The 269,630-nt window shown below is 34.2% G+C and overlaps 3 protein-coding genes and 2 long non-coding RNA genes across 13 annotated transcripts; 2 read left to right on the top strand and 3 right to left on the bottom strand.

The window, feature by feature from the left end:
* Positions 1–20,391: 20,391 nt before the first annotated feature.
* LOC143256278 (syntaxin-like) lies at positions 20,392–36,206 on the top strand. Of its 2 annotated transcripts, none has more exons than XM_076513304.1 (8): positions 20,392–20,888; positions 22,087–22,161; positions 23,151–23,224; positions 25,336–25,444; positions 26,153–26,226; positions 29,862–29,999; positions 30,945–31,055; positions 35,749–36,206. In XM_076513304.1, exons 2-8 carry the CDS (start codon positions 22,113–22,115, stop codon positions 35,827–35,829), a joined length of 636 nt encoding a protein of 211 aa, XP_076369419.1. In that variant the 5' UTR covers positions 20,392–20,888; positions 22,087–22,112; the 3' UTR covers positions 35,830–36,206. The 2 variants fall into 2 exon arrangements, with proteins under 2 accessions (XP_076369419.1, XP_076369420.1); XM_076513305.1 differs by lacking the exon at positions 35,749–36,206 and adding an exon at positions 33,907–35,128.
* A 10,627-nt stretch (positions 36,207–46,833) lies between these two features.
* Positions 46,834–58,833, bottom strand: LOC143256282 (GTP-binding nuclear protein Ran). The gene is made up of 7 exons (XM_076513326.1): positions 58,701–58,833; positions 55,465–55,538; positions 54,049–54,133; positions 53,562–53,687; positions 51,822–52,009; positions 47,812–47,982; positions 46,834–47,251 (listed from the first exon to the last, which is right to left on the bottom strand). Exons 2-7 carry the CDS (start codon positions 55,522–55,524, stop codon positions 47,204–47,206), a joined length of 678 nt encoding a protein of 225 aa, XP_076369441.1. The 5' UTR covers positions 55,525–55,538; positions 58,701–58,833; the 3' UTR covers positions 46,834–47,203.
* Positions 58,834–58,991: 158 nt separating this feature from the next.
* On the top strand, positions 58,992–213,903 carry LOC143256281 (syntaxin-like). Of its 8 annotated transcripts, none has more exons than XR_013031225.1 (13): positions 58,992–59,927; positions 60,964–61,050; positions 138,203–138,302; positions 157,262–157,336; positions 163,267–163,343; positions 163,969–164,077; positions 164,918–164,991; positions 183,072–183,209; positions 184,978–185,088; positions 190,077–192,030; positions 192,507–192,623; positions 195,492–195,602; positions 199,047–200,342. XR_013031225.1 is itself a non-coding variant. In XM_076513323.1 (11 exons), the coding sequence occupies exons 1-10, from the start codon at positions 59,895–59,897 to the stop codon at positions 208,295–208,297; spliced, it is 885 nt and encodes a 294-aa protein (XP_076369438.1). In that variant the 5' UTR covers positions 58,992–59,894; the 3' UTR covers positions 208,298–208,339; positions 212,803–213,903. The 8 variants fall into 8 exon arrangements, 6 of the variants coding, with proteins under 6 accessions (XP_076369438.1, XP_076369437.1, XP_076369440.1 ...); XR_013031226.1 differs by having other exon boundaries at positions 190,077–190,227; XM_076513323.1 differs by lacking the exons at positions 190,077–192,030; positions 192,507–192,623; positions 195,492–195,602; positions 199,047–200,342 and adding exons at positions 208,217–208,339; positions 212,803–213,903.
* LOC143256283 (uncharacterized) lies at positions 208,196–209,689 on the bottom strand. Its single transcript, XR_013031227.1, has 3 exons — positions 209,527–209,689; positions 208,876–209,166; positions 208,196–208,331 (listed from the first exon to the last, which is right to left on the bottom strand). It is a non-coding gene; the product is annotated as an uncharacterized LOC143256283 (long non-coding RNA).
* A 7,220-nt stretch (positions 213,904–221,123) lies between the features above and the next one.
* Positions 221,124–242,611, bottom strand: LOC143256284 (uncharacterized). The gene is made up of 3 exons (XR_013031228.1): positions 242,480–242,611; positions 238,574–238,657; positions 221,124–221,613 (listed from the first exon to the last, which is right to left on the bottom strand). It is a non-coding gene; the product is annotated as an uncharacterized LOC143256284 (long non-coding RNA).
* Positions 242,612–269,630: the final 27,019 nt, after the last annotated feature.

Below are 269,630 nucleotides of genomic sequence, written 5' to 3' on the forward strand. Positions count from 1 at the left end.
TGAGCACGTACATTGATTTCTAAATTGTAGGTTGGCACCTTACTAATATAGAACATCAACATGGACAAGCAACGTGCGATGCTAATGTGTAATACAGTCTCTGTTGATCTGTACAAGCAACGTGCGAGGCTAATGTGTAATACAGTCTCTGTTGATCTGTACAAGCTTCGAGTGTCGTGCATCAAAACTTACCAATATTCTGTCCATACACGTAGAGTATCGACAAACGCAGGAATCACAAAATCGCGAGACTTTTCAATCAATATTACGTTCTTTTCATTTTGTTCATATCTGTACACACGTGTGTTCAGAGAGTAATATTTCTTCATAACTGCATTGCTAACCCTTTATTTTCTGTTTGATATATCTTGTAAGTATTTGAAGGAACGAATTCTCTCCTTACTATCGTTCACTAGAATAGTTTTAACCGCGTATCTTACAAACTGTTACATAAAACATGTTTATTTGCTTCTGATGAGATCAATACTGGCGTACGGGCTGCAGCGATAGGTACTGAACTCTCAATCTTAAGGTCATAGGTTCGAATCCCCGTCCCATCAAACATACTTGCCCTGTCAGCCGTGGGAGTTATTATGTGACGGCAATCCCCACTGTTCGAAAGTAAAACGTAGCCTAAGAGTTGGCAATGGGTGGTGTTGACTAGCTGCCTTTCTTCTAGTCTTTAATTACTGAAGTCAGGACGGCAACGCGAAATTCAAAACAAACCAAACCGTAAGGTTTGTAGGAGGACTGGGTGAACCTGAGCTCTCGGGTCTATCAAAACATCGAAACACTAATATTTAAAAAAACATCGATTATTTAAAAAAAAGATTAGTACGCCATGTTAGTTAGGCTTAGCTGGATAGCTTCCAATACTCCCTTAATTCAAACATAGAAATGTATCAGGGTTAAAGAAAAGGCATGAGATTAGTCTGTAAGTTTTCTGTAAAACGTATACCCTGAAGTCTTCCAGATTTGTACTGGTTTCGTTTAGCGATGTAAAACAAATAGAATTAGTTCTGCCATATTTTTACAGTAATAGTAAATAGAACTAGAACACTATGAGGTAATGCATTATGTCATACTGCGTATTTACATCAATGGCTTTTGTATAGGGCGCTAATCGGTCGTAAATCTAGGGAGGGATTTTTATTGTAACAAAGTTATTTTACCGACTGTAAATAATAATACGTTGAGGTACACAAGTGTCTGTAATCACTAATACTGTTCTCTGTTTCTCGAGTTGGTATAGAAAATGTTTATTTTGTGGTTTGTACTTGAAATTATGCGAGAGGACGTAGGAGGAAAAGCTATGTTTTTGTTGTTTGCAGTTTATACAGAACTTGAATGTGCACCCACAGACTTGTGTAGTCGTTTGACTACAGTAACCAGTTGTATGCACACATCTCGCGTGTTACGGTATTGATCGTATAACTCTTAGTTTATACAGAACTTGAATGTAAGCTGTATGCACCCACAGACTTGTGTAGTCGTTTGACTACAGTAACCAGTTGTATGCACACATCTCGCGTGTTACGGTATTGATCGTATAACTCTTTGCTACCGAGGAATGTGGTGTCTGTAGTTCGGTGTTACGCCATATCCTCAGCCGACAACGATGTCTACTTTCGTTCGTCATTGGTTGCTTATGTCTTTGCACGAAATTTTCATTGGATGTGTTCTTTACTGTTGAAAAAAAAACAAAAAACTCTTTAGAGTTGTTTTATTTATTTACAACATTGTAATGGTTCGTGGCAATTTTTAAATAGTTTAACTGATGTTTAAGAAATGATGCGATTAATTTTGTGATATACACTTGTTTTAATATAAATTACCGCCCCCCTACATTATATATATATATATATTGGTACTTAAGATACATGCAACTAGAAACCATAAAATATTTTTCTCTCTTGCCATAGCGTATCCTAATGTTTTAAAATCTTCTAAACATCTGTTTTGTTACACGCAATATTTTTGTTATTTTAGTGCACACTAACAATTGGATAATGGATTTTTCTTTCTTGTTTTATGGAGTGAGAGAACGTTTTTTTGGTGTTTTTTTTAATAGCTGTGGTTTTCAAATTTTTTTCACATCGATTTAGATTTAGTAACGTTCTGTTTGAAATAGTAGTGTTTCGGGAAGTTCCGTGCGCACGAGATCCTTAAATTGTTGCAACTGTCATGCGAAAGGAACATTACCATTATTCTAGATACGGTTAGAATCGCTGGACCTTGACACCTTATTTTAGTATGATGACACAATTGTTTTCGGATGTTGCGAACAATAATATTGGGAAATCGAACGTGTACGACCCCGCACATGCAGATATATTAAAAAGTGTAGGTTACGTGAGGGGCCAATTTCTTGAATAAAACAGTGTTTGTTTCTGATATTATAATTGTTCACTGACAAAGCGTTAGTGAAAATTTAATCCCGTGGGGTCAGCGTTAAATTTACGGACTTACAAATTTCTAAAATCAAGGGTTCGACTTCTCGTGCCCTCGCTCTAGAAACAAGCAAATAAAGCTAGGAAGAGATACAAATATCCATGATACCTTTACGTATAATTGTAGTGTAGACATCTGTGACAAATTTAACACATTTTTATATGTAAATATAGAAACGTTATTATAATAAGGAGACTGAAACTTTTGTTTGACTATCTTTCTAGTGAATATTGTACTCTCTGAGCCTACGTTGGCGCAGAGTTCAGTTTTATAACGTTGTATATCCGCCTACATGCACGTGTACTGCATGCATATGAATAGTGGCTGGTGTTCGTATGTGTAGGATTCCAGGCTACGTGTTAAAAAATAAATAAATGAAAGCAGTTGGTCAAGTTGTAGTAATGTGACGGATTTACTCCGATGTTTGTCGATAGAGGTACTAATTCTTACAGTCTCGGTTTCAGCTTTATGCATAAAAATCCCATACGTTCAAAATAGACACGCGAACTTTCACGTACATGAAACTTAGTAAAAAACATCTCGGAAAATAGTTCTCGTAGTGTGCAAATTCTTAATATAAATCCAGTTTCTTTGTCTGCAGCACGTGTCTGTAATAGTATTATGCATTGAGATTATAGCAAGGCCACCTCTTATAACTTTTTTTTTTTTGCGATATGAATCACTGACATTGTCACTTTTGGGGTGATATATGGTGTTTTAGGCATCTTGGTGCCAGTAATGCCTACAATTAGTTATGGGGAAGGCAGATATTTTAATTAAAAGTAATCAGTTAATTGAAAACAATACCAACAAAATCGAAAGCGTATGTATACACTGCTGGCCAAAACCTTAAGGCCAATGAACATAAAGAAAAAATATGCATTTTACATTGCTAGACACAATCACTTCCTTGAATAGAGCATCGAAAGATGAAAATAAGAAAAGAGAAAATAAAAAACGTTTTTAGCATTTATAGGGAAAATGTGAACACTATGAAATTAGCCTAAATACTAGCTGGTCAAAAATTTAAGACCATACCAAAAAGAAGTCCTAAACAGGGTAGAAAATGCCCAACAAGAGGTCTTAGTAGTGACTTGCACGGCCAGCATTGCGAATAACTGAAAACATTCACTTTGGCATTGTCGATATAAGCGTTTGCAGAAGGCTAGCTGGAATGTTATTCCAAGTGGTGAAGATGGCTTCACGAAGATCATGCACTGTTTGGAATTGATGCCCATGTCTGTAGATTTCCCTTGCCATCCACCCTGAAACATTCTCAGTGGGATTCAGTTCGGGCAAACATGCTGGATGGTCCAAAAGAATCACGTAATTTACCATGAAAAAGTCTTTTGTCCTGCGGGCACTATGGATTGCAGCGTTGTCCTGCTGAAAGATCCAATCTTTTCTACACAAGTGAGGGCCTTCAGTCAGTAAGGATGCTCTTTCCAACATGCCAATGTAGCTAGCTGCTTTTTGGTGCCTTTGTATAACCTGAAGCTCCATTGTTCCATGGAAGGAGAAAGCACCCCAGATCATGATGGAATCTCCTCCACTATATCATGTAGAAAATGTCTCCGGTGGGATATCCTTATCGTGCCAGTAATGTTGGAAGCCATTTGGACCATCCAGGTTAATTTTTTTCCCATCAGAGAACAAAACCTTCCACTTTTCTACATCCCATGTTTGGTGCTTTTCAGCAAAGTTTAACCGAGCTGTTTCGTGGTGTGGAAGAAGGCATGGCCTTTGAAGACATTTACAGTTATTAAAGCCTTTTTCTCGTAGATGCCGTCTTATTGTTCTTGAGCTGCATTCTGCGTCCGTAAGGGCCGTAATCTGGTTCGACGATCAGCTGGTGTCTTGCCGGACAACCCTTCAAATCCTTTTGTTCAACTCCTGTTAAATTTTCTTGGGCCGACCACTTGAAATTCTCGTTCCGTATCCCTCAGGATCTTTGAAGAAATTTGCAACAGCAGTTTTACTACGTCCAATCTCACCAGCAATGACACGTTGAGAGAGATTTTGCTTCTGCAGTTCAACAATTCTGCCACGTTCAAACTCTGTCAACATTTTAACCTTTGCCATGTTTTTACCCAATGTAACACAGGAGATGTCAGTGGGAGATGTTGACAATGCTAATGCTTGAACACAAATGACTAAATTTTGTTTCGTGTTTACCAGTTAACACTTTGTTTCAGTATGGTCTTAAACTTTTGACCAGCTAGTATTTAGGCTAATTTCATAGTGTTCACATTTTCCCTATTAAATGCTAAAAAAGTTGTTGTTTTTTATTTTCCCTTTTCTTATTTCCATCTTTTGAAGCTCTACTCAAATAAATGGTTGAGTCTAACAACGCAAAATGCATATTTTTTCTTTATCTTCATTGGCCTTAAGACTTTGGCCAGCAGTGTATATAAATTAAAATAAATATTAAATATCAAAACTAGTATTAATAATAAAATGTTTGAAATATTATAAATTGTTCTATTAACACAGATCAAGTAAACGTTATTGATATGCAATAAAAATAAAATATACTTTGATAACCCCAAACCATAAAACTATATAGTATTAGATATGGAAGGACGTTTAAACCTGAATAACACATCGCGTCGAATCACGTTTGCCAACTTCTGTAGTTTCTGTAACTACTTTCCCGCTTTGCATGTTATTTGTCCCGGTTGCTCTAGCCAGTTATTGGATGTCATTTTCTCTGACGTCACAGGATATTAAACATTGTTATATTCGTGTGATGATGATTGTTTCTGTCTGTATACGAGGTCTGTTTAAAAAATACGCGGACTATTTGAATTGCGCGGCTTCAGTTGGTTCCAGGGGAATCCGCTTGGTGTCGCTAGGTTCGCACAGATCAGCTGATTACGACGCCATTTCCCGATTGCAGGTATCTTCATTTGTGTATTAGCTACGCGGTTTTAAGTGAAGTGCGATTTTTTTCGTTTGGCGGATTTCAGAATGAGTGACCTGAAGGAGCAACGACTTGCTGTGAAATTTTGTGTTAAACTTGGAAAATCTGCAACTGAAACTTTTGCTATGCTTAACACGGCTTACGGTGATGTTGCTATGAAGCGTACGGCATGTTTCAAGTGGCATGAACGTTTTAAGGATGGTCGACAGTCCATTGAAGATGATGAGCGTCCTGGACGTCCTTCCACGTCAACTGACGACCCACACGTCGACAAAATCAACACCCTGGTGTGGGCAAATCGACGTCTGACTGTCAGGGAGCTTGCTGAAGAGTGTGGGATATCAGTTGGATCTTGTTACGAGATTTTGACCGAAAAATTGAAGATGCACCGCGTTGCTGCGAAATTCAGCCCTCAGAACTCGTGAGTTTTGGCCAAACGCTCGATCACTGTTCTTCCCCACCCCCCCTACTCACCTGACCTTGCTCCTTGCGATTTTTTCTTGTTCCCCAAACTCAAAAGACCCTTGAAAGGAAGAAGATTTGAGATGATTCCCGAGATACCTAGCACTGGTATCTTACATGTCTGTGTAATCATGAAGACACGTGCTAATTAAACACCGTGGTTGATACCTTAACTGTTTCAGTTTAGTAATTTTACTGTGAGAATAGTTTGTTGGCTTCAGTTTGCTTACCATGTGTGTATATACACACGCAAAGCCTCACTTATAATTCGTTGTTGTATGTGGGGGGACTGTCACATTGTTCATCTTTTCCGTTTAGGTAATAAAACAACTTTCTGTTTGTTTTCCAGTTTCCTTCCCTATCATTACTTCGTTATACCTTTTTGTTTTGTCGTTAAGTCTACGTAGTTCAGTCTTAGAATACGACTCGAAATGCTTGACCAGTTCTAACGTTAAAACTATTCACCGGTGAGGTCTGCAAATCAACTGAGATTTTGTAGGCTTGAGTACCCACATTTAACCCTAATCTGAAATTCTAATTTAATTTTACATTCTGTATGGATCCTAGTCTAGAAACTACTTCTCGAGTGTGTGTGTACATGCATTCTCAGGGTTTCGTAAACTACCTATGGATTAGACTGTTAACAGGGTTGCTGAGATCAGATAAGCGCATTTTCTCTGTTTTGTCTCATGTCTCCAGAAAATGTATATTTTTTATTATTATTTCCATTTCAAATAGTGTCGCGTGTCGTTTCACTATGTAATTATAAAGGCGTAGAAATGTTTCTCCACGTTATTAATAGTTGATATCACGAAATATTTGAATGTGAAAATTGCGCGTGTGCGTGACAGCTACGATACCAGATGTTTAAAAGGAAATTCTAAGTAGAAAATTTTCAAAGTCACTACATAAACTACTTTAAAACACGGGCCGAATAGGCGTATTGTGTTTAGCATTATGCCTCGAAATTTTGAAATGTCGGTGTTTCCCTCCCCTTACTGGCAGTGTGTTATGTATGGTTCATTTTGTATAATATATGTGTAAGAGGTTAGTAAAGCAACATATTCATGTACATTTTAATTTGTATCGCCACCTACACAAAACGTGTCAAGAAATGGAATGGTTTATTGAGCTATAGTATCGACTTTCTTGCTAGTCTGAGTACCCACGCTGTAGACACGTTTATTTTATTACGTGTTTAAACAGAGGACTGGTCAACATTTCAGAACATTCTGAAATAAAACTGGGATTGGTGTTTATATTGTTCCGAACAGAAACACTAAAAGTATCAAATTGTTGTAGGTTCTCTGTATCTCATCGCGAACTTCCCTTCTGTTCATTGTTCGCAATGACGTTGTAACTGGTGGATTTCCGCGCACACAACAGCAGCAACATACAACACACAACCACTACTCAACGGAATAAAAGTGTACTGTAATAAATGAAGAATTGAAATTAGTACGTATCAAAACCTCAAGTTATACTGTTAACAAAATCAAAAATAATACCACAATTATATTTAGGTGAGCAGCTTCAGCAAAATTCTTAGAGATTACATTTCACTCAAAACTAAATAGCATAAAACCTGGATCTGGAATTAAAAAAGCAACTCAAGGAGTTTGGTAACGAAAAAAGGGTTTCACTAGAAAACATACTAAAAAAGTTACAGAACGTAAATATCAGTCATAGAATATGACTGTATAACAGAGATAAATGTGTTAAAAACACACATCAATCTACAGTAAATACAAAACTGTTTTAACAAACTATATCCAGTTTCTAACTCAATAAATCCGACATTTATTCATAACTACTCCAACATACAAGAAACATGCAAATTAAAATAACGAACAAATTAGTGTTTTTCATACGTTATAAACCTAGCCCTAAATATCTTACCCTGAATATTGACAAGAAACAAACCTAGCCCGTACTATCTTCCCCAAAATATTGACGACAAGAAACGAACCTAGCCCTAACTATCTTATCTTAAATATTGACAAAAAGAAACAAACCTAGCCCGAACTATCTACTCTAAATATTGACGACAAGAAACAAACCTAGCCCTAACTATCTTACCCTAAATATTGACGACAAGAAACAAACCTGGCCATAACTATCTTACCCTAAATATTGACGACAAGAAACAAACCTAGCCATGACTATCTTATCCTAAATTTTGACGACAAGAAACAAACCTAGCCCTAACTATCTTTCCCTAAATATTGACAAGAAACAAACCTAGACATAACTATCTTATCCTAAATTTTGACGACAAGAAACAAACCTAGCCCGAACTATCTTACCCTAAATATTGACAAGAAACAAACCTAGCCATAACTATCTTACCCTAAATAATGACGACAAGAAACAAACCTAGCCCTAACTATCTTACCCTAAATATTGACAATAAGAAACAAACCTAGCCCAAACTATGTTACCTTAAATATTGACGACAAGAAACAAACGTAGCCATACCTATCTTACCCTAAATATTGACGACAAGAACCAAACCTAGCCCTAACTATCTATCTTATCTTAAATAATGACGACAAGAACCAAACCTAGCCCTAACTATCTTACCTTAAATATTGACGACAAGAAGCAAACCTAGCCCTAACTATCTTACCCTAAATATTGATGAAAAGAAACAAACATACCCCGAACTATCTTACCCTAAATATTGACAATAAGAAACAAACCTAGCCCGAACTATCTTACCCTAAATATTGACTACAAGAAACAAACCTAGCCCGAACTATCTTACCGTAACTATTGACAAGAAACAAACCTAGTCCGAACTATCTTACCCTAAATATTTACGACAAGAAACAAACCTAGCCCTAACTATCTTTCACAAATATTGACGACAAGAAACAAACCTAGCCCTAACTATCTTACCCTAAATATTGACGACAAGAAACAAACCTAGCCCGAACTATCTACCCTAAGTATTGACGACAAGAAAGAAACCTAGACATAACTATCTTATCCTAAATTTTGACGACAAGAAACAAACCTAGCCCGATCAGTGATGACGAGAAACCCACTTGTTGAGATATATTTACTTTACTCTAAATATTGACGACACCTTCTATGAAACAAACCTAGCCCTAACTATCTTACCCTAAATATTGACAAGAAACAAACCTCGCCATAACTATCTTACCCTAAATAATGACGACAAGAAACAAACCTAGCCCTAACTATCTTACCCTAAATATTGACGACAAGAAACAAATTTCGCCATAACTATCTTACCCTAAATATTGACGACAAGAAACAAACCTGGCCATAACTCTCTTACCCTAAATATTGACGACAAGAAACAAACCTAGCCATAACTATCTTACCCTAAATATTGACGACAAGAAAGAAACCTGGCCATAACTGTCTTATCCTAAATATTGACGACAAGAAACAAACCTAGCCCTAAATATCTTACCCTAAATACTGACGACAAGAAACAAACCTAGCCCTAACTATCTTACCCTAAATATTGACAATAAGAAACAAACCTAGCCCTAACTATCTTACCCTAAATATTGACAATAAGAAACAAACCTAGCCCGAACTATCTACCCTAAATATTGACGACAAGAAACAAACCTAGCCCTAATTATCTTACCCTAAATATTGACGACAAGAAACAAACTTGACCATAACTTATCTTACCGTAAATATTGACTAGAAACAAACCTAGCCCTAACTATCTTATCCTAAATATTGACGACAAGAAACTTAAAGGCTAAACAGTGGTTGGCTAACTGGTTCTTAGACACAAACTTAGTTTAATTTTGAAAGGATTTTGATTGTAAAAATATGACTATGTGTGTACGAGTGCTAAGTGGAAATGAATTGCGAGCAGAGTACTCAAAGTGCAATCATTCGTTAGCGAAGCTCAGTACAAAAATAATTGATATAACTTCATTAAATGACCGTGACCTGAAAATGGTATATTGAAATAAACATTGCAGATAATAGACAGTATTTAATATACAGTGAATATAACAAGTAGTAACGAGAATAAACACAGAAATCGGTTTCAATACAAGTAGAATAAAACCAAATCCTGATAGGAAGCTAGAGGTCAACTTACCCTGATTCTAATGTGGACCAAGTCCCAACGCTGAACCACGCGCGCTTAAGTGGATTCGAAATGACTTTGGCGAACTTTTCGTTTGTCGTGTTATTTTATAACTATATGAGCTTTTAGTAAGTTTGATTTGTCTATGATTTCAAAATACAATGCAGTAAATATTAGATTATTTAACAAATGTAAAAAATAAAATGTATTTTAAACTAATTCAGGAGTTTTTAATTATCACACCGTTTTTACTTAAGTTTTCCCCTATAAATATGATAACCCTGTTTGTTAAAAGAATTGTTAATCCGTTATTGGATACTATAATCATGATACTCTTGACTTGACAAATGAAAAGCCCCGGGTTGGCCAGTTAGTTAAGGCACTCGACTCGTCACATCAAACATGATTGCCCTTTCAGCCGTGGGGACGTTATTATGTGACGGTCAATCCCACTCTTCGTTGGTAAAAGAGTAGCCCAAGAGTTGGCTGTGGGTAATGATGACTAGTTTCCTTCACTCTAGTCTTACACTGCTAAATTAGGGACGGTTAGCGCAGATAGCCCTCGTGTAGTTTTGCGCGAAATTCAAATTAAACTTTGCAAACTTTGATAAATAAAATTAGATCAGTGTTTAAATAATATAAAATCGTAGTTGCTGGTTAGGCTTATGCTTCCTGTGCCTGGTTGCCTCTTTAACTCTTGAGGCATTTATAAAGCAATAATCAATCCCAATGTTCGTTAGTAAAGAGTTGTCCAAGAATAAGCGGTGAGTGATGCTGGCAAGCTGCCTTTCTTATCCTTTAGCCCTTGTAATTTCGGGACAGCTAGCGCAGATAACCCTCGAGTAACAAAAACTTATCTAACGAGTTCAGTACACAGTACTGTACAAAGGTATTAGGAGAATATTTTGTCTTTTTTTCTATTTTATTGAGTTTGTTCTTCCATGTCATTACAGTATGTAAATTTCAACACTGACCCCTGTTGACAACTGAATGAACTAGGGTTGAGAATACTTATGATTCTTTAGAATTTCCATGTACTTGTACCATGGGCATGTCCATAAGGGTTTTGTTTCAGTGAACATACTGATCAAATTTAGGGTCTGAAATAACTGTCATTGTAGCCCATGCAATGTCTTAACTATGAAGCTGGTAAGGAGCTCGCATGTGGTCCCTGTAAATGTTCAAAGAAACCAACTTAATAGTACTCCACAAATAAGCCTTGCTAAAAACAGTGTTTACTACTGTTATTAAGTGTTGTTTTCATGCCACGACCCAAAAAAGCGAAGACAGTTATCGGTAGAGCAGAGAGTTCGCCTGGAAACTTTACGTGATGCTGGTTGGACTCTGACGAATTGTTATGGACTTGAAATGCTCCCCAAACACTGTGAAGTACATCCTAAATTATGAGACTAAGAGAGATAAGTGAATTTGAAAATAGGAAAAGACAAGGAGGTAGAACACCTAAATTCATTTATACTGATGATAAGTATCTTAGTTTATACAGCCTTCAAGAAGAAGGTCTGTTACTGTACCACGTGACAGAAAAGTGTTCAGATCTACAGCTTTAATGATATTGGAATATTCGGTTGTGTAGAAGTTAAAAAAAACAACGTTACTTCTATGTCTAAACATTGCCCAGAGACTGAAATTTACTGAAAAGAACAAAAACCTGTAGTGTTGATGATTGGAAAAGGGTGTGATAGACTGATGAGTCTCAAGTTTGGAATGTTTGGTTCAAAGCGTAGGATAGAAGAAAGATGAAAGACTCCTCAATGCATAGTACCTAACATGAAGCATGGGGGATACAGTGTGATGGATTGAAAGCGTTTTAATGCTGAGACGACAGGGGATATTTACAAAATAAGTGGAAAGAATGGGCCAGTGCAAGTACCATCATATTATACCTTAGTGGTTTGTGTAGTATTGGTAAAGGATTCTGCTACCAAGAAGATAATAACCCCAAACACTCATCCAACACATGAATAAAATATTCAGCTAAGAAAGATGCTGCTTCAGTCATTCAAATGATGTAACGGCCTCCACAGAGCCACAATATCAATCCAATTGAGCATATCTGGGATTTCATTGATCAACAACATGTCATGTCAAAAGTTACTTCCAAAGAAACGTTATTGCAGTGTATTAAAAACATACGAAATAAAATCGTAAATAACACTGATTAAATATGTTGCAACAATTACTGGAACTGTCTGCTGTAATTAAAGCAAAATGGGACACACAAAATATTAACTCTTTACTGAATTCGATCACCTCCACTGAGTTTCTGTTGTATTAAATATCAAAATTTATAGATTTTTGATGTTTCACCAGTGATTTACCTGGTTGTTTAGTATATATCGAACTGATGGACCGAAATGCTCCTGTTTCAACATGTGACATCAGACATGTTTCGAATTTTCAGCTGTAGATGCATTATGAAAATGACAGTCACTCACACTAATCTTACCAGAAACAGTTTTTCTCGTGGATTTTTCTAAACGTTAAAATCTGTTTATAAAAAATTTGCTTCTTTTGTTCGAATCCCTTATGTCAGTTGTCTCTACCTGTTTAGAAAGAATATTGAACTTGTAATCGGGACTTATGTCCTTTTATTTGATCCATCTTTGTGGACACAGCTTTTGTTAATCATAACTTGTTGGATTCCTTGTTTTTGTGAATTAGTGAATATGTTGTCACTGAAAACCAAACGTTGAATTCCTCTCTTGTGTCTTCTTTTGAACAACTCTTCACTGGAGGTCTGGAGCTTAGGGTATTCAACTCGCCATCTGAGGGTCGCGGGTTCGAATCCTCCCTCACACCAAAAATGCTCGCATTTTCAGCTGTGGGGCATTATAATGTGACTGTCAATCCCACTGTTCGTTGGTACAAGAGTTGGCGATGGGTGGTGATGATTTGCTGCCTTTCTTCTAGTCTTACACTGCTAAATTCGGGACGGCTAGCTCAGATAGCCCTCATGTAGCTTTGCGCAAAATTCAAAACAAACCAAAGTAATCGATGCCTTTGGTGAGCAAAGAGCAGATAACCTGTCGTGTAGCTTTACGCTTAAAACCAGAAACAAGGAAAAAACTATTTATTCACCGAATTGTTTGTGAACCCAGTGTTTTATTGTTTATAGGGCGTGCCCGATAAATTGTTGTTCAACTATTTTACCGTAGTTAAAGCGCCCTATATACAAAGAAATAAAAAATACCACCAATATTATGATTAATCGAATTAATTACTGCAAAAGTCCACTATGTTTCTCTATTTAAAAAATAAGTGATTTCATCCATTGTCTTGGTCGGGGTGTTGTATGAACAATAAAAAGAGAGTGAAATAACATAAAATCACTCAACACGGTGAATGTATTTTGATTTTTACATGAGAACAAGTTAGTAATTTGAAGCTCAAGTTGAATAAGCTGATCGTTTACTGCCTTAACCACCCTTCTTGTAGGTGTGGCGTAGCCTCGTGACTAGGGTATTCAACTCGTGACCTGATCGGAACGGAACCCGTCACCTAACAGTATCACCCTTACAGCCTTGCAATTTTCAGTCAGTTATTTATGTACATATCTAACACAACAACTTGTTACTTTTTCTCATATGTTCTCAGGATTTTGCAATAACATTTACCAAAAGAGTTAGTAAAAATCCTCAATTTAAAATTTACGATTAGCCTCAATTATAAATAGCAGGTAAACCACAGAAAACTTTTTATGATCATTCGATCTTAAGCCATCAGTTTGTTGTCCTCAATGTTGATCATTCTACCTTAAGCCATCAGCTTGTCGTCCTCACTGTTGATCATTTTACCTTAAGCCATCAGCTTGTTGTCCTCACTGTTGATCATTCTACTTCAGGCCATCAGCTTGTTGTCCTCACTGTTGATCATTCTACCTTAGGCCTTCAGTTTGTTCTCCTCACTGTTGATCATTCTACCTTAAGCCATCAGTTTGTTGTCCTCACTGTTGATCATTCTACCTTAAACCATCAGCTTGTCGTCCTCACTGTTGATCATTCTACCTTGAGCCATCAGCTTGTCGTCCTCACTGTTGATCATTCTACCTTAAGCTATCAGCTTGTCGTCCTCACTGTTGATCATTCTACCTTAAGCTATCAGCTTGTCGTCCTAACTGTTGATCATTCTACTTTAGGACATCAGCCTGTTGTTCTCACTGTTGATCATTCTATCTCAGGCCATCAGCTTGTTGTCCCCACGCTTAGTGGTATTTTCTGGGCCTTATTCAAAGAACACCTGACATGATTGGGTCTTTGTTTAACGAATTAAAAGTACTTAAACAGAATTGTCTCATTAACGTTTCATGTATTATGCCTATTTCGCATCTAATCAATGTAGTTGTCACTATTTAAAGAATTTCATGTTATTTATTCAGTCTGTGTATTACTACAAATATTTAAAATATTTGTTAAATAGATTTAATACTGTAAATTGCTTAAACGTATAAACTTTGATCATGTCTAGCATTCACCAAGTTCCAGCTAGATATCCACAGAACAATAGTATAGATTGTGTTTATATAACTGAACAAGTTACGCTTATTTTAATTTATCAACGTGTTTAGAGTGACTTTGTGAAAGCAAATCAGCGCAATGGCTTGAAAGCAAACTTGTGAAAAAAACCTAAAGGTGTCTGGTTCTTAAAATCGGAAAGATAAGAGAATAAGCGAACCATTTGAATAAAGTTAAAGGTGACAGTTTTAAATATCTGTGATATGATGAACACTAAGACTTGTATTAGAGTATGTAAGGTTAGTTATTTCTGTCCTGTAGCGACGACGTTATTTATATAATCATGATTTCACGCATTTATACCCTATCAATCACGAGTAAACATACAAATTAGATGCACTTCCGCAGGGTTCCCGAACGTGTTTTGTTTCAAGAGTAAATAAAATATCAACTTAGGAGTAACAAATATTTTTATTTCTTGCTTTTTAAGTTCTAATGTTTTGCTGTGTTATAACCTACAGAGTGGATAATTCCTCTTGTGATTCATGGTATGCGCACGTTTTATTGACGCCATGACAGTACAAATTTAAGTTCTAATGTTTTGCTGTGTTATAACCTACAGAGTGGATAATTCCTCTTGTGATTCATGGTATGCGCACGTTTTATTGACGCCATGACAGTACAAATTGTAACATTAAGCGTCCTTTATATGACGTCATTTTCATGCCTAGTGACTGACAGACAGACAGACAACACACTACTGAATTGTGGTGCGAGTTGTTAAAACAGGCGATCTCTCCCACTGATAATTTACAGCTAAGTAACCCTCCAGGCGGCCTTCAGCCATCTTTCGGAGAAAAAGCGTTGTGAGTGAAAAAAAACAAACAAACTTGAATATTTATATTGTTACAGAAATGACCATTTTGATTGAACCCTCCAGGTGGCCTTCAGCCATCTTTCGGAGAAAAGCGTTGTGAGTGAGAAAAAACAAACAAACTTGAATATTTATATTGTTATAGAAATGACCATTTTGATTGAATCTGCCTCATTTATACACCTTGTAACTATAACTAGTTTTCTAACTGTTATTGAGTGTGAATCTTCTCTCATCTTCTCAAAACTGCAGTTTAATCATTCCCTTTGAACTCACAGTTAATTTACATTGAAAAGTTATGTGTTAGATAGTAGCCGCTGTCTCTATTTTTACATCTCAGATCACAGATTCACTGGTGGAGAGCGGTAAATTTATGGACTTGACAAGGCTGAAATCTGAGACTCGATTTTCCAGTGGACACTGTATACAGCGCGGTGTGGTTTTGCTCTGAAACAAAGTCTGGTCACAACCTTATAAAAAATGTAATAGTTTACTAACATGTTAAACAGACAAACCCTGATCACAACCGTATAAAAAATGTAGTGGTTTACTAACATGTTAGACTTCTAAGATCCTAACTACAGAGCTCTGTCCTTCATGTTATCTACTTATTAGCTCATTTGTCTCACCATTGTCACTTTCTTATCGAAACTTTAAATCGATCCGATGTCCTACTCTCTCAACCGTTTCGTGTGGCCATTGTGTTAACGGTATCTTTTCAGCTTTAAATAATTTGTATCACCTCTTGTCACAAAACGATTGATTGGAGCAAGGTCTTGTTGAGTCGAGTCGTTGTGGTAATCGCTCCCTCTGTCATTTGGAACTACAAGAGTAGGGGCGCTGCTACGTGTTTCAAATAAGCTGGCGTCGTGCCAAATCAGTCCCATAATCAAAAGCTCGTCTTTGTTCTCCTGTATAGACGTTCTCGAAGAAACTAGAATGTATCGTCTGTTGTAGGTCCGGACAATAAAGTCGGTTATAACAGGAATTTTTTTTACCAATTTCTGTAGAGATTTTTACATATACACCAGTCTTAATGGGGGGGGGGGGGTCATGGCAAGATCTGCAACTTCAAGAAAGACCATCTTCAGTTAGGCTAAACTGGAGAGAAAAATATATTAAAAAAGAATTATAATTTTTTCCTAACTGTTAACTTGTTAATTTTTAATTTTTGTTGCATCTGTATTGGAACAATTGAAGTGTGTCTCAAAGTTACAAATAAAAGTCTGAATTTATCAACATCGTGAAACATGCCAGAAACAATAGCTTTAGTGTTATTGTAAGATAAATGTATTTCTGAACTTTTATTTTGCTTTTGTTTTTAATTTCATGTTTTGTGCTGTAAACAATAATTAATTAGGGGGTGTTTTCTAATAAAGTAAAAACCAGGCTTTCAAAAATCACTCAGTAAAACGAAAAGTATCTTGAAGAAAAAGAATAACAAAAAGTACTTTTAATAATTTACTGCTTATAACTGGAACAAAAATTACAATATTGACGTCTTTTAAAAGATTTTGTAAAACCCATCAATGCAGGAGTTTTTTTGTCGCAACCCAAACAATTTAGACATTTCTTCCCACGTTGGGTATTGGGTGGCCAAGAAGTATGTCAAAGTGTGAATCGAGTATCCATGGTTGGTTTCCTATTAGCATAAATTCTGTGCTCTGAACTTCAGGGAAATGTGTGTATTAAAGAAATAACTCAAAGTTGAATAGACAGAGTGTGCTCTGACTTTAGGGAAATGTGTGTATTAAAGAAATGACTCAAAGTAGAATAGACAGAGTGTGCTCTGAACTTTAGGGAAATGTGTGTATTAAAGAAATGACTCAAAGTAGAAAAGACAGAGTGTGCTCTGAACTTTAGGGAAATGTGTGTATTAAAGAAATGACTCAAAGTAGAATAGACAGAGTGTGCTCTGAACTTTAGGGAAATGTGTGTATTAAAGAAATGACTCAAAGTAGAAAAGACAGAGTGTGCTCTGAACTTTAGGGAAATGTGTGTATTAAAGAAATGACTCAAAGTAGAAAAGACAGAGTGTGCTCTAAACTTTAGGGAAATGTGTATATTAAAGAAATGACTCAAAGTAGAAAAGACAGAGTGTGCTCTGAACTTTAGGGAAATGTGTGTAATAAAGAAATAACTCAATGTTGAATAGACAGAGTGTGCTCTGAACTTTAGGGAAATGTGTGTATTAAAGAAATGACTCAAAGTACAATAGACAGAGTGTGCTCTGAACTTTAGGGAAATGTGTGTATTAAAGAAATGACTCAAAGTACAATAGACAGAGTGTGCTCTGAACTTTAGGGAAATGTGTGTATTAAAGAAATGACTCAAAGTAGAATAGACAGAGTGTACTCTGAACTTTAGGAAAATGTGTGTATTAGAGAAATGACTCAAAGTAGAATAGACAGAGTGTGCTCTGAACTTTAGGGAAATGTGTGTATTAAAGAAATGACCCAAAGTAGAATAGACAGAGTGTGCTCTGAACTTTAGGGAAATGTGTGTATTAAAGAAATGACTCAAAGTAGAATAGACAGAGTGTGCTCTGAACTTTAGGGAAATGTGTGTATTAAAGAAATGACTCAAAGTACAATAGACAGAGTGTGCTCTGAACTTTAGGGAAATGTGTGTATTAAAGAAATGACTCAAAGTAGAAAAGACAGAGTGTGCTCTAAACTTTAGGGAAATGTGTATATTAAAGAAATGACTCAAAGTAGAAAAGACAGAGTGTGCTCTGAACTTTAGGGAAATGTGTGTATTAAAGAAATGACCCAAAGTAGAAAAGACAGAGTGTGCTCTGAACTTTAGGGAAATGTGTGTATTAAAGAAATGACCCAAAGTAGAAAAGACAGAGTGTGCTCTGAACTTTAGGGAAATGTGTGTATTAAAGAAATGACTCAAAGTACAATAGACAGAGTGTGCTCTGAACTTTAGGGAAATGTGTGTATTAAAGAAATGACTCAAAGTAGAAAAGACAGAGTGTGCTCTGAACTTTAGGGAAATGTGTGTATTAAAGAAATGACTCAAAGTAGAATAGACAGAGTGTGCTCTGAACTTTAGGGAAATGTGTGTATTAAAGAAATGACTCAAAGTACAATAGACAGAGTGTGCTCTGAACTTTAGGGAAATGTGTGTATTAAAGAAATGACTCAAAGTAGAAAAGACAGAGTGTGCTCTGAACTTTAGGGAAATGTGTGTATTAAAGAAATGACTCAAAGTAGAAAAGACAGAGTGTGCTCTGAACTTTAGGGAAATGTGTGTATTAAAGAAATGACTCAAAGTAGAAAAGACAGAGTGTGCTCTGAACTTTAGGGAAATGTGTGTATTAAAGAAATGACTCAAAGTACAATAGACAGAGTGTGCTCTGAACTTGTGGGAAATGTGTGTATTAAAGAAATGACTCAAAGTAGAAAAGACAGAGTGTGCTCTGAACTTTAGGGAAATGTGTGTATTAAAGAAATGACCCAAAGTAGAAAAGACAGAGTGTGCTCTGAACTTTAGGGAAATGTGTGTATTAAAGAAATGACCCAAAGTAGAAAAGACAGAGTGTGCTCTGAACTTTAGGGAAATGTGTGTATTAAAGAAATGACTCAAAGTACAATAGACAGAGTGTGCTCTGAACTTGTGGGAAATGTGTGTATTAAAGAAATGACTCAAAGTAGAAAAGACAGAGTGTGCTCTGAACTTTAGGGAAATGTGTGTATTAAAGAAATGACTCAAAGTAGAATAGACAGAGTGTGCTCTGAACTTTAGGGAAATGTGTGTATTAAAGAAATGACTCAAAGTACAATAGACAGAGTGTGCTCTGAACTTTAGGGAAATGTGTGTATTAAAGAAATTACTCAAATTACAATAGACAGAGTGTGCTCTGAACTTTAGGGAAATGTGTATATTAAAGAAATGACTCAAAGTAAAAAAGAGAGAGTGTGCTCTGAACTTTAGGGAAATGTGTGTATTAAAGAAATAACTCAAAGTTGAATAGACAGAGTGTGCTCTGAACTTTAGGGAAATGTGTGTATTAAAGAAATGACCCAAAGTAGAATAGACAGAGTGTGCTCTGAACTTTAGGAAAATGTGTGTATTAAAGAAATGACTCAAAGTAGAATAGACAGAGTGTGCTCTGAACTTTAGGGAAATGTGTGTATTAAAGAAATGACTCAAAGTAGAATGGACAGAGTGTGCTCTGAACTTTAGGGAAATGTGTGTATTAAAGAAATGACTCAAAGTAGAATAGACAGAGTGTGCTCTGAACTTGTGGGAAATGTGTGTATTAAAGAAATGACTCAAAGTAGAATAGACAGAGTGTGCTCTGAACTTTAGGGAAATGTGTGTATTAAAGAAATGACCCAAAGTAGAAAAGACAGAGTGTGCTCTGAACTTTAGGGAAATGTGTGTATTAAAGAAATGACCCAAAGTAGAAAAGACAGAGTGTGCTCTGAACTTTAGGAAATGTGTGTATTAAAGAAATGACCAAAGTAGAAAAGACAGAGTGTGCTCTGAACTTTAGGAAATGTGTGTATTAAAGAAATGACCAAAGTAGAAAAGACAGAGTGTGCTCTGAACTTTAGGGAAATGTGTGTATTAAAGAAATGACTCAAAGTACAATAGACAGAGTGTGCTCTGAACTTGTGGGAAATGTGTGTATTAAAGAAATGACTCAAAGTAGAAAAGACAGAGTGTGCTCTGAACTTTAGGGAAATGTGTGTATTAAAGAAATGACCCAAAGTAGAAAAGACAGAGTGTGCTCTGAACTTTAGGAAATGTGTGTATTAAAGAAATGACCCAAAGTAGAAAAGACAGAGTGTGCTCTGAACTTTAGGGAAATGTGTGTATTAAAGAAATAACTCAAAGGTGAATAGACAGAGTGTGCTCTGAACTTTAGGGAAATGTGTGTATTAAAGAAATGACTCAAAGTAGAATAGACAGAGTGTGCTCTGAACTTTAGGGAAATGTGTGTATTAAAGAAATGACTCAAAGTACAATAGACAGAGTGTGCTCTGAACTTTAGGGAAATGTGTGTATTAAAGAAATGACTCAAAGTAGAAAAGACAGAGTGTGAACTTTAGGAAATGTATTAAAGAAATGACTCAAAGTAGAATAGACAGAGTGTGCATGTATTTGTGACTGCTTTTCTTCTTTTATGTAAGTTCAAAATTAAGAGATGACTAGTGTAGATAACCACTGTATTGATTAGTACAGAATATTATAAATAAACAAACAATTCCGTAATTACTGACCAAGGCACATAGTTTTCATAATATCTTCAACACTAAAATAAATTCATTTTCTCTGATATGCTTTCTATTTATGTGAGCTGTAAGTAAAAGGTAACATTTTAAGGCAGGATCTACTGTTTGAGAATATAAAGTACTGGTTTGTATTCAACTTGTGGACTACCCAATATTGCTATAAATCTTTTTTTTTGCATCTGTTAGTTTGTTTACATTCTGTACTGTAAAAACAATTAATATAAGATGTATTGTTTTTAGTCTGTGATAAATATAAGATTCCTCATACAGGTTGAAGAAATAAGAGGAAATGTAGAGAAGATTCAGGCTAATGTTGAGGAAGTGAAAAAGAAGCACAGTGCTATATTGTCAGCACCACAGACAGATGAAAGTGAGTAAATTAATTAGTAAATAATGCTTTCACAAACCTTATTTATAACATTAGTTTTTAGCTCTATAAGATAAATGTTAATAGTAACTGTTAGAAACTTGTTTAATAAACTTAAGTCAGGTCTTAGACTCACCTACTCTAGATTTTGTTTTGTAATTTTAAATGTTGTTTTGAAGGTATCCATTAATTACTCTCAGATGACTTAACTCAGACATGTTGTCATGCATAAATGTAAAGTGTTTTCCAAACCAAAGTGCTTGGTTTACGTACACCACATTTTGTAGAAAATAACTTTACTTTCAGGCAGTTTGGTTTAGATAACAGTAGATCAAAGACTGAGAAGAAAAATTGTAAAAATGAGATTTTGATGTCGACTTTATGTCCATGACATTTAACTTTGAAGACCAAAGTCATGTGGGGTAAGGGTTATCACTGTTCTCCCTATCTTCTCTAACTGCTTGCTGTTAAAGTTTTAAAAGCAGTATGTGTATATTCAGCACCTAGTGTAGAATCTCAAGTAATAGTGTTATGGTAACTGTTAACTTACATAGTTTGAAGTATTTTCTATGTAAATAATGTTGTTAATTACATCTGAAGAATGTGTCACATGGCTTTAAACTTTGCTGCCATTTGTAAAACACAGTTACATGGAATTATAAATAGACAGAACACATAATTTACAAAACTGTGTTTAAAAAATAATTTGTCAATTTTTTAAATATGAGATACTAACATTAAAATTGTGAAAATTTATTACTGTTCATATATACCAACATTGTAAATGTTCCATTCACAATGCACTTTAATTAATATTTACTTTTAAAGTATTTCCACCTAAATGTTTTCTAATGTGAAAGAAAAGCACAATAATTTAAGTATTATTATAAAAAGTTGTTATTCTTACAGTAAAGCACTTGTCCACATAATTACTGCAGAATATATTTATATATTTTATTTCTCTAACTATTAAGTTAATTTTATAGCTCATCGTTCATACATTTTTAGTCTTGTCTCAAACCACAATTTCAAAATTTGATTTTTGAGTTTCTTTACCTTTTAAACCAAATAACTTTAAATAATTAGTATGGGAACACCCTTGTCTTATGAAATGTTTCAGACAAGGAATAATTACGGTAAGGTGTTTTAGTTTCACTTGCTTACACGTTGTTGTTATATTTGTTATTGTGGTCACCTTCAGAGGTCAAACAAGAATTAGAAGACCTTATGGCTGACATTAAGAAGGCTGCTAACAAAGTTCGCACCAAGTTAAAAGGTAGAGAATTTCACATCTTTTCCTGTGATTTAACCTATATTTGAGTAACAGTTGTTCTTTGCTTTCTCTAAGACATTGCATTACAGACTTAATAAGATCCCTATCAGAAAAAAGTTACATCACAATAACCTTTCCTTCAACACAACTTTCTGACAGTTACATCACAATAACCTTTCCTTCAACACAACTTTCTGACAGTTACATCACAATAACCTTTTCATCAACACAACTTTCTAACAGTTACATCACAATAACCTTTTCTTCAACACAACTTTCTAACTTCAACACAACTTTCTAACACAACTTATATCACAATAACCTTTTCTTCAACACAACTTTCTAACAGTTACATCACAATAACCTTTCCTTCAACACAACTTTCTAACAGTTACATCACAATAACCTTTCCTTCAACACAACTTTCTAACAGTTACATCACAATAACCTTTTCTTCAACACAACTTTCTAACAGTTACATCACAATAACCTTTTCTTCAACACAACTTTCTAACAGTTACATCACAATAACCTTTCCTTCAACACTAACAATTTCTAACAGTTACATCACAATAACCTTTTTCAACACTTTCAACACAACTTTCTAACAGTTACATCACAATAACCTTTTCTTCAACACAACTTTCTAACAGTTACATCACAATAACCTTTTCTTCAACACAACTTTCTAACAGTGGTTAACGAAAACAAGTTTTATATTTATTATAATATTTTTTGCATTAAATAGGAGAAAATATTATTCCTATGATTGCTGTATGAAAGCTGTACTAAAGATATACCTTTTGTTTTTCATGGTTACTGTAGATATGATCTATTAAAAAGCACAGTTTGTTTTCTTAGTGACTGTGGAAAAGTATTAATAAAAACTGGGGTCAAGTAAGGTGCATATTGTCTTAAAGTAATTTTGTTTCTTGTGATACAGCATTTACAGTATTTTACTTAAACATGTATATGTCTGTCATTTCACTAAGTTATGGAACAAAACATCGAACAACAAGAACATACCAGTATGATGTCAGCAGATTTTAGAATACGCAAAACACAGGTATGTTGTATGTCTGATGTTCAGGTATGTCATTGTATGTCTGACATTGAGGTATTTGATTCACCTTCAGAATACAGATTTTTAAATTACTGGCATGTGTTTTATTTATACAGCTTACTTATGTTTTCTGTAATAAACATCATGGTTATACAGGGTGTTCGGAAAGTCACTGTGCAGTTTTGTCTGTTAATAAATATATAAGTAGGCTGTATATTTTGTGTTATTTATGTTACATCTTCACTGTACACAATTTATAACTTGCAAACATCTGAATTTTAGGATATTCAAATCTCAGATATTTAATTCCATGCTATGAGAAATAATACCTTTATTAGGCATTTGTATAATATACTAAATCTAATAATCTCATTGTATTTGATATCAATAGTTTTACTTTGTTAATAAGACTAAATTAGGTTAGAGTTGAAATCCTCTAGGGTTATCATTTCTGAGTCAGGTGTTTATTAGAAAAGTAGATATTAATTGTTTCAAGTTGTAAAACAACCAATGTATTGTAGCCATACTGTTACACTTTAATGTAGCCTGTGTTTTGTAAGTCTTTCATTTACACAATTATTGTGATGTATACAGAGTTGCCAACTATTTCAAATGACTGAGCATAATGATTGTAGAAAGAGCCCTTTATCATTTGCAGCTACTAGGCCTGACCAGTGTCTCTAAGCTGTTTATTATTATATTATTATTATAACTATTATTATTTATTAATGCTATAGATTGCTCATTTATGACTGTGTTTTGTGTATTTAATAAATAAATTTTAAAAAAATTCTTTTGAAATTATGTCTTTTATTTATATGGTTTCATATTCTGAATTCTTACTCATAAATGTCGTTATCTGCATCGTTTTTGTCTTTGCCTCAACCTTTCGTTGGTGAGATGCTGGTTTTATATGTCTGGAACAATCGTTTATCCCGTCATGTGCCACATAAAAATTGATGTGACAAACTGTACAAAACACATGACTATCATTGACTTTTGATGCAATAACCAGATATTTTGCACTATACTCTTTCCTAAATTTTTGATTCACAGTTTTAGTCCCTTTAGATTTGCCAGAAACAATACAATCTGGTGAACGAGGCATCTTTTTTTTCCATCTTGTGAACTATTGCATTGGTGTTTCTATGCTGCTTAGAAAACGAGAAATATCCATCTACGCGAGTGTTGATTGGCTGACAAGCACTGCTGATGTAACTATGGATTCCCCATGTACCCAGTATGGAGAAGCACTGCACTCAAACTATTGGTAGACGTCGGAGATACAAATATTTGTTATTATTTCAAGCACAAACATGATTATCGCAAGTTGCCATTTGGACTGTCTTTTATTTATTATTAAAATTTATTTGTATCTCACTAGAAATTTTCTTTTCACCCCTTTCAAGCACTGGGGGAACAATTTATCACTTTGTTGTATAGACCTATATAATATATAATAATTTGGGAGTTTGCAACAAGTCGTAATATTTGTCTGTATGAGCGTATAGTTGTAATGTATACACCAAAATCGTAATGGTTGGCATCTCTGTGTATATCTGAAGAGAATTATTAATTACACAATGTAACAAAATTTTTTCGTGTTCTTGGACAGAAAGTGTTATTTCTCAATTGCCTATGCCTAAAGTAAATGAAAAAGACCTATTTTTCTTTTCAAAGTTTGCTTTTGGGGCCTGGGAGCGTATAACGAAAACATGATGGGAGATTTTATTTGGGGATAATACGTGAAAGTGATTTACATTACAGTTGCAAATTTCGAAAAAACTACTCACTTCTAAACATTTTTGTTTAACTTTAGTTTAAATATATGTAAATCTTGATTCATATGCTGTTTTATTCAGACCTTATGTAAATGAAAATATGCAAATTTGCCTGTTTTTACATAGAAATAGGTTAATTTATAAATTTCATTATCCAGGTCACAAAAGCAAAATTTTAAGAGAATAATGACCATTTTCTGTATTTTTACAACATAACCAATTAAGAAATAACACGTACTGTCCAGGAACAAAATTTGTTACATAGTGTTGTATGTTGTGTTTTGTTCTATTTAAGCAAGTGTGACAAATTTATAAAAACAGTTGCATTTCTAGCACTCTATGCTGTCCCAAAAATTTGTTGAGGTAATGACAGACTACAACAAGACACAAACGGACTATAGAGAGAGGTGCAAGGCACGAATCCAGCGGCAACTTGAAATTAGTGAGTGTTAAAAAAATTAAGTTGTAATGGAATACATAGGTTATTTTTTGTAATCAGACACATTTCTCTTGTGGATGTAACATAAATCCATCATTTTTACAACCTGTTTGTTTGTACTGCAAGATTTATTTTTGACCTATAGTGACAATAATACTTAGGCAAACAAAATTTTTAACTTTGAACGACAGAAAGAAAAACATTTTAATGAAAGTTTGAAATTCTTATTAATATGGGAACCTGCACATATCTTAAAGACCAATTTTTGATTTAGTTTTGGGTGTTCCTATCAGACATCAGTTGTAGCATGAGTGAAGTATTGGTTTAGAAATATTATATCAACTTGATACTGGGGGAACACACTGAAATGAGCACAGTTTCAATTTGCTTAATATTTATAATTATTTTATTCTAAAAAACATATTTAATTTTTTTTATAATCTGCTCTGTTTTCCTCATTATCAAATACAGAACATTAAATATTTTGTTGCAAGCTTTCCATTATCTTCTTAACAGTTACTGTGTCCAGTGGTCAGATACTTGTAGATGGTCAAGTGACTGCTTGCAGGTATTAACTTCAAAGTTTTCTTTTCTCATTTATTGCTTTATAATAATTTTCGAACTCTTAAACGTGCAACACCTAAACTGATTTTCGTTTTTCAATTGGAATTTTTTTTCCTGTTGGTGCTGACTTGTGTCATTGTTTTATAGCGGGTAAGGTGACAACAAATGAAGAGCTAGAAGAAATGTTGGAGAGCGGGAATCCTGCAACCTTCACTCAAGGAGTAAGATTAAATGTTAAAATAAGAAAAACTAAAAGTGCAATGTTAGTTTTGTTAGTGTAAGTAAAATAAGCATTCTGTAATGTTATCATTAAGTTCCTTGTAAAATGTTGTTCTAGCCCTAATGGCATTTGAACAAAATTATTTGATTAAAAGAAAACACCTTCAAAAAACATTTTTGATACAAATATGGTATATTCAGATTAATATTGATTTGAACCACTCATTGTGTGATATTTTATGTGCTATCCTGGTAATTTGAATAGTTAAAAAGTGTACTGTATTGGAAGTGTTTTGTAATTTAATCTCTAAGTTTAGCTGTGCTGTACAATATGATTCACTATTTCCTCTCTTGGTGTTACTGATTGTAATACACTGCTTGATACCATTATAACAGGATCTGGGTGCTTGTGTTGGTATTAGAGACAGGTACTAATAAGACATTCTTTAGAAAGTAAGGTTTCTGTCTCAAGGCACCTGTATATTTCTGTAGTTTGGAAATCCAGCAAGCTATGGAACTCCAGGTCCAGAAAGTCCATGAGACTGAGATACTGTTTTCTGACTTAAAAAGCTCCTCTAAAGAGAGAGTTGTTATTATTACTAAGGGTGTTGGGAGTTTACCAGACAGTTGGAATGACATGTATACTCTTGTAGTATGATCCATCCACAAGTTACAAAATTCCAGATCTTTCTTGGTGATGCAATAAGTTAATTATACTCTACACCTAGGAACCTACCAGTATATACACACTAATTTTGGTTCTATCCTGGTCTTGTGACAGTAGAGGAGACTTCTCTTTTTCTTCTCTCCTGAATTTGTGCCAACAGAACATACTACTATATCTTTTTTATTCTGGACTTGGAAAAGTAAAACAGACATCTTTCATATTCTGGACTTGGGAAAGTAAAACAGACATATTTTATATTCTATCCTGGACTTATGACAATTGAGCAGACTTTTTTTTGTATTCTATCCTGGACTTGTGACAATTGAGCAGACTTCTTTTGTATTCTATCCTGGACTTGTGACAATTGAGCAGACATCTTTTGTATTCTATCCTGGACTTGTGACAATTGAGCAGACTTCTTTTGTATTGTATTCTGGACTTGTGACAATTGAGCAGACTTCTTTTGCATCGTATTCTGGACTTGTGACAATTGAGCAGACATCTTTTGTATTCTATCTATCCTGGACTTGTGACAATTGAGCAGACTTCTTTTGTATTCTATCCTGGACTTGTGACAATTGAGCAGAGTTCTTTTGTATTGTATTCTGGACTTGTGACAATTGAGCAGACTTCTTTTGCATCGTATTCTGGACTTGTGACAATTGAGCAGACATCTTTTGTATTCTATCTATCCTGGACTTGTGACAATTGAGCAGACTTCTTTTGTATTCCATCCTGGACTTGTGACAATTGAGCAGACTTCTTTTGTACTCTGTCCTGGACTTGTGACAATTGAGCAGACTTCTTTTGTATTGTATTCTGGACTTGTGACAATTGAGCAGACTTCTTTTGTATTGTATTCTGGACTTGTGACAATTGAGCAGACTTCTTTTGTATTCTATCCTGGACTTGTGACAGACATCTTTTGTATTTGATGGGTGACCTCAATTCTGACCAGGTTTTGTTGACATTCATTCTAACCTATTAACAACATGTCTAAGGAATTTCAGCTGCTTCCACATTAGGTAATATTTCTCAGATGTAAAACTTTAATTTTTCATTTTTTTTTCAAGAGCAATCTTTAGTTTATATATATCGACTTCCTCTAATATGAGTACCCATTTGGCATATTAACTTTGACCATCTTGCTCAACCACTGGATGTCTTCCATTTTATTTATTCATTTATCCATCATTACTAAATCAAAGGTATCTGGGGTATGATTTTCACCTTCTATACTTAGGTACATTCATTTTTAACAGTTACTAATGCCTGTGGTCAAATAGTTTTAAATAGCTACTTGACTCCATGGAAGAAGCGGTCAGTTTCAGCAAACGTGAACTTTTAGATTTCTCAGTTAGCTGTTGAGATGGCTGTGTAATGAGGCTTGCTAGAGATGTGCATTGTAATCATTACAACTGTAGTATATTGAGGCATTTGTTTAAACTGTCCAACTGACCCTGCGTCAGCTTACTTTAACAATAGTTGAGTTAATTGGTCTTTCTGGTTCATATCTAAATTTTCTTTACACATTTCAGTGAAAGTTGAGTAGTTTTACTGTGGTTAGTGACCTTCCAATCACTACTCATATCTACTGCTTGGACTACAACTTTCATCAACAGTTTGATTGGTATATTAAGTCCAACTCGCAAAGAGAATATTTACTAATGCAATTTGTTAGTGAGCATGTCATTTCTATATCTTTTTAAAATTTTATTAAGTAAAACATTGTTTAAATGTTTTGAAATAGTCTGAAGGTCATTTTTGGTGTTCTGTATTTAGATTTTGTAGTATGTTTTGTCAGTGAAATATCTGAATAACTGCTGTTATGGTAAACGTGATTCACATGTATTCCTAGAATCAACTGGTTCTGTGTAAAAATAATGGATCATAATTTACATGTATGTTTACAGATTTCATTTAAAACAGTGTTATTATTCACATTTCCCAAGAATTAACTGGTTCTGTTTAATGAAAAACAAAATTTCAGGTATAGACTTGACTCTCCATAGAGTAGGGTTACAGGTATAGACTTGACTCTCCATAGAGTAGGGTTACAGGTATAGACTTGACTCTCCATAGAGTATAGTTACAGGTATAGACTTGACTCTCCATAGAGTAGGGTTACAGGTATAGACTTGACTCTCCATAGAGCATTGTTACAGTTACTTGACTCTTCATAGAGTAGGGTTACAGGTATAGACTTGACTCTCCATAGAGTAGGGTTACACGTATAGACTTGACTCTCCATAGAGTAGGGTTACAGTATAGACTTGACTCTCCATAGAGTAGGGTTACAGGTATAGACTTGACTCTCCATAGAGTAGCGTTACAGGTATAGACTTGACTCTCCATAGAGCATTGTTACAGTTACTTGACTCTTCATAGATTAGGGTTACAGGTATAGACTTGACTCTCCATAGAGTAGGGTTACAGGTATAGACTTGACTCTCCATAGAGTATGGTTACAGGTATAGACTTGACTCTCCATAGAGTATAGTTACAGGTATAGACTTGACTCTCCATAGAGTAGGGTTACACGTATAGACTTGACTCTCCATAGAGTATGGTTACAGGTATAGACTTGACTCTCCATAGAGTATGGTTACAGGTATAGACTTGTCTCTCCATAGAGTATAGTTACAGGTATAGACTTGACTCTCCATAGTGTAGGGTTACACGTATAGACTTGACTCTCCATAGAGTATGGTTACAGGTATAGACTTGACTCTCCATAGAGTATAGTTATTTATAGATTACATTAATGTTGATTGGTTTACTTCTTCAAACCTTGATCATCCAAAAGCCATATAAAAAACTTAGAGTATTTTTGTTTCAAAAAGTAAGAGAACTACCTCTATTGCTACAAGCAATTTACTGAAAAACATTTTGAAAGAATAATTTTTTAAATATTTCCTGTGTGATTCTGAAATTATTTATATAGCAAGTTTTGATATATCTTGTTCATAGATCATTATGGAAACACAGCAAGCCAAACAAACACTTGCAGACATTGAGGCTCGTCACAATGACATCATTAAGTTGGAAAACAGCATCCGAGAACTACATGACATGTTTATGGACATGGCCATGTTAGTTGAGAGTCAGGTAGGCTCACTAAAAGATTAATTTTGGGTCTTACCTTTTTTACTGCTTAATTAATGTGGAGTTACAACTGAGAGTTTTAAAGTAGATGGTCTTTCAAAGAAGCTCACTGCTTCTGCTGACATGTGAAATAAAGTTTAAGGTGTTTATAAAGTAAGTATCTATTTCAGTGGAAACAGCAAAATGGGTAAAGTTCAAACACAGTATGATAAAATGCATATATTCAATGAACACTTGTGGAAATAATTCTACTTTAATATCATCAGAATCTGTCAGCAGTATTGCAGAACACAATTTTGGTGCATTTCAGAAGTTATTATGTTAAAAATCGTTACAGTACATCTGTGTAGGTTCTGGAGATCTCTAATTGTCATTTGATAGACATTTGTTTTGATAAAACTTCATGTAAAAAATCGAAAAGAGTATTAGATCTGGAAATCAATGTCCCAAGGCCTGTTGCACTGTAGTGGCAAGATGACCCATCTGATTAAAGCTGTGGTTCTAGGAATTACTGAAGTATGTTCAAATAAAAATTCTTGTAACTGTAATTTCAGTGACAAAAAAGGATCCATAAATCTTAGATTTTGTCATGTCCAACCAGACATTGACCTTAGGAGTATCTCTTTTCTACTAATAGGAGAAGTCACCTGGCTTTTCATTAGCCCAAGTGCAACTGTTATGACAATTAACCCTTCCACACTTGTGGAAAGTTGCTTCATCATTGAAGAGAATGTGGTCTATTAAGTATTTTGTCTGAATTCATGAGATGAGTTTGAAACTATAACTTAACCAGTTAATGAAATTATTACCTCTTAATTAATATACTTAGCAAGTGGCCTGTAAGTCTGCTGATACTAAAAGTTGTTGTAATATTTACTAAATATAATTCCACTATTGTAATACTGTTTGGTAGTTGTATTACTTGGACCTCAAATGTTCTTTTATTAGGGAGAAATGATTGATAGAATTGAATACCAAGTGGAACATGCTAAAGATTATATTGAAGCAGCCAAACAGGACACAAAGAAAGCTCTTGTCTACCAGAGCAAAGCTAGAAGGGTAAGTAAGACAAAGTTCTCTTTGTAAATATTGAGTACAATATTACTTTGGTACATATACAACAAGGTGTGTTTAAATAAAGCATCCACTGTACTGATAAGTCAAGAAGTGTCCTTAAAAATTATGTTTGTATTATTTACTAAATACATTAGAGAGATGAAACAGTATGATACAGTAGTTGTAACTTACTTCTTCCAAAAATAAAGAATATACCATTAAAATAACAGTAGAAACAAACTAATAATCAATGATGTCGAGAAAACCCACTTGTAGATAAATATATATGTAAAAATGGCTCGTTTGGGTTGAGAAAATATTTTACGTAGAAGAGCAAACAACGTTTCAACCTTTTTCGGTCATCGTCAGGTTCACAAAGAAAGAGAGAGGTAACTGACTGGAAGCTGACCACATGTATATATATTCAAACATCTAACACTGCCCTCTACATTCTGACCCGCAGTTACACAACCCCTTCCAAACATGTGGTCAGCTTCCGGTCAGTTACCTCTTTCTTTCTTTGTGAACCTGACGATGACCAAAGAAGGTCGAAACGTTGTTCGCTCTTCTACGCAAAATATTTTCTCAACCCAGACGAGCCGATTTTGCATATATAGAAACAAACTAACTACAAATAATGTATCTTTACTAGTTCTTAGTCAATAAAAACTGAAAGTATAACAACCAGTATAAAAAATTGAAACAGTAAATATATAAAATAGAAACTAAAAAAAGTTCTTTAATATTAGTGACATGAAAATATGGCTTCTATTTGAGAGATGATGTTCAATATTTTATCCATTGTTACTACTGCTGAACTAATTGGCTGATCATAGCGTACTTTAGGGCATAAATTATAATAATCAATAGATCTCTGTGTGTAACAGAGTAAGTAAGGAGATGCATACCAGAAGAGATTTCTGATTTAAAAAGGTAATATTAATTAATTTATTTGCTCCTTTCATATCTGATTCTTATGGGTCTAAAGAGAAATGTGTGTTGAATCACATCTGTAGAAAATGTTTGAGACAGTCACAATAAATAAAAAAACAACTATTGCTATACTCTCCAAGTGACTTTCTATACTGTTTAGTGTTTTATTACAACTTGGATACTACTGAAATGTAAAGAACAGTGTACCATTAACACATGTACTGTATAAATATACTGTATACAACTTGGGTACTATTGAAGTGTAAGGAACAGTATACCATTAACACATTTACTGTATAAATATACTGTATACAACTCGGGTACTACTGAAGTGTAAAGAACAGTATACCATTAACACATATACTGTATAAATATACTGTATACAACTTGGGTAATACTGAAGTGTAAGGAACAGTATACCATTAACACATTTACTGTATAAATATACTGTATACAACTCGGGTACTACTGAAGTGTAAAGAACAGTATACCATTAACACATATACTGTATAAATATACTGTATACAACTTGGGTAATACTGAAGTGTAAAGAACAGTATACCATTAACACATGTACTGTATAAATATACTGTATACAACATGGGTACTACTGAAGTGTAAAGAACAGTATACCATTAACACATGTACTGTATAAATATACTGTATACAACTTGGGTACTACTGAAGTGTAAAGAACAGTATACCATTAACACATGTACTGTATTAATATACTGTATACAACTAAGGTACTACTGAAGTGTAAAGAACAGTATACCATTAACACATATACTGTATAAATATACTGTATACAACTTGGGTACTACTGAAGTGTAAAGAACAGTATACCATTAACACATGTACTGTATAAATATACTGTATACAACTTGGGTACTACTGAAGTGTAAAGAACAGTATACCATTAACACACGTACTGTATAAATATACTGTATACAACATGGGTACTACTGAAGTGTAAAGAACAGAAAACCATTAACACATTTACTGTATAAATATACTGTATACAACTCGGGTACTACTGAAGTGTAAAGAACAGTATACCATTAACACATGTACTGTAAAAATATACTGTATACAACTCGGGTACTACTAAAGTGTAAAGAACAGTATACCATTAACACATGTACTGTATAAATATACTGTATACAACTCGGGTACTACTGAAGTGTAAAGAACAGTATACCATTAACACATGTACTGTATAAATATACTGTATACAACTCGGGTACTACTGAAGTGTATAGAACAGTATACCATTAACACATGTACTGTATAAATATACTGTATACAACTAAGGTACTACTGAAGTGTAAAGAACAGTATACCATTAACACATGTACTGTATAAATATACTGTATACAACTGAGGTACTACTGAAGTGTAAAGAACAGTATACCATTAACACATGTACTGTATAAATATACTGTATTTATTAAGAGAAGAGTGACTTTTCTTAGTATTATAATAGGTAAGCATAGTAATAATATAAGCGAGGGTTTTAAAAAATTCTAAAAATCTAAGATCACACCTATAGTGTCAAAACATCTTATAACAATATGACATTCAAAAGCCTAACATTTAGACAAATTTTAATGTTAAAAGTTACTGAAGCATTGTAAACTAATAGGCTCCATGATAACGGTTAGTTACAATTATTAGGTGTATCAAATTGTGCTGTTATTTGACTTGTATCATAAGATAACAGCAATCCAATGAGTCTTTATGAATAGAAACGTGATGGTAGTAACGCATTTGTTGTGCTTGCAATTATTACCTGCTTATATACCTACTTATTTTAATAAATGATTCTCTTCACATGTATTTTATATGGAGATGGCTTCCAAACCTGGATGAAAAATGTAATGTGTTTAAAATATTTAAAGTGAAGTTTGTGTCATTACAGAGTACCACATATTTTGGATTTATTGGTTCAAACCAACAAGAAAGGAAAACTGTAATTCACTGATGTGAGAACAGTACTGAAAACAAACAAAATTGAAAGGAACCGTGCATGTGCAGCAGTCTTCTACCTTAAGTTAGGGAGTACAAGTACACACTCAGCACTTCTAGTTCTTGTTGTTGTTGGCAGTATTAATATTTCCAATACTGTGTTTTAATAATATGCATTTCTACTGTGCAGTGAGTTGGTGTGGTCTAGAAAATATGAATACAACACCCAAGTATCCATATTGTAATATTTAAGATGATATATTTATGTAAATAAACATAGCAAGGGACTAATAATTATACAGAGTTTCATATTTCAACTATATTTTGTGATTTAACAAGAACAGTTAATTAATATGTTATTCCAATTTGATGTGTTATTCAGCCACTGCTAAACAGCTTAGAAGTCAGAAGTATAAATATCACCTTGTGACCTTGTTATTAAATATAAACTTGTGACCTTGTTATTCTTGATTAGTTCTTTTTTAATCTTTCTCTTAGTTTAAAACAGCTTTAAGGATGTAGCCTTAGTGAAGAAAAAAAGAAACAAACAAGAAAACATTTCTTCGTCTTTGATTTCATTAAAATTTATTTTGGTTAATTAATTAATTCATTAATAAGTGATTTTTTTTTATGTTAGAATTTCTGTACCTTTCATCCTTCCCACTGCAAGCTTTTTTTAATCCAGTTTTATAATTCTTGACATTTGAAATGTTTCTGTATAGTTGGTGCTTACCATAAAGTTTAATAATTTCTAGAATATATTTTCTTAATTTTGTTTTGTGTAGCATATGTAATTCCATGCATGCTAAACTTGTTTTATGAACAGTATTTATTATAATAAAAAATGTGCTTATTTTGTTTTATTTTTACCACCCATTTATTCATTTTTGCATTTTTATATTTTCTGTATTTTTCTTTCCCAGAAAACGGTTCTTGTAATTATCCTGGCCATTCTATGGTTGGAGTGTTAGCCTTAGTCGCTGGACTCATCCCATAGTTGGCTGTTTATTCAGGATAATTTAACAGGTTAAAATCTGAAAGCAAAGTAAATGTTACAAACAACGATCCGTTTATCTCAAGTGTGTTTTACTGTGGATATTGTTGTGTTTACAAAGAGTACAAATAGCATCCTCTTCATGATGTGGAATGATGGGAAAAGTTTGATGCTCATAAAGGTTTACTTGGTACAACATTTTCGTTTTGTGTGTAATTGTATTGAAGTATAACTTACTATTTTTTGTTCTTCTTTCATACATTATAATCTCAAAATGTAAGCAGAAGCTTAAGTGTTTATTTTATTAGACCTAATCAGAAGAGTAAGATATAATTTGTTTCAAATTTTTTAATTTTTCCATTTTTATAATATTAGTCTATCATTGTATTAATGATACTTATATCAATGATACTATAATGTTTTTGTTTTGAAAAACCAGTAACAAGTACGTTGTAATTATCTGTATAATTCTTAGACTTTCAAATCACATACTGATATAAAAAAAATATTAGAAAATACATTGCTAGGTTATTTTTCTTATGTAAGGCTTTGCTTTGTTTTCATAATATATCTAAAGAGGAAAATATATATAGTGACAGAATTGTTCAAACATTAGTCTTAACAGTGGAAAAACTTACAAAATATTTCCAGTTATATTGTTAATTAAGTACCCCATAAGAAGTGTCTTTAATCTAGTATTATCTGGTAAATTAGCCTACAGTTTTTATGTTTTAATGATAAGTTAAATACTATGAGTAAGAAACGTTTTAAGCTAACATTTTCTGCTTGTTTGTTTTTCAGAAAAAGATCATGATCATGATATGTGTTGTCATCCTGGTGGTTATCTTGGTGTCGACTCTAGGAGGGTACCTAGGAATGTGAAGTGCTGTCTGTCTCTTCCCTATTCCTCCCACTCTTATCTTGACTCATTCGTAAATGCTGAATATAATGAAAGGCTTGTATTTCTTTTCTTGTTTTATATTGAGTTTTTCACAACCTTTTAAACACTGCATGGCTTTTTCTAGCTTCATTTTATGAGTGTAAAATCTTGGTGAACTAATGCATTTTAAATCAGTTGTGTTCTGGACAATGATTTACTGTTATACCACTTCAAACCTAGGTATTTTTAACCCTGGAGTTACTAATATATTTTAAATCAGTTGTGTTTTGGACAATGATTTACTGTTATACCACTTCAAACCTAGGTATTTTTAACCCTGGAGTTACTAATATATTTTAAATCAGTTGTGTTCTGGACAATGATTACTAATATATTTTAAATCAGTTGTGTTCTGGACAATGATTTACTGTTATACCACTTCAAACCTAGGTACTTTTAACCCTGGAGTTACTCAGTTTCATCTGACACTGGAACAATCTAATTCTTAACTGTTTATTGCTGTATTAAACTCTACAGAACACTGGATGTCACATGTGCTATCCTTTGTTGGTTTTGACATCTATTTTACTTGTTTAAAACCTTGAAAACTGTGGCTATCATGCTGATGTTTGGATCTTTGCACCATATTGTAGACTAGCTAATGCCTTTATCTTCCACACATAAAAAAGAAATAAAAAAGGACAAAACTAAGCATGTATGATAAATTATTTAAGCCTTTTATAAATAAGATAATCAGTTGGTACTAGAGTATACCTAACATTAGCTATAACCAACAAAGTCATTACAGTGAAACGATTGAGAGTTAAAACTTAGAATTTAGGTACTTGTTGTCTTGTAAGTCATTAATGGTACAAGTTTTCTGTTTCTCTTGCACATTGAAGGTTCAAGACCTGTATAAAATAAATACATTTAAGGTATCAGTTCTAATAAGAAGAAATGTTGCAGTTCTCATTAGAAAGTTAATACTTTTATTATGCATTATTTGTAATAGGCCTCATTAACTGACGTACATATTAAGCCATGAGTAATTGTTTTGTAAAGACTAAACGATAGGTCATGAATATGATTACATTTCGATGGTTCATGTTTATAACCATTATAAAAATAAACTTAAAAGTCATTGATTGACTGGATTCACCCAGAGAATAAACAAAATTTATTAGCCAGAAATTGTGGTGATATGAATAGAAGCAGGTGCTTCTAAGAATTGTTTTATTTGTTAGTTTAAAAAGAAAGATTTTTGAGAAACAAAACTTGAGAATGTATAAACTCTGGGTTAGAGTGCTGGTTAACATTCTCAGTACAAGCAATATCTCTAGCAATATCCATTAAGTACATGATATGAATGTATATAAATATCATGCATGACATAGAAAATACTAGGTTTTTGTCATTCTTTCATGTATGTCTTTGTTAAGCTCTCAAAGTGAAAGTTTAATTTTATAGTAAACCTCACTGGATGTTATCAGCTGTGCTCATATCTTGGGATTACCTTTACTTATCTCACCCATTTGTTTTCCCTAATTTTTAATGTATATTTGGGATTACCTTTACTTATCTCACCCATTTGTTTTCCCTAATTTTTGATGTATATTTGGGATTACCTTTACTTATCTCACCCATTTGTTTTCCCTAATTTTTAATGTATATTTGGGATTACCTTTACTTATCTCACCCATTTGTTTTCCCTAATTTTTAATGTATATTACTAGGAAGTGGTCATCTGAAGAAGCCTTAGTTTGGCTGTCAGTTGCTTGTTCTTTTTCCATTCCTAGATGAATGTTAGACCTTGGTTCATGATGGCCTTCTTGCAGTGCTTTGATATGACATGGGAGGTACAGTGGAGAGACAGAATCTTAAGGACAATGAAAAAAAGAACAGTTTTGTTGCAATAATTAAATGTAGCCTCTATTTCTTGTCTACATAGTATTTGACTGTTAAGATTTATTCATTCAGTTTTGTTGAAAAAATTTCAAACTTTTCATGTTCATTCATTATGCAGAGGTGAATACCTATATGTGTGAGTACATGTACTGTGGTTCTGTGTATTTTGATAATTTGTTTTTGCAATGGGTGTCAGGAAGTTAAAACATTTCTAGAATTTTAAAATGATAGAAATATCACTGTTATAGATTCTGACTCAAAATAGAAATACAGCAAACTTAGAGCATTCAGTACTTGAGTTTGCTCTGTAAAATTGTAATGTGTAATACGAACTTTAAAATTCCGTGTATGATGAAGCCCTGTGCAAACGAACTATTTAGTAATGTTTCTTCTTAAAACTGAAGTTATGGAAAAAGAAAAATTACAAATAACAAATTAACAACCTTAATTCTGGTGTCCTGTATTTTTTGTACACTAAAACTTGTGACACGTGAGTGACTGGCCCAGTTAGCAACAATATATGATGAGCATGTTTGATGATGGAGATTCACATGTGTGATCTTTATATTGCAAATCAAGCTTTCTAGCCACCACTCTATGCTGGGCCCTATTGCACTATTTATTGTAATATTATGAATGTATATTAAATTTGTTTTTTTTTTATGGTGACTTAATATTGTTTTAGTTTTTTAAATAATTAGATCCTCATATAAATTATATCAAACTCCCTTTTATAATATATTATATATTCACAATTTTTATTTGTATGATGTTAATTATCTTAATATGGAGTTATAGAAAGGTGTATTCCAGTCACTTATCACAGTCCACCTGTGTAGTGATACAACATAGATTACAAGAAACTTTTTATTGACTGAAAGACCTCTTCCATGTCCAGACTTTGTTATATCCAATGACTTCACAAACAATAATTGCAAGAGTAAGTAATGGATATATTGTGAAACTCAGTGTTTTAAATTTTCTGCATCAGATAAAACTACTCAGCAGACCATTGATGATTATCTGTAAGTAGTTTGATTCTTACAGCATGCAGATACTTCTGTTAAATATAGTTAGGTAAGGACCTCTTCAACATTTGGTTCACGTGTTGCTTATATCGAATATGTTCTTGTAAGGTTAACTCTACAACTGGTAAGGTTAAAACTTTCAACTCTTAAGGTTAAGTGCACTTAAATAGTCAATAAAATAAACAAAGGGTTATGTGACAGCTAACCTTTAATACAAGGTTTATACATTTTACTTGTTAGTTAAAAAGTTAATTAAAACATTATTAGATATAAATTTTACATAGATTTGTTGGTCACAAACATGCTACTTCAATTATTTTGTGACATTTGAATATTTGTTAAAGTACCTTATCAATATAGTAAGGATAGAACTATTCATTATAGTACCTTCTAGTCAGTGTTGTTAAAGTACTTTATCAATATAGTAAGGATAGAACTATTCATTATAGTACCTTCTAGTCAGTATTGTTAAAGTACCTTATCAATATAGTAAGGATAGAACTATTCATTATAGTACCTTCTAGTCAGTATTGTTAAAGTACCTTATCAATATAGTAAGGATAGAACTATTCATTATAGTACTTTCTAGTCAGTATTGTTAAAATACTTTATCAATATAGTAAGGATAGAACTATTCATTATAGTACCTTCTAGTCAGTATTGTTAAAGTACCTTATGAATATAGTAAGGATAGAACTATTCATTATAGTACCTTCTAGTCAGTATTGTTAAAGTACCTTATCAATATAGTAAGGATAGAACTATTCATTATAGTACCTTCTAGTCAGTATTGTTAAAGTACCTTATCAATATAGTAAGGATAGAACTATTCATTACAGTACATTCTAGTCAGTATTGTTAAAAGTACTTTATCAATAAAGTAAGGATAGAACTTTATCAATAAAGTAAGGATAGAACTGTTCATTATAGTACCTTCTAGTCAGTATTGTTAAAGTACCTTATCAATATAGTAAGGATAGAACTATTCATTATAGTACCTTCTAGTCAGTATTGTTAAAGTACCTTATCAATATAGTAAGGATAGAACTATTCATTATAGTACCTTCTAGTCAGTATTGTTAAAGTACCTTATCAGTATAGTAAGGATAGAACTATTCATTACAGTACCTTCTAGTCAGTATTGTTAAAGTACTTTATCAATATAGTAAGGATAGAACTATTCATTATAGTACCTTCTAGTCAGTATTGTTAAAGTACCTTATCAATATAGTAAGGACAGAACTATTCATTATAGTACCTTCTAGTCAGTATTGTTAAAGTACTTTATCAATATAGTAAGGATAGAACTATTCATTATAGTACCTTCTAGTCAGTATTGTTAAAGTACTTTATCAATATAGTAAGGACAGAACTATTCATTATAGTACCTTCTAGTCAGTATTGTTAAAGTACCTTATCAATATAGTAAGGATAGAACTATTCATTATAGTACCTTCTAGTCAGTATTGTTAAAGTACCTTATCAATATAGTAAGGACAGAACTATTCATTATAGTACCTTCTAGTCAGTATTGTTAAAGTACCTTATCAATATAGTAAGGACAGAACTATTCATTATAGTATCTTCTAGTCAGTATTGTTAAAGTACCTTATCAATATAGTAAGGACAGAACTATTCATTATAGTACCTTCTAGTCAGTATTGTTAAAGTACTTTATCAATATAGTAAGGACAGAACTATTCATTATAGTATTTGATAAATTTACAAAATACAGTAACTTCTGGTCAGTATTGTTTACAAAAGATGCTTCACCTTCCATAAAAAGTGACTGAGTACTAGAGTTTCTTTTTAGAACAAGTAATGGTATTTGTAATACCAGGTAGATAGAAACTAGATTACAGAAAGACAGGTGGGTGATCTTCATCAGTAATGGTACTTTGTAATACCTGGTAGATAGAAACAAGATTACAGAAAGACAGGTGGGTGATCTTCATCAGTAATGGTACTTTGTAATACCAGGTAGATAGAAACTAGATTACAGAAAGACAGGTGGGTGATCTTCATCCGTAATGGTACTTTGTAATACCTGGTAGATAGAAACTAGATTACAGAAAGACAGGTAGATGAACTTGATCAGTAATGGTACTTTGTAATACCTGGTAGATAGAAACTAGATTACAGAAAGACAGGTAGATGAACTTCATCAGTAATGGTACTTTGTAATACCTGGTAGATAGAAACTAGATTACAGAAAGACAGGTGGGTGATCTTCATCAGTAATGGTACTTTGTAATACCTGGTAGATAGAAACTAGATTACAGAAAGACAGGTGGGTGATCTTCATCAGTAATGGTACTTTGTAATACTAGGTAGATAGAAACTAGATTACAGAAAAACAGGTGGGTGATCTTCATCAGTAATGGTACTTTGTAATACCTGGTAGATAGAAACTAGATTACAGAAAGACAGGTGGATGAACTTCAGTAATGGTACATTGTAATGCCATGTAGATAGAAACCAAATTACAGAAAGACAGGTGGGTGATCGTCATCAGTAATGGTACTTTGTAATACCAGGTAGATGGAAACTATATTACAGAAAGACAGGTGGGTGATCTTCATCAGTAATGGTACTTTGTAATACCTGGTAGATAGAAACTAGATTACAGAAAGACAGGTGGGTGATCTTCATCAGTAATGGTACTTTGTAATACCAGGTAGATAGAAACTAGATTTCAAAAAGACAGGTGGGTGATCTTCATCAGTAATGGTACTTTGTAATACCTGGTAGATAGAAACTAGATTACAGAAAGACAGGTGGGTGATCTTCATCAGTAATGGTACTTTGTAATACCAGGTAGATAGAAACTAGATTACAGAAAGACAGGTGGGTGATCTTCATCAGTAATGGTACTTTGTAATACCAGGTAGATAGAAACTAGATTACAGAATGACAGGTGGGTGATCTTCATCAGTAATGGTACTTTGTAATACCAGGTAGATAGAAACTATATTACAGAAAGACAGGTGGTGATTATCAGTAATGGTACTTTGTAATACCAGGTAGATAGAAACTAGATTACAGAAAGACAGGTGGGTGATCTTCATCAGTAATGGTACTTTGTAATACCTGGTAGATAGAAACCAAATTACAGAAAGACAGGTGGGTGATCTTCATCAGTAATGGTACTTTGTAATACCAGGTAGATAGTAACTAGATTACAGAAAGACAGGTGGATGAACTTCAGTAATGGTACATTGTAATACCAAGTACATAAAAAATAGCTTTGTCACAACAGTAATTTTTTTAAACCAAGCGAACTAAGACAAGAATACACTTTTTATGCTACCGAGTTAACTTTTATAAACGTAATTTAAATAAAAATGTACCTTCCGATGTCTCTTGTTCTTCAATACCAAATTTAGTATACCAAATGTATAATAGAGGTGAGGCAAGAATGACTAGTGTCTGAAACAAAAATCGTATTTTGGGGGAGAAATTCTGTGTTTACTTTTAGAATAGTCTTTATGTATCTTCCCATATTGTGTAACCACATAGAAAATTATTACAAAATTCGAGAACGTGATGCCACTTAACTGCAGAGCTGAAGTTAAAACGAGTAATCATGTGCATGTTCTTAATGTCAGAATCAGTGTTAATGGTTTTGATGCAAGGGCCCATGCCAATGTGAAACAACTAACATTGAAGCTTGTAAAATTCACGTAGGTAACAAGTTGTCTGATACTGGTGCCTAAACACTCCGGGCTTATTGAGAGTTTTTAATTAAATCTAATATTCCTATTATTATGATGTTTTTTTAGTTATATTGGGGTAATGTACCCGTACAAACGGTTATCTTCGAGTTTCGTGTATCGAGCGTTAAACATTTTTACTTTATACTTCATGGTAATGAGAAATCAAAGTTAAGTTTTGCGTGCGAGTAAATTTTAATAAAATATTCTAGTTATTTATATCACGGCTTATATATATGTATAATCTAAATTTTATTAGGCCTACAATGAAAAAAAAAAAAATTGATGTCCTTTGCTGTTTAATACGAACGTGAAGGCATTTAATGCCTAAATTTTATGTAGATACTTCTTATAAGATTTAAATATAGAAAGTAATTTAACCACGGTTGATCTGGCTATATCTTCACTGTGCTGTGTACATATATATATATATATAAGTAAATAACGTTAAAAAATTTTTGAATCTTTTGCTGTTAAGGACAAAATAAATAAGGTTTGTGTTTGCTTTATTAGGAGGATTATTAAGGATGAAATGACGTTTATAAAACAGTTAAAACACAAATGTTCACAGTAAGAAAAATACCATTATGTGGTGTGAAAAGTACTCCACAATGTAAGTGATACATTCTTACGAAAGAAAAAAACGTTTTGTGATTGAAATGGTTATTAATGTAATTGCGGTGTATAACATAGTTATCACATTTTAATTTTAATCATAAAATTAAGATGTTAGATTATTACAATCATCAATATTCGTGAATCAGTATCAAAAATTAAAGTAGGACTTCTTAAGGTCAAATGCGCTACAAAAAACAAAAATACGGTGGACACTGTCTAATCGTATTTGTCATTTACTGGGCTTTTTGAATTTGTCACTCAGTTAATATTAAATATTAATCTTATTAATAAAGATTAATATTTAATATTAAGTTTATGTGATCTAAATTAATCTTAATGCTTTGATAAATTGTTTTTTTGTTTTGTTTTTTGCGTGTAGATGTGACAATATCAAAGTAGAGGTCGCTGGCAGCCCAATCTCACTGATTAGTGGTATTACTAGTTTATTCACTCGTATTTTGTTTTTAAAAGGATTATGGTGATATCGTATAAAATACAATAATTGTAGCTAACATCAACTTCATTGTTTCAAAATCTGTTTCATCAGACTTAACGTAGTTGAAAACACTTTACGACTTTCCAAATCTTTGTTATTTAATACGTATCTTCTACTACTCCCCTGTGAATATTTTTGTGATAAAAACAAAAAAAATATGCATGCTGTTTTTCATTTATATGTAATTTCAATAACATTTTGTTGGTAAGGTAATACATTTTATTGTAAATAAAATTTTGAATAAATTGTGGTTCCATCATTTGTATCGCTAATGTTTTTACTTTAGTCTTAGGAATAATTCTAAACTGTAGTGCGACAATAGGGGGCTGTATTAATTAGAAAGAAAATAAAAACTCGTTTCATAAAGACGTATTGAAGTTACAAAATGTCATTTGTATAGCAGGAAATTTTAGAATATAAGATTAAACCAATTACTGGATGTTTTTGTGAAAAAATATAATTTGTGTTAGTAGTTAACGCGCTCACAATGTGGCGCTGAAAGATTATGGTACGCGTTTTTTTGGTACAAAAATGAACTTTGGGTACAAGGATGCTCTATAAAAACGAAGTTCCAATCCTGCTATTCAGTTAAAGATGTATAACCGAAAAATTGGCGGGTCTAACTAGCTTCCTTTTTTATAGCCTTGTGGCATTGAAATTAGAAATATGGTGCTAAAATTTTAAAAAATCGAATACCAGCTAGATCTACATTTTTGGAATTAACAGAAGGAAAAAAACTTGTAGCACTAGAGGGCTGTAGATAGACATTCCTAAACCCTCATACAAATTAAGAATTCAAGTGTAAAATTTTGACTGAGGATATATTAACTACATCTTTTATCTTTTCTGTCGGCGATTCGGATGAGGGTCAGGTGTTGATTGCTTGACTTCGTTTACTTAAAGCCATATCGTTCCATGTGAGGCAATACTTAGTAAAAGGTTAAATAAAGTGGTGCTGAGATATGTATTTAATGTTAATTTACTTTATTTAAACCTTTTGTTGTTTTGATGTAGTGAAACTCGACGTTCAATTTATTTTGAACTTTCGTAATGGCGACTTAAGTTTTATTTTTGTATGAACTACAGCGTAAAGTTAAAAATTCCTAGTGAGTGAATATTCTTTTATTTTCATGTTCGTTTAGAAGTACAGTTTTATTTAACTTGTTTCCTAGTTTAGACACCTAATCATTAACTTTAAGGGGAAGGGAGATTGAACACTAACCACTTGCTAATTTTTTGTTCCGTATTGCACAAATACAAGTTCAAGTGTTTGCACTATTTAGGTATAGTATAAAATACAGACGTGAGGGTTTGTTTTTATTTATGAATTTCGCGCAAAGCTACTCGAGGGCTATCTGCTCTAGCCGTCCCTAATTTAGCAGTGTAAGACTAAAAGGGAAGGCAGCTAGTCATCACCAGCCACTCTTTTACCACCAAATAATAGGATTGGTTAACCGTCACATTATAACGCCCCCACGACGAGTATGTTTTGGTGAAATCGGGATTCGAACCCGCGACACTCAGATTACGAGTCGAACGCCTTAACTCACCTGGCCTCAGACGTGAGGGAACAAGATTATAAATGTGATTTATTGAGATAGTGGCGATCTGTTATTAGTGAAGCATCTACTATTCGATATAAAGAAATGATCCGGATATCCTCAATTTTTGCTTTAACGATTTTTTTAATAGCTATGTACAAAGCTACAGGTGTGCTATGTCCATTACTCCCTCCACTTTTGTTTTGTAAGACTATAGATGCCGCCAAGCCACTGAGGGGCTTTAACAATAATTCCAAAAAGCATTGTTTAATCTGTATTGTGTCGTGTACATTCCATAGTTGTTTTTAACCAGACTATTTAGAAAAAAGGTTAACTAATGTCGACATGAGCAACTCTGGTATTTCTTTCTCACACACAAAAAAAAACTTACAAATAGTACGTTTCTAAGAAACAATTGTACAAATTTGTCTTTAAAACACTAAAATTCAATTATGCAAGATTACCCTTAGAAAATCATTCAGTATAAAATACACCATTTTGGTTTCCACCTTTCTTGTCGGTTATAGATCATAAGGTGGATTTGGGTACGACGACAATAAAAGATTTACTTGTAACAGAAATATGGTCAAGATAAAAAAATTTCAGTTACTGAAAAATATACTTTAAAAATTACGTGACGTTAATGTCGTTTGGTTTATTTTAATTTTTAAGGCAATCAACACTTTTAGGCAGTTAAATAAACGTACACAGTTGTTCCGATAAATAACACTGCACAACCATTTTTGCTGATTGTGACAGGTACCTGATGGGTATGCAAATATAGTTTTGGTTTTGCTGCATCACATAGGAACTCTGAGAAACAATCAACTATTTACCGGCAATAACGTATTTAATTGCTTTTATGTTTCTAATACGTTAAGTTTAACATAATTAAGTGTTTTGCTCCTGATTTTCGTTTGTATTCAATGTCCGGTGCATCACGTTGCAGTGTTCAACAGTAGTCAGCAAGCATTGACGGATTCCAGTTGCCCTGATATCGTTTTTCCATTGTAGCAATGTCCTGGTGATACTGAAGAGTTCAAGGAAACGATACGTAATGGGCAAATTTGGATGTGGTTTTCGTGGTCAGCAGCTAAAAATCTATAAGGAACACCCAACAGTGTTCAAGAAGCAAAAACGTTGTTGTGCAGTGTAATTATTCGTGTCTTTACTTTTTCTATATAGAGGTTTATTTTCTTGTGCTGTCTTCAACTTTCACTTTACCCCAAATGTTTAAATTCCACTGTTGATGTTTTCACTACACAATATATTAAAGTACATCAGTTTTCACGATTAGTAGACAGCTTTAATTAAACATTACCACTTAATCCATTGGAAATGAAAAAATTTTAGTGGTTTCAAAATATTCCATGATTTTGCTACGTAGTTTAGGAAAAACTGGTGAATCTATAATAATAATAAAAAAACAACCGAATCATACAGCATCTTATGGAAATGGAAAATTTTAATGTTTTTATTACATTTCACTAGATGTGTACCTTGCCAAGTTTCTTTAGCATGAAATTTAAACCTTCAAATTGGAGTTTCACATTTTGATTTCTCTTGTATGTGTGTGTGTGTGTACAGACACAATAATTCATTTTACTTTTGTTTTCCAGCCAAATAGACTTCATGATTTGCTAGATTTAAGGTTCTACACCAGACTAAACTTCATTTGTGGAAACAATTAGACCAAACAACAAACTTGTCTGTAAATTTTATTGTCATCAATGTTAAAAATACAGATTCCATAATAGCATACCAATCACGCATTAATAGCTTGTGCTCCACTCATCCACAGAAGCGATAAATTAACAGTACTCAAGTCACACCAGGTAACACACACACATACACAATGAGGACTACACTACACACACTGATTGGAACAGAAGTAGTAAAAATATTTAACTTATTTTCATAATATTGTTAAAAAACATTTTAAATATGGATGTAAAGTTAAAGCAATATTAGTTTGTTTTACTGTACAAAACAAGAAGAAACTTCTGTAATTCAGTGCATAACAAACAATGTCTTCTGTAAAACTCCAACAGAATTTACTGCCTGACATAAAACTCTTACAGGTCATCGTCGTCATCATCTGGTAAAGAGGTATTCTGAGCCTCCTGCGAAAATCAAAAACAGGTCATATACAACAAACTCACAAAAGTTATTATGTCAAACAGTTTTTCTTCACTATATAGCTTACATATCAAATATTTATTATCATTTCTTTGTTTGGGGCTTGTGTAAATCAATGCCCCACTCACAAAGATTTGTAAGTTTCTAAACAGGGTCATTAAAAATGTTGCACACAAAATGCTTGGATTGCATGATGCAAGGAAAAGGGTTAAACAGTGTTTACAGTTAATAACAGCTACATGTAATAGTTGTACACTTTCAATCAGGGTGATTTATCTATTAAAAATTTATAATCAAGAAGCTACAGTCTCGCAGACAAACAGGACAGTGTAATCACTTCAGGGGGCCTGCAAAAAAAAGCTATACAAAAGAGGACAAATCATGGAGAGAGGGACTCAAAACTTTACTCTATCACACATTGTCCAAAACCTGTAGACAAATAATCATACACCTACACAGATCTGGATAATTCCTTAAGAAACAGAGCGAGAACATCCAACATTAAGTAAAATGTATCAATAACTACCTAGACAAAAGATCTTACCTTCATGTCATTCTCAAGCTTAGCTTGCCATTCTGGATCCATAGAAACTTCTGGAGGAGCAAGAGCTGGCATTGCAACAAACTCAAGGTTCGGATCACCTATCAACTTCCTCGCTAACCATAAGAACGGCTTCTCAAAATTATAGTTGCTCTTTGCACTGATGTCATAGTACTGCAAGAAATGAAATACTTTCAAAAGTTGAGCATATAAATACTTTAATTTTCAATTGAAGTTGTCAAAATTTGCTATTTGAGAACAGGAATAATGTCTAACAAGAAAATTTCCAATTTAAAAAAACAACTAGATAAATATTATAACATTCAATATAACACCAGTAACTAGACAATTTATTATCTTGGTCTGATATTAAATTGAGTCGAAATGCGATAAAGCTTTGAGACAGATAATCTCCCAAATATTAAAACACACAATCTTGTTTGCTGGTGAAGAAAGAAAAGAATATTAGTATGATGGTTGATCAGTCTCTTAAGCCATCCACAGCGTGCTGCTACTAGTGGTAGAGCAAATAGGAATTTAGGTTATAATTTCATTGTACATGGCACTGGATAGACAACATTTGGAATACTGTGTTAGGCTCCTTATCTTAAGGACACTTAATTGTTGAAAAGGGTTCACAGAATGCTATCTGGGATGGAGAAGTCATGAGGACAGATTAAAATCCATAAAACTGTTTTCTCTACATAAAAAAACAAGGAGCTTCAGAGACCTGATTGATAATGTTGATGTATCAACATCTTAAGTGAGAATTATAGAATCAGAAGACACATTGATTTTGGCAAAGTAGAAGCTGTCTTCAGCTAAGACAATTCTATTTTTCAAATAGGGTAATTTGGTCTATGGACTGGGTTGCCTTCAGATGTTGTGGAGACAGTAAATCTAAGTAGATTAAAAAAAAAAAAAAGGCTTGATAGATATATAATATGATAAGGACTGGCTTTATTTTGGCTTAGACAATGGAACAGGTCTCTTGTTGTCCCTGACGTTATTATATTAAAGACGAGCAACTAAAACATATACTGTAACAACACCTAAAAGTCAAAATGTATCTGCACATAAAAAGTAATACTCTCCAGCAATCCAAATGCCTTTTCCTTTCTATTTTTATTTATTTTAGTTGTATTAATTCTTTTTTCCTTACACACTAATATCTTGCTAGAATACCAGAAACTCTATAAAATGAAGAATAAATATGTTTATGCCTTAATAATAATAATAATAAAAACAGTTTTAATCTTTTACTGGACTGAAACATTCAAACCGGAATGTCTAGTTTAAGCTAAATATTTAAAATGAGATGTTTTTCCCTTTACACACACATGTAAATATTTTTAAACAATGTTTACTTCTTGAATTCCTCTTAAACTCCAATTACATGAAACACCAGTACATACAAAAACATAGATGGACTCTGATTACTATCAGATCAAGGTCCTGAACTCTTTATTCTGCAAATAAATACAGATCTTGTAAAGTCTCATGACTCAGGAGTTACAATCTCAAGCAGATGGACAGTAACACAGGTGTTCATAGTATTTCATATAGATATCAGTCACCAGATGCAGCATCTACTGACTTCTGTGCAATCAGACTAGTGAAACTGGCACTAAGAGACTACTGTACTCTTAAATCACATGGATCACAAAAAGCAGCAGAGAAGAGTTATTTGCTTTGGACATGACACCCTTATGACAGATCTATTTGCTCTGGATATCTTGCAGCATATTTCAACACACTGTTGAGCCCAAGATAGTTTTTATATTATGTACTCACTGCCCTTTATGCCACTTGTTTCAAAATCTTAGTTAGGTATTGTGTAGAAGTGTTGCAGATTTGTAAATGATCTAAATACATCATTTCCAAAGTATCATGTTCATTCACTACTAATACACAAAGTTACCTCTAACATAAAGATGCATTGACTACCATTCTCATCTGATATCAAGCATGTGCTTGAAATTACAACAGAAGAAATTGGCACCAATGTTGGGCTCTCCCCTAAATTTAATGAGCCATAGTTAAACACGAATATTTTGTAAGTTCATAGATAATTACACAACAGGTTTAACCTTATCGTGACACGTCAAAAGCTGTGTTATTGCATTTATCAAACCACTAGTTTATGAATTTGTATCAGTAAGTTTGGTATCAAATTGTGGATTTTAATTCAAATTTTAGTATTACACATTAATTAATTTCTGAATTTAAAAGTAAATATTAAAATAACACAATTAAATATACATTTTTGTGAGTTACGTGGCATGTTGAATACAGCACTGGTTAAAATTAATATTTTATGATGTCAGAATACTAAGTCCGTGGTTTTGTAGACATTAGGAACTCAAATTACTAGGCTAGTAATTTATCAAGTATAGTAACATAAGTTGTATTTTGGTGTTAAAAATATGTAATTTTGGGTAAAGACACAACTTACCACCATGAAATCTAAGTTCAGAAGTGACTGAAACAATACCATTAGAGGGCCATTTTAATGTGGTTAGTGGAATTCTATGGTATCAATATAATAATTTACGATTGTTTTTGGTTAATCAACTGTATATAAAACCTAAAAAAACATTCATACCCTACATGTGTGAAATTTTAAAAGGTTTAGGAACCCAAGTCAAGCAGCAGCTGAGTGTAAAAATCACAGCTATAAGATATGATTGTTTGCTTTACTGTTCTATACTTTAAGAAAAAAAAGTTTAATAATTTATTTATAAATATTAATAATCTATATACACGTATATAACGTAAAATAATTGAAATATGACCATGTTACAAAAAAACTATTCCACTAAAACACAGCCAAGGCAGGGTCACTTTGTAAAGGTCAGTTTTATATTATTAGATATGGTAACATAAGTGAATGTGTGCCCCATCAATGTAAGTTCTGTAATGTTAGTCAGGCATGACTGGAAAGTCAGTATAATAAAAACAGTAAATATACAACATTATGAAACTAAACATCTGTATTATAATCTATTGTCATTCTGGAAAGAAAAATGCATAATTTATATTTATCTCAATTTATTTATGGTAGTTATGAAGTTGATTAAACTGACAGATTCCACATAGTTAGTTAGGGTAGAGAAAATAGAGAGACAAAAAGTCTCACTGAAAACAAATGTGTGAAATGTATTTAAGAGGTTTTAGAGATTATGTAAATAATATTTTACATTTCTGGGATAAAGAATAATGGTTGTTTTATCATAACATTTCCCACTTAGACTGGTAATGAAACACTCAATATTTACAAAGCTATCAAATTTTGTGAAGATACAAATATTGCATCAAAGGTTATAGTATAAATATTTAGTGTGTAAATGTGCACATGAACCTGTCACAAAAGGGTTAACATTTAGTCTATATTTCAATATGCAATCAATGTTTCATTTTAAATAACAAGTTAGGTTTATCAGCAAACATGTTTTATGGAAACCTATATATTTTATATTGTTTGAAAACAATAAGCCTTCACTAATGGTCTGTCATTTAGACAAAAATAACGTTTCAATTTTAGTCAGAGAAAAAAGTAAACATAATAAACTTGTGTCCTGTAAACATTTAAACCTAGGGTTTTTAACCAGCTGTTTTGGGTTACACACAATCCTGCAGCCAGTTATAAACTATATTAGAACTGTTGAACAAAGTCACTGTATGTGAAACGCTGGATTCTTCATTGTACACTATTTAATGTAAAGAGATTAATAACCACATTTTTATAGTTGTAATATCAGCGAGAGAGAAAACTGTCTTATTATTTAAGAATAAGTGCTCTGTCTATGTACAATTTTGTTCTTTGAAATGGTTTACATGTGCTCTCAGTGTTACTTAAGTTATTTCATGAGTATTCTTTTATCAAGGACAACAGACCATCTTCACTTTGTCACCCACAGATAAATATGAGGTTATTTGAAGAAACTATATTCTTATTTCTATGGCCCCTGTTTATTATACATAAAATTAAGAGGTTATTTGAAGACACAAACCTGGAGATTTTTTTTTCTGTGGAAGACAATGGACTTTGCCTTCACCTTTCTGTCTCTGATGTCTACCTTATTTCCACAGAGAACTATGGGAATGTTTTCACACACTCGAACCAAATCTCGATGCCAGTTGGGAACGTTTTTGTAAGTGACACGAGAGGTGACATCAAACATGATCACTGCACACTGACCTAAAAATGTACAAAAGGAAACCTAGTTTTACAACTCTTTACAGTTTAGGACACTTTTTAATCACATTTCTTTCATTCTTAAACTGTTATGCATGAAAATATCACAAAACCTGAAAATAAGACTGATACTATTATGTGGATTTCTCTATAGAAATCTCCACAAGAACATTTTACTGTAATTAAACTGTATTTAAAAAACAAACAATTCCCAAGATTTTGTATAATAAAACTTAAGATTCTTAAATGTTTACCATGTTTCAAGAACACTTATGAATCATTTTGATTTTGGCACAGGTCATATAGTATTATAAAAGGTGGAAATCAAAGTAATATAACATTTGATAATATAAGAAAATATTAAATTAGACACTTTACAAATTACTTATTCTAAATTACAGACACTTTACAAATTACTTATGTTTCCATAACCATTACAATAAACTTCAAAACTTAATATTTTCTAAAGTAAAAAAACTGTTGATACAGACAGAAATTTAGAGAAAACAAATATACAGTACAGACTGGAAGAAACTAAAAATATGTGTGAGGTTGAAGAATCGATAAATGGAAACACTTCAAGTTCACAGAATAAAGTAGCATTTAAACTGCATTAGGTAACAGCCAGAATTCCCATTCTAGTCAGAACTAATTGTAATTAAACAGGAGTTCTGTCCAAGTAAATAGGTTAAGTACATTATGGTATTACAAATTCATACTATTAATTATGTCTAGTGGTTTCTAATACACACAATCAAATGAACAAGTTATGTAGAAACCAACATTTGTTCTTGTGAGGAAATAATAAATATTAATTTACACTAATGTTTTTAGATGTGGCATAGTGGCATATATCTCTTGGCCAATTGGAGACCTAATTATAGTTTTGGACTCAAATCCTTTTGACTGATGTATAACCATGTCCAAGACCAGATTATTTGATTCTAATCCCACCTAAAATAATTTTAATTTGAGGGTGAGCTGGTATAGATAATAACAAGCAATAAAACTATATTTGGTATACGTGCACCCCATGCTTGGTATTGCTGGCATACAAACATACAGCTTATAACAAAAGAAAGGAAAAAGATCTCATAGATCTACTAACTCTAATCCTACCTTAAATATTAAGTGGTGCAGCTATTGAGGATTCCCTTGTTTTTATTAAGGAAACAAAGTCAAAACTATTATCTAAACATACAGATATAAATATGGTTAGTCATGTAGCCACTCAGCTCTAAAAGTCGTGTACAAGCAGAATACATCAATCATGGGAAGTTACACCAACAGAAGCAGTAGCAACTAATACTTGGAAAAATGGAAAGCAGTAATAATCATAACCGGAAATTTTGATCACTTCATTATATTTGTCAGGAATACAAATCCCATAAAATGAACATTGGAACCAAAATTATTACAATTTATGGAGTGTTAAATTTACCATCATCTGTTTATAATAAATTATTTTAACTACTAAATACTATGATTCAGTAACACAAAATCTGTTCAACATTAAATATGAAAGAAAAATACAAATACTGAGAAAACGGCTCACCCTGAATATAGTATCCATCACGTAAACCTCCAAATTTTTCTTGACCTGCCGTGTCCCACACGTTAAACCTGATTGGCCCACGGTTGGTGTGAAAAACTAAAGGGTGAACTTCGACACCAAGAGTTGCTGAAAATTCAGTCACAATTATTACAGATCTTCAATTACTAGAAGACATTCATTTTACTTAAATACATTTCTTTGTCTTCTAAGAATAAATATCCTTCACCTGTGATCAAACAAGTTATATACACAAAAAAAGTAAAAATAATCCAACAGTATAAATAATTAATATAGCAGTTTATTACAAGTATGCAGAGTAAAAAAACTGCTTACGGTAAAGAAGATAGCTCCTGATTAGTAACTTGTCAACAACAAGCAAAATGATCAAAATACAATCATTAATTAAGCCTAGATCAAAGATTTTATATTGGAGAACACACACTTTACTACCAAATAAAATAACCTCACAAATTGTAGGCTAACTTACCCACATACTTCTTTTCAAATTCTCCAGTAAGATGTCTTTTGACAAATGTTGTTTTCCCTGTTCCACCGTCCCCCACCAATACACACTTGAATGATGAAAAAAACAGACATCAATCTTCAGTGTTTATCAAAAAACAATTTATAGTGATATAACACTTTTTGTTAAAACAATTAAAATTCTAGTCTGCTTCTAAGAAAACCTCAAATCTCAGTCTCCACGTTCTACGTTCAGATACCTGATGGTTCAAATTAGAAGCCTCAAAAGCTTTGGAAATGAATAGAATTATTAATCACTGGCTTCTTTACTGTCACTTTAGGTTTACTGAACGTTTTTCATGTAATAAATGGGAACAACCTTGTACAATTTTAATTTTAAAAGGATTTCAATTACATGACAAGTTAACTACATAGAAAACTATTTTGTACACCATATCTGGACAAATTATTTAGTTTGTTTTATTTCTAAAATCTCATATGAAGTTGGTGCTTTAAAGGTTAGGTCTGATCATTGACTTTTTAAAATTTACTTCAAGTAAATTAATATAGTTTGAAAACAGCATTAAACTGTTAGGTAAGCCTAGTTGTTGAATTATCAGGGAACAACTGACCCATTCAATGAATTTTAATTATAATAAGGAAGTACAAGATAATGCATGTCACTCAATTAATATAGTTGGAAACCCACTCAAAACAGTGACTGAAGAAAAGAACTTTGACACGAGAGCAGATGAGTCATCATGCAACTGAGGCAGTATTTTGCTGGTAATAGTTTTAGATGTACCTAGACATACTTATTACAATTCAAATGAGATAATTACATTTTATATACAAATACTAGTTAGGACTCAACAGGAATAACGTGCACAGTTTTGGTCAAATTAAAAACTGTGATTCCAGAGATAAAACAGTCACACAGACAGGTTATGATCAGAGGTTTCTTTTGAGAAACTAAACATAAAAGGTTATCTTGTTAAAGTTTACAATTTTAATTTATACATTAAAGGCTTTCTATTCCCTTTCACTGTATTTGGTAGTGAATGATATGAAATGTAAGATTTGACAAAGACAGGATAGGTTCTAGTTAATAACTGTTGCCATCAGCAACAGCTGAGGTCTGCATTTTACAAGTTTAAAAAGAAAGTACAACTTGAGAAGTATTGTTTACTTTTTCAAAAGTAGGTCTACAAGGATAATACTAAAGAATCATATGGTTTGAGCTGTACATGCAACTATTACCTACTTAAAGTGAAAATAAACAGTGTAATGAATATAGCTAATTATACTTTTACCTATAAATATTAGAATACACCATTTCATCAGCTGGACACTCTTGCTGTTAACAGTATTTTTGGTTCATTTAGGTTTGCAATGTTAAAAACAGCACCAAAACTAATCTACATAACAAAACAATTCTTACTTTAAAAGTAGGAACACCATCTTCTTGGTCTGTTGGTTGGTTATGTTGTGGCTGCTGCATTTTGTTTATAATGACTACAGAGAAAACAACAGAAGAATTCAATAGTTACCACTCTGTCGTTGATTTTCTTGTAAAAACAAACAGTAGCTTAGCAATTTTATTGAAAGAAACAGAAAAGCAAATCTACATTATATGTTACTAGTCTTGCTTTTAAAGTTCAAATTCAGTAATAAAACATGACGAGACATACAAGAACAAATTACTTAAACCTAACACTTCTTGTCAACCTAGTAGATACCTTACACAAAGTTTGTCAACTCAAGAAGTCATCCTGGTAAGTGTCATGACTCATCATTAACAGAGTACAATCATTTGTCAATTCAGTTTAAGCTGGCTGTCTACACAAAACACATGGAACACTTCTCAAAATTCTTGTTCACAATGGTCTTGCAGATACCATTCAAAGAAACAGATCAGATAGTTTATCAATGAATGACTTCCAATTTACCAAGTGTAATTATATACAAATACACAATGAATTATTTCTCATGGGAACACCTAAAAGTATAAAGCAAGATATGCACCACTCTAATAGTATTAAGCAGCCCAAGTGATTTTCAACAACCAATTTCTTGCAAAATAAAAGCATTTCTGGCTTTTATGACAAATGTGGCTTAAAGAAAACTATCTGTAATTGTTGGGCTTACATATACCAAGTTGCCACATTTATGGTATCCAAAACTAAGTCTGCCAAAGATGACCTTTCTCTCTTCATATGTATACATAAGTTTACACACAACTGTCCAAATAAATCTGGCACCAAACTAATAAAAACATGTGGATGGAACATTCCAACTTTCTAATGGCAGAGTGAATAGCTACAACTGAGAAACACATCACAGGTGTTTTGTTAATATACAGAAAATATGGAGAACACCACATATGAATAGAAACTTATTAAGAGTAGCCATTAACTGTATTCAAAAGGTTTCTAGACGTACATTTAGATGTTTAAAACATAACGTAGAAATTAATGTATTTCTTGCAAGGGCTGAATGAAAAAATAAGGTTTCAAATAGTTTTACTGCAGCAAAGGTTCAGTGGTGGTAAAAAAGTAAAAGACAATACAAAATACAAAATTAATTCATATATTTTAATAGTAGTATAAAACGACAAATTCCAAACTAAGAATCTTACTTTTTGAACATCGAAGACGCGTGTAAACCTTGCAAAATAACGAAAACCCTAGCCAGTGATTAGAAACCATATTGAAATATATACAGATATACAAAACAAATTATTAGAAAGGATAAACAGAATAGAAGGGTTTAATAACAAGTGTTGAATAATAAGATGAAGACAATTAGAAAACTGTTTTAATAACACTTAAATTAACTCAGTTTACATGGCTTCAATAATTAGTTTATACTTAAATGTTTATTGATACTGTTTTACAAAATAACCTTCCGAGCTTCTTACCCATTTGGGTAATTTTGTTTGTCCTTATTACTTAGATTCATAAAACGTACAGTGATGGATCAAGTTTTTTTTTATGGCTACTCAAATTTCTTTGTATATTCAAACACAGATTTGAAAATAGGTTAACTCCATAAAGATTAAAACTTATTCTCAGATCTACAAGTTTTCAATGATAAAAATTATAAAAACAAAGAACAGTTACGTGTGAACCATTAACTGTCAATTGTTACTATGTAGTTCGTTACATGCACCACTGATATGCTACTTAGCATATAACATGTATATCTCTCCTTGTATTTATCGTGCACTATTTCACGTTAGTAGTATCTATGATTTAGTGATTATACAAAACACTAAATGTGCTATGCAACTTCAGCCAATTAAAATGCCTCAAATATAATTCCAGAAATAAAATAATCCAACTTTGTAGATTAGCACAACTTGAATAACTTAAATATACACAGAACAAATATTTCATTACGAGGAAACCAACACAACATTTTGTTACCTAGCTTACAGAAAATAGAAAAATAAACAAAAAACATATAGATCAAATCCAATCAACTTCCTAACACAATGCAGTTTACTATGGAACCATACAACATAATTCAAGGAGAACAAAGAATCTGTAATGTAAATCCATTTGGACTTTCCTTTAGACTTTAAAATAAAACACCTACAGCAAATCTTTATCGTTCAAACACCAATTCTTCCAGACACACAAATATATTTATATGGGCTAATAGGCCCCAGAGCAACTTGAAAGGTTATTAATATTAGGCTAATAATTTTGTATTTAAATGAAATTGCCATTTAAATCCATTAATGAATGGATTAACGAAATTCCCACTGTCCCTATCTACTATCTAGCGAAACCACAGCCAGGGGAACGGGCTTGGAGAAATCAGGACTAGAAACGTAGGAGTGTTAAACTACCTACATCCACCACATCTACAGGCAAAATGCTTCACAGGCCAATTACTCCTGCTAGGAAAATAAAACTGTTTTATTATTTTATCAAACATATAGTCCTTCACATCCATGAACTTACCTGACAACATATTAAATGAATTAAAAAATTAATCGAATACATATATACAAACCATATCATGAAGCATGCTATTTACAACGTTTTTATCACACAAGTGATAACTTCTAAAGTGTATCGGTTTCTAAAGTTCCATACCAGTTATTACCGCTAACATTCGTGACTTCATCACTCACACAACCTACATTACTATTATTTATAACTAAATTTCATATGAATTTTGAATTCTTTATTTATGTCTTCCTCAACTCTCTCGTGTTCCAGAGAAAAGACCGATACCATTTTTTTTTTTTACTGATCGGACATTCACTCTAAGCATCTCATAATAACTTAAAGCCTAAATTACAGAGTCAGTGAAGACTGTTGAAAATGAAAGTAAAGACTTAATGTATTGTTTCTATTCGTACTAATAAAGCCTAAATATGCTAGTTCGTCTATCTTTTCATCCTGTTAACTTTAGTATGACAATGAGATATCCTTATTACACTATACTGTATAAACATTGTAAATGTAAGTGTAGTCTTCAGAATTAGTTAAAAACGTGTTACATATCTTTATGTACTTAAGCCTAACTGACTTATCTCTGGTTAGTGTAAATAGTATGAAAGGAAAGTCACCAAGTTGCGATTGCACAAAAACATGTGCACAAATGCACAACTTGTGAATCGAACAAAATAGATTAAATGGATTTTAAAATGTCAACACTTACCTCTTCTTCGGCACACAACACTTCCTCCTGAAAAACCTTCGTAACCGCTAGCTACGACTACGCGGACCTTCGAAAGATTTTGGCGCGGAGTACCTCTACTTTTTATTTTATTAAAGAACAATATATTAAAGATAGCTTTTTATTTTTACTATAGTTTCAACGTAATAATTATTAATTTCAAATAAAATATTATATTAAATAACTGATTTATATGTACATCAATGTTTAATCGTCGTGGTAATGACGTCACCCAGATAATCGTTTTGCTCTGATATTTGAATGACGCCCACTTTAGCGGGTGTTTCAGTGAAGTACTCCACGTCTGTGTATTGGTTCGGGTGTAGCGTTTCAAGAGACAATTTGGAAGTGCGTTCAGACAGTTGTGTTTTTATTTTACTATATTTTACCAACAAGTGGTAGATCAGAAGTTTAATTTTGAGAATCATGGATTTCGTTTTCACGTGTACTTTTTATATTAACTTAAGTTAGAACGAGATATTTAGATATCCGTATCAGTTTTTGTGAGTTTTAAGAATAAGAGTGAAAGCAAAGCCATTTTAATTTACTACTATATTTTACTTTTAGAAGTATTATATGCCAAATTTTTATATCATGTTCTGCTGTGCATATTATTTCAAACTTCTTTGAACGTTTTATAGAACATTGTTTTAGCGTTAGGAATATTTAACTTGGTACTTATTGCTGATTAAGCTCTCCTAACAGTAATGGTTTGGAAAGCTCTGTTGTAAAGTTCAAAGGTGTATCCTGTAGCACAGTTGCTATACGTGAAAACCACTCATTTTTCGGGTTTCATTTGTGTGTGTGTGTGTATGCTCGCTTGTTATTTGACCGAAAGAACCTAACATTTTCGTGGCCTTGTACTGTTTTCGTTATGGTGTTAGTGATTTTTGGTACAGTACTATTAATGAAAGAAACTTGTTTGAGTTGTTGCAAACTTTACTGTTTCGAAGAAAAATCTACATTTATGGCTGTTCGTTTGTCTGTAGAAAATAATACAGAATGTTGTTGGTTAACAAAGATCGAAGATAGTACTTATTAATTTGAGATCCAAATCAACGTAATTACAGTGAAAACGGTGAAGAAAGTTCCTTGATCTCTCAATTTCGAATTTTATCAATTTTAAACTTATTTTGAACGAACTAGAGATTTGTATTAAGAAAATTATTTCTCAAGATGATAAAAGATAGGCTTGGAGCTTTAAAAGCGGTAAGTTAAATAATAGTGTAATTTCTTATATTTTGGAATACTGTTTGTATTCATTAACCTTCCAAGTGGATTTTACTTCTCTTTGGAATATTTTAATTCTTTTATGATTATATAATAGTGAAATGTGTATGTTAAAAACAAATTTCTATTTTATATGCTTATATTAGTTGCATTTTTATTTTATATTGTTAATTTTACTATTATATGCAGATTTAGTATTACGAATCCTGCTTGGTTTATTTTCAATTAAATTGACTGCTAGGTTCTTTAAACCATATGTGAGGAAAATAACGGAGTTCTTTGATTCTAAATTTAACTAGTAAGGTGTATTGAGTGAGTGTTTTTGATATGGAAAATTTTGTTTACGTTTAATGAATGAACAACTTTCTTAGATCTTTTCATAATAATAATCTGCCATAAATGTTAGTAATTTATTGGATGATCAAGTTACATTGTTATTAGATCTGTATTGTTTAGTTTTGTGTAATAGCAAATTATTGAATTTGAAACATCTACAACTTAGAGAGCCAAAACAGTTGGTTCATATGTATATAACTTTTCAAGTATAATTATGTTTTCTTTTAAAACAATATGCAATATGTGAACATTAATTTTCTTACTGTCACAATTGAGAAACAGAGCTATAAGGAAATTTTTTCTCTCTAAGACATGTCACTAGATAAATAAGACATTTCTTTTTTGCTACCAAATTTGCATGGATACTTGTTGACTTATTTTAAGAATAATGTTTTAGACAGTTTTATAATGGTAAAGATTTGTTTTGGTAGTTTAGTAAACTATACTTTATTATACAGAGACCAGATATGAATATATAATTTATGGCTCAGTATGTTCAAATGTAACTTTGGCAGAATTGTTACAACTTGAATAAAATGTTGATGAAAATACAAGAAAAGCTACTGTTCTTAAGTGTACCAACCAATTATTAAATTGATTAATCATGGAACTCTTGTGTTAATTTTTACACAGTTTTCATGTGATTTAATACACAGAAAATGATTAACTTACATTCCAGACCCAGAGTGATGATGATGAAACCCACAACTTGGTGTCTATTGAAATGGAGCCTATTGATGGTGTACTGGGAGAATTTTTTAAAGAGGTGAGAATTTATTTTAATTAGATGTATACTTACTTCATTATGGGATAACAATGGATGCACAACTTGGACAAGTGAAAATTGTGATGTTTGAGAAATTCATCCTTCTCATAAAAATAACAAACTTCAATCAGACACAATCATATATATATATATATATATATATATATATATATATGGATATGTAAGTTACCTGTTGCATTCTTTACCTGGATAGTTTTTTTTTTTTTGTTAGACATTGTTAGAGGATTAATTGAATATTGTGAAAACTTAAGTTGTGCCATTGCAATCTTTTGCTTCTATAAAATTACTTTTCTTGTATGACTAATTTTCCTTATAAAACATATGTAATATATAAATACTTTAAACTGTGGGGTTTATTGAGGGTGTTATTACTATTTATGATGATCTGTTAAATTTGGCATTTTAGGGAAATTGTTATAGCAAAAAATAGAATAGTAGTGACATCTACTTCCAAGTCTTACTTCTTAACCATATATTTTATTTTTAAAGTATAAAACAGCAGCCAATACAAAATAATAACAGGAAAAACTTCTAGGTAATGAGAACAATTTATAATTTTAAAACTTTTTGAAGTGTTATGTAGTGATTTTATTATAATAGTAATAACATGCACAAAGTTAGCAAAACTCTGTAATTGTATAAATTATGAATAGCAGATGCACATTTAGGTGCACAAGAGTAAACATAACTGGAAACTGTACTTGCAAAAATAAAAGCATATACATGAATAGTTTTTATTTCATTTTTTATGGAGTTAGCTTCACTTAATAAAGTTGGTACAAATGTTGCTTCATTGTTACTAATTTATGTAATATTCATTTAATTAATATTTAAATAAAAATAAAATAACACATACAACAAGCATTAGGAAAACTTTATATAATGCATTATTTTACCTCACTTTGTCCCCTTAACCATCAGTCATTGGGCCACTACTAACAACTTTTTCCCCTTAACCATCTGTCATTGGGCCACTACTAACAACTTTGCCTCCAGCTCTCTCTCTGTCTTTATCTCTTCTGCCACGTGGACTCCAGGCCTGTACACATCTTCCCACTGCTCCTTTTCCCTCTCAAGATGACTCATAGTATGGTCTTTGTCAAGTCAGATGACTGTGAGACATGACTATATCACTTCAGTTTGCATTTCTCCACAATGGTCGACAAATCTTCATATGGTATGATAGCTTGTTGAATCTTGTTTTGGGCCTCTTCATTGGTAACACAAATTTCATATTAGATGTGCAAGATCCTTCTCTAGCAACTTCTATCTGTGGCCTCTATTCTTCCTTCTAAATCTGCTGTGAAGGTTCATGATGCTGTATTTGCTGACCATGAATAATATTAAATGTTGAGCTGCATGTAAGGGCAAAATTTAATACAATTAATTGTGTTATTAGACTATTTTAAAGGAAGGCTGTAAAATTGTTTATGTGGCTCACAAAGATCCTTCAGTTATTTCAGTAGTGGAGAATGTGTTAGGTTTTTCATTATTATATGATACATACAAAAAAGCTGGTATTTGATATCTACCTGCATAGTGCATATGATTTGACACAACTATAAATTTTTGAAATGAGTGTGTTTTATTACTTGGCCATTTTGCAGTTTTAAAACCAACAGAAATTTAAAACATCCTTACTTGCTGCTGTTTCTTTCAAACCTTCCTATGCATCTTGTTGGTATTAGCGAATATTTTAAAAACAATAAATTTTCAAATAATACTGAAAAATCATATGAGTTATCCAATATATTTCTAACCAGCATTGAAGCAATAAACTGGATCTTAATGTTGTAGGCTGTGCTTCCATCTAAATGTGTATTGAGATTTGGTGTTATGTGATGGGTTAAGCTAGAGCAGATTAACTAAGACAATTGGTTAGTTACTCGATGTACTAACTAATATTGGGTTCAGCTTGAAGTCATTTCTGAAATGAATGAATGAAATTGTGAAAAACAAACTAATCTTGCTACATATAAAAAGAACAGTTTTAATAATTTTAAGCCACCTTTCAACAGTGAAGTGTAACAACTGTCAAGGTTTGATAGCTATTTTATCCAATAGGTGTAGAATGACACATCATAAAAAAAAAAAAAAAAGAGCAAAGTTCTGGAACAGGGTATTAAGGAAAGACAGAACCTTATCCACATATACAGAAGAAGTGAATGATTGGTTTGGTGGTATGCAAACTAGGCTAAAGTAAAGTAGTTATTTACATTTAAGGGAAGCTGCCCAGTTAACAATAGAACTAATCAAAGAAAAGGTAACACAGAACAGAAGGTGTTTTGAATGCAACTTAAAAGAACATATTAGGAACTGTACACAAGTTTAACCTAGTGCATGATGGGAAAAGAGAATTCCTATCACTTTGGAAAATATGGACATCACTCCAAGATACTGTGGTAAATGGAACAACGGTAGCACTATGTAATAAATTTTTGTTCCTGGATAGTATGTGTTATTTCTTAATTGCTTATGCTGTAAAAGTACAGAAAATGACCATTATTTCCTTCGAACTTTACTTTTTTAACCTGGATAATGAAATTTAGAAATTACCCTATTTTCTATGTAAAAACGGGCAATAAAACAACATATGAATCAAGATTTACGTGTATTTATACTAAAGTTATACAAAAATGTTTAGAAGTGAGTAGTTTTTCGAGACTTGAGACTGTAATGTAAATCACTTTCACGTATCAGCCTCCAAATACAGTCTCCCATCATGTTTTTGTTATACGCTCCTTGGTAACGGTGTTCAAAGTCCAGTATATCTTGGTGGAAGCACTCTCTCCTCTGAGTATGCTCCCATGTTCTCCTTGAATTTATTAAGATGATCGTCAAGGATATGGACATCCTGCAGCCCATTTTGTTGTAGTCCCTCACTAGAGCCTCAACCAGTTCCACACAATTTTCGGCTTCGTGATTGCCCAAGAAGTTCAGTAGGAAAGGAAAAAAAGCTTGGAGCGAGCATTGACCTTTGCCTGAGACATCTTAGGGGAGAAGTCTCGAAGGTACTTGAAGGCTGCAGACTCCAGAGAATTCGGTCCGTTGTGGCCAGAGCTTCCTGTTGTAATGCTTCTACAATATTCTAGAAAGTTCTTAAATTCTCTATCAGCTACTCAGCATTGAATCTACCTGGAATTTTCTGGAAAATGGGTAAATTTGAAAATTTCATTACCCAGATTACAAAAGCAAAGTCTGAAGAAAAAAACTATTTTCCAATTACTTAAGGCATAAGCAATTGAGAAATAACGCCGCCTGCCCAGGAACAAGAAAAAATAAAAATTTTGTTACTTAGTACAATAAACTAAGGAGGCAATATCCCGAATAGTGTACAAAACTGTTGTCATTTCGCTTCTTTTGTAAGTTAGTGTTTAGGGATTGTTTAGTTTTTTGGTAGCTGGATAGTTGAAAGTTAGTTGTTTTAAAGGCTATAATTGTGACGAGTTTGGTTACATAAATTGGCAAGAGTCGTTATGTTGTGTTTGCAATTACATTGTTGTCTACGCTTTACTAATATTGTGCGAATTTTCGGTATTTTTGGAGGCCTCCATGTATAAGTATTCATATAGGTGGCTCGCGAGCTCATGTCAAGAAAGAAGTGACGAAAAAGTGAAGTGAAAGAAAGGTTCAGTCAGGGAAGATTTATAAAACGTGAAATTAGCCAGTGTGTGAGTGACGGGAAATATTCTGAAGTGAGTTTAAATATACATGAGAATAATTTATCTTGTCAAACGGTGTTATAAAGTAATTGAACCCACCTGTGCAGACTTTAACAGAAAGGAGGTAATTATTTAAGGTTCAAGATACACATGTGGTAAGTGGTAACCAACGCGGTAACGTAAATGAATTATTCACTAATATTTTGTGATAAAAGTAGTTCGTCTTGACAATAAGATTTTAAATTAATAGAATTAGCCTAAATGGGCTTTTGAAAAAGGAGATTCTGAGTTTTAGACATGACTGTGATATCCTTAGTCTAAAGAGGTTTTTGTACATAGTTTGACTTATTTTGAATATGCTATTTTAAAACAAGTGGAGCGTGTGCTATCTGTTTTTATCGAATTTATCGCCAGTAATTCGGACAACTATTGTAAGAGAATCCTCAGCCTCACATAAACTATAAAATTGACGTTTAGCGAGCTAGCCGGGATTGTACAGTAGCAAATGGTGATGGAAGAATATGTGAACGAAAGCAGAAATAAATAGGCCTATATATGCACAACTGTAGTGGCGGATAAAATAGTGTAGTTTACAGTCGCACTAAATAACTATGTTAATAAATGAACATAGAAGTGGAGTGTCTTGGGTTTAAAAAACACTGAACTACGAAACTTTGTTAAACAAGAATTTGAGAGAAAAGAGTGGTAAAAAAAGAGAAAATGAGAGTTGGAGAAGAAAATGAGAGAAATAAAAGACTGAAAATAAAAAGTGAGACCAGGAACAGAAAGAATAAGATCACGAATTGAGGTCACCAAACTCAGCCAACAGAAAGAAGACCCGTAATGTATAGAATTTTTGTAGTTATTCTGAATATATATTACTTTAAAACGAGTGGAGTGTGTGCTGTTTGTTTATTGTCGAATGCATCTCCAGTAAATGACGCACACCATAAAACCCTGAGACTGTAGACGAGAATACATACTTCATCTGCCTCAGTTGAGATCAGGAGTACATTATTCAAAGAAACTAGTTCATCAGAAGGTTCATTGATAGGAAGCTATGGAACGTGTTGATTGATGTGACTTACAACAGTCTGGCTTGATTTGGTAATGAAAGTTAATATTCTTTCGAGAAGCAAAAATATGACTTGATACAAACAGCAAGAGGTAAGTTGGAAGTTCTTATATATATATGTATGTATGTATGTATAAGGCCTGTGTTTAACTTGTGTAGGCAATTGATATAGAGGGAGAATACATAATTGCAAAATCTTTTGTGCAGAACTACATATGTGAAATTAGACTTGGTCAAAACACATCAGTTTATGATTAGGAAATCCTTGAATGCTTCATGACAGTCACACCACAAGAGACTGAACTTCCACTGAAAATAAGGATGGAAACGCAAGATTATAAGCCCAATGAACCTAAAATGCAACTGAGTAGAATCCAGAAATATAGACAACACAAACAAAAGGTGATATACTGTTGTCTTGGAACGTACAACAGAAGATTGGCCAATTGGTTAGCTTCAAAGGATAACTTTGTAGGAGTTAATTAACCTGCTGAAGAGTTCATACTTCCTGTAATGATTACTTCAATGTATCACCAGTGGATTCCCTCAGCTATCATCTTTAAGAGAATTACCTCTGTGACATGATGGTAAAGGACCTGTGATTATAAAATAGTCACCCTTGGTGTAGATTTCTGTACATGGTGAAGGGACCTCCCACAGAAGTTTGTTCTTTCAGTTTACCTCCTCTGAGATCTAAACCATCCACCCACGTGTTTTGCCGTGCGTGGCGATCTGTGGACGGGAAGAGAGGATCCTAGTGGTTGAGGGGGTTCAACCCATACACATCACTTTGGCCTTAATTTCTTGTAGACTGGCAGCCTTCAGGTGGCCCCTATGGTCAGTTAGCTGGTCCACTTAGGCTAGGATCAACCAAGTACCAGTGTTGGATGTTCTCAATGAGTGTTGTGGACAATATATTTGATGCTGTATTGGGTAATAGTGCTCACAAGACCCTGGTGCTGCTGCAGTGTCCTTCTTTGGCATTGTAACTCACTACTGTAGGGCTCCATGGTGGGTGGGGGTCAGTGGGCACCAAAATATTTTTTATTGTGGATCCCCAAATAACGAAAAAACAGTCCAATGGTAAACAACTACGTCTTGCAGATTCTCAGCAACAATTTTCAACACCTGCACCTCATTTTCTTATATTACATTCTCTTTCGGACAAACCTTTTGGGAAAATGTCTCCCTTTTTTGTCAAGAAGGGACCAGAGGGACTTGCTGGCTCTCCAAAGTCAGTCATAAATCTTTGCTCTTATGACACTGGTGGAAACATCCACTCCTAAGCACAGTGAACTCCTCTTACATTCGAAGGCGATTGGGGATATATCCATTGAGATTACTTCACATGCTATTTTGGATTCATCACGAGGAGTTATTGTTGAGAGGGATTTGAAGAACATTCCCGAGTCGGAAATTCTTGCAGGTTTTTCTATCTAAGGAGTTTCTGCAGTGAGGTGTATCCCCACTTGTAAAGGTGGAATTATGGTACTGACCAATATTCTCATTCTAACATTTACATCACCATGTACACCTGCTACCATCAAAGCAGGTCATCTTGATTGCAAGGTATAGCTACATATTCTAAACCCTCTCATGTTTCCATTGTCAGCAGTTCTGTCACACAGACATCATGTCGTGCTTTCGTGACGTGTGCTAGTTGCAGTGGAAAGGACCACAATGCTTATGAGTGTGAAACAAACCCTCATTCCATTAATTGTAATTGCTCTCAACTAGTCTACTTTCATTTTGCCCTAAGTGGTTGGAAAAAGAGATGCAGCATTTGAAAACGATTCAAAACATTACTTACCCTGAGACTCGAAAGTTGCTGTCCATCGCTTCATCTCAGACTTATGCTGCTGCACTTTGGTCCACTACTACAGTGGGAGTGCAGACAGATTTCTCTATGCCTCCAAAAGAATCATTCTCAAACCATATGAAAAAATCTTTTGACATGTGTGGTTAAGAAAGCTGATGAATCAACGTCAACACTCATCTCTGTCCCTAACATTCATTCCAGCAAACCCAAAGATTCACTTTCTTTGGTTCTGTATACAGGCATTTCCTCGGGTACATCTTTTCCCGCCCCAAGATCCAAAACATTCATTCATGCCCTAAGTTGCTGGAATCTTATTCCAATGACAGACCTGCCCAATCGACCCAGAGTAGGATCCATGGAGGTCAATAGACCTCCCTCGAATAAGGACAAAGTTCTTGGGGCTTATCTTTGACTGGAAGCTGACCTATATGTCACACATCTATCTAGCAGCTAGTAGTCAAATGTACAAGAGCACTGAACATCCTTCGTCTCCCCCCAGTGTGGATTCGTGTACATGGTGAGGGGACCTCCCAGGGAAGGTTCTGTTCTTTCAGTTTACATTCTCTGGGATCTAAACACCCACCCACGTGTTTGCCGTGCGTGGTGACTCGTGAAGGGGAGGAGAGGATCCTGGTGGTTGAGGGATCTAACCTTAACACACCACTTTGGCCTTCAATTCCTGTAGATGGGCGACCTTGGGGTGGCCCCTTTGCGTCAATTGGCTGGTCCACTCGGGCTAGGGTCAACCAATTACCGGTGTTGGATGTTTTCAACAGGTGTTGTGGACGTTATATCTGATGCTGGTGTTTCGGTATAGTGCTCACAAAACCCTGGCATTGCTTCAGTGTCCTTGTTTGACATTGTAATGCATCCTTTCGTAGGGCTTTATGGTGGGTTGATTCAGTGGGCACCGAAATCTCATTTTCTTTATTTTGGATACTCCAATTAAAAATCTTAATAAAATAGTGAAAAACAATCTATAGGTAAACGACCACGTCTTGAAGATTCTAAGCAGCAATCCTCACCATCTGTACCTATTGTTACACCTAATTTTTTTTATATTGCACAAATTTTCAGACAAACCTTTAGAGCAAATGCCTCCCTTTTTCATTCAGAAGGGACTAGAGGGACTTGCTAGCTCTCCAAAGTCAGTAAAGAAGCTTCGATCTGGTGACATATAGGTTGAATCATCCACATCCCAACACAGTGAATTCTGTTGCATTCAAAGGCAATTGGGGATATACCTATAGAGGTTACACCTCATGCTACTTTGAATTCATCACGAGGAGGTATTGTTGAGAGGGATTTGAAGAACATTCCAGAGTTGGAGATTCTCGCTGATTTCTCCAGCCAAGGAGTTTCTGCAGTGAGGTGTATCTATACTCGCAAAGATGGAATTATGGTGCTGACCAATGCCTTCATTCTGACATTTACTTCACCACGTCCGCCTGCCACCATCAAGGCAGGTTATCTTAATTGCAGAATATGGCCATACATTCCAAACCCTCTCCAATGTTTTCAGTGTTTTTGGTCGCTCGAAGACGTCATGTCATGGCTTCTTCACATGTGCTCGTTGCAGTAGCAAGGACCATGATCCCTATGAGTGTGAAACAGACTCTCATTGCATCAATTGCAATGGCTCTCATCCGTTCTACTCATTCTTGCCCTAAATGGTTGGAAGGAAAAGAGGTGCAATGTTTGAAAAGGATTCATAACACTACCTATCCTGAGGCTCGAATATTGCTGTCCACCACCTCATCTCGAACGTATGCTGCTGCACTTCGTTCCACAACTACTGTGGGAGTGCAGACAGATTTCTCTGTGCCTTCTAAAGAATCGTTCTCCAAACAAATGAAAAGGCCTTTGACCTCCATGGTTAAAAAAGTTTATGAATCAACTTCAACACCTATCTCTGTCCCTTACATACATTTCACCAAACCCCAAGATCCACATCCTTTAGTTCCAGGTACAAGCATTTCCTCGGATCCATCTTCCTCTCTCACCCCAAGATGCAAAACAATCATTAACGTCCTCAGTCTCTGGAATCCCCTTCCAACAGCAAAGAGCTGCCCAATCGACCCAGGGTAGGATCCATAGAGGTCAATAGACCTCCCTCGAATAAGGAAAGTAAAGAAGAAAGACTTGATTGTAAACAGAAGGGATCTCTGCCCAATTCACCTACATGTAAATAAAAATGGCCACCCTGATACAATGGAACTGTGGAGGTTTACATTCTAATCTGGATGACATTAAAGCAGTGATTACTACTTGTCATCCTGTATGTCTTTCCCTACAGGAAACATTTCTGGAAACTAATGATATAGTCACCTTTTGGCAGTTTTCTTTGCACAGAAATGACAGGTTGTTTACTGGACGAGTGTCTGGAGGGGTGGCACTGTTAGTTGATCAGCATGTGCCCACCCTGACTTTGCCACTTGACACACCCTTGGAGGCCGTAGCCATCCTTGTTTCCTTGGCTCATACCATCACTGTTTGTTCTCTCTACCTGTCACCTGGAGATACATGTCATCTTCATTTTTAATCATGAGGGACTTTCATGGACATAATTCCCTCTGGGGAGGTACTGATATTGATAGGAGGGGTCGCTCTGTAGAGCGTATGCTCTCTGATCACAACCTTTCTCTTTTTAATACTGGTTCTTCTACATATTTCCATGCACCTTGTCAGTTCTTTACTGCTATTGATCTCTCAAATTGCTCCCCTTCATTATTTTCCCATTTTTTATGGAGGGTTGACAATAATCCATGAGGCAGTGATCATTTTCCTGTAATCTTGAGAGATTGGTCGTGGTCGATGCCACCCTACCCGCGTGCCCTGGTGGAAGCTGGATCAGGCAAACTGGCCCTCTTTCACTGCTCTCGCAGAACTTGATCCTGCCATTGTCTGTAAGCCATTAATAGACGACTTTGTGGCAGCAGTAACTGACTGTATTATACAAGTAGCTGCTCAATGTATTCCTAAAACCTCGACACTTTTGCCACTATATCCTCGTCCATAGTGGAATCCTTCCTGCCACATAACACGGAAGGCTCAAAAACGAGCCTGAGATACTTTCCATAGATATCTTGCACTCTCAAACCACACTGCTTTCCAGCAGCCATGCACATGCTCGATGGGTAAGATGTCAAAGCCAGAAGGATTCTTGGATTAAGTTCACAACCAGCATTTTCTCTACCACCAGTTCTAAAGTAATTTGGGACAAGATTCGAAAGGTCAATGGGCAATATCACTCTGTCTCCCTCTCGATCTTGCTCTCTGATGGCCAGGAAGTAACTGATACCCAGAGCATTTCCAATACTCCAGGTGAAAGCTTTTGCTGGGTATCTAGCACTTCCCTCTTCTTCCACCTTCTTAGCCATCAAGACTCGGGCAGAGCAATCACCTCTTTTCCTTCCGAGCTAATTGTCTATGAATATAATCGTCCCTTTACACTGATGGAACTCAAACTGGCCCTTCATTGGTCTGGCAGTACATCGGTTGGACCTGCTGATATACACTGAGATGCTGTACCATATATCTCCTGCCTTTCTTGCTATCCTTCTGGTAGTTTTTAACTAGATCTGACAGGAGAATGTTTTTCCTGATGCCTGGCACCAGGCTATTGTCCTATCTTTCTCTAAGTCTGGGAAGGATCCCAAGATTCCTTCAAACTACTGTCCAATTGCTTTGACGAGCTGTCTCTGTAACATCTTAGAGAGGATGGTTAATACTCGTTGTTTGATTCGAGGAACCAAACAACCTCCTCTCGTCCACTAAGTGTGGGTTCTGACGACAGTGCTTCACCATGGACCACCTAATTCGACTTGAAACATCAATCAGAGAAGCCTTTCTCAAACGACATCTTGTATCAATATTCTTTGACATTGAGAAGGCTTATGATACAATAGGGAGGTATGGCATTTTGCGAGACCTCCATATATATGGGTTACGTGTCTAACTGTCCATTTTTATTAAAATACGTTAATGGACAGGAGATTCCGAGTTTGTGTGGGTTCGACACTTTCCCGTACTTTTCTACAGGAACTTGGAGTCCCTCAGGGCTGTGTTTTGAGTGTCGCACTTTTCAGTATAAAAAGTAATGCCATCACTGAACAACTCCCTCTCACTGTTGCAAACGGGCTCTATGTCGACGAGTTTCACATCTCATGTCAGTTGTTGAACATGTATATTGAGCGGCAGCTACAGAATGTCCTCAGTTGTTTACTGAAGTGAATCGCAACAAACGGCTTTACCTTCTCTCTCTCTAAAACCGTTTGCATGCACTTTTGCCGCCAACGGGGTATTCACCCTGATCCTGAACTTTGTATCAGTGGAGTTGTGCTGCCTGTGGTTTCTGAGACTAGGTTCTTGGGGCTTATCTTTGCCCGTAAGCTAACCTTTATACCACACATCAAGCAGCTAAGGGTTAAATGTACAAGAGCACTGAACATCTTCCATGTCCTCTCTACCACCACTTTGGGAGCAGATCAACGTTCTATGCTAAAGATATGCCGTGCTCTTTCTTATTCGATCGAAACTCGACTATGGATCACTGGGCTGTGGCTCTGCCAGACCATCGGCCTTAAAGATGCTAGACCCTATTCATCATCATGGACTTCGGCTCTGCACTGTGGCTTTCCGCACCTCCCCAGTTCAGAGCTAAAACGTGCACTCTCATGAACCTTCTTTGCACCTCTGCCGTTTGCAACTGTCTTTACTATATGCTTCGAAACTTCGTTGCTTAACAAAGCATTCCACCTGGGGTTGTGTTTTTCTTCTTTAGTGATCCATGCTTTTTCAGACCAGACGATGTGCCATTGCTCCTTTTGACCTTCATATCCAGGCGCAGTTGGATGAATTGGGTCTGTTCTTAGATAACATTGCTGTATTCACTGGTCAGCCCATCCCACCATGGCTTCTTACAGTCCTCAATTGTGACCTATTTTTAAGTCATCTGAGACGGCACTATTTTAAACGTGTTCTGTCCCAGGGTTTGTCCATAACATTAGACCGTGTTATTGGTGATTGTGACACTGTCCACCTTACAAATGTTTTTAGTTTTTTAAAGGCTATTGATCTTTTAACGCTATTTAGGTTTTTAATGCTTAAAAATATTTTACGAATGATTCCTGTTAACAAATTAAAATGCAACTAGTTCAATATGAAATTAGAAAATGGCCATAACGTCAAATACCTCCAAACCAGGACTAGAAAGGTCAACTCAGGTGACTGGTGGTGGTTTGTGTACTTACCTGTTAGTCTTCCTGGCGAGTTATTAATTACAATTATGCTACAGAAAGTCCTTCACAACTTGTATTACTGTAGTTTTTCTCTTGCTGCTGTAGGCTAGATGTAAAAATTGGAGTTAATGTTATTTATGTTTTTAATTCAAAATTAAACTTTGTTTTGTTTATCTTGATTCCTGTTACGAATTTTAATAATTGTACTTTAATTTTTACCGGATGCTTGGCGCAGGTAGCCTAGTTGCTTTGTACCATAAAACGCCAAACCAACCAACCAACAAACCAACTATACAATAGTTCATGGGTAAAAGAAATACACCAGAATGGTTTGTTCACTGGACAGTTTTATCGATATAAAACTTTCTTAATTTTTTTTTATTGTATTCGTTACACTCAGTTAATTAATCGTTATGCTTATGTTTATGGATATTGTTGTTATCTCTTAATTGTAGAAATTAAAGTTTAATGTTTTCTTTGTATAATAGGATGATATTTTCAAGGAACTTCACAACAGTGTTGTATATTATGTTTTTTCCTTGGATGTATCTGTTGTTCTTCTGTAAGAGGAAGGGTTGCTGTCTGAGTGGCTTAACATTTGGCCTATTTTAAAGTTTGAGCAGTATGAAAAACACGTTAGACTAGAGTGCTTACTGAATTAGTTTATGAATCAGAAGCCAGTCTATTATCCAGTGAATAAGTGTAAGTTCTGTGACACATCCATTCCGATTCTGAATGTATTTGGTACGAAGTATTAAAAATATTCGAGAACGTGCAGCATGTCCGACAGAAATTTAGCAAGTGGAGTTTTTAAATTACGTTTATCGCATGGTTAACTTTCTAACACTGTGGAATGTGTAGGATATGAAGAAATAAAACATTTTTTATTATCATTAAACGGACTGGGCGTTCCATTATTCTTTTTACAGAATAATCCAAAGAACGTGCACCACAAATAGAAACCTCATGAAATTAGAAATCTCTAATTGGAAGTTTTTCGTTTGTAAATAACTGTTTTGTTGTTTTTTATTTCAAATGACAACCAGATATTTTCATCTCATTTCTGAATGACAGTTGTCTAGTTGTTCTTTTTAAGCTTCTGGTATTACTTCCAACCCACTATTCTCAGAATTAGTGTTTTTCTCTAGTTAGCTTGAGTTTCCAGATTATTACTATTTTAAATTGTCACAACTGTTTGCATGTCTCCTCTTCAGTTCTGTTGTCTTCTTATCCTGCACCGAGGATATTATAACGTTTAATATCACGCATCATTTTTACGGAGTATTCCACCTGTCATGGTAACGCAGTATCGTGATTTGATCATTTGTACGGAGTATTCCACCTGTCATGGTAACGCAGTGTCGTGACTTGATCATTTGTACGGAGTATTCCACCTGTCATGGTAACACAGTGTCGTGACTTGATCATTTTTACGGAGTATTCCACCTGTCATGGTAACACAGTGTCGTGACTTGATCATTTTTACGGAGTATTCCACCTGTCATGGTAACACAGTATCGTGATTTGATCATTTGTACGGAGTATTCCACCTGTCATGGTAACGCAGTATCGTGATTTGATCATTTGTACGGAGTATTCCACCTGTCATGGTAACGCAGTATCGTGATTTGATCATTTTAGCGGAGTATTCCACCTGTCATGGTAACGCAGTATCGTGATTTGATCATTTTTGCGGAGTATTCCACCCGTCATAGTAACGCAGTATCGTGATTTGATCATTTTTGCGGAGTATTCCACCCGTCATAGTAACGCAGTGTCGTGATTTGATCATTTTTGCGGAGTATTCCACCTGTCATGGTAGCGCAGTGTCGTGGCTTGATCATTTTTGCGGAGTATTCCACTTGTCATGTTAACACTGTGTCGTGGTTGATCATTTTGCGGAGTATTCCACCTGTCATGGTAACACTGTGTCGTGGTTGATCATTTTGCGGAGTATTCCACCTGTCATGGTAGCGCAGTGTCGTGGCTTGATCATTTTTGCGGAGTATTCCACTTGTCATGTTAACACTGTGTCGTGGTTGATCATTTTTGCGGCGTATTCCACCTGTCATGGTAGCGCAGTGTCGTGGCTTGATCATTTTGCGGAGTATTCCACTTGTCATGTTAACACTGTGTCGTGGTTGATCATTTTGCGGAGTATTCCACCTGTCATGGTAACACTGTGTCGTGGTTGATCATTTTGCGGAGTATTCCACCTGTCATGGTAGCGCAGTGTCGTGGCTTGATCATTTTGCGGAGTATTCCACTTGTCATGTTAACACTGTGTCGTGGTTGATCATTTTTGCGGAGTATTCCACCTGTCATGGTAACACTGTGTCGTGGTTGATCATTTTTGCGGAGTATTCCACCTGTCATGGTAGCGCAGTGTCGTGGTTGATCATTTTTGCGGAGTATTCCACCTGTCATGTTAACACTGTGTCGTGGTTGATCATTTTTGCGGAGTATTCCACCTGTCATAGTAACACAGTGTCGTGATTTAAAACTATACTTCTTTTTCCAATCCCACTTCAATCCATAGAAGGAACATTAATCCCTCCAAAACGAAAGTGTTAAGTTTGTTTTATGTTAAACGTTTTAGACAGAGTATATTTTACTGTTTTTGTGGTCTGTACTTGCGTGAAATTTGGGAATGAATGATCTTCATGTTTCGATTTCTGTCCAGACCTCAACAAGGCTTAGCAGATATATTTTGTACTCTTAAGTTTTTATTTAAACAATTCAGTGAACCACGTACTCTCAAGGTATGAACATTTTTTGTTATAGTAAACCATTTTTAAGACAATCTAATACAGTTATAAATCTAAAGAGATGTGTCTATAACTCAAATGTGAAATATAAAGGTTGTAACAGTTTACAGTTGGAACCCAAAACGTTCGTGCTTTGGTATACTTAACTATTTTCCATTCTCCTGAAGAGTGGTACACTATTAGAAAACGTTCGAGTTTTGGGTCTCGTTAAAAACCGTTACGATGTTTTTTGTTTGATCCTGTGTGATAACTTGTTAATGTGAATTTATGTATACCAGAATCAATTTATTGAGAGGAGATTGTCGTGAGATATGAAGTTAACTTTATAATGTTCGTCAAAATGTCCTCAGATTGTGTTCACTTTTGATGATTCATGCTTTGTATGCCTGTCATCTCTGTATTTGTAAACTGACAAAGTGGCTGAGATATAATACCTGTACATGTGTTGTGTAATTATAGTTTATAACTTTGTGTTATTAAATCGTCTGTAACACAATTCGTCTAACTAATCTACATCTTCATCTTCTAGAGGCAAATGTTGACTATAATTCTATACTGACAGTTTAAAATCCACGATATGATTTAATAACACGAGGAGGAGACTATAACTTTCCACGTGTTTCCTAGCTATCTTGTTAATTTACAAATAGTATTAACATTTATAAACCGAGCATATAATGTATAAATTACACATGAGATTTCAAAGCTACGTTTGGTGAATAATATTCTTACACAATAGTATATAGAACAAATTTCCGCAGTATTTAGGTAGAACTAAAACTTTGTTTCCTTGCGAGGTTCTTGAGCAAAACAAGACTTTGTGTTGATTTGAAATTGGTAGTTAAACACAAGCAAGGGTGTTAAAAGTGTCAGTAGGCGGAAGAGTTAAAGACTAGTATCTCAGGTTCTGTCGATGTAGTTTTTGTATGAACTTTGTACGTGGTACTTCCTGTTAACTTCCAACTGTGATAATGTCTTTATTATCAACTCTACTAAGAAACTGATAAGTGTAAAATAGACTGCTTACAGTTAATATTTGTTGTTTTAGTCTTTCAATTCCATTTTAGTTCTGTGTATTATATCTTTTTACTGTAATATTTGTTGGATTAATTTATCGATGTAATTGATGCTATTTAACAAGCAAGACAAAGTCACTTTGTGACTATTTTATCAGTTACAACGGAAAAGGCCCGGTATGGCCAGGTGGTTAAGACAATCCACTCGTAATTTGGCTCGAATCCCCGTCGCACCAGACATGCTCGCCCCTTTAAGGTGTTATGTTTCAATCAATTCCACTATTCGTTGGTAAAAGAGTAGCCCAAGAATTGTCGTTGGGTGGTGACCAACTACCCTCTCTCTAGTCTTACACTACTATATTAGGGATGGCTAGCGAAATTCAAAACAATTACTTCAGATTAAATAAGATATAACACTAAGAACGAGCTGATAAGCTGGGATAGAAAGTTCAAGAATCTTATTGTGATAAGGATAACCTGGTTGAGTATTACATGTATACCATTCCTGTGGATGAACCTCTTCCTCTGTCATCATCATCTTATCAGGAGAACCAGGTTTTTCTGTTCTGTGTTCAATGATGAACAATCTGGTTGTGTTACATGTATACCATTCCTGTGGATGAACCTCTTCCTCTGTCATCATCTTCTTATCAGGAGAACCAGGTTTTTTTGTTCTGTGTTCAATGATGAAGCGTCTAAAAATATCGTCATCACTGCAGTAGCCATTTTATCAAATGTGTTTTAATGAAAAACGTTTTCGTGAGGGTGAGCCCTGGTGAGATTAATATCGATCATCAACCGCCTATCGAAATCTTCACAAGATCACACACTGACGTTCTCAGTCACCTGAGGGCTTTGTAACGACGTTGGTTGTGTGTGTTATTTATCGGGACTAAAAATGTCTCGAAGAAACTCATTTTGGGTCCCTTTTTGAGCTTGAGGGGATGAGTTGAACCTGTTACCCTTTCAAAGTGACGCCCCTGAATCCCACCGTACAATGAAATTCACTTTCCGTCACATCAACTTGCCTCCTTAGTATATAACACACTGACTTTCCTTGATGTTGATTAAGTTAATGACAGGACTTCATTATTGAAGCCTGTGAGAAACCTGTTAAGCGACATCTAGTGAGGGACAGCTGAACTTTACCAGGAATATGCGTTTATACACTATTCTTGCCCCCAGTTGGACAGTGTTGTTTCTGTGGGCTTGTCGAAGCCCACTTTCTAGAGGTACACCAGTGCTTCGTAACGTACAACACGACACATTCCATTAAATTTAAAACATTTAAAAGGTACTATTAAGATTTCTGCAACTAAAGAATGTAGTTTAAAACCCATGCAAGAAATGTAAACACAAACGGACAGTTAACAACATTAACAAAGAAGGGCCATTACATGCCGGAAAGAAACTTTGTACGAACCTGCTTTACATACGAGCGTGCAAGCAATCAGGCTTTGATATTAGAGTGATTAAACCCAAATCTTACAAGTGTGGAAGTTGTACAGCTTGTTTAAAAGGAAGTTATTCCCATAAATGTATAATGTTTAGCTTTCACTTTGTATATTGGTGAATCTGTAAAAAGTTGACAGTAAAACCAGCTCTGTAGTTGAACGTGTCGTTTGTTAATAAACACAACCAGTATTGATTTTAACTACAAAGCTCGTTTTTATACACACAGAAAATATAAAGTTTCTGTTAACTTCCGAGAAAAAGCCACAATTAAATACAATATCTTCAGTTTTCGATCATTTTATTATTTAAATTACCAAGAGAACGTGTCATTTATACTAAAAGTTCCACATTACCAAGAGAACGTGTCATTTATACTAAAAGTTCCACATTACCAAGAGAACGTGTCATTTATACTAAAAGTTCCACATTACCAAGAGAACGTGTCATTTATACTAAAAGTTCCACATTACCAAGAGAACGTGTCATTTATACTAAAAGTTCCACATTACCAAGAGAACGTGTCATTTATACTAAAAGTTCCACATTACCAAGAGAACGTGTCATTTATACTAAAAGTTCCACATTACCAAGAGAACGTGTCATTTATACTAAAAGTTCCACATTACCAAGAGAACGTGTCATTTATACTAAAAGTTCCACATTACCAAGAGAACGTGTCATTTATACTAAAAGTTCCACATTACCAAGAGAACGTGTCATTTATACTAAAAGTTCCACATTACCAAGAGAACGTGTCATTTATACTAAAAGTTCCACATTACCAAGAGAACGTGTCATTTATACTAAAAGTTCCGCATTACCAAGAGAACGTGTCATTTATACTAAAAGTTCCGCATTACCAAGAGAACGTGTCATTTATACTAAAGTTCCGCATTACCAAGAGAACGTGTCATGTATACTAAAGTTCCGCATTACCAAGAGAACGTGTCATGTATACTAAACGTTCCGCATTACCAAGAGAACGTGTCATGTATACTAAACGTTCCGCATTACCAAGAGAACGTGTCATGTATACTAAACGTTCCGCATTACCAAGAGAACGTGTCATGTATACTAAACGTTCCGCATTACCAAGAGAACGTGTCATGTATACTAAACGTTCCGCATTACCAAGAGAACGTGTCATGTATACTAAACGTTCCGCATTACCAAGAGAACGTGTCATGTATACTAAACGTTCCGCATTACCAAGAGAACGTGTCATGTATACTAAACGTTCCGCATTACCAAGAGAACGTGTCATGTATACTAAAAGTTCCGCATTACCAAGAGAACGTGTCATGTATACTAAAGTTCCGCATTACCAAGAGATCGTGTCATTTATACTAAAAGTTCCGCATTACCAAGAGAACGTGTCATGTATACTAAAAGTTCCGCATTACCAAGAGAACGTGTCATGTATACTAAAAGTTCCGCATTACCAAGAGAACGTGTCATGTATACTAAAAGTTCCGCATTACCAAGAGAACGTGTCATGTATACTAAAAGTTCCGCATTACCAAGAGAACGTGTCATGTATACTAAAAGTTCCGCATTACCAAGAGATCGTGTCATTTATACTAAAAGTTCCGCATTACCAAGAGAACGTGTCATTTATACTAAAAGTTCCGCATTACCAAGAGAACGTGTCATGTATACTAAAAGTTCCGCATTACCAAGAGAACGTGTCATGTATACTAAAAGTTCCGCATTACCAAGAGAACGTGTCATGTATACTAAAAGTTCCGCATTACCAAGAGAACGTGTCATGTATACTAAAAGTTCCGCATTACCAAGAGAACGTGTCATGTATACTAAAAGTTCCGCATTACCAAGAGAACGTGTCATGTATACTAAATGTTAAGTTGTTAACTTGTTAAGTTAACGACTTGTAAACAATATTTATTATCAGTTTTCTCGACTCGTCAAAAATCACAGGAACTTGTGTAAACGGTGAAAACAATTTATAACATCAGCGTTAGCCACGCACACACACACACGCGCGCGCGCGCGCACGTACGCACGCACGCACGAAATTACTAATGGCTTGTATATATATATATATAATTACCGAAAACATAGCATTACGCTAAAGTTCATAACCTTTATATAGATTTCTGAAAATCGTTCCAAACTCTTTATTTTACTCTTCAGTTTATTCTCTACGTTGACTGTGTTTTGTTTGTTTATTTTTTGAATTTCGCACAAAGCTACTCGAGGTCTATTTGTGCTAGCCGTCCCTAATTTAGCAGTGTCAGACTAGAGGGAAGGTACCTAGTCATCACCACCCACCGCCAACTCTTGGGCTACTCTTTTACCAACGAATAGTGGGATTGACTGTCACATTATAACGTCCCCACGTCTGAAAGGGCGAGCATGCTTGGCGCGATGGGGATGCGAATCCGCGACCCTCAGATTACGAGTCGCACGCCTTAACACGCTTGGCCATGCCGGGCCAACGTTGACTATCAAGCATGTTTGTTATTTCTAATGTTATATGTGGTAGTAATATTCGACTTGTATCACCCAGCTTTGATTCTTAACGTCGTAGCATAACTTGTCGATTATACCCAATTTACCTATTTCATGTCTGGCTCCGGTATAACGGGAAGACTTGGTAAATCCATCTAATTTCACACTTCCCAGAACATGTATTTGTAATTGCGTCATATAATCTAACATTTGCGGCTTAAATCCCGAAAGAAAACCAATCACCCAAAGCCAGTAGGCCTAAGCTTGGTGATAAAAATTCATGTTAACGTGTGTTTACGACTTTTACATGTGATTTACAAGGATGTAAAGAAAGTAAATATTAGAACATGTGCATAATTCTTTAGGTAAGAAAGAAACCCTTTTATAAAAGCATGTCGAAACTGGACACTTGGGTCTACTACCAGATGTCTCCTGGGTTGGAGAGTAATCGCACTTCTTGAATATAAAACAACTTGGTTTCCAACATTTTATGGAATATAACTCGAATTTTACGCGTATACGAGGTTCGAGTTACGTGTTGAGAATAGATAACCCATTGTGTAATCTAACGATTTACGTGTTGAGAATAGATAACCCATTGTGTAATCTATAACCCATTGTGTAATCTAGCGTTTAAACAAATAAACAATTTACGTGTTGAGAATAGATAACCCATTGTGTAATCTAGCGTTTAAACAAATAAACGATTTACGTGTTGAGAATAGATAACCCATTGTGTAATCTAGCGTTTAAACAAATAAACGATCAAAAACTATCCTTCTTGTAACAATTGGACGGTTACGGAAATCTGTACTAGGTGAATCTATACTAATGTTCTTTGGTCATTGGAACGATAAAAACTATGAAAATGACATTTTACGTCATTATTTGTAGTAGAGATTCAGACTTGCCCTCTTATTTGACTGTTTGTCTTCACGCCTGCTTGTGGCTTAACGGTAAGTCTGTAGAAATTAAAATCGCCTTTCGATATTCGTGGTGAGTAGAACACAAATACCCCATTCTGTAGCTTTACCTACAACCACACGATAAATGTTTTCTTTATATAGTAACCTTCATAGGAAACTTTATATATTTAAAAGACTGAAATATCTTCTGTCAGTGAGGAAAAGAACGTAGTTTCAGTTTCTAATGAGTTGATAGTGCACTTATTGACTGTTTTAGTGCACGTATACATGTGTATATATAGTTACAGATACTCGCAGAAAAACACTATAATTTCGTTGGATATCGGTAAAGCTCGGGCACATGAAATTACACGTAATTACTTGTACGACTATGAATAGGAAGTGTAATGTTTCTAGAGATGACATGGCCGATAATGTTTAGACTATTACACGTTAACTGAGTATGTTCCTCAACATTACATCCACGCCCTATGTTACATATCGTGTACCATTTTGTTTAGCCGTTACTTACTGCCGTGCTGATAACAGAACCTACGAGTTGGCAGTAGAAATGGATACAGAACTGCATGAGATTCTTGTAAAGACTTCACAATTCTCGCTTTATGAAGTATTCCACAAAGAGGTTATATGTGGGGGTTAAATGGACGCCCGTTTCGACAAATAAGAACCTATAAGTATTGCCAGGGGGCACTGGACTAGAATCGTATTTCTAAAAGACAAACGATAATTATCAAAACTTTAAAAATGAATTCTACATTAAGAGGAACAGCTACCTCAATCTAAACGAATTTAATATTTTTGTTTTCTCGGAAATCAGTGTATTCCTCGTGCATGTTGCTCGCAAGGTGTTTATCCATCTGTCCTTCTCTCATGAAGCTCGCAACGCCTTCACCTATCTATTCGTCATCCATGGGAACCCGGCATGGCTAGGTGGTTAAGGCACTTGACTCGTAATCCGAGGGGCGCGGGTTCGAAGCCCAGTCACACCAAACGTGCTCGCCCTTTCAATCGTGGGGATGTTATAATGTGTCAGTCAATCCCACTATTCGTTGGTAAAAGAGTCGCCCAAGAATTGGCGTTGGTTGGTGATGACTAGCTGCCTTCCCTCTAGTCTTACACTGCAAAATTAGGGACGGATAGCGCATGTCGCTCTCATGCAGCTTTACGCGAAATTCAAAAATAAACTAACCGTCATTCATGGTGTTCGTAATGTATCTAACCAGGAGGGGTTCCTCTCACACTGCTAAATATCACCCTAGCGGCGATGATGTAAGCCATTGAGGCCGAATCGAACTGTGAATCCGAGGGATCATGGTTCACTTTTACACTGCTGCAAAACTATACACCCTGCTTTGGGATAATGGGTTCGCTGTAAGTGACGTCAAATCCCACTGTTCGATCAGCCCAAGATTTTATGGTGGGTGTTTGTGTTTGTTTATCCCATTAAAGACTAAGACGGATAATCCTCGTGTAGCTTTGAGTGATATTAAAACGGACCAATTAATTAAACACTGAGTTAATCCATTCTGATCTTTAGAGTTTTGTTTTTCTGGTGTATTTATTTCTATGTTCGGTTTGTTATACAGTCCTCTTATTAGTTGGTTAATTAATTAAACACTGAGTTAATCCATTCTGATCTTTAGAGTTTTGTTTTTCTGGTGTATTTATTTCTATGTTCGGTTTGTTATACAGTCCTCTTATTAGTTGGTTAATTAATTAAACACTGAGTTAATCCATTCTGATCTTTAGAGTTTTGTTTTTCTGGTGTATTTATTTCTATTCGGTTTGTTATACAGTCCTCTTATTAGTTGGTTTATAATTACGATCTTAACTTTCATTTAGACATTATTTTATTTTAATAACTTCAATTTATTCTAGAATAGCTGAAAGTTTTCACAGTCCAATGAGGATACAGTAAGTGAATTACTCGATACTTTTATTATAACTATAGGTCACGTGACGAGCTTGATAACAAAATAACACTCATACGAAAGAAACGTGTCTTATAGCAAAAGACTCTTTTTAGGGCTACAAGCTGTATGTATCGAGGAACGTCGAACCCCTGATTTTAGCGCTGTATATCCGGAAAGTTGTGGATATCCCATCTGGAAGATGAGAAGAGGACAAAAGTTAGGGGTCCTACCGTTACATTACACTTCCTGGGTTGTGATCATAGATTCGGGGTTTTTAAAAGCTGGATTACAAGTTAGCTGTCCCTTATTTTGAAGTGATAGACATTAGAGAGGGCAAATAACCAACAGCACCCACCGTCAATGATTGAGGTGCTCTTAACTGAGTAGTGTGATCTAACTTTCACTCTTATAACACACTCACCACCTCAATGTTTAACGCGATTTTTCAACAACGCGACACGAACCATAGGCTCATCCTGATTTACATTGCAGTACGCCCGGCCATCTATCGTATGAAAAAGAACGTGATCGATGTTTACACTTCTTGAGTTGAAATGTGCCAGTAACCTACAGGTTCTGTTAACATAATGTGTTGACAAGATATTGTTCAGTTAACGATTGGAATTCAAACTTTGCTCAACAGTTCGAGCTAACACCAGTACCGTAGAAAAGGTTTCGCGATTGCGGGTAAGGGAGCTAGAAAGCGTTGTAAAGAAACGCGAGGGCTTTACAAAATTATCTCTGAAATATCAGTGGAAGGAGGTAAAACCTGATAGCCCAAACTTCCCACCCTCTTTGGTACAACATGTATTAGAACGACAATCTAATTTCTCTAGATCGCTTGCTTTTCACTTTTGTATTTTCGCTTCCCCTGTAAATGACAAATGGCGGTCATAAACGTTCGAAAACGTGCACGTGCACATTTACAAATTCTAGGTCTATGTATGCACGCACATACAGGTGGATATACGCGCGCGTGTGTACACACACACGCACATAATGTATGTCAAAAATTACCAGTCACAGTTATTGCTAATAGGGGATTTAAATCGGCTTTATTAAATAATATAGAAATTATAATCACGTAATTAAATATTTGTGCTATTAGTGTTGTATTAATCTTGTGTGTGTGTGCATGTAACAGTTATGTGAAACAGTTCGTCTGTTAGTTAAGCCAATGACAAGTAACTGTATAAAGATTGAACAATCTACTGCAAAAGTGCGACATAGTCACCAATGAATCACACTACTTTATTTTGTCACTATTGTTATGAATCTCTTCGAGCGAGACTGGCGAACGGGGGTTAAGACTGACAGACGGTGTATCCCTAACGTAATGTGGGTCCTACTTTGTAGTTACCTCCAAGACCAAGGGTACATTTAATGTTGGTCCGCCTTGGCCAAGTGGTTAAGGCACTCAACTCGTAATCCAAGGGTAGCAGGTTCGAATGCTTGTCACATCAAACATGATTGCCCTTTCAGCCTTGGGGGCGTTGTAATGTTACGCTTAATCCCACTATTTGTTGATTAAAATAATGTAGCCTAAGAGTTGGCGGTGGGTGGTGATGACTAGTCTGCCTACCCTCTAGTCTTACACTGAAAAATTAGGGACGGCTAGCGCAGATAGCTCTCGTGTAGCTTTGCGCGAAATTCAAAACAAACAAACAAACCAAAACATTTTATGTTCCGTATTATAACCTGCACCCTGGGGATCCTTTTGATTTGTGCTGCGGCTTTTGTTTTGATTTTTGGCTGGGCTTGTTTTTGTTTATTATTCATATTGATGAACCATGATGAGCTGTGCTGGTTTTATTTGTTTCATAAAAATGTACGTAGAATGATTTAACACCATCACAAGTTTAAATAAGAAATGTCTAAATGTACGTAGAATGATTTAACACCATCACAAGTTTAAATAAGAAATGTCTAAATGTACGTAGAATGATTTAACACCATCACAAGTTTAAATAAGAAATGTCTAAATGTACGTAGAATGATTTAACACCATCACAAGTTTAAATAAGAAATGTCTAAATGTACGTAGAATGATTTAACACCATCACAAGTTTAAATAAGAAATGTCTAAATGTACGTAGAATGATTTAACACCATCACAAGTTTAAATAAGAAATGTCTAAATGTACGTAGAATGATTTAACACCATCACAAGTTTAAATAAGAAATGTCTAAATGTACGTAGAATGATTTAACACCATCACAAGTTTAAATAAGAAATGTCTAAATGTACGTAGAATGATTTAACACCATCACAAGTTTAAATAAGAAATGTCTAAATGTACGTAGAATGATTTAACACCATCACAAGTTTAAATAAGAAATGTCTAAATGTACGTAGAATGATTTAACACCATCACAAGTTTAAATAAGAAATGTCTAAATGTACGTAGAATGATTTAACACCATCACAAGTTTAAATAAGAAATGTCTAAATGTACGTAGAATGATTTAACACCATCACAAGTTTAAATAAGAAATGTCTAAATGTACGTAGAATGATTTAACACCATCACAAGTTTAAATAAGAAATGTCTAAATGTACGTAGAATGATTTAACACCATCACAAGTTTAAATAAGAAATGTCTAAATGTACGTAGAATGATTTAACACCATCACAAGTTTAAATAAGAAATGTCTAAATGCGCCCAAGAGATTATCATTTATGTTTCAGTTTTGATTATGACATCTGCTTCTCACACGAAGAAAATTAGGCTTACTACGCGGTTAATGATATGTAAGTATATTGAATTAACATTAACAGTGGTATGGTCAGTTGGTCCTGTTATACAAAATTATTAAATCAACGCTTTTCAACATTATCAAACACTGATCAAAATAAGCTACTTACGTACATTAGAACTGAACATTTACTCAGTGATTGATGTTGCTAACTTAATAATGTTCTCTCTCATAATGATCAGAATGTATTGATTCATCGGTTGGGTGTCCTCGTTGTTAACGGCATTTTCGGCCGTAATTCTAATGACATTCCGCGAGATTTAGGCGGATTATTTGTCCACAACAGTACGTTTGCGGAATTACTATGTTAAAGACTGGATTTCGATATCCGTGTGGGCAGATCACACATAGCCCGGTGTGTACCTGGGTGCTTAATTACAAACAAATAAACACTCATAAGTCCACGTAATAAGCTAATAATACGAAATAACTCGTGATAATAATAACTAGTTGGTGCGTTTTCAAGAGAATTACTTGTTTTAACCATACAACGTTGAGTAGAACGTTTTTCAATGTGATTTAAATTTTAGCAGGGCCTGGTATGTAGGACATTCAAATTTCAATCTGCGGATCACGGGATTGAATCCCATAATTAAATATGGTCGCTATTTCATCCATGTAGGCGTTATAAGGGAGCGCAATAGTAATTCCTATTCAGGGATAGGCTGGATTACAAATGGCGACCAGGAACTAAAAGCTCTTCACTAATCAATTACAAAATCACCTACAAGTTTCGGCTAACTTTCCTTCAGGAAATATACATATCGATTTCCTTTTTGTTTGTCTACGTCAGTTGTAACCACAGTGTACACCAACCTGCACACCAAAACACTTCGTTTTCATACATGGAGCAGCTAATAATCCTCAATAGCTTAGTTACATCCCATTGTACCAATCACCGTCTCGGTCTCGAACTTCCGTCCCACCAAATATGCTCGTCCTTTCAGCCGTGGCGACTTTATAATGTGACAGTCAATACTACTATTCTTTGGTAAAAAAGCAAAGAAGAGTTGGCGGAGGGTTGTGACGAACTAATTTCCTCTCTTCTAGTCTTTCACTGCTAAATTATGGACGATTAGCGCAGATGACCCTCGTGTAGTTTTGCATGAAATTCAAAACAAACCAAACTGAGTGCTTCATACGGAAGTATACAATCTACTGTATACCCCTTACCACGCTGCACGGTATCCTGCTAACAACTATCTCTTCAATGATGAACGTATTCAGATTATATTGTGACTCCTTATATAATACAACTGAATAAGGTGATAAAATGGTGCCTTCCATCTTGAAGTTACAACCACAATGGAAGCAAAGACTTGGATTTGTAAAATGTTCAGAAACTAGTAAAAATTATTTTAAAATTCTTGGGATGTAAGGATATACTAAAGATCAGAAAAGTGGAAACATATGGAATTGGAGGAAAATGTATATTATTCATTCCTGCACCTAACGTTTATGTGTATCTACCCTGTAATGCATACTGTGCATGTACTGTATTAGTAATGGAGTGACTCGTCCTGTAATGCATACTGTGCATGTACTGTATTAGTAATGGAATGACTCGTCCTGTAATGCATACTGTGCATGTACTGTATTAGTAATGGAATGACTCGTCCTGTAATGCATACTGTGCATGTACTGTATTAGTAGTGGAGTGACTCGTCCTGTAATGCATACTGTGCATGCACTGTATTAGTAATGGAGTGACTCGTCCTGTAATGCATACTGTGCATGCACTGTATTAGTAATGGAGTGACTCGTCCGGTAATGCATACTGTGCATGCACTGTATTAGTAATGGAGTGACTCGTGCATGTTTCTTTTTCCCATTTTAAATACTTTCCAGTTTGTTTTTTTCCCGACCCTCCATTCCTATAATTTGGAATAACTTTTTATATTTTTTTACTAGTAATGTTACACAGTCGATCCAATTATTCAAAAGTGAAGAGTAGACCAAGATTTGGGAGCGGGTAGGTTTGACTAGCTGCCTTCCTATAGTCTACTAATTCAGTATTTCTGACAATTAGCGAGATAAATCGTCAAGTAATTTTGTGCGAAACTCGACAAAAAACAAAACAATTAATTACTTGGAAGGTATACCAAGAACATGCACATTGGACAATTAAAAATAAAATGACCTTGGTTGATTCATTTGTGGTTCAAACATTTATACATTAACTGTTAACAAAGAAAGTTCTTACTTCATCATCCTTATGTGATTAGTCGCACAGTTCAGTTACCCCAAACCTGAACTATTTCTACATTGTACGGAAGAATGCAAATATATATTATCATTGAAAACAGTATTTCATAAGTACACTAATAACCTAATAGTGCTGTATATTTCCTACTGAGCTCGAGTAAAACTAATGAAATTCATTTGTCGAACATCCGGTACCAGCTTGTTTTGGGTTTCCCACCTCTACCGTTTGGAATGTAGAACCTTCAGAATGTTCTCATTTCAGCGATTCTAACACGTAATATCACCTTCACCCTCCCATGAAACAGTGAGTTAAAATGCTAAAAGTTTAATCGTAAATAAACTTATAAAAATTGAACTTGTAACTTTACACGATCATGCATGATATCAGTGTTTACTGATTGTGTTATTAAATGTCACTATTTGTTATTTTCACAGCAACTTGTGTTAAACGCTACTGTTCGGCGATAACGAGCAATATTTTCTCTATATTCAATTTATGTAATGCATGCTTGAGCCACGCTTGAGTTTTCGAATTAGGAAGAGTCATAAAATCAAAATGCACTTATCCATACAGAATAGCTCGATTACTGCCTGCTAATTACGATTTTAATGACGGGGTTGCAAAGGAGCCGTGATGTGTATGTGAAATGAAACCTTATGAGCATAGTGAGTGTTTGTAATAATAAGCCCAAAGTAAAAACTTAGAGTTCACCTAACTTAAAGCCTGAAGTGTTTTTGTCTCCGTTGTTCTTCACTAGGTTATATGTAACATCTGCCATCATACGTATAAAGCATATTTACATACCATTTTAACCAATCATGGACGAGTAACAGAAGTTTCAACCACCATTCGGCATACAAATCTACCAAGAAAGACTTTAATCTCTTCTCTTTGACCAACTACGACTACAGATGAATAATAATGGCGCCTGTAATTTTGATTTTCTTTTCTGTTTTACTTTTTGTTATTTCAGTCTGCAACTTTGTAGAAGTTTTGTACATTTCACGCAATATTTAATTAACAACTCACTCCTTTGAACAATACAATTTATCACGTAGTATGTCAAATGCACGCAGTAAAAATAAAACCGTAAGTGTTTAAAAGTGGTAAAACAATGTTTATAACAAAAACCTTATTATTGCTTGCAATTTTTCAGGCGTTAGCCATTCTTCAGGCAGTTTAATTTGTACTGCGTATATATATATGTAAAGAATGCACGCTTAATATTCGATTAAAATTTATTATTTAAACCATTAGAAGCTTTGTACTGTTAGTTGGGTTTTTGTAAATGCAACGCTCCTAAAGAAGCGAAACACCATCGAATATCTGATGAAATACGAATAGCAGTTTGGTGTGATAAGGTGTTTTTATTTCTCGTATCAAGTTTTCTGTCATACAATAAATATAATAATTGTTGTTACTATTGTTTGATTGCAGGTAATATTATAGCTGTAAGTCATTAACTTTTGCTAACTATTGTTAGGATTATAATAAGTTATCAACATATATATCCAGAAACGGCTCGTTTGGGTTGAGAAAAATTTTTACGTGAAAGAGCGAACAACGTTTCGAACTTCTTTGGTCATCGTCAGGTTTACAAAGAAAGAAAGAGGAAACGGACCGGAAGCTGACCACATGTTTGAAAGGGGTTGTGTAACTGAGTGTCGGAATGTAGAGGGCGTGCTTAGATGTTTGAATATATAATTTTATATTTATTTTATTGTTATTAATTATTTTATTTTTAATTTTGGTATAAAGGTGTTCCTTTGTATTAGTTTATTTTGGGTTTAAGTTGTTGTATAAGTAAGGCTTCTTTAATTTTGCGTTTGTTTGTTTATTTAGTATTTGAGTGTTTTCTATGGTGACTTTTTGTGTTCTTTGAATCTGGTTTCCATTTTTCTACTTGTTTCTCCAATATAGAAGTCGTGGCAGTTATCACATTGTATTTTATAAATAATGTTGGTGTGGTGTTTGTCAGTGTAGTTCTTGCTAGTATAGATATCAGTTTTGTGCCTGGTTTTTGAATAAATTTGGTATTAACTGGAATGTCATATTTTGTTACTGGTTTTTGCCAAATGTTGGTTATTTGTCTGCTGATGTCAGGAATATATGGTATGCAGCAGTACATGGTTTCGTGATTTTTTGATTCGTGAGATATATTTACTTTTGTTGGTTGATTTTGCTTTCTGTCTAGGTGTGTGCGTATAATGTTTTCTACGGTTTGTGGAGGAAACTTAATGATGTTGATGAAGTATTGTTTTATTTTGTCTGATTCATCGTTAATTTTATCTGGTGAGCATAGTTTTATGGCTGTGTTTATTTGGTTTCTTAGTATGTTGAGTTTTTGTTTTGTTTCGTTTCATGCGCTGAGTCCCAAGGAATGTATAGTCCAGTATGGGTGATTTTTCCGTGGATTTCTGTTTTGAATTGTGTGTCAGTTCTTGTAATTTTGAGGTTAAGAAATGATATTTGATTGCTTTCTTCCTGTTCACATGTAAAGTTAACGTTGGGATGTATAGAGCTAATGTGATTGAAAAAATTAAGTATGTGTTCTGTAGATTTGAATCCCGCAACCGTATCATCTACATATCTGTACCAGTATAGTGGTGGATGTAATGCTGTGTTAATTGCTTGTGTTTCAACTTGTGTCATAAAAATATTGGCTAGAACTGGTGATACTGGGTTGCCCATGCTTAGGCTATTTGTTTATATATAATCAGTGATGTCGAGAAACCCACTTGTTGAGAAATTTATATGCAAAAACGGCTCGTTTGGGTTGAGAAAATATTTTACATAGAAGAGCGAACAACGTTTCGACCTTCTTCGGTCATCGTCAGGTTCACAAAGAAAGAGGTAACTGACCGGAAGCTGACCACATGTTTGAAAGGGGGTTGTGTAACTGTGTGTCGAAATGTAGAGGGCGGTATTAGATGTTTGAATATATAATTTTATTTATTTTATTATATTAATATAGGTATAAAGGTGTTCCTTTATATTGGTTTATTTTGGGTTTAAGTTGTATAAGTAAGGCTTCTTTGATTTTGCGTTTGTTTATGTTTGTTTCTTTATTTAGTATTTGAGTGTTTTCTATGGTTATGTTGTGTTTATTTGACTTGCAGTGTTCGAAAACGTGTGAAGGTGACTTTTTATGTTCTTTGAATCTGGTTTCCATTTTCCTACTTGTTTCTCCAATATAGAAGTCGTGGCAGTTATTGTATTTTATAAATAATGTTGGTGTGGTGTTTGTCAGTGTAGTTTTTACATAGTATAGACCTCAGTTTTGTGCCTGGTTTTTGAATAAATTTGGTATTAACTGGAATGTCATATTTTGTTACTAGTTTTTGCCAAATGTTGGTTATTTGTTTGCTGATCTCAGGAATATATGGTCACTCATACTGGACTATACATTCCTTGGGACTCAGCACATGAAACAAAACAAAAACTCAACATACTAAGAAACCAAATAAACACAGCCATAAAACTATGCGCACTAGATAAAATTAACGATGAATTAGACAAAATAAAACAATACTTCATCAACATCAATAAGTTTCCTCCACAAACCGTAGAAAACATTATACGCACACACCTAGACAAAAAGCAAAATCAACCACCAACTAAAGTAAATACAGCTCACGAATCAAAAAACCACGAAACCATATACTGCTGTATACCACATATTCCTGAGATCAGCAAACAAATAACCAACATTTGGCAAAAATTAGTAACAAAATATGACATTCCAGTTAATACCAAATTTATTCAAAACCAGGCACAAAACTGAGGTCTATACTATGTAAAACTACACTGACAAACACCACACCAACATTATTTATAAAATACAATAACTGCCACGACTTCTATATTGAGAAACAAGTAGGAAAATGGAAACCAGATTCAAAGAACATAAAAAGTCACCTTCACACGTTTTCGAACACTGCAAGTCAAATAAACACAACATAACCATAGAAAACACTCAAATACTAAATAAAGAAACAAACATAAACAAACGCAAAATCAAAGAAGCCTTACTTATACAACTTAAACCCAAAATAAACCAATATAAAGGAACACCTTTATACCTATATTAATATAATAAAATAAATAAAATTATATATTCAAACATCTAATACCGCCCTCTACATTTCGACACACAGTTACACAACCCCCTTTCAAACATGTGGTCAGCTTCCGGTCAGTTACCTCTTTCTTTGTGAACCTGACGATGACCGAAGAAGGTCGAAACGTTGTTCGCTCTTCTATGTAAAATATTTTCTCAACCCAAACGAGCCGTTTTTGCATATAAATTGTTTATATATAGTTGTGGTTGTTGAACATGAAGTTTATCTTCATCGTGGTGAATTCTATAAGGGTTGCTAATTGGTCGCTGGGAATGTCCATAGATGGGTTAGGATCTCGGATATAGAGTTCCAAGGCTATCTTGCAGGCTTCAGCGGTTGGAACTTCTATAAAGAGGGATATAACATCGAAACTGGCCATTAAGGCTTTATGATTAAGTTGATTAAGATTAGACTTGAAATTAAAAGAGTCTTTGATGAATAAACTGGCTAATGTTACATATTTGGAGAATGCCCATGCTATGTATCTACCAAGATTGTAATTAAACAATTCATATGTGGACATTATTGGTCGTAATGGACAATCTGGTTTATGAGGTTTGGGGATGCCGTATATTTGCGGTGTGCGTGAGTCCGTTTTACGTAGGTAGGAATAATGTGTTTGTGAAATTGTGTTGGCTTTTTTCATTTTTCTCTAAAGTGGGTTTTCTCGACATCACTGATTAAGTTATCAACATAAAAACGTGTCAAACTACAATATTAACAATATAGTGTATGTGAAACCTGAATTACTTTTTTGTGCCCCTCGGTGTGGATTCCTGTACGTGGTGAGGGGACCTCCCAGGAAAGGTTCTGTTCTATCTGGTTACCTTCTCTGGGATCTAAACATCCACCCTCGTGTTTGCCGTGCATGGCGACCCGTGAAGGGGAGGAGAGGATCCTGGTGGTTGAGGGGTCCAACCCTAACACACCACTTTGGCCGCGAATTCCTGTAGACGGGCGGCCTTTGGGTGGCCGCTCTTGGGTCAATCGGCTGGTCCACTTGGGCTAGAGTCAACCAAGTACCAGTGTTGGAAGTTCTCAACGGGTGTTGTGGACATTGTGCCTGATGCTGGTGTTTGGGTATAGTGCTCACAAAACCCTGGCGTTGCTGCATTGTCCTTGCGTGACTTTGTAGTGCGTCGCCTAGTAGGGCTCCATGGTGGGTGGGGTCAGTGGGTACCGAAATTTTTCCTTTTTCCTATGGATCCTCTAAAAAATTTAAATAAAATTGTAAAAAAACAGTCAATGGGTAAACGACCACGTCTTGAATACTCAGAACAGCAATCTTCAACATCAGTAACACACGTACCTCATTTTCTTATATTACATTCTCTTTCGGAAAAACCTTTAGGGCAAATGTCCCCTTTTTTTTTATTCAAAAGGGACTAGAGGGACTTGCTGGCTCTCCAAAGTCAGTAAAGAAACTTCGATCTGGTGACATATTGGTTGAAACATCCACATTCCAACACAGTGAACTCCTCTTGAATTCAAAGGCAATTGGGGATATACCTATTGAGGTTACACCCCATGCTACCTTGAATTCTTCACGAGGAGTTATTGTTGAAAGGGATTTGAAGAACGTTCCCGAGTCAGAGATTCTCGCTGGTCTCTCCACTCAAGGAGTTTCTGCAGTGAGGCGCATCTCCACTCGCAAAGATGGAGTTACACTGCCAACAAATACCATCGTTTTAACATTTACTTCACCACGTGCACCTGCCACCATCAAGGCAGGTTATCTCATTTGCAGGGTTCGGCCATACATACCAAACCCTCTTCGATGTTTCCAATGTCAGAGATTCGGCCACTCAAAGACATCTTGTCGTGGTTCCCTGACATGTGCTCGTTGTGGAGGCAAGGACCACGATGCCTATGATTGTGACATGAACCCACATTGCGTAAACTGCAATGGTTCTCACCCCTCTTACTTTCATTCTTGCCCAAAATGATTGGAGGAAAAAGAGGTGCAGCGTTTGAAAACGACACATAACATTAGTTATCCTGAGGCTCGGAAATTGCTGTCCACAACTCCATCTCGGACATATGCTGCTGCACTTCATTCCACAACTACAGTGGGAGTGCAGACAGATCTCTCTGTGCCTCCAAGAGAATCGTTTTCAAAACAAATGAAAAGCCTTTTAACCTCCGTGGTTGTAAAGGTTGATGAATCGACTTCCACACCCATCTCTGTTCCTCCCATACCTTCAAACAAACCTCAAGATCCACGTCCTTCAGTTTCAAATACAGGCATTTCTTCTGATACATCTTTTTCTCCCACCACAAGAGACAAAACAATTATTCGTTCGCGTCCTCAGTCACTGGATTCCCCTTTCAATAACAAAAACCTGCCCACCCGACCCAGAGCAGAATCCATGGAGGTTGATAGACCTCCTCCGACTAAAGACAGTAAAGAAAAAAGACGTGGTCTTAAACCGAAGGGTTCTCCAGCCACTTCACCTACCCGTTCTTAAAAATGGCCACCTTGATACAATGGAACTGTCGAGGTTTACGTTCTAATCTGGATTATATCAAAACGCTGATTGCTTCCTACCATCCTGTTTGTCTTTCTTTACAAGAAACATTTCTCAAAACTGCTGATACTATCTCCATTCGGCAGTTTTCTCTGTACAGAAATGACAGGTTGGGTGATGGTCGAGTACATGGAGGGGTGGCACTGTTGGTTGATCAACACGTGCCCACCCTGTCTTTGTCACTCAACACACCCTTGGAGGCTGTAGCCATCCGTGTTTCCTTGGGTCATACCATCACTGTTTGTTCTCTGTACCTGTCCCCTGGAGAGACATATGATCAATCAGATCTTGATGCTCTCGTTGAACAATTGCCATCTCCATTTCTAATCCTATGGGATTTTAATGGACATCATCCCCTCTGGGGAAGTGCTATTATTGATGGGAGTGGCCGATCTGTAGAGCGGATGCTCTCTGATCACAATCTTTCTCTTTTCAATACTGGTTCTTCCACTTACTTTCATGCACCTAGTCAGTCCTTTACCGCTATTGATCTCTCAGTTTGCTCTCCTTCATTATTCTCCCATTTTTCATGGAGGGTTGACAGTAATCTACTAGGCAGTGATCATTTTCCGATCCTTTTGAGAGAGACTGGCCGTGGTCGATGCCACCCTACCCGCGTGCCCCGGTGGAAGCTGGATGAGGCAGACTGGTCCACTTTCACTGCTCTCGCAGAACTTGATCCTGCCATCGTAAATCAGCCATCAATAGACGACTGTGTAGCAGCGGTAACTGACTGTATTACACATGCAGCTGCTCAGTGTATTCCTAAAACCTCGACACGTTTTCCACGATATTCTCGTCCGTGGTGGAATCCTGCTTGCCATTTAGCACGGAAGGCTCAAAAGCGGGCCTGGGATACTTTTCGTAGATATCCCACACTTTCAAACCGGGTTGCTTTCCAACGGGCCCGTGCACATGCCAGGTGGGTAAGACGTCAAAGCCAGAAGGAATCTTGTATTAAGTTCACAACCAACATATCTTCTACCACCAGTTCCAAGATCATATGGGACAGGATTCGAAAGGTTAATGGGCACTACAATTCTGTCCCCCTCTCGATCTTACTCTCTGATGGTCAGGAGGTGACTGATGTTCGGAACATCGCTAACACTCTAGGTGAAAGCTTTTGCCGGGTATCTAGCACATCTGCTTGTTCCTCCACCTTCCTGGCCATCAAGACCCGGGCAGAGCAATCACCTCTTTCCTTTCGAACTGACTGTTTCTTTGACTATAATTGTCCCTTTACCCTGGTAGAACTAAAAATGGCCCTTCATCGATCTGCCAGTACGTCTGTTGGACCTGATGATATTCATTATGACATGCTGCACCATCTATCTCCTGCTTCTCTTGATGTTCTGATTGTTTTCAACCAGATCTGACAGGAGAATGTTTTTCCTGATGCCTGGCGCCAGGCTATTATTTTACCTATCTCTAAGCCAGGGAAAGATCCCAAGATTCCTTCAAACTACCGTCCAATTGCTTTGATGAGCTGTCTCTGTAAGACATTAGAAAGGATGGTTAATGCTCGTCTTGTTTGGTTCCTTGAATCAAACAACCTTCTCTCGCCCACCCAGTGTGGGTTCCGTCGACAACACTCCACCACAGACCACCTAATTCGTCTTGAAACATTTATCAGAGAAGCCTTTCTCAACCGCCAACATCTTGTATCAATATTCTTTGACATAGAGAAGGCTTACGACACAACATGGAGGTATGGCGTTTAGCGAGACCTCCATACATATGGGTTATGTGGCCATCTACCCATGTTTATTAAAAAAATTTTTACTGGACAGGAGATTCCAAGTTCGTGTGGGTTCGACACTTTCCCGTTCTTTTGTACAGGAACTTGGAGTCCCTCAAGGCTGTGTATTGAGTGTTACACTCTTCAGTATGAAGATAAATGCCATCACTGAACAACTCCCTCTCACTGTTACGAATGGGCTGTATGTCGACGACTTTCACATCTCATGTCAGTCGTCAAACATGAGATATATTGAGCGGCAACTACAAACCGCCCTCAATTGTGTACGGAAGTGGACTCTGGCGAACGGCTTTAATTTCTCTCTCTCCAAAACTGTATGCATGCACTTTTGCCTTCGACGGGGTATTCACCCTGATCCTGAACTTCATATCGGTGAAGTTTTGCTGCCAGTGGTCCCGGAGACCAAGTACTTGGGGCTTATCTTTGATCGTAAACTGACCTTTATACCACACTTAAAGCAGCTTCGGGTCAAATGCACAAGAGCACTGAACATCCTCCGTGTTCTCTCTTCTACCAGTTCGGGGGACAGATCGCTGTTCAATGTTAAAGGTATATCGTGCTCTTATTAGATCGAAACTCGATTATGGATCAATGGTCTATGGCTCTGCCAGACCCTCGGCCTTAAAGATGCTGGACCCCATTCATCACCAATGACTTCGACTCTGCACTGGGGCTTTCCGTATCTCTCCAGTTCAAAGTATATACATTGAATCTCATGAACCTTCTCTACACCTTCGCCGTTTGCAACTATCTTTACAATATACTTTGAAACTTCATTCCTTACCAAAGCATCCCACCTGGAAATGTGTTTTCCTTCCTCGGTGGGCAGTACTTTTTCAGAACAGACGATCTGTCATTGCTTCGTTTGGCCTTCGCATCTGGGCGCAATTGGATGAATTGGGTCTGTCCTTGGATAACATTGCAGAATTCCACAGGTTGGCCCATCCCACCATGGCTTTTTACAGCCCCCAAATGTGACCTTTCTTTCAGTCACCTAAAAAAGGCAGATACTCCAGATTGGAAGTACCGTCTTTTATTCAATGAATATCTTTCAAACAATCATTCAGTTCCCATTTATACAGATGGTTCCAAATCAGGTAATTCAGTGGGCTCTGCTATGGTTTGCTATGGGTCAGTAGTTGCGTGCAGAATCCCTTCTACAGCTTCTGTGTTCACTGCTGAACTGTATGCCATATCTCTTGCCCTGGAGCATATTGCAGCTGAGCAGTACTCCAACTGCACTATTTATACTGATTCACTTAGTTCTATACTTGCCTTGAAATCGCTACACGTTAGCTCGCATCCTATTCTCGCTGATATTCGAAACCGACTGGCCCATTTCTCATTAGCAGCTACTTCAATCCAGTTTTTCTGGATACCTGGCCATGTTGGTATTCGCGGGAACGAGCTTGCAGACATGGCAGCTAAATATGTCTGCTTCAGCACCATCACTCCTATGCCTATTCCGTACATGGACTATGGTGTTGTCTTCAAGGCTCGGCTCCGTGCCAGCTGGCAGTCCACTTGGAGTGAGCAACGTGACAACAAACTTTTTCAAATCAAATCCAAAATTGGACTTTGGCCATCTAGCTTCCGTAAAGTTCGGAAGGAAGAAGTTGTTCTCACTAGGCTACGCATTGGTCACAGTTTTTTAACTCATCATTTTCTTTTATCTGGAACTGATGCACCAATGTGTAGTTTGTGTAACACTCAAATCACTATCAGCCACGTTTTACTTTCTTGGCATCGTTACAATTCTCAACGACGGCAATATTATAAACATATTTATTCCCAGGGTCAGTCTGTAACATTGGACAGAGTTATTGGTGATGGTGACTCTGTCCACCTTGATAATGTTTTTAATTTTTAATGGCCATTAATCTTTTTATCTCATTTAAGTGTTGCATATTTATTCATTACACCTTTTTAATTGTGGTTCCTTTTTTACAGTTTTAATCTCTCTCCTTCAATTTGACATTGGACAATGGCCAGAACATTAACTCGACACCAGGACTGGAAAGACCAACTTCAGGTGACTAACGCTACTGTTTGAACTATCCGTTTCAACTACTCGTTAGTCGTCCTGGCGAGTTGTTATTATATTTTGCTGCATATCATTTCACACTTTTACTACTTTACTTTTTAGTACTGGCCATATTGACTCATAACCCGGAACCAGGACTGGAAAGACCAACTTCAGGTGACTGACGGTGGTTTTTATACTTACCTGTTAGACTTCCTGGCGGGTTATGATCATTACCATTCTGCTACAGGTAGTCCTTTACAACTTTGTTGACTGGATGTCAACATTGGTTTTTACGCCATTTTCTGTTTTAATTGCCGTTTTGCTTTTATCTTCAATTACTTTTACAAATTTTACTCCATTTACTTGACTTTTATCTTTTTACTGGACATTTGGCTACTCATTATTACGATTTTGCGTAGTGTCTTTTAAAACTTTTATTCTTTTACATTTTGATACTGGTTGCTATGACACATAACCCGGAACCAGGACTGGAAAGACCAACTTCAGGTGACTGACGGTGGTTCTTGAACTTACCTGTTAGTCGGGTTATGATCATTATCTTTTTGCTAGAGTAAATACCTTACAACTTCTTATACTCTGCCTTCTATCTTAACATTGTAGACTAGGTGTCAACATTGGTTTTATACTTTTTTGTTTTACCTTCATTTCCATTTATGTCTATTACTACATTTATTTATTTATTTACATTTTTACCGAATGTCTGGCGCAGATAGCCTCGCTGCTTTGTGCCATAAAACACTAAATCAATCAATCAACTACTTTTTTGTGAGGGAAAAAAAGTTAAATATTTTATATATAAACAGATTGGATGATGAGAAATATTGAGAACATTATTTGTAACCTTCTTGATGGTTAGTAAAAATATTCTTAAAATTATATAATAGGTAATTCACACGTAATGAGACAAAAACTTTTTAACTTGTTAACAAAGTTAAAAACAACTTGATTAATTATAATATTTTATTCTATTTAAGTAGCCCATTAGTGGCGCAGCTGTTTGTCTGCGAACTTTCAACACCAGATATCGTGTGGACAGATCATAGATAACCCATTGCGTAGTTTTGTGCTTAATTACAAGCAAACAATTTAAATAATTACGATTCTGAATAGGAAACATTACAAATAAGGCTAGTACAACACTTTTCGCTAGCAGAGAACCCTTTCTGTTATCATTTGCATGGGTCCTACGGTTTACAAAGACCAGCAGTAACTAGGGGTAGCCAATAGTTAAGAGGCCACAAAAAAAAAACTACTCTCGGACCGTTACAGAATTTGTTTGATGAGGCTGAGTGGATCGGCTGCTTTAACCGCTCGTACAACCATACAGTAGTGTGTTGTCAGTCAATCAGTTGACACTAAAATAACGTCACACAACAGACGCTTAATGTCGCAGATAATATTGTCATGATGTCAATAAAGCTTGCGCATACCATGAATCACGAGAAGAATTACGCATCATACCAATCTGTTATTTGGAGTTAATTTCGAATAAAATTTGGGGGCGAAAGGAAGGGGTAAATGATTCGCTTCCCATCTTTAACAACAAATTCGTTCTATTTGATGACGAGTAACCCGTTCGAGACAATTTGAAGATGAATTTTATAATAAGTTGGCTTTGTGATTCCTTGTATTAAGTGAAAGCTTCGGTAGCACTGAATATAGTAGTTGTGTGGTGTGTTGACATGTTATGTTCTCCTGTTTTTCATGCTTATACATGACCTACTTCTGTTTGTTCTTCACGGAGTAGGAAATTAGATTCTTTCTTCTCAGGATCTGAATACAATACCACTTGACTAAAGCCATCACCGTCTAATCCTATCTATCCAGTAACTTACAGCTACATAATACAATACAACTTGACTAAAGCCATCACCGTCTAACCCTATCTATCCAGTAACTTACAGCTACATAATACAATACAACTTGACTAAAGCCATCACCGTCTAACCCTATCTATCTAGTAACTTACAGCTACATAATACAATACAACTTGACTAAAGGCATCACCGTCTAACCCTATCTATCCAGTAACTTACAGCTACATAATACAATACAACTTGACTAAAGCCATCACCGTCTAACCCTATTTATCCAGTAACTTACAGCTACATAATACAATACAACTTGACTAAAGCCATCACTGTCTAACCCTATCTATTCAGTAACTTACAGCTACATAATACAATACAACTTGACTAAAGCCATCACCGTCTAACCCTATCTATCCAGTAACTTACAGCTACATAATACAATACAACTTGACTAAAGCCATCACTGTCTAACCCTATCTATCCAGTAACTTACAGCTACATAATACAATACAACTTGACTAAAGCCATCACCGTCTAACCCTATCTATCCAGTAACTTACAGCTACATAATACAATACAACTTGACTAAAGCCATCACCGTCTAACCCTATCTATCCAGTAACTTACAGCTACATAATACAATACAACTTGACTAAAGCCATCACTGTCTAACCCTATCTATCCAGTAACTTACAGCTACATAATACAATACAACTTGACTAAAGCCATCACCGTCTAACCCTATCTATCCAGTAACTTACAGCTACATAATACAATACAACTTGACTAAAGCCATCACTGTCTAACCCTATCTATCCAGTAACTTACAGCTACATAATACAATACAACTTGACTAAAGCCATCACCGTCTAACCCTATCTATCCAGTAACTTACAGCTACATAATACAATACAACTTGACTAAAGCCATCACCGTCTAACCCTATCTATCCAGTAACTTACAGCTACATAATACAATACAACTTGACTAAAGCCATCACTGTCTAACCCTATCTATCCAGTAACTTACAGCTACATAATACAATACAACTTGACTAAAGCCATCACCGTCTAACCCTATCTATCCAGTAACTTACAGCTACATAATACAATACAACTTGACTAAAGCCATCACCGTCTAACCCTATCTATCCAGTAACTTACAGCTACATAATACAATACAACTTGACTAAAGCCATCACTGTCTAACCCTATCTATCCAGTAACTTACAGCTACATAATACAATACAACTTGACTAAAGCCATCACCGTCTAACCCTATCTATCCAGTAACTTACAGCTACATAATACAATACAACTTGACTAAAGCCATCACCGTCTAACCCTATCTATACAGTAACTTACAGCTACATAATAGCACGGTAAACATATCTGACCTGGCTCAGGTACAAGTCTGAAGGCCTTTAATATTAAAACCTGGGTTTCGATACCACTGATAAGCTATTATGTAGCTTTGTGCCTAACTATAAACAAACTTTTTTTTTTTTTTTTTTTATATATATATATACAAAAATATTAAAATATTACCTGTTTTCGGCTTGTATCCATGCCCCACTAGATATGCTTGTCTTTTCAGCTGTGGGACCGTTATAGAGTGACGGTCGATTCCACTATTCGTTAGTAAAAATGTGAAAAGAAAGCTTAAAGGCTGACGTTTGTCTCTAGATTTTCACTGCTAAATTATGGACGATTAGCGCAGGTAGCCCTCGTGTAACTTTGCAAATTTAAACAAATTCCTCACGTATGTATAGTTCTTGAAACTTAGTTTCATTAAAACTATTCTATTATTAGATTTTCCCCCGAATTTCCAGTTAAAAGGTTTTAATATTTTAATACATACTGTATCCATGCTATCCCGTTCATATATGTTTAAACAGTTTGTAATATTTTTACATAAAGAATGTTTACGTCATCCTGTTATTTCATGGTATCGCATGTTTTTAACGTGGTTAATATTTGGGTCTGTTATCTGCTATTCTTGGAAATATTCTTTACAATGAAAGGAAGTACCACAACTGCACGTGATGGGCCTCGGATGTGGTACTGCTGTGATATAAGAAACAGCGTAAATTTCAACTGGCCAGGTAGTAAGGACGCTCGGTTCGCAATCTGAGGGTCGCGTATTCGAATCCCAGTCGCACGAAACATGCTCATTCCTTTCAGTCCTGAAAGCGTTATAATTCTACGATCAATCCCACTATTCGTTCTTAAGAGTAGCCCAACAGTTGGTGATGACTAGATGCCTTTCTTCTAGTCTTGCACTGCTAAATTAGGGAAGGCTAGCGCAGATAGCTCTCGTGTAGCTTTGCGCGAAATCTAAAACAGACAGACAAACAGTCTTAACTAACTTCTTGTCCCCAGTTCATGAATAAACGAGTTCTTTTTATACAGACACTTTAGTTACTACTAACCTTTGTTGATGTCTTTGTATTGGATAACTGTGAACTATGTTGCGCGTCTATCACGTGCATCAGTGCACTTCATTTATTCTGAAATTCGCATATTTATACGCTCGAGTCGAAATAATCTTGTTTATAACAAAAGCAAGTAACTTGCATCCCTAACCATTTTGATGTAATCGTTATGACCAGATAATTCTGGAAAGCCGCATACCTTAAGTCCGGTTAGATGGATGTCATCATATCAAGATAAATGTAAAACTGAGATTAGTGTGCGAATTATTCTCGTGTATAAAATGTGCATATGCGAACATTAAATATACAAGCTATCATTAGAGTGATATATATGAACCTGACGATGACCGAAGAAGGTCGAAACGTTGTTCGTTCCTCTACGTAAAATATTTTCTCAACCCAAACGAGCCGTTTTTACATATATATTTCTCTACAAGTGGGTTTTCTCGACATCACTGATTATAATAGTGATGTATTCTTAAACTCGAATACATTGTCGATACTTGCAAAATCATACACGTCTCTACGGAGACTTTAGTGTGTGGTCAGTTTCACGTGCGTGTTGCACGAAAGGCTTTGTTTCCTGAAATACCCATTCAGCTGGTCACCTAGTACCTGACTTTTACGTGCACGGGTGTGTATCAAAGTGCTCGTGCCATGACTTTGTACGAAGTGCAACAGTTTTTTTTTTTATTTTAGAGTTTTCTACCTTTCATTTTGCTTTAAAAACTGATTTTGCAAACCGTTCTTGTTACACAGAGAAAATAACAGTACAATGCACGAGGACTTCGGGAGTGTATTTAGGAAGTTGTAAAGGGTATGTAAATACGTTTTGAAATCTGTAAAAGTATCCTTAGCTTTCAGATGAATTTCACCTTGCACTTCGACTTGCCAGAGTCTGATTTAGACTAACTTCAGCCATATTTTTAGTCCAAAAACTTTAACATATCGGTTTGCGTGTGTGTTTACATGTACAACAAACTTGCGCTGCTGGCTGACAAATAGAAACATTTGGTTTAGATGCACTTCGGAACTACAGTAAGTATTACTTCTCTTGTATACTCGGTGCGCATGTAATTACAGTATTACTTCTCTTGTATACTCGGTACGCATGTAATTACAGTAAGTATTACTTCTCTTGTATACTCGGTGCGCATGTAATTACAGTAAGTATTACTTCTCTTGTATACTCGGTGCGCATGTAATTACAGTAAGTATTACTTCTCTCGTATACTCGGTGCGCATGTAATTACAGTAAGTTACTTCTCTCGTATACTCGGTGCGCATGTAATTACAGTAAGTATTACTTCTCTCGTATACTCGGTGCGCATGTAATTACAGTAAGTATTACTTCTCTCGTGTACTCGGTGCGCATGTAATTACAGTAAGTATTACTCTCTCGTGTACTCGGTGCGCATGTAATTACAGTAAGTATTACTTCTCTCGTGTACTCGGTGCGCATGTAATTACAGTAAGTATTACTTCTCTCGTATACTCGGTGCGCATGTAATTACAGTAAGTATTACTTCTCTCGTATACTCGGTGCGCATGTAATTACAGTAAGTATTACTTCTCTCGTATACTCGGTGCGCATGTAATTACAGTAAGTATTACTTCTCTCGTATACTCGGTGCGCATGTAATTACAGTAAGTATTACTTCTCTCGTATACTCGGTGCGCATGTAATTACAGTAAGTATTACTTCTCTCGTATACTCGGTGCGCATGTAATTACAGTAAGTATTACTTCTCTCGTATACTCGGTGCGCATGTAATTACAGTAAGTATTACTTCTCTCGTATACTCGGTGCGCATGTAATTACAGTAAGTATTACTTCTCTCGTATACTCGGTGCGCATGTAATTACAGTAAGTATTACTTCTCTCGTATACTCGGTGCGCATGTAATTACAGTAAGTATTACTTCTCTTGTATACTCGGTGCGCGCATGTAATTATTGTTGTTTCACCAGGGTGTAAGGGTATAGTTGGATGCTGTGTTAAAGATGTATATTTTATGGTATCGTTGTCATGACATTTACCCTTTTCACACTACAGCATGAACTTGGATTGTCAGAACTGTCATGTGATCGTCACGTACCTCGCTCTTGACAATAGGACCATCAAAGTAATGTATGTTCACTAGAGGGTTTGATTGTGTGGAGCTTTGTTTGAAGTTAATCGCAGAACTACACAAATGATCATCTGTGCTATGCCCACCACAAGTATCGAAACCTAGTTACTAGCGTTCTAAGTTTGCAAATATAGCGTTGTGCCACTGAGGGGCATATGGAGCTAAGGCGTGTTTAAATAAATGTCAGGTAACAATATCTGCGTTGTCTTGTGTCTCTGTTCTATCAGATGCCCTGATGACGTAAATATCTCTTAGTTTTTTACTACTTCAACAACTTTATTCTCGAACTGCTTCCACATGTTCCTGTCCTGTTTCAAAAGTAAATACAACCAATAATTAGTAGTAACAAATATTTTTATTTATTGCTTTCGAAGTACCTATGTCATGCTGTGTTGTACCTTACAAAGCGCATAATTCTTCTCGTGATTCATGGCAAGCGCACATTCTACTAGCGTCACCACAGTAGAAATTGCAAAGTTAAACGTCCATTATATGACGTCATTTTAGTGTATACTGACTGACTGACAGACAACACATTATTGTAGTGCGAGTGGTTAAAAGGGGTAACCCTCTCCAAGTTGCCTTTGATCCCGTTTCGAGGAAATTATTGGGTTTCTTCAGAAGTGTGTAACATTATTATGGAACTATTTAAATTATACCTATCTTAAATGGCGGTTGCCATCTTAAAGTGGTTTCAATGAAAATATGCAGGAATACATTACATATGACATATTGCTTTTTTTGTCATTGCCAGGTGATACGTGTCTATACGTTTGTGCAACTTGTGTTGTAGATTACTTTCGGAACAAGCTTCCATACTGCTCTATTTTTTACGCAATTAGTTCGCGGAAGAATACTTCCTAAAGAGGAACTTCCTTATTGTTTCCGCCTTTCCATTTTCACGATAATAACAGGGTATGTTTTTTATCTTTAAACTGGATACAAAATACGGATCCTGGAGGAGGTTAAGTTTAGAACGTGTCCCATATCGTAAATTTGCCATTGAAATTTATAAATACTTTTCAAATTTGTATTTTAAATTTAAAGGTTAAAGCAGTACGAAAATGTAGTTATCAACTATAAAAAAAACATTTCGTATTATAGCAAAAGTTTATTTTAACTTTACTCACGAGACAGTCACGTGTTCAAATATTTAATTTTTCGAGCGACTATTGTGCCTACTAAAGTTACTTTTTCTGTATAAACGTTTGTTGTAATTCACTGGAACTTGGATATATTGGAACTGAAATAGTAGACTCAGAATGCTCTGTCATGTCAGAATCGCATTTCTCAGAATTTAAAGGTTGATAGTAAAAACAGAGGGAAGAGAGAAAACCCTATATTGTAATAACATTTGAGCTACTGAATTAAAAATATCAAGTGTTAGTAACTTCTTTGTGTGATAATTTGTTCCACAAGTTTCTGTTCAGACGTCTTGAATAATAGTTTCTTGATATATAAACAGAAGAACAATACGCATTTGTAACCTATGGGTATCTGTCAACGGAAGAACAATACGCATTTGTAACCTATGGGTATCTGTCAACGGAAGAACAATACGCACTTGTAACCTATGGGTATCTGTCAACGGAAGAACATTACGCATTTGCAACCTATGGGTATCTGTCAACGGAAGAACATTACGCATTTGCAACCTATGGGTATCTGTCAACGGAAGAACAGTACGCATTTGCAACCTATGGGTATCTGTCAACGGAAGAACAGTACGCATTTGCAACCTATGGGTATCTGTCACTAAATGAAATAATTTTCTGGTATTTCTTTTCAATCATACTAATAACACTAATTAGTGTATGTTGAAAGCAAGCTAATTTTCATAAGGCTAATTAAACAGCAACTAACATAATTGCTTAACAGCCCTGAAGATGATGAAACAAACACCTCTTTAATTATTGGTGTGTTACAAATATAGTGACATAAATAGTAACGTAAATAGTAGTTAGATAGTATTCATCGTATTTCTTTACCTTCCTTGTCTTAGTATATTCTTTACACGTGTTCAACAAACCACGTGGATTTGACATATTATAAATCGACTAACGCATTAGTTAACAGTGTCAGCTTTCTTAGCAGCAGCAGATCAAACTTATGTATTAAAAATGTTCGACGCGACGTTTCTGAATGTTAAGTCTCATCAGAGAGGGCATTATACAGTGGAGCGCCATTAAGCCGCAGACCAGTAAACCGCGAAATCGCTTAAGCCACTGTAGCAAGTCTTGTCCCAAAATGTTTAATGTATTAAATATACTACCTGGCTTTTTAAAGTTTCTCACACTCTCCTTGTCTTTATTACTTCAAGGGGATATTTAAAAAGGATTTGCTTTAATTTGGGAAATAAATAAAATATATTACAATAGAAATCGACCGTTAATCTACCTTATCCGCTCTCTATGCCAGCTTTATGGAGGCCGCCATTGTTACCGAATCACACCTCTCCATACATTAAAGTTAATCCGCGGTAAATCCGTGAAAAAAGTGATCAATAATTAAAGTATTATTTTTAATTCGATAATCCGATATTTTTATGGAATTGTATAAATATTGGCCACAAACCCAATAGAAATCACTTCAGTTTCTGAATTAATAGTGAGCATATCATATTGGCATGGCGGCCCGCATGTAACACGGGAAGACGAAATTTTACAAGGAAAAGCGAACCATCGCAATGCATTGGTCGTTTGTGTTAAAACGGCACTTGTCAATTGTATCTGAATAGTCTATACATTAATATTATAATGATCACGCAATGGCCCGGATGAGGCTCCTCGGCGGAGCTGTTGGCGACTTCGGCTTTTCAGGAATCGTTACTTCTTGTATTAATTGTAATAAATATGGTTCGAATGAAGCAATTATTATATAATGTTTGTCAACATTACACTCAAATCTTAACACTATCATCCGTTTGGACCCTATGTAGAGAAAATCCAGTTTTCTTTAAAACTGTGAAATATTTAGCAGTTCCTAAAGTATTTCTTATGCATATTAGATTCACTATTCATATTTGTCAATAGCTATTTTTGTGTCATTGGTTTTAATCTAAAAAATGTCTTTTGTAGCTAATAGTAAAGATGTATGGTAGGACGTGGACTAAATTTACACTAAAGATATATGGTAGGACGTGGACTAATTTTACACTAAAGATATTATATGGTAGGACGTGGACTAATTTTACACTAAAGATATTATATGGTAGGACGTGGACTAATTTTACACTAAAGATATTATATGGTAGGACGTGGACTAATTTTACACTAAAGATATTATATGGTAGGACGTGGACTAATTTTACACTAAAGATATTATATGGTAGGACGTGGACTAATTTTACACTAAAGATATTATATGGTAGGACGTGGACTAATTTTACACTAAAGATATTATATGGTAGGACGTGGACTAATTTTACACTAAAGATATTATATGGTAGGACGTGGACTAATTTTACACTAAAGATATTATATGGTAGGACGTGGACTAATTTTACACAAGATATTATATGGTAGCATATACTTGTAGTTCGCAGCGAACATATATGGTAGGACGTGTTTGTAATTAAGTGAATATTTCATTTATTAGCACGTGATTGTGCGAGAGATGCAGTTAGAAGTCTTGTTTTCATAAGTATTGTTGTTTTGTGGTTGGTTGAAGACCTGTTTTGCTTGCGTGTTACTTGGAAACACATTGCATCTTATCAGAAAATTGTACATATTTGTTTAATATTTCCCTCAAAGATCTGAACAAGACATTAAGATAAAATTTATTTCATTCTGTAAACGTTGTCAGTGTGGCTACAGGGCTAGTTATATTTGCTCACGTGTGTCACGAAGTGTCCAGTAAACAAGATGTCACGAGCGCTGTAATGCATACATAATTTAGAAAAGTGAGTTTAAAAATAGCTGCTGGAGGGGTTACAAATTAATCTGACGAATTCGAGATGCTCGTGTAGAAACATCGCTATAGCATGCTTACACAATATAAGCCCACTTTAGTCAATATGGTAGAACATGATAGTAGCTTAGCTTATAACCTAAACATTTTATTTTAGTTTTTTGTTTTTGAATTTCGTGCAAAGCTACTTGAGGGCTGTCAGCTAGTCATCACCATGCACAACCCACTCTTGAACTACTATTTTTTTTTTACCAACGAATAGTGGGATTACCCGTTACTTATAACGTCCCCACGGCTGAAAGGGCAAGCATGTTTGGTGTGACGGGGATTACCAGTCGAGTGCCTTAACCACCTGGCCATGCCAGGCGCTTTTATATAAGATGTGCTACTAGTTCATAGTGAACATTTTGTGGTTGGACGCACTTGTAGATTGCTGTGGACGTTTAGTTTTGTCCATTTTTAATTAAAGATATTATATGGTAATATTTTATACTGGTGTGTGTAGCTTTCATTTAATAGTATATAAAATATTTAATATGTGTGACATAATTTATTGTGGTTTATAGTAATGGTAGAAGTGACTCGTTTATGTTTAGTTAATATACTAAATTACTCTGGACTTTCTGTTCGATTTATTTAATGTGTAATATGATGTATAATTCCGATGTCGTTACAGTGTAATTATAATTACTTTATCCATTTGCACAACCACGTAGTAATAAATGAGATACTCAAACTATAACCACGTTCTACCATATAAAGTGTTGATGGTATAAGCGAAATGTAAACGTACCGAAAATAAGCCTAGTTTAGTCAGTATACAATGTTTAAGCTGTTTTAAGCATCCAACTTTGTAATATTCGTCATGATATCTGGGATTAAGTCTTAGATATGATACCAGGTCCTGCACGTAGAGGGAACATGTACACAAAAAAGCAAAATAATGTACGTCACACATCTCCAGATATAGAGAACATGCTATTCTGATAAATGAGACGACAAGGTAGGAAGGAAGGAGTCTAACAGTAAAGCAAATAAGGACAGTAGCTTCGTTCGTCATGTTGCCAGTTTAGGTAAACTAATATTAATATAAAGGTTGCTATTGGATTGTAGTTATAAAAAAAATTTGATTTTGAAAAGTAAATTAGTGGGTTAGGAGACTTGTCATCTGGGTAGGGCCTAATTAACCAAAGGCCAGGGTTGACAATTACCAATGAGCACACGATGCCAACGGTTCCATAGTAGTCATGTTTTTACTTCTCAAATATCTTTTTTAAATTTAAGATTGGAAACTGTAGTCTTTAAAAGCTGTTTATTGTAAACAGCTTATTTTTATATGTAAAATAACGATATGAACAAAAGAATAATGAAGAATAATAATGAATAATTGAACGAGTTAGTGGCAACTATTTATGCGCAGAAGATAATGTTTTGTTTGAAATAACCTGTAATTAAACAACAAATCGATAAAGTAGAATTTAACTGATTAGAACGGAAAGATAATGTGAAACAAACCAAAACTCCTACTTGTCGGTGTGATTACCATTGGCCACTCTACTTTATTAATATGTTAATATTAACATGTTTCACGAGAAGTCTATTTGAATTTTGTGGTAAAAAAACATGTCACTTTGTTTCTTCTAGACGTGTGGTATTTCGGTTCGAGTTGTGAGACAGCATCTGGTTCATACTACGAAATACGTTTCATGAACCAGTTTGTGTTCAACGTGGCAAGCCGTCACGAGCGCTGACAATGCAGTTTTAGTTCTTTCACGTGTCGTCGATGTTACAGGAGTGTGGTTTTAGGACAATCCGGTTATACTTCTTAATAAGGGGATACCGGAAAGGTATTTAATAATCCTTATTCTCAGTGGCTTGGCTTGACCATGTGGTTAGGACGCTCTGTTCGCAATCTTGAGGGTCGCGGGTTCAAATCCTCGTTACTCCAAACATGTTCGCCTTTTCAGCCGTATAGGTGTGATAATGTAACGGTCAATCCCACCATTCGTTGGTAAAAGAGTGGTCCAAGAGTTGGTGGTAAGTGGTGATGACGAGCTGCCTTTTTTCTCTGCGCGAAATTCAAACGAAACCAAATTTAGCAAAGATACACGCTGTACGTCACAAACTGCTCTCAGTAATTAGGGAATTGTGTTAATAAAATACTTTCGATTTATTTAATGTATAGTTCAATGACGTGGTGTAAATCTGGTAGTCTTTTTCTGGACTCGATTAACTGAACCTACATCTGGAAATCGTACCACTCTCAAACGGAAGATACTAATTACGGATACTTGTTTACTTATTACCCAGTGTTCGAATCCTCTGGGCTTGCGGGTTTTCACGCAGTTGTGGGTTTCATGTAGTATATGAAATATTCTATTTAGTACCGTAAAATTAATTATCTCTGTAGTTTGTAATTAGCTAGGAATCACTTTCGCGAGACTTGTCTTCCTTCCTTTGTTTTCATGACTGTTATCAAGAATGCCCGGATGTATTGTTTTCTACAATGACATTATATTATACAACAGAAGTTTTTGAACCTGACGATCTTGGTTCGTATGCTAGACTATATATGTCCTGTTCGGTCGAAGTTGTAAATGTTCATTAAAACGCGCTACATCACGTAACTCAAGTGTTTTTACAAACAGACAGGATAGATTGCCAAAGACAGAAGGGGGGGGAGTTAGTAACCTAGTTGGGCCTACTTCTGTAGACGTGCACTTGCTCTTTTGTGTGCACGGTCAGTCATGTGTTACTGGTTGTTTTCTAATTCGTTGTCACTGGACGTGGTGTTATCGTTTGTATGAGTTAGGAATATTTTATTAAGTGTGATATAGTGTTGAAGAACTTGGAAATAAGCATAGCGTAAAACACTACCTTTAGTGTCATCAGATTTTAGGTTATCTTACTGAACTATCAACTCCATCTGGAACTTGCTGGTTAGAACACTCGACTCGTAATCTGAGGGTCGCAGGTTCGTATCCCCGTCACACCAAACATGCTCGCCCTTTCAGCCGTGAGGGCGTTATAAGGTGACTGTCAATCCCACTATTCACTAGTAAAAGAGTAGCCCAAGAGTTGGCAGTGAGTGGTCATGACTAGCTGTCTTCCCTCTAGTCTTACGCTGCTAAATTAAGGACGGCTAACGCAGATAGCTCTGATGTAGCTGATAAGTAATTAGAACTATTACACATTACGGAATAACAGTTTGAAAGATTGCAATTGATTTCATAACGACTGTTTACTGACTTAGATCAAGCCATGATGTGCAAAAGATATCGCATACCGGTACCTTATCTTTGTTAAACATCAGAATACTGTTTAATAAGTCACGGTTTACCAGTATTAGAATCTGCATGCATCTGACCTATTTTCTAAATCCTACTAAAATGATGTATCGAAGGAAGCCAGACGCGAAGCAGTGGGAAACCAAGCAGGTTTGTTTAACCTAATTTTTATACGTTTTTACTGTTGGACGTGGTTGTATTCGATTCAGTACATCACATTGTATGACTTCTACATTTGCTGACAGGATCTCTAGAAGTGAAAATCAACTGACCTACTAATTCTGCTATGTTGACAATAAGAAATGACATGCAGTAACAAGCGTTTGGAAAGTAATTCTGGCGTTAAACGACTTCAACAACAGTAACAAGCGTTTGGAAAGTAATTCTGGCGTTAAACGACTTCAACAACAGTAACAAGCGTTTGGAAAGTAATTCTGGCGTTAAACGACTTCAACAACAGTAACAAGTGTTTGGAAAGTAATTCTGGTTTTAAACGACTTCAACAACAGTAACAAGCGTTTGGAAAGTAATTCTGGCGTTAAACGACTTCAACAACAGTAACAAGCGTTTGGAAAGTAATTCTGGCGTTAAATGACTTCAACAACAGTAACAAGTGTTTGGAAAGTAATTCTGGTTTTAAACGACTTCAACAACAGTAACAAGCGTTTGGAAGTAATTCTGGCGTTAAACGACTACAACAACAGTAACAAGCGTTTGAAAGTAATTCTGGCGTTAAACGACTTCAACAACAGTAACAAGCGTTTGGAAAGTAATTCTGGCGTTAAACGACTTCAACAACAGTAACAAGCGTTTGGAAAGTAATTCTGGCGTTAAACGACTTCAACAACAGTAACAAGCGTTTGGAAAGTAATTCTGGTTTTAAACGACTTCAACAACAGTAACAAGCGTTTGGAAAGTAATTCTGGTTTTAAACGACTACAACAACAGTAACAAGCGTTTGGAAAGTAATTCTGGTTTTAAACGACTACAACAACAGTAACAAGCGTTTGGAAAGTAATTCTGGCGTTAAACGACTTCAACAACAGTAACAAGCGTTTGGAAAGTAATTCTGGCGTTAAACGACTTCAACAACAGTAACAAGCGTTTGGAAAGTAATTCTGGTTTTAAACGACTTCAACAACAGTAACAAGCGTTTGGAAAGTAATTCTGGTTTTAAACGACTACAACAACAGTAACAAGCGTTTGGAAAGTAATTCTGGTTTTAAACGACTTCAACAACAGTAACAAGCGTTTGGAAAGTAATTCTGGCGTTAAACGACTCTAACAACAGTAACAAGCGTTTGGAAAGTAATTCTGGCGTTAAACGACTTCAACAGTTGTCGACATTAAACCTGTGATATAAATTCCTAGAATAATCTTGTTTAAATATGGAAATGTGTTTGTTTTTAGCTGCACAATCCACGCTGTGTCCCGCGATCGAACCCCCAATTCTTGCGTAATAAACCATCAAATTCCCCGCTAAGTCATCGAGAGGACAACGTGCATATAGAATGCAGATTAATTTTTTAAATTGATTTCAGTCTGTTTTAAATCAAAATCGCGTAAGGTTACCTTCCGTGTCCATTGTGAGGAATAGAACCCTAGATTCTAGCGTTGTAACTCCGAAATTTACTGTTCTGCCAGCGGGAACATCAACTGAAATAGAACATTACCAACTATGAAATAAATTAGTTACGGTTTAAATTTTGAACATAACTAGTACTGTAATTATGCGAACCCTTCTTGTGATGAATATTTCTTACGTAAAAATGTTTTGATTGGTTGTAATATTATGTATATAATATTGCTAAAGCTAATTAAAATATATCAGTGATCCAAAAGAGATATAAACGAATTATATTGCGGTTAAGAACGAAGGTTTGGGAGGTATTTATGAAAGTAATGTAACTTCATACAACGTTCATGATAGAAAAGCTAAAAGCTATAGAAATATTTCCAAGTACAAAGACACTCGTGGATATTGATTCCTGATACAGTTATTATTATGGAATGATTAAACCTGTACTTTGGCTAAAAAAATTGTTTCAGGAATATGTCGCTATCACTTGGGAGAATCGTAGGTATCTCTGATTGTCTAGCCTAACTATTCTTTGTGCACCCTTTACAATGATACCAGAAACTTTATATATGCATTTTTTATGTGGGGAAACTTTTGTTTCCATTTTAAAGTATCCCTTCATTAGGTTAAATTGTAAAACAAATTTAACAATATTATAAATACTAAATGGACCCCACTTAGTACAATCTCACATTTTCTGATCGAGTTCTCGAAAGAACTAGCCATGCTTTATTTGTATTTTCGAGACGAGAAAACTAACGCTCGGCTCGAACCCGAAACTTCGAGCACTGTGCTGGATATTGTTTACTGTTATAACCAGTCTTATTTCCTATGAAATCTATTAAATGTCGAACTTGAAAAGCATTTTCTCGAAAGACAATTTTAAAGTCACACTTAAGATTTGGTTTAGCAACCTCTTTCGGTCAGTCTTTTAAGAAATAATACATTTGGAAAATTAGTTACAAAATATTAGAAAATAAATCAAAACTTTCGGGACTTCCATGTTATTGTTCATTACAAATCTTCTATTTAATGGCTAATAATAAAACGTATATGATTTATCGTGTTTTGCTGGGACATCGATCGGAAGGTTTTACTTTTTTTTTTTTATAAAATGTCCTTTTTATAGCGCATAAAAAAAGTAAAAAATTTTTGGATGGGTTAAGCGAACATCTTGTTTCGTCGCTTCATCACGTGTTATTTTACGTGAGCTAAACTTTGATTTAATAAGTCGATTGTCCAACAGTCAAAATTTACGTGAGTTAGTGTTTAACCACGATATGAAACTGAACAATGTATCCACGTACTTCCGCATTTAAATTGTTAGTTTCAGATCTGTGATTTTAGTCACGTAAATTTGTGTGATATATTGTGTGTGTGAAGAAAAACCATTTAACGTTCGAGCTCCGTTGAACAAATATATCGCATTAATTAACACACACTGAAGGACGATAATAACCTTTCAACTTATCCTCGATCCCCTTAGGGGATTCATTAATATATTAAAGTAGTCGAGTGATTAACACTTAATGTTCAGAACACGCGTGATTTTGAATATGATGTGTTAACTTCTAAAGTTTGGAAATTTAACACAGACAGCTACTTTGTTCATAATCAGAATTTCTTTTTTGGTGTTATTTTATGGTGTGGTTTATTCATAATAACGTTTTCTGTTTTATATCTTCAACGTAACATCTAAACTACTCGCTTATGCTGAAGTTTCCTTTCGGCCGTGGAGATCTTATGGTCAGTCCCACTATTCGTTGGTAAGAAAATATAGCCCAGTCTATCACATCTTAATTAGGGACGGTTGATGCAGGTGGCTCACGTGTAGCTTTGGATGAAATTTAAACCAAACCTGATGTTTAAGAATGGCATATTGTGGGTGGTGACGTCCAAACCTGGTGTTTAAGAATAGCAGATTGTGGATGGTAACGTAAATATCAGATATAAATGTTTCCAATTTTGATCAATTCTGAGCTGCAACAAAAAGTCTGTTCCGTGTGGCTTTACTACATGGTAAGAAACAAAACCTGCTATCCTGTTATTACTGCGTGAAACAATGTCAGACTTCTTGTGACAACCAGCTTAACGTTCGCTTTTCTGAAACGTAGTCAGGGTCGTATCTCGGCGTAAATTTGTGTTGCGGCGGATGTAGGGAGGTTTCTCCTCCTTTATCCCGCTGTTGGAGGTCCTAGTGTGTCCTCTTTAGCATTCTGATGAAATTTGTGTGTGTTTATAATCTTTAAAACATTATGTATATATGTGACATGAAGTATTATAATTTTGAGATACAGTTTAAGTAATTACTTTGAAGTTACGATTACCGTTAAACTTGCATTTTTGTAATTAAGTTTACCTATTCCTCGTTCGCTGATGGGTATTTCAGATTATACGGGTATTAATTACATTCTATTTACACCCGATAATATTTATGAATTGCTTTGATATTCTCAGCACGTGGGTTTGGAAAGTTATTTACACGAAAATTCGTAATTTTATGGTTAACTCCTGTTATTTTCTCGAACGTCGTACATGGTTCGGTATTTCTAAAGCTACAAGAACTTACTTACCACCGTCTCACCAAATATGCTCACCCTTTCAGCCATGAGGGCATTATTATGTGACAGTTAATTCCACTATTCGTTAGTAAAAGAGTAGCCCAAGGTGGTGGTGACTAGCAGCCTTCCATCTAGTCTTACACTGCTAAATTGGGGATGGCTGGCGCAGATAGCCCTCGTGTAGCTTTGCACGAAATTCAAACCAATTTGTACAGTTTGCTGCTTCAAGAGATTTACTGGGTTTATTATAAAGTAAATATTTCAGAGTTCTGTAAAGTGTGTAAACACCACAGTAAAAATTTCGCTTCGAAATATTCTGTAATGTGGTTTTAACTGTGTTTTTTGTATATTTTTAAGGTTCGCATATTTTCTATAACTTTAATGACAAAAAAACTAAATTGATATGAGACGTACAATTAAATTTGAGCACATTCGTCTCGGCAAATTTTTACCACCCATAATGCCAAGCCGTGTCTTTGAGTCTAAGATTCGAGTTCGCGACATATCTGTAAACTCGCTCCGCACGTGATGTGAGCGCGTTACAAAAGCAACTTTCAATCCAACTGTTCACGTAATAGTAATCATGTAGGCGGCGGACGCTTCTCTCTCTCTCTCTGACCATCAGTTTAAAATTAGGAACAGGCACGTCTGAACTTAGGGACTTGTTCCATGTGCCGCATAATGTTGTGTTCAGGTTGAAAACACCAACTATCTAGAATTCAGCAAATCGCTGGTTTGTTTTTCTTCCTGAAAGAGAGAGAAACAATTCCTATCAAAGTGACAGTTCAGGCTATGTCTAGAAGTTGTTCGTATCAACATAGCTCTTCAAGCTATCTTTAAACAAAATTAATTTCAATAAATAATATAAATAAATTAGTTTTTTAAGTAAAAACTTGTTATGTATTATTTATTTTGGACAACTTATGTTATACGCGTTACGTATTACTATTTCAAATAACAATTTTAATTTAAAAGTTAATTAAATGCTAATATGTATTAAATTTATACATTTGCTAACAAGACTGATACACAGAGTCTGCTTTTAACCCATATATATTTTAATATACAAACAAAACAATATGATTTATAATAGTTATTACGAATGATAGTTTATATACAACAGTTTTATAAATTTACAGACAGTATTGAGTATCGTATCCGGTCTAGAACTGAATATTTTATCGACGATCCAGTAAATTCATTTTCTTAAGTTTAACTGTCACACATCTTGCTTTAAGCTAGCTAGCTTGGTTGGTTTCACATCGCTGACTTTTACCGATGGTGATATTTAATGTTCTAGTTGAAATATTAATTTCCGAAGTCAATTTACTGAAGTTGAACGGTTGGTAAAGTTTGAAATATATAAACGTTCCTGGTTTAATTCTGTAGTTTTTCGATTAATAAACGTTCATCACAGTTATAGCTTTCTAGGTCTGTAGCACACTGGCTGTAGCTCTCCAATAATAATAATAATACTATGTCTCTTGGCGCCTCGGGTTTTATATAAGAATCAAGTAAATTTCTCGACGTTTCAACAATATTCTAGCACGTTTTCGTGAAACATATTTTTGATTTTCACTTTCAAGAATTTCTTACAAATTCTGAGAACAGGCGGGACATGAACAATACATTGTTAAAATATACGTTACATGCAAAAAAACAAACTATGCAGAAAAAAACGTAGGTAGTAAAATAAACGTATAGCAGTAAATTCGTTACAGCATATTCACACTTATTGATAGAAATGAAAACAAAATTAATGTTCAATTGATAACTATTTTAAATAGTTACAATTTCTTAAAGCTGTTAATTTTCATCAAAACAAATAGATGAAGGTTATAAACCTTTTAACCATGAGCAGTGTGTCCTATCATGATCTTTAACCATGGCGAAATTATCCTATTGGGTTAATGGGCAGGGGGGGAATTGTCCCTTAGGGCTAATGTGGGGGGAGAGAATTAGGTGTGGGGATAATTTATTTATAATACACGCAAGACCTACTGTCTTAGCTGGCACTATGAATATTTGGTTCTATGATTATAACTTTACTAGGCGGAAAATGAAGATCTCACACGCGTACTCTTATTTAATTTATGTTGACTTCTGGTGATAGAAATACCAACAAAAATATGCAGTCTATATTTACAGTTAAAGCAAAGTTTCTGTACGTGTAGAACAGTTTGAGTCGTTGTAACATTCTGTTTTGGACTGAAGATCTTTACTGCGATTAGAACATTTGTTAATAGGGTCAGGAGCGTTTGATGGTTAGGAGTCTTTCATTATTGTTTTCTTCAATAATGATAATTTATATAAAGTATAATAAGTAGAGACACTTACCAGGAAGTCAAACATGCTTTTTCTGTTTGATAAACATAAACATGCACTTTAGTATATTAGAGGTAAGAGCATAAATGTAAATAAATATACAGTTTTTCAAAATCAGTTTGTTGACTGGATCGACATACAGTGCAGTACAACATACTGTTAATACAATGTAGTGTACACTACACTTGTTTGTATAAGGCATTTTCTTACAATGTGACAATCACTTTGTTTGGTTCATATGACGTATTCTACAAACCTTAAACATAAACTCGTTGTTAGCTCTATTATTACAAGAAACCCACTTGAAGTAAAAATTCTAAAGACGGCTGATATGGGTATTAAAACTTTAATTAAAATAAAGTACAGTTGACCTAAGAATGTCGAAACGTTGTCCTGTACTTTTATTTAAAGTTTTGATACTCACTGTTCACTCGTTTTCGAAACACTGAAGAATTTCGATGTTTAGAGTTTAGAATACTACTTTAATTTTTAAGTACGGTTTTCCTCACTTTGTTTAAATTATATCTCTAGGTACATGCTTTATCAGTGTGAGGGACGTCATTTCATATATTTTATTTATTATTGAAAGCGCACTACTGAAGAATTTGTTGTTTTTTTTATGTAGGCTCAGGACAGCCACAGTTAGAAAAAACGGATGCGTATGTTTGGAAGAACCACGATTAGTAAAAAAGTTGTATAGGGTTAGGACAACGTTTAGTTTCAGATTGTTTTGAACTTCGCGCAAAGCTACACGAGGGCTATCTGCACTAGCCGTCCCTAATTTAGTGGTGTAAGATTAGAGGGAAGGCAGCTAGTCACCACCACCCACCGCCAACTCATGGGCTACTCTTCTACCAACGAATAGTGGGATTGACCGCCACATTATAACGTCCCCACGGCTGAAAGGGCGAGCATGTTTGGCGTGACGGGGGATTCGAACCCGCGACCCTCGGATTACGAGTCGAGTTCCTTAACCAACGATTAGAACAGAAGTTGTATATGTTTGGAATAACCACGACTAGAAAAACAGTTGTTGTAGGCGTGGAACAACAACGATTGGAACAGGAGTTGTTGTGGACCTAAGAAATGTACAGATGCAAGTTAATTAGAAATAATTGACTTATCGTAATTACGATATTTTTATTACGAGTTATCTATACACATTGATGAATTTAATAAAATACAATTAAAGTAAGCAACGATAATCTTAAATATTACAGTAAGATACTAAACTGTTTTCACTGTTATATATTGTTTTTGTTTTTTTTACAATTACTCATTTGTCTATTAAGATTTTTATAATTAAGTGCTAGATTAATATTTAAGCACTGGAAATGATTAATTATACACATTCTATTTCGAAGGTTTAGAATCGTCTTATGAATTTTAAGTACTTCGTGTAGCATGTACTACGGTAAGTGTTAAAATAGTATACGTCTATATTACGTAAAATTTATCAAATGACATCCACTCAAGTTTAATTGGTTATTTCTACCAGCAGGCAGTACTACAAAGTACACGTTAAAAATAAACATTTTAGGTCTTCTGTTCTCTCAACAAATGTCCTGTAAGTTATGCAAAGAATTTTCATTTCGGATGAACTTTAAGGGTACAGTGCGGGCAGAATACTGCATTGTACAGACCTGTGAGGGCCCGGTGTCTTAGTGGCAGTTTCGTGCAACAGACTTTTATATACTTTAGTTTCTATGACAACCTCGCCGCACGTGTCAACTTTCCCAGCAGCTTGAAATCTGTTTCCACATTCGTTTTATCCCGTGATCCAGTTTCATTGTAGGCTTAAGCTTTTGCTCATGAACACTAACAGGTAAAACACGCACACCGAACTTTGATTAGGTTTAAATTGTCCGTATTAAAACTCGGATTGTTCACTGCGGAAAATAGACGTACAAGCTACAACAGCCACTCTATGGTGGATGGTAATATAGTTTATCAGTTAGTCCCGAGAGGTTTTGTACTGAGTTATTTAATAATTAGAGCTCCATCAGGATTATGTCGATTTCTTATAATTACTAATACAGTTCTACTTACGGAGGAAAGGTAACTAGGCCACAGCACCCTCTGTCAATCGTTGTTACGATCTGTTCCCAACCAGGGGTGCGAGATAGCGTTTCAAGGGGTGCGAAATAACATTTGTTTTGGCCACCTTCACCTTTATTCTTAAATAATTACTGTGAGGGATGCGAGAACATTATTATAATATTAACATTTTTTAGGGGTGCGGGGCATAAAGGTTGGGAACCACTGGTCTACTATAAAGTGGAGGGTATGGGATCTGAACCATAAACCCTAGGATTTACCCTCTGGGCACGCCAGTTACTAGGCCTCGCCATGCTTACGTGTTAAATAAACAAATCATTATGAAAGTAATGCTAATTACACAAATTACTAATCAATTAATTGTATTTTATTATGGTTTATTGTATGTGCTTTTAAATAAATGACACGTTTAGCATGGGTTGGCGTTTTTTTATGTTTGTTTTCTCATTATGGTACAAACAATATTTAACTGGATCGAGAAAGAATTAACGCGAACTTCTGACATATGATTTAAGATTAATGGCTTGGACTTTGTGTGTGATTCATCACAGTGTATGCATAGCATTCTCAGCTTTGCACTAAAACACAAGACTTTGTGTGTCACTTGAAATATCGCTGTTGATAGTTTGTAATTTTAAACTCGTATATAATACCCAACCTGTTAAATGTTGGAGAACATGCAGGAGCTCAAGCTCCAACAATATAAAATTATTTAGTAAAGTAAGATAAATATGGGTTCATCGCTTGAGGTTCTTTATTCTCAGACTTGACTGTCACGTCTCTGCGTGTCACCAATCTTCACTGTCGGCTTCTTTCCGTTTTTGCTTCCAGTCTTAGCTAACCAGCGTTTTGATCCTATGGAATCGCCGACCCGATGTGCATGAGTGAAATGGAACAGCTTGCTGTTTTTGCTTGACATCAATAAAAAGTGTGATGTCACAAGACTGTCTAGTCTGTCGGTCAAGGCGATGGAGATTCATATACAGTACTGCCTGGTATTAGTTTTGCATGTTTGTTTTTGGTTTGACTTGAATCTTTCAAAACCAGAGTAAACAGTCGGACTTCACCTTTCCACTAACAGAGCAGACAGTCTCACTCGAACCCCTCACAAGCAGCGCAGGCAGTCTGTCTCAACCGCCCCCATAAAACGCACACAGACGCTCAAAAAACAAATGACAGCAGATCACACGTTCTTTCATAAAATTTGAGAGTTCAGTGTTAGTTAATTTTTGTATTAATGTATCAGTAATTATTTACCATTTTTTATCTGTAAATAATGCTCGTGTATTACATTTTTACAAATAACATCACAGCCAACTCTCGCACTGACTGATCCTTGGACATTGCACAAATAACATCACAGCCAACTCTCGCACTGACTGATCCTTGGACATTGCACAAATAACATCACAGCCAACTCTCGCACTGACTGATCCTTGGACATTGCACAAATAACATCACAGCCAACTCTCGCACTGACTGATCCTTGGACATTGCGCAAATAACATCACAGCCAACTTTCGCACTCACTGATCCTTGGACATTGCGCAAATAACATCACAGCCAACTTTCGCACTCACTGATCCTTGGACATTGCACAAATTTCTGTCAACAAGATGTTGAAACTAGTTGTTCTCTCCCTCTTACCATGTGTGGTTGTTTGAAAGGCGTTAGAAAGTTTTCATTGTTTTTACTAGATAATAACAATGATAAATAAAAACGAAACAAAACGGTTAACTTGGCCAGCGCAACTAGCACAGTGAACAATTAATCTTTTGTTGATTCCCGTAATATGAAACCTGTGTCGCCATTGTACAAACCTATTTGAAATAATACAAAAAAAATTATGCGGAAGAAAACTGTAGACTAGCGAAACGTAAAGTACGTAATAAAATCTATAAGTTGGTCATTTCACCTCAAAGAAACGTTTAATATAAAGATCCATCCATTATGTGTCTACTGTATTCTTTCCAGTGGTTTCCAGCGGCTATTATTGGACTATTAGAGGTAAACGTTTTTGCTAGATCGCAGAAATGTGTTGCGACAAAAAAATAGTGAAATGTATAGGTTGTAACGTCTTCCTGGTTCGTTGTAGGGAGCCTCGGTGTTATAGGCTGTAACGTCTTCCTGGTTCGTTGTAGGGAGTAATGAGTCTCAACAGTTTCATCTCAATTCTTCATGAAGTTAACAAAAAGCCTGCAACGTTCTTTTATAATTTATTACAAATTACACCTTTTACAGCAAGTAAAACTTGTTTGTTATTACAAATTACACCTTTTACAGCAAGTAAAACTTGTTTGTTATTACAAATTACACCTTTTACAGCAAGTAAAACTTTGCTATTACAAATTACACCTTTTACAGCAAGTAAAACTTGTTTGTTATTACAAATTACACCTTTTACAGCAAGTAAAACTTGTTTCTAGAACAGGTATGACGTTTTGATCGCTCATTTTCAATGTTAACCGTTAAAACCTGTGTATTTGAGAACGATCAAATGTCATATCTGTTCTATAAACAAACTTAACTTACTGTAAAATAATTAATTTGTAATAAAACAAGTTAATAACTAAAAGAAAAACACTGTTAATTGTAGATATTTGTAGATTTAACATTTGGTAGACATTTTACATACATTGTGGTAAAAATGGCTGTGTGCTACTGGCTTGTATTATCACGTAAAGTTGTCTCATGTCCACCGTCTGAGTTGTGTCTCAACCTTATCTTTGTTGTAAAACAGCGGTTGCTTGACTCGTAATATGAGGGTCGTGGGTTCGAATCCCCGTCACACCAAACACGCTCGTCCCTTTCAGCCGTCGGGGGTGTCTAACGTTTTAGTCAAACCCACTATTCGTTGGTAAAATAGTAGCCCAAAAGTTGGCTGTTGGTGGTGATGACTAATTGCCTTCCCTCTAGTCTTACACTGCTAAATAAGTGACGGCTAGCGCAGATAGTTCTCGTGTAGCTTTGCGCAAAATTAAAAAACAAACTTATCAGTGCCAAAGTACTCGTAGAGCAAGGCTTGACAAGAATAACAACAAATATTGTCTCTTGGGCCCCATTTTAGTAGGAAAGACAGCTTCACCTGTGGTGCAAATACTGGTTACCAGTTGTTGGTTACTTTGCAAAAAGACAGTGTTGAACCGTGGGACTAATCCAACATCGTATGGCAAGATATTATTGTCTGTTCTTTGTTTTACTCAGTTAGCTCCCAGATCTTCTTTAAATGCTTAAACTGGATTTAGCCGAGCTTGGGACTTGACCAAAGAAAGTTGAGCTTTGTTTTGTTCCTACCTTTTACTGAACATGCCATGTGGCAGCATAGCATAGAGGATTATTGTACCGAAATAGAAAAGGGTGTTTCTCTCTGAATTACGTCAATGTGGTGCTGTTTCTCTCTGAATTACGTCAGTGGTGTTCAGAATGGTAAAGTTTTAAAGAACTGTTTATGGCGTTCATTACAACAGATCACCAACTAAAAGAGGTCTTACCCATTCTTCACGTTGTGGACAATACAGCTGTAATCAGTGTTCAGTCCCCTTAAAAAAAATACACGTAAACGCATGATTGTTTTTGGTTATTTATTTGAGTTTCGATAATCAAGACATCGTAAATATACCTATTTTGTTGTTATCACTTGATCTTTATTGTGCTATGTTTTGTTGTGATAACTGTTGCTCCTTATTGTGCTATGTCTTGTTGTGATAACTGTTGCTCCTTATTGTGCTATGTCTTGTTGTGATAACTGTTGCTCCTTGTTGTCATTAACTTCAGATGGAGGTGTATCCATCGAGGAACGTACGTGTACAACTCTCAAATCTTTGTGATTTTTGTGTATTTATTTGTCTATTTACATCCACAAATCAAGCGCGTCGAGAGACAAGTAGATTTTTACCTTCTTTTTAATATTTTTGTCAATAGGTGGCATGATTCATGGAAGATTATCAATCATATAACAGAATTAAGATAAATATGTGGAACTTGTAGTGTGTACGTGTAATATATAAATTAACAAGTACGGCTGAGAAACGATATACTAACGACCACCTTATGAATCTAATAGGTGATATGAAAACCTTCCATATGTATATGTATAATGACCACTGGGGTTACCTAGCAGAACTTGTAATAAACAAAGACAGGCACTGAGGTTTTGAAATAATTTGGGCAAATATATTGATTCACAACTTCTTCAGTATGGGGATTTTCACCCCAATATTAGCCTTCTCTCTCTTTTTTATAATATTAGGTCTTTATACTGATTTTAGTGTGTTTTGTTGTTGTGTTTTTTCCCATGGTAACTCGTTCAACTGGCATGGTCTGGATGTTGTATTTTTTGCCATGGTAACTCACGGTGTTCAACCGCCTTGATGTTATTTTCTGCCATGGTAACCCTCGCTGTTCAACTGGCTCGATCTGGATGTGTGTTTTTTAATACTAAATAAAAATACCTGATAATACTTTTATTTATTAATTTCATTTTTGAGCACTCCCCTCCAGATTGTTTTCATATTGTGATAATACTTTTATTAATTTCATTTCTGAGCACTCCCCTCCAGATTATGTTATAATATTGTGATAATACTTTTATTTATTTATGTATTTCATTTTTGAGCACTCCACTCCAGATTGTTTTCATATTGTGATAATACTTTTATTTATTTATTTCATTTTTGAGCACTCCCCTCCAGATTATGTTTTCATATTGTGATAATACTTTTATTTATTTATTTCATTTTTGAGCACTCCCCTCCAGATTATGTTTTCATATTGTGATAATACTTTTATTTATTTATTTCATTTTTGAGCACTCCCCTCCAGATTGTTTTCATATTGTGATAATACTTTAAGTTATTTATTTATTTCATTTCTGAGCACTCCCCTCCAGTTTGTTATCATATTGGTGCCGACATTATCTTGTTTGTTATGTCGGCTGAGAACGATGGTGATGAATAAGATTCCATGAAACAGGGATTTGTTCCGTTGAAATTGTAATTTACTGACAACAGTTGGTGTTTATGTTAATATTTGTTATTTTAAATAATTTAAAATATTTTACTACTTGTCCTCCCCCTCTTAACCAATTTACTGACAACAGTTGGTGTTTATGTTAATAAATATTTATTTCAAATAATTTAAAACATTTTACTACTTGTCCTCCCCTCTTAACCAATTTACTGACAACAGTTGGTGTTTATGTTAATAAATATTTATTTCAAATAATTTAAAATATTTTACTACTTGTCCTCCCCCTCTTAACCAATTTACTGACAACAGTTGGTGTTTATGTTAATAAATATTTGTTATTTCAAATAATTTAAAACATTTTACTACTTGTCCTCCCCCTCTTAACCAATTTACATCTTGAGAACCGAAGGATTTTGGCAGGTACTAACAGGTTCAGGTCCTTTTTCTGCACTGGTTTTACTTGTAGCACAGCTTGAACGTGTTTGTTTTATGGAATCGACTTTCAGCGTTCCTCGTGTGTCACGTGCATACAAACAATATGGACCGGCCCAATGCTTGTATATGTTATCAAAATGTTTCAGTTCTAAGACATTATCGCTGTCTGACTCAACAACATCAGTAGTTTAAAGCGTGGTTTTTCTTTCTTATAATTACTTTTGATAGACTTCGGTCTGCGTCTTCATACATGCAATACATAAAGTTACGAGGCGATTATGAAATGCTCTCTCTCCAAACATCCCAGCGTCAAATCACTTTATCTTTCACTGGTGTTTTTTGTCTTCATGTGGTTATTCTGTTACTTTGTTTATTTCTGCTGTTTTTGAACGTGTTGTGTTTAGCTTTCAGAGGATTGACAAAACTCGCGAAAATTTGGTTCAGCTATATTCATGATGTAAATTGTCAGTGTTGCATAATATCCACCATTTATAAGTAGGTTTCTGTCGCAAGCAGCTAGCCAATCAGCATCAATTTCATGGCGGCTTACCTTTACTTGAATACCCAATGTTTACATAAGTACTCGTCTGATTTGAAATTTGTATATACAGTAATTCGCAGAATCTGTACTGACATGTTGGAGGAAGTTTTTAATACTTCATTATACATTTAAAACTAAACAAACTGGTCAACAGTGCCACCTATAAAATTGAGAAAAAGGCGAACCTTAAAGTATTTTTGTGAAAAGTCGATAGAACAAGGTATTACCACCAATTCAAAGAATAAATAATTAAATGTGAGCTGTCATAAAACCTGGAGCGCTTTGTCTTTTGTATAGAAAAGAAATTCCATGAATGTTAAACAATTTTTTGTTCACTCGATGCCTACAACTGTGCGCAAAACCTGTTGTAATTTGTCATAAATATTTATTTTCTTTGACTTAAAGTTAAGTATCTCTATGGAAAAATCTGGCTCATGTAGTCTAATTATTATGTTTTGTTTCCGTTTGTACCGTTCAGTGTGTGTTTAGTCTCTTTTTATCACAGACCGGTTCTGTAAAGTTGGTTACGTGGACAAGGACTGCTTGCTCTCAACTGCACTATTGTAATTGCGATTAATGTCAGTTAAATACGAACATGGTTGTTACTGTAGTTGGCTTTTCTTTTTCTTTTTTTTTTAGCGCATAAATACAAACAGTTGTATGCGCTCTGTCCACCGAAGGAAATCTGACCTCGGAGTTTAACATTGTAAGTACTGGTAATACTGACCCACCGAGGGACACTCGTGGAGCTATGACTTAATATTGGAATCACAGATGGGATCAGGTTGTTTAAACTGTTCTGATTCTCGCAGGGACTCGAGCCTCGGTTTTTAGCGTTTTTAGTCCACAAACTTACCGCTCTCCATTTAAGAACAACTCTTGTTTACATGGTCACTAATTATAACTAGCGTTCGGGCATTGCTGATGACAAGTCGCACAGAAAAATGTAAACAAAATATTCTGCCGCTGTGAAAAGTAATCCCACCAAAGTGATAATGATTTCACACCATCTTTTGTCGGCTTTTTACACCGAGTGTTATAACGAGGATAAAGCATAATAAAACTCATCATATGATGCAACAAACCGAAAAGGACACTAAGTAATGTTGCATCACTATGTAATTTGTGGTATTTCTCGTTGACGTATCAAGAAACACGGTGAAAACTTGAAATGTACCTTACTTTAATATACATTTTGAGTAAGAATGAAATCTTTGGTTGTTGTGCATGTCTAAGTAGAGTCTTATTAAAAGTAATTGAAATATAGTTATGTGATAAACCACACTTAAAGACTATTTTATGTTGTACATAAAATAAGAATAAACCTTGTCTCACTGGTGTACTTTATTAATAAAGTACGAATTTTACCGGGGTTTAACAAAGGACACTTGGGTTGGGCACTTTGGATATGTTTAGAGGCAGGTGAACGACTGCATACTCAGGGATAAGATCTAGGGCACGTGATAACTAGTAAACATCACTCGTATTTAAGTGTTTGGGTGTAGTTTATTTGTTAGCGTGCTTAGGCTATGATTCAGAAAGTTCTTGGTTTGGGGCTTGTTGCTGATAAACGCATTCCGCACTTGAGGCTTTCTGTAGTCTATAGAAGTGACAATAACATCCCACTATTGGATGAGGCCAATTTGATGTTTCCAAGCTTGACAAAGTATAAAACGACTTGTATCTACTTAAGCATGTACTTATTCTCTGACTTTTATTGGCACTAACATACTTATGTAGAGATATTTTAATCCACGATGTGAAAAAAAATAAAATAAATGCTTTAAAATCATTAGTAAACACGGACGTAACTTTGGCCTTAAAATAAGTCCGACAGGTGGCAGTAGCTATGTATTTGCTTTACAGAAACACATTGCTGTCACTGACATTGATTTAAGTACATATTTGTAATTAGATTTACCGTTAAAAGTTTAAAGACTTACTTGCTTCACTATAACTTTCTTTTTTGCTTATAACGTATATTATTGACTGTGTATCGCACAAGTTCTTTCTGTTCTCGAAATTTCTAGATGATTTTTGAAAGTAAGAATTATCAATATTTGTTTTGCGAGAACGCTACAACATTACTTAAAAGTAACTCACGTGATTCGTATATAAAGCAGCTAGCCGAGAGACAGGAGGAGATTATGATTGGCTAGCTACAGTCGTGTTATAGAAGCCTTGAAAGCTATAATTGTGGTTATCAGTTATTAACTGGAAAACTACAGATTTCGAACAGGAACGTTTAGAGATTTAAAACCTAACAAACCGTTTAACTTCAGAAAATTAGCTTCCGACGTTAATGTTTCTACGGGGACATTTAGATATTGTCACCGGTGAAACTTACGGGTGCTTCAAGCTAGCTAGCCGTCAAGAGAAGTCAGTGTACAGGCGTATCAAGAAAAAATTATTTTCCATGAACGTCGACAAATTATTGAAATTCAGACCAGATATAAGACAGTATTATTTGTTTGTAGAACTGTTGTATATAAACCATCATTTGTAATGCATTTTCTAGCAATAACCGTTGTTATAAACTGCACTTTGTTGCTGTTGATTGTATATTAAAATAAATTCGTAATAAAAAATCTGTGTTAAGCTTGTTGACAAATATACGTTTGATACACATTAATATTTAATTACCTTATAAATTCAAATTTCCGGTTATTTGAAATAGCAATACGTTAACATATAACATACTTAACACAATAAATCGAAGACTCGTCCGAGGTAAATAATAATACGTTACATTAGTCTCTGCCTGGTTCTAATTTCAGTAGTAGATAACTTCTGCTACAATGTAACATGTTCTACTGTTTTTGAAATGCACAGAGGACAATCCCCCATTAAAGAAAAGATGGGCGTGTCCCTCTTTCACCGTAAATTACGTCTCGGTTACCTCGCACAACTTTTCTAATTTCAGCGCTCGTTCTGCTCACAAGTGGAAGAGACGTAATGGTATTCTACTCGTATCTCATGTTATCTCTTTTTGTTTTAAAAATCGTGTTTGTTTCGGTTGGTGTGGTAAATTAATATGCTTTAGTTGTAATCTTAGCTTATTTAAAATTTTGAATTCAGCGGCTGTTTCTCGTTGTAGCATTATTTTAATTAGTTCTTGTTTATATTGCTCAATTTATTTATTTTTTGGAATAATCCATCTCGTTACAATTTTCAAGAGATATTTTTTGTTTCTTTGTAATTCGAATTTCATTTTTAATAGCTTTGTTATACACAATAAAGGGTGATTTTTAATGTAATTTCTCCTATTTATGCCAGATTTCTATGCATAATCTATACATGAAGTAATATTATTTTCGTCTTCCCCTCAACTTAGGCTTAGCGGATTGTAAGACTAGCAGTCAGGTTTTCGATATCTCAATAACACATTTTAATACAAGATAATGGATGCTGGCTGGTTTTGAAGGGTTTCGTTTTGCTGGACATAAGTGTTAATGGTACCATAAGTTATTTAATAATATGTGAACCTGAAATACATTTAAGTATGTTCAATCTACTCACTGAAGCCGTTAGTAAAACATGGTTATGGATAAACGACTGTACGTAATGTCGGATAGATGTTTTGTTTAATAAAATGTCTGTTTTATGACGTGTAAATTAAGCATAATTAAGTTTTTACATACCACTTTATTATAGAAACAGGCCACATCTGTTGTGTGAGTACTGCATTACCAAACACCTCTTATTGTTTGAATTAATACTATACGTATAGACTTCAGTTTTGTTCAGGTTGACAGTTGTGTTTAAAAACAAAGTAATTAATCGTAAAGAAATAGTAAATTTTATTGGTTAACCTTCTGCATACGGCAGTTAGCCGAGTGTTTGACTACTAGAAACAAACACACTTCAAATATCACTTATTCAGCTAGTTAGGCCTAATTGTTACAAGTGTTAGTTAAGCCTGGGAGTACTTGTTAGAACAATGTCGGTGGGATTTACAATGCACGGGTAATTTAAAAGTGTAAAATACTAAATCCTGACATCTGGGATGGGAAAATGCTGAGGATAGAGCTGTCCGGAGATCACATGACTACTTTTAAGAAATGCGATTTGTTTAAAGTAACAACGATACTCTTATTACCTTTTATTTATGTTTGTTTTTGTGGGAAAAGTGGGAGCTTAAATGTTTTCACCCCTTAAGTCGACATTTTAATATTCTTACAAGAATGATTTTAAACATCCTACCGTTTTTGTTTGCAAAAAACAACTCATTCAAACTACATAATTTTATTCCGTGTCGACGTGACTTTAAGTTATAAATAAACAGTAACTGAAGCTTGACGAAAACAATATAAAACGTTCCCTTGTACCTAGGTTTTGTTGTATCTGTTCTCATGTTTACACATGTTTTGGTGTTAGTATATAAAGTTTCGGTGGACGGCAAGTGTTAAAAATGCATCTTGACATCGTTTTATAATGCTATTGAACATTCATTAATGTAACTCACCATATTCATAAAAATGTGTTCACATCGGGAACTTAAAGGTTCCCTTGTGTTTACTGGCATTGGGAAACAAAGGAATATGGATTATCTAGGGGTGAGGATTACCCAGAAAAAGACCTGAAAAAAAGTCGCACCCTATTCATGGTAATCGAAGTGCAACGTCTTATAACAAACGAGGATACACAAACAAAAATGTCAGTTGGAAAAGCAGCCCACGCAATATAAAGACACAACTTCTGAAAGAGACGCAACTGAGTTTTACGTGCGCGTAAAAGTTATTTCCCATGGTAGTTCAACCCTGTCACACTTAACGTCGCTGCTGAATATTATTCCAGAGAAAGAAGTACTACTGGTTAAATAAGGATTTATGTACCAAGGAAATTTTAAAACGCACACGTGACAGTTTCACAACGGAACCCATCTTGCAGAGTTATTGTCAGAATCCAAAACTATAGGATAAGAGCATGATAGGACATTGTAAACATTCTGCGAAATTCTGCGGTAAAGTTTCCAAAGCCGTATTAAATATAGTGAATTGAACCTTGATTTTGTGAGTTAGTGATATTTTGAACAGATTTTAGGTTGTAACTCTTATTTCCCCTTCAGGCAGCAGCTGGTCAACATTACACATGACTAATTTGATTGGCTGATTGATCATTTTGACTTAACCACAAAGCTACGCAATGGGATATCTGTACAGACAAACCACTGTGCCACTGGGGGTCACGGCTACCTTTTGGGCTTCACTTTATCAACGAATTATGGGATTGCAACGCCTTCACGTATTGCCTATTGGGTGATGTAGAATGATTCAAGACTTCTTATGATAATGACTGTACTCATCTGGATAATACAGAAATATTAGTTAATCCACCCTCTTACAGCAGAATAAACAAAAATACAGCAGTGATTTTAGACTGTACAATACAGAAATGTTAGTTAATCCACTCTCTTATAGGGAGAATAAACAAAAATACATCAGTGATTTGAGTCTGGATAATATAGAAATGTTACTTAATCCACCCTCTTAGAGGGAGAATAAACAAAAATACACCAATGATTTAAGACTGGATAATACAGAAATATCAGTTAATCCACCCTCTTACAGCAGAATAAACAAAATTACAGCAGTGATTTAAGACTGGATAATACAGAAATGTTATTTAATCCACCCTCTTACAGCAGAATAAACAAAAATACAGCAGTGATTTAGGTCTGGATAATACAGACAAATCAGTTAATCCCACCCTATAACAGCAGAATAAACAAAAATATAGCAATGATTTAAGACTGGATAATACAGAAATGTCAGTTAATCCACCCTTTTACAGCAGAATAAACAAAAATACAGGAATGATTTAAGACTGAATAATACAGAAATGCTAGTCAATCCACCCTCTTAGAGGGAGAATAAACAAAAATACACCAATGATTTAAGACTGGATAATACAGAAATGTTAGTTAATCCACCCTCTTAGAGCGAGAAGAAATAAAAATACAGCAATGATTTAAGACTGGATAATACAGAAATGTTAACTAATCCGCCCTCATACAGCAGAATAAAGAAATATAACCAATGCTTTAAGACTGTCGCGTAACCGATACCGTAATAAATAGAAATATATTTTAGTTCTATGAAGTAAACAACATAAACATAAGATTAAGAAAGGTAGGAACGAAATAAAATTTAAGGCTGTGCCATGAGAACTTCGCACCCACACAGCAAATAGCGACAACAATTATCCACGGACAGGTTAGCGCTTTGGCTTTACTGATAACCAGTCGAAATACCATTAGTTAGTCGTAACTTGTATTCTTCTACACTAGTCACCATTTCAGGACTAAGGAAATTTTTTGTTGTGAAATATATTACGTTCATGTATTTATTTTTTATCGAGGAGTTGAATATAGTAAGAATTGTGACTGTGCGTCACCGATTTCTGCTGTCACCAGTAACAAATTTGTTCCTGGTTCGAGAAAATCACTTTCGAAATTAGTCCTTTGTATCTTATATGACGAAGAAACACATTATATATAAATATCTAAATAGTTATTAATTCTTACTAGGTTTAGGTAGTACGTTATAACGGAACGGTAAAGACGTCAGTTTCGTTTGTTTTTTGTTATTGATTGCTACTAAAACAAGATATTCGGTCGTGTGCTTGAGACAAGGAGTGACCAGTGAAGACTGTCTTGTCTTTCTCGATGAAGCATAAATGTCGGTTATTATGTGTCTGAAATGACAGTCATTACAAGTGTAGAGTCGTATACTGGTGTCCTGGGTCTTCGAAACGCGTCATCTCACTATAAGTTTGTCAGTTCGGTTTAGGGCCCAGCATGGCCATGTGGCTAGGCTGTTCGACTCGTAATAGGAAGGTCGCGGGTTTGAATCACCATCTCTCCAAACATGGTCGTCCTTTCTGACATGGGGAGGTGCTATGCTGTGACGGTCAATACCAACGAATAGTGGTATGTTTCAAACTGAACTATCTGCTTGAATTTTCCACAAAACTACACTAGGGCTATATGAGCTAGCCTTTCTTCTTAATTTAGCATTGTAAGTAACAGAGGAAAGGCAAGCTCATATAGCCCTCGTGTAGTTTTGTGGAAAATTCAAGCAGATAGTTCAGTTTGAAATATAAAAATTTGAGAGCCCTTTACGTAGCTTTTTGCAAAAGAAATTTCCGAAACGAATCTCTCCATGCCAAGTCAGCATGAAGGAGAAAAACAAAGAGGTAGCGTGCTTTAGACACTTGAACTTTTGACAATAAAACTATGGAACGGCTAGATTTGGTCACGAATCTCAGCAGATGGTTGCTTCACATGAACGTTATTCTTCTAGTTGTGAATTTTTGATGATCAAAATAAGAGAGAAGCATGCTCTTGGACAGACAGACGTATGACAAGCAGCAGCGTCATGCGACGGTGACAGAACTCGAGTGAAAGGCCAAAGATCGAAATGTTTACATCACAGCAATGTTTTGGAAGTGAGTTTAGTGTTGTTAATATTCTACAGTACTGGACATAATTACGGAAACGCTTAGGAAAGGGATATAAAAATAAAATGGGAAATCGTTACTGTGTGAAAATGAACTATATCACGATACCATGGCCTTCCGAGAATCTACGCTGTGATTGGCCATCTTTCAGCCAATCACAAAATGTCGCACCAATGTGATGTCTAGAAAAGTATGAGCGCGAGAAGCATGCCCATCAGTAGTAGTGTTATCCAATTATGACTCCTAGGAATGTAATGTCCCATTACAGGTATACAGTAACCAATGTTTTACTGAAGACACTCCATATTTCAGTAGGAGTTTCAAGGAAACTTCTGAAAAAGGTAGGTGGAAGAGGCACTGTTAATAGTAAGTGTTAGGGATAGAAAACTTAAACTTTTCAAATGATTTTAAGTGAACTCGCAGTCAATACGGGAACTAGTTTTACCCTGAGAACAGTAATAAGTTGTAACAATGGATGTATAGCTACTGAGAAGATAGATATTTGAAATGTGCGTCCGAAAAAAACAATAGAAAATTGAACAAAACTAGAGACGTGTGGCTTTTACATGTTAATATAAGTTTGAAAACAATCAGCAATAGTTTGTTCGACGACAGAGAGGATCTTCGATATAATGGATATTAGTACAATAACATTAACTAATGACGTTAGTGACCTATGGTGCACTGACCAGATCAGAACTAAGGGCTTGGGAGACCTATGGCAAAGTTTCGTGATGATAAGAAATCCACTTGAAGTAAAAATGTATTCTCAAGATGGCTGGTATGGGTGTTTAAAACTTTAATTAAAATAAAGTACAGAGCAACCTTTCGACCTTCTCAGGTTATCTTCAGGTTAACGAATAGAGTTTGAAACTGTCTGAATTGGAATTTCTAATATTCATACCAGCCGTCTTGAGAATATATACGGCAAACTTCGTACTGAGTTCTCAGAACTAAACTCCATAAACCTCCCAATTTTGTTAACTACAGTTTGATCAACATGCAAACACAAGAGATGAGTAGATAGCATTCAAAATACTAGTTATAATACCTATAATAAATATAAAGTAATGAATTTGTTGTTAAATTGTCAGGTAAGTATGAAAGAAAGAACATATTTAATGAACAATTGAAAATACTTGATTTATACGAAGCGAGTAAAATCGTAGAGAAACAGTTGGTACAAATAATGATGTTAAATTCATGTGTTTTGATATTCTAGGTATACAATGTTATCCAATCGGTAGGTGTTGTATGTTCTAATGTTTGTATATTACACTTACAATATCGTTTGTGTGGTGTTGAATCAACCAGGGTTTTATGTGGTGTTGAATCAACCAGGGTTTTATGTGGTGTTAAGTTAGTATTGAACCGACTAAATGTGTACAGTGTGCAATAAACTAATTGTGTTGTATAATTACCGACTTTTTGTCGTATCACTTACTAAATGATATAACTAATGTGTTATGGCTGTCTGTGTTTATACTAAATGATATAACTAATGTGTTATGGCTATCTGTCTGTGTTTATACTAAATGATATAACTAATGTGTTATGGCTATCTGTCTGTGTTTATACTAAATGATATAACTAATGTGTTATGGCTATCTGTCTGTGTTTATATTCATCTATCAATTCAACTACTGTCGTAACAACGAATTTGAAGTATATAATTTTATATCTATAAAATATGTTGATATGAACAGATGGAATGTTTCCAAGAGTGAAGGTTCGTTTCTTTGTTAGGCGCAAAAGCAACACAATGGGTTGTCTATGCTCTGCCCATGACGAGTATCGAAATCCGTTTTCCAGCAGCGTAAGTCTTTAGATATACCGTTATGCCGCTGGAGACAGGTGCGTTTGTTTGAGAGCAAAACCACATTGGACTATCTGCTGTGTCTACCGCAGAGAATCGAACCTTATCGTTGTAAGTTTATAATAGACTTATTGCTGTCCAACCGGGGGACCAGATTGAAGGTATTAGGTTAACTTATCAAATAACTGAAAACAGTCTTGTAGAAACACTGATCTTTTTCTCAAAAAATAATTTTCCTAAAACTACTGGATGTCAAACAAAATTCCTATAAACGTTTCAATTTTACAATGAAACAGCGAAAGTGTAATACATGCAAAGTGTATGAAGTGTATATAATTTAAATGGTGTATGTGAACAGTTTAAATGATCTGAGAAAAGAGATTTTAGAAAAATAAAACCCATCTAAATACACGAACAGATTTTCTGAGAAAGAAAACGGAGGAATATAAGAATGTTGCTCTTCGTTCGACCGTCGTAACGCATTAAATAATCTAGCACATTTTTAGCTTAACGCGTTTTGTATAGCCTGGTGGTCGAGGATTCGAACCTCCGTCACCGAATATGCTCGCCCTTTCGTCACGTTATAATATGACCTTCAATTCTACTGTTCGTTGGCAAATGAGTAATAGCACCAGAGTTATAATATGACCTTCAATTCTACTGTTCGTTGGCAAATGAGTAATAGCACCAGAGTTATAATATGACCTTCAATTCTACTGTTCGTTGGCAAATGAGTAATAGCACCAGAGTTATAATATGACCTTCAATTCTACTGTTCGTTGGCAAGTGAGTAATAGCACCAGAGTTATAATATGACCTTCAATTCTACTGTTCGTTGGCAAGTCAGTAATAGCACCAGAGTTATAATATGACCTTCAATTCTACTGTTCGTTGGCAAATGAGTAATAGCACCAGAGTTATAATATGACCTTCAATTCTACTGTTCGTTGGCAAGTGAGTAATAGCACCTGAGTTATAATATGACCTTCAATTCTACTGTTCGTTGGCAAGTGAGTAATAGCACCAGAGTTATAATATGACCTTCAATTCTACTGTTCGTTGGCAAGTGAGTAATAGCACCAGAGTTATAATATGACCTTCAATTCTACTGTTCGTTGGCAAATGAGTAATAGCACCAGAGTTATAATATGACCTTCAATTCTACTGTTCGTTGGCAAGTGAGTAATAGCACCAGAGTTATAATATGACCTTCAATTCTACTGTTCGTTGGCAAGTGAGTAATAGCACCAGAGTTATAATATGACCTTCAATTCTACTGTTCGTTGGCAAGTGAGTAATAGCACCAGAGTTATAATATGACCTTCAATTCTACTGTTCGTTGGCAAGTGAGTAATAGCACCAGAGTTATAATATGACCTTCAATCCTACTGTTCGTTGGCAAGTGAGTAATAGCACCAGAGTTGGCGATGGGTAGTGATGACAAGCTCGCCACCTTCCACCTAGTCTATCACTGTTAAAATTGTAGACCGCTAGTGCTGATAGTGCTCGGCAGACCGCTAGTGCTGATAGTGCTCGGCAGACCGCTAGTGCTGATAGTGCTCGGCAGACGGCTAGTGCTGATAGTGCTCGGCAGACCGCTAGTGCTGATAGTGCTCGGCAGACGGCTAGTGCTGATAGTGCTCGGCAGACGGCTAGTGCTGATAGTGCTCGGCAGACCGCTAGTGCTGATAGTGCTCGGCAGACCGCTAGTGCTGATAGTGCTCGGCAGACCGCTAGTGCTGATAGTGCTCGGCAGACGGCTAGTGCTGATAGTGCTCGGCAGACGGCTAGTGCTGATAGTTCTCGCGTAGCTTTGCGTGAAACTTAAAACAAACCATACTTAAAATTTTTAAAAATTGGAATAGAAAAATAATTCTGATCACTAAATCTGTGTGCTGCCTCTTTAGTGTTTATTGAAATAATTCTGTGTACATTTGCTGGCATTTTGTATTATAATTTCTTATTTTTTCTATATATTATAGTTATCAATTAATGGTATAAACATATGTTGCACGGTTTGTATAATATGTGCTCTTTTCTTTTGCTTTAGGTGGAAGAAATAGGCTTGGCCATAGATAAGATTGAGTCCAATGTTACTGAAGTCAAGAAAAAACACAGCGCAATTCTTTCAGCTCCACAAACGGATGAAAGTAGGTGATAACTGCTGTTAGTGTAGGCTGTGTAAAATAAGTATATGAATAACTGTGACGTATGTTTCTTACGTTTAATATATCAGTAGTATTTGTTTATCGTGTGTACAATAAATGAACGTATAGTTATAACCGACTTTCGAATATTGTATTAAACAAGTAAGCCCCTGGTAGCCCAACATAAGCTTGAGGGTTGAAAACGCCAACTTGTGTAGTTCGATTCCTGCAGTGGCTACAGGACACGTAACTCACTAGGCATCTTTGTACTTAACAACAAAGTCGTGCTGTAACTTAAAGGAGTCACAGCTGCTGGTGTTCAGTGGGATTCTATAAACGAAAATACCACATTAAAATTGTATATACGTTTATGAAGGAAAACAATTTCATAAATGTTTTTCTTTCAAAACTTTTCGCTTTCACGTCTTCTTACTTGAAGTTTCATAAATTTAGATTGCCCTAGGAGACAAAAGAAACAAATTTTTGTATGACATAAAAATTATGCTTTTGTTTTTTAACCTCAGTTTCTAGTTCAAAATGATCTTGTATTAACTATTACTAACAATAAAGCGTTTTGTTCGGTTTAAAATAAACAGTAAGACTCCATTTTAAAATCGTATATCTTTACATTTAAAAATATGCTTTTTTCTCTGTAAATTATAATTGCATGTCTCTTCCCGCGTGCCTCTGATAATACTGTACTCACTTAATCAGTGATGTCGAGAAACCCACTTGTAGAGAAATATATATGTAAAAACGGCTCGTTTGAGTTGAGAAAATATTTTACGTAGAAGAGCAAACAACGTTTAGACCTTTTTTGATCATCGTCAGGTTCACAAAGAAAGATGTAACTGACCGGAAGCTGACCACATGTTTGGAAGGGGTTGTGTAACTGAGTGTCGGAATGTAGAGGGCGGTGTTAGATGTTTGAATATATAATTTATTTATTTTATTATATTAATATAGGTATAAAGGCGTTCCTTTATATTGGTTTATTTTGGGCTTAAGTTGTTGTATAAGTAAGGCTTCTTTAATTTTGCATTTGTTTATGTTTGTTTCTTTGTTTAGTATTTGAGTATTTTCTATGGTTATGTTGTGTTTATTTGACTTGCAGTGTTCGAAAACGTGTGAAGGTGACTTTTATGTTCTTTCAATCTGGTTTCCATTTTTCTATTTGTTTCTCCAATATAGAAGTCGTGGCAGTTATCATTGTATTTTATAAATAATGTTGGTGTGGTGTTTGTCAGTGTAGTTTTTACATAGTATAGAATTCAGTTTTGTGCCTGGTTTTTGAATAAATTTGGTATTAACTGGAATGTCATATTTTGTTACTAGTTTTTGCCAAATGTTGGTTTTTTGTCTGCTGATGTCAGGAATATATGGTATGCAACAGTATATGATTTCGTGATTTTTTTTATTCATGAGATGTATTTACTTTTGTTGGTTGATTTTGCTTTCTGTCTAGGTGTGTGCGTATAATGTTTTCTACGGTTTGTGGAGGAAACTTATTGATGTTGATGAAGTATTGTTTTATTTTGTCTAATTCAACGATAATTTTATCTGATGAGCATAGTTTTATGGCTGTGTTTATTTGGTTTCTTAGTATGTTGAGTTTTTGTTTTGTATTGTACTCACTTGTTTCGTAGACCTAGACCTAGACCGCTCTATTTTGAATTAAGTGGGGTGGGTGCAATGTTAAAGATATGTGGAGAAACAATGATCTACTAGATAGGTTAATCTAAATGATTCAAATCATTCCCAGTTCATTATCGTGGTTGAGATATGTAGAGAAACAATGATCTACTAGATAGGTTAATCTAAATGATTCAAATCATTCCCAGTTCATTATCGTGGTTGAGATATGTAGAGAAACAATGATCTACTAGATAGGTTAATCTAAATGATTCAAATCATTCCCAGTTCACTATCGTGGTTGAGATATGTAGAGAAACAATGATCTACTAGATAGGTTAATCTAAATGATTCAAATCATTCCCAGTTCATTATCGTGGTTGAGATATGTGGAGAAACAATGATCTACTAGATAGGTTAATCTAAATGATTCAAATCATTCCCAGTTCATTATCGTGGTTGAGATATGGGACACTCAACACGTGTATTTTGGGTGCACGTGTACCTCTAATCTAAAACTTAATTCATGAGTTTCCGGAAAGTCTTATGTACATATGTTTGTCCAAATTGATTGTTTAAATGTTTATGATCTATTGTGGGAGCCAGATATGTTAAGTCAACTTCCGCACGGTATGTTATTCGTACTTTAACAGTTTTGAACTTCGATGGAATGGCTTGTTTATAATTTATTATAAATTAATGTGTTTCAGTTCACAACAGTTATAGTAGTGTACAACAGCGGTCCCTGGAAAGGTGGTATAATTACGAACAGTAAAAGGTAACATTGGATGTAAGTACCAGTGAGTTTCGTTTGGCTTATCACAATCAGTTGGAGAATCAGTGGACACATCACTGAAGTTATCACATTATGTTTTGTTAGGAACAACCGATGTAGTACCAAAAGGATCAGTTGTAGTTACAGATCGCTGTTATAAAGCAGCCAACAGGGATCGGTTGTGGCTAAAGTTCGGTGTTATGAAGCAACCAAGAGGAATCGGTTGTGGCTACAGTTCGGTGTTATGAAGCACAGGGAACTAAAACTTGTTTCGTGATATGTTTGACATAAATAGGTTTTTCAGTAATCACTTTCAGTTTGGTATTTGTGTGTGGGGTCACGGTGGCCATCTTTCTTGCGAATGTGTATGGTCATGGTAGTCATCTGTTTTGTTCATGTGTAGTTACTGGTTAATCGTTGTTGTGGGTGTCTTCAGTGGTGGCATATTATATATTTATAAACGGCTGGAAAGAAAGGGTTACTGACCCGTAGCTGACCACATGTTTGAAGGCGGTTGTGTAATTGAGTGTAGGAATGTAGAGGGTGTGCTTAGATGTTTGAATATATAATTTTATATTATTTATTTTATTATTATTATTTATTATATTATTTTTCATATAGGCATAAAAATGTTCCTTTGTATTGGTTTATTTTGAGCTTGAGTTGTTGTATAAGTAGGGATTCTTTAATTTTGCGTATGTGTTTTCTTACATATAATGTGGGTGTTTCTTATGGCTATATTGCGTTTCTTTATATGTGTTTTCTTACATATAATGTGGGTGTTTCCTATGGCTATATTGCGTTTCTTTATATGTGTTTCCTTACATATAATGTGGGTGTTTCCTATGGCTATATTGCGTTTTTTTATGTGTTTCCTTACATATAATGTGGGTGTTTCCTATGGCTATATTGCGTTTCTTTATATGTGTTTCCTTACATATAATGTGGGTGTTTCCTATGGCTATATTGCGTTTCTTTATATGTGTTTCCTTACATATAATGTGGGTGTTTCCTATGGCTATATTGCGTTTCTTTATGTGTTTCCTTACATATAATGTGGGTGTTTCCTATGGTTATATTGCGTTTATTGCGACAAGGGATCAGTTTGTGATTGTTTAGTCTGATTTGATCGGGTGTTTTTCAAGGATAAAAGACTAACTGGAAACAGTTACCTTGCTGTCCTGTGGTCAAAGATTTGTAAAACGTAGCAGAAGACAAGTGGTTCCAACAGGAATGTAGACAACCCTACTTCATATTGGACGTTAAGCAAGACACGATTGTCGTTTTCCGCAACAAATAGATTCACAGAGTACCATGGGTCATCAGAGTGATTCCCAAAGTATGAACACAGTAAATATCCTTGTGATCTTACACTATTAGTTTTGTTTTACTTGTTTATTTTTCGAATTCCGTGCAAAGCTACACGGGGGTTATCTGCGTTATCCGTCCCTAATTTAGGAGTGTAAGACTAAATGGAAGACAGCTAGTCAAAACTACTTTCCACCAACTCATGGGCTACTCTTTTACCAATGGACAGTAGGATTAATAGTTACATTATAACACTCTCGCGGCTGAAAGGGGATGAAGATATTTTAGTGTAATGGAAATTCGAACCAACGATCGTCAGATTACGAGTTGAACGACCTCACCACGGTGGTCATGCCGGGCCTTTACACTATTAGACTTGTTCTGTTGGAGATACATGTAACATGGCAAATCTAAAGCAAAGAACCACAGAAGTCTCTCGTGATGACGAGAAACTGCAACCATATGTTCACGACATCAGCGAAAAAATATCCAACATTTGGAGAAAAAAAAACACGACATTCCAGAAAACACCAAATTTATTGAAAAACCAGGTACAAAACTAAAGTCCATACTAATTAAAAACTACACTGACAAACACAACACCAACATTATTTATAAAATACAATGTAACTGCCACGACTTCTATATTGGAGAAACAATAAAAAAAATGGAAACCAGATTCAAAGAACACAGAAAACTTCACACGTTTTTGAACACTGTAAATAAAATAAACACAACATAACGATAGGAAATACCCACATACTAAGTAAGGAAACAAATATAAACAAACGCAAAATCAAAGAAGCCCTACTTATACAACAACCCAAACGAAAATTAAACCAATATAAAGGAACACCTTTATACCAGTACTAATTAATAACCTAACATATTGCAACGCCCTCTACAATCACGCAGCCGTTTACGCTTTCGGTTAGTTGCAAACTCTGTGTTAACCTAAAGATGACCTAGGAAGGTCGAAACGTTGTTCTGTAGTTTATTTTAATTAAAGTTTTAACACCACTACCCAGCCGTCTTGAGATACACCATAGAAGTTTGTACAATCATATGTACTACGAATGTTATAAAACGTAACGCCAGGTATTGCGTTGTGATATAAACTGTACATATCTCAAACAACTCTAAAGCAGGATTTAAAACCGTTATGATTGTGCACGACTTTTGAATCAGTCTGTACAAAATGTGTTAAACTACTTGTTTCTCTTTTAAAACGTTGGTCGAATTAAGTCGTTTCTTTGTCTTTCACGGAATAAAGGCTCTAGAAGCGTTTTCTCGGTGCAAACTTATTTTAATTAGTGTGTGAAATATGTATGTTTAAATATGTATATTTATCGTCGACAGATATTAAGTGCCACAGTTGTTTGCTAAACTATATAAATATATCCTCTACAGCAGTGCGTTAACAACTAATATCTGTGTTCACAATTTAGACATTCGAGAAACTGTTGATTTTTAATTCTTTAAATTTTCATGTGATTTACTTGCGTCATCTAGCGGGAACTCTGTGAATAAGTATGCCTACTTTGGAATATGAACGAGTAACTTGATGGCGTAGAAAGCACGTGGGGATCTTTTCCAGATAAACATTTCATTTAAGGGAATTATTTAAAAAAAAAAAAGCAATGTACAAAATTCAATCTGGAACTCAAGAGTTGTCAGGACCTTAAGGCGAGACCTGAACATCGGCTTCGTCAAATAAGTCCTTTGCCTCCTACTCTGAAGATTTGTTTGTTGAAAAATGCTGGTACTAAGTGCAGTTAATCCATAATTCTTATTATTAGTTGAGAAAAGAGACCGTACTGCGAATTGTTTTAGTTGATCCTTTGGGATATAACAAGTGCGTGTTATTCGTTATTTTAATTTTGTTGTATCAAAAGTTGTACATAATGAAAGTGAAAATAATAAACCACTAATAGAAAAACTTCATGTAAAGAACTGTTTGAAATTAGGGACTCGCAGTAACGAGCCACATTCTAAAACCTTAATACAAAGGAGGTTACCACATTGATAAAGGAGATTACCACATTGATAAGATGTACAAAAATTATCACATGGCTCAGTAGTACGTTTTCCTGTGATAAAATTCATGTTTCGATCCCCACAATGTAACAGTTTATACCACAGCTTTGAGATAAGACAAACAAGTACGACATGTTCATGTTGATTAAATATGCATACCGTTCTTATTCGAGCTTTTCTAAATATAATTAACTTCCCCAGTGGGTCATGGAACTTAAAGGACGTTTACCTGTACAATTCTGGATTTGATTACCGCGGTAGATAAAGTGCAGACAGCCCATTTCGTAGCTTAGTGCTCTGTATCAACACCAACAAAAGTTAAATTTACATTAGTTTGTTAACCCTAGTAAACGTTTTATTGTTACAAATTAAATCTATTTTAGTATGCTAACCTGAATAAATGTTTTATTAATCTATTGAGTGGCTGTAACAAACAGTTCTTGTGTTACTTCTATAACTTAACAATGCAACAAACTTCGGTCTGTTTAATATTATTTGGTGGTACTCTACATTATTAGGTCCGGCATGGCCAGGTGGTTAAGGCGCTCGCTCGCCCTTCCAGCCGTGGGGGCATTATAATGTAACGTCAATCTCACTATTCGTTGGTGAAAGAGTAACCTAACAGTTGGCGGTTGGTGGTGATGACTAGCTGCCTTCCCTCTAGTCTTTCACTGCTGATGACGGAACCTCCTCCACTGTGTCATGTAGAACATGTATCCGGTGGGATATCCGTATCGTGCCAGTAACGTTGGAAGCCATCTGGAATATCCAGGTTAAATTTTTTCTCATCTTCCACTTTTCTACGTCCCATGTTTGGTGTTTCTCAGCAAAGTTTCATCCAGCTGTTTCGTGGTGTGGAAGGAGGTGTGGACTTTGAACACGTTTACGGTTTTTAAAGCCTTTCTCTCGCAGATCCCGTCTTATTGTTCTTGAGCTGCATTCTGCATCCATAAGGGCCTTAATCTGGTTCGACGATCAGCTGGTGTCTTGCCGGACAACCCTTCAAATCCTCCTGTTCAACGCCTGTGAAATTTTCTTGGGCCGACCATTTTAAACTCTCGTTCCGTATCTTTCAGGGTCGTTTAAGGAATTTACAACAACAGTTTTACTACACCCAATCTCACTAGTGATGGCACGTTGTGAGAGACCTTGTTTTTGCAGCTCAACTATTCTGCCACATTCAAACTCTGTCAACTTTTTAACCTTTGCCATGTTTTTACCCAATGTAACACAGGAGATGTCAGTGGGAGATGTTGACAACGTTAATGCTTGAACACAAATGACTAAATTTCGTTACGTGTTTACTGATTAAGACTTCGTTTCAGTATGGTGTTAATCTTTTGACCAGCTGGTATTTAGGTTAATTTCATAGTGTTCACATTTTCCTTATTAAATGATAAAAAAGTTTTTTCCCCCTTTTCTTATCTTCATCTTTCGAAGCTCTACTCAAAATAAGTTGAGTCTAACAGTGCAAAATGCATATTTTTTTTCTTTATGTTCATTGGCCTTAAGATTTTGGCCGGCAGAGAATTTCTCTAATTTTTATGTGCAGTAATAATTACAGGGTGATGCAAAAGTATAACACCATTTTAATATTTCTTATTGCCCTACTGATTATGTGTTTTATAAGTCACGTTCTTGCTTGTTAAAGTAATTGGTTGGGAAGTCATTAACCATATAAAACTGTGTGCATCCGATGTTATGGTGCAGATAGGATGGGTAAGAAATTCTTGATGTAGTACATGTGCGTCACTTATATAACTTTACGAGTCGCTAGCTTCAAATAACGTAGCGTAGCTGTACGTTTATTTAGTTTTACATTGTGTCAAATATAATTTCTATCGTGTGCATATTTGAAACAACGTGATGTAACTAAGAATGTTACGTATGCTCTAACTTACATAGCGTTGTAAGTGTTGTGTTCCATTTATGTAAGTGTATCACGTAACACAAACCTTATTCATCTTCTGTTACGGAACACAGAACGGTAATTTGATATGACAGCTAAAATATGACTTCAAGTGTGAGGGTGGAGCCAACCTACTGGTGGTATTTAAAAAAACAAACTAAAATTATTTACTTTTCGTTCTGCTTACTAACAACGTTTAGTGGAAAGCTTGTTACCATAATGGTTAGGCTATTTTTCGTTTTCGCATAAAGGGATGACGCAACTTGGTTGTGTTTTGGTTTTTCGCATAAAAGGATGACGCAATTTGGTTGTGTTTTTGTTTTTCGTTTTCGCATAAAGGGATGACGCAATTTGGTTGTGTTTTTGTTTTTCGTTTTCGCATAAAGGGATGACGCAATTTGGTTGTGTTTTGGTTTTTCGTTTTCGCATAAAGGGATGACGCAATTTGGTTGTGTTTTTGTTTTTCGTTTTCGCATAAATGGATGACGCAATTTGGTTGTGTTTTTGTTTTTCGTTTTCGCATAAATGGATGACGCAATTTGGTTGTGTTTTTGTTTTTCGTTTTCACATATAGAGATGACGAAATTTGGTTGTGTTTTTGTTTTTCGTTTTCACATATAGAGATGACGCAATTTGGTTGTGTTTTTGTTTTTCGTTTTCACATATAGAGATGACGCAATTTGGTTATGTTTTTGTTTTTCGTTTACACATATAGAGATGACGCAATTTGGTTATGTTTCTCGTTTTCACATAAACAAGTAAACACTGGTATCGTTTTATTGAGAATTTCAGTAACCGAACACGTGGCTTCTGTCATATCCTGGAATTAGAATAGTGGTTTTTAGCGCCCCCATTATAGAACTTGTTCCAACATCAATTGCTATGGGTGCGTTATAAGAGTGATCGTCAAATCCCACTACTTGACTAAAATACCCCAAGAGTTTGCAACATGTGATATCGACTGCCTATCTTTCTTCTAGTGTTATCAAGCCTGATATCTCCTGTGCAGTTTCAAAGTGAGCGTCAGTTCCGCTTGCTTGATACAGACCGACAGTCAGCACGAAAGTGTTATCAAGCCTGATATCTCCTGTGCAGTTTCAAAGTGAGCGTCAGTTCCGCTTGCTTGATACAGACCGACAGTCAGCACGAAAGCCGATGAGTGTTGAGCTACGACAGTTCGATATCTGACGTAAATTGTGATTTCATGATTACGGAATTTTAATCAATAAAGGGAATCTACTGGGCCTATGAACAAGGCGTCCAAAATTATATATAGTTGCAAACTGCTGCTACTGATGTGATAATTCCGAAATTCGAATTAAAAACTAAATAAGGGGTGGAAGTGTACACTGAGTGAACACGTGTAATAGGAAGGCCGGTTTTGTAGGCAATTTTCTCTTGGTCGAACCATTGTAGTCAGTAACTGCCCGTCTGTTTCAGACAATATAGAGTTCTACGGAAGTAATAAAACAAGGCATTGATTTTCGGGTAATTATACACATTGTACAAATTTATTTATTTTTTTACCTTAATCTAAACATGAAGAATTACGAGACCGAGATAATATTTTATGCAAAACATGTTGTATGAAAATGTATATCATAACCATAAATTTTTAAGCCGTAAACGGAATGCGCTGCATATTAAAAAAAAAACAGTTTATTTAATAATATAGCCTGTTGTATAATTGTTTTTATTGAACTGGAAATAAATCTACATTTAATTGGAGATTTATGTAATTTTGGAACAATATAAAGAAACGGCATATCTATATAAGAATTATATTTGGAAGGAAGTTTACGATAAGCTTTAACAAAATTATTAATTACTGTGTCTTTGGATAGGTTGACAAGTTATAGTTTGTGTGTTCTTAATTTCTTTTATCATAATTAATACACAGAATTTTTAACATTGTTAAACCTCGGACGTACGGTGAGGGTTAAGTTTCTTAACCTCCAAAACTTTTCATTGGTATCTTAAAATAGTTATAGTTTGGGTGTAGCATGGTGGTTAACATTCCCAAAATGGGAACGTTTGTTTGTTTGAATTACGGCCCGGTATGGTGGCCAGGTGGGTTAAGGCGTGCGACTCGTAATCTGACGCGGGGTTCGCATCCCCGTCGCACCAAACATGCTCGCCTTTTCAGCCGTGGGGGCGTTATAATGTGACGGTCAATCCCATTATTCGTTGATAAAAGAATAGCCCAAGAGTTCGCGGTGGGTTTTGAGACTAGCTACCTTCCCTCTAGTCTTACATTGCAAAGTTAGGGACGGCTAGCGCAGATAGCCCTCGAGTAGCTTTGCACGAAATTCAAAAACAAAACACGCTTGTTTGAATTACGCGCAAAACTACATGACGATTATCTGTGCTCGTCAATGAATGCAGACTGTCAAATGTTTTTTGGTAAAAAATCTAATCAGATAGAAGTTGTATAGATATTTATAGGAAAATATAAGTCAAACCAACGTAATATAAGTTTCGCGCCAACACTAGGAAAAAAAGCCAGAAATAAGTCGAAATATTCATTTTGCTGCATTTATGATCGTTTATTTTTAATTTCGCGCAATGCAACACGAGGACTATAATGCGCTAGCCATCCCTAATTTAATAGTGTAAGACTAGGGGGAAGGCAGCTAGTCATCACCACACACCGCCAACTCTTAGGCCATTATTTTGCCAACGAATAGTGATATTGACGGTTAACATGTTAATGCCCTCACGGCTGAAAGGGCGAGCATGTTTGTGATGAGGTTTCGAACCTGCGACTCTCAGATAACGAGACGATCGCCCTAACCACTTAGTCATGCCAGTCCCAAATGGAATCAAAAGTTAAAGGTTTGACTATGCAACATATCTTATAAAGATGTCCCTCACTTTCAACTACGTGTGCGTTATAAAAGTAACAATCAGTCCAGCTATTTAGTTAAAAGTAGTCATATAGACAGTGGGTTTTGCTCTCTGGTTGTCCTCCCTTTGGATTCACTGACCTGACCGTTTAGCCAATGTTCAAGAGAGGAGCCATTACAATTGAAAACTGAAATATACGCATGACTTCAGTTCTCCGTACACGTTCTGTTAATGTATGGTTAATTTGATCAAGTTTCGTATTGGTCAATATATCCCACAAGAGAGAAGGATGAAGATTCAGGGTTGAGTTATAGCTTGGATGCATTTTATCGATAGAACAAACCCATTAGCCTGAAAACGCAAGTTTTCAAACAAGCTCTAATAGGGCCCCAACAAATATATTAAGGTACTTGGCATCCATCAAATCCCCAACCCCCATTAATTATACGTACACATACACGTGTTCCCCATTAATTATACGTACACGTACACGTGTTCCCCATTAATTATACGTACACATTAATTATACGTACACGTGTTCCCCATTAATTATACGTACACGTGTTCCCCATTAATTATACGTACACGTACACGTGTTCCCCATTAATTATACGTACACGTACACGTGTTCCCCATTAATTATACGTACACGTACACGTGTTCCCCATTAATTATACGTACACGTACACGTGTTCCCCATTAATTATACGTACACGTACACGTGTTCCCCATTAATTATACGTACACGTACACGTGTTCCCCATTAATTACACGTACACGTACACGTGTTCCCCATTAATTACACGTACACGTACGTGTGTCCTAGAAGTGTGGACCCACAGGAGAAAATACACAATGGGTTTTTAATTTATTGAAAATTTGTTCCATTAACTGCTATACACGTATCAGTTGTTGGTATACTGTGTCACCAAGGTATTTTCTTTCGTAAGATATGTATAACTGACATTAGAAATGTATTTGTTTAACCTCAAAAATATTATGTCTATTTTTCTTTTGGATCCAGAATTCTGGAACACCTTGTGTATAAATATACAAGATAATTTCTTGAATTTCTACCAACCTATAAATATGTGTACTAATTTTTCGGCTTATCATAGAAGGCTTAAGTAACTTGATGTCAAACACATAACAGAGGAAAACAGAGCGCCAGAAAAAGAGGACATAAGATTAACAATACATGTCAGAGGATGATGGAGGACTTTATACAGAGATTGAGTGGACTGTAAAATGGAAGTGGATGGACGCGTAGCTTAGTGTAGATGGAACAGGAAACTGAACATTGGTATTTATTCAACGGTTGATAGAAGACTGTTAGAAAAAGAAATTCGTAGTGCAATTCGTTCGTTTGCATTCGACGTTGAAGTAACTTTCCAAATTATTTAGATAATGGCTATCTGGACAAGAACGTCACATTTGATTAAAAATTGTCTTCTCCAGAAGGAATTTACATCTGGTGCTTCACATTAAAATCCAAGCTAATCTAATAATAATAAACTTTCTGAGATGAAAATCCTCTGAAGGAAGTGATAGATTGTTCCATCCAACGACAAACAGGGAACATTAACCGATTGTTAACAAAGGAAACAAACAAGGCCTTATGTATCTCGGAACAGCTAGTATGGGTATTAACTCTATTGATAAGGAAAGAACAACGTTCCGACCTTCCTAGGTCATCTTTAGGTGAAGAAAAAGTTTGAAAGTGACCGTTGCCGGACGCACGTCTTAGGGACGAGAGTATAAATGGGTACGTGATTATAGGGGGCGTTGTAATATATGTTAGTTTATTAATTAGTATAGGTATAAAGGTGTTCCTTTATATTGGTTTAATTTTGGATTTAGTTGCTGTATAACTAGGGCTTCTTTGATATTGTGTTTGTTTATATTTGTTTCCCTACTTACTGTCTGGGAGTTTTCTATGTTTATGCTATTGTTTCCAGTTTTGAACAAAATCGGTAGTGAAACTTTTATCCAGAACAAATGCGTTACTGGATGATGGCATTTCGCTACTTGTAACGCGTTCATCAGAACTTGTTTATTTTTTTACCATTCAAGTCGATTTCTTTATTTACTGTCAACGTAAAGCTACAAAATGAGCATTATGTTCTCTGTCCACCGCGGTTGTTGAAATTAACTTTTTCTTAGAGGTATAAGCCTTCAGACTTACTGCTGGGCCACCAGGGGGCCCAGTCGTCCTGTTTATTTTTAAATGTAAAGCTACAAAATGAGCATTATGTTCTCTGCCCACCGCGGTTGTTGAAATTAACTTTTTCTTAGAGGTATAAGCCTTCAGACTTACTGCTGGGCCACCAGGGGGCCCAGTCGTCCTGTTTATTTTTAAATGTAAAGCTACAAAATGGGCATAATGTGTTCTGCCCACCGCGGTTATTGAAATCGATTTTCTTAAGAGTTATAGGCCTTCATATTTGCCCCTGAGCCACCAGGGGGCTAAGTCGACTTGATATATAAAGCGATTTTTCTTTTTCTTGATAACGATTTAACTGCTCCAGATTCATCCTCCTAACCTTTTCCGATGTCAGCTGTGAAATAGAACCTTTATTGATAATGATTTAACTACTCTAGATTCATCCTTTTAACCTTTTCCGATGTCAGCTGTTAAATAGAACCTTTATTGATAATGATTTAACTACTCTAGATTCATCCTCCTAACCTTTTCCGATGTCAGCTGTGAAATAGAGCCTTTATTGATAATGATTTAAAGACGTTTACAGCATTAGGAAGTTCCCTAATTTTTCTAAATGAAAAAATACTTTAGTCTCGGAGGATTCCCCGATGGGTAAATGGTAATTGTACGAACGTATGACGCTGATAGTCAGGGTTCAGTTCTCCGCAGTGGACAAAATGCATTAAAAATAAAGACAATCCACGTTACATACTCAGTCCCACGGCGGTTGAGCAATAAATTTATGGACTTAAAACTAAAATCCGAGATTCGATTCCCCACAATAGACAGGATGCAGATTATCCATTGTATAGCTTTACGTTAAAAACCACTACCGCCACCAAGTAGTGTTAAAATACAGTATTTTTTAAGTATTTTTTTAAGTAAACAATATTATATTTTTACTTTGTTCGTTTCACGAACAGCAGTTTGATGTCTGAAGTATGTAATATACATTCCATTTCTCTGGGAGAAGATAGTGAAGGTAATGGTTTATTCTGATACAAGTACAGAATAAACAGTATTGAACTGGTACAGTGGTCTCAACACCAAACTAACAGAGTAGTTAGAAAACCAACAGATAAAACGTTTTTCGCTCATGACATACACGACATTGATTAACTGTTCAACTCGGTTTAAAGTATGTGGTCATCTTCACTTTCGTTTCTGCCACTTGGTCGTCTTATGGTAGGATGTGTGAGTGAGGAGAACATGTCGCTGAAACATAAATATAAATAAATAAATATAAATACTCATGAAACATAAATATAAATAAATAAATATAAATACTCATGAAACATAAATATAAATAAATAAATATAAATACTCATGAAACATAAATATAAATAAATAAATATAAATACTCATGAAACATAAATATAAATAAATAAATATAAATACTCATGAAACATAAATATAAATACTCATGAAACATAAATTGGTAACTTAAGATTAACAGTCTACAAGCCAAGGTGACTCTGAATTGACAGATTTGGAAGAATCCCATGGGGTTTTATTTTTGTTTTGTTTTAAATTTTCCAGCCAAATAACCGGAAGAAGCAAGTTCTTATAACACGACGCTTGCTCGTTGCGAGACGTAATATAAAATCTCTTAATGCGTCTGCCCTAATCCTAACATAGGTGTAATCTAAAATCCCAATATATCTGCCCTAATCCTAACATACTGCGTAATATTTCTGGTGTTTGTGTTACTAGTCTAGATACAAGTTTCTTACATGTCATAATACAGATGTTATACAACCATATTTTTATGTAAATACAAAGTCTCTGGTTGCTCTAGATCTCTAAAACATAAACTTCATAAAGATAAAACTTTATACATGTTAAATAGATAGAAAAGTATTCGTCTGTAATACAATCTGTATGAGCATTACGAAATTCTTTAAAATCAAAAACAATTTCAGTAACATTTCCTTTGCACAAGGTAATCCGTATTTTATTATTTTTTCAGAGCTGCCAAAATGTATAGCAATGTTGTCTAGAAGACTTGGCTAAAATGAGCTATGTCTACACAGTTTCTAGTTTTGCATTCTTTATTTTATATATTATTGTGAACATTTATTTCTTATGTATATGGATTTAAGAGTAAGAATCAAAATTTTCTAAGTTGTTCGAACCTTATAAGATATTATTGGAATTAAGGCCGAAAATGTCGTTAACCATCGAGGTGCCCAACTGATGAATATGTCTATTTCAATTATTGTTTTGTTTTTTACATTTCATGCTCTTAAACAGACCGGTACAGCAACTGTAATGTTAACATGCAGTTCCTATCTTATCACGTTTCTTTCTTTAATCAGAAATTAGTTGTAAATCTTCATGTGGTGGCTATCTCTCAAAAGTAAGACGTTTATGAAAGATCAAATGAGATATGACAAACACTATAATCAAGCTGAAAAACTCATCTGATGACAAGTATTATTTTAATGATTCATCGTCAAAAACCAACACTCAAGTATCTGTATAAGCCTAAACACTAGACGTCATAAAACTTCCTGTTTCTTTCGATGCCATTATATTGGTAATCTATATCAATGCAAGATTCAGTAAAGTTTTACAGGCGTAAACATCTCACCTTTTGAAAGACACGGATGCGACACACTACAGCTATTCAACTTATCGATATATCTTTCTTTGAGGACGTCGCTGGGTTGATTTACATTGTCAGACAACAGGAGATTAGAAGAAAAAGTTGCTATTTTCCACATAAAAGGAATGCCAAAATTTTACATCCAGTATGGCGGAATAATCTAAAGGTAAAAATCACTATTTGATATCAGTGCAAAGCCTCCGTACTTAATATAAATGTCAGGCTCAGTTCCTGTTTCGAACGTTGGATTCCGTGTCCATCATTCAACTCTTCTGGAACTGTTTTTGATAATTTATAGCCGACCTACAAAATGACGTAAGTATCAGGATGTGAGACTTCTTTGTTAAACAGATCATTATTTACCATAAGAAAGGAACGTCTGATGTTATTGTAATCTGTAGAAGTACTGGCCGACCGTTTTTAACTTTTCACTTTCATGAACCTGGCACGGCCTGGTGGTCAGGGAGATTGACTCGCAATCTGTTGGTCGCAGGCTAGAGTACCATTACTAACTGCCCTTCCTCTAGTCTATCACTTCAATGCCCCTTGCTAGTACAGCGTAAGCCTACGTATTTACAATGCTAAAATCAAGGGTTCGATTCCCCTTCTGTGGGCTCAGTAGATAGCCCGATGTGGCTTTGCTATAAGAAAACATCCTATCACTTTAAAGTTGGGGAGGGCTGGTGCTGATAACCCTCGAGTAACTTAGCGATCACTTTAAAGTTGGGGAGGGCTGGTGCTGATAACCTTCGAGTAACTTAGCGATCACTTTAAAGTTGGGGAGGGCTGGTGCTGATAACCCTCAAGTAACTTAGCGCGAACTTCAACGAAACTAATGAAACAAAACCAGCTTCACTACGTTTGTTTGTGTTTTTGAATTTCGCGTAAAGCTACACGAGGGCTATCTGTGCTAGGCCTTCCCTAATATAGCAGTGTAAGACTAGAGGGAAGGCAGCTAGTTATCACCACCCATCACCAATTATCAGGCTACTTTTTTACCCACGAATAGTGGGATTGATTGTAACATTATAACGCCCCAGGATTGAAAAGGTAAGCATGTTTAGTGGAACGGAAATTCGAACTTGCGACCCTCGGATTACGAGTCGAGTGCCTTAGCCACCTGGTTATACCGGGGCACCATTTTCATTCGGTACGAGTTGTCGTTTACTGTATCGACTGTCTTCACTCGCTATCAACCGTATTTAATCTCCAAGTTACGTTCGATTCTTCTTATTTGTTGTGTTAAAATCACGTTCTTTTCTGTGTCTACGTTATTATTATTCAGAACACTAGCTTTAATTCTATAGGTACTGATATACAAAGGATCTCCGAATATAGGTACTGATATACAGAGGATCTCCGAATATAGGTACTGATATACAGAGGATCTCCGAATATAGGTACCGATATACAGAGGATCTCCGAATGTAGGTACCGATATACAGAGGATCTCCGAATGTAGGTACCGATATACAGAGGATCTCCGATATACAGAGGATCTCCGAATGTAGGTACCGATATACAGAGGATCTCCGATATACAGAGGATTGTAGGTACCGATATACAGAGGATAATGTAGGTACAGAGGATCTCCGAATGTAGGTACCGATATACAGAGGATCTCCGGTTGTAGGTACCGATGTACAGAGGATCTCCGGTTGTAGGTACCGATGTACAGAGGATCTCTGGTTGTAGGTACCGATGTACAGAGGATCTCTGGTTGTAGGTACCGATGTACAGAGGATCTCTGGTTGTAGGTACCGATGTACAGAGGATCTCTGGTTGTAGGTACCGATGTACAGAGGATCTCCGGTTGTAGGTACCGATGTACAGAGGATCTCTGGTTATAGGTACCGATGTACAGAGGATCTCTGATTATTCGTGATGTTAAACTTGAAAGAATATTTTCATCTGTTGTCATCATGTTGTAACGGCGAAACTGTTGAGGTTTTTCGTTTTTCTTTCGTCCTTGTTTGTTTATTTCTTGATTAGTTATTTTTACCAACCAAACGTGCATTAGTTTACAGGTGTCAGTAAATACGGTCTCTTCCATAGAAAGAAAGAAATTATAAGTTTCGTTTTAAAGATAGCTTAAGAGCCGTGGAAAATACGTGTACTACTGGTATTTCAGTCCCCACGTGGGACAGAGATAATTCATAGGATTTACAACACTAAAATGAGGGGTTCGATTTCCCATGGTAAACAAAGCAGATATCTCGATGTGGCGCTGGTATTTCAAGTGAGTCAGTGTGCTTAGTAAACTTATATTCCACGAAAAACAATATTTGAGGTGGCTATCATGGAAAGTTGAACGATAGTGGGCTGGACCATCTGTCATAAAAGACAAGTCACAGTGAAGACTTCCAATCATTGTTTAGAAATATCGTAAATGCTCTACGGATATTAATGCCCATAATGCTCCGCGTGATCAGTCATAGTATTTACATCTGTCATTGTAGTCTACGCAGTACTGTTTAGTACTTATAATGATTTTCTGTTTTATTGAAGGAAGTTACAACTCCGAAACATTTTGTGTAACAAAGAAAACCTCCTCAGCGCCAGGTGGCGCTATGTGAGCGAGGTATTAAAATAATCTGAACTTTTTCAAAAATTTCAATTTTTGTGTAATTTTTTTTATTTGCTACGTTTCGGTTGCATGCCCTTCCAAGCTCGACAGGGGTATACAAAATGTAGCGAATACAACATTTGTCTTCTAGTTTTAAAATGTAGCTAATACAACATTTGTTACAAAATGTAGCTAATACAACATTTGTCTTCTAGTTTTTCTTTCAACATTTTCCCAAGTCTTGCGTGGTTTGTTTTTACAATTACATATTTTATAGTAAGAAAAATATGGTTTCAGAAAAGCCGGCATGGCCAGATCGTTAGGGCGCTTAGCTCATAATCTGAGGATCTCGGGTTTGAATCCAAGTCACACCAAACATGCTCGCCCTTTCAGCCGTGGGGGCGTTATAATGTGCGCTCAGTCCCATTATTCGTTGGTAAAACCGTAGCCCAAGTGTTGGCGGTTGGTGGTGATGACTAGCTGCCTTTCCTCTACTCTTACACTACTAAATTCTTGACAAAGAGAAATCCAGAAATGTATCTCCAGAACGGCTAGTGTGGGTATAATTACTTATTGATAATCAGAGAACAACCTATTGACCTTCCTGCGTCTTCAGATTAACAGAGTTTGCAACTGACCGTTGCTGGGCACGTCTTAGGGACGAGACATGTGTCCGGCACCAGGGTTGCACCTGTTTGTTTTTGAATTTCGCGAAAAACTATAGGAGAGCTATCTGCGCTGGCCATCCCAAATTTAAAAACAAACAGGTATGATATTTATCAAGTACACAGCTTTTTAAAAACGTGTATGTATAAATACAGCTTTTCACAACTGAAGCGACAGTTTTTATCACTGTCTCGTCAGATAACTCACATGAATAATACTAATTGCCGAAACTCATCATTGTTGAATCTCCAAAGAAAGTAAAGCGTTCTATTTATTGTATCGTGTGTATTATAGGAATAATAAAAACACTTGTTTAAAAAGACTTTATACAGTTTGTGTCAGGATAAATGGAATCAATCTACTAATAAAAGAACTTTTGGTAAAACCTTGTTTTTTGTTTTTTTATAAAAGAAGTGAAGGAAGAGTTGGAAGACTTAATGGCGGACATCAAGAAAATGGCCAACAAGGCTCGAACCATGTTAAAAAGTAAGTGTCCTCAATCATTACTTTATGGATTATGTCGTTCACTAACAGTAAATCCTGTCGTCAATCATTACTTTATGGATTATGTCGTTCACTAACAGTAAATCCTGTCGTCAATCAGTACTTTATGGATTATGTCGTTCACTAACAGTAAATCCTGTCGTCAATCAGTACTTTATGGATTATGTCGTTCACTAACAGTAAATCCTGTCCTCAATCATTACTTTATGGATCACGTGGTTCACTAACAGTAAATCCTGTCCTCAATCATAACTTTATGGATCATGTGGTTCACTAACAGTAAATCCTGTCCTCAATCATTACTTTATGGATCATGTGGTTCACTAACAGTAAATTCTGTCCTCAATCATTACTTTATGGATCAAGTGGTTCACTAACAGTAAATCCTGTCCTTAATCATTACTTTATGGATCATGTGGTTCACTAACAGTAAATCCTGCCCTCAATCATTACCTTATGGATCATGTTGTTCACTAACAGTAAATCCTGCCCTCAATCATTACCTTATGGATCATGTTGTTCACTAACAGTAAATCCTGTCCTCAATCATCACTTTATGGATCACGTGGTTCACTAATAGGAAATCCTGTCCTCAATCATCACTTTATGGATCATGTGGTTTACTAACAGTAAATCCTGTTCTCAATCATTACTTTATGGATCATGTTGCTACTTTGACACTGCTTTAGACAGTTTAGTGTGTAATGATAGCTCTTGCTACTTTGACTGCTTTAGTTAGCTCAGTGTGTAATGATAGCTGTTTGTACATTGATTGCTTCACTTAGCTCAGTGTGTAATGATAGTTGTTGGTAATTTAGTTCGGTGTGTAATGATAGCTGTTGGTACTTCAGTTAGTTTAGTGTGTAATGATACCTGTTGCTATTTTGACTGCTTTAAACAGTTTAGTGTGTAATGATAGCTGTTGTTCCTTTAGTTCGATGTGTAATGATACCTGTTGGTACTTTGACTGCTTTAGTTAGTTCGGTGTGTAATGATACCTGTTGGTACTTTGACTACTTTAGTTAGTTCGGTGTGTAATAATAGCTCTTGGTACTTCAGTTAGTTTAGTGTGTAATGATACCTGTTGCATATTTTGACTGCTTTAAACAGTTTAGTGTGTAATGATAGCTGTTGTTCCTTTAGTTCGGTGTGTAATGATAGCTCTTGGTACTTTGACTGCTTTATTTAGTTCGGTGTGTAATGATACCTCTATGTACTTTGATTGCTTTAGTTAGTTCAGTTTGTAATGATAGCCCTTCGTACATTAATTGCTTCAGTTAGCTCAGTGTGTAATGATAGTTGTTGGTAATTTAGTTCGGTGTGTAATGACAGCTGTTGGTACTTTGCTTTATTTAGTTCAGTGTGCAATGATAGCTGTTGGTACTTTGATTGCTTTAGTTAGTTCATTGTGTAATGATAGTTGTTGGTAATTTAGTTCGGTGTGTAATGATAGCTGTTGGTACTTCAGTTAGTTTAGTGTGTAATGATACCTGTTGCTATTTTGACTGCTTTAAACAGTTTAGTGTGTAATGATAGCTGTTGGTACTTTGCTTTATTTAGTTCAGTGTGCAATGATAGCTGTTGGTACTTTGATTGCTTTAGTTAGTTCATTGTGTAATGATACCTTTTGGTACTTTGACTGCTTTAGTTATTCAGTGTGTAATGATACCTTTTGGGACTTTGACTGCTTCAGTTTGTTCAGTGTGTAATGATACCTTTTGGGACTTTGACTGCTTCAGTTAGTTCAGTGTGTAATGATACGTTTTGGAACTTTGACTGCTTTACTTAGTTCAGTGTGTAATGATACCTTTTGGTACTTTGACTGCTTCAGTTAGTTCTTTCTGCAATGATACGTTTTGGTACTTTGACGGCTTCAGTTAGTTCAGTGTGTTATGATATCTTTTGGTACTTTGACTGCTTCAGTTATTCAGTGTGTAATGATACCTTTTGGGACTTTGACTGCTTCAGTTTGTTCAGTGTGTAATGATACCTTTTGGGACTTTGACTGCTTCAGTTTGTTCAGTGTGTAATGATACCTTTTGGGACTTTGACTGCTTTACTTAGTTCAGTGTGTAATGATACGTTTTGGAACTTTGACTGCTTTACTTAGTTCAGTGTGTAATGATACTTTTGGAACTTTGACTGCTTTACTTAGTTCAGTGTGTAATGATACCTGTTGGTACTTTTACTGCTTCAGTTAGTTCTTTGTGTAATGATACCTTTTGGTACTTTGTCTTCTTCAGTTAGTTCAGTGTGTAATGATACATTTTGGTACTTTGACTGCTTCAGTTAGTTCAGTGTATAATGATACATTCTGGTACTTTGACTGCTTCAGTTAGTTCAGTGTGTAATGATACATTCTGGTACTTTGACTGCTTCAGTTAGTTCAGTGTGTAATGATACATTTGGGTACTTTGACTGCTTCAGTTTGTTCAGTGTGTAATGAAACCTTTTGGGACTTTGACTGCTTCAGTTAGTTCAGTGTGTAATGATACATTTTGGTACTTTGACTGCTTCAGTTTGTTCAGTGTGTAATGATACCTTTTGGGACTTTGACTGCTTCAGTTAGTTCAGTGTGTAATGATACGTTTTGGAACTTTGACTGCTTCAGTTAGTTCAGTGTGTAATGATAGCTGTTGGTACTTTGGCTGCTTTTGTTAGTTCATTGTGTAATGATACCTGTTGGTACTTTGGCTGCTTTTGTTAGTTCATTGTGTAATGATACCTGTTGGTACTTTGGCTGCTTTTGTTAGTTCATTGTGTAATGATACCTGTTGGTACTCTGGCTGCATTAGTTAGTTCAGTTTGTAATGATACTTGTTGGTACTTTGACTGCTTCAGTTAGTTCAGTGTGTAATGATAGCTGTTGGTACTTTGACTGCTTTAGTTAGTTCAGTGTGTAATGATAGCTATTGGTACTTTCACTGCTTCAGTTAGTTCTTTGTGTAATGATACCTTTTGGTACTTTGTCTTCTTCAGTTAGTTCAGTGTGTAATGATACCTTTTGGTACTTTGACTGCTTTAGTTAGTTCAGTGTGTAATGATACCTTTTGGTACTTTGTCTGCTTCAGTTAGTTCAGTGTGTAATGATACCTTTTGGTACTTTGACTGCTTTAGTTAGTTCAGTGTGTAATGATAGCTATTGGTACTTTCACTGCTTCAGTTAGTTCTTTGTGTAATGATACCTTTTGGTGCTTTGACTGCTTCAGTTAGTTATTTGTGTGATGATACCTTTTGGTACTTTGACTGCTTCAGTTAGTTCAGTGTGTAATGATACCTTTTGGTACTTTGACTTCTTCAGTTAGTTCAGTGTGTAATCATATCTTTTGATACTTTGACTGCTTCAGCTACTTCAGTGTGTAATGATATCTTTTGGTACATTGACTCTTTCAGTTATTTCAGTGTGAAATGATACCTTTTGTTACTTTGACTGCTTTAGTTAGTTCAGTGTGTAATGACACCTTTTGGTACTTTGACTCCTTCAGTTAGTTCAGTGTGCAATGATACCTTTTGGTACTTTGACTGCTTCAGTTAGTTCAGTGTGTAATGATAGCTATTGGTACTTTGACTGCTTCAGTTAGTTCTTTGTGTAATGATACCTTTTGGTACTTTGTCTTCAGTTAGTTCAATGTGTTATGATAGCTGTTGGTACTTTGACTGCTTCAGTTAGTTCTTTGTGTAATGATACCTTTTGGTACTTTGTCTTCTTCAGTTAGTTCAATGTGTTATGATAGCTGTTGGTACTTTGACTGCTTTTGTTAGTTCAGTGTGTAATGATACCTCTTGGTACACTGACTGCTTTTGTTAGTTGAGTATGTAATGATGCCTGTTGGTATTCTGACTGCTTTTGTTAGTTGAGTGTGTAATGATGCCTGTTGGTACTCTGACTGCTTTAGTTAGATCAGTGTGTAATGATAGCTGTTGGTACTTTGACATCTTTAGTTAGTTCAATGTGTTATGATAGCTGTTGGTACTTTGATTGCTTTAGTTAGTTCAGTGTGTAATGATGCCTTTTGGTATGTTGACTGATTCAGTTAGTTCCTTGTGTGATGATACCTTTTGGTACTTTGACTGCTTCAATTAGTTCAGTGTGTAATGATACTTGTTGCTACATTGGCGGCTTTAGTTAGTTCAGTGTGTAATGACAGCTTTTGGTACATTGTCTGCTTTTGTTAGTTCAGTGTGTAATAATAGCTGTTGGTACTTTAGTTAGTTCATTGTGTAATGATACCTGTTGGTACTTTGGCTGCTTTTGTTAGTTTGGTGTGTAATGAAACCTGTTGCTACTTTGACTGCTTTAGAGAGATTAGTGTGTAATTATAGCTGTTGGTACTTTAGTTCGGTGTATAATGGTCGCTGTTGGTACTTTAGTTCGGTGTGTAATGATAGCTGTTGGTACTTTAGTTAGTTCAGTGTGTAATGATAGCTTTTGGCACTTTGGTCTAATTAGTTCAATGTGTAATGGTAGCTGTTGGCACTTTGACTATTTTAGTTAGTTCGGTGTGTAATGATACCTTTTGGTACTTTGACTGCTTCACTTAGTTCTTTGTGTGATGATACGCTTTGGTAATTTGACGGCTTCAGTTAGTTCATTGTGTAATGATACCTTTTGGTACTTTGACTGCTTTAGTTAGTTCACTGTGTAATGATACCTTTTGGTACTTTGACTGCTTTAGTTAGTTCACTGTGTAATGATACCTTTTGGTACTTTGACTGCTTCAGTTAGTTTTTTTTGTAATGATAAGTTTTGGTACTTTAGTTAGTTTGGTACTAGCTGTTGGCTTTAGTTTGGTGTGTGATGGTAGCTTTGGCACTTTGGTGTAATTAGTTAGTTCACTGTTAGTTCAGTGTGTAATGATACCTGTTGGTACTTTGAGTGCTTTAGTTAGTTCGGTGTGTAATGATACCTGTTGGTACTTTGAGTGCTTTAGTTAGTTCAGTGTGTAATGATAGCTGTTGGTACTTTGACTGCTTCAGTTAGTTCTTTCTGTAATGATACGTTTTAGTACTTTGACAGCTTTAGTTAGTTCAGTGTGTAATGATAGCTGTTGGTACTTTGACGGTGTGTGATGGTAGCTTTTGGCACTTTGGTCTAATTAGTTCAATGTGTAATGGTAGCTGTTGGCACTTTGACTACTTTAGTTAATTCGGTGTGTAATGATACCTTTTGGTACTTTGACTGCTTCAGTTAGTTCATTGTGTAATGATACCTTTTGGTACTTTGACTGCTTCAGTTAGTTCTTTCTGTAATGATAAGTTTTGGTACTTTGACAGCTTTAGTTAGTTCAGTGTGTAATGATAGCTGTTGGTACTTTGACTGCTTTAGTTAGTTCAGTGTGTAATGATAGCTGTTGGTACTTTGACTGCTTTAGTTAGTTCAGTGTGTAATGATAAGTTTTGGTACTTTGACAGCTTTAGTTAGTTCAGTGTGTAATGATAGCTTTTGGTACTTTAGTTAGTTCAGTGTGTAATGATAGCTGTTGGTACTTTAGTTTGGTGTGTAATGATAGATCTTGGTACTTTGACAGTGTGTGATGGTAGCTTTTGGCACTTTGGTCTAATTAGTTCAATGTGTAATGGTAACTGTTGGCACTTTGACTACTTTAGTTAGCTCGGTGTGTAATGATACCTGTTGGTACTTTGAATGCTTTAGTTAGTTCGGTGTGTAATGATAGCTGTTTGTACTTTGATTTGCATGCTCTTAATCAGGTTTAAAAATATATATTTTGCCTTGTTCTGCAATTGGTGTGAAATGTGTCTGGTTTTTCTTTTGTTCCGTAAAGTGCATACATATTACGTCAGATTATTACATAACTTACTAAAGTACATATGTCGTGTGTCTTTATTTGAGTTAATTGAAATTAATCTCAAATGCTGGTGGCATTTTTTTAAATTTTTTTTTTTTTTTTCAGTGATGGAACATCGTATAGAACAAGATGAACAGACCGGCGATAGTTCTCAAGCTGATCTGAGAATTCGGAAGACACAGGTAACTGAAACAATAGCAAATGTTCATTAGGCTTAGTAACGAATAGTCATTCTGTATAATTTCCCAAAGTTATTGCTTGGAATATCACTACTGAACCCATCTTTTTCAGTTATTGTTTGAGTTTCTTTGTCAGTACTTTTTCTTAGTTTAGTTTTGTGTTTTACGCAACGTTTCTTAACTCGCCCTCTAGTAATCTTAATATTCATAATGTATAATTAAATAAATTGTAATAAGAATTTTTTAGTTGTTTCAGAAAAAATAACAACTGGTAAATGCGTAGATGCCAAATGAACAGTGACATTTGGTAGTAGTAGTAGTAGTACAATTTGATATTCTGTGTTAGGGTTAGTGAACAACAATATTCTATTCCTGAATAAAAAATAATAATGTTTGATTGTGCTTATAAATATGATTAATATAAATTAAATTTATGCGCATGCTTGTTGTAAAATATTACAAATTATCTTGAATGGTATATTTAAATTTTTGTATCGGATAAAAGAAACGATCGTAGTTTTGGTTTATATCATCCTTGTTTGTTTGAAAAGTTTACATGACTAATAAATAGTAAAAGCTTTGGTTATTTTGTCAAATATAATTGATAAAATATTTTTTCTTCTTCCAGCATACCACACTTTCAAGAAAGTTTGTAGAGATTATGACACACTATAATAAAACCCAAACCGATTACAGGGAAAGATGCAAGGACCGTATTCAACGGCAGTTAGAAATAAGTAAATGAACTAAATCATTAGTAACTGTGTCCCCTACGATAACTGGTTTTCACCGTTTTATTAGAACTGTATATAGAAGAGGGAAAAAAAACATTAAAAAATTAAAGTTTGGAAGTCATATCACTGTATTTCTAAGGTAATTCACATACATTCTAAAACATTTTAATGAGTAATAGCCTAACCTCCGAAACGTGTAACAGTTCTATAAATGTAATTAAAAATGTTGTTTTCATTAAAACTCAGAAAATTACATTAACGTAATGTGGTATGAACAAATTTCAGACTTTAGGTAAACCAGCTACAAGGTTCATAGGTTGTATTTGGGTTTCTCCTCTGTTGCTAGTATCTCGTGCTAGCAATATATTCAACGTAAATTAAAGACGTTCATAAATTTTCAAGGAAGGAGGTAAGCAGTTCAAAAGTTGCAGACGTAAGTGTTTTTGGGAACGAGAGTATTCTGTAGGGATATCCGCCATTCGTTCGAGCTATAACATTTACTGAACTCAAAACTTTGTTCTTACTCCAAATGATTATGGCACCCTTGATGGTAGTCACCATGTTTATCTTATCCACTAAGTTAACGTCAAATCGGTAAAGCGTTGTTTTCTTTTAGTATTTTAGGGTAATAAATTATCGTCCAATAATATTTGAATCAGTCTTTAAGTATAGTAGTTTTATGTAACTACTCTAAGTTAAATACACTAGGACTAAACACTTTGTAAATTGAACCATTAAACATCGAAGTGCAAGTGACTACAACGATTATAAAGAAACAGTTGTAATATTAAAATGTTTCTGGTAATTGAAAACTGATTATTGCACGTTGTTTGTTGTTTGCAGCTGGACGAACCACTACGGATGATGAACTGGAAGAAATGTTAGAGAGCGATAATCCAGCAATCTTCACCCAAGGGGTAAAATGGGGAATTTTTTTATTTGTCTAAATGGGTAGTAGAAAAAAAAAGCTATCATTTTCAGTATTACTTCTCGCCTTGCTATATATGTACTCTCTGATTTGTTACAATGGCTCGTAAAGCACCTGGTCTAGCATGGCCAGGTGGTTAAGGCACTGACTCGTAATCCGAGGGTCGCGGGTTCGAATCTCTCTCGCACCGAACATGCTCGCCCTTTCAAGCGTGGGGGCGTTATAATGTGATGGTAAATCCCGCTATTCGTTGATTAAAGAGTAATTCAAGAGTTGGCAGTGGGTGGTGATGACTAGCTGCCTTCCCTCTAGTCTTACACTACTAAATTAGGGACGACTAGCTTTGCGCAAAATTCAAAAACAAACCATAAAGCACCTAGTGTCTTTTGTTTGAACTCTTAAACACAGAATTTTAACCTTTTTTATTATTATTCTATCTAACCTGTTTTTTCCATAGTTATTTTTAAGTGTTTTACATTCAAGAAAGTTGTCAGTGAAAGATAAGTTTTAAAATGTGTTTCACTAGGTTTACAAACAAACAAACAAGTAATATATAATATATATTGCTTTGTTTTAACAGTTAAAGTATTTTAAATATATAATATATATTGCTTTGTTTTAACAGTTAAAGTATTTTAAATATATAATATATATTGCTTTGTTTTAACAGTTAAAGTATTTTAAATATATAATATATATTGCTTTGTTTTAACAGTTAAAGTATTTTAAATATATAATATATATTGCTTTGTTTTAACAGTTAAAGTATTTTAAATATATAATATATATTGCTTTGTTTTAACAGTTAAAGTATTTTAAATATATAATATATATTGCTTTGTTTTAACAGTTAAAGTATTTTAAATATATAATATATATTGCTTTGTTTTAACAGTTAAAGTATTTTAAATATATAATATATATTGCTTTGCTTTTTTTAACAGTTAAAGTATTTTAAATATATAATATATATTGCTTTGTTTTAACAGTTAAAGTATTTTAAATATATAATATATATTGCTTTGTTTTAACAGTTAAAGCTATTTTAAATATATAATATATATTGCTTTGTTTTAACAGTTAAAGTATTTTAAATATATAATATATATTGCTTTGTTTTAACAGTTAAAGTATTTTAAATATATAATATATATTGCTTTGTTTTAACAGTTAAAGTATTTTAAATATATAATATATATTGCTTTGTTTTAACAGTTAAAGTATTTTAAATATATAATATATATTGCTTTGTTTTAACAGTTAAAGTATTTTAAATATATAATATATATATTGCTTTGTTTTTACAGTTAAAGTATTTTAAATATATAATATATATTGCTTTGTTTTAACAGTTAAAGCTATTTTAAATATATAATATATATTGCTTTGTTTTTAACAGTTAAAGTATTTTAAATATATAATATATATTGCTTTGTTTTAACAGTTAAAGTATTTTAAATATATAATATATATTGCTTTGTTTTAACAGTTAAAGTATTTTAAATATATAATATATATTGCTTTGTTTTAACAGTTAAAGTATTTTAAATATATAATATATATTGCTTTGTTTTAACAGTTAAAGTATTTTAAATATATAATATATATTGCTTTGTTTTAACAGTTAAAGTATTTTAAATATATAATATATATTGCTTTGTTTTAACAGTTAAAGTATTTTAAATATATAATATATATTGCTTTGTTTTAACAGTTAAAGTATTTTAAATATATAATATATATTGCTTTGTTTTAACAGTTAAAGTATTTTAAATATATAATATATATTGCTTTGTTTTAACAGTTAAAGTATTTTAAATATATAATATATATTGCTTTGTTTTAACAGTTAAAGTATTTTAAATATATAATATATATTGCTTTGTTTTAACAGTTAAAGTATTTTAAATATATAATATATATTGCTTTGTTTTAACAGTTAAAGTATTTTAAATATATAATATATATTGCTTTGTTTTAACAGTTAAAGTATTTTAAATATATAATATATATTGCTTTGTTTTAACAGTTAAAGTATTTTAAATATATAATATATATTGCTTTGTTTTAACAGTTAAAGTATTTTAAATATATAATATATATTGCTTTGTTTTAACAGTTAAAGTATTTTAAATATATAATATATATTGCTTTGTTTTAACAGTTAAAGTATTTTAAATATATAATATATATTGCTTTGTTTTAACAGTTAAAGTATTTTAAATATATAATATATATTGCTTTGTTTTAACAGTTAAAGTATTTTAAATATATAATATATATTGCTTTGTTTTAACAGTTAAAGTATTTTAAATATATAATATATATTGCTTTGTTTTAACAGTTAAAGTATTTTAAATATATAATATATATTGCTTTGTTTTAACAGTTAAAGTATTTTAAATATATAATATATATTGCTTTGTTTTAACAGTTAAAGTATTTTAAATATATAATATATATTGCTTTGTTTTAACAGTTAAAGTATTTTAAATATATAATATATATTGCTTTGTTTTAACAGTTAAAGTATTTTAAATATATAATATATATTGCTTTGTTTTAACAGTTAAAGTATTTTAAATATATAATATATATTGCTTTGTTTTAACAGTTAAAGTATTTTAAATATATAATATATATTGCTTTGTTTTAACAGTTAAAGTATTTTAAATATATAATATATATTGCTTTGTTTTAACAGTTAAAGTATTTTAAATATATAATATATATTGCTTTGTTTTAACAGTTAAAGTATTTTAAATATATAATATATATTGCTTTTTTTTAACAGTTAAAGCTATTTTTAAATATATAATATATATTGCTTTGTTTTAACAGTTAAAGTATTTTAAATATATAATATATATTGCTTTGTTTTAACAGTTAAAGTATTTTAAATATATAATATATATTGCTTTGTTTTAACAGTTAAAGTATTTTAAATATATAATATATATTGCTTTGTTTTAACAGTTAAAGCTTTTTTAAATATATAATATATATTGCTTTGTTTTAACAGTTAAAGTATTTTAAATATATAATATATATTGCTTTGTTTTAACAGTTAAAGTATTTTAAATATATAATATATATTGCTTTGTTTTAACAGTTAAAGTATTTTAAATATATAATATATATTGCTTTGTTTTAACAGTTAAAGTATTTTAAATATATAATATATATTGCTTTGTTTTAACAGTTAAAGTATTTTAAATATATAATATATATTGCTTTGTTTTAACAGTTAAAGTATTTTAAATATATAATATATATTGCTTTGTTTTAACAGTTAAAGTATTTTAAATATATAATATATATTGCTTTGTTTTAACAGTTAAAGTATTTTAAATATATAATATATATTGCTTTGTTTTAACAGTTAAAGTATTTTAAATATATAATATATATTGCTTTGTTTTAACAGTTAAAGTATTTTAAATATATAATATATATTGCTTTGTTTTAACAGTTAAAGTATTTTAAATATATAATATATATTGCTTTGTTTTAACAGTTAAAGTATTTTAAATATATAATATATATTGCTTTGTTTTAACAGTTAAAGTATTTTAAATATATAATATATATTGCTTTGTTTTAACAGTTAAAGTATTTTAAATATATAATATATATTGCTTTGTTTTAACAGTTAAAGTATTTTAAATATATAATATATATTGCTTTGTTTTAACAGTTAAAGTATTTTAAATATATAATATATATTGCTTTGTTTTAACAGTTAAAGTATTTTAAATATATAATATATATTGCTTTGTTTTAACAGTTAAAGTATTTTAAATATATAATATATATTGCTTTGTTTTAACAGTTAAAGTATTTTAAATATATAATATATATTGCTTTGTTTTAACAGTTAAAGTATTTTAAATATATAATATATATTGCTTTGTTTTAACAGTTAAAGTATTTTAAATATATAATATATATTGCTTTGTTTTAACAGTTAAAGTATTTTAAATATATAATATATATTGCTTTGTTTTAACAGTTAAAGTATTTTAAATATATAATATATATTGCTTTTTGTTTTAACAGTTAAAGTATTTTAAATATATAATATATATTGCTTTGTTTTAACAGTTAAAGTATTTTAAATATATAATATATATTGCTTTGTTTTAACAGTTAAAGTATTTTAAATATATAATATATATTGCTTTGTTTTAACAGTTAAAGTATTTTAAATATATAATATATATTGCTTTGTTTTAACAGTTAAAGTATTTTAAATATATAATATATATTGCTTTGTTTTAACAGTTAAAGTATTTTAAATATATAATATATATTGCTTTGTTTTAACAGTTAAAGTATTTTAAATATATAATATATATTGCTTTGTTTTAACAGTTAAAGTATTTTAAATATATAATATATATTGCTTTGTTTTAACAGTTAAAGTATTTTAAATATATAATATATATTGCTTTGTTTTAACAGTTAAAGTATTTTAAATATATAATATATATTGCTTTGTTTTAACAGTTAAAGTATTTTAAATATATAATATATATTGCTTTGTTTTAACAGTTAAAGTATTTTAAATATATAATATATATTGCTTTGTTTTAACAGTTAAAGTATTTTAAATATATAATATATATTGCTTTGTTAAAGTATTTTAACAACAGTTAAAGTATTTTAAATATATAATATATATTGCTTTGTTTTAACAGTTAAAGTATTTTAAATATATAATATATATTGCTTTGTTTTAACAGTTAAAGTATTTTAAATATATAATATATATTGCTTTGTTTTAACAGTTAAAGTATTTTAAATATATAATATATATTGCTTTGTTTTAACAGTTAAAGTATTTTAAATATATAATATATATTGCTTTGTTTTAACAGTTAAAGTATTTTAAATATATAATATATATTGCTTTGTTTTAACAGTTAAAGTATTTTAAATATATAATATATATTGCTTTGTTTTAACAGTTAAAGTATTTTAAATATATAATATATATTGCTTTGTTTTTAACAGTTAAAGTATTTTAAATATATAATATATATTGCTTTGTTTTAACAGTTAAAGTATTTTAAATATATAATATATATTGCTTTGTTTTAACAGTTAAAGTATTTTAAATATATAATATATATTGCTTTGTTTTTTAACAGTTAAAGTATTTTAAATATATAATATATATTGCTTTGTTTTAACAGTTAAAGTATTTTAAATATATAATATATATTGCTTTGTTTTAACAGTTAAAGTATTTTAAATATATAATATATATTGCTTTGTTTTAACAGTTAAAGTATTTTAAATATATAATATATATTGCTTTGTTTTAACAGTTAAAGTATTTTAAATATATAATATATATTGCTTTGTTTTAACAGTTAAAGTATTTTAAATATATAATATATATTGCTTTGTTTTAACAGTTAAAGTATTTTAAATATATAATATATATTGCTTTGTTTTTAAAAGTATTTTAAATATATTATTAAACATATAATATATATATATTGCTTTGTTTTAACAGTTAAAGTATTTTAAATATATAATATATATTGCTTTGTTTTAACAGTTAAAGTATTTTAAATATATAATATATATTGCTTTGTTTTAACAGTTAAAGTATTTTAAATATATAATATATATTGCTTTGTTTTAACAGTTAAAGTATTTTAAAATATATAATATATATTGCTTTGTTTTAACAGTTAAAGTATTTTAAATATATAATATATATTGCTTTGTTTTAACAGTTAAAGTATTTTAAATATATAATATATATTGCTTTGTTTTTTAACAGTTAAAGTATTTTAAATATATAATATATATTGCTTTGTTTTAACAGTTAAAGTATTTTAAATATATAATATATATTGCTTTGTTTTAACAGTTAAAGTATTTTAAATATATAATATATATTGCTTTGTTTTAACAGTTAAAGTATTTTAAATATATAATATATATTGCTTTGTTTTAACAGTTAAAGTATTTTAAATATATAATATATATTGCTTTGTTTTAACAGTTAAAGTATTTTAAATATATAATATATATTGCTTTGTTTTAACAGTTAAAGTATTTTAAATATATAATATATATTGCTTTGTTTTAACAGTTAAAGTATTTTAAATATATAATATATATTGCTTTGTTTTAACAGTTAAAGTATTTTAAATATATAATATATATTGCTTTGTTTTAACAGTTAAAGTATTTTAAATATATAATATATATTGCTTTGTTTTAACAGTTAAAAAGTATTTTAAATATATAATATATATTGCTTTGTTTTTTAACAGTTAAAGTATTTTAAATATATAATATATATTGCTTTGTTTTAACAGTTAAAGTATTTTAAATATATAATATATATTGCTTTGTTTTAACAGTTAAAGTATTTTAAATATATAATATATATTGCTTTGTTTTAACAGTTAAAGTATATAATATATATTGCTTTGTTTTTTAACAGTTAAAGTATTTTAAATATATATATATATTGCTTTGTTTTTTTAGTTAAAGTATTTTAAATATATAATATATATTGCTTTGTTTTAACAGTTAAAGTATTTTAAATATATAATATATATTGCTTTGTTTTTTAACAGTTAAATATATTATATATTTTTGTTTTAAAGTTAAAGTATTTTAAATATATAATATATATTGCTTTGTTTTAACAGTTAAAGTATTTTAAATATATAATATATATTGCTTTGTTTTAACAGTTAAAGTATTTTAAATATATAATATATATTGCTTTGTTTTAACAGTTAAAGTATTTTAAATATATAATATATATTGCTTTGTTTTAACAGTTAAAGTATTTTAAATATATAATATATATTGCTTTTAACAGTTAAAGTATTTTAAATATATAATATATATTGCTTTGTTTTAGTTAAAGTATTTTAAATATATAATATATATTGCTTTGTTTTAACAGTTAAAGTATTTTAAATATATAATATATATTGCTTTGTTTTAACAGTTAAAGTATTTTAAATATATAATATATATTGCTTTGTTTTAACAGTTAAAGTATTTTAAATATATAATATATATTGCTTTGTTTTAACAGTTAAAGTATTTTAAATATATAATATATATTGCTTTGTTTTAACAGTTAAAGTATTTTAAATATATAATATATATTGCTTTGTTTTAACAGTTAAAGTATTTTAAATATATAATATATATTGCTTTGTTTTAACAGTTAAAGTATTTTAAATATATAATATATATTGCTTTGTTTTAACAGTTAAAGTATTTTAAATATATAATATATATTGCTTTGTTTTAACAGTTAAAGTATTTTAAATATATAATATATATTGCTTTGTTTTTTTACAGTTAAAGTATTTTAAATATATAATATATATTGCTTTGTTTTAACAGTTAAAGTATTTTAAATATATAATATATATTGCTTTGTTTTAACAGTTAAAGTATTTTAAATATATAATATATATTGCTTTGTTTTAACAGTTAAAGTATTTTAAATATATAATATATATTGCTTTGTTTTAACAGTTAAAGTATTTTAAATATATAATATATATTGCTTTGTTTTAACAGTTAAAGTATTTTAAATATATAATATATATTGCTTTGTTTTAACAGTTAAAGTATTTTAAATATATAATATATATTGCTTTGTTTTTTTAACAGTTAAATATATTTTAAATATATAATATATATTATATTTGTTTTTTTTCAGTTAAAGTATTTTAAATATATAATATATATTGCTTTGTTTTTAAAGTATTTTAAATATATAATATATATTGCTTTGTTTTAACAGTTAAAGTATTTTAAATATATAATATATATTGCTTTGTTTTAACAGTTAAAGTATTTTAAATATATAATATATATTGCTTTGTTTTAACAGTTAAAGTATTTTAAATATATAATATATATTGCTTTGTTTTAACAGTTAAAGTATTTTAAATATATAATATATATTGCTTTGTTTTAACAGTTAAAGTATTTTAAATATATAATATATATTGCTTTGTTTTAACAGTTAAAGTATTTTAAATATATAATATATATTGCTTTGTTTTAACAGTTAAAGTATTTTAAATATATAATATATATTGCTTTGTTTTAACAGTTAAAGTATTTTAAATATATAATATATATTGCTTTGTTTTAACAGTTAAAGTATTTTAAATATATAATATATATTGCTTTGTTTTAACAGTTAAAGTATTTTAAATATATAATATATATTGCTTTGTTTTAACAGTTAAAGTATTTTAAATATATAATATATATTGCTTTGTTTTAACAGTTAAAGTATTTTAAATATATAATATATATTGCTTTGTTTTAACAGTTAAAGTATTTTAAATATATAATATATATTGCTTTGTTTTAACAGTTAAAGTATTTTAAATATATAATATATATTGCTTTGTTTTAACAGTTAAAGTATTTTAAATATATAATATATATTGCTTTGTTTTAACAGTTAAAGTATTTTAAATATATAATATATATTGCTTTGTTTTAACAGTTAAAGTATTTTAAATATATAATATATATTGCTTTGTTTTAACAGTTAAAGTATTTTAAATATATAATATATATTGCTTTGTTTTTAACAGTTAAAGTATTTTAAATATATAATATATATTGCTTTGTTTTAACAGTTAAAGTATTTTAAATATATAATATATATTGCTTTGTTTTAACAGTTAAAGTATTTTAAATATATAATATATATTGCTTTGTTTTTTAACAGTTAAAGTATTTTAAATATATAATATATATTGCTTTGTTTTAACAGTTAAAGTATTTTAAATATATAATATATATTGCTTTGTTTTAACAGTTAAAGTATTTTAAATATATATAATATATATTGCTTTGTTTTAACAGTTAAAGTATTTTAAATATATAATATATATTGCTTTGTTTTAACAGTTAAAGTATTTTAAATATATAATATATATTGCTTTGTTTTAACAGTTAAAGTATTTTAAATATATAATATATATATATTGCTTTGTTTTAACAGTTAAAGTATTTTAAATATATAATATATATTGCTTTGTTTTAACAGTTAAAGTATTTTAAATATATAATATATATTGCTTTGTTTTAACAGTTAAAGTATTTTAAATATATAATATATATTGCTTTGTTTTAACAGTTAAAGTATTTTAAATATATAATATATATTGCTTTGTTTTAACAGTTAAAGTATTTTAAATATATAATATATATTGCTTTGTTTTAACAGTTAAAGTATTTTAAATATATAATATATATTGCTTTGTTTTAACAGTTAAAGTATTTTAAATATATAATATATATTGCTTTGTTTTAACAGTTAAAGTATTTTAAATATATAATATATATTGCTTTGTTTTAACAGTTAAAGTATTTTAAATATATAATATATATTGCTTTGTTTTAACAGTTAAAGTATTTTAAATATATAATATATATTGCTTTGTTTTAACAGTTAAAGTATTTTAAATATATAATATATATTGCTTTGTTTTAACAGTTAAAGTATTTTTGTTTTTTTAATATATAATATATATTGCTTTGTTTTAACAGTTAAAGTATTTTAAATATATAATATATATTGCTTTGTTTTAACAGTTAAAGTATTTTAAATATATAATATATATTGCTTTGTTTTAACAGTTAAAGTATTTTAAATATATAATATATATTTGCTTTGTTTTAACAGTTAAAGTATTTTAAATATATAATATATATTGCTTTGTTTTAACAGTTAAAGTATTTTAAATATATATATAATATATATTTTAACTTTGTTTTTAACAGTTAATAGTATTTTAAATATATAATATATATATATATATTGCTTTGTTTTAACAGTTAAAAGTATTTTAAATATATAATATATATTGCTTTGTTTTTAACAGTTAAAGTATTTTAAATATATAATATATATTGCTTTGTTTTAACAGTTAAAGTATTTTAAATATATAATATATATTGCTTTGTTTTAACAGTTAAAGTATTTTAAATATATAATATATATTGCTTTGTTTTAACAGTTAAAGTATTTTAAATATATAATATATATTGCTTTGTTTTAACAGTTAAAGTATTTTAAATATATAATATATATTGCTTTGTTTTTTTACAGTTAAAGTATTTTAAATATATAATATATATTGCTTTGTTTTAACAGTTAAAGTATTTTAAATATATAATATATATTGCTTTGTTTTAACAGTTAAAGTATTTTAAATATATAATATATATTGCTTTGTTTTTAACAGTTAAAGTATTTTAAATATATAATATATATTGCTTTGTTTTAACAGTTAAAGTATTTTAAATTATAATATATATTGCTTTGTTTTATTAAAGTATTTTAAATATATAATTATATTGCTTTGTTTTAAACAGTTAAAGTATTTTAAATATATAATATATATTGCTTTGTTTTAACAGTTAAAGTATTTTAAATATATAATATATATTGCTTTGTTTTAACAGTTAAAGTATTTTAAATATATAATATATATTGCTTTGTTTTAACAGTTAAAGTATTTTAAATATATAATATATATTGCTTTGTTTTAACAGTTAAAGTATTTTAAATATATAATATATATTGCTTTGTTTTAACAGTTAAAGTATTTTAAATATATAATATATATTGCTTTGTTTTTTAACAGTTAAAGTATTTTAAATATATAATATATATTGCTTTGTTTTAACAGTTAAAGTATTTTAAATATATAATATATATTGCTTTTGTTTTTAACAGTTAAAGTATTTTAAATATATAATATATATTGCTTTGTTTTTAACAGTTAAAGTATTTTAAATATATAATATATATTGCTTTGTTTTAACAGTTAAAGTATTTTAAATATATAATATATATTGCTTTGTTTTTAACAGTTAAAGTATTTTAAATATATAATATATATTGCTTTGTTTTAACAGTTAAAGTATTTTAAATATATAATATATATATGCTTTGTTTTTAACAGTTAAAGTATTTTAAATATATAATATATATTGCTTTGTTTTAACAGTTAAAGTATTTTAAATATATAATATATATTGCTTTGTTTTTAACAGTTAAAGTATTTTAAATATATAATATATATTGCTTTGTTTTAACAGTTAAAGTATTTTAAATATATAATATATATTGCTTTGTTTTTAACAGTTAAAGTATTTTAAATATATAATATATATTGCTTTGTTTTAACAGTTAAAGTATTTTAAATATATAATATATATTGCTTTGTTTTAACAGTTAAAGTATTTTAAATATATAATATATATTGCTTTGTTTTTAACAGTTAAAGTATTTTAAATATATAATATATATTGCTTTGTTTTAACAGTTAAAGTATTTTAAATATATAATATATATTGCTTTGTTTTTTAACAGTTAAAGTATTTTAAATATATAATATATATTGCTTTGTTTTAACAGTTAAAGTATTTTAAATATATAATATATATTGCTTTGTTTTAACAGTTAAAGTATTTTAAATATATAATATATATTGCTTTGTTTTAACAGTTAAAGTATTTTAAATATATAATATATATTGCTTTGTTTTAACAGTTAAAGTATTTTAAATATATAATATATATTGCTTTGTTTTTAACAGTTAAAGTATTTTAAATATATAATATATATTGCTTTGTTTTAACAGTTAAAGTATTTTAAATATATAATATATATTGCTTTGTTTTAACAGTTAAAGTATTTTAAATATATAATATATATTGCTTTGTTTTAACAGTTAAAGTATTTTAAATATATAATATATATTGCTTTGTTTTAACAGTTAAAGTATTTTAAATATATAATATATATTGCTTATAACAGTTAAAGTATTTTAAATATATAATATATATATTGTTTGTTTTAACAGTTAAAGTTTTTAAATATATAATATATATTGCTTTGTTTTAACAGTTAAAGTATTTTAAATGATATAATATATATTGCTTTTGTTTTTAACAGTTAAAGTATTTTAAATATATAATATATATTGCTTTGTTTTAACAGTTAAAGTATTTTAAATATATAATATATATTGCTTTGTTTTAACAGTTAAAGTATTTTAAATATATAATATATATTGCTTTGTTTTAACAGTTAAAGTATTTTAAATATATAATATATATTGCTTTGTTTTAACAGTTAAAGTATTTTAAATATATAATATATATTGCTTTGTTTTAACAGTTAAAGTATTTTAAATATATAATATATATTGCTTTGTTTTAACAGTTAAAGTATTTTAAATATATAATATATATTGCTTTGTTTTAACAGTTAAAGTATTTTAAATATATAATATATATTGCTTTGTTTTAACAGTTAAAGTATTTTAAATATATAATATATATTGCTTTGTTTTAACAGTTAAAGTATTTTAAAATATAATATATATGCTTTGTTTTAACAGTTAAAGTATTTTAAATATATAATATATATTGCTTTGTTTTAACAGTTAAAGTATTTTAAATATATAATATATATTGCTTTGTTTTTAACAGTTAAAGTATTTTAAATATATAATATTTGTTTTTAACAGTTAAAGTATTTTATATAGTTAAAGTATTTTAAATATATAATATATATTGCTTTGTTTTAACAGTTAAAGTATTTTAAATATATAATATATATTGCTTTGTTTTTAACAGTTAAAGTATTTTAAATATATAATATATATTGCTTTGTTTTAACAGTTAAAGTATTTTAAATATATAATATATATTGCTTTGTTTTAACAGTTAAAGTATTTTAAATATATAATATATATTGCTTTGTTTTAACAGTTAAAGTATTTTAAATATATAATATATATTGCTTTGTTTTAACAGTTAAAGTATTTTAAATATATAATATATATTGCTTTGTTTTTTTCAGTTAAAGTATTTTAAATATATAATATATATTGCTTTGTTTTAACAGTTAAAGTATTTTAAATATATAATATATATTGCTTTGTTTTAACAGTTAAAGTATTTTAAATATATAATATATATTGCTTTGTTTTAACAGTTAAAGTATTTTAAATATATAATATATATTGCTTTGTTTTAACAGTTAAAGTATTTTAAATATATAATATATATTGCTTTGTTTTTAACAGTTAAAGTATTTTAAATATATAATATATATTGCTTTGTTTTTTTACAGTTAAAATATTTTTTAAATATATAATATATATTGCTTTGTTTTAACAGTTAAAGTATTTTAAATATATAATATATATTGCTTTGTTTTAACAGTTAAAGTATTTTAAATATATAATATATATTGCTTTAACAGTTAAAGTTTTTTAAATATATAATATATATTGCTTTGTTAAAGTATTTTAAATATATAATATATATTGCTTTGTTTTAACAGTTAAAGTATTTTAAATATATAATATATATTGCTTTGTTTTAACAGTTAAAGTATTTTAAATATATAATATATATTGCTTTGTTTTTACAGTTAAAGTATTTTAAATATATAATATATATTGCTTTGTTTTAACAGTTAAAGTATTTTAAATATATAATATATATTGCTTTGTTTTAACAGTTAAAGTATTTTAAATATATAATATATATTGCTTTGTTTTTTACAGTTAAAGTATTTTAAATATATAATATATATTGCTTTGTTTTTTACAGTTAAAGTATTTTAAATATATAATATATATTGCTTTGTTTTTTTAACAGTTAAAGTATTTTAAATATATAATATATATTGCTTTGTTTTAACAGTTAAAGTATTTTAAATATATAATATATATTGCTTTGTTTTTTTTACAGTTAAAGTATTTTAAATATATAATATATATTGCTTTGTTTTAACAGTTAAAGTATTTTAAATATATAATATATATTGCTTTGTTTTTTAACAGTTAAAGTATTTTAAATATATAATATATATATTGCTTTGTTTTAACAGTTAAAGTATTTTAAATATATAATATATATTGCTTTGTTTTAACAGTTAAAGTATTTTAAATATATAATATATATTGCTTTGTTTTAACAGTTAAAGTATTTTAAATATATAATATATATTGCTTTGTTTTAACAGTTAAAGTATTTTAAATATATAATATATATTGCTTTGTTTTAACAGTTAAAGTATTTTAAATATATAATATATATTGCTTTGTTTTAACAGTTAAAGTATTTTAAATATATAATATATATTGCTTTGTTTTAACAGTTAAAGTATTTTAAATATATAATATATATTGCTTTGTTTTAAAATATATAATATATATTGCAGTTAAAGTATTTTAAATATATAATATATATTGCTTTGTTTTAACAGTTAAAGTATTTTAAATATATAATATATATTGCTTTGTTTTAACAGTTAAAGTATTTTAAATATATAATATATATTGCTTTGTTTTAACAGTTAAAGTATTTTAAATATATAATATATATTGCTTTGTTTTAACAGTTAAAGTATTTTAAATATATAATATATATTGCTTTGTTTTAACAGTTAAAGTATTTTAAATATATAATATATATTGCTTTGTTTTAACAGTTAAAGTATTTTAAATATATAATATATATTGCTTTGTTTTAACAGTTAAAGTATTTTAAATATATAATATATATTGCTTTGTTTTAACAGTTAAAGTATTTTAAATATATAATATATATTGCTTTGTTTTAACAGTTAAAGTATTTTAAATATATAATATATATTGCTTTGTTTTAACAGTTAAAGTATTTTAAATATATAATATATATTGCTTTGTTTTAACAGTTAAAGTATTTTAAATATATAATATATATTGCTTTGTTTTAACAGTTAAAGTATTTTAAATATATAATATATATTGCTTTGTTTTAACAGTTAAAGTATTTTAAATATATAATATATATTTTGCTTTGTTTTTAAATAACAGTTAAAGTTATTTTTAAATATATAATATATATTGCTTTGTTTTAACAGTTAAAGTATTTTAAATATATAATATATATTGCTTTGTTTTAACAGTTAAAGTATTTTAAATATATAATATATATTGCTTTGTTTTAACAGTTAAAGTATTTTAAATATATAATATATATTGCTTTGTTTTAACAGTTAAAGTATTTTAAATATATAATATATATTGCTTTGTTTTAACAGTTAAAGTATTTTAAATATATAATATATATTGCTTTGTTTTAACAGTTAAAGTATTTTAAATATATAATATATATTGCTTTGTTTTTAACAGTTAAAGTATTTTAAATATATAATATATATTGCTTTGTTTTAACAGTTAAAGTATTTTAAATATATAATATATATTGCTTTGTTTTAACAGTTAAAGTATTTTAAATATATAATATATATTGCTTTGTTTTTTAACAGTTAAAGTATTTTAAATATATAATATATATTGCTTTGTTTTAACAGTTAAAGTATTTTAAATATATAATATATATTGCTTTGTTTTAACAGTTAAAGTATTTTAAATATATAATATATATTGCTTTGTTTAAAACAGTTAAAGCTTATTTTAAATATATAATATATATTGCTTTGTTTTTTTAACAGTTAAAGTATTTTAAATATATAATATATATTGCTTTGTTTTAACAGTTAAAGTATTTTAAATATATAATATATATTGCTTTGTTTTTTAACAGTTAAAGTTTGTTTTTAAATATATAAATATATATATTGCTTGTTTTTTTAAAGTATAAAGTATTTTAAATATATAATATATATTGCTTTGTTTTAACAGTTAAAGTATTTTAAATATATAATATATATTGCTTTGTTTTTTTACAGTTAAAGTATTTTAAATATATAATATATATTGCTTTGTTTTAACAGTTAAAGTATTTTAAATATATAATATATATTGCTTTTTTTTTTACAGTTAAAGTATTTTAAATATATAATATATATTGCTTTGTTTTAACAGTTAAAGTATTTTAAATATATAATATATATTGCTTTGTTTTAACAGTTAAAGTATTTTAAATATATAATATATATTGCTTTGTTTTAACAGTTAAAGTATTTTAAATATATAATATATATTGCTTTGTTTTAACAGTTAAAGTATTTTAAATATATAATATATATTGCTTTGTTTTAACAGTTAAAGTTATTTTAAATATATAATATATATTGCTTTGTTTTAACAGTTAAAGTATTTTAAATATATAATATATATTGCTTTGTTTTTACAGTTAAAGTATTTTAAATATATAATATATATTGCTTTGTTTTAACAGTTAAAGTATTTTAAATATATAATATATATTGCTTTGTTTTAACAGTTAAAGTATTTTAAATATATAATATATATTGCTTTGTTTTTTTTACAGTTAAAGTATTTTAAATATATAATATATATTGCTTTGTTTTAACAGTTAAAGTATTTTAAGTATATAATATATATTGCTTTGTTTTAAGTTAAAGTATTTTAAATATATAATATATATTGCTTTGTTTTAACAGTTAAAGTATTTTAAATATATAATATATATTGCTTTGTTTTAACAGTTAAAGTATTTTAAATATATAATATATATTGCTTTGTTTTAACAGTTAAAGTATTTTAAATTTCGAAATATAGTAAATTAATTTTAGTTAACTGTTTTAACTAGTTCCAAAATTTATTGAACATGTAATGATATTTTCCTGTTTATCACTTAAAAGATGGCCCCAGCATGGCCAGATGGTTAGGACTCACAATCTAGGGGTTGGAAGATTAAATCCCAATCACACCAAAAACATGCTCATCCTTTCAGCCATGGGGACATTATAATGTGAAGCTCAATTTCATTATTCATTGGTAAAAGGGTAGCCCAAGAGTTGATGGTGGGTGGGTGATGACTAGCTGTCTTCTCTATGTTCTTACACTACTAAATTAAGGATGGAAAGCTTTGTGCAAAGTTAAAAAAACAAACTTAAAAAGTACTTGTGATAATATTTTAAAAGAATACAAGGTTTTACTGCAGCTTTTGTTCATAAGTACTTTTGTATTTTGATACTTGACAGCAGACACTCTTTCAGGTCAGTAGTAAGTTTATGAACCTACAATTCTTAAATTTGATATTTAATTATCTATATTGGACAAAATAGGTATAACCCACTATGTAGCTTTGTGGTGAAACATTAACAACACCTTGGCAAGTAATAACTTAAATGTGGGAACAGAACAGATGCTATATAATCTCATATTTTGTTTGTAACAGGTAGTCAGTGAAACCAAGAAAACTAAACAGATGTTGTATAATCTTGTATTTTGTCCCTGACAGAAAGTCATTGAAACCCTAGAGAGTTGTGTAATCTTGTATCTTGTCCCTGAGAGAAAGTCGTTAAAACCCAGAAAACTAAACAGATGTTGTATAATCTTGTATTTTGTCCTGACAGAAAGTCGTTGAAACCCAGAAAACTAAACAGATGTTGTATAATCTCATATTTTGTCCCTGACAGAGAGTCATTGAAACCCAGAAAACTAAACAGATGTTGTATAATCTCATATTTTGTCCCTGACAAAGACTCGTTGAAACCCAGAAAACTAAACAGATGTTGTATAATCTCGTATTTTGTCCCTGACAGAAAGTCATTGAAACCCAGAAAACTAGAGATGTTGTGTAATATTGTATCTTTCCCTGACAGAAAGTCGTTGAAACCCAGAAAACTAAACAGATGTTGTATAATATTGTATCTTTCCCTGACAGAAAGTCGTTGAAACCCAGAAAACTAAACAGATGATGTATAATCTCATATTTAATCCCTGACAGAAAGTCATTGAAACCTAGAAAACTAAACAGATGTTGTATAATCTTGTATTTTGTCCCTGACAGAAAGTCGTTGAAACCCACAAAACTAAACAGATGTTGTACATACTCATATTTTGTCCCTAACAGAAAGTCATTTAAACCCAGAAAACTAAACAGATGTTGTATATACTCATATTTTGTCCCTAACAGAAAGTCATTTAAACCCAGAAAACTAGAGATGTTGTATAATATTGTATCTTTCCCTGACAGAAAGTCGTTGAAACCCAGAAAACTAAACAGATGCTGTATAATTTTGCATTTTGTCCCTGACAGATAGTCATTGAAACCCAGAAAGCTAAACAAACTCTGGAGGACATCGAAGCTAGACATGCTGATATCATCAAACTAGAGAAGAGTATTAAAGAACTTCACGACATGTTTATGGACATGGCAATGTTGGTGGAGAGTCAGGTAAAATCATTCTTTGTCTTCAATTGAACCAGTCCTGGTTTTATAACTAGACTTAATTTTTTAATGTGCAGAGTATTTGGCAAAAAGTCTTTCTGGTAAAAGTTAAACCCTTTTTTATTTATTAAGCCTCTTATTATTTGATGTCCACCAATTTACAGTACTCTAACAATATTCTTTTATTATTGATAATTGAATTATAATAACCAGCCCCAAAGTCATTGAAACCTATAAAGAACTGTTTGTGTCTGAACTTTATTCAATAATTATGTTCAATACTTTTTTTTTTCTGTGAGTTTTATTTTTAGAAAACCATTGTATTGTGATATTGTTTAATATTTACAAAATAAAAGAGTGCATGAATACTATTAGTATTTGATATACACTTTCAATATTTAAGGCAGAAATATCATGTTCACAGAATTTGAAATCTGGATGTTTGAGATTGAGTCCTTCTACTGGTAAAGAACTTGTATGGGGATATCCTTGGAAATTGGTTTTTGGAATGCTTTTATACACGACAATGGGAGATGAATTGCTTGTTCTGTATTTCCAATATATTGTTACATGTCCCATCAGAAACCCCATCTGGTGTAAAAACAGTCTTCATTGCTACACTGGTAATTAGCATAAACATAAGTAAAAAGCCCTGCTCAAAAATTAAAAGTTTTTCAACATCCATGACCATCCCTTTGCTTGCCACTAGCTGTCATCGCCCAGCAACGCAAATGACTTCCATATCTTAATGGAAGCCCCCCCCCCATCCTGTTGAAGAAGACTCATTCCTCAAAACTTCGGGTTTCAATACTCTCAGTGGACACAACACAGATAACCCATTGTGTAACTTTGCAAACAAATCATAACAGAAATACCCCTTTTTTATAGTTTGTAAATAATTAAATAAGTTCCAGTGACAGTGGTAGTTAAACTTGGATGTATCTATAGTCAAGTAGTTGTATGTTTCTTGATTCTCACTAAATAATTAGTATCCTGTAAGATAAGAGAATGTGCTAACATCTTTGATACCCATTACTGTTGACTACGTCCAGCTATTCTGTCACTTTGATACCCATTACTGTTGACACGTGATATTACCTGGAGTGGCTACTGTCCAGCTACTGTCACTGTAGCCTAAGTAGTGTTCATTGTGCAATATTAAAAGTTTTTTGACTTTGTTTTCATTATCCATGCTGTGTAGAAAATGTTTCTTTCTGATGTGAATGAAACTGAATTGACACCCTATTTACTGTGGACAGTAGTATTACAAATTACCTTGTGATTTGTAGTTGACTTTGACTACACTCCCATTATTCGATTATTCAATCTCCTGAAAGTCTGGTTAATTCCCATAATTCTGTTCTTGATTGGGTTTTAGGTCATGTCTGGGTGACCTTGGAGGTTCAGGTGCTAGTGGAGACCTCGTTCTCACCTAGAATCCTTTTAACTTTGGTATATCTGTCTGAATTCTGTAATTTTTAGTGTATTCTATTTATTGGTTTACTTCTCTCCTTGAAGGGGTCTGTTTAGTTATTGATAGGCTGTGTATTTTACATCACCAATAAACTTTGTATAACTGAACATGTAACCTATAGCAATACTTATTACATACAATAGCCTTACTGTATAGCTTATTACAAATTAACTTACATTTAGTTGTTGCCTTAACAACCTAATTGTACCTTCATTTTTGTTGTAACCACTTACCGCATGTTTAGTTGTTATTTGATACAGTAATTCATACTTGGTTGTTACTGTAAACAATCAAATCTAGGGTGAGATGATAGACAGAATAGAATATAATGTACAGAAGTCTGTGGATTATATTGATGCTGCTAAGAGAGATACAAAGAAAGCCGTCAGGTATCAAAGTAAAGCAAGACGGGTGAGTCCTTCATCTTCCACTCACTCCCTGCACCCACTGTACCCGCTCGTTCAAAATATTGCATGTTTTTGTTATGTATGTTTACATCTTTTCTCTATAAGAAGCCTAGAAGTGTATCAGTAGTGCTTTCTAACTACAAAACTATCACATTTACTATATTTCTAAGATAATTTTATGAGTAATCTTTAAAATTCTGCTTTTGCAATTTTAACCTTGCACTTGAAAAAAGTTTTTATTTGAAGTTGTAATGTATTATTTATTTTTTCACATGTGTGCCTGTTTCAACAGTTGTATATAGAAATGCTTATTGATTTAAAAAGTTCTTTCTTTTGTTTTTTTAATTACACTTTATAGTCAGTATGAGCTCCCAAAGTAATTTTATTTTGTATGGTAGTTGGTACAGAGTTAACTTTTATATCTTAAGATTGTTCATGTTAAAACTCTTCTCTTATAATTCTTTTTAAAAAAAAACTCTTTTTGTTCTGTTATTCAATCTGAATAAAAATTAAAAGTGGTGCAACTGAATTGATCTGAAAGCACAAACTGGACAACTGTTACTGTAGTCAAGCAGCCTGCAGTGAGAACTCTTCTGAAGCTGTCGGTCACTTAGGTGTTACTGACTTTTGTGGTTACTTCTTTTTTCTTATTATATAGTTGTTAATCACAGTTGTGGGATTTCATTTAGAGATTGGGTACTGAAAAGTGATCAGGGATATGAAAGAATATTTATAAAAGAACAAATGTTATTAGGTGAGTAAATTGTGGGTGTTAGACAAAAGAATATAAAAGGTAGTGCTGCTTTTGGAGTAAGAAGGAAATTGGTAGTAAAACCATACTGGAAGTCAATACATAACATCTATCATTGGTAGTAAAACCATACTGGAAGTCAATACACAACATCTATCATTGGTAGTAAAACCATACTGGAAGTCAATACACAACATCTATCATTGGTAGTAAAACCATACTAGAAGTCAATACACAACATCTATCATTGGTAGTAAAACCATACTGGAAGTCAATACATAACATCTATCATTGGTAGTAAAACCATACTGGAAGTCAATACACAACATCTATCATTGGTAGTAAAACCATACTGGAAGTCAATACATAACATCTATCATTGGTAGTAAAACCATACTGGAAGTCAATACATAACATCTATCATTGGTAGTAAAACCATACTGGACGTCAATACATAACATCTATCATTGGTAGTAAAACCATACTGGAAGTCAATACATAACATCTATCATTGGTAGTAAAACCATACTGGAAGTCAATACATAACATCTATCATTGGTAGTAAAACCATACTGGACGTCAATACATAACATCTATCATTGGTAGTAAAACCATACTGGACGTCAATACACAACATCTATCATTGGTAGTAAAACCATACTGGAAGTCAATACATAACATCTATCATTGGTAGTAAAACCATACTGGAAGTCAATACATAACATCTATCATTGGTAGTAAAACCATACTGGAAGTCAATACATAACATCTATCATTGGTAGTAAAACCATACTGGAAGTCAATACATAACATCTTTCATTGGTAGTAAAACCATACTGGAAGTCAATACACAACATCTATCATTGGTAGTAAAACCATACTGGAAGTCAATACACAACATCTATCATTGGTAGTAAAACCATACTGGACGTCAATACATAACATCTATCATTGGTAGTAAAACCATACTGGAAGTCAATACACAACATCTATCATTGGTAGTAAAACCATACTGGACGTCAATACATAACATCTATCATTGGTAGTAAAACCATACTGGAAGTCAATACATAACATCTATCATTGGTAGTAAAACCATACTGGAAGTCAATACATAACATCTATCATTGGTAGTAAAACCATACTGGACATCAATACATAACATCTATCATTGGTAGTACAACCATACTGGAAGTCAATACACATCTATCATTGGTAGTAAAACCATACTGGATGTCAATACATAACATCTATCATTGGTAGTAAAACCATACTGGAAGTCAATACATAACATCTATCATTGGTAGTAAAACCATACTGGAAGTCAATACATAACATCTATCATTGGTAGTAAAACCATACTGGACGTCAATACATAACATCTATCATTGGTAGTAAAACCATACTGGACGTCAATACACAACATCTATCATTGGTAGTAAAACCATACTGGAAGTCAATACACAACATCTATCATTGGTAGTAAAACCATACTGGACGTCAATACACAACATCTATCATTGGTAGTAAAACCATACTGGAAGTCAATACATAACATCTATCATTGGTAGTAAAACCATACTGTAAGTCAAATCATAACATCTATCATTGGTAGTAAAACCATACTAGAAGTCAATACACAACATCTATCATTGGTAGTACAACCATACTGGAAGTCAATACACATCTATCATTGGTAGTAAAACCATACTGGAAGTCAATACATAACATCTATCATTGGTAGTAAAACCATACTGGAAGTCAATACATAACATCTATCATTGGTAGTAAAACCATACTGGAAGTCAATACACAACATCTATCATTGGTAGTACAACCATACTGGAATTCAATACACAACATCTATCATTGGTAGTACAACCATACTGGAAGTCAATACACAACATCTATCATTGGTAGTAAAACCATACTGGACGTCAATACATAACATCTATCATTGGTAGTAAAACCATACTGGAAGTCAATACACAACATCTATCATTGGTAGTAAAACCATACTGGACGTCAATACATAACATCTATCATTGGTAGTAAAACCATACTGGACGTCAATACACAACATCTATCATTGGTAGTAAAACCATACTGGAAGTCAATACACAACATCTATCATTGGTAGTAAAACCATACTGGAAGTCAATACACAACATCTATCATTGGTAGTACAACCATACTGGACATCAATACACAACATCTATCATTGGTAGTAAAACCATACTGGAAGTCAATACACAACATCTATCATTGGTAGTAAAACCATACTGGACGTCAATACACAACATCTATCATTGGTAGTAAAACCATACTGGACGTCAATACACAACATCTATCATTGGTAGTAAAACCATACTGGACGTCAATACACAACATCTATCATTGGTAGTAAAACCATACTGGACGTCAATACACAACATCTATCATTGGTAGTAAAACCATACTGGAAGTCAATACACAACATTTGTCATTGGTAGTAAAACCATACTGGAAGTTAATACATAACATCTATCATTGGTAGTAAAACCATACTGGACGTCAATACACAACATCTATCATTGGTAGTACAAACATACTGGAAGTCAATACACAACATCTATCATTGGTAGTACAACCATACTGGAAGTCAATACACATCTATCATTGGTAGTAAAACCATACTGGAAGTCAATACATAATATCTATCATTGGTAGTAAAACCATACTGGACGTCAATACACAACATCTATCATTGGTAGTAAAACCATACTGGAAGTCAATACATAACATCTATCATTGGTAGTAAAACCATACTGGAAGTCAATACACAACATCTATCATTGGTAGTAAAACCATACTGGAAGTCAATACACAACATCTATCATTGGTAGTACAACCATACTGGAAGTCAATACACAACATCTATCATTGGTAGTAAAACCATACTGGAAGTCAATACACAACATCTATCATTGGTAGTAAAACCATACTGGAAGTCAATACACAACATCTATCATTGGTAGTAAAACCATACTGGAAGTCAATACACAACATCTATCATTGGTAGTAAAACCATACTGGAAGTCAATACACAACATCTATCATTGGTAGTAAAACCATACTGGACGTCAATACACAACATCTATCATTGGTAGTAAAACCATACTGGACGTCAATACACAACATCTATCATTGGTAGTAAAACCATACTGAAAGTCAATACACAACATCTATTATTGGTAGTACAACCATACTGGAAGTCAATACATAACATCTATCATTGGTAGTAAAACCATACTGGAAGTTAATACATAACATCTATCATTGGTAGTAAAACCATACTGGAAGTCAATACACAACATCTATCATTGGTAGTAAAACCATACTGGAAGTCAATACACAACATCTATTATTGGTAGTACAACCATACTGGACGTCAATACACAACATCTATCATTGGTAGTAAAACCATACTGGACGTCAATACACAACATCTATCATTGGTAGTAAAACCATACTGGAAGTCAATACACAACATCTATCATTGGTAGTAAAACCATACTGGAAGTCAATACACAACATCTATCATTGGTAGTAAAACCATACTGGAAGTCAATACACAACATCTATCATTGGTAGTAAAACCATACTGGAAGTCAATACACAACATCTATCATTGGTAGTAAAACCATACTGGAAGTCAATACACAACATCTATCATTGGTAGTAAAACCATACTGGACGTCAATACACAACATCTATCATTGGTAGTAAAACCATACTGGACGTCAATACATAACATCTATCATTGGTAGTAAAACCATACTGGACGTCAATACACAACATCTATCATTGGTAGTAAAACCATACTGGACGTCAATACATAACATCTATCATTGGTAGTAAAACCATACTGGAAGTCAATACATAATATCTATCATTGGTAGTAAAACCTCCTGGAAGCCAATACATAACATCTATCATTGGTAGTAAAACCATACTGGAAGCCAATACACAATATTTATCAGAAAATGTTTCAAATTTTCTTTAAAAGTTGTACTTTTTGGTTGTATCTGGGGCAGTTGTATTTTTTTAATGTTTTATACACAGGTTCAGTTTAGTAGATTCTAACTCACCTCCTTGCTTACCCACTTGGGTAAATTAGCACAACTAATTATAGTGAATAACTTGGGAACAAATGAGCTTGCTTGGAAGTTAAGTAATTACTCCATCTCTTGTATAATTAGGAATTTTGTTAATCATCTCTGAGATGAAAAAGTTTGATACTCACTTCTGATAAAATTGGGAAGTTTGGTCATCACCTCTAATGACTAGGGATTGAGGCAGTCACGTGTGACATTACTAGGGGCTGAAGTCACGTATGATGGTATAAAAGAGGTAAGCTTGTTGTATTTTGACTCAAATATCGTAGAATTAAACAAAACGAGAAAAAGATATACTTTTTTCTATTAAAATAGTGTGTGCAATCTTTCGAACAAACAGGGTAATATAAATATTCATTGGAGAGCAGAAACTTGTTCTTATATTAAAATAGATACACACAGCAATGGAAATAATTATGGAAATATAAGTGGTACACAAACAGGAGTCAGAACTAGTGAGTTATGATAACTAGTTATTGAATTTATTAATGTTGCAGAAGATTTAGTGAGTTGTACAACACACTTGTATTATATTTGACCCCTTTGATTTACACAGATAATTAAACCTTGGTTTCTTGCTAGCAAAACAGTTTATCAAAGTAAGGTTATGGAAATGTCCTGAATTACTCCATGGAAACTTTGGTCATGTTTGAACCTTTCCAGTTTATATACGTGTCTCAGAATTGTTGATGATGAGAAACCAACTTGAAATAAAAATGTATCTCAGAACAGCTGGAAATGGGTGTTAACACTTTTACTATTAAAGCATAGAAGAACAATGCCTCAGGATTGTTTATATTGGAACTTGGTGCAAGACAAGCCATCTTAGTGACTACTTCATCAGTTTTTCTTAACGTCTTAATATTCTTACACCACAGCCACTGTGTAGTTGCGATTATTTTGCTTGAACATTATTCATCACTCCATGAACCGTGTTCCTGAGAGACCAACGTGATTAATCACAATATACCCGGAACTGTCAGCAGTCATATACCCTCAGATTAAAGACGCCTTACCTGAGAACCAGACCCAAATTTCTACTGACGCTCCTACGATATTTTACTGCAAATTTTGTACATTGACTTTAATGTGGATTACAACCAGTCACAGTGTTAGCTGTTAACACGTAACAACTCTTGTGAAGTTTAGTTTTGCGCCATAGAAATGTACTAGACCTGTAATTTTTGCCTCCTACGGCCCCCTTCGTGTTTCCATAATTATCTTTTCTAGTTAAGAAGAGACTGTTAAGGTTTTTATAAATGTTCTCTGAAATGTGATTTAATAATAAACTGAATCATCGATTTAAAAAGATTCGCTGCACATTTTTAAAAGCGATAAATATATCTATGGGCAGCTCTCTCACGTTCTAATAGGTTATACATTTACGTTTTGAGTAGAAATGTTTACTTTTCAGAAACATATTTCTATATGTAATTCTTATTTTCTACTTACAATCAGTTATTTTATTTTGTGATGTCCGCCCTAGCCTTTTTTAACTCGATTACTTTTGTTGGTATGCGAGTGAACTATACGAATCTAGTAAAATTCACACTGAGTAGTTCTTGACTATTGAATATGAAATTATATCAACCTAGGATAGAAATTCAGAACCAAGTTAACACTCCTACGAAAAGTGGGGCCTAATAAGCCCCAGAGCAACTTGAAAGGTTATTAATATTAGGCTAATAATTTTGTATTTAAATGAAATTGCCATTTAAATCCATTAATGAATGGATTAACGAGATTCCCACTGTCCCTATCTACTATCTAGCGAAACCACAGCCAGGGGAACGGGCTTGGAGAAATCAGGACTAGAAACGTCTTTTCGTAGGAGTGTTAAAGAAAATTAAACTTTTTTTTTTCTCTGACCGGGAGAGGAAAAACTCCATATCTCACTTGATTAGCTCTATAATCAGATCATTGTAGTGACGTTGTATAACTGATTACTTGTATGCTTTGTGATAACTGCACTTCACCAATGGTATTGAGCTAAGATGAAACGTAATTACCGATGTAACCGTAAAACTGTTATAAAAATGTAAGCCTTGTGTACAGAGATAAACATAACAGTACCGTGAGGATCTAAAAATGATGTAGTAGAGACAAGTGCGACTACTGTAAAGTTTATAAATCATATTTTTATGTTGTTTCTAATAAGAAAGTTTCTTTCAGAATGTCTTCGAATTTTATGAATCTAGTAACTACGTATCTGTTTTTTTATCCTTCTGAAACTTGTGCCATTTAATTTTGCAACCAACCATTTTACGTACGAGTAGCCAACAGTGCCATCTACCCTTTGTAACGTTAAAATTGTGTTGGTAAATAATTTATTGAGTTAGAAATTATATTGATAAGATTCAACTCTATTTATTTCATGTTATAGAATATTTTTCCAGACAATTTCATGTCAGCTACAAATTAATGAGAATTTCATAGTGATTGTCTTAATACTAGGAACACGCAGTCAGTATAATATATTTATTATATTGACTCATTACATTGTTTTTACTGCAGTAGTCGCTAGGAGCGCTGTCGGTGTTGGGAAACTAGTCGATAATGTAAAGCAAAAAGCCATCAAAGAACGTGATTGTATAGATGCAGGAAGTCTTGTCTGACTTTGAAGTAAAATATGTAAGAAGTTTTTACTTAAGTTTAAACGTAACTGGTTAAATAGAATGAAACTTAAACTCAGTATGTATCATGATATGAACATTTTTGTTTTAGTGTTAAGAATAAATGGATGTTTCTGATTCATGACGTACATCTACAACCTGATAATGTGGTTCCGTAAACGTCTATGTAAGCGCATAAAAATGTAAGGAGATACAATATAAATTATTCTGTTTAGTGAAAAAGCCAATAAATAGAATACTTATGATTTCTGTAGAACTTAAAAAATGACAATACGTAATTTTCCACGCGTACAATTTTTTTTATTGGAGTAATTTTATCAAACTTCCTCTTTAAAAAGAATGAAAAATGTTTTAAAATGTAACATCAGTATTAACGTTAAATTACAAGAAAACACATTCATTAAAACAAAATTGTACATATTTATATTATTTCCAGCAAGATGTCTCAGTACTTGTGTGGACGATAAACTTGTTTAGTGGGTGCAGGTGAACATGGAGGAAAGGACAATCCTGTGATTTACTCTTAAAACGTTTATCCTAAACGTGTTCTTGTTTCGTGTTTTGTGTATGTTTCGGTCTATCCAGTGTTTTTGTTTCGTGTTTTGTGTATGTTTCGGTCTATCCAGTGTTCTTGTTTCGTGTTTTGTGTATGTTTTGGTCTATCCAGTGTTCTTGTTTCGTGTTTTTGAGTATGTTTCGGTCTATCCAGTGTTCGTGTTTTGAGTATGTTTCGGTCTATCCAGTGTTCGTGTTTTGAGTACGTTTCGGTCTATCCAGTGTTCGTGTTTCGTGTATGTTTCGGTCTATCCAGATGTATTTAGAAAGATGCAATAATAAAATCATAGTAAAAATTTCGAGACTACTTTTATGACAGCGTTTTATATAATAAACTGACTTTATTTATTTATTTATTGGCTCGGTTATTTGATTACATCTTTGTTACCAACAGCCAAGCCTCAAGAGACCGCCATTACAAATCATCAATTTGCTAAATATGCATTTGCTCAGACAACAAAAATACGCACCCAAATAAGCCAAGAACACATAGCACATAAATGTTCAAAGACAACAAAATGAAACAGTTGGTTAAGAATAAAACATGAATTCCTAACATAGTACCGGAACTGGAATCAAGATGACAACACCACAGTAGTCATTCAGTGAATTCCTAACATAGTACCAGAACTGGAATCAAGATGGCAGTACCACAGTAGTCATTAAAATATCTCCGAACCTGAGCAGTGAATTCCTAACATAGTACCGGAACTGGAATCAAGATGGCAGTACCACAGTAGTCATTCAGTGAATTCCTAACATAGTACCGGAACTGGAATCAAGATGACAGCACCACAGTAGTCATTCAGTGAATTCCTAACATAGTACCGGAACTGGAATCAAGATGACAGCACCACAGTAGTCATTCAGTGAATTCCTAACATAGTACCAGAACTGGAATCAAGATGGCAGTACCACAGTAGTCATTAAAATATCTCCGAACCTGAGCAGTGAATTCCTAACATAGTACCGGAACTGGAATCAAGATGGCAGTACCACAGTAGTCATTCAGTGAATTCCTAACATAGTACCAGAACTGGAATCAAGATGGCAGTACCACAGTAGTCATTCAGTGAATTCCTAACATAGTACCAGAACTGGAATCAAGATGGCAGTACCACAGTAGTCATTAAAATATTTCCGAACCTGAGCAGTGAATTCCTAACATAGTACCGGAACTGGAATCAAGATGACAGTACCACAGTAGTCATTAAATATCTCCGAACCTAAGCAGTGAATTCCTAACATAGTACCGGAACTGGAATCAAGATGGCAGTACCACAGTAGTCATTCAGTGAATTCCTAACATAGTACCGTAACTGGAATCAAGATGACAGTACCACAGTAGTCATTCAGTGAATTCCTAACATAATATCGGAACTGGAATCAAGATGACAGTAGCCATTAAATATCTCCGGAACATCTGACACCATTATTACCACAGATCACACGAGTGCTTGTACTTCCACAAACACCACAGAACACAGCAAGCATAACTTTACAAAGAAGCATGTAACCTAATAATTAAACTGATATACATCCAAAACAGCTAAGCAAACCCCAAACATAGAACAAGGAACAACAACAGCTAAGGAGAGAAGAAGAGGTCAACCTGAACCTCACCATCCCAGGTCATCACGACCCGATAATTGTGCTCGGCATGGCCAGGTGGGTTAAGGTGTTCGACTCGTAATCTGAGGGTCGCGGGTTCGAATCCCCGTCGTACCAAACTTGCTCGCCCTTTCAGCCTGGGTGCGTTATGTTACGATCAATCCTATTGTTCTTTGGTAAAAGAGTAACCCATAGTTGGTGGTGGGTGGTGATGACTAGCTGCCTTCCCTCTAGTCTGACACTGCTAAATTACGGACTGCTAACCCGATAATTGATTGACTGATTTTTCATGTAGTTTTTAATAACGTTGATCTTGTTCCAAGATTTGACTGAAGTTTCGTACTTAATTGGTTTAGTTACAAAACAAAATGTTCTAAATTTATATTGTATATTCAATGTGAACATTGCATGTAATAAATACACGTTGTGAGCGTTTGGATTACTGGAATAAAATTCGTATCCTTTCTTCCAACTTATGTAAACCTAAATAGTTTTTACTATTTAAGTAATTCGAGCGCTATATTCTCACTATTGAGATAAGTGCATAACGTAATTTATTGCAGCTTTGAGTGACATTTATTTTGTATGTTGTGTTTGAGATCATTTTGAATTAATACCGCTTACACTGAAGTTTTTTAATGCGGATTTTTATATATAAAATTTTGAGCTTCTCTTGAACTTGCACACGCACGCCATCTAGGGTGATTTAGTAGACCGAATTGAATATCAAGTCCAACAGAGTGGAGATCACGTTGAAGGAGCACGCACCCAGCTGGTTCAAGCACAGGAGTATCAGCGTCGTGCCAGAAGGGCAAGTGTACTCCTTGTATTCTGTTTTCGCCTGCGATTTTGTTAGCCTATCTGTAGTATACAGTAAACTGTTTTCGTCAAAGAGGAGATTTGTATAGTGTTCTAATGTTTTCATCCAACTAAGTGTGGTACTTTAGCAGTTTAACAAATTTTATTTATAAATTCACTATTAATGTATCTCAGAACGGTTGATATGGGTATTAACACTTGTATTGGTAAGGAGAGAACAATGTTTCTACCTTCCTAGGTCATCTTTATCTTAACCTGAAGATGACCTATGAAGGTCGAAACATTGTTTTCTCCTTACCAATACAAGTGTTAATGCCCATATCAGCCGTTCTGAGATACATTTTTATTTCAAGTGAGTTTCTAGTGCTCAAGAAATTCGCTAATAATTGTTAAGTATTAAGTAAATAACTTTTGAACCGAAGTAAAAAGAAATGTACGTCATTAGAAATATCCAGTGCACTGAAGAGGACCGTTAAAAGAAATGTACGTCATTAGAAATATCCAGTGCACTGAAGAGGACCGTTAAAAGGAATGTACATCATTAGAAATATTCAGTGCACTGAAGAGGGCCGTTAAAAGGACTGTTTCTAATCTTGCAGTTTTCAAAGACCTGTTGCTTCAAATGAACAAACATATGTTTGAGTTTTGCAGTAACACAAGTAGTTTCTCTTAACTCTTCCAACTCATTAGCATCAGCAATTTCTCATATGAAGAGCATTGGTCCTTACTAAAAATCTTAAACCAATCAGAATGAACAACAGTGTCACATTCTGTTAATGGAGAGCATTTTAGGTTAGCATCATCTTTCGTTCGCACTAACAGTTTTCTTTTAGTAGATCAAATAAAGCTTTGATGACGTGGTTAGTACAAAAGATTGATGTAAAAATAATTGCAAACAGTGTTCAACTTATATTTACTGATTGGTTTAAAATAGGAGTAAGAACAAATAATGTTCCGACCCAGTAAATAAAATAGAACTTGCTTATTCACAGACTGAGGCCTAATTTTAAGGTGATTGGAGCAACTAGTAAATTATTTTTGGTACAATAAAAATGTAGTCAGTTGTATATTTTATTTTTATTACGATCAAGCTTTTGAAAAAAAAATATTACGATTGAAGTAATTCGTACTATAATTCTGAATTAAGCTACAGATTAATCAATTTTTGTTTTATTTGGTGAAACAAATATCTCAGTTGCCTGTAAATTTCAATAGCAATGGTGATAGATGTCCTTAAGTTTGGTAGAGGTTGTGAGAACTCAAACCTGTTGGTTTCATTTGCACTTTCATTACTTCCAGTCTAAGATTTTGATGTCATATTTGTATCTAAGTTAGAAACACCACGTTCTAATCTTTAATTGTAAATAAATGCTAGCATTTAAACAAATTTATTTAGTTCACTTAAAACCAATCTTAGGAGTCGATAAGATACAATTCGGGGAAGTGGGTGGGCTACATAGAGGTGTTACTGTTTTCAGTATTCAAGTTATAACCACAGAAGATATTCTAATAAAGGGATAGAACTGTTAACTTAAAAATCTACACACAGAATAGTAGGAGTTTAGCCTTACTTGGCTATGTCAATTGACAAAACTTGAACACTGCAGAGGAAGCAGCAAGTTAAAGCTGAGCAACTAGATCTTGTATTGTGCAACCACTATTATGTTTTATGTGAGATTAGAGTATTGGTTTTATTCCCTCATAGTCTGGAAACTAGTGCTAACTCAGTCATGCAATTCAGATTCCACATGTTGCAAAGGACTCAAAACTGTGTTTTGAATTTAAAAAAGGATAGTAGTTGAAAGCTTTTTATGGGAGTCAATCCACCGAAAATCCTCTGAGTCGTAAACTGGTTGCTAAATCTATTTTATATGAATACTTTTAAATACACATTTTACTTTCAGACATGCTTAAAATATTTACTAAAATCATTTAATATATGAAAATATATTAACTGTTAATAAAATACAAGTAAACTGATGTGTGGAATAAATTTTTTTGTTAGCAGGATGTGGCAATGTAATAGTTACTGTCCTCACAGAGTTTATTATTTCTATAGCAGTTGTATAGCAGACTAAGTTGTATTTGAATAGCAGGGACTAAGTTGTATTTGAATAGCAGGGACTAAGTTGTATTTGAATAGCAGGGACTAAGTTGTATTTGTATAGCAGGGACTAAGTTGTATTTGAATAGCAGGAACTAAGTTGTATTTGAATAGCAGGAACTAAGTTGTATTTGAATAGCAGGAACTAAGTTGTATTTGAATAGCAGGAACTAAGTTGTATTTGTATAGCAGGGACTAAGTTGTATTTGAGTAGCAGGGACTAAGTTGTATTTGAGTAGCAGGGACTAAGTTGTATTTGAGCAGCAGGGACTAAGTTGTATTTGAGCAGCAGGGACTAAGTTGTATTTGTATAGCAGGGACTAAGTTGTATTTGTATAGCAGGGACTAAGTTGTATTTGTATAGCAGGGACTAAGTTGTATTTGTATAGCAGGGACTAAGTTGTATTTGAATAGCAGGGACTAAGTTGTATTTGAATAGCAGGGACTAAGTTGTATTTGAATAGCAGGGACTAAGTTGTATTTGAGCAGCAGGGACTAAGTTGTATTTGAGCAGCAGGGACTAAGTTGTATTTGAGCAGCAGGGACTAAGTTGTATTTGAGCAGCAGGGACTAAGTTGTATTTGAGCAGCAGGGACTAAGTTGTATTTGAGCAGCAGGGACTAAGTTGTATTTGAGCAGCAGGGACTAAGTTGTATTTGAGCAGCAGGGACTAAGTTGTATTTGGCAGCAGGGACTAAGTTGTATTTGAGCAGCAGGGACTAAGTTGTATTTGAGCAGCAGGGACTAAGTTGTATTTGAGCAGCAGGGACTAAGTTGTATTTGAGCAGCAGGGACTAAGTTGTATTTGAGCAGCAGGGACAAAGTTGTATTTGAGCAGCAGGGACAAAGTTGTATTTGAGCAGCAGGGACAAAGTTGTATTTGAGCAGCAGGGACTAAGTTGTATTTGAGTAGCAGGGACTAAGTTGTATTTGCCCCTTTTATGTTTAATTATTTTTAATTGTAACATTGTTTAATTCTATACGTCATTTCAGTTTAAAATCTTTTTTTCTTTTCTGTTTTGTTTTAAACAGTTAGTTTTTCCTACTTGAATATAGGTTAAAGTAATTTTGTGTTTTACTGTATAGTTTTCAAAATAACATCTACTCTCAAGTCACAGTAACAGTTGACTAAATTTCAAGATCAATCGAAACTACTGTTGTAATCAACAAGTGTTTACAAGAACTATAGGTTTATTTCATTTTTTATTTTACAGATTTATTTAATTTTTCATTTTCCGTTTATCCATTATTACATTATTTTCTATTTTATTTTGGTATTAATTTCTGTTTGTTATTTGTTTCTTTACATGATTTCTAATTGACCATGTGCAGAAGAAGATCATCCTGTTTGTCATTGGGATAATCCTTCTAACTATACTGATCCTAATCATAGTGTTTACAACCAAAAAAGGATCATAAACTACTACAACCATCTTGACAGGTTTTCCTTCCAATGTGGAATTATGATGACTATATAATTCTGTAATTCGTACTACAATTAGTTTTCAGGAAAAATTGAATAAAATATTTTTGATACTTTACAATTATTAATAATTTCAATAATTGGTAAATAAACATCATAACTTTTGGTATTGATCAGTTCATTCTTGGTACCTAGTGTAACTTTGACAATAATCATTCCAGATGGTAGTAAAAAGTGTGATAGTATTTTAACAGTGAACATTCTAATAGTTATGGTAGAAACTCTGGATCTTCTAAAATAACATTTTTGACAATTCATAATAAAACTCATTGGTACTTTTATCTGTGATCATTTTATTCTTGGTTAAAGATGCTCTAAAATTTTAAGAACCTATTCTGATTTTAGAGTATCATATAAAATAAAGAATGATCATTCTCATAACCAAAGTAGTTTGGTTGTAAAAAAGCAAAGTATTCAATAAAAAAATTAGTTTCGGAGAATTTGAAAAATTTACTGTACCTGATACAATTTTTTGTATTCCAAATATTTAATATACTTTTAGAAAGTTGTTATATTTTGTTATTAAAATTCCTCCATATTAATTTCATATGTTTACTGATGTGTGCTTTTTGCACTGCCCTTTTCTAAAATAAATAAACTGTTAGTTATTTTGTTTATTTAAAAAGTATTACTGGTTAATGTAATGTTAAATACAACTGAAGTAATAATTGTTATATTACGTTTTATATCTTGTCTTTTCTGTATACATATATAGTTTAGAATAGGTCTGTTATTGTTTAGCAAAACTTACTGATTGCTCATATGTTCTTTCAAACTATGTCAGAAAGGAAATAGTGTTATCAATGGGTTATTTCTGGATGAGAGTATCTCACTTGTGATTAGTGTAGTAATTAAATTATCTATTTAACTATTATTTTTAAAATTCATCATGTTTTCTAATTTAATACATGTAGGAGGTATGAATTGTCTAAAAATAACTGTACAATAAAATTAATTTATTGAAGAACGTAAGTAATTTTTATGATTATGTAGGTGGCAGTAAAGAAGTCAATGAGAAATAGACATCAAATATCATTAACCCTAAATTTACTACCTTGTTGTTATGCCGTTCCCTGAGGACTGTTGCTGCACGTTACATATTATTGTTTTTTATATTTTTTTGTTTTTACAACAATAACGGAAAAGGTTAAATGAAAACTTTCAATTCAAATATTTATTTTCTGTATTAAATTAATTGGAGATTCGATCAATAATTAGTGGTTTTAGATGCAGTACTGTTGGTATTTTTATTTAATTTTGTGTGTATGCAACTCGCGTGTTTTTACGGAACTCTGCAATTAAATTCGTGGCCCTACAAGCAGTTTGGTGCATAAATACCTTTTAAAAATGGATTAAAAAATTCTGTGTGGTTCAGACTACCTCTATAATTCTAGGGTTTATGTATGTATATGCATATAAAAAGGCTAAGTAGCAAACATTTGCTAACTGATATAGAGATAATGTGTATTTACTTATTGGAAATGACTGACAGTTAATTTGTAGCCATTGCTAGAAGGAAAACTCATGCTTGGCTTACAAAACATTTTATTATGTGTGGTATTTTGTATTTGAATGCAAAAAGTTTATATAATGAAAAGGCAGTGTTTTAAAATAATTAAAACAGTTAAGTGACCTAGATAGACTATTCATGTAGGTCGTACGGTACGTACAGTTTTGAACAAATCTGGCCACGTGGAGCACCTAAATCACTTCTAGATTAAACCTGTTTTACATCACGTGATACCCATTACACATCTCTAGTACAAAGGACGCTTTGAGTCGAATTATGGTGATGTCATCTGTACTTTCTTACTCCTGATTTCATTTTTGCATAGTTTAATGAAATTTGAAAATTTTCCCATACATGCTCACACGTTACATTTTAATAATTTAGATTTTCCACATGAAGGGTACGTACAGTACTGTACAAAAGTGTTGGGACAAATTCAAACATTAGATTTCAGACTACTTTTAAAGAACAATGGAACGTACATCACAGGTGAAATATCAAAATTTTATTAGTATTCATAATTAGTACAACATACACTCAGTCGAAGTGCTTGAATTCAGCAAACAGTCAATATTTTATGTGGCCCTTTTGTTTTAATAACCGCAGGCAGTTTTTCACGCATTATTCTAACATATTTAAGTAAACTGTCTCTTGAATCTCAATATGGCTGGTATGGATATTAAAATAAAGTACAAAACAACGTTTTGACCTTCTTAGGTCATCATCTTTAAAGTGTCCTTTGGAAGTTTAATTCAAATGTATCTAATATAATCCCATAAGTTTCCTTGGAACCAACTTTTGGTTTGTCAATTTGTTAATCTATTAAATTCAAGATCTGCTCAACTTGGTTAATACTGAGGCTCTGTGGAGACCATTGCATTATTTGAATGACTCCAGCAGCTTTTTTCTTAACTAAGTAATTTCTGCATAGGTTGGATGAGTGTTTGGGGTCATTATTCTCTTGGTAGTAGAATCCTTTTTCAATAACACGGAAAGCATTAGGTATACTGTGATAGATCACTATCTGATGGTACTTTCATTATACCGTCTATTCTGTAAATATCTCTTGTCGCTTCACCAGAAGAAAACTCCAGAAACATCAAACTGTCTCCCTCGTGCTTCATGGTAGGTACTATTTATTCAAGTAAGTATCTTTCATCTTTCTTCCATCCTAAGATTTGAACCAAATGTTTCAAACTTGGCCTCATCAGTCCATAACATCCTTTTCCAATCATCATCAGTCCAGTTATTGTATCTTTTAGTAGATTTCAGTCTCTTGGTAATATTTGGAGATCGAAGTAAAGGTTTTTCCAACTGTTACAAGACCAAATCTTCCATTCTTGTTGAGTTTTCTCATTGCTATAGACCTGGACACTTCTGCTGTTTTGGTACATGGTTGTTTATGTCATGCTTGAGATCAGTGACAGTCTTCCTTCTGTCCAAAAACTGCATAACAAGGATACGTAACATTAGTATCACTGAGCTTAGGTGTTCTGTCTTTTTCCTATTTACCTTTCTGTCTCACGATCCAGGGTTAACTTGTTTAGGGAGCATTTCTAGTCTACATCACTTAAAACTTAATGCAAACTCTAACATAATTTAATAAAAACAGTGTTTAACACTATATTAAGAATTGTTTGTGGATTACTTTTAAATTGATTTATTCTAGCATATATTGGAACCACATGCTAGCTTGTTTCTATATAGTTAACACACTGCGTGGGAAACCATGGTAGTTATTTAAGATTCTAAATTTAATCAGTATGTTCATTCAGACAGAACCCTTAAGACATTCCCTTGGTAAAAGTACATGAAAATTCTAAAGAATGATGAACATTCTCACCCTGGCTCATTCACTTGTCAACAAGGATCAGTGGAGAGTTACCATGGTGTTGAAATTTACATTTTATAATAGCATGGTAAGAATTAACCCATAAAATGGAAAGAATGACAAAATATTCTGTTATTCTAACAATTTTGTACAGGACTGTATATGAACAAATCAACAGGTTTGTGGACTTTGCAAAATTTACGTTGTACTTTGTAACTGTGAACCTCAAAAAAGACATTAACATTATAATTGGGTGCATTTTCATTATGTAGTGCTGTGTGTGTGTGTGTGTGCTCGAAAAGATCGTAAAGAGAACTTTAAACACTTTAAATTGTGTTTTAAATTCTTGTCCACAAATTTGTTATGTTTCTGATTAAATTAAGATTTTTACTTAAACAGAACTCCCACAGTGGCTCAACTGTAGATCTTTAATTTCATAACGTTAAAAACCGAGTTTCGATACTTGTGGTGGGCATAAGTATCTCCTTGTATAGTTTTGTGCTTAATAGAAAACAAATCTATGCCTGATTTCCAATGAGCTTGTAAATCACATTGATTCTGCTAATCTGCATAAGACAATAACGTAACAAAATACGGTAAATAATAACTATTTAATTGACCCGGCCTAGCAAGGTTGTTATGGCACGACTCGCAATCTGTGAATCGTGGGTTCGAATTCCCTTAATACCAAACAATAAAATGATGTACTACAATAGCACGTGAGGGACCTCAGATGCGATACTTCATTGTTGTAAGAAACAACTTACAACCTCAACTGGCCCGGCATGGCTAGGTGATTAGGACGCTCGATTCGCAATCTGAGAGTTGCGAATTCGAATCCCAATCACACCAAATATGCTCGTCTCTTTCAGCCGTGGGGGCGTTACTACGTGACGGTCAATCCCACTATTCATTGGTAAAAGAGTAGCCCAGGAGTTGACGGTGGGTGATGATGACTTCCCTCTAGTCTAACACTATTAAATTAGGGATACCCAGCGCAGCTAGCCTCGTGTAGCTTTATGCGAAATTCAGAAACAAATATAACAAATATTAGTTCTGTATAAGGACAATCTTACAAAGTTTTACGGATCTCGTGTCCAGTTCTTTCAGTCACGTTTGTTCTGAATTGTACGACAGATTCTTGAAGTATTCAAATTGTTTGTACTGTAAACGTCTGGTGTGAGAGAATAAGTTTCAAAGATAATATTTCTGTGTCATGAAGTACTCTCGAACCAATCTTAATGACTCAAGTTTAAAATCTCTGATGTAGAGCACCACAGAATAAAATAAAAAGACAGAAAACACTCTTTCCGTCCAAATTTCGATCAAATCAAGTAACGTTGTCTGAAACAGAAAACAAATAGATACTGATGGTCTTTCGAAATATTAAGAAACTGGTATATTGGAAAATGTATGAAACCGATCGTGTTAATCGAGAATGTTTTTTGTTTCTTTTTACATTTGTTTTAGTCTCTCCATTTTGGTTTCAAAATCAGATGTGTGTAAAATTAATGTTTCAGATCAATCGTTTATTTCTATGGCTATGAAATAAGACATCAGAGCACAGTGGCTGTGGATAATGGATGAGCAGTGTTATATATTAAAGTAGTTAAAACGATTTCGAGAGGGAAACTATGGTAGGAAATGATAACCGTAGAGTGATCGTGAATTTATTTAAACAGTAATAAAGGAAAATTATATATGAGAAAAGAAAACTGTTTTCAGGTAGGGTTAAACATCAGGGGCAATTTTTCAACATGATCATCCTTAGGAAGAAGCAGTTCTTGTGGAAGATGAACTGGGGTGCTTAGCATTTTGTCAAGGACGGCATTGTGAATCTGGAAGAATACTGGGAAATATGGTTCGATCACGTATCTTTTGGGTTGGACTCCACAGCTAGACTTTGAAAGGCACATTGATGCATCTTTTGGGTTCAACTGAACAGCTTAACTCTGAAAGGCACATTGTTCTAGGACCATAAGTTTTTAGTAGAAAAATAAAAGATGTTAATAACAATTAGATATGACTATAGGTAATGCAGTGCAATGACGAATGAAAGCCTCATAGAGGTAGGGTAAATGACATGAATTCAAAACTCTCAGTGGTTTCAGTTCCACACTTGTATGATCATAAAGTTGACCGTTTCAAGGTGGGCCTTCCATGTGAGACACTTATGGAAGGTGACACCTAAATATGTAACTATTAGAAAGTGTTATTCAAATATTATACTTAAGCCTTAAAGGGAACAGGGTTACGATACGATGGGCAGTAACTTTGACTTAACAGAAAAACTTTGTGTGTGTGTTGATAGTACGCCACCAGTGTCTGCACCATACAAGGAAGTGATTAATTGCTGTTTGTAGAATACTGTTTAATTAAGGTGACCACGTCAAGTAGGTTGTCACGATGGCACTGTCAACAGCATACTGAAAAATCTGATTAGGGCATAGAAGCTGTGGGATATCTGAAACTAATTAAACACAGTATGATGAACGTGTTAACACTATTTCATGTTTTAAATTTTTATTAACTTCTTCAGTGAACATTCCGTGGAAGTATAGACAGATATTTCCCGCTAAAGAAACTACGTTCAATAGATTAGAAGAAACACAAGCACTACTTCTCAACTGTTACTACAGACCCATGAAAGACAAAGTGCTTTTTACTGTATAGTTCGATTTATTTTAGTGATTTTGGATGAAAATTACAACAAGTTTCCCGTTGCATTTTCAAACGCAGAGGAAATAACCTAATATGTTATTACTCAAACTTTACTGCCGTCGTTGTCTGCGGTGTAATCTTTATCGATTTCACCACAAAACTGTTCGAAACACGAAACTCAGCGGGGCCCTTCCTTGTGTATTCAACCAAATGAACAAAATTATTAAGGGTTAATTTCACCTCTGTGCGTTGTATTGCTTCTATTTGAGAAACTTTTCTAAGTTGTATTTCGGAATAAATGGACAACGTTTGACAAATATGTCCACTTTCCATTAGTCAGTCACAGAAGCATCTGTGTAACAGTGAAATAATGTTTGTTCCATTTTGCTGTTCAACCATAACAACAGTTATATAAGTTACCAATTATGTATTAATTTTTGAACTTTAAGTTTATACATGTTTGATAGAGATCGGTTGTAATGATCATTATTATAGTAACTGATATTTATTCACCAGTGTTAAAACTTATCAGTCCTGTGTTCCAGTTCAATGTAAGACAGAAACTGATGGTAATTAATCTTCTACGCTGAAAGTGTTAATGTAACATCATTTCAATGTGTTGAAATTACTATCTTGATGAGTTAGTTTTTCTCGAAAGTCTATGGAAGGTTTAATATCGTAAAATAATAAAAACTACTGTCAGAAAAATCCGCTCTATTTTGGAAGTTATGAAAATACTTGTTTTATTTTTTTTTATTAATTAAAAAGGTCTGTCATTTACCCATACACTTATTATTACTTCAGTATTTATAGTTTTATATCAATCATTTCAGACCTGGGCATGGCCAGGTGGTTAGAGCGCTCGACTAGTAATCTGAAGGTTGCAGGTTCGAATTCCCGTAACACCAAACATGCTCGACCCTTTCAGCCGTGGGATCGTCATAACGTCACAATCAATCCCACTATTCGTTGGTAAGAGTAGCCTAAAAGTTGGCGGTCGATGATGGTGATTAGCTGCCTTCCTGTCTAATCTTCCACTGCTAATTTAGGGACGGCTAACGTAGATAGCACTCGTGTAGCTTTGCGCGAAATTCAAAACAAAGTCATTTGTCGCTTGTACCAACCAACTGATTGATGGTAACAGTATCACCACGTTACAAATATAGTAGAATATATTACGTTCCTTATCTGAGTCGTACTGTATTATAATATTACCAATTTCCGGATTGAAAAAAAAATATATATATTAAAAATTGAAGATAAAGTCTACTCTATCCACAAATTAATGTTCTGTTCATTCAAATAAAATTTTGTTTATAATGTAAGTTATCCGTAGATAAACCCGAGTTTATTATTTGATGACGAGAAACAAAAACGTATCTCAAAACGACTGGTTAACCTGAAGATGACCTACGAAGGTCGAAACGTTGTTCTCAATAAGTGTTAATATTCATAGCAGCTGTTACGAGATGCAAACCAGAACTTAGTAGAAACACGTCGTGTCTTAAGAGATTAGAAGACAGCAGTAAAGTGAGATGTGCTACAAGAAATAAGATCTTCAGTTGCTTGAGAAGGGTAAATAAATTACGAAGAAAATTGGTGCTTAATTGCTTGAGAAAGGTGGAGAAACTACGGAGTTGTGTTTGTAATACTAATAATAAATTTATTAGAAATATAATAAAACCAAAATTGTAAGCGAAAATTATAGTCGACATAAATTTTACTACCAGTAATCCCGGCAAGGGAGCTGGAGGGCATCATCTGTTTTAACTATCTGCACCTCAATGCAGTAGTGTGTCGTCAGTTAGAAGAAACTAAAATGACGTCACATATGGGACGCTTAAGTTGCAATTTATACTCTCGTGACGTCAGTAAATCGTGCGCATGGAATGAATAACGAGAAGAATAATGCACTCGTAGGTATGTGTGTGATTTTTTATAACAAAGCTACATCTGTCTAACTGCTGTGACCACTGACGGGAATCGAACCACTGATTTTAGCGTTGTAAGTCCCAGCGCGGGACGCACTTTATAGTCTACAACACAGCACGACGTATGAACCTCAAAAACAACAAATAAGAGCATTTGTTACTCTATACCTTGGTGTTATTTACTCTGGAAACAGAACACTTTCGGAAACCCTGCGGATTAACGACTAGCAATAATAGACTTAGTATATAGTGAGTGCAGCCGATTGTTATTAAGATGTCAGTTACAAAGCACGTGCTCTAACTGCATACCTACCTCTACCCACCAGTCTATATGATATAAATGACGATCGGGAAGTAACTGATTCATGGGACGTAATCAGACACGTTGCTAATTAAGCATTATTAAAACGTAGTTAATATTCGTTATTAGAACGATAAGAAATAATACCAATCGATGTAAATCCGCGCATGCAAAGGATTGTACGACAATAGTTGAGGTATCTGTGATTGCTCGTTTGTCAAAAGAAAATTGGGATATAAAACATCAGTATTATTAGTTTATACATTCGTAATAAAACTTTGCAATTTAAATAATGGTCACGCTAGCTCCGCCCGTTACTGCTTATTTATTGAAGTGCTTTGTGTTTATCCACTGTTTTGTAACACAACTAGAAATTTCAAGTTTCAGGTCGGTTGTTTATGAATGAAAAAATAATGTTTTACAAGACTTAAAGTAATGATATGAAGTAAAATAATAAATCAGAGACGTTTAAATACAAGAATTTTGAGAGTCTAGATTGAGTTGATGTCATAAACATTCGCTAGTACAGATTACTACCAATACACACATTCAGAAAGAGATATTAGCTTGGAGTGCTAATAGTTGACAGTTTGTGTTTCCAGAAATACAAAATCAACTGCATCTGATCTCAGATGTTTCTTGTTGTGCTCCTATCTGTATGATTTGTTTTTCTAAAACCAAAAAGGAATGCTTGGTTCATTTTAAACTCCGGGTTATCCAAAATTAGAAAAAAACAACATATAAAAAGTGATTACGATTTTCAAGATGGTTTTAATTCCAAACAGAAAAAGATCGTAATTGTTATCTGCTTGACGGTGCTGGTCATAATTCTCGTGTCCACTGTTGGAGGCTACGTTGGAATTTGAAATCCTGTGGTTCGTCATGCAACTCTTTCCAAGCCTAAAACGGTATGTAAAGCTATGTTCCATCATAACTTAAGCTGTAGGCATACCCCATATTAATGAAGTTTTAAGTACATACTTAAATACGAGAGGACGAAAAGTTAATTGTATTCTTATTATATGTTTTTAATTTATTAGTTATATGTATAATGCTAAGAAATGTATGCAGGTATAAAACGGCTCTGAATCCTATAACAAAAAAAGTTCAAAAGCTTGTATAAATTATTATATACGAGCTGGAGTACCCGTCCCTTGGAAGGAAGATATGCAAATTCATGATTAATGAAAGGTTATCTTAAAACATAAAGTTACTTCCCTTATATGTAATTGTGAAAAGTAAAACACGTAAAAACTCCCATAAAAACTGTAAAACACAAAATGTGAAACCATAAATTTGTATGTATCTCCACATGGATTTAAAAAAACAAAAACGTCATGCCAAATTTGGTTCAGATCAATCTACAGCGTAGTAGTAGTTAAAAAAAACAACCGTAAAACAGCAAAACAGAAAATCCACCCATGGATCTAATAAACCTCCATACCAATTTTGTGGCCCGACATGGCCAGATGGGTTAAGGCGTTCGATTAGTAATCTGAGGGTCGCGGGTTCGAATCCCAGTCGCACCAAACATGCTCGCCCTTTCAGCCGTTGGGTCGTTATAATGTGACGGTCAATCCCACTATTCGTTGGTAAAAGAGGAGCCTAAAAGTTGCCGGTGGTTGGTGATGACTAGTTGCCTTACTTCTAGTCTTACTAAATTAGGAACAGCTAGTGCAGATAGCTCTCGAGTAGTTTTGTGCGAAATTCAAACCAAACTAACCTATTGGGGTTTCTAGAGAAAAATAAAAATATATATAATCAGTATACACTTCTATAAGAAAGAAAATTTGATGTTATATTTTACATCAGTCTTCCATTTTAATAACGAGTAGGCCTAACTACAACGAGAACCTGGTTTTCAACAATTTATATCACAAACCATTGCTATTTAACACTACGTTTAAAAAACAACTTTTAAGTGTTATTATAATTTTAAATAAATCTATACTCTTTCACTGATTTTACGCTCTAGCAAGCACCAGGACGGTTCAACTGAATTAGAGACAATATTGTGTACATTCTCTGACTCGAATCCTTGTTGAACACGTGTATTATCATGCTGAAGGTGTTATGACAAGGAACTCGTGCTTACCTTATAGTAATATAATGGTTGTGCAAGACGTTCTCTATGTTACTGTAAAATTCGGTTATAACTGGTTGAAGAGGGCAATAATGTAAAAATCCTAACAGTTGACGCTTCACAACTGTGATGAGAGACTTATGTAGCGGCACCTCTCTGAAATCGAGCAATATAATAATGTATAAACAGCTGACGCTTCACAACTGTGATGAGAGACTTATGTAGCGGTACCTCTCTGAAATCGAACAATATAGAATTTCTTGGGCACGGTGCAAAGTCGAATATAAGCAGGTGATTTAAAAAGAAAAAACAGGACAATCTAACAAACTTTTTGTTGTTGTTGTATAACTTATGAAGCTGTAAGATAAGTTATTCCATATATCATTAAACTTATATCTTGGTCCAAGAATTAAATCCTCTCTTTCTAAAAATGTCCCCCGCTAGTACAGCGGTATGCCTACGGACTTACAACACCAACATCAGGGGTTCGATTCCCATCGGTAGGCTGGGCAGATAGCCCCACACACTTTCTAAAAATCGTCTGTTGCGGATGGGATTAATTCTTCTTAACACTCTGGGTGTCACATTTAAATCTAAGTTTTTATTTCAACACTTTTCAAAGATTGCGTGGAACAAGAGGGAATGAAGTTTGAATGATTAGGTCGTTAACATACTTTAGACAACATGTTCATCATCATACTTAGTTATATTCAGCTACAAATTCAGGAGGGATGAGCCATTACCAACTTATGATATGTAGTGTACTGGAGGGATGAGCCATTACCGACTTATGATATGTAGTGTACTGGAGGGATGAGCCATTACCAACTTATGATATGTAGTGTACTGGAGGGATGAGCCATTACCGACTTATGATATGTAGTGTACTGGAGGGATGAGCCATTACCGACTTATGATATGTAGTGTACTGGAGGGATGAGCCATTACCGACTTATGATATGTAGTGTACTGGAGGGATGAGCCATTACCGACTTATGATATGTAGTGTACTGGAGGGATGAGCCATTACCGACTTATGATATGTAGTGTACTGGAGGGATGAGCCATTACCGACTTATGATATGTAGTGTACTGGAGGGATGAGCCATTACCGACTTATGATATGTAGTGTACTGGAGGGATGAGCCATTACCGACTTATGATACGTAGTGTACTGTCGAAAACTATGAAGACAATATAAATATGCATCCATTAAAACAAATTAGACAATTTATTCGAGACAAGAGTCTTTATGTGAGGATTTAGGATATCATGTTAATGTAAGTCTGCACAAAGTTGAGACGTGGTTACAATATAAAACTAAACAATAAAATATAAAGAATTGTTTCATACTACAAAGTTCTTAGGTTGATTCTTTTAAAAATAATGTTAAATCCAACATTTTAAACATTGGTTTAAACGTAACTATTATGCATTTTATACTTAATTTTACAATTCATGACTTAATAAACTTAGGTACTGCAAAGTGATACGGTTTCCGAACTTCGTGCTTTAAGTCAGATATCAAAAATCCATGATTTTATATGTTTCCATTAACTGGTATATATTAACCTCACAAGGCCACATGTTTTAATAGATTAAAAGAAGATTTTTTAAAAAAAATTTATATAACGTTTCGGCCGTCTGTATAAATATATTTGTAACAGCTAGCTATGCGGGTTCAAATCCTCTTGGCACCAAACATGCTTGCCCTTTCAGCCGTGGGGGCGTTATAATTCTACGGTCAATCCCACTACTTGATAGTAAAATAGTAGCCCAATAGTTGGCGGTAGGTGGTGATGACTAGCTGCCTTCCCTCTAATCTTATACTATTAAATTAAGAACGGCTAGCGTAGATAGCCCTCCTGTAGATTTATGCAAAGTTTAAAAACAAACCAACAGCAGGCTATGTAATGTTAGAACCACTGATGTACCCCAGCCGCCCTGAAAAGCTCTGGAATGAGCGAAATGCATTGTCAGTAACGGATATGGCTGGAATGCCACTATTACACATTTTTCTAATTCTTGAAAATCCCTAAAGAAGTAGATGAAGAACGAAGTGTTTAGAATATAGTAGGCCTAGCACTAATGTCTTATGACAAATATATTTAAAATACTATTATTTTATAGAACTATGGCTTTACAACATAACTATTAAAACCGTTTGCTCAGAAAGTAAAAAATAAAATTATTTTCGCTGTTCGATTTTATGTAATTACTTCACAAATCGGTCTATCATGACACAGTGCTTAAGCCTTAATGCGTCTCGACTGTGAGTCTATGGGATGCACTGCTGATAAGCTTTATCCGAGAAATATCTATTTTGAATGTTAGTCTTTTCGTCATAATAACCATGCAAGCGCGTTTGACGTACTTTGCCAACGATCCCTCAGAGTACAATAAACTGTAATATCTAGTCTCGAGAGTAAACATTTATGGCCCTGAGAGTACAAGAGTACACCCTGTAGGCATTTTAGTGTAACTAGGTAACTTTAATTTTAATCAAAAAATTTAATTAGTGTGACTTTATCAATATTCCGACTTATTGTTTATCTTACTGTTTATATTCTTTTTTTGAATTTAATGTGACTAATAATGAAATACAGACGTAACTTTACAGTGATCAATTTTGGGTTTCCAAATATCTAACAACTTACTATGAATATTTAACTACGTTCAGGTCTGCAAATCAGAACAACTATCTTTTTTCACTCCCCATTTCCAACGTGTATTCCTTAACAGTTACATTCAGTGTCTTATCTTAACCTTTGTATATTAGTTTTATAAAAACGTTAATACAATTATGAAAATATATTCTAGTGACGTTGCTCTTTCGTTGGTGGGTTCTTTTAAATTATCTGGTAAAAAGAATTAAACGTCCAGTGTACATAACATTACAAAATCAACTTATATCCTCCTTTAACATTTATGCAAACTTTAAACACTTGTATACTATCGTAAGTTGTATACTCGGAAATAATACTAGGACTAACGAGAAAAAAACTTATACAATGAGCACAGTAGCAAATTAATATGCAAATAATTCACGAAAAATATAGGGACTGATAAAACTGTTATCTTGAAATAGCTCCATATTCTTAAAAAAAATATTTTGTATTAATAGTCTATGTTCGAATATCGGAAAGGAACTTGATGTCAACTTATTATTTTCTACGTCCATCTTAACGTCATAAGCCCTCTTGCTAACAAACAAATACAACATTACAAATATATCTTAGAACATTATAAAAATATTTACTTTTTAAGTAAATGATTTTCTTTTTCCAGAAGTTCAGTGTCATCATGCAGAAAAGATTGCATAACCTTCTATTTTGATGTCGAGTTGAACTTCGTTTTGAAGACAAGGAATCAATTGTATATGAAAATATCTGTGAAGTGATCGTCATTAAAATAATTTCGAATTTTAATTATATTTAAAATATTGGTGTTTAATTATTTTTAATCAGAAATACTTGCTCAAATATAGTCGCCTACCCGAAAATGGTCGAGCTTATACCACGTAGGTAATGATTGAAATAAGTTGAGTTTTCTCGCGCAGTTCCTTTAAGTATAGGTAAAATAATGATACTATACTTAATATACATATCCAGGTTAAATCATTATGTATAAAAAAGTTTTAGAAGTTTTTGCAAGACATAACAATAAAAGTTACTTACAAAATATATAACAGTAATGACTTAAAATAGAGAGCCTTATTTGCTGATTAAATGTACTCAAGATGGCTAAAAAAAGACAGTAGCAGAGTTACGAAATAATACTACCTCAGCGCCATTCCAGTCTGCATGGTATTTTTTAATAAATACTAAATCTAAATATCTTAAGACAAATTTGATTAAGAAATTCCTTGTAAGTTATATAGTTATCTATAGTCTCTGAGAGAATTGACAAAAAGGAAGAAATGTTTTGACAGTTCAAATTCTTGTGATGTTTTCTGGTGTGACGATGATGAAAATGTTTGAGGTAAATAACTCGTAGGTTATTTTAGAAATTCGTTTTCGGAAGAGACGTATACTTTGAATCCTTGGTCTACTGGAAAGAGTATTCCAGGATATAGTTGGAAAAGCTTAATTATCTAATTAAATAAAACTAGCAGCTACCTTCTAAAAATACTTAAAGAAAATACAAGCAATGTGTTTAATGATATATAATGCATTTTCGAGAAAAAAATGCTCTATCTAAGGAATTTAACAATGCACTATTGATAATGTATTTGAATTGTCAATATTATTGTGAATTTCAAAACTTTGTGATTGTATTATTAATAAATGTTTTACAAAACCTTCTCTTATGAAACATGGATGTTAAAGTGAATTTCAAGAGTGAGAAGAGGATATTACTTAGTTAATTAAAACTGTGTAAAATTATAAAGTATGAGAGTTTTGTAATTGATTGTCATTTTTAGGCCTAACAGTAATGTGTTTCATGGTTTATCTAATAACTAACAGCTGACATCGTCACATGAAAAGTACCATTATTCCAATGTCGGTAAAAGAAAAATGATGCTATATATATATATACATTTTAAATGGTTTAATAATTTATCACTTTATTACTTTCCAAACACGCTCGCCCTTTCATCTATGGGAGCGTTATAATGTGACGGTCAACCCCACTATTCGTTGGTAAAAGAGTAACCTAAGAGTTAGCGGTGAGTGGTGATGACTAGCTGCCTTCTCTCTAGTCTTACACTTCTAAATTAGGGACGGCTAGCATAGATATTCTTCGTGTAGCTTTGTGCGAAATTCAAACGAAACCAACAATGAGAGTATCTGCCATAGCTACCTCTGTGTTCATGTGTTTGTTCAAGCCTTTGCAATTACGTTTTCATTATGCTGAACCAAACAGCATTCGAGGCTCAAAAGTATACCTAGAAAATTAAGACTTGTGGAAGAGGGCTATGTTTGTTATTAAACTTTGAAAATAAAAAGCAAATATCACTATTATTATTGGCTCAAATAAAATATGGAAAATTTAAAATGATTACTATCAATGTTTTCTAGTTATTATGTCTTCTTGAAAAGGAAGTCACGAGAAAACTTTCCTTTTACTGCTGAAACAGATACGGCTACCTGTACATCTGCCCGATAATCAACAATGATGTATTCGATTTTCAGGTGTTCTAACGGTTGTCAGGGTCTTTGGAACTCGATAAAAAAAACAACAACAAAAACTAATCATACATCCTTCAGAGAAGTGATAAGTAAAAGCGATTAAAAGAAGTTATCGAACTTGGTGAGATACCAAAACACAGTCCAATATTAGAAAATCCAAAGGAAACCACGTTGCCTAACCTGAAGGAAAGTTTAACTAAATTAAAAGAAATAAAAACTAATATAGCAAAAAGCAATGTTGAAGATCTCATGGAATATCATGAAAAACCGAAACTTTTTAACATGTGAAAACACAAAACATGTTGGTAACAAAGCACAGAATCCAGCGAAAGAAAAATCTAACTATGTTAATAACAGACGAATAAACACTACTCTCCCCGGAATTAGATCCATGATTAGGGCCAAAGAAGAGAACGCAAGCATGGCCTAGTTGTCAGTACTGGATTGGAGACGTGGTACTACGAAACACAATTCATTATAGCCACTTTAAAAAAACATGTAGCAGTTGCAGGTGTTGTCCACGGCATTTACCTCCCATTTTATTTAACGGTTTAAAATGTATGAACCATAGGATTTTCTGGTCTGACCGTTTAACCAACTCCGTGGAACAACGCAGAAAATGTCTTCAGATCTAGCAAAGGTTGAACCAATATAAAAACAAGGATCATACGCCAAGTCAGAGATCTGGTATCAGATTCTGCTCATATTGTCTTTATTTTATAACATAATACGTTGTTTCTTCTTCTTCTCTTTGATAATCTTCTGGAGGCATCTATGAGTTCTATAAAAATTATAGGTTTCTTAACTTTCAATAATGTAAGCCTCGAATGAGAAAACTGGAAGTTCCAAATGTGTATTTATAAGCCAATTGTCAATTAAAATCTGTCCATGTTACTTTAATGTTTTAAGTTAAATATTGTTCAGCTCTGAAGATACCTTAGTGAAGAGTCACTCTCTTCCTCTGAGTAAACGTCTTCTGTTTGTCTGGTTTTGTGAGAGAGATGATGACGCTTGTAGACTCTATTAGCGTATAGTGTTGCCATGCTTGTATCTTATTTCCAAAGTAAATGGCTTTCCCTGAGTCATTACATAATAATGTCACTTCCTATTGACTAGTGGGTGGAGTACCCGTCATTTAGACGAGTGTAATAGAAAATATTTTGTAACGAAAGGTAGGAAATTGTGTTTCTATCAGGGGCTTAGATCCTGGGAGGATGGGGATACATCCCCCTTCATTTTAGGTGGGGGGTATGGTGCATACAATCATCCCCCCCTACAGTTTGGTCTGTTGAATTGTTTTATTGCATCACAGGCCTACAAATTGTGTGTTTGTTCTTGTGATTCTCGTGTTCTTACCAATCGAATTACATAATTAGGCCTAGATGTAGGCTTTTTCAGTAGCCGAAATGTACATCTTTAATATAGGCGTGCTTCTAAGCTTTTCTATCTAAGCGATAGTTCGTAAGTATCAGTCAGTAGGCCTAAGTATATATGCAAGGCTTGCAAGCACTATCACAGAATCTACCTACGTCTTGTACGTAGTATACGATTAAGTAAAATTTTCATCACAACAGATTGAACAGAGCATGAAATTCGAAATATTACTTCCAAGCGTAAACTCCTGTGATCTAGATCTGGCAGGCCATTTGTAGCTTGTAGCTGCATCAATCTTATGTGTATATTGTGCGGTTTTCCTACGCTATTTGTTCTTATGCATGTCTAGCCGGTTTTATTGTCGAACGCCTTACTCTCCTTAGCTGCCGAAGCCACTGACCATAGTGTACGTTTTGTGCACAGTAAACGACAGGTTCGGGCCGCTCGAATCCAGACGCGCCCTACATCACCTTTCTCCGCTCCCTTTAGTCTGAGCCTCGATTTTACAACAGGGCTCATTAGACCTGTGTTTGTGGCCCTCATTAATCCATGAAATATCAGATTATCACTGCCCTCTAATAAAGTGCCGGTGCTTTATGGTAAAAGAACAATATATTTTCTTATCATAGATAGTAAAAATATTGTATTTTCTTGTATAAGTAGAACACAAAAGGAGCGATTTCAACGGCCTGAAGCCTCTACTCGAATTGTATTGCTAGTTTTTGTTTAGGTGTTTTTATTTAATAGACATGCTTGTAGACATTATATCACAACGTGTTTGCCTTTTGATGAGCTTTAACAGGAATATAATATATTTGTGATTGTTTAAGTATTTTTCGAGAAACTTGCAATTGCTTGTGTTGTAACTAGCACACATTATTGTCCCAGCGATGCCCAGGCGGTCAGTCGGGTCGGTAGTCACTGTGAGGTTCGCGCGTTCGACTTAAATACATTATACAGTTCAGTCCTACTTCCATTCTGTTCTATCTTCGTTCGTTGTACGTTATAGTTTTTCAATAAAGATTGTATTTTAGCCTGTTGAATCATCTGGGAAACAGATTCCAATCATGACAAGCAAGCGTCTGAAACTTTCTGATATTAGACAGTTCTACAAGCCAGTTACTAGTACTGCAAGTGACAATACAGATGTATAGATAATGCAACAACCTCAAACAAATGAATAGAAACTTGTTATACAGAGTAAATACCATGTTAATCAGAGGACGAGTCTGAAAATGCTTGTGCAACTATTGCACATCATGAACCACCAAATAGTTGTGAAACAAGTTTGTGCAGTAATGAAAAATTTGACACTCCACAGATACAGTGTGGAAAGCCATATCATCCAGACGCACAACTAATACCACAGCAGAAAACAAAATCTCAAAATATCAACTTCCAGGGCAAGTCATATGCTTTCATTGTGCCAAGGCGGAAAATAGAGGCCTTTTTACAGAGAAATTGGAGAGGCCAGTGGAGGACACCTTCATATCCACCGGTTTTTGCAACTGGAAAAAGGCAAAACAGAAATTCAAGGAACACCAATCCTCCTCTCAGCACAGATTCGCTATATCTCCAGAAGGTTCACTTGATGTAACTCCAGTGACTGTCCAGCTATACGATGGAAAAAAGAAGCAGCAGGAAGAATGCAAAAGAAGTCTAGCCAAAATATTCAGAAGTTTACGTTTCTTACTGCATCAAGGTTTAGCATTACGTGGACATACTAATATGGAGGGGAACTTCCTGCAGTTAATCAAGCTCCTGGAAGAGGAAGATCTTGAGTTGATGGTCTACTTGTCAAAGAAAACTACATTCACATCACCCCAGGCTCAGAATGAAATAATGGAGATGTTCAGTCATCAAATACTGAGGAACACAGCACACGAAGTGCAGCAAAGTAAAATCTTTGCATTAATGGTTGACGGCACTCAAGATGTTACAGGTGCCGAACAGGAAGCAATATGTGTACCATACGTAGATGAGAACCTTGACGTCCATGAGACATTTCTTGGCTTGTACATTGTTTCCAATACAACTGGTAAAACAATATCCTCGACTATACTTGATGTACTGACTAGATTCAATTTACCACTGTCATGATTAAGAACACAAACTTATGATGGAGCCGCTAACATGAGTGGTGCGTACAGTGGATGACAGGCAAAAATATAAGATAAGTAACCATCAGCTTTGTCTTTTCACTGCGGAGCACACAAGGCTAATTTAATAATGCAACATGCAGTTGAAGCTTGTGAATGTGTTCGAGATTCTATCAAGTGGGTACATGAACTTGGTGTCTTGCTTCAGAGGTCAAGCAAATACAAGACAATCTTTGAAAATATTGTATCGTCAAACAGTCACAATGGTCCAGTTAAATACATCCGGCCATTGTGTTCAACACGCTGGTTGTGCCGCCTATCTACAGTTACATGTGCTAATGATCACTACAGTGACATTGTTGATTCTTTGTCTGAATTAGCAAATGAAAAATCAGGTGTAGCAGTGAAAGCACGAGGTCTGCTAGACATATTTGACAAAAGAAAGACAGTGTTAGGATTGTTGATGGTTCAGCATCGATTAGCTGCATTAGAGGAACTAAACCGTGCATTCCAAGCAAAATCAGCGACACTATCTGGCATGAGTGAAGCATCTGCAATGACAGTTGAGCGATTGCGGGTATTGCGAAGAGAGGAAAATTACGACAAGATATTTGATGATGCTGAGAAAAAGGTAACTTCCCTAGATCTGGTGCCTATTGAACTACCACGCATTCGCAGACTCCCCAGAAGGATCACAGATGATGGCTCAGCACACCATTCTGCAACAGCTAGAGATTACTACAGAACCAAAATTTTGAATTTGTGGACACAACCATAGAACATCTGACCACTAGATTCAATGCAGACAACAATGACTTGAGGCAATATCTGGCACTTGAGAACATGATCACATCTGGCAAGATTGACAACTCGGTTATAAACGTCTATCCAGAAATCTCTGCACAACGGCTCGAGTTTCAGTTGCTTATGTTCAAAGGAACAACAAAAGCAGCATCTCTGAAAGGTGCGAAGGATGCTTACTGTAAAATGTATGAAACAAGCCAGCAGATGTTTAGTGAATTGTTTCTTCTCATGAAAATTTTGCTTGTATATCCAGTATCCAGCTGCGAATGTGAACGCAGCTTTTCTACATTAAGACGGTTGAAGACGTGGTTAAGGTCAACTATGTCTCAGTGCCGCCTCAACCATGTGTCATACTCACAAAGATGAGGTCGACAAGATAAATATAGAAGAGCTTATGAAAGAATTCTTAAACAGATCATCACAAAGGAGGTCTACGTTTGGGAACATGTAGACTAGAGGACTAAATGAATCTTACTTCAATAAAAAGTATGAATAATTATGTGCTACATTGTATTGATGTGTAATTTTCAAGAGTTCCCAAAGACACTTTAATTATTTTTATCAAACAACATGAACAGTTTTTCAGTAGATATAAACTTATCAAGGGTAATTACTAATTTTATTAATATTTGAAAACGTAATTCATGCAATGAAAGTTATTAGTAACCTTGTCAAGTATAATGGCCATCTTTTATACTGTGCAGTGTGCAGGAACAAATTCATGTGGCAGTTAATTTGTGACACATTTGTCTTTATTCTATTTACATTTTGAAAACTGTTCACAACACCTCACTTATACAAACCTACATGGAAACCTTGAAGTATCATGGCAACAAGATTACTCTGTAACTACATATTTACATCTTTCAGGTTCACGTAATCAGAGATTACCAATTTGTAAATTGAACAGACCACATAATCGGGTGTAAAAAATTTACGTCCCTGGTTTCTATTCTTCTTCTCAACGTAATAAACATTAAAAATGTAATACAAGTATATAAAGGCACTGATACTGAAAACAAAGTCATGCTGTGTTTTCAAGAATTCTAAAATGAGCAGCTACGAAGTTCATTCTAATGCTGAGGGAAAATAATAATAATAATACTGGTAGCTTTTCCAAAATTAAAAGTACCGGCCCAAACCTCTATGACCTTTCTCATGCCATCCTGAATCAAGTTTGTGTATATATAAACGTTTACTGATATAAACATTGTTGCAAATCATTACCTAATAATGTTATTTCCTATTGGTTATTTAAGCATTTCTGTAAGCTTAATGGTACGTAATGGAAGGTGATTTAATGTTTTTGCTATTTTGATTGGGTGTTCTATCAGTAACATTTCGGATTCCAGTTCTATAGCAAGTTGAACAGTAATTTGTTTCTACCCTGCATCACGAACTCGTTAAGTGTTTTATTTTTTGACATTTCTAGCTAACGTTACTGAACAATACCTTCTGTCTACCCATTCTTACTATTATACAGATTGTAGTAGTTGTTTAGGTTTAGTTATGTTTTAATTCTATGAACAACAAGTGTATTTTAATTCTCTTGTTTTTTTTTTATTGGTGATACGCTGCAGTCATCAGGGCTTGGTGAAAACTCTGCAGTCATCAGGGCTTGGTAAAAACTCTGCAGTCATCAGGGCTTGGTGAAAACTCTGCAGTCATCAGGGCTTGGTGAAAACTCTGCAGTCATCAGGGCTTGGTGAAAACATTGCTAACGACTCATACTTAAGTTTCTTGCTGACTGCTTCAATTGTTTTTACTCAGTCAGGAATATTTTAAAATCCTAACGTTTGAGTTATAAGTCATATCTTCTTTAAATAATTAATAATAAAACACAATTAAATCAGTTCATCCACAAAAATGATTGTTTCACTTCGTTTGATTTACTATGAATTCTAAATATCGAATGGCTCTTCCTTAAATTAACAAAAAACTGTAAGTAAAGTATCGCATGTGTCATAACAGTTTACATTTTGTATGTCGTTTTTACACATTAAGAGACGATAAATCAGTTGAGGAGAATTACAACTATCACCATAGGGTATCAGTTTATGAAAAAAATATACTTAATGCGTAATTTTGAAACTTTCGTATTTTATATATTTTTATTTAAAAAATCTTTGACTTTTCTATATATTTCTGTCAGTATCTTATTATTTGGAACATGTATAATTTTAGAAACGTACATGTAGTCACAAGAAATCGGTCTTTTCAACTACATGGTAAGGTTATTAAACACATTACATTGTTACAGAAAATATAAAATTAAAGTAAATACATTAAACAGAACATCAGTTTTTGCATTTCCTTGAAACAGAGCATCATGTCTTGCTTTATGATGTCATAAGTTTGTCAATGTATGATGGTGAAATTTTCATCCAAATCTGGTGCTTTGTTCTTTACCTCACATTCCGAGTGTATCTATCACCTCATACAACCGTGATATTTTTTATTGGGACTTAACTTTGTGCAAGCCTTGCTATAGTTGTGACTGTTATACGTACTTCTTTTCCCACCAGGTAGAGTTTCACCACATTTACTGCTTTCTCAATATCAGTGTCTTGCTGTCAAACAAGTCTGTTTCATCTCATTTTCCTTCCTACGATGTCAAGGAGGTCAATGACATTGGCTGAAGTGTAGTTTATTCTTCTATTGTTCTTCTGTGTTGCTTCACTGTATGTACTCTAAATGATAAAAACTATTGTTGGTTGATGTTGTATACCTTTTGATACCCACAAATTTTGTGTAAAACCCACTTCTCCATATAATTTAATACGTTGTGAATTTCCCTAAACAACAAAAAAACTGCTAATATTTAATCCAAATATCGGAAATCCATTTCAACTTTCTTGCACCTGTAATGTGTGAAATTCCGCACGTGTATTACTACACGTGTATTTCTTCACTCATGCCTGTCTCCGTTTATCCAGTAATTACTTGTGTTTCTCTGAATTTAAAGATTAGTCTACCTTAGACAAAGATACGACGTGCACAAGACAGGTTATCTCTTACATAACTGATTGTGGTAGTTACTCTACGAGTGAACCGCCAGAACTTACTATTAAAGCAATTACAATGATGTTGAAATTAGTGTAACACTAAGATGTTTCATTAAATCAATTCCAAAGCTTGCAGCTCAGTACTCCAACTGAGCTTAAGTCCAAATTAGACGCCATATTATAAATTACAAGATTCATTAATGTTATTTTACTCTCGAAATAAAGATGTCTTTTTTACTTTTTCAAACCATTAATTCCAGTTAATGTTTCAATCGCTTGCAAGCTTATTTACCTACTATCAGGTAGTCTGGAACTTTAGGATACCAGTACAAAAACACGAATACTCCCGCTAGTGCATCGGTAAGTCTACGGATTTACAACGCTAAAATCAGGGGTTCGATTCCCCTCGGTGGGCTCAACAGAGAGCCCAATGTGGCTTTGCTATACGAAAACACACACACTCACATACGACCCATCAGAACATTATTTTTTTTATTTACAAAAATTTTGTAGTGTATCGGCTTTCATTTGAAGAAAAAACATTTTATTAAAAAAAACGTATATTATCCGGTTTTAATAATTTCTTATCACTCATTTAAATTATCGGTCTTTTATTTTTTCTCAGAGAGGTGAGATCTGGTAGTTCTGAAAATCGCTGCACAAAAAGTGATCTCTCGAACTTTCTAGTGTATGATAACAACACAGCTGAAATAAAGTCGTGGTGGAACTACATTTTAACATTAATTTTGGCGATTTGTAAATAGCAGAAAACTGATCATTTTAAAAATGGCATCTAACCTCCCTTTCTGAAACAAAATAAACTTAGAAATTATAATTTTCATTTCTAACGATCTAAGACGGAAATTTACCTTGCCCTAAAGATTTTAAACAGAAAAGGAATGAAGGCCAATAACGGACAGCAGGACTATAACGGTAGTCCTGCAACAAATCATACCACCAAGCAAAGAGCTAAAAATACAGAAACAAAGATCAGAGGCAAAATATCCAAGAAACGATTTTCATACGTAGTAACAAGGTAATTCTCGTTTGCACGAGTTGCTTCCACAAAATATCCATTCATGAAGGAAGTCATGCCGTTCAATTTAAATATGTAGGAATTTGAACTGAAAATTCCAATTTTTTTAAAACCCCGTTGATGATTTATACTTTTTTCAGAAGCACGATGCTACACAAGGGGCTATCCGTACTCTGCCCACCACGGGTATCGAAACCCGGATTCTAGCGGCGAGTCCGCATACTGCTGTGGGCTTCAAAAGTAAAGTAAAATCAAAGCTAGCCAACATTTCCGAGATAAATCAAGCCATAAAAGATTTGATGAGAAAGTTATTTTTGAAAAGCGTACATTAAGTGAATATTTCTAACAGAATAACAAAAAATTCTAAGTGGAAGCCTTCTTAAATTTGGTGATTTTTTATTTTTCGAAACCTGTTAAATAGTGCGTGTATTAATGCAAAAATAAGTGTTAAATCTTCTATTTTGGATATTTATAGAAAAACCAGCAAACCTAATGCATGACGTTTAATTTTTAAAAAATTCAAAGCTTAAACTGGAGTTTTCTCTAATCCACACTACAAAAAGATTAAATTTGGAAACAAGCTGTAACCAATTTTTACACTTGGGAAAACTGAGTAAAATTTACTATTTTAGAATCCCTTCCAAAGTTTATCTTTCCTTAGGAAAGAAAGTAAAATCTAAATTAGTTATTATTTTAAAGACACGTCAAGGTTTAAATAAAGTTTTTAGTGAAAAAGGTTTTGTTCTATTTTTTTTAAAAACATCAGGTTCAACTTCCTAGTAGAATAACGTGAAAAACATACTATTGATTGTTTGGAATTTCGCACAAAGCTACTCGAGGGTTATCTGTGCTAGCCGTCCCTAATTTAGCAGTGTAAGACTAGAGGGAAGGCAGCTAGTCATCACCAGCCACCGCCAACTCTTGGGCTACTCTTTTACCAACGAATGGTGGGATTGACCGTCACATTATAATGCCCCCACGGCTGAAAGGGCGAGCATGTTTGGCGCAACGGGGATGCGAACCCGCGAAAATCAGAATACGAGTCACACGCCTTAATACCTTTAATACAAAATTAAAATTTGAAATATCCAATGCGGGATATTTCAAAGAAAAACAGCAACCCTAAAGCATTGGAATTATATCCGTTCATACCTCTTAAACAATAAGTTTTCTCTTATCCATAATAAAAGAAAGCTCCAATGTGAAGTAAACTTTGGAAACAACTGAACTTTTGGATTTTGGAATTTTTATTCAAAACACCCATGTTTTTAATTGTGTTTTGCCTGTTTTTAATTGTGTTTTGCCTGTTTTTTTAAAAAGAAAAGAAAATCAAAATTCAACCAAACATTAATTTTGAAGACCGTACATCAAGTGCCTCTTTCTTATAGAATAACATGAAAAAAAAATAATTTTAAAAAAGACCAAAGGTTTAAACCTTGGCAACTTTTGATGAGAAGTTTTTAAAAAACCAAAAAATACGCATTTCAAAGAAATATTAAATATAGGTTTCAATACTCTATATTGATTTCAAAGGAATATTAAATATAGGCTTCAATACTCTATATTCATTTCAAAGGAATATTAAATATAGGCTTCAATACTCTATATTCATTTCAAAGGAATATTAAATATAGGTTTCAATACTCTATATTCATTTCAAAGGAATATTAAATATAGGTTTCAATACTCTATATTCATTTCAAAGGAATATTAAATATAGGCTTCAATACTCTATATTCATTTCAAAGGAATATTAAATATAGGTTTCAATACTCTATATTCATTTCAAAGGAATATTAAATATAGGTTTCAATACTCTATATTCATTTCAAAGGAATATTAAATATAGGCTTCAATACTCTATATTCATTTCAAAGGAATATTAAATATAGGTTTCAATACTCTATATTCATTTCAAAGGAATATTAAATATAGGTTTCAATACTCTATATTCATTTCAAAGAAATATTAAATATAGGTTTCAATACTCTATATTCATTTCAAAGAAATATTAAATATAGGTTTCAATACTCTATATTCATTTCAAAGGAATATTAAATATAGGTTTCAATACTCTATATTCATTTCAAAGGAATATTAAATATAGGCTTCAATACTCTATATTCATTTCAAAGGAATATTAAATATAGGTTTCAATACTCTATATTCATTTCAAAGGAATATTAAATATAAGTTTCAATACTCTATATTCATTTCAAGGAATATTAAATATAGGTTTCAATACTCTATATTCATTTCAAAGAAATATTAAATATAGGTTTCAATACTCTATATTCATTTCAAAGAAATATTAAATATAGGTTTCAATACTCTATGTTCATTTCAAAGGAATATTAAATATAGGTTTCAATACTCTATATTCATTTCAAAGGAATATTAAATATAGGCTTCAATACTCTATATTCATTTCAAAGGAATATTAAATATAGGTTTCAATACTCTATATTCATTTCAAAGGAATATTAAATATAGGTTTCAATACTCTATATTCATTTCAAAGGAATATTAAATATAGGCTTCAATACTCTATATTCATTTCAAAGGAATATTAAACATAGGTTTCAATACTCTATATTCATTTCAAAGGAATATTAAACATAGGTTTCAATACTCTATATTCATTTCAAAGGAATATTAAATATAGGTTTCAATACTCTATATTCATTTCAAAGAAATATTAAATATAGGCTTCAATACTCTATATTCATTTCAAAGGAATATTAAACATAGGTTTCAATACTCTATATTCATTTCAAAGGAATATTAAACATAGGTTTCAATACTCTATATTCATTTCAAAGGAATATTAAATATAGGTTTCAATACTCTATATTCATTTCAAAGAAATATTAAATATAGGCTTCAATACTCTATATTCATTTCAAAGGAATATTAAATATAGGTTTCAATAGTCTATATTCATTTCAAAGGAATATTAAATATAGGTTTCAATAGTCTATATTCATTTCAAAGAAATATTAAATATAGGTTTCAATACTCTATATTCATTTCAAAGGAATATTAAATATAGGCTTCAATACTCTATATTCATTTCAAAGGAATATTAAATATAGGCTTCAATACTCTATATTCATTTCAAAGGAATATTAAATATAGGCTTCAATACTCTATATTCATTTCAAAGGAATATTAAATATAGGCTTCAATACTCTATATTCATTTCAAAGGAATATTAAATATAGGTTTCAATACTCTATATTCATTTCAAAGGAATATTAAATATAGGTTTCAATACTCTATATTCATTTCAAAGGAATATTAAATATAGGTTTCAATACTCTATATTCATTTCAAAGGAATATTAAATATAGGTTTCAATACTCTATATTCATTTCAAAGAAATATTAAATATAGGTTTCAATACTCTATATTCATTTCAAAGAAATATTAAATATAGGTTTCAATACTCTATATTCATTTCAAAGGAATATTAAATATAGGTTTCAATACTCTATATTCATTTCAAAGGAATATTAAATATAGGCTTCAATACTCTATATTCATTTCAAAGAAATATTAAATATAGGTTTCAATACTCTATATTCATTTCAAAGAAATATTAAATATAGGTTTCAATACTCTATATTCATTTCAAAGGAATATTAAATATAGGTTTCAATACTCTATATTCATTTCAAAGGAATATTAAATATAGGTTTCAATACTCTATATTCATTTCAAAGGAATATTAAATATAGGTTTCAATACTCTATATTCATTTCAAAGGAATATTAAATATAGGCTTCAATACTCTATATTCATTTCAAAGGAATATTAAATATAGGTTTCAATACTCTATATTCATTTCAAAGGAATATTAAATATAGGTTTCAATACTCTATATTCATTTCAAAGGAATATTAAATATAGGCTTCAATACTCTATATTCATTTCAAAGGAATATTAAATATAGGCTTCAATACTCTATATTCATTTCAAAGGAATATTAAACATAGGTTTCAATACTCTATATTCATTTCAAAGGAATATTAAACATAGGTTTCAATACTCTATATTCATTTCAAAGGAATATTAAATATAGGTTTCAATACTCTATATTCATTTCAAAGAAATATTAAATATAGGCTTCAATACTCTATATTCATTTCAAAGGAATATTAAATATAGGTTTCAATACTCTATATTCATTTCAAAGGAATATTAAATATAGGTTTCAATAGTCTATATTCATTTCAAAGAAATATTAAATATAGGTTTCAATACTCTATATTCATTTCAAAGGAATATTAAATATAGGCTTCAATACTCTATATTCATTTCAAAGGAATATTAAATATAGGCTTCAATACTCTATATTCATTTCAAAGGAATATTAAATATAGGCTTCAATACTCTATATTCATTTCAAAGGAATATTAAATATAGGCTTCAATACTCTATATTCATTTCAAAGGAATATTAAATATAGGCTTCAATACTCTATATTCATTTCAAAGGAATATTAAATATAGGCTTCAATACTCTATATTCATTTCAAAGGAATATTAAATATAGGTTTCAATACTCTATATTCATTTCAAAGGAATATTAAATATAGGTTTCAATACTCTATATTCATTTCAAAGGAATATTAAATATAGGTTTCAATACTCTATATTCATTTCAAAGGAATATTAAATATAGGTTTCAATACTCTATATTCATTTCAAAGGAATATTAAATATAGGTTTCAATACTCTATATTCATTTCAAAGAAATATTAAATATAGGTTTCAATACTCTATATTCATTTCAAAGAAATATTAAATATAGGTTTCAATACTCTATATTCATTTCAAAGGAATATTAAATATAGGTTTCAATACTCTATATTCATTTCAAAGGAATATTAAATATAGGCTTCAATACTCTATATTCATTTCAAAGAAATATTAAATATAGGTTTCAATACTCTATATTCATTTCAAAGAAATATTAAATATAGGTTTCAATACTCTATATTCATTTCAAAGGAATATTAAATATAGGTTTCAATACTCTATATTCATTTCAAAGGAATATTAAATATAGGCTTCAATACTCTATATTCATTTCAAAGGAATATTAAATATAGGTTTCAATACTCTATATTCATTTCAAAGGAATATTAAATATAGGTTTCAATACTCTATATTCATTTCAAAGGAATATTAAATATAGGCTTCAATACTCTATATTCATTTCAAAGGAATATTAAATATAGGCTTCAATACTCTATATTCATTTCAAAGGAATATTAAATATAGGTTTCAATACTCTATATTCATTTCAAAGGAATATTAAATATAGGTTTCAATACTCTATATTCATTTCAAAGGAATATTAAATATAGGTTTCAATACTCTATATTCATTTCAAAGGAATATTAAATATAGGTTTCAATACTCTATATTCATTTCAAAGGAATATTAAATATAGGTTTCAATACTCTATATTCATTTCAAAGAAATATTAAATATAGGTTTCAATACTCTATATTCATTTCAAAGAAATATTAAATATAGGTTTCAATACTCTATATTCATTTCAAAGGAATATTAAATATAGGTTTCAATACTCTATATTCATTTCAAAGGAATATTAAATATAGGTTTCAATACTCTATATTCATTTCAAAGAAATATTAAATATAGGTTTCAATACTCTATATTCATTTCAAAGAAATATTAAATATAGGTTTCAATACTCTATATTCATTTCAAAGGAATATTAAATATAGGTTTCAATACTCTATATTCATTTCAAAGGAATATTAAATATAGGTTTCAATACTCTATATTCATTTCAAAGGAATATTAAATATAGGTTTCAATACTCTATATTCATTTCAAAGGAATATTAAATATAGGTTTCAATACTCTATATTCATTTCAAAGGAATATTAAATATAGGTTTCAATACTCTATCTTCATTTCAAAGGAATATTAAATATAGGCTTCAATACTCTATATTCATTTCAAAGGAATATTAAACATAGGTTTCAATACTCTATATTCATTTCAAAGGAATATTAAACATAGGTTTCAATACTCTATATTCATTTCAAAGGAATATTAAATATAGGTTTCAATACTCTATATTCATTTCAAAGAAATATTAAACATAGGTTTCAATACTCTATATTCATTTCAAAGAAATATTAAACATAGGTTTCAATACTCTATATTCATTTCAAAGAAATATTAAATATAGGTTTCAATACTCTATATTCATTTCAAAGGAATATTAAATATAAGTTTCAATACTCTATGTTCATTTCAAAGGAATATTAAATATAGGTTTCAATACTCTATATTCATTTCAAAGGAATATTAAATATAGGTTTCAATAGTCTATATTCATTTCAAAGAAATATTAAATATAGGTTTCAATACTCTATATTCATTTCAAAGGAATATTAAATATAGGCTTCAATACTCTATATTCATTTCAAAGGAATATTAAATATAGGCTTCAATACTCTATATTCATTTCAAAGGAATATTAAATATAGGCTTCAATACTCTATATTCATTTCAAAGGAATATTAAATATAGGCTTCAATACTCTATATTCATTTCAAAGGAATATTAAATATAGGCTTCAATACTCTATATTCATTTCAAAGGAATATTAAATATAGGCTTCAATACTCTATATTCATTTCAAAGGAATATTAAATATAGGTTTCAATACTCTATATTCATTTCAAAGGAATATTAAATATAGGCTTCAATACTCTATATTCATTTCAAAGGAATATTAAATATAGGCTTCAATACTCTATATTCATTTCAAAGGAATATTAAATATAGGTTTCAATACTCTATATTCATTTCAAAGGAATATTAAATATAGGTTTCAATACTCTATATTCATTTCAAAGGAATATTAAATATAGGTTTCAATACTCTATATTCATTACAAAGGAATATTAAATATAGGTTTCAATACTCTATATTCATTTCAAAGGAATATTAAATATAGGTTTCAATACTCTATATTCATTTCAAAAAAATATTAAATATAGGTTTCAATACTCTATTCATTTCAAAGGAATATTAAATATAAGTTTCAATACTCTATATTCATTTTAAAGGAATATTAAATATAGGTTTCAATACTCTATATTCATTTCAAAGGAATATTAAATATAGGTTTCAATACTCTATATTCATTTCAAAGGAATATTAAATATAAGTTTCAATACTCTATATACATTTCAAAGGAATATTAAATATAGGTTTCAATACTCTATATTCATTTCAAAGGAATATTAAATATAAGTTTCAATACTCTATATTCATTTTAAAAACAGAAATTCTGTAATATTAGAAATTGGTTAAAAAAATACTTTGCACGTGTAAACCTCGTGTAGGTTTACTAAATAAAAATGTCTCCGGATTTACAACGCTAAAGTCAGGGGTTCGATTCCCCTCGATGGGCTCAGCAGATAGCCCGATGTGGCTTTGCTGTAAGAAAACACACACACACCAAATAAAAAGTAATAAGGTTTGAAATATGGAAATTTTTATTGAAAATCCTTATTTTTTTTACTATGGATTAACTGTAACGTTGGCTTAAAACAGTGAACTTCATATCTGTATTTATAGAATTACGAGACATGGAGTCACCTACCACCCATCAATATATGTCGTAACGACTTATGGAGTCACCTACCACCCATCAATATGTGGTATACTAATCGTAACGACTTTAACTTACATGATCTATCAGACAATCAAACAAAACATAAGTCCTTCGTGTCACATTCTTTTTTCAATGTTACGTTTAGTGATAAATAAATCCGGAACACGTAGTTGGTCGTATATATAATATGTAATACTAATTATTTTAATTTACTTTATTGTTGACTAGTGGTATTACCAGACGTTGCATGGGTTATAGGAAAAAATAACTTACTCTCTCTGCTCTCCCATTCCATATGTGGACAGATAAAAAATATTTTGTAAATTTATTTAAAAAACAACTTAGGTTTGATATTTGAAATTAAACTACGAACCTATTTTAAATTATGGCTTCCTTATGAACAATGTTTTTGTTCACTAACAAGGGTAAGCAAGCCCGGATATATATACCAAAAAAATCTAAAATTTCAAACGCAAATATTTAGATGTAGTATTAGGTTCAATTTCTTTTAATGTAAATTTAATATATTTTTATGAATGTGACACCACATGTATGAAATATACTACAAACAAAATGCAATATTCTACTTTATAATGTGTCAAAAGAAAAAATCCACTTTTAGATATGAAACCAAACACAGAAAAAATAGAGAAAACAGATCCGTTGACTTGACTTTTAATTTCTTGAGTTGATGTTAATGATTTATTACCACAGGCTAAACTTAACAGCAACTCAAACTTACCAAAACATGTCAGGTTTGCGTGTAATTTATTCGTGCAATATACACTGCTGGCCAAAATCTTAGGGCCAATGAACATAAAGAAAAAATATGCATTTTGCGTTGTTAGACTCAACCATTTATTTGAGTAGAGCTTCGAAATATGAAAATAAGAAAAGGAAAAAAAACATTTTTAGCATTTAAGAGGGAAAATGTGAACACTATGAAATTAGTCTAAATACTAGCTAGTCAAAAGTTTAAGACCATACCAAAAAGAAATCCTAAACAGGGTAGCAACTGCCCAACAAGAGGTCTTAGTAGTGAGTTGCATGGCCGTCATTGCGAATAACTTCAAACATTCACATTGGCATGGTCAATATAAGCGTTTGCAGAAGGCTGGCTGGAATGGTATTCCAAGTGAGGAAGATGGCTTCACGAAAATTATGCACTGTTTGGAACTGACGTCCATTTATATAGATTTCCATGACATCAACCTACAAACATTTTCAATTGGGTTCAGCTCGGGCGAACACTCTGGATGGTCCAAAAGAATCACGTTATTCGCCATGAAAAAGTCCTTTGTCCTCCGGGCACTATGGATTGCAGCGTTTCCCTGCTGAAAGATCCAGTTATTTCCATACAAGCGAGGGCCTTCAGTCAATAAGGATGCTTTCTCCAACATGACAATGTAGTAAGCTGCTGTTTGATGTCCCTGTATCAAACATCCCTGAAGGTCTATTGTTCCATGGAACGGGAAAGCACCGCAAATCATGACGGAACCTCCTCCACTGTGTCGTGTAGAAAATGTCTCCGGTGGGACATTCTTACCGTGCGAGTAACGTTAGAAGCCATCTGAACCATCCAGGTTAAATTGACAGTAACGTTAGAAGCCATCTGGACCATCCAGGTTATATTGACAGTAACGTTAGAAGCCATCTGGACCATCCAGGTTAAACTGACAGTAACGTTAGAAGCCATCTGGACCATCCAGGTTAAATTTTTTCTCATCAGAGAACAAAACCTTCTTCCACTTTTCTGCATCCCATGTTTGGTGCTTCTCAGCAAAGTTTAACCGAGCTGTTTCATGGTGTGGAAGGAGACGTGGCCTTTGAAGATAGTTACAGTTTTTAAAGCCTTTCTCTCGTAGATAGATGCTGTCTTATTGTTCTTGAGCTGCATTCTGCATCCGTAAGGGCCTTAATCTGGTTCGACGATCGGCTGGTGTCTTGCCAGACAACCCTCCAAATCCTCCTGCTCAACGCCCGCGAAATCTTCTTGGGCCGACCGTTTTAAATTCTCGTTCCGTATCCCTCAGGGTCTTTTAATAAATTTACAACATCAGTTTTACTACGCCCAATTTCACCAGCAATGGTACGTTGAGAGAGATCTTGCTTCTGCAGCTCGACAATTCTGCCACGTTCAAACTCTGTCAACTTTTTAACCTTTGCCATGTTTTTACCCAATGTAACACAGGAGATGTCAGTGGGAGATGTTGACAACGCTAATGATTTATCACAAATGACTAAATTTCGTTACGTGTTTACCGACTAACGCTTCGTTTCAGTATGGTCTTAAACTTTTGACCAGCTAGTATTTAGGCTAATTTCATTCAAAGTGTTCACATTTTGCCTATTAAATGCTAAAAAGTTTTTTATTTTTATTTTTCCTTTTCTTTTTTCCATCTTTCGAAGCTCTACTCAAATAAATGGTTGAGTCTAACAGTGCAAAATGCATATTTTTTCTTTATGTTCATTGGCCTAAAGATTTTGGCCAGCAGTGTATATAGTTTTATGATAAAATAACTGGTTCAATAATAGACTATAGATGCATACACGAACGAAAAATTGTCATTTTACGCATCTTCACGTGACGGAAATCTTACCTGCGCAGTGAACCCAGTGGATAAACAAACAGAAAAATAAAAATAAAAATTGAGTTTTATATATACATTGGAGTTATGTTAACTGGCGTTCACTGAATATCTGATTTATGTTGAAATATGTCCATATCGTGTTGACGTCATTCACCAATTTATAAAAATGTCCATCCCAGTATTTTTCTGCTGAACTGTCAGTCAGGTCATGCTTAGTGCAACAACAAAATAATAAAGCTTTACATCGAAATGATACAGACACGACAAATGGTATACAGTTAACACAGAACTTACGAATTACTCACTTTAAACATCCTGAAGTTGTTTTGAGTCAAGCAAACATATTAATCGTGATTTATTTTGCCTAAGTATTTTATTTAAAATTAATAAGAATAACAATGAACAGAAAATAAAATATGACTTTCTAAAGCTATTTTAATAAAAACAACTGCTTGCGAGATCCCCTACCTTTTGGTGTTCTTATTTCTGCTTCACGGTCAAGTGTCGTTTGTAGCGTATTCTCTCTTTATTATCGTTCCATTTAATGAAGAAATGATTTATCTCTTCTCTTTGCAACGGAACGTAAATGAAAATATGCCAATACTAAACGTTTTTGTAAAGTCATCGTATAACTGATTCTTGCGAGTACGCGTAAGCAAAACTCTCTAGTTAATGGAGTGTGCACGAATGTTAGAGAAAAACACCAACATTTTTCATTTAATGGGGAATTGGAAAGTAGAAATGTATATGTTAAACAAAATACCGAGAGAAAGAGCATAAATTATGGATCCACGAAGTTTTTAAATCGTTTAACATATAATTGATTATGGATAGAATGATAAGTCCTCACACAGATAGGAAACGTAAAGAACAGCCCTTCTGATCACACTTTACTAAAAACATATATTTCGGCCTCTTCAATTTTGAGACCAATTGGTCGCCCTGTTTGTTTATTGTACTGATTACAGTTCAGTTGATGTTCGTACAATCATATTATATTTAACACTTCTAAAGAAGTGAAAGATAAAAATACGTAATTTTTATATAAGAACATACCCCACACGCTGTGTTTAAAAGGCCTTAGTTTATTTGTTGGTGATCAGGCCCTGTGTGGGGCATGTTCTTATCTAAAATCCATGTTGAACTCTGTTGATTGTATCATTATGTATAACATCTTCGTAAATTTTATTAAATTATACCACATAATCAACGACTAACTTTTTTGGGACAACCAGTAAATACCACGGGGTATCTACATTTCGGTAAAGCACACTGGTGGTTTGTTTGTTTGTAATTAAACAAAAAATACACAATCTGTGCTCTGCCTCCTAGGGTATCGAAACCCTAATTTTATTTTCCACTTTAAGATAGTTAAATAATAGCCCATTCGTGGTTCTAACATGCGTTATCGACCTATATAAACGTGTAAAACACTAACATGCCATAAATTACATATAAATTATTTATTCAACAATAACAACCAACAGCCTGAAACTTTAAAAGCCAGAAGGTAAAAATGATAACTGAAGAACATTACAAAACAGCATATAAAAGGCTACCAGTGAAATGAATGTGACTGTCTACATATTTTCCCCTGGTTGAACAGGAATATGAATAAAAGAATCCACGTGGCACGTTTCAAGAATAACTGGTAGAAAAAATAGAGAAACTTCACACACACACACACAAATATACATTTATAGAGATAAACAAGTTTCATAGTCACGTATCACAAATTTGACAAATTCTGCTAGGAAATAATGTAACTGGTTAAAAGCTTTGCTCCAAAAGAGGTGCAGATGTATAATACACACACCAAAGAGAGAACATACGAACACACCGCGATCTTATTTCACGAAACATTGAACAAAGAAGTGAGATTTATTAACATCGGTGATTTTGTTAAATGAAGCTTATAATGTAGCTTTCCCAACTTTGGTAAAATACACACAAAGATAGGACATTCACCAAGTAAGATAATGCTAACACAAGAAAGAGAAGCTCGTGGTGTATTATGGGTAGTTTCCTACCAACTAATTACCTCTATTTCTAACACAAGAAAGAGAAGCTCGTGGTGTATTATGGGTAGTTTCCTACCAACTAATTGTCTTTATTTCTAACACAAGAAAGAGAAGCTCGTGGTGTATTATGGGTAGTTTCCTACCAACTAATTACCTCTATTTCTAACACAAGAAAGAGAAGCTCGTGGTGTATTATGGGTAGTTTCCTACCAACTAATTACCTCTATTTCTAACACAAGAAAGAGAAGCTCGTGGTGTATTATGGGTGGTTTCCTACCAACTAATTACCTCTATTTCTAACACAAGAAAGAGAAGCTCGTGGTGTATTATGGGTAGTTTCCTACCAACTAATTACCTCTATTTCTAACACAAGAAAGAGAAGCTCGTGGTGTATTATGGGTAGTTTCCTACCAACTAATTACCTCTATTTCTAACACAAGAAAGAGAAGCTCGTGGTGTATTATGGGTAGTTTCCTACCAACTAATTACCTGTATTTCTAACACAAGAAAGAGAAGCTCGTGGTGTATTATGGGTAGTTTCCTACCAACTAATTGTCTTTATTTCTAACACAAGAAAGAGAAGCTCGTGGTGTATTATGGGTAGTTTCCTACCAACTAATTACCTCTATTTCTAACACAAGAAAGAGAAGCTCGTGGTGTATTATGGGTAGTTTCCACCAACTAATTACCTCTATTTCTAACACAAGAAAGAGAAGCTCGTGGTGTATTATGGGTAGTTTCCTACCAACTAATTACCTCTATTTCTAACACAAGAAAGAGAAGCTCGTGGTGTATTATGGGTAGTTTCCTACCAACTAATTACCTGTATTTCTAACACAAGAAAGAGAAGCTCGTGGTGTATTATGGGTAGTTTCCTACCAACTAATTACCTGTATTTCTAACACAAGAAAGAGAAGCTCGTGATGTATTATGGGTAGTTTCCTACCAACTAATTACCTCTATTTCTAACACAAGAAAGAGAAGCTCGTGGTGTATTATGGGTAGTTTCCTACCAACTAATTACCTCTATTTCTAACACAAGAAAGAGAAGCTCGTGGTGTATTATGGGTAGTTTCCTACCAACTAATTACCTGTATTTCTAACACAAGAAAGAGAAGCTCGTGGTGTATTATGGGTAGTTTCCTACCAACTAATTACCTGTATTTCTCTTTTCAATCACATTTTCTCCTAATTCTAGACTTTAAAAGTTGTTTTAAAGGTTGTCCTTTAAAGCACAAAGTATCGCTTAAAACACACAATTCGGAATTATAACAGACTTTATAAACTTTAGGACTGATGAATTTTAAAAAGTCTGTATACAATGAAGCTAGAATAGTACGTCAAAGATACTTTTGGAATGTATTCAAACGTATTTTAAATACGCATTCATAAGATTGAACTAAAATTCTCTCCTAATATTGAAGTCCATATTTTCACAAAATAAGCACAACAGACCATAACAAAGATAAAGACACAATAAATGAAAACCACTTAATAAACTATACTTTCAATACAATGGTTTTTTTTCTTCACAATAAAATAGTGCATATTGAGCAACAACAACAAAAGGAATTTCTGAAATACTTTGGTCATCAAACTGTAACATAGGAGATTAAGTGTTAAACATTTGGTTTTTACTGATTCAGTAAAACAAACTGTAACATAGGAGATTAAGTGTTAAACATTTGGTTTTCACTAATTCAGTAAAACAAACTGTAACATAGGAGATTAAGTGTTAAACATTTGGTTTTCACTGATTCAGTAAAACAAACTGTAACATAGGAGATTAAGTGTTAAATATTTGGTTTTTACTGATTCACTAAAACAAACTGTAACATAGGAGATTAAGTGTTAAACATTTGGTTTTTACTGATTCAGTAAAACAAACTGTAACATAGGAGATTAAGTGTTAAACATTTGGTTTTTACTGATTCAGTAAAACAAACTGTAACATAGGAGATTAAGTGTTGAGCATTTGGTTTTTACTGATTCAGTAAAACAAACTGTAACATAAGAAGTTATATGATCACTCTCACACTGACAATCAAATACTTTACAGTGTTCTAGAATTATAATGTTAAAACCCTAGAATAGTTTAGTGGTAGAATATGATTGAAAATTCCAGATACAATCATGCTTCATTGAAAATATTTCAAATTATAGTTTGCTTTAAGAGCCCACCTTGCTAACACTGACCAAAGAACAACTCTGCCTCTAGCAATGTGCAAATACAACTGTGCCAAAATATAGCTCCTCAACAGATACATTATGAATAAAAGATAATACAATACCAGAGCAGACTTATAAATCACTGGTAGAAACAGGGCAAGCTTATGAACCACAGATATAACCAATGTAGATTTATGAGCCAAATACATTACCAATGCAGGTTTATGAACCAACTGTTCCTTAAAACAATCCTGAAAATATGTTATTGTTCCCTCTTTCAAGCCCATTCAACTTTAATAAACATCCATGAATTGGGTACAAGAAACTAATCCAGCACAACCATTATAATAAATTAATCTGTTAATATACTCAAAACCTCAGTATTGAGATTTGTATTTGTGGACCAAAATATTTGCTATATTCTACTAATATACATCCTACTTTCAAAAAGCAAACTAATATAACCAAAATAATATCCAATAAACAAATAATTTTTATGTACCATACCACTGGGCCCACATTATAAAGGTATCATACCATTGGGCCCACATTATAAAGATACCATACTATTGGACCCCACATTATAAAGGTACCATACTATTGGGCTCACATTATAAAGGTACCATACTATTGGGCCCACATTATAAATATAATTTTCAAATGGATTTTAATATTTGTTGGTATCCTAATTTTCTATAGCAGATTTGTTGTTTTTTTCAAAACATTACAAAAACTGTTTAAGTTCTTTTCTAAGCAATAGAAAAACTTTAACTATTTCATTGAGTGTAAACAGTAAAGGAACCAGAATATTTCAAACTTTAATTTTAATAAAGCTAAAAAATCTGCTATTAGTAGACTAAATTGTACTAAGAAAAATATATTTTGAATGATCTAAAATGAAAAGCTATCCAAGAATTACAACTACCTTTATATTGTACCATCTCATAACTTCACATCAACACATTAAGATTCTAATGCTGTACCACCACACAAGTTAAGAACATGAAAAAAAACCACAACTGATGTTAGAAGTGTTAGAAATAAAACAAATAAAACCATTTACACAAATCAAGGCAATTTGTTAAACATCAAAACACAGAAATGGGCAATAAGCATTTTTAGTCTCAAATATTAACATATAATTTTACAAAAACTACCTATTTTTGGAGAAGCTGAACACACAACGGCTTCTTATGTCACTTCTTTTGGGAAACAGAGTGAAAATTGTGCAGGTTCCACAACTTGATAAAAATAGAAACAAACATGGATAATTATATTTTGAATTAATTAACATGCTTATTGTGTTTTACACATGTAAAACTGAGGGTTAAAATACAGACGGATAAACTAACAAACAACAGAGCAATATCTGTTCTACTGATTATTTACATAGCAATATCTGTTTTACTGGTTATTTACAGAGCAATATCTGTTTTACTGGTTATTTACAGAGCAATATCCATTATACTGGTTATTTACTTAGTAATACCTGTTCTACTGGTTATTTACATAGCAATATCTGTTATACTGGTTATTTATACAGCAATAACTGTTTTACTGGTTATTTATACAGCAATAACTGTTTTACTGGTTATGTACATAGCAATATATGTTATACTGGTTATTTACATAGCAATATCTGTTATACTGGTTATTTACATAGCAATATCTGTTATACTGGTTATTTACATAGCAATATCTGTTATACTGGTTATTTACATAGCAATATATGTTATACTGGTTATTTACATAGCAATATATGTTATACTGGTTATTTACATAGCAATATCTGTTCTACTGGTTATTTACATAGCAATATCTGTTATACTGGTTATTTATACAGCATTTATCTGTTATACTGGTTATTTACATAGCAATATCTGTTATACTGGTTATTTACATAGCAATATCTGTTCTACTGGTTATTTACATAGCAATATCTGTTCTACTGGTTATTTACATAGCAATATCTGTTCTACTGGTTATTTACATAGCAATATCTGTTCTACTGGTTATTTACATACCAATATCTGTTCTACTGGTTATTTATACAGCAATATCGGTTCTACTGGTTATTTATACAGCAATATCTGTTCTACTGGTTATTTACATAGCAATATCTGTTCTACTGGTTATTTACATAGCAATATCTGTTCTACTGGTTATTTATACAGCATTTATCTGTTCTACTGGTTATTTACATAGCAATATATGTTATACTGGTTATTTACATAGCAATAATTGTTATACTGGTTATGTACATAGCAATATCTGTTCTACTGGTTATTTACATAGCAATATCTGTTCTACTGGTTATTTACATAGCAATATCTGTTATACTGGTTATGTACATAGCAATATCTGTTATACTGGTTATTTACATAGCAATATATGTTATACTGGTTATGTACATAGCAATATCTGTTCTACTGGTTATTTACATAGCAATATATGTTCTACTGGTTATTTACATAGCAATATCTGTTATACTGGTTATTTACATAGCAATATCTGTTATACTGGTTATTTATACAGCATTTATCTGTTCTACTGGTTATTTACATACCAATATCTGTTATACTGGTTATGTACATAGCAATATATGTTATACTGGTTATTTACATAGCAATATCTGTTCTACTGGTTATGTACATAGCAATATCTGTTCTACTGGTTATGTACATAGCAATATCTGTTCTACTGGTTATTTACATAGCAATATCTGTTCTACTGGTTATTTACATAGCAATATCTGTTATACTGGTTATTAACATAGCAATATATGTTATACTGGTTATGTACATAGCAATATCTGTTCTACTGGTTATGTACATAGCAATATCTGTTCTGCTGGTTATTTACATAGCAATATATATTCTACTGGTTATTTACATAGCAATATCTGTTCTACTGGTTATTTATACAGCAATATCTATTCCACTGGTTATATACATAGCAATATCTGTTCTACTGGTTATTTACATAGCAATATCTGTTCTACTGGTTATTTACATAGCAATATCTGTTCTACTGGTTATTTACATAGCAATATCTGTTCTACTGGTTATTTATACAGCAATATCTGTTCTACTGGTTATTTACATAGCAATATCTGTTCTACTGGTTATTTATACAGCATTTATCTGTTCTACTGGTTATTTATACAGCATTTATCTGTTCTACTGTTTATTTACATAGCAATATCTGTTCTACTGGTTATGTACATAGCAATATCTGTTCTACTGGTTATTTACATAGCAATATCTGTTCTACTGGTTATTTACATAGCAATATCTGTTATACTGGTTATTTACATAGCAATATATGTTATACTGGTTATGTACATAGCAATATCTGTTCTACTGGTTATGTACATAGCAATATCTGTTCTACTGGTTATTTACATAGCAATATATATTCTACTGGTTATTTACATAGCAATATCTGTGCTACTAGTTATTTATACAGCAATATCTGTTCTACTGGTTATTTATACAGCAATATCTGTTCTACTGGATATTTACATAGCAATATCTGTTCTACTGGTTATTTACATAGCAATATCTGTTATACTGGTTATTTACATAGCAATATCTGTTATACTGGTTATTTACATAGCAATATATGTTATACTGGTTATGTACATAGCAATATCTGTTATACTGGTTATTTACATAGCAATATATGTTCTACTGGTTATTTACATAGCAATATCTGTTATACTGGTTATTTACATAGCAATATCTGTTATACTGGTTATTTATACAGCATTTATCTGTTCTACTGGTTATTTACATACCAATATCTGTTATACTGGTTATGTACATAGCAATATATGTTATACTGGTTATTTACATAGCAATATCTGTTCTACTGGTTATGTACATAGCAATATCTGTTCTACTGGTTATGTACATAGCAATATCTGTTCTACTGGTTATGTACATAGCAATATCTGTTCTACTGGTTATTTACATAGCAATATCTGTTCTACTGGTTATTTACATAGCAATATCTGTTCTACTGGTTATTTACATAGCAATATCTGTTCTACTGATTATTTACATAGCAATATCTGTTCTACTGGTTATTTACGTAGCAATATCTGTTCTACTGGTTATTCCTACAGCAATATCTGTTCTACTGGTTATTTATACAGCAATATCTGTTCTACTGGTTATTTACATAGCAATATCTGTAATACTGGTTATTTACATAGCAATATCTGTGCTACTGGTTATTTATACAGCAATATCTGTTCTACTGGTTATTTATACAGCAATATCTGTTCTACTGGTTATTTACATAGCAATATCTGTTCTACTGGTTATTTACATAGTAATATCTGTTCTACTGGTTATTTACATAGCAATATCTGTTCTACTGGTTATTTACATAATACAAAATATGCTTTCTTCAAACTATAATACTATGGAAATAGGTCTTCAGGACATGGTATTGGTAACTTGATGACATACAAAATGTTTCATTTTTATTTACAAACAAATATTTGGCTTACCTTGTATGATAACACTCACTGACCAATACTGTGTTAAACACACACTAATGACCAAATCATTGTAAAACCTTGTAATATTTGTAATTATTCTAAATTTGGTTTTGAAAAATAAAATAAAACAGTAACATTACCAGATAAGGTTATCCAAAACCCATAAATATGACTATATTATCTATTTAACTTTTATGATAAATCTAGAAATAATTTTGATCATTATATATCCAAGTAGGACTTACAACCTATAGCATAAGTGAATGCAATTCCTTCACAAACAAATGTTGGATTGAAGAGGATACATGAAAAATATTGAAGCATATACATTAATTGTTGTTCTACAACAGCAGATCCACATCTTGAGACTACACTCTGTGTATATTTATACTATTATTATGAATGATGTCTTTTGTATGAAGTCCGTATTTTTTTTTTTTAAATTGTAACAACTGAGTAATTTCCCCTTAATAATGCCTATAAAAAGAACCCAACTAATTTTGTTTTTTTCCAAATTTTAATGTTTTATTTAAACATGAAGAACCCAACTCACCATCATTTTGCATCTCAGATTTCCAAATAGTTAAATCATCTCACAATAGCTGGATAATAAATTTGTGGCTCTCATAACTTAGTGCATCCAGTTCAACTATAGCCTCATCAAATGCTGCTTTGTGGCTCTCATCACTTATCCAGTGCATCCAGTTCAACTATAGCCTCATCAAATGCTGCTTTGTGGCTCTCATCACTTAGTGCATCCAGTTCAACTATAGCCTCATCAAATGCTGCTTTGTGGCTCTCACCACTTCGTGCATCCAGTTCAACTACAACCTCACCAAATGCTGCTTTGTGGCTCTCATCACTTAGTGCATCCAGTTCAACTATAGCCTCATCAAATGCTGCTTTGTGGCTCTCATCACTTATTGCATCCAGTTCAACTGTAGCCTCATCAAATGCTGCTTTGTGGCTCTCATCACTTAGTGCATCCAGTTCAACTACAACCTCACCAAATGCTGCTTTGTGGCTCTCATCACTTAGTGCATCCAGTTCAACTATAGCCTCATCAAATGCTGCTTTGTGGCTCTCATCACTTAGTGCATCCAGTTCAACTATAGCCTCATCAAATGCTGCTTTGTGGCTCTCATCACTTAGTGCATCCAGTTCAACTATAGCCTCACCAAATGCTGCTTTGTGGCTCTCATCACTTAGTGCATCCAGTTCAACTATAGCCTCATCAAATGCTGCTTTGTGGCTCTCATCACTTAGTGCATCCAGTTCAACTATAGCCTCATCAAATGCTGCTTTGTGGCTCTCATCACTTAGTGCATCCAGTTCAACTATAGCCTCATCAAATGCTGCTTTGTGGCTCTCATCACTTAGTGCATCCAGTTCAACTGCTTTGTGCCTCATCACTTAGTGCAAATGCTGCTTTGTGGCTCTCATCACTTAGTGCATCCAGTTCAACTATAGCCTCATCAAATGCTGCTTTGTGGCTCTCATCACTTAGTGCATCCAGTTCAACTATAGCCTCATCAAATGCTGCTTTGTGGCTCTCATCACTTAGTGCATCCAGTTCAACTATAGCTTCATCAAATGCTGCTTTGTGGCTCTCATCACTTAGTGCATCCAGTTCAACTATAGCCTCATCAAATGCTGCTTTGTGGCTCTCATCACTTAGTGCATCCAGTTCAACTATAACCTCATCAAATGCTGCTTTGTGGCTCTCATCACTTAGTGCATCCAGTTCAACTATAGCCTCATCAAATGCTGCTTTGTGGCTCTCATCACTTAGTGCATCCAGTTCAACTATAGCCTCATCAAATGCTGCTTTGTGGCTCTCATCACTTAGTGCATCCAGTTCAACTATAACCTCATCAAATGCTGCTTTGTGGCTCTCATCACTTAGTGCATCCAGTTCAACTATAGCCTCATCAAATGCTGCTTTGTGGCTCTCATCACTTAGTGCATCCAGTTCAACTATAGCCTCATCAAATGCTGCTTTGTGGCTCTCATCACTTCATGCATCCAGTTCAACTATAGCCTCACCAAATGCTGCTTTGTGGCTCTCATCACTTAGTGCATCCAGTTCAACTATAGCCTCATCAAATGCTGCTTTGTGGCTCTCATCACTTAGTGCATCCAGTTCAACTATAGCCTCATCAAATGCTGCTTTGTGGCTCTCATCACTTAGTGCATCCAGTTCAACTATAGCCTCATCAAATGCTGCTTTGTGGCTCTCATCACTTAGTGCATCCAGTTCAACTATAGCTTCATCAAATGCTGCTTTGTGGCTCTCATCACTTAGTGCATCCAGTTCAACTATAGCCTCACCAAATGCTGCTTTGTGGCTCTCATCACTTAGTGCATCCAGTTCAACTATAGCCTCATCAAATGCTGCTTTGTGGCTCTCATCACTTAGTGCATCCAGTTCAACTATAGCCTCATCAAATGCTGCTTTGTGGCTCTCATCACTTAGTGCATCCAGTTCAACTATAGCCTCATCAAATGCTGCTTTGTGGCTCTCATCACTTAGTGCATCCAGTTCAACTACAGCCTCATCAAATGCTGCTTTGTGGCTCTCATCACTTAGTGCATCCAGTTCAACTATAGCCTCATCAAATGCTGCTTTGTGGCTCTCATCACTTAGTGCATCCAGTTCAACTATAGCCTCATCAAATGCTGCTTTGTGGCTCTCATCACTTAGTGCATCCAGTTCAACTATAACCTCATCAAATGCTGCTTTGTGGCTCTCATCACTTAGTGCATCCAGTTCAACTATAGCCTCACCAAATGCTGCTTTGTGGCTCTCATCAATTAGTGCATCCAGTTCAACTATAGCCTCATCAAATGCTGCTTTGTGGCTCTCATCACTTAGTGCATCCAGTTCAACTATAACCTCACCAAATGCTGCTTTGTGGCTCTCATCACTTAGTGCATCCAGTTCAACTATAGCCTCACCAAATGCTGCTTTGTGGCTCTCATCACTTAGTGCATCCAGTTCAACTATAGCCTCATCAAATGCTGCTTTGTGGCTCTCATCACTTAGTGCATCCAGTTCAACTATAGCCTCATCAAATGCTGCTTTGTGGCTCTCATCACTTAGTGCATCCAGTTCAACTATAGCCTCATCAAATGCTGCTTTGTGGCTCTCATCACTTAGTGCATCCAGTTCAACTATAACCTCACCAAATGCTGCTTTGTGGCTCTCATCACTTAGTGCATCCAGTTCAACTATAGCCTCACCAAATGCTGCTTTGTGGCTCTCATCACTTAGTGCATCCAGTTCAACTATAGCTTCATCAAATGCTGCTTTGTGGCTCTCATCACTTAGTGCATCCAGTTCAACTATACCCTCATCAAATGCTGCTTTGTGGCTCTCATCACTTAGTGCATCCAGTTCAACTATAGCCTCACCAAATGCTGCTTTGTGGCTCTCATCACTTAGTGCATCCAGTTCAACTATAGCCTCATCAAATGCTGCTTTGTGGCTCTCACCACTTCGTGCATCCAGTTCAACTACAACCTCACCAAATGCTGCTTTGTGGCTCTCATCACTTAGTGCATCCAGTTCAACTATAGCCTCACCAAATGCTGCTTTGTGGCTCTCATCACTTAGTGCATCCAGTTCAACTATAGCCTCACCAAATGCTGCTTTGTGGCTCTCATCACTTAGTGCATCCAGTTCAACTATAGCCTCATCAAATGCTGCTTTGTGGCTCTCATCACTTAGTGCATCCAGTTCAACTACAACCTCACCAAATGCTGCTTTGTGGCTCTCATCACTTAGTGCATCCAGTTCAACTATAGCCTCATCAAATGCTGCTTTGTGGCTCTCATCACTTAGTGCATCCAGTTCAACTATAACCTCACCAAATGCTGCTTTGTGGCTCTCATCACTTAGTGCATCCAGTTCAACTATAGCCTCACCAAATGCTGCTTTGTGGCTCTCATCACTTAGTGCATCCAGTTCAACTATAGCCTCATCAAATGCTGCTTTGTGGCTCTCATCACTTAGTGCATCCAGTTCAACTATAGCCTCATCAAATGCTGCTTTGTGGCTCTCATCACTTAGTGCATCCAGTTCAACTATAGCCTCATCAAATGCTGCTTTGTGGCTCTCATCACTTAGTGCATCCAGTTCAACTATAGCCTCATCAAATGCTGCTTTGTGGCTCTCATCACTTAGTGCATCCAGTTCAACTATAGCCTCATCAAATGCTGCTTTGTGGCTCTCATCACTTAGTGCATCCAGTTCAACTATAGCCTCACCAAATGCTGCTTTGTGGCTCTCATCACTTAGTGCATCCAGTTCAACTATAGCCTCATCAAATGCTGCTTTGTGGCTCTCATCACTTAGTGCATCCAGTTCAACTATAGCCTCACCAAATGCTGCTTTGTGGCTCTCATCACTTAGTGCATCCAGTTCAACTATAGCCTCATCAAATGCTGCTTTGTGGCTCTCATCACTTAGTGCATCCAGTTCAACTATAGCCTCATCAAATGCTGCTTTGTGGCTCTCATCACTTAGTGCATCCAGTTCAACTATAGCCTCATCAAATGCTGCTTTGTGGCTCTCATCACTTAGTGCATCCAGTTCAACTATAGCCTCATCAAATGCTGCTTTGTGGCTCTCATCACTTAGTGCATCCAGTTCAACTATAGCCTCATCAAATGCTGCTTTGTGGCTCTCATCACTTAGTGCATCCAGTTCAACTATAGCCTCATCAAATGCTGCTTTGTGGCTCTCATCACTTAGTGCATCCAGTTCAACTATAGCCTCATCAAATGCTGCTTTGTGGCTCTCATCACTTAGTGCATCCAGTTCAACTATAGCCTCATCAAATGCTGCTTTGTGGCTCTCATCACTTAGTGCATCCAGTTCAACTATAGCCTCATCAAATGCTGCTTTGTGGCTCTCATCACTTAGTGCATCCAGTTCAACTATAGCCTCATCAAATGCTGCTTTGTGGCTCTCATCACTTAGTGCATCCAGTTCAACTATAGCCTCATCAAATGCTGCTTTGTGGCTCTCATCACTTAGTGCATCCAGTTCAACTATAGCCTCATCAAATGCTGCTTTGTGGCTCTCATCACTTAGTGCATCCAGTTCAACTATAGCCTCACCAAATGCTGCTTTGTGGCTCTCATCACTTAGTGCATCCAGTTCAACTATAGCCTCATCAAATGCTGCTTTGTGGCTCTCATCACTTAGTGCATCCAGTTCAACTATAGCCTCATCAAATGCTGCTTTGTGGCTCTCATCACTTAGTGCATCCAGTTCAACTATAGCCTCATCAAATGCTGCTTTGTGGCTCTCATCACTTAGTGCATCCAGTTCAACTATAGCCTCATCAAATGCTGCTTTGTGGCTCTCATCACTTAGTGCATCCAGTTCAACTATAGCCTCATCAAATGCTGCTTTGTGGCTCTCATCACTTAGTGCATCCAGTTCAACTATAGCCTCATCAAATGCTGCTTTGTGGCTCTCATCACTTAGTGCATCCAGTTCAACTATAGCCTCATCAAATGCTGCTTTGTGGCTCTCATCACTTAGTGCATCCAGTTCAACTATAGCCTCATCAAATGCTGCTTTGTGGCTCTCATCACTTAGTGCATCCAGTTCAACTATAGCCTCACCAAATGCTGCTTTGTGGCTCTCATCACTTAGTGCATCCAGTTCAACTATAGCCTCATCAAATGCTGCTTTGTGGCTCTCATCACTTAGTGCATCCAGTTCAACTATAGCCTCATCAAATGCTGCTTTGTGGCTCTCATCACTTAGTGCATCCAGTTCAACTATACCCTCACCAAATGCTGCTTTGTGGCTCTCATCACTTAGTGCATCCAGTTCAACTATAGCCTCACCAAATGCTGCTTTGTGGCTCTCATCACTTAGTGCATCCAGTTCAACTATAGCCTCATCAAATGCTGCTTTGTGGCTCTCATCACTTAGTGCATCCAGTTCAACTATAACCTCACCAAATGCTGCTTTGTGGCTCTCATCACTTAGTGCATCCAGTTCAACTATAGCTTCATCAAATGCTGCTTTGTGGCTCTCATCACTTAGTGCATCCAGTTCAACTATAGCCTCACCAAATGCTGCTTTGTGGCTCTCATCACTTAGTGCATCCAGTTCAACTATAGCCTCACCAAATGCTGCTTTGTGGCTCTCATCACTTAGTGCATCCAGTTCAACTATAGCCTCATCAAATGCTGCTTTGTGGCTCTCATCACTTAGTGCATCCAGTTCAACTATAGCCTCACCAAATGCTGCTTTGTGGCTCTCATCACTTAGTGCATCCAGTTCAACTATAGCCTCACCAAATGCTGCTTTGTGGCTCTCATCACTTAGTGCATCCAGTTCAACTATAGCCTCATCAAATGCTGCTTTGTGGCTCTCATCACTTAGTGCATCCAGTTCAACTATAGCCTCATCAAATGCTGCTTTGTGGCTCTCATCACTTAGTGCATCCAGTTCAACTATAGCCTCACCAAATGCTGCTTTGTGGCTCTCATCACTTAGTGCATCCAGTTCAACTATAGCCTCATCAAATGCTGCTTTGTGGCTCTCATCACTTAGTGCATCCAGTTCAACTATAGCCTCACCAAATGCTGCTTTGTGGCTCTCATCACTTAGTGCATCCAGTTCAACTATAGCCTCATCAAATGCTGCTTTGTGGCTCTCATCACTTAGTGCATCCAGTTCAACTATAGCCTCATCAAATGCTGCTTTGTGGCTCTCATCACTTAGTGCATCCAGTTCAACTATAGCCTCATCAAATGCTGCTTTGTGGCTCTCATCACTTAGTGCATCCAGTTCAACTATAGCCTCATCAAATGCTGCTTTGTGGCTCTCATCACTTAGTGCATCCAGTTCAACTATAGCCTCATCAAATGCTGCTTTGTGGCTCTCATCACTTAGTGCATCCAGTTCAACTATAGCCTCATCAAATGCTGCTTTGTGGCTCTCATCACTTAGTGCATCCAGTTCAACTATAGCCTCATCAAATGCTGCTTTGTGGCTCTCATCACTTAGTGCATCCAGTTCAACTATAGCCTCATCAAATGCTGCTTTGTGGCTCTCATCACTTAGTGCATCCAGTTCAACTATAGCCTCATCAAATGCTGCTTTGTGGCTCTCATCACTTAGTGCATCCAGTTCAACTATAGCCTCATCAAATGCTGCTTTGTGGCTCTCATCACTTAGTGCATCCAGTTCAACTATAGCCTCATCAAATGCTGCTTTGTGGCTCTCATCACTTAGTGCATCCAGTTCAACTATAGCCTCACCAAATGCTGCTTTGTGGCTCTCATCACTTAGTGCATCCAGTTCAACTATAGCCTCATCAAATGCTGCTTTGTGGCTCTCATCACTTAGTGCATCCAGTTCAACTATAGCCTCATCAAATGCTGCTTTGTGGCTCTCATCACTTAGTGCATCCAGTTCAACTATAGCCTCATCAAATGCTGCTTTGTGGCTCTCATCACTTAGTGCATCCAGTTCAACTATAGCCTCATCAAATGCTGCTTTGTGGCTCTCATCACTTAGTGCATCCAGTTCAACTATAGCCTCATCAAATGCTGCTTTGTGGCTCTCATCACTTAGTGCATCCAGTTCAACTATAGCCTCACCAAATGCTGCTTTGTGGCTCTCATCACTTAGTGCATCCAGTTCAACTATAGCCTCATCAAATGCTGCTTTGTGGCTCTCATCACTTAGTGCATCCAGTTCAACTATAGCCTCATCAAATGCTGCTTTGTGGCTCTCATCACTTAGTGCATCCAGTTCAACTATAGCCTCATCAAATGCTGCTTTGTGGCTCTCATCACTTAGTGCATCCAGTTCAACTATAGCCTCATCAAATGCTGCTTTGTGGCTCTCATCACTTAGTGCATCCAGTTCAACTATAGCCTCATCAAATGCTGCTTTGTGGCTCTCATCACTTAGTGCATCCAGTTCAACTATAACCTCACCAAATGCTGCTTTGTGGCTCTCATCACTTAGTGCATCCAGTTCAACTATAGCCTCATCAAATGCTGCTTTGTGGCTCTCATCACTTAGTGCATCCAGTTCAACTATAGCCTCATCAAATGCTGCTTTGTGGCTCTCATCACTTAGTGCATCCAGTTCAACTATAGCCTCATCAAATGCTGCTTTGTGGCTCTCATCACTTAGTGCATCCAGTTCAACTATAGCTTCATCAAATGCTGCTTTGTGGCTCTCATCACTTAGTGCATCCAGTTCAACTATAGCCTCACCAAATGCTGCTTTGTGGCTCTCATCACTTAGTGCATCCAGTTCAACTATAGCCTCATCAAATGCTGCTTTGTGGCTCTCATCACTTAGTGCATCCAGTTCAACTATAGCCTCATCAAATGCTGCTTTGTGGCTCTCATCACTTAGTGCATCCAGTTCAACTATAGCCTCACCAAATGCTGCTTTGTGGCTCTCATCACTTAGTGCATCCAGTTCAACTATAGCCTCATCAAATGCTGCTTTGTGGCTCTCATCACTTAGTGCATCCAGTTCAACTATAGCCTCATCAAATGCTGCTTTGTGGCTCTCATCACTTAGTGCATCCAGTTCAACTATAGCCTCATCAAATGCTGCTTTGTGGCTCTCATCACTTAGTGCATCCAGTTCAACTATAGCCTCATCAAATGCTGCTTTGTGGCTCTCATCACTTAGTGCATCCAGTTCAACTATAGCCTCATCAAATGCTGCTTTGTGGCTCTCATCACTTAGTGCATCCAGTTCAACTATAGCCTCATCAAATGCTGCTTTGTGGCTCTCATCACTTAGTGCATCCAGTTCAACTATAGCCTCATCAAATGCTGCTTTGTGGCTCTCATCACTTAGTGCATCCAGTTCAACTATAGCCTCATCAAATGCTGCTTTGTGGCTCTCATCACTTAGTGCATCCAGTTCAACTATAGCCTCATCAAATGCTGCTTTGTGGCTCTCATCACTTAGTGCATCCAGTTCAACTATAGCCTCATCAAATGCTGCTTTGTGGCTCTCATCACTTAGTGCATCCAGTTCAACTATAGCCTCATCAAATGCTGCTTTGTGGCTCTCATCACTTAGTGCATCCAGTTCAACTATAGCCTCATCAAATGCTGCTTTGTGGCTCTCATCACTTAGTGCATCCAGTTCAACTATAGCCTCATCAAATGCTGCTTTGTGGCTCTCATCACTTAGTGCATCCAGTTCAACTATAGCCTCATCAAATGCTGCTTTGTGGCTCTCATCACTTAGTGCATCCAGTTCAACTATAGCCTCATCAAATGCTGCTTTGTGGCTCTCATCACTTAGTGCATCCAGTTCAACTATAGCCTCATCAAATGCTGCTTTGTGGCTCTCATCACTTAGTGCATCCAGTTCAACTATAGCCTCATCAAATGCTGCTTTGTGGCTCTCATCACTTAGTGCATCCAGTTCAACTATAGCCTCACCAAATGCTGCTTTGTGGCTCTCATCACTTAGTGCATCCAGTTCAACTATAGCCTCATCAAATGCTGCTTTGTGGCTCTCATCACTTAGTGCATCCAGTTCAACTATAGCCTCATCAAATGCTGCTTTGTGGCTCTCATCACTTAGTGCATCCAGTTCAACTATAGCCTCACCAAATGCTGCTTTGTGGCTCTCATCACTTAGTGCATCCAGTTCAACTATAGCCTCATCAAATGCTGCTTTGTGGCTCTCATCACTTAGTGCATCCAGTTCAACTATAGCCTCATCAAATGCTGCTTTGTGGCTCTCATCACTTAGTGCATCCAGTTCAACTATAGCCTCATCAAATGCTGCTTTGTGGCTCTCATCACTTAGTGCATCCAGTTCAACTATAGCCTCATCAAATGCTGCTTTGTGGCTCTCATCACTTAGTGCATCCAGTTCAACTATAGCCTCACCAAATGCTGCTTTGTGGCTCTCATCACTTAGTGCATCCAGTTCAACTATAGCCTCATCAAATGCTGCTTTGTGGCTCTCATCACTTAGTGCATCCAGTTCAACTATAGCCTCATCAAATGCTGCTTTGTGGCTCTCATCACTTAGTGCATCCAGTTCAACTATAGCCTCATCAAATGCTGCTTTGTGGCTCTCATCACTTAGTGCATCCAGTTCAACTATAGCCTCATCAAATGCTGCTTTGTGGCTCTCATCACTTAGTGCATCCAGTTCAACTATAGCCTCACCAAATGCTGCTTTGTGGCTCTCATCACTTAGTGCATCCAGTTCAACTATAGCCTCATCAAATGCTGCTTTGTGGCTCTCATCACTTAGTGCATCCAGTTCAACTATAGCCTCATCAAATGCTGCTTTGTGGCTCTCATCACTTAGTGCATCCAGTTCAACTATAGCCTCATCAAATGCTGCTTTGTGGCTCTCATCACTTAGTGCATCCAGTTCAACTATAGCCTCATCAAATGCTGCTTTGTGGCTCTCATCACTTAGTGCATCCAGTTCAACTATAGCCTCATCAAATGCTGCTTTGTGGCTCTCATCACTTAGTGCATCCAGTTCAACTATAGCCTCATCAAATGCTGCTTTGTGGCTCTCATCACTTAGTGCATCCAGTTCAACTATAGCCTCATCAAATGCTGCTTTGTGGCTCTCATCACTTAGTGCATCCAGTTCAACTATAGCCTCACCAAATGCTGCTTTGTGGCTCTCATCACTTAGTGCATCCAGTTCAACTATAGCCTCACCAAATGCTGCTTTGTGGCTCTCATCACTTAGTGCATCCAGTTCAACTATAGCCTCATCAAATGCTGCTTTGTGGCTCTCATCACTTAGTGCATCCAGTTCAACTATAGCCTCATCAAATGCTGCTTTGTGGCTCTCATCACTTAGTGCATCCAGTTCAACTATAGCCTCATCAAATGCTGCTTTGTGGCTCTCATCACTTAGTGCATCCAGTTCAACTATAGCCTCACCAAATGCTGCTTTGTGGCTCTCATCACTTAGTGCATCCAGTTCAACTATAGCCTCATCAAATGCTGCTTTGTGTCTCTCTCAAATGCTGCTTTGTGGCTCTCATCACTTAGTGCATCCAGTTCAACTATAGCCTCATCAAATGCTGCTTTGTGGCTCTCATCACTTAGTGCATCCAGTTCAACTATAGCCTCATCAAATGCTGCTTTGTGGCTCTCATCACTTAGTGCATCCAGTTCAACTATAGCCTCATCAAATGCTGCTTTGTGGCTCTCATCACTTAGTGCATCCAGTTCAACTATAGCCTCATCAAATGCTGCTTTGTGGCTCTCATCACTTAGTGCATCCAGTTCAACTATAGCCTCATCAAATGCTGCTTTGTGGCTCTCATCACTTAGTGCATCCAGTTCAACTATAGCCTCATCAAATGCTGCTTTGTGGCTCTCATCACTTAGTGCATCCAGTTCAACTATAGCCTCACCAAATGCTGCTTTGTGGCTCTCATCACTTAGTGCATCCAGTTCAACTATAGCCTCATCAAATGCTGCTTTGTGGCTCTCATCACTTAGTGCATCCAGTTCAACTATAGCCTCATCAAATGCTGCTTTGTGGCTCTCATCACTTAGTGCATCCAGTTCAACTATAGCCTCATCAAATGCTGCTTTGTGGCTCTCATCACTTAGTGCATCCAGTTCAACTATAGCCTCATCAAATGCTGCTTTGTGGCTCTCATCACTTAGTGCATCCAGTTCAACTATAGCCTCATCAAATGCTGCTTTGTGGCTCTCATCACTTAGTGCATCCAGTTCAACTATAGCCTCACCAAATGCTGCTTTGTGGCTCTCATCACTTAGTGCATCCAGTTCAACTATAGCCTCATCAAATGCTGCTTTGTGGCTCTCATCACTTAGTGCATCCAGTTCAACTATAGCCTCATCAAATGCTGCTTTGTGGCTCTCATCACTTAGTGCATCCAGTTCAACTATAGCCTCATCAAATGCTGCTTTGTGGCTCTCATCACTTAGTGCATCCAGTTCAACTATAGCCTCATCAAATGCTGCTTTGTGGCTCTCATCACTTAGTGCATCCAGTTCAACTATAGCCTCATCAAATGCTGCTTTGTGGCTCTCATCACTTAGTGCATCCAGTTCAACTATAGCCTCATCAAATGCTGCTTTGTGGCTCTCATCACTTAGTGCATCCAGTTCAACTATAGCCTCACCAAATGCTGCTTTGTGGCTCTCATCACTTAGTGCATCCAGTTCAACTATAGCCTCATCAAATGCTGCTTTGTGGCTCTCATCACTTAGTGCATCCAGTTCAACTATAGCCTCACCAAATGCTGCTTTGTGGCTCTCATCACTTAGTGCATCCAGTTCAACTATACCTTCATCAAATGCTGCTTTGTGGCTCTCATCACTTAGTGCATCCAGTTCAACTATAGCCTCATCAAATGCTGCTTTGTGGCTCTCATCACTTAGTGCATCCAGTTCAACTATAGCTTCATCAAATGCTGCTTTGTGGCTCTCATCACTTAGTGCATCCAGTTCAACTATAGCCTCATCAAATGCTGCTTTGTGGCTCTCATCACTTAGTGCATCCAGTTCAACTATAGCCTCATCAAATGCTGCTTTGTGGCTCTCATCACTTAGTGCATCCAGTTCAACTATAGCCTCATCAAATGCTGCTTTGTGGCTCTCATCACTTAGTGCATCCAGTTCAACTATAGCCTCATCAAATGCTGCTTTGTGGCTCTCATCACTTAGTGCATCCAGTTCAACTATAGCCTCATCAAATGCTGCTTTGTGGCTCTCATCACTTAGTGCATCCAGTTCAACTATAGCTTCATCAAATGCTGCTTTGTGGCTCTCATCACTTAGTGCATCCAGTTCAACTATAGCCTCATCAAATGCTGCTTTGTGGCTCTCATCACTTAGTGCATCCAGTTCAACTATAGCCTCATCAAATGCTGCTTTGTGGCTCTCATCACTTAGTGCATCCAGTTCAACTATAGCCTCACCAAATGCTGCTTTGTGGCTCTCATCACTTAGTGCATCCAGTTCAACTATAGCCTCATCAAATGCTGCTTTGTGGCTCTCATCACTTAGTGCATCCAGTTCAACTATAGCCTCATCAAATGCTGCTTTGTGGCTCTCATCACTTAGTGCATCCAGTTCAACTATAGCCTCATCAAATGCTGCTTTGTGGCTCTCATCACTTAGTGCATCCAGTTCAACTATAGCCTCATCAAATGCTGCTTTGTGGCTCTCATCACTTAGTGCATCCAGTTCAACTATAGCCTCATCAAATGCTGCTTTGTGGCTCTCATCACTTAGTGCATCCAGTTCAACTATAGCCTCACCAAATGCTGCTTTGTGGCTCTCATCACTTAGTGCATCCAGTTCAACTATAGCCTCATCAAATGCTGCTTTGTGGCTCTCATCACTTAGTGCATCCAGTTCAACTATAGCCTCATCAAATGCTGCTTTGTGGCTCTCATCACTTAGTGCATCCAGTTCAACTATAGCCTCATCAAATGCTGCTTTGTGGCTCTCATCACTTAGTGCATCCAGTTCAACTATAGCCTCATCAAATGCTGCTTTGTGGCTCTCATCACTTAGTGCATCCAGTTCAACTATAGCCTCATCAAATGCTGCTTTGTGGCTCTCATCACTTAGTGCATCCAGTTCAACTATAGCCTCACCAAATGCTGCTTTGTGGCTCTCATCACTTAGTGCATCCAGTTCAACTATAGCCTCATCAAATGCTGCTTTGTGGCTCTCATCACTTAGTGCATCCAGTTCAACTATAGCCTCATCAAATGCTGCTTTGTGGCTCTCATCACTTAGTGCATCCAGTTGAACTATAGCCTCACCAAATGCTGCTTTGTGGCTCTCATCACTTAGTGCATCCAGTTCAACTATAGCCTCATCATCAAATGCTGCTTTGTGGCTCTCATCACTTCGTGCATCCAGTTCAACTATAGCCTCATCAAATGCTGCTTTGTGGCTCTCATCACTTAGTGCATCCAGTTCAACTATAGCCTCACCAAATGCTGCTTTGTGGCTCTCATCACTTAGTGCATCCAGTTCAACTATAGCCTCATCAAATGCTGCTTTGTGGCTCTCATCACTTAGTGCATCCAGTTCAACTATAGCCTCATCAAATGCTGCTTTGTGGCTCTCATCACTTAGTGCATCCAGTTCAACTACAACCTCACCAAATGCTGCTTTGTGGCTCTCATCACTTAGTGCATCCAGTTCAACTATAGCCTCACCAAATGCTGCTTTGTGGCTCTCATCACTTAGTGCATCCAGTTCAACTATAGCCTCATCAAATGCTGCTTTGTGGCTCTCATCACTTAGTGCATCCAGTTCAACTATAACCTCATCAAATGCTGCTTTGTGGCTCTCATCACTTAGTGCATCCAGTTCAACTATAGCCTCATCAAATGCTGCTTTGTGGTTCTCATCACATAGTGCATCCAGTTGAACTATAGCCTCAGCAAATGCTGCTTTGTAGCTCTCATCACTTAGTGCATCCAGTTCAACTATAGCCTAATCAAATGCTGCTTTGTGGCTCTCATCACTTAGTGCATCCAGTTCAACTATAGCCTCATCAAATGCTGCTTTGTGGTCTCATCACTTAGTGCATCCAGTTCAACTATAGCCTCACCAAATGCTGCTTTGTGGCTCTCATCACTGGTGCATCCAGTTCAACTATAGCCTCATCAAATGCTGCTTTGTGGCTCTCATCACTTAGTGCATCCAGTTCAACTATAGCCTCATCAAATGCTGCTTTGTGGCTCTCATCACTTAGTGCATCCAGTTCAACTATAGCCTCATCAAATGCTGCTTTGTGGCTCTCATCACTTAGTGCATCCAGTTCAACTATAGCCTCATCAAATGCTGCTTTGTGGCTCTCATCACTTAGTGCATCCAGTTCAACTATAGCCTCACCAAATGCTGCTTTGTGGCTCTCATCACTTAGTGCATCCAGTTCAACTATAGCCTCATCAAATGCTGCTTTGTGGCTCTCATCACTTAGTGCATCCAGTTCAACTATAGCCTCATCAAATGCTGCTTTGTGGCTCTCATCACTTAGTGCATCCAGTTCAACTATAGCCTCATCAAATGCTGCTTTGTGGCTCTCATCACTTAGTGCATCCAGTTCAACTATAGCCTCATCAAATGCTGCTTTGTGGCTCTCATCACTTAGTGCATCCAGTTCAACTATAGCCTCATCAAATGCTGCTTTGTGGCTCTCATCACTTAGTGCATCCAGTTCAACTATAGCCTCATCAAATGCTGCTTTGTGGCTCTCATCACTTAGTGCATCCAGTTCAACTATAGCCTCACCAAATGCTGCTTTGTGGCTCTCATCACTTAGTGCATCCAGTTCAACTATAGCCTCATCAAATGCTGCTTTGTGGCTCTCATCACTTAGTGCATCCAGTTCAACTATAGCCTCACCAAATGCTGCTTTGTGGCTCTCATCACTTAGTGCATCCAGTTCAACTATAGCCTCATCAAATGCTGCTTTGTGGCTCTCATCACTTAGTGCATCCAGTTCAACTATAGCCTCATCAAATGCTGCTTTGTGGCTCTCATCACTTAGTGCATCCAGTTCAACTATAGCCTCATCAAATGCTGCTTTGTGGCTCTCATCACTTAGTGCATCCAGTTCAACTATAGCCTCACCAAATGCTGCTTTGTGGCTCTCATCACTTAGTGCATCCAGTTCAACTATAGCCTCATCAAATGCTGCTTTGTGGCTCTCATCACTTAGTGCATCCAGTTCAACTATAGCCTCATCAAATGCTGCTTTGTGGCTCTCATCACTTAGTGCATCCAGTTCAACTATAGCCTCATCAAATGCTGCTTTGTGGCTCTCATCACTTAGTGCATCCAGTTCAACTATAGCCTCATCAAATGCTGCTTTGTGGCTCTCACCACTTCGTGCATCCAGTTCAACTATAACCTCACCAAATGCTGCTTTGTGGCTCATCACTTAGTGCATCCAGTTCAACTATAGCCTCATCAAATGCTGCTTTGTGGCTCTCATCACTTAGTGCATCCAGTTCAACTATAGCCAGTCATCAAATGCTGCTTTGTGGCTCTCATCACTTAGTGCATCCAGTTCAACTATAGCCTCATCAAATGCTGCTTTGTGGCTCTCATCACTTAGTGCATCCAGTTCAACTATAGCCTCATCAAATGCTGCTTTGTGGCTCTCATCACTTAGTGCATCCAGTTCAACTATAGCCTCATCAAATGCTGCTTTGTGGCTCTCATCACTTAGTGCATCCAGTTCAACTATAGCCTCACCAAATGCTGCTTTGTGGCTCTCATCACTTAGTGCATCCAGTTCAACTATAGCCTCATCAAATGCTGCTTTGTGGCTCTCATCACTTAGTGCATCCAGTTCAACTATAGCCTCATCAAATGCTGCTTTGTGGCTCTCATCACTTAGTGCATCCAGTTCAACTATAGCCTCACCAAATGCTGCTTTGTGGCTCTCATCACTTAGTGCATCCAGTTCAACTATAGCCTCATCAAATGCTGCTTTGTGGCTCTCATCACTTAGTGCATCCAGTTCAACTATAGCCTCATCAAATGCTGCTTTGTGGCTCTCATCACTTAGTGCATCCAGTTCAACTATAGCCTCATCAAATGCTGCTTTGTGGCTCTCATCACTTAGTGCATCCAGTTCAACTATAGCCTCATCAAATGCTGCTTTGTGGCTCTCATCACTTAGTGCATCCAGTTCAACTATAGCCTCATCAAATGCTGCTTTGTGGCTCTCATCACTTAGTGCATCCAGTTCAACTATAGCCTCATCAAATGCTGCTTTGTGGCTCTCATCACTTAGTGCATCCAGTTCAACTATAGCCTCATCAAATGCTGCTTTGTGGCTCTCATCACTTAGTGCATCCAGTTCAACTATAGCCTCATCAAATGCTGCTTTGTGGCTCTCATCACTTAGTGCATCCAGTTCAACTATAGCCTCATCAAATGCTGCTTTGTGGCTCATCACTTAGTGCATCCAGTTCAACTATAGCCTCATCAAATGCTGCTTTGTGGCTCTCATCACTTAGTGCATCCAGTTCAACTATAGCCTCATCAAATGCTGCTTTGTGGCTCTCATCACTTAGTGCATCCAGTTCAACTATAGCCTCATCAAATGCTGCTTTGTGGCTCTCATCACTTAGTGCATCCAGTTCAACTATAGCCTCATCAAATGCTGCTTTGTGGCTCTCATCACTTAGTGCATCCAGTTCAACTATAGCCTCATCAAAATGCTGCTTTGTGGCTCTCATCACTTAGTGCATCCAGTTCAACTATAGCCTCATCAAATGCTGCTTTGTGGCTCTCATCACTTAGTGCATCCAGTTCAACTATAGCCTCATCAAATGCTGCTTTGTGGCTCTCATCACTTAGTGCATCCAGTTCAACTATAGCCTCACCAAATGCTGCTTTGTGGCTCTCATCACTTAGTGCATCCAGTTCAACTATAGCCTCATCAAATGCTGCTTTGTGGCTCTCATCACTTAGTGCATCCAGTTCAACTATAGCCTCATCAAATGCTGCTTTGTGGCTCTCATCACTTAGTGCATCCAGTTCAACTATAGCCTCATCAAATGCTGCTTTGTGGCTCTCATCACTTAGTGCATCCAGTTCAACTATAGCCTCATCAAATGCTGCTTTGTGGCTCTCATCACTTAGTGCATCCAGTTCAACTATAGCCTCATCAAATGCTGCTTTGTGGCTCTCATCACTTAGTGCATCCAGTTCAACTATAGCCTCACCAAATGCTGCTTTGTGGCTCTCATCACTTAGTGCATCCAGTTCAACTATAGCCTCATCAAATGCTGCTTTGTGGCTCTCATCACTTAGTGCATCCAGTTCAACTATAGCCTCACCAAATGCTGCTTTGTGGCTCTCATCACTTAGTGCATCCAGTTCAACTATAGCCTCATCAAATGCTGCTTTGTGGCTCTCATCACTTAGTGCATCCAGTTCAACTATAGCCTCATCAAATGCTGCTTTGTGGCTCTCATCACTTAGTGCATCCAGTTCAACTATAGCCTCATCAAATGCTGCTTTGTGGCTCTCATCACTTAGTGCATCCAGTTCAACTATAGCCTCACCAAATGCTGCTTTGTGGCTCTCATCACTTAGTGCATCCAGTTCAACTATAACCTCACCAAATGCTGCTTTGTGGCTCTCATCACTTAGTGCATCCAGTTCAACTATACCTTCATCAAATGCTGCTTTGTGGCTCTCATCACTTAGTGCATCCAGTTCAACTATAGCCTCATCAAATGCTGCTTTGTGGCTCTCATCACTTAGTGCATCCAGTTCAACTATAGCCTCATCAAATGCTGCTTTGTGGCTCTCATCACTTAGTGCATCCAGTTCAACTATAGCCTCATCAAATGCTGCTTTGTGGCTCTCATCACTTAGTGCATCCAGTTCAACTATAGCCTCATCAAATGCTGCTTTGTGGCTCTCATCACTTAGTGCATCCAGTTCAACTATAGCCTCATCAAATGCTGCTTTGTGGCTCTCATCACTTAGTGCATCCAGTTCAACTATAGCCTCATCAAATGCTGCTTTGTGGCTCTCATCACTTAGTGCATCCAGTTCAACTATAGCCTCATCAAATGCTGCTTTGTGGCTCTCATCACTTAGTGCATCCAGTTCAACTATAGCCTCATCAAATGCTGCTTTGTGGCTCTCATCACTTAGTGCATCCAGTTCAACTATAGCCTCATCAAATGCTGCTTTGTGGCTCTCATCAATTAGTGCATCCAGTTCAACTATAGCCTCATCAAATGCTGCTTTGTGGCTCTCATCACTTAGTGCATCCAGTTCAACTATACCTTCATCAAATGCTGCTTTGTGGCTCTCATCACTTAGTGCATCCAGTTCAACTATAGCCTCACCAAATGCTGCTTTGTGGCTCTCATCACTTAGTGCATCCAGTTCAACTATAGCCTCATCAAATGCTGCTTTGTGGCTCTCATCACTTAGTGCATCCAGTTCAACTATAACCTCACCAAATGCTGCTTTGTGGCTCTTCATCACTTAGTGCATCCAGTTCAACTATAGCCTCACAAATGCTGCTTTGTGGCTCTCATCACTTAGTGCATCCAGTTCAACTATAGCCTCATCAAATGCTGCTTTGTGGCTCTCATCACTTAGTGCATCCAGTTCAACTATACCTCATCAAATGCTGCTTTGTGGTTCTCATCACTTAGTGCATCCAGTTCAACTATAGCCTCATCAAATGCTGCTTTGTGGCTCTCATCACTTAGTGCATCCAGTTCAACTATAGCCTCATCAAATGCTGCTTTGTGGCTCTCATCACTTAGTGCATCCAGTTCAACTATAGCCTCATCAAATGCTGCTTTGTGGCTCTCATCACTTAGTGCATCCAGTTCAACTATAGCCTCATCAAATGCTGCTTTGTGGCTCTCATCACTTAGTGCATCCAGTTCAACTATAGCCTCATCAAATGCTGCTTTGTGGCTCTCATCACTTAGTGCATCCAGTTCAACTATAGCCTCATCAAATGCTGCTTTGTGGCTCTCATCACTTAGTGCATCCAGTTCAACTATAGCCTCACCAAATGCTGCTTTGTGGCTCTCATCACTTAGTGCATCCAGTTCAACTATAGCCTCATCAAATGCTGCTTTGTGGCTCTCATCACTTAGTGCATCCAGTTCAACTATAGCCTCATCAAATGCTGCTTTGTGGCTCTCATCACTTAGTGCATCCAGTTCAACTATAGCTTCATCAAATGCTGCTTTGTGGCTCTCATCACTTAGTGCATCCAGTTCAACTATAGCCTCATCAAATGCTGCTTTGTGGCTCTCATCACTTAGTGCATCCAGTTCAACTATAGCCTCATCAAATGCTGCTTTGTGGCTCTTCATCACTTAGTGCATCCAGTTCAACTATAGCCTTCATCAAATGCTGCTTTGTGGCTCTCATCACTTAGTGCATCCAGTTCAACTATAGCCTCATCAAATGCTGCTTTGTGGCTCTCATCACTTAGTGCATCCAGTTCAACTATAGCTTCATCAAATGCTGCTTTGTGGCTCTCATCACTTAGTGCATCCAGTTCAACTATAGCCTCATCAAATGCTGCTTTGTGGCTCTCATCACTTAGTGCATCCAGTTCAACTATAGCCTCATCAAATGCTGCTTTGTGGCTCTCATCACTTAGTGCATCCAGTTCAACTATAGCCTCATCAAATGCTGCTTTGTGGCTCTCATCACTTAGTGCATCCAGTTCAACTATAGCCTCATCAAATGCTGCTTTGTGGCTCTCATCACTTAGTGCATCCAGTTCAACTATAGCCTCATCAAATGCTGCTTTGTGGGTTCTCATCACTTAGTGCATCCAGTTCAACTATAGCCTCATCAAATGCTGCTTTGTGGCTCTCATCACTTAGTGCATCCAGTTCAACTATAGCCTCATCAAATGCTGCTTTGTGGCTCTCATCACTTAGTGCATCCAGTTCAACTATAGCCTCATCAAATGCTGCTTTGTGGCTCTCATCACTTAGTGCATCCAGTTCAACTATAGCCTCATCAAATGCTGCTTTGTGGCTCTCATCACTTAGTGCATCCAGTTCAACTATAGCCTCATCAAATGCTGCTTTGTGGCTCTCATCACTTAGTGCATCCAGTTCAACTATAGCTCATCAAATGCTGCTTTGTGGCTCTCATCACTTAGTGCATCCAGTTCAACTATAGCCTCATCAAATGCTGCTTTGTGGCTCTCATCACTTAGTGCATCCAGTTCAACTATAGCCTCATCAAATGCTGCTTTGTGGCTCTCATCACTTAGTGCATCCAGTTCAACTATAGCCTCATCAAATGCTGCTTTGTGGCTCTCATCACTTAGTGCATCCAGTTCAACTATAGCCTCATCAAATGCTGCTTTGTGGCTCTCATCACTTAGTGCATCCAGTTCAACTATAACCTCACCAAATGCTGCTTTGTGGCTCTCATCACTTAGTGCATCCAGTTCAACTATAGCCTCACCAAATGCTGCTTTGTGGCTCTCATCACTTAGTGCATCCAGTTCAACTATAGCCTCATCAAATGCTGCTTTGTGGCTCTCATCACTTAGTGCATCCAGTTCAACTATAGCCTCACCAAATGCTGCTTTGTGGCTCTCATCACTTAGTGCATCCAGTTCAACTATAGCCTCATCAAATGCTGCTTTGTGGCTCTCATCACTTAGTGCATCCAGTTCAACTATAACCTCATCAAATGCTGCTTTGTGGTTCTCATCACTTAGTGCATCCAGTTCAACTATAGCCTCACCAAATGCTGCTTTGTGGCTCTCATCACTTAGTGCATCCAGTTCAACTATAGCCTCATCAAATGCTGCTTTGTGGCTCTATCACTTAGTGCATCCAGTTCAACTATAGCCTCATCAAATGCTGCTTTGTGGCTCTCATCACTTAGTGCATCCAGTTCAACTATAGCCTCACCAAATGCTGCTTTGTGGCTTTCATCACTTAGTGCATCCAGCGTTCAACTATAGCCCTCATCAAATGCTGCTGCTTTGTGGTTTCTTATCACTTTAGTGCATCCAGTTCAAATATAGCTTCATCCAATGCTGCTTTGTGGCTCTCATCACTTAGTGCATCCAGTTCAACCATAGCCTCACCAAATGCTGCTTTGTGGTTTCCATCACTTAGTGCATCCAGTTCAACCATAGTCCTCACCAAATGCTGCTTTGTGGCTCTCATCATTCAGTGCATCCAGTTCAACTATAGCCTCATCCAAATGCTGCTTTGTGGTTCTCACCACCCTGTGCATCCAGTTCAACTACAACCTCACCAAATGCTGCTTTGTGGCTCTCATCACTTAGTGCATCCAGTTCAACTATAGCCTCATCAAATACTGCTTTGTGGCTCTCATCAATTAGTGCATCCAGTTCAACTATAGCCTCATCAAATGCTGCTTTGTGGCTCTCATCACTTCAGTGCATCCAGTTCAACCATAGCCTCACCAAATGCTGCTTTGTGGCTCTCATCCAGTACTAGTGCATCCAGTTCAACTATAGCTTCATCAAATGCTGCTTTGTGGCTCTTATCACTTAGTGCATCCAGTTCAACTATAACTTCATCAAATGCTGCTTTGGCTCATCACTTAGTGCATCCAGTTCAACTATAGCTCTCATCAAATGCTGCTTTATGGTTTCTTATCACTTAGTGCATCCAGTTCAACTATACCTTCATCAAATGCTGCTTTGTGGCTCTCATCACTTAGTGCATCCAGTTCTAACTATAGCCTCACCAAATGCTGCTTTGTGGCTCTCATCAATTAGTTGCATCCAGTTCAACTATAGCCTCATCAAATGCTGCTTTGTGGCTCTCATCACTTAGTGCATCCAGTTCAACTATAGCCTCACCAAATGCTGCTTTGTGGCTCCCATCACTTAGTCAATCCAGTTCAACTATAGCCCTCATCAAATGCTGCTTTGTGAAACTCATCACTTAGTGCATCCAGTTCAAATAAAGCCCTCATCAAATGCTGCTTTGTGGCTCTCACCACTTCGTGCATCCAGTTCAACCACAACCTCACCCAAATGCTGCTTTGTGGCTCTCATCATCTTAGTGCATCCAGTTCAACTATAGCCTCACCAAATGCTGCTTTGTGGCTCTCATCACTTAGTGCATCCAGTTCAGCTATAAGCTGCAAATCTGCTTTGCAGTGGCTCTCATCGCCCAGGTGCATCCTGGTCACCAATGGCTTCATCGGCTGGTCCGTGGTCAACTGTATATCGTTCTCATCACTTGGTGCATCCAGTTCAACTATACCTTCATCAAATGCTGCTTTGTGGGTTCTCATCACTTAGTGGATCCAGTTCAACCATAGCCTCACCAAATGCTGCTTTGTGGTTCCTCATCAATTAGTGCATCCAGTTCAACTATAGCCCCATCAAATGCTGCTTTGTGGCTCACCATCCCTTAGTGCATCCAGTTCAACCACAACCTACATCAAATGCTGCTTTCAGGTTTCCCATCACTTAGTGCATCCAGTTCAGCTATATAGCCCTCACCAAATGCTGCCTTGTGGCTCTCATCACTTTTAGTGCATCCAGTTCAACCATAACTTCACCAAATGCTGCTGTGGCTCTCATCACTTAGTGCATCCAGTTCAACTATAGCCTCATCAAATGCTGCTTTGTAGGTTCCTCACCACTTAGTGCATCCAGTTCAACTACAACCTCACCAAATGCTGCTTTGTGGTTCTCATCACTTCGTGCATCCAGTTCAGCCATAACCTCTATCAAATACTCTTTGTGGACTTCTTTAATCAATTAGTGCATCCTGTTCACCTACAACCCCACCAAATGCTGCTTTGTGGTTCTCATCACCTAGTGCATCCAGTTCAGCTATAGCCTCATCAAATGCTGCTTTGTGGCTCTCATCACTTAGTGCATCCAGTTCAACTATAGCCTCATCAAATGCTGCTTTGTGGCTCTCATCACTTAGTGCATCCAGTTCAGCTACAACCTCTCACCAAATGCTGCTTGTGGCTCTCATCACTTAGTGCATCCCAGTTCAACTATAGCCCTATCAAAATGCTGCTTTGTGGTTCTCTATCACTTAGGACATCCAGTTCAACTATAGCTTCACCAAATGCTGCTTTGTGGCTCCTCACCATTTAGTGCATCCAGTTCAACTATAGCCTCACCAAATGCTGCTTGTGGGTCTCATCACTTAGTGCATCCAGTTCAACTATAACCTCACCAAATGCTGCTTTCAGGCTCTCATCACTTAGTGCATCCAGTTCAACTATAGCCTCACCAAATGCTGCTTTGTGGCTCTCATCACTTAGTGCATCCAGTTCAACTATAGCTTCACCAAATGCTGCTTTGTGGTTCTCATCACTTAGTGCATCCAGTTCAACTATAGCCTCATCAAATGCTGCTTTGTGGCTCTCATCACTTAGTGCATCCAGTTCAACTATAGCCTCATCAAATGCTGCTTTGTGGCTCTCATCATTTAGTGCATCCAGTTCAACTATAGCATCATCAAATGCTGCTTTGTGGCTCTCATCACTCTGTGCATCCAGTTCAACTATAGCCTCACCAAATGCTGCTTTGTTGCTCTCATCAATTAGTGCATCCAGTTCAGCTATATATAATTCTTTATATCGTGCTGCTTTGTGGGTCTCTATCACTTAGTGCATCCAGTTCAGCTATACCTTCATCAAATGCTGCTTTGTGGCTCTCATCACTTAATGCATCCAGTTCAGCTATAGCCTCCCCAAATGCTGCTTTGTGGTTCTCATCACTTTAGTGCATCCAGTTCAACTATAGCCTCATCAAATGCTGCTTTGTGGCTCTCCACCACTTAGTGCATCCAGTTCAGCTTCTAGCCTCATCAAATGCTGCTTTGTAGCTCTCATCACTTAGTGCATCCAGTTCAACTATAGCCCCTCATCAAATGCTGCTTTGTGGTTCTCATCACTTAGTGCATCCAGTTCAACCATAGCCTCATCAAATGCTGCTTTAGTGGCTCTCCCCACATTAGTGCATCCAGTTCAGCTACAACCTCACCAAATGCTGCTTTGTGGCTCTCATCACTTAGTGCATCCAGTTCAACTATAGCCTCATCAAATGCTGCTTTGTGGCTCTCATCACTTAGTGCATCCAGTTCAACTATAGCCTCATCAAATGCTGCTTTGTGGCTCTCATCACTTAGTGCATCCAGTTCAACTATAGCCTCATCAAATGCTGCTTTGTGGCTCTCATCACTTAGTGCATCCAGTTCAACTATAGCCTCATCAAATGCTGCTTTGTGGCTCTCATCACTTAGTGCATCCAGTTCAACTATAGCCTCATCAAATGCTGCTTTGTGGCTCTCATCACTTAGTGCATCCAGTTCAACTATAGCCTCATCAAATGCTGCTTTGTGGCTCTCATCACTTAGTGCATCCAGTTCAACTATAGCCTCATCAAATGCTGCTTTGTGGCTCTCATCACTTAGTGCATCCAGTTCAACTATAGCCTCATCAAATGCTGCTTTGTGGCTCTCATCACTTAGTGCATCCAGTTCAACTATAGCCTCATCAAATGCTGCTTTGTGGCTCTCATCACTTAGTGCATCCAGTTCAACTATAGCCTCATCAAATGCTGCTTTGTGGCTCTCATCACTTAGTGCATCCAGTTCAACTATAGCCTCATCAAATGCTGCTTTGTGGCTCTCATCACTTAGTGCATCCAGTTCAACTATAGCCTCATCAAATGCTGCTTTGTGGCTCTCATCACTTAGTGCATCCAGTTCAACTATAGCCTCATCAAATGCTGCTTTGTGGCTCTCATCACTTAGTGCATCCAGTTCAACTATAGCCTCATCAAATGCTGCTTTGTGGCTCTCATCACTTAGTGCATCCAGTTCAACTATAGCCTCATCAAATGCTGCTTTGTGGCTCTCATCACTTAGTGCATCCAGTTCAACTATAGCCTCATCAAATGCTGCTTTGTGGCTCTCATCACTTAGTGCATCCAGTTCAACTATAGCCTCATCAAATGCTGCTTTGTGGCTCTCATCACTTAGTGCATCCAGTTCAACTATAGCCTCATCAAATGCTGCTTTGTGGCTCTCATCACTTAGTGCATCCAGTTCAACTATAGCCTCATCAAATGCTGCTTTGTGGCTCTCATCACTTAGTGCATCCAGTTCAACTATAGCCTCATCAAATGCTGCTTTGTGGCTCTCATCACTTAGTGCATCCAGTTCAACTATAGCCTCATCAAATGCTGCTTTGTGGCTCTCATCACTTAGTGCATCCAGTTCAACTATAGCCTCATCAAATGCTGCTTTGTGGCTCTCATCACTTAGTGCATCCAGTTCAACTATAGCCTCATCAAATGCTGCTTTGTGGCTCTCATCACTTAGTGCATCCAGTTCAACTATAGCCTCATCAAATGCTGCTTTGTGGCTCTCATCACTTAGTGCATCCAGTTCAACTATAGCCTCATCAAATGCTGCTTTGTGGCTCTCATCACTTAGTGCATCCAGTTCAACTATAGCCTCATCAAATGCTGCTTTGTGGCTCTCATCACTTAGTGCATCCAGTTCAACTATAGCCTCATCAAATGCTGCTTTGTGGCTCTCATCACTTAGTGCATCCAGTTCAACTATAGCCTCATCAAATGCTGCTTTGTGGCTCTCATCACTTAGTGCATCCAGTTCAACTATAGCCTCATCAAATGCTGCTTTGTGGCTCTCATCACTTAGTGCATCCAGTTCAACTATAGCCTCATCAAATGCTGCTTTGTGGCTCTCATCACTTAGTGCATCCAGTTCAACTATAGCCTCATCAAATGCTGCTTTGTGGCTCTCATCACTTAGTGCATCCAGTTCAACTATAGCCTCATCAAATGCTGCTTTGTGGCTCTCATCACTTAGTGCATCCAGTTCAACTATAGCCTCATCAAATGCTGCTTTGTGGCTCTCATCACTTAGTGCATCCAGTTCAACTATAGCCTCATCAAATGCTGCTTTGTGGCTCTCATCACTTAGTGCATCCAGTTCAACTATAGCCTCATCAAATGCTGCTTTGTGGCTCTCATCACTTAGTGCATCCAGTTCAACTATAGCCTCATCAAATGCTGCTTTGTGGCTCTCATCACTTAGTGCATCCAGTTCAACTATAGCCTCATCAAATGCTGCTTTGTGGCTCTCATCACTTAGTGCATCCAGTTCAACTATAGCCTCATCAAATGCTGCTTTGTGGCTCTCATCACTTAGTGCATCCAGTTCAACTATAGCCTCATCAAATGCTGCTTTGTGGCTCTCATCACTTAGTGCATCCAGTTCAACTATAGCCTCATCAAATGCTGCTTTGTGGCTCTCATCACTTAGTGCATCCAGTTCAACTATAGCCTCATCAAATGCTGCTTTGTGGCTCTCATCACTTAGTGCATCCAGTTCAACTATAGCCTCATCAAATGCTGCTTTGTGGCTCTCATCACTTAGTGCATCCAGTTCAACTATAGCCTCATCAAATGCTGCTTTGTGGCTCTCATCACTTAGTGCATCCAGTTCAACTATAGCCTCATCAAATGCTGCTTTGTGGCTCTCATCACTTAGTGCATCCAGTTCAACTATAGCCTCATCAAATGCTGCTTTGTGGCTCTCATCACTTAGTGCATCCAGTTCAACTATAGCCTCATCAAATGCTGCTTTGTGGCTCTCATCACTTAGTGCATCCAGTTCAACTATAGCCTCATCAAATGCTGCTTTGTGGCTCTCATCACTTAGTGCATCCAGTTCAACTATAGCCTCATCAAATGCTGCTTTGTGGCTCTCATCACTTAGTGCATCCAGTTCAACTATAGCCTCACCAAATGCTGCTTTGTGGCTCTCATCACTTAGTGCATCCAGTTCAACTATAGCCTCATCAAATGCTGCTTTGTGGCTCTCATCACTTAGTGCATCCAGTTCAACTATAGCCTCATCAAATGCTGCTTTGTGGCTCTCATCACTTAGTGCATCCAGTTCAACTATAGCCTCATCAAATGCTGCTTTGTGGCTCTCATCACTTAGTGCATCCAGTTCAACTATAGCCTCATCAAATGCTGCTTTGTGGCTCTCATCACTTAGTGCATCCAGTTCAACTATAGCCTCATCAAATGCTGCTTTGTGGCTCTCATCACTTAGTGCATCCAGTTCAACTATAGCCTCATCAAATGCTGCTTTGTGGCTCTCATCACTTAGTGCATC

The sequence above is a fragment of the Tachypleus tridentatus genome, chromosome 7 (assembly GCF_004210375.1).
Source record: "Tachypleus tridentatus isolate NWPU-2018 chromosome 7, ASM421037v1, whole genome shotgun sequence".
Classification (NCBI taxonomy): Eukaryota; Metazoa; Arthropoda; class Merostomata; order Xiphosura; family Limulidae; genus Tachypleus; species Tachypleus tridentatus.

What these genes read in the sequence shown, in the direction of transcription:
- LOC143256278 (XM_076513304.1), top strand. Translation starts at nt 22,113, where the DNA reads ATGGCTGACATTAAGAAGGCTGCTAACAAAGTTCGCACCAAGTTAAAA. An exon ending in TTAGAATACGCAAAACACAG is followed by an intron (nt 23,225 to 25,335) that starts GTATGTTGTATG and finishes TTGCATTTCTAG; the next exon opens with CACTCTATGCTGTCCCAAAA. An exon ending in ACCAGAGCAAAGCTAGAAGG is followed by an intron (nt 31,056 to 35,748) that starts GTAAGTAAGACA and finishes TTTGTTTTTCAG; the next exon opens with AAAAAGATCATGATCATGAT.
- LOC143256282 (XM_076513326.1), bottom strand. Translation starts at nt 55,524, where the DNA reads ATGCAGCAGCCACAACATAACCAACCAACAGACCAAGAAGATGGTGTT. An exon ending in ATGGTGTTCCTACTTTTAAA is followed by an intron (nt 54,134 to 55,464) that starts GTAAGAATTGTT and finishes TCATCATTCAAG; the next exon opens with TGTGTATTGGTGGGGGACGG. An exon ending in AGCTTGAGAATGACATGAAG is followed by an intron (nt 47,252 to 47,811) that starts GTAAGATCTTTT and finishes TGATTTTCGCAG; the next exon opens with GAGGCTCAGAATACCTCTTT.
- LOC143256281 (XM_076513320.1), top strand. Translation starts at nt 59,895, where the DNA reads ATGATAAAAGATAGGCTTGGAGCTTTAAAAGCG. An exon ending in TCAACGGCAGTTAGAAATAA is followed by an intron (nt 164,078 to 164,917) that starts GTAAATGAACTA and finishes TGTTGTTTGCAG; the next exon opens with CTGGACGAACCACTACGGAT. An exon ending in CAATGTTGGTGGAGAGTCAG is followed by an intron (nt 183,210 to 184,977) that starts GTAAAATCATTC and finishes AATCAAATCTAG; the next exon opens with GGTGAGATGATAGACAGAAT.